Source organism: Psittacula echo, assembly GCF_963264785.1.
Source record: "Psittacula echo genome assembly, chromosome: 5".
In the NCBI taxonomy this organism is placed as follows: Eukaryota; Metazoa; Chordata; class Aves; order Psittaciformes; family Psittacidae; genus Psittacula; species Psittacula echo.
This window is the reverse complement of record NC_137739.1, coordinates 27,368,112-27,656,469: the sequence shown is the minus strand read 5'-3', so window position 1 is coordinate 27,656,469 and position 288,358 is coordinate 27,368,112. Positions and strand designations below refer to the sequence as shown.

The 288,358-nt window shown below is 38.9% G+C and overlaps 1 protein-coding gene across 1 annotated transcript; it reads right to left on the bottom strand.

The window, feature by feature from the left end:
* Window positions 1–71,147: 71,147 nt before the first annotated feature.
* On the bottom strand, window positions 71,148–264,286 carry SPON1 (spondin 1; the record flags this gene model as incomplete). Its single annotated transcript, XM_080619024.1, has 16 exons — window positions 71,148–71,311; window positions 71,612–71,875; window positions 73,137–73,301; window positions 74,235–74,402; window positions 74,515–74,685; window positions 74,993–75,175; window positions 75,604–75,679; window positions 76,013–76,153; window positions 77,238–77,439; window positions 102,923–102,987; window positions 197,937–198,085; window positions 201,867–201,989; window positions 202,674–202,747; window positions 225,320–225,453; window positions 256,490–256,596; window positions 264,064–264,286. The coding sequence occupies 16 exons, from the start codon at window positions 264,284–264,286 to the stop codon at window positions 71,148–71,150; spliced, it is 2,409 nt and encodes an 802-aa protein (XP_080475150.1).
* Between the last annotated feature and the right edge of the window lie 24,072 nt (window positions 264,287–288,358).

Sequence of the window (288,358 nt, the reverse complement as noted above, 5' to 3'; positions counted from 1 at the left end):
TATAAAAAGTGTGATTCCTACAGACCTAGTTATGTTCATAGCTGGAACTGTTTTCTCTGAAATCAGTTCTTTACTGGTTGAAACAGAAACAACACTTTCAAAATCTCAATGAAGATGATAGTTAATTCAGTTTCCAAAGACATTTCAGGTTGGGACAACCTTTCGTTTGTGATGATAGCTGTCACTTTGCTGCCTTCTTTGAGTTAGGGCTGCTGTCTACAGCAGAGGTTTGATAGCAGGTGTCAGAATTAGATGCAGCACATTTAGATGTGGATATCTAAATCCTGAGAGGCTCTGTTTGCAGAGATGCAGGGAGTGAGCCTTACTCTGAAATGGCACTGAAACACAGTCAGTGCTTTTGGATGGGGTTGGATAATGAGCTTTGGAGGCAGAAATCCTCTGCTTATCCGGAGAGCGAATGGCAGAAGCAGTCTAAGCTCCTGGCGGTCCATGTAAAATTTTGATCTGGAAAGCTTAGTAAAAGTGATAGTTCATTTGGATTCTCTTTTGCACACAATCAGGATGTTGCCTTTATAAGGAAATTTCAGATTTCCCGTTCAGCTAGGAACTGAACTGAACATGAGTCCTGCTCTGGGAGCCAGCTAGAATGCTTTCAGATAATGGATTTCAGGTAATACCTGGATTCAGTAATGAAAGGCTGTATTTCAGTTGCTGGCTAAGCAGTATAAGATGTCACTTAAGCACTTCTCTGATGATGAAAACTTTTAGGGGCAGTCAGAATGTTTAAAAACACAAGGCATTGCTTATTAGGTAGAACTTATGTCTGTAAACTAAACTCATTTTGCAGCTCTTGGAGAGTAAGTTTATTCTGCAGCCTTCTTTGCCGTCAGTGGGGACTGCAAGGGCCTGTTCTCCTGAACACATTATGAAGTTTATAAGCATTTTCAATACTTCAGAATTTTTACTTCCCAACTGAAATTTGCAAATGGATTTACAAGTCTTTAAAGTTATGTGAACTTAAGCCATAAATCTTATTTCCTTAAGAGATCTGGCTAAGAAATTAATTTGTCTATATCTTAAGAGGAAAAAGTTAAATGGAAAAGGACTCCCTTTAGTAAGTTTGATAGAAAGTACCAACTGAGCCTGATTTATCTAAATGACAGTAGAAATTATTGTCACTGCAACAAATAATGTTGCTCAGGTAGACCTTCATTTGTTTAAAGCTATTCATAGGTGTGCAAATTTAGAAGTACAAATTACTTTATTCAGAAATATAAAACCAGCTACCACATTAATCAACGTGTTATGAAGGTACAAACGGAAATATGCAAAAGAGCAACTGGAAAAAGCTGTAGTGTTCTGTATGAGGTATTAGTCTTTACTCGAAGGAAGTCTTTTGTCTAAAAATTGACATCAAATTTATTATTCTTCCTATATTTGGTGGTAGTGGTCATTGGGAGAAGATTTCTTTTAGACAGTTCAGGAATTCTTTTAGGAGTATCAGTAAGACTTATTTTGAGAATTTTTATTTTAAAAATTATTAAGAATTAATTCTGTCTAAGACAGTTTTACCCCTAATCCTAATAATGACACCCAAAATGGAAATATGGTTATTCCAATTCCTGTACCCATAAAGGCTGTAGCTAAATTATCTCTTTTCTAAAAGGAATTCCTGCAGATTTACAATGGAAGTGCTGTATGGCCCTGTGGTCCTTAAAATGCTGGGTTTATAGAAAGCTGCTGTGACTCTCCATGTGACTTCTTTTTTTTTTTCTTTTTTTTTTTTCTTTTAATAAGTAGTATGATTCTGTTGAAAGACCACTACAGTAGAAGAAACCTGTCTCTTAGTATGGTCCCAGCCTCTGACAAAAAAGATGAAACCACCTGAGTACAGCACATTTCTATTGAATCACATAGAAGCCCAGTTAACTTTGATAAGTGGAGACAGGGATCTGGATTAGTTTGGAAATGTTTTAGTAGAGGACCACTGACAGTGATGCTTTGAACTCTGCATCTCAGGCTGCGAATGCAGAGCAGGACCCGTGCCAGGTGAAAAGTGCGTGTATGCCTTTGCTAGATGACTTCTCTGTTACTCGATTACTGAATCTCTGGCCATTTGCATTGATTTTCAAAGCAAAGACTGGTCTCTAAGAATAGTCGAATGGGCTCTGAGTCTGAAACCTGTTGATTTTCTTTCATAAACAGCATTTCTTTGTTTTGGGGTTTGGGGGGTGTATGTTTGTTTGTTTTAATTCTCCTTAGTTTTGCCTATATGTTATCTGAATTTCCTTAAAATGCTAAGAGCTTTTTATGCTTGTCTCTTGCTTCTGCAATGACATTTTTGGCCTGGGACTGAGCTTTTAAAGAATAGTCATTTAAAAGACTAAGCTTTGGTGTCTACCCAAGATTTTTTAATTGAAACTCTCTTCATCAGATACGTGTATTTCCTTAAAAACATAATAATACTACGGCAAAGTAATGGTTACAACATGATATTGGTGGAATATACTTTAAATGTGTAGCTATCCTGAATGCACTTGAAATTTAATCCTAGAGTTTTCTGCTTACCAATAAGTTCCCTGCTGGCAGTAAATACCTGTAACAATCTTGAAGACATCTGCTTCTTTCAGTTTTATTAACTTGAAGATATATTACAGCATAGCTATGTCTCAGGTACTTGCAGTCTTCAAAAATATCAGTTATGTCTTATAGGAATGGTTCCACCTTTTGTTCACATGCTGCTTAGCTTTGTTAGTATCTGGGAGAAAAACATTTAAACCTGTGTTTCTGGTACAAATTGTGAAAATAACTTAACATTAAAATCACATGGAGTTGGAGATCCAAAGTGGAAGAAGGTAAAGGCCTGGGAGGAATCTTTTGGTCTGTATGTAAGATAGAAAGTGAAGGGAAACTTCACTAATTCCTTTTTGGAGAAGTAGCTGGACTGCAGCACAGACACTTTGAATGTTGCAAAAAATTGTGTCAAGAGTATTTGAATAATGTGTGCAACACAAGTAGGCTCTTTATGGTTGTATTCTGTTATAAGTCTAGGGATCTACTCTAGGGAACCATTAGAGGACTTGTGGTTTTGCTAGTGTTTCAGGTTGGTGATGTTTTAACTCTGTGATTGGTTATAGTTATCTTCTTGATTGAAGCACCACCTTACATGATAGTTCCAAGACTGGGGAAAGGTCAGGCCACCTGAATACATTATGAGTGTAAGGATTAACTGCCAAAATTAAAGAGTGTGAATGCATGGCAAAAATCTTGGTTTTCCATCCTTTCAAACTTGAGTTTAAGCTTCAGAAATGGCATTGGGATTTTTCTACTGCAGACCCAGCAATACATGAAAAACAGTCAAGTAGCCCTGAAATAAACCAATTTCCTTAACTTGGCATATCTATAACACAGGCTGTTCTTTCCTTTGCATCATCCTTAGAGCTAATTTTCAAAATCCACCTAATCTCACCTTCCTCTATTTACGTTTTTAATGGATTGCCACTAGCTATTGATATTTTCTATAAATAAAAATAAAAAAAATACATACAACTATGACTGAATAGCCAGTGGAAATCATTATGGTAAGAAGCACCATTTCTTGATCATCATTTCACCACAACATGGGTATATGTTGCCATATAACCATGCTTTGGTTTTGTGAGTTGTTAGTAATTAAATAATCATGGGTTTCTGTTGCTAGAAGAAAGACTTAAGGACCACTATTAGTGCTGTTAAATAGAAATACGTTCTTAAAGGAACATCATATTTTTATATTAAAAAAACCCCCACCAAACCCTTTCTGGTCTTTCCTAAGTGCATTACAAAGCTTTTAAGAATAATAAAGCATTTTAAGTCTCTTCAACATTTGGTAAGCTATATTCATTATTCATAGAGGTAAAATGAATAAGTAATATTGAATGGCAGAAGATAGTTGTATTTTGCTTATAAAAGACTGTTAATGGGGACTACTGTTAGCACACATCATGAAAACAAGCCTGTTTACTTGAGATGCGAATTAAAAATTAGGCAAATATTCTGAATGAAAGCAGACTTAAAAGTCTGAGTTATTTACTGGGGGGATAAGACTCTTCTTCTTGGGGTTTGCTTTTGGTGAAGACTTTTTACCAAGGCAACTAGGTTAATAGATCGAAGATTACTGTTTTGTTCTAATCTGCTATGCAATATCAATTTCCTTACTTCTGTCTTTGTAGTACACCTTGCTGTACAGGAAGGATCTCCTAATCTTTGCCTTTCTGGTATTTTAATACTTATTTTAGTGCAGAATCCCAGAAAACAATATAGCATAAGCTCTTGTGATGCCCTTTATATCAAAGCTTCTGCTTGTGCTTCCATTATATCATTTTAACTTTGAGAGCTGTTTAACAAATTTTAGAAAGTGATTTTTTTTGAACACAGAAGTTCTTTTGAGCAAAATGCTTTTAATGATTTCTGTGTTATTGGCATTATTCTAACAATATCCATAAAACAAAGTCTGAAAGTGGAGAAATTCATCTGTCTAGGCAGATGACCAGATGTTTAGCTGTCAGTCTGGAAGGACAGGACCCCAGAGATTCACAGTCATGTCTTCTAGGCCACTCTAGTATCTACAACAGGAGTAAGGGTGGTTGGTAACATTTGTGTTTAAACAGATAATGCAAATCAATTGATAATAAGGAAAAAAAAGGGTGTTGGTGTCTTGTGAAACTAATGAAATGGAGGGAAAGGCACTATGGTGCACAGACTCATCATAATGCTTTAGAAGTCTGGACCACCAACTGTAATAATTTGTTTATTTGACAGGACTGAAACTTACATAGGAAGAGTAACTGAGATTGCTTTTGCTGGCATTTACAAGCTCTGAACTTTAAAACGCAGCAAAGGTATACAATAAAATAGAAGTAACAAAACACAGTTCTGTCTATACAGCTACTCATTGCCATAATAAAGCACGTGGAGAGGAGAATTTACTGAATTAAATTGTGTGTACAAACTGTAACGTAGTTTCTCCCATGTTTGGTTTTTTTTTTTTTTCCTCTGTGTGGGTTTTGTGGGTATTTTTTGTGGGTCTGTTTTTTTGTGGGTTTTTTTTTTTGGGGGGGGGGGTGTTCTGTTTGATTTTGTTGTTGTTGTTGTTGTTTTTTTTCTGATAGTACAAATGCCATTTTAGTATCTATCACGTGTCACATGTAATTGGGAGAAATTGCTCCCTTCTAATCCAATTACTGATCTTGCATTCAAAGCATCATGAGGGATTTTCTAGCACATAAAAATAAATGAGTTTGAACTTTTATTCCTTCCTCTGCTCAATTTGAAGTTGTGATGATTGTTTAGGGAAAGCATATTTGAATTAAGTGTGAAAACCAGCTCAGTTCAAAGCAGCAGGACGAATTTGGGTTAGCTTCTTGTTTAGGATTAGTTGAATAAGACACAGTGGTGATTAAGTTGAATAAATTCATAGGTGTAGTGATGGAAAAGTGCCTGTATTCTTTAAGTCCTTCCTGTAGTACTATATACTTCTTATCACTTTGAACAAATACATAGCAATAGTTGTACTAATAATGTCTATGAAAGCAGTGGGAAAACCACTGTTTTGAAACAAATGAAAGATTGCTTAATGTTTCTTAGGATGATATAACACTGGGGACTAATTTTACCCTCAATTGCCATTATGTTCCCTGCTGATTAAGCTACTGCATGGGCTTGAGTTCAGAGTGTGGTTTGTTTATAATAAGCATCAAACTGTTCTTTGCTTATGCACACCTAATCTTTATGGTTTTGTTTTGTTTTTTTTTTTTTCCCCCCATGTGCCTGGTAGGTTGAGATGTCAGCAGTGTCGTACTTAGTTGACTACAACTCATTAGCTATGTTCTGCTATAACTCTTCAGAGGCTGTTGTGGTTTGGTGGTTGGAAAAGGATTAATATTTGCTTCCAAATAAATCAAAAGGCCGACAAAAATTAGCACAGACGGGGCACATTTCTTGGTGTCATGGCTTGGACGTGTCTTCACATGGCAAAGGCAAATAGGTCCTACTTCTGCAGTTGTCAACCTTGATGTTATTTCATTTCCCTGGACACTGGCTTTGCCCTTCCAGAGCAGCAATGGCAGCAGTTGTGCCCTCTGAATTGAAGTCAGCAAGTGCAAAAATGTTGCTAACATTAACTACTGGCAGTAAGAAATACAGTATGCTGCAGTTCCTAGATCAGCCCATTGAGTACTTCACTTAGCAGAACAAGTGTTCTGTTGGAACAAGGTAAGCCAGGTGATAACGTAGTTTATTAACAGTCTCACCTGAATTATGCTTACTTTTACAGTGGTGGTTAATCTGGGACAATGGGAATATTGAATACAATCGCAGATCACTTGAGGGTTAGAATGCGACATTCGTACTGTACTTGCTCTTTTCTGCAGTCTCCAGCGCCTGGCTCCATTTGGAAGTTAGCCAAGGTAAGGAGATGTATGGGTTAAGTCTCTGTGTGCAGCTGCGAGCGTGGGAGAGAGCTCACATGGATGAGGGGAATGGTTTCTTCAGAATGATAGAAGTGTCTGTAGTAGAGGAAGCCTACACAGGTCAGACAGGCTTATCTGAACAAAAATATAATTAAAATGCTGGCACTTAACATTAAAAAGGAAATAGAACTGTTTTTAAACCAAAGAAAATTGCTTACAGGCAGGATGGGTACTACTCTTGGATGCTTGTACCAGAAAACCAGAACTAACATACTCATCAAAACATTTTGGAAAACAGAAGCAGAAAGAAAGAGGCATTGTTGAAGAGCAGAATAAAGGTACTGTACTAAGCAAGAAAACATGCTACCAAGAAGTGAATCTCTGTTTGAATGGGAAATATACAATGGCTGATGGATTCTGGCAGCTTAAAATATAAAAGCACATAGTGGGGGGATGGACACCTAGCAGAGAGGATAAAGATGAATAATAAAGTTGTTGTTTTAGTTTTTTTGGTTTTGGGTTTTGTGTTTTTGTTTGGGTTGTTTGGTGCTGGTTGTTTTTTTTTTTTTGGGGGGGTGGGTGGGTTTTTTTTTTTTTTTTTTTTTTTCTTTTTTCTTCGAATTCTAATGCATTAGAATTGGGAGGTTAGAGAGTAAGGCTGATAGATGATCAAGGGGTAGAAGGAGCACTCAGAGAAAATAAGCCCACAGCAGAAACTTAATCTTCATTTGTACTTTTGTATTCTTCACCCAATATAATCAGGATGTGGAAGCCTTTGCAATAAGATGACATAAATTCTGAAAGCTTTCACAGCTTTTAAGAGCAGATCAAAGAAATTAATGGAAGAGGAACTCACTTAGGGCTAAATACAAAGATGCTCTCTGTCTCAAAAGTCGCCTGAGCTGCACATCACAGGATGCTGGGAGAGTACAGCACAGTATGTTACATACTTTTCTTACATATTTCCCTGAGCATCCTTTTACTGGCTTTCTCTTCTCTCCCTTTCCTGAGAGCACTGCAGAGCTTTGCGAAGTGAATCAGCTATGGCAGGATCTCAGAAGACTGGAACAGGGTCAGGATTTGAAGTGCCACTGATGTTTGCTGCATGCTCTTCTTGCAAGCATGTCTTACAGAGCTGCTATGTGATTGCCAGTGTAGCAGCAGGTGCTGCTGGGTAGAGGGGGATGCAACAGGAGGGTCATAGCAACACTGGAAATGCAGCAGCTCAGAAAAAGGGGATTGCTAACGGACTCCATACCAGCCCTCAAAGGATGTGTGCAATGTTCAGTTCTCAGCCAGTTTTCTAAAAACCTGGAAGGCATTTTTTTGGGTATAGACTCTGTGCTGGATGTAGCTCTGGTCTGGCCATGCTCATCATCCTCTGTACTTGTTGGTGGGGATGGCAGGTGCACTTGCCCCCCAGCCAAAGCCCTGACCAAAGCCTTGGCCAAATCCCACCAAATCTTCCCCCAAGACAGGCTCCTGGGAAAACTCCCCCATACGCAGCTCTTGTCCCGTCCACCTGGAGGCGCTGGCAATGCAGGGGCAGGAAGCGGGTCCTGAGCCCATGGGGTACGTGACTGTAGTTGGTCACAGGTCAGACTGCCCCAGGATGTGAAGGAGCCCCCGGGGAAGCCATTCTGAGCTGCTGCTCCTTAGAGCTCCCTGGGGCTGGGAGCTGGTTGAGGGGAGAGCCCTCCCTGTGGAGGTGAGTGATGGTGCACGTTGGGTTGCTGGACACAGACTATAAGAGCCAGCAGTGTAATGGGCGAGTCCATGTTACACCCCGAACCTATAGCTGATGTAGGAGGTGGCTGGTCTATTCTCCCCAGCAACAAGTGGTAGGACAAGAGGTAACAGCCTCAAGCTGTGCCAGAGGAGGTTTGGACTGGGTATTAGAAAAAATTTCTTCCCTGAAAAGGGTGATCAGGCGTTGGAACAGGCTGCCCAGGGCAGTGGTGGAATCACTGTCCCTGGAAGTATTCAAAAGATGAGGCCCTTAGTGACATGGTTGAGTGGTGGGCTTTTGACCATGATGGGAGAATGGTTGGACTTGATGATCTTGAAGGTGTTTTGCAATTTAGTTGATTCTATGATTCTATGTTGGTGAAGCTTTGAGTTTAAACAATAAATTTATGGGGGGGTGGGGGTGGAATTTGTGTGTTCACTTGAATTTTTCAGTTACTTTATGGTTAATTATGGATATACTTACATTGTCTCCAATCCAGTATTGATAGAAATCTTTTATAGGCTGAAGTAAAAGAAGAAAGAAAGATTGGTACTATTCGTGGATGTCCAGTCTCAGCATGCAGGAAGTGACTCTTAAATTGCCAGTAAATCCTGCAACCTTAGGCCCTTCATTTGATGTGGCTGTTACAAGGATTTTTCTATGATGGTTTAAGCTAAGAATCAGTTTTTTCTTTAATTGCTAATTGTGAAGCAAGCAAGCTATGGAATTGAACTGTCCAACTTTTTGGGCATGAGGCATCTGTAGCTGACTATTTGTTCCTTGACACACAGTATTTTTGAATTTGGGGAAAATGGGAATGAAAAAGGCTTATGGTAATACTTGATATTTGCTGGATAAGACATAATCTTCTTGCTAACTTTTGGCTGTAGATATTGTGGTGCTTCCCCAACTTTGAGCCAGGCAAATTTAACTGATTTCAGTGGCACTCCATTAGTCTAATGTCAGTGTGAGCGCTTACAAAATCTAAACCACATTTTCAATGGTATTCTCAACTGCCTTTTGCGATTGCGTTACAATTGGGAGATGGCAGTATTAGTATTTGTTAATAGTAAACAACATTATTAGGCAGGCCTTTTTTTAATTTTGTTAGTGTCACAGATTGAAAGCTGGGAATTGTAAATGAAACTCTGCTGTTGGGCTTTTTCGTCGTGTTTTCCTTGATTGTTGTAGGAAAGGGACTAAATGAAGAAATCATATCATTTTAATCTATTCATTTGATAGGTGCCCTCTGGTATTTGAACTGCATAAGCAGGAGACAACAGTTACAAATGACACCAAATGACTGGGAATGGTTGGGTTATTTCATTTTTTAGTTGTATGCTTAGATGTATCCAAGACTAGAGGTGAGATTATGATACCTATTTAATTTTTTCAGGGTATCTGACCCTATAAAATATGTAGTGGAAATTCTTAATTCATAATGACTTCAGTGCTTAATCCAATATGAGTGTCCTGAGTCACCTGCTAACGTAAGGAAATGATACCATTTTCCATGTCTCAAATAGTGTATTGATGCAGAAGGATCTAAGGCACAAACCCCCAAAGTTATTTAGATATCTGTGAAGAGTAGGTAATTTTCTGCATCATACAGATCATCTTGGCCGAGTAGGTTTGAGCCAGGGCTGCTGACCATGGAGCCTATAGATATTTTTCTTGCTTTGTTCAAGTTAATATTGGAGGCTCACTGATGCACGTCTGCATCTTAATAAATGCCTTTATGCCAGTCAATTCTTACGTATTCACCTACTGGAAATTTCTTTCCGAAGTCCTTGCTCCATATTGTCTTCTACACCTCAGTAACTGTAAATTGATAAGAAAAAATTGTCTTGACTAAAACTATTCTTTCACTCTGGCTGTTAGCTACTGTCTTGTTTGAGCTCTGTTACTGTCTGAGTGACTATTGACAGTCTGTTTCAATGCAGTGTCAAATAGATTAATATGAGTCACTGCCAAAGGTGGCTCAGCATAGCCTGTCTCAGCACACAAATGGGCTAGGGGCATTCATGAAACTGGTTCTGGCTAATGCAGTTACAGAAACTGTTCTTATCACCTCTCAGCCATGAATTTCTGCAGGTCTTTCTATTGCTCTATTCAGGGAAGGAGTCTGAGCACAGAGGATCTGGCTTCATCTGCCCTGGGCTCTTGATGGCTTCCAGGCATGGTCAGAGGGGCACTCTACCAATGTGGATGGATGCCAAATTGGTTGGCAAACCTGGGTGTAGCGCAGAGCTGTAAAATGAAATCTTCACTTGGCTAAGTGAAGAGAATGGTGGTAAGTGCTCAAGCTGGAGGTCAAGAGTGACAGAACTCTTCACCTGTGCTAACTGTGGGTATAAATTATGCATTTTCAAATTAACGTTTAAAAATGCCACTATTACATATGAAAATCAAAGCCATAGTTAAGCAAACGGTAATTTTGTCATCTTAAGGCCCATATGGAGTCCTTTACGAATGTTTGCTGTGGAGTGAAATTTAAAAGAAAATATATTTTTCAGTAGCCATAGCCTTAGAACTGAATTTAAGTAGATCTACATATTTTTGCAAGCAGACCTCCTGTTCAGGGTAATTTATAATTCTGAAGTTCTCTGCTTGGAAGTGGGACAATTTCTGTTTTAATTATAAACAGATAACTAAATAATCCTCTATTATTTTTATCTGTTTCAAATCTATTTAGCTTCAACTCTAATTTCAACGTTTACCCTCTTTCCACTAGTTCCTCCTTCCACACCACTGCAAAGTCCTTGTGAAGGTATGCCCGTGCTACATCAGGTGACCTGTGTTCTCCTTTGACCACCCTGTCTTCTCTCCACCTGTGTCCTCACTTCTCTTGGCAATTTATCCCACACACCTTCTCAGGCCCAGCCTCAGCTTCATCTTATCCCTTGTCTTTAAATGTTAATGGGGCTGCTTCCATCCCCTCTTCCTCTTGCCTCTCTATGAAGCGGTCTCTGCTCCCACAGTGGGTAGGCATGAGAGAAGTTTCTGGGAATGTTCTGCACCCACTGCAGGAATACCCCTGTGGGGAAAGCAGGCAGAAGGTAATGCTAACAAGTCTCCTGTAAACCCCAGGATGACTTTGTAACCCCTAGCTGCAACTTCTCTGAGGGAACAGCTGGGACCCTACAAGATGAGGTGTCTTGCTCCATGTAACCTGATTATGGTTTAATTGTACAATTAAAGTGACAAACAGAGCATGTAGTTCTGATATGTGCCATGGCATCTGATGTTTTAATTGGTTTTGTTTGGCTTTTGTAATAGGAGGAGGGTGATCTTAAACATTTTGGACTGCCACAGAAGTACCATCTGTGGCTCCTTCTTTGTTATATAATGTTTTCCAACCCACAGGTCAAGTTCTGGGGGGGAAGTCTATACTGAAGAAACTGCACAGCATTCATTTTACACTTAATAACACTAATTTCATGAAGAAGGGAGAAGCTGTACTGGTGACAAATACCGAAGAATTCAGGTTTAATGTTCAGTGAGAGGTATTCTCTGACAAAAGGCTTTGTCAGGGGCTTTCATAAAGTTCAGGTCTGAGAAGAAGACTTTTTTTTAATTGATGAAGGCAGTGAAGAGTGTTATTTTGTTTTAATTCCACCTCTTGCTGAAGTAAATAATGAAAAAGTACAGGCAAGATGTGCATCTACAGTTACATAACTGTACCAGTATGTGGCTTAATAATTAGCAACCAGAGGGAGGTTTTGCCTCTTGCTGAATATTTGATACTTTTAAAATATATTATCTATATTATCTATTTGACTTCTTACTCCATAAGGAATTTGACAGATGGCTGAATTTGCGTGAGGAGAAAACACTAGTAATTAATTAAATTAGTCTAAAGATGGTACGATGACTTGACATTTCTTTAAAGAAAAAAAAAAACAAAATCTCTGCTGTTTGAGATGTTTGCATTTGGGTCATAAGATGTTATTCATAAACTTGCAAGTAATTTTTCTCATTGAACTATCCAACCTTTAGTCCTGGAGGGGCACTACCATGTTTGGTCTTATTGCAATTTTGCAAGAAGAAAAGTGTTTTTTAGCAAGGGAAAGTTTCTCCTTTTCTTGTCTACCAAGAACCAGCTCTTGAGACAGGTGCTAGCACTTTGCCAAGCAACTACAATCTCTGCAACATCCTGCATTTCCTTATCACTGATCTATTTCTGATCTAATGGGGTTACTTGGAGAGAACAGTATGGTAATGACTAGAAAACATTTCTGCTACCTGGCTCTGATTCATTCAGGCACTCCAGTGTGTGTCCATCTGGCATATGAAATGTCTTATTGAAATAAGGTGTGTGTTTGGAGCATTTTGCAATGCAGGGCTTGAAGGGTGACAGAGCTGAATGGATCAGCTTAGTAGTGACTGCAGAGCACACATTTAGAGAGATTCAAAATCTAGAACCCATTTCTCAGTTTTTCACCCAGGTTTAAGGTGGTAAGCTTGCGAGGAGTCCCGTTGACTGCTGTGAAACTGCTGTGTGTGTACTGCACATAGGCTCAGAATGTTCCTTTTGACTTTTTAGCAAGGGCTTTACATCTGAACAGCGTTTGAAAGCCTAAACACAGGAGTAAATGCCCAACTTTATCCCTGGGAAAATGTTTTTATATGGATTTGTTTTGTCTATTTGTTTTACTTTAGTGAGGAACAGTTACAGAAGTTGAAGAAACCAGTTTCCTTCTGCTGAGTTTTGTTATGGAGTTACATAAACCATCCACCATGCAAATTCCAAATACATTATGCTAAGTGTTTCAGGCTAATTGACAGTGTTCCATTAATTTCCACCACTGAAAGGGATCTGAAATATTTCTAATGTAGTTATTTCTCCTTCCTACTCATGCATCACAACAGCCATCTTAGTGCTGGTTTTGGTCCATTCTTTTCCAATTTTAAGAAACATATATCACACAGTGGTAATTTATCATGGCTTTAGCTACCTGCCTACACTAGGGAATCTAGTTTAGTCTGCTCACAGCAGGATCTTGTATAATTTCTTCCATTACCCTACACTGGTCTGTTGTTTTTTCAGTTTTCTGTGTGTGAAAATTATAGTAACAGAGATTGCATAATATCTGTTTATTTGGAGAAACCTACCAGCTATGTGAGCATAGAGAAAATTGTCTGTAAGTCTAACTTCTCCTGCTGGCGGTAAGGAGGAAAAGGGAGAATTAATTCCAAACCATCTGTTCTCATTTTTGTAATTTTGAAATTTTGTGTTACCTGAAAATTACCAGCAGAGGAGACTTAGCACTGCTGAAAGGAAAGTTACAGAGAAATTGCCTTGACATTTGGAAAGTAGGTCCCAAGTCTTAAAAGTGATAAGTGAGGAGGTAACTTCTCAAGACTGATGAATAGCCATAAAGGAGATCTGTGATTATTTTATCTTTGTGCTAACATTTTTTTGACCATGATTTGGTGAAGACCACAAATTAGAAATAGGTGCCTAGTTATATTTATTTTTTCTTTGTAACAGTACAAAGAGACACTGCAATATTTGCAGATTTGTACATTGGTACAGTATCAACTCTTTGAAAGAGGGTGAAAAATACTGGTTAAGATCAGATAGCATTCAGATAGGTTAGAGAGTCTCCAAAGTCATTTAAAATGTGATACTATGGCTGAAAAAGTTTAAATTATTAGCAGCTTGTTAGTGGAAGCCACGTACAAGTAGTTACTGTGTGAAGTGCTGGCAGATTCTCATCAAACTGAAGATTAGGGAAAAATAAAAGCGTCTTTTCCAATATTTTACTTTGCTAAAGCTTCTTTGTTTTGTTTCTTTTTGAGACACTAACAAAGAGTGCAAAATAAGTAGCAGATCCTGATTTTTTCCCTTTTAAATCGTACTTTACAGTACAATTGTCACATTGGAATCGGATGAAATCATTTACAGAATAATATACTACCCTCAGTAAGCATAGTAAGAATGGGTTTGAGAGGCATCTTATTAGGAGCAGCATTTGCAATGTGGAGTTTATTTTAATGCATGCAATGTGTATTTCTGAAGCATCTGCTGTGGCAGACTGACTAAGCCAAAGTCCATACCTTTAGTCTTAGCCTATTGCTAAATAGTGAGGAAAGATTGAACAGATTCTCTATTTGAATGGTGTACAAATATCTGGATGTACCCACACTCATCTCTCTAAAGCAGGATAATTCCTTTCCTAAGGATGGAAATGTTTCTCAAGGTCAGGCTGAAAGCATCATGTTGTGTAGTGCTTTACTTAGCAGTCATGGGGCTGTCAGTAGTGTAGAGGTGAGGTAGCTGAGGAAGGCTGCCAAGACAACAATTTGTCATATTTGTATTTGTAATTCTAAAAATTTAAAGTATCTTTTAAAATATAAAATAAATTAAAAAATATAAATAAATGAAAATAATTTAAAATATATGTAATTCTAAAATTTAAAATAAATGTATTTGTCATCCTAAAATTACCTATTAAATAAAAGTGCTCATAGGCCACTGTGAAAATGTGAGTTAATGCTTTCCAAAAGTGTTCTCATTATATGTGTTTAGACTTTCAAAGTGGCATGGAGCTTATGGAACTTCAGGTAAACAAACTGAAAAGAGTATTTTGCAGCTTTTCTTATACGAAGGAGTCTATGGGATAAGATAAAGCAAACATGATTGGCAGAGCTTTTGCTTTTTTTCTCCACAAAAGCCTTCTTAAAATAAAAAAAATAAAAAAAGCTGCAGGACTGAGTCACATTCAGACTAGAAAGAGAATGTAATCTCCTTTATACTCAAGTGCATGGATCTGTTACAGTAAGGCACTTCAGTAGGCTTGTGGGCTGGGGCAGAGCCAGACCCATTGGTCACTGGCAGCTCAGGAATATTCTAGCTCTTAGAGTACTTGTCAGTGCTTTTCTTCATCACTTAGGTGTTCAGTTATCCCTCTCTGCTGCAAGAAATTTTGCCTTAGAAAACTGGGGGGAAATGTGTAACTTTCTGTAGGTACTTATGTAAATTTTCCATAAATGGTAAATTCTAGGTTCAGACCACCAAGAGTTGCTTTTAAAATCAGCAGACACCACTGGCTTAATCTCTTCATCTGGGTACTAGTGAACTCTAGAAAGTTACCTTAACTCTAAGTTATCTTAACTCTAGGAAGTTACCTTCATAATCACAAAGCTCGTCTAGTTCCAACCCTCTGCCATGTGCAGGGACACCTTCCACTAGACCAAGTTGTTCAAAGCTCCATACAACTTGGCTTTGAACACTTCCAGGGATGGGGCAGCCACAACTTCTCCAGGCACGAGTACCAATTCTGGATAAAATAAAGCGTTAAGGCCAGGGGGAAGGATGGAGAGGGAGCACACCAAGATCAATCTCTTTGTGGAATATAATGAGCACATATATATACACACATAAGTGTGTGTACAACACAATATGTGTGTAATAGAAATAAGTGAAACATGCTCCAGAGATGGGCTGTCCAAGTGTGTCCACCTGCTAGCACAAACATCAAATGCTCCAATAACACTCCATGATTTTTCTAGTCCATTCAGGTTGATGTAAATCCAGGGGTATTGATTGGGGCACTGCTCACCTTGATGTTCCAACTCAGAAGTGTTTATGATCTTGGGCTCTAACCTAAATTGCATTAATAAAATATCTCAGCAAGAAGCTGCTGAGCCACAGTATCTGTTTTGTTGCTACTTCCGATAACATCTTGCTATTGTTTTATAGACCTTTCAGCAGGGGGGAGCCAGTGTCACCTCAGAATGTGGAGCAGAGTTGTCACTTCAGGGTGTAGGTTTTCCACCTCTTCACCTTCAATGTAGACACACTACCTTTATGGATTCAGCATATTAGTCATGAAGCACATCTGTCACAATTTATTTTTAGGACAATAAGGTAACCCATCTGCTGAGCATTTCCTGAAGTAGGAATCTTCTACTACATATCAACTTTCCACCCCAAACCACCTGTGGATTCAGGTCTTTAAAAATACACAGACACTGACCAATGTTCTTGGTAATTATTGTTGTGCTTCTAAAGATAGATGTTAGTTTCATGCAAGCATGTGTGTGTAACAAATATTTTGAGCAAGTGTTACAGACTGAAAGTGTGGCACTAAATGTCAAACCTATGGAATGATAATCTCCCTTCTTGAAAACAGCTCAAACTCGCAAAACTTCACAACATATTTGGAATCTGGCATGTTGTCCTAATTCTGTGCTGGACACGTAAGGTACCATAACCCTTTGGTGAAGCAGGAGTATGCTGTGTTGTAGTATGAAAATGTAACATTGTTCAATTTTCATTTTAGTCTAGGTATAAAAGAAAAAGACATTATTAAGCTCTACACTAATTCATGTGTTTCAGCACATGCATAACTTATTCAGGAGATTGTACTGTCTTTGGCCTCAGTGTTTAAGGATAAAGCCTTAATCTTCAGATAATGTTTGTTTCACCCTTTCCTTATCAAAACCTCATATGTCTACAAATAGCCTCAAATTCACTCTGCCATTACTGTATTGCTTGCTGTGAAGAGACACTGCCTCCTTTGCATTCTTTGGGAATTCAGTCTATCTTGTGGTCTTCAACAATGAGAAAACCCATAAGGAAACAGCTACACCAAGTCATAAACTAACTGGTCTGCTCCTAGGGAATCGAAGTTTTGCTCTGTTGGAGCCTTTTATAATCTCACAAGCAAAGGAAGAGAGGAAACTGCTTGCTACTTACTACCTCAAACAGAATCTGAAGCATAATATATAAAGCCTCCAGGAGCAGAGTACAAACTATGCATGTTGTGAGGGGGACAGAAAGCACTGCATGATGTAATCAAGGTTACAAACATCCTTTTCTTCATATGCATTTTTCTTCTTACATAGCCACAGTTGCTTGTCTCTCACAAATCCTGTAATCATTGTTGCAGCCTTGCAACCATCAGATCAAGTCATCATCCACTAAGCTTTAATGCCAAAAGCAATGTAATCGTGTGCTGCCCCGTCACCAGGCAATCCCACTGCGCTAACTGCAATATGTGATTATGGGTGTGCATGCTTGCTGCCCAGCTGTTATGGAGGTTTAGTAACATTTTGCAGTTTTTCAGAGAAGCCTGAGATTTCATGTCAGAAGAAAAGGAATGTTAATAATAAAAGCATTCACAGCTTTGAAAGGACAGTGTTAAGAACTGTAACTAAATATTCATACTAGGGATGTTATTATCATCTGGGCTTTCAGGGTACTGCCTGAATGGATGAAATGAATTCTCTTCCCATTTACCTCAGTGGCCAAATTTACTTGCTTCAGTGGAAATAGGATTAAACTCTTTGATAACAGAATTTCCTGAAGAAGCAAATTTGTCCATGGTCATGGACAAATCTAATAATTTTTCTGCTCTAATCATCTTATGCCTCAAAGAGGCACTTCTACCCTAGGGGGGCTAATATTTACATAATTGTAATTTATTGCATAAAGATTTTTCTAACACAAAGGAACATCAAAGTGTTTGTCTTCATCAAGTTCCGGAACAATTCTTAACTTCACGTGGACATGAAAGGTAGAGGGGAATACTTCTTTGGACCAATTGTAGAGAAATGGCACACAATATTTGAAATCATATAGGCTGTTTGAGTATTTTCAATGAAATGCAATCAATGTTTTGTGACAAGCACTTATCAGTGCCGTCACTGGACGTAATGTACATGGCTGTGGGGGTTTTGCTGGAATATCTGATTAAAATAATTGGTTATGTATTTCAGCAGGGTGTTTGTGATATCTTTGTGGGCAAAACAGTGTTTATGTAAAAGAGAGCTTTCCATGGCATTTAATTTCTCTCTAAAGAATAATATTGGGTATTGCAATTTCAGTAGTTCTGCCACAGAATATGTGTTCAGGTGGAATACTGATTGTTTATCACTTATTCCAGGCTGTAATAACTCTAAATGTGCTGCTTTTCAGTATTTAAATGCAGGCTTGATTACTTAATGCATTCACACATCTTCTGTTCAAATTCTTGATCTCCTTTTAGTTGGTCTCAGGTAAATTTAATTCAAATAACTTAACCCACTGATGCAATTCTAGACTTCTTATTCTATAATAATCTTGAAATGCTTTAAAGACATAAATTACTCAGCTTAATTGATTAAGCTTCCCACAGATGGGGGAAGTACTGTGCTCTTTCTGCAGACAAGAAAAAGTAGTAATGGAAGCCCAGGCTTAGGAAATAAACAGGAAAGATCCTCAAATTCAATCACAGCAGTTTGACTTCAGGTTTTTTTACAGCCATAGATCATGAATTTTCAGAATTTTTCAGGACATGAGTAAGAGAATGTCACAAGGACCTTGTGTTTTGTTGTAATGAGGGGAAGGAAGGCTGTTCGAAGTATCTTTTATGAGATTAGTGTTGCAGTTGAAGAAGGGTTAGTAGAGAGCTTACATGCCACAAGTACATGGCAGAAAGGAATGGGGGAATGGCTCAAGGAGGAGTTAGGAGCAGCTTCCTAAGCACACTTTCAGCCTGAAGTGGTTTTCCTCCTCTTAAGACGTAGAAGATGATCTTAGCTGTCCTGCAGTTTCAAGAGGAAGGCTAGGAGATTTAAAATGTAAGCCTTGGGCTTTTATAATTTTTTCCATTTGAATGAGAGAGAGATTTGTGTTCAAGCCAATTTTCTATGGATTTAATATACAATATAAAAATTTCCTAGGAGACTTGAACTTTTTATAGTGCAAATGCAAGTAAAAACCCCACGTACAATGCACAGGGTTTTGTTCAAATATTTGAATTAGAAATAAATTGGTTTCAATAAAATTCTTATCTTTTGTTGTCCCAGGTGTATTGAATGTTTCAATGTCTTTTTTTTTTTTTAGCTTGTGCATTCAGATCTGATGGGGGTGTTTTTTAAATTTGCTTTATACTGACATTTATGCTATAGACTTTACTGTAGACTTTTTTCTAGCTAAGGGTGTTAACATGGTAAGAAAATTCTGTTGCTAATAGATAATTATTGGCTAATCACTATTGTACTCCATGAGTTATCAGTAAGAGTAAAAGCTCTGCACAGTTTAAAATTTTAGGTGGGTTTTTGTGGTTTTTTTGTTGGTTGTTTGGGTTTTTTTTCTCTGTAACTCATTTGTTAGGTAAGTTTTTCTTTATTGATTTAATCATGGATAATTCAAAACAGATAAAAAAGAAATAGGAGGAAAGGGAATGTGAAAATTACTAGTAAAACTGATTAAAGCAGCAAAGTAATGGCTCCACTTTTACTTTGCCACCTACCCATCAAAAGCATTAGCATTTCTAATGAGCACCTTGGAAGAAGGATCCTGACTCAAGGGCTCATGGTCCCTAGTTGAGACGCATTAGGCAGATGGGATGGTGTGTGAGACTGTAGGATATACAGGCACAAGGTTTCCTTTCTGTGGAAGAAAAGGATTTGATAAGGGTTTACAATCTCCTTCAGCTTGCAAATTTCAAATTGCTCCTGGATCCCATGGATCCATTGAGATTTGATGCAGGAAATTAATTAGCATTTGTGTGAAGCACTGCAGTGGGTCGTATTCTTCCCATTTCCAAAGCACCTAGATGATTAGGATCGGTTTTGAGTGTATTTTTCTCTTTAGTTTTGTTTATTAGCAGAAATAACAGATAGTGAAAAGATGTTCACCAAGTCAAACATTCTTATGTTTTGGGATTTTTATTAATCCTCTCAGTGAAATTCCTGCTTTATCGCTTAGTAGTCATTAACAGTAATTGCTCTACCCATTTTTATTATCTCGAGAGTTTTCATGATTCCCACTGACCTCATAGGTGAAATACAAAACTTGGATTTTTCTGTTGCAGTTTAGTCTAGGAAGATTTAAAAATAACTCTCTGACAGAAATAGTCCTGTATGGCACTGGTTTATGGGTTGATCCGTCACATATTGTAATCAATAGATCTCTATCTACTAACTAGTCAGAGCTTAAAATGACTTTGTCTTATAGGGCTATTTTGTCAGACATTTATTTTCATACCTTTCACTAGATTTTATTGCACCAGGAAGTTCGGGAGAACAGTATTTGGGTTTAGTGGCTAAGCCTTGGAGAAAGATTATTATTATCAAGCATAAACAGTGTGAGTATTCAGGTGCTGCTGTAATGAGGGATGGACTGCCTTGCTCCGGCTTGTACTGGTAATGCCACAAACAGATTTACAGGCCTAGAGCGTACTGTGGTATTCCTTGTTTAGGGAGGAGATATGCTATTCGTCAATGGTTTGGTTGCAAATACTAGCACTCCTTTAACCTAAAGAAATCCTCAAACTCGTGCTGCTCAAAGTTTGTGAGTTTTCTGTGGAGGCAGAATGGGCTCCTGTGCTACCAGCCACCTCTGACCCTTGCATCACTTTGGCACTACTAGCTGAAATATTGAATTTTAAATAATTTTCTTCACTGGCAGAACCTTCTTGTGACGTTTTTGCAAAATTTTTTGTTTCCCTCGATTATATTATGCAGCTGATAGTGGCTAGAATTAAGGATGGAGTCTCTGGAGACCCTCCCTTCTCCCCGGTCCTCTGGACAGCCATGCTGAAATGTCTTCTCTACTGGCTCTTAATAATGCAATTGCCTGTGTGTGAGAACACAGAGAAAAAGGCATAAAAAGTATGTGTGACTCACTATTTATTCATTATTGAGAGAATTAGTGTTTGGGGGGTTGTTTTGGCTTTTAGCATTTATTTTAGTGGTACATTAATTATCACTTATATATTTGTCTTCTGACCTATTTCAATAATCTGTAATTAACATGCCTTTTCTAATTAAAAATTGAAGTGCCACCCTTTTGACTTCAAAACCCTGTAACTGTTATTTCTTTTCCTCTACCCACTGTACTTACTTTCGTTGTGTCCCCACACAGAGGGTGTTTTCAGCAGGTCCCCAGCAGGGTGCATGGCTGCCATGGATACCAGCAACCCAGGCTGCAGGGGAAACTGTCAGGCAGAGGAACAAACAGAAATGATGGGTGAATGACCAATCTTGTACAGTGTAAACTGTTATTCTGCAGCTCAGGTCAACTATGCATATGTTAGAAATTATTTTTCTGCCTCTTCCAGGTGTGACTTTGTATTTATATGTCTTTGAATAACCTTATTTATTATTTCTGGGAAGTACAATATTTTCATGTAATGATTTCCTTGTGCTATTAGATTGCTTTAGAAACTGTAAAATCAGTGGTGTTTATTTGAGTTTTAAGCCTGTGAATCAGCAGAAGGAGCTAGTTGGTGAAGACTTAAGTGATGATCCAGATGTACTGATCTGAGGTCAATTGCTGAGGTGAGTAGCTCGAGAGAGGACACCTTCAACACTTTCAATATCGGAGCGGGGGAAGCTCAACCTCTACTCAGAGCGCCCAGAGCCACCGAGGGAGCCTCAAGTCCTGGCCAGGCCTTGCCCAGGAGCCGGCAGCTCAGCTGACGCGAGCAGGGACTCACAGGGGGCGGAGCCAGGAGGAGCGGCACCAGCCCTGACTGGGTAAAAACCTGCCCAGGGAGCGCGGCGAACAGGGCGGGTCGAGGCAGTTTGCGCGGGCGGGCGAGCGGGATGGTTCGCACTCGCCGTATGACCAGGGCCCGGTCTGGGAGCTCTGCTCCGGCTGCCCCGGCGGTGGCCAGCGTAGGCACCCAGACAGAGCCGATGAGAGGGGAGGCTGCGGTGCAGAGCTCGGAGTGTAGAGAGTGCCTGCGCTGGTCTCCTGAGGGAACGGTGCCCAATGGGCAGGGCTGCACTCGGTGCTCCCTGGTGGAGGTCCTCCTGCAGCAGGGGCTGAGCTGCGGGATGCTGTCAATAGGCTGCAAGATGTCAGGGAAGCTGAGAGGCAGCAGGACTGCCTCCTCCAGGCCCGAGCTGTGCAGGGGCCTCAAGCGACCCCTGTAGTTCATGAAGGAAAGAAAAGAGGCCGTTAACCCAGGAAGCTGGAAAACAGCAACAACAACAACAACCAAAAAAACCCACACAACAAAAAAAAGGAAGAAGAGGACAATTAAAAGCAAGGGGCTTCCTGCGAAATCTGTTGTCCCCACCCAGAACCGCTTTGCTGTCCTGCAGGGGGCTGATGGGGAAACACACTCACACCAGAAACAACGGGCTGGGGCACTGCTAAAGAAGATCTCTGCTGGTGCTGCCAGGAAAAAGAGGCGGGTTATAGTGGTAGGGGACTCTACTTTGAAAGGGACAGAAGCATTCATCTGTTGGCCTGACCCAGTCTCAAGGGAGGTGTGTTGCCTACCAGGGGCAGGGATCAGGGATGCTGCAGAGAGGCTGCCTGCTCTAGTGAGACCCACGAACTATTCACCACTTCTAGTGATCCATGTGGGTGCTAGTGATGTTGATAGCAGTAGGCTGGAGAACATAAAGAAGGACTACAGAGCCCTGGGAGAGGTGGTTAGGGGCTCTGGAGCTCAGATTGTCTGTTCATCAATTCTCAAGGATACAGGGGAGGACCCAAAAAAAGCTAGGAGGATTGGCCAGGTTAATAAATGGTTAGAAGGGTGGTGCCATAGTCAGGGATTTGGGTGTCTTGAACACGGAACCCAAGTTAGTAGGCCAGGTCTACTGGGGGCTGGTGGAGCTGATCTGACAAAGAAGGGGAAGAGCGGTTTTGGTAGGAGGCTTGCCAGACTGGTCAAGGATGCTTTAAAGTAGATGTGTTGGGGCATCATTTCATCCCAACACACCCAGTCAGTTGCCAGCACCTACAATAAATGCTCAGAGCGATGCAGAGATATTCCAGCCACTCCAGCCAATGAGCCAGCTTCATTTGGAGCTCGGCTCAGATGCCTCTATACAAATGCCCGTACCATGGGGAATAAACAATAGGAGTTAGAGATGTGTACACGTCTACGGGGATATGCTATAATAGGCATCACAGAAACATGGTGGGATGGCTCCTACGACTGGAGTGTTGGAATGGAAGGTTATAGGCTCTTTAGAAAAGACAGGCCTGGCAGGCGGGGAGGGGAAGTTGCTATTTATGTTAGGGATAGGCTGGAGAGTATGGAACTCTGTGTGGGGATGGGTGAGCAGTCGACAGAGAGTTTGTGGGTCAGGGTTAAAGGGAGAACAGCGATGGGAGACATTACTGTGGGGATCTGTTACAGACGGCCTGATCAAGAGGAATCTATGGATGAAGCACTCTATAGACAGATAGGAAAAGCCTCATGCTCACAGGCCCTTGTTCTCATAGGGGACTTCAACCACCCTGATATCTGCTGGAGCGACGGCATGGCCCGGCACAAGCAATCCAGGAGGTTCCTTGATTGTGTGGAAGACAACTTCCTTCTCTAATAGAGGATCTGACAAGGTAGAGGTGCTATGCTTGACCTTGTGCTCACCAACAGGGAAGGGCTGGTTGGAAATGTGATGCTCCAGGGCAGCCTTGGATGCAGCAATCACGAGATGGTCGAATTGGAGATCCTCAGGACAGTGAGAAGAGCGTGCAGCAAGCTCACTGCCCTGGACTTCAAGAGAGCAGACTTTGGCCTCTTCAGGAACCTGCTTATTAAGATTCCATGGGATATAGCCCGAGAGAGCAGGGGGGCCCAAGACTGTTGGTTGATATTCAAGGGTCACCTGCTACAAGCTCAGGAGTGTTGCATCCCAACTAGAAGGAAGTGCAGCAGGAGGTCCAGGAGACCTCCTTGGATAGATAAGGAGCTGCTGAGGAAAATTCAAAGGCAAAAAGAGGCCTATAAAAGGTGGAAGCAGGGACAGGCAGCCTGGGAAGAATACAGGGATGTTGCCTGGGAAGCTAGGGACCAGGTTAGGAAAGCTAAGGCCCACTTAGTCTTAAACTTGGCTAGATACGTTAAGGTTAACAGGAAGGGATTCTATAGGTATGTAGCGATTAAAAGACAGACTAGGGACAATGTGGGCCCCCTCCGGAAGCTATTGGGACAACCGGCTACCCTGGATTTGGAGAAGGCTGAGGTTCTTAATGACTTCTTTGCCTCAGTCTTCACTGGTAAAGGCTCTGACTGCACCACCCAAGTCTTGGAAGGCAGACGCAGGGACTGTAAGAACGAAGACCTTGGGCCCACTGTAGGAGAGGATCTGGTTCAAGACCATCTTAAAAACCACAACGTGCACAAGTCCATGGGACCTGATGAAATCCATCTGTGGGTCCTGAAGGAGCTGGTGAATGCAGTTGCTAAGTCACTGTCCATCATATTTGAAAAATCATGGCAGTCAGGTGAAGTTCCCGACGACTGGAAAAAGGAAAATATAACCCCCATTTTCAAGAAGGGGAAAATGGATGACCCGGGGAATTACAGACCAGTCAGTCTCACCTCTGTGCCTGGCAAAATCTTGGAGCACATTCTCCTGGAAGGCATGCTAAGGCACATGAAAAACAACAAGGTGCTTGGTGACAGCCAGCATGGCTTCACTAAGGGGAAGTCTTGCCTGGCTAATTTGGTGACCTTCTGTGAAGGGGCTACGGAACTGATGGACAGGAGTAGAGCAGCTGATGTCATCAACCTGGACTTGTGCAAAGCGTTCAACACTGTCCCACACAACATCCTTGTCTCTAAATTGGGGAGACATCAATTTGATGGGTGGACCACTCAGTGGATAAAGAACTGGCTGGATGGCCACATGCAAAGAGTTGTGGTCAATGGCTCAATGTCCGGTTGGAGACCAGTAATGAGTGGTGTCCCTCAAGGATCGGTGTTGGGACCAGTCTTGTTCAACATCTTTGTCGGTGACATGGACAGTGGGACTGAGTGCGCCCTCAGCAAGTTTGCCGATGACACCAAGCTGTGTGGTTTGGTTGATACACCAGAGGGAAGGGATGCCATCCAGAGGGGCCTTGACACGCTTGTGAGGTGGGCTGATGCCAACCTTATGAAATTTAACCAAGCCAAGTGCAAGGTCCTACACCTGGGTCAGAGCAATCTCAGGCACAGCTACAGATTGTTCAGAGAAGAGATTCAGAGCAGCCCTGTGGAGAAGGACCTGGGGGTGTAGATCGATGAGAAAATGAACATGAGCTGGCTTCAGTGTGCGCTCGCAGCCCAGAAAGCCAACCGTATCCTTGGCTGCATCAAAAGGAACGTGACCAGCAGGTTGAAGGAGGTGATCCTGCCCCTCTGCTCTGCTCTCGTGAGACCTCACTTGGAGTATTGTGTGCAGTTCTGGTGTCCTCAACATCAAAGGACATGGAACTGTTGGAACAAGTCCAGAGGAGGGCCATGAGGATGATCAGGGGACTGGAGCACCTCCCGTATGAAGACAGGCTGAGAAAGTTGGGGCTGTTCAGCCTGGAGAAGAGAAGGCTGCGTGGAGACCTCATAGCAGCCTTCCAGTATCTGAAGGGGGCCTACAGGGATGCTGGGGAGGGACTATGCATCAGGGACTGTAGTGACAGGACAAGGGGTAACGGGTTAAAACTGAAACAGGGGAAGTTTAGATTGGATCTAAGGAAGAAATTCTTTACTGAGAGGGTGGTGAGGCACTGGAATGGGTTGCCCAGGGAGGTTGTGAATGCTCCATCCTTGGTGGTGTTCAAGGCTAGGTTGGATGAGGCCTTGGGTGGCATGGTTTAGTGTGGGGTGTCCCTGCCCATTGTGGGGAGGTTGGAACTAGATGATCTTAAGGTCCTTTCCAACCCTAACTCTTCTATGGTTCTATGATTCTGTGCTGTGGTATGTTTGCATATTCAGATTCTGCAAAATGAATGAGTAGGAGGTTGAAGGCACGTTTAAAAAGAGAAATAAAAGCAAAGTAAATACGCTTGAGTTTGAGGTGGTAGCCTTGAAATGTACATGCTGTATGTGATATCAGCACTGTGCTCAAAGGTGAAGAAACTAGCAATTTCTCAAAGTATGTCTTTGCGACAGAGGTGATGGAATTATAGAATTGCACCTTTGAATTTTGATCTCTGGAAAACTTGTCACTAGTGGGGGTTGAAAGTGGCCGATGCAGCACAAGACTATGACTCTGAGAATCTTCAGGTACTAAAGAAGTCTTTGAGATGCTATTTAAGTTAGCTTCACAGTGTCTGTTACTGTTTCTCATTGCTCAGTGCATATGCAAGCTGGAAGACTGGGTTTTGTAAAGGCCTGTGATTCAAAAGATGTGATTTCTAATCCTTGCTTGGCTATGAGCTTCAAGTGAGTCTTTGTAACTTCATTTTTTCTATTCTGTTTCTTCTGCACAGTCAATTAGTATGGAATGCTCCTAGGGCGAAGCATGAATTCTAACTACCGGCACATACAGTGCTGGCTCAGTGTGGCTTCAGCCTTGGTGGGGGGTCTCTTGGCACAGTTGTAATGTGAATAATATTGCCATCAGCATAGTAACATTTTTGAGACATATTTAACCTTTCTAAAGCTTGGCCCAAGTATGCATGAGAGACTTCAGTAACATCTAAGGTACGATAAGGATTGCGTCACTGGCCAAGTTTTTAAATCTCATTGAACGGCTGCATGGATCCTTTGAGAAGCAGCAAAGCTCAGCTTACGCCAGTGTGTTATAAAGCAGGGAAAAAACAATCCAAGCCTTGTCTCATATTTTTTCATTGAATCTATTGAAATTGAGTCCAGAGTAACTGTAGTGATGCTGTTCTTTATGCCTTCTCATCCTATTACGTACCTTTCATATAAAGATTTATAAGGGTGAAGAGGGGAGTTTCTTTTGCTTGTATGATTCTGGCATTAAGATGTGGAGGAAAGGAAGCAGATTTTAAAAAGTCTGCATGGAGTAATTCTAGCTGGTAGGGGACCAAAATTGTTTGGTTTGTGCCATTTATAGCAATTATGTATAGAACTGGCAAGGCAGACGTGTATTGTTATACATGTGTATGTATATGCATGTACATGTATATATATACACATATATATACATACGTATATACATATACATAGCCATGTATATAGCAAGTGCAGTTAAGCTGACTTTTTAGCAATGTGATCTCCTAAGAAGGTCATGTATGCAAGCAGCTACTTAGCAAATTAGAATGCTGTACATATAAGTCAAACAATAATGCTGGTCTCTAAGATTTAAATAAATCCTTGTGGTTTATTACCCTGTAGCCCCTCTATGGTTTTGATGTAGTGCTGTACATGCATAGCATTATCACAAATATCGCTAGGCAACTTATTAAAGCACCAACTGTCACACTTTTGATAATATTGATACTCAGTCTTAAGCATTATATAAAGCAGAAGATTATCCATGGGGTTATTAGTGGAGCGATAAAAGCATACAAGAAGGCTTTATGAACTGGTTTATACAACATGATTGCCTGAGAGAACAGATAATTGGACTCGATGACCCAGTTGATGTCTGAATTCAAGTAATGTTGCTATTAATGATGCTGAAAGTATATAAGAAATACCCACCTACTCTCACTTTCTGTTGGCATTTTTGTCAGGTTATCTGTAAAGGTTTTTACTTCAATCCTTTCTTTTCACCTAGCATTTTTCTTTTTCAGGGATTCTATTTTTTGAACGTCTCTGTTTTAAAATAAAGAATGGGATCTTCCTTGCAGGGTATTGACTTAATACTGAGATTTTGAATGTTGCTATAAGAAATTTGTCTAAAACTTCAGAGTGGAAGCTTTCACGTTTGGTGGATCATAGAGAATTAACTTTATAAACTTTAGTGATACTAGTTTGCTGTGTAGTTGCTGTTGCACTAAGGATGACTACATGAGTATGCACAGTTGCTTGTGTCCTGTCTTTGCCTGGCTTGCTGTTTCTCCAGTTGACCTAGAGAGAAAATACAAAGATGTGGGCTCAGCGCTTGTGATAAATGGGATGTGCAGTCATTTTTTGTTAGTAAACTGAAGACTACTAGCCATATGAAACAGCTGAAAAGCTTCTTTTTGCTATTCAGAGCATTGCCTGTAAGAAAACACACTTAGCCTCATATGAAAGTGGACACAGGAAGGTAAAAGAGCTGCAACTGGAATCTAAAAATTTGGAAAATATGTTGCTTAGTAAATGGGATAAACAACAGAAATGTTTAGAACAGGAAGAGCAGTTATTTAAAGCAAATATATCAGATCCTCAGTGAATAACTGGTAGAGCTCTAAATTTTTGGTTTAGAAGTGTTACATTTTTCAAGAAGGACTGTCTTATATGAGTCATTACAGTGTAAGGCTGAAATTGAAGGTATCAGGGAGGAGGCTGAGTATATTTTGAAATGTTGCTGCAGTGAGGAGGCCATTGTTATGACGTAGAAAAGAATGCCTAAGCACAATTAATAATATGAAAAGAAATTACTGATGATACATGACAAGGCTAAGCCATGGAGCAGATCCTCACCTGATATAAACCAGCATAACTCCAAGTCAGTCAAAGGAGGAATACTAATTTGTCACAGCTGGCAGTTTATTTTGTTGAGCACGTATTTTACTTCTTTATTTGACATACAGGATCAGAGTTACTCATCTGTTCATCTCTATACTCCAGCCAGGATTCCCTCAGTTTGATAATCCTTCACTTTTTTTGTAACATCCTAATCGCTTATGATATTGTGGCTATGCAGAGGATTGTAATTTAAAATGAGGAGCAAGCAGCTGGAACAGAAGAATTCATGGCAATGATACTTAATTTTTTACAGCCTTTCATCTCAGATTCTTTATTACGTTAATGGTAGCAATAGAGACTATAGAGCATGGGGAGGAGGCTGTAATGTTGAAATGGCAGCCTTGCTCAGAATAATGCTTGCTGGTCCATGACACTTCCTGAATGCAATGGAAGTCCAATTTCTGTGTTAAGGAAAGAGTAATGGGGAATACCCATAAAATAGCAGCAAGACTATGCCTGAATTAGTTGGGGTTCTTTTGAAATATAATGGGGATATTTCTTTCAAGTCTACTTTTTTTTTTTTTTTTTTTAAATGTGCTCCAAGCAGTGTCTCCAGACAGCAGTTCGAGCAGTACGAGGATGATCAGGGGACTGGAGCACCTCCTGTATGGAGACAGGCTGAGAAAGGTGGGGCTGTTCAGCCTGGAGAAGAGAAGGCTGCGTGGAGACCTCATAGCAGCCTGCCAGTATCTGAAGGGGGCCTACAGGGATGCTGGGGAGGGACTATGCATCAGGGACTGTAGTGATAGGACAAGGGGTAACGGGTTCAAGCTTAAACAGCGGAAGTTTAGATTGGATCTAAGGAAGAAATTCTTTACTGAGAGGGTGGTGAGGCACTGGAATGGGTTGCCCAGGGAGGTTGTGAATGCTCCATCCTTGGCGGTGCTCAAGGCCAGGTTGGATGAGGCCTTGGGTGGCATGGTTTAGTGTGGGGTGTCCCTGCCCATTGTGGGGAGGTTGGAACTAGATGATCTTAAGGTCCTTTCCAACCCTAACTATTCTATGATTCTATGTGGGATAAAAATCTCTTTCCATACTATCTGTTGAATAAAGAAAATGCTGTTAAAGTCTCTTTACAGGGGTTCAATTTCAAGGCAGGCACTGGACCAGGTCATAGAGATAAAATGGCTACTCTCAGACCTTTTAACATAATACAGTTAATTACAGACATTCGTTCCTCTGAGAAGACATTTCAGACCTCAGTCCCCTGATGTCAGACTAGATTAGCAACATTCGATCTATTACAAATGTCTGAGCTGTTTTATGATTGATGCAACAGTAGATGCTTCATGTCATCATACAGCAATGTTAAAACAACCAACCAACCAGTTGGTTACTAGATAGTCCTGAAAATTTAGTAGAAAGTATATTTTATAATGTGATGCTACTGGGACAGGCAGAGGGTATCTCTTTAGAGATTTTCATAGCACAGAAGCAGATGTCCTCTGGGACCCTGGTTAGACCCTGGGAAGTTAGTTTGGACAAATAGTTAATTAACCAAGGGATGCTTAGGTCATTAACCAAAGGCCATTTTTATCGAACCAAAGTGATTCACAGGTGTAGGTCAAATATGCAAAATTGTTCAGTTTTGAGATGTGCTTTGATTTTTTTAACTCTTAAAATTCAGTTGTAAATTCAAAAAGAGGCATAATTAAATGTAATTTTGGTGTCAAATACTAAATTTCAGAAGGAAAAATGCTTTCTTTTTGGAGAAAACAGAAATATTTTTTGTTCTAGGTTGACATTTTTCCTCATTTTGTCTTTGGCCAAAGAACTGCAAAGCAGCATTTCTGTAAGATCATAATAAGACAGCCTGTAACTACTCCACATCTTCCACAGCTGGTTTTCAGCTGATGCAGGTTGAGGAGACCTTCCTACCTACAGATCAGGTGGCTGCTCTGCTCCCTGACCTACCACTGTCCCATGCGTTTCCAGCGCACCTTCTCTGCTGCTCCTCTGCTCACTGGGTTTTCCGCTGCTGTTGTTACCTCTGGCACTGTGTCATGGTGTGAGAGAATGGTGATGGATATGGGGGCAGCAGTGTGAGCAGCCACTGCTGCAGAGGTGATGGCAGGAGATGGCAATTTGAGTGTTTCAAATTACAGAACATAGACTATTTCATAGTGCTTAATCCTCTAGGTCCTTGTGTTTTCTACTAGATTCTTCTTGGGGATTTTGTAAAAGCAGTAACAGTTCAAGGACTTTGCCTTTAGAGATGGGAAAACCTATAAAACTGAGCCTGAAATTAGTTGCTCAGTTTATGTGCAAAGTTAACCTCCCTTTATGTGCTGAGATGACAAGTGTCGGTGTTCACCAGCAGCTTTCTAAGGGCTCACTGCAGTGTGGTCTCTTCAGTCACATACTGAGCAGTACTAAAATGAAATTTCACTTCAGACTAATTTCTGCTGCTGTTTTCCATCTTGATAACATGGGTAAAATAAGTTCTGTGTAAACTGATTATCTCCCCCGTGGGCTGCTCTTTTGTTTGAGCTCTGTAAGCCCTGATGTGAAGCTTTGTTTCCCACAGATGTTGATTGTATTGTATTGCATCAAAAGGAAATGATCTCTGCTTCAGCTGAGATGAGGCTCAGTTTCAACATGCTTACATACAGTGTTCACAAAAAGATTGCTCTTGATTTCAGGAAAGAAAAATAAAGATATACAGAGTCAGACACACATATGCACAGCTGTCTGAGCATGACTGTATAGTCTAATGCTTTTTCGGTTTTCAGTGTAAAAAGATTAAACTTCTCTTTCTGGTTTTGACGGGGAAAGAAACTGCTGGGAAAGAAATTATGTCCTGAAGAGATTTAATTCCTTTGAGTGATCTGGAAAGCAGTATGAAATTCTAGATGATAGATGGCAAAGGGATACCCAGATAACACTGAATTGTTCAAACAACTATACCACATGATTGCATCACACCCCCACGTCCCTGGTCAGAAATGAAGTTGATGGCAGTGATAGATGGTTAAAGAGATAGAACTAACAAGATACACAGTGGCTTGTTGGTGTGTGTGTGTGTGTATGTGTGTTAAGAAGAGAGAAGTACAGACTGAATGAAGTAGGGTTTCTAAAAATCTTGAGTTTGTTTAATTCTTCTCACAGATTCATGTGTTTTCTACAACCCTTTGTCTAGTAGCATGGTGTTCTGAAAGCAGCAAAAAACTTGGAGGCATTTTTCAATCCTCAAGAAGGATAATGTAATTTCATTTATTGATTTTTGGGGTATAAGTGAAATCATGATGAGCTGTGTGCTATGTCATCACTTGTTAGCAGTGCAGAGCTGGCCAGGGGATTGTCAAGCAGCCTGGTTAGCAAGTTCCTGATGTCTGGGAGCTCAGCCAGCTGCACAGACCCCATGCTACCCCTTCTCCCTCTTATTTCCACTGTCTTGTAGACTGAGGAGTAAAGGCAGGCTGTGCTGAGTTTCCACCTATTGATAAACCTGAAGTAACTAATAGCTGTTAGTCCTGGCTCATTTTGTACAAACCCTAATCCTGCTCCCCTTGAGGGAAGAATCAGCCTGTCTCTCCATTAGGAGACATTTATGCTGCTCTGTTATTAGCTTTCGTCCTCCCTTGTGTTTTATGCTGAAGGGATAATAGGGTTCTGTATTATGCAATCTCCTTCCATTAGTTATCAAACCAACCACATCCTGTCATGACTTTGCTTTTCCCTGCAGTAAGGCTTCCATGCCAAAACTTAATAAATAGATTCTGCACAAGTGCTATTATATCTAAAATGCTCTGTGCCACTGGAGTGTGGTGGTTGTAAAGTGCTCTGTTTGCAGACTTATATACCTAACAAGTATATCTAAGCTGTGTATAGGTATGCTAAGTATTTCATGAACATACCAAGTTGCTATGGATAAGTTGTGAGTGTTCAAAGGTCAGAAATATTCTGTATATGCAACTCCCTGTTATGATGAAATGTGCAGCAATCCCTGCGTATGACAGATATGGAATATTTACGTGAAGTGAAGAAACTTAATCATAATGAGGGCCTGATTAGTGAACATATTGCTGTCACTGAGTGCCACCGACTTTGGTTTAAGTAGGGTATCTAAAAGTTAAGGACTTAAATATCTTTGTGTATTTGGGATTAGAAATGGAATTGCCAGGTTCCTGAATATGTTTTGAAAAAATACATCAACATTAGATCAAAATACAGATAAACTATTTTCTTTTTAACTATTATATCTGGTAGGGGTTTTTGTACTTTGAATTAAAAAATCTATATTAAAACGTGAATAATGACATGGGTTAGTAACTGACTGCAAAATGAAGTAAAGTAAAAATCCAGGTTACTCTGAATTTAAGTGTTTTGTTTTGTCAACATTCTGACATGGATTGTGCAAGCATGGAATCCAGAACCCAGATTTATGATACACACATATAAGCTAGCTACTGCATGAACTTTAATCTTGGTGAAAGAGATGCTGCAGAATAAGATTAGGCACATCTAAAGAGCATTTTGAGATAGCAAGAGTGCAGATCTGTCTATGGGCACCTACTTTGAATGAGCTGAGAGGTGGCAGGAATGAAAATCAACTTACAGTCCCTAAATCAGAGCCACAGGAGCTTGCCTCTGATCACTTTGGAGTGCATATTTCTGTGCTATCAGCTGAAGAGATGGGTACCTTGGTCTGTCTTTTGAAGAAGCTGCCAGAGTGTACTCTTCTTCATAAATTGACTAAAAGTGGAGGTAGTGGAATCCCCTTTGGTGTATCAGCTGGGTGGTTTGAGCTTTAGTCTGGGAGATAAAATAGCACCAGGTTCCTCTGGAAGTGATTCATCCACTATCCACCACCTGCTGCAGGAGTGTGTGGAGCAAGGGATTAAAGGGGCCAGGAAATGCACTTCCTGTTACAGCTACTGAGTATGTGTCGTTATGGAAAGGCAAAACCAAAAGACCACAGGAGGAAAAATACATCCTGAACTGTTTTGTTAAGTGCATCTCTCTGACTGAAGAAGTCCTCTGTCTCACTGGTCTCCCAATGCCTGTTTATGTGCATCCCAAGAAATGATCATGGGACTGTTTGGTTTCCCTGGAAGAGGAAAAAAGCAATGCTGGGGACATGGGGAGAGTACAAGTTTATATATCTGGAGAATCTGAATTCAAACTGGGAGCTAATTGCTAGAGGTCATTCCTTTCAGGATTATGCAGAAGCTAATTGTGGATTTATACTGTGTCCTGCACTTATCTAGCTGAATCACACAGTTTTAGCAGCATAATGCCTTTTGCTGCATGATGCTTTAAAGAGTTTTAAAAGCTGATGCTGGTCTTTGAGATTTTTATGTTCAACTTCAAACTCATGGTAAGCCTTTAGAATGAAATGTTAAAGTGTCCAAGTTTGAAGATTTATAATAAAAATGCTGTGTTGATACTTAACTACATAAAATTAGAAATGATTGCTCCTGATGACTTCTCTTTGTAGCAGAGCTCACCCTTAAAAGAATATTTGATTTCTGGCAGCTTCTTCAGAATTTCTAGTAGACACAATATGGTCAGTATATTTTTACATTGAATCTCTTTTAAGTTATTTATTGCTGTGTTTTTTAATGAATCACACCATGATTTTTTTTTTCCAGGTAGGAAATTTCATAAGAGAGAAGTTTATCAATAGATTATATTTACCAAATGTCGTGGTTTATGCCCAGGCCATAAATCAGAATCACGTGGTCTACTTCCCCCCCCACCTTTCTTCCCTCCACTCCTGGAGGGACAGGGAGGAGAATCGAAAGAATGCAACTCCCATGGGTTGAGATAAGAACAGTTTAATAACTAAGGTATAACACAAATCACTACTGCTACCACCAATAATAATAATGATAAAGGAAATAACCAGGAAAAGAATACAACCGCTCACCGACCGGTACCTCACCCCCACCCTGCAGTGATCCAGCCCTTCCGGGCACTCTCAATTCTACATCCTGGGCATGACGTCCTATGGCGTCTTTGGCTAGTTTGGGTCAGGTGTCCTGTCCCTGCTTCCTCCCGGCTTCTCCTCCTCCCTGGCAGAGCATGAGACTCACAAAGTCCTTGGTCAGGGTAAACATTCTGACCAGCAACTGAAAACATCAGCTTTATCAGTATTATTCCCAGGCCAAAAGTCAAAACCACAGCGCTGCACCAGCTACTAAGAAGGAGAAAAACTGACTGCTGCTGCTGAAGCCAGGACACCAAACCGTGGTAGTGGTGCAGATTGTTGTGATATTTGGAACTATGTCTAAAGCTGAAGTTCTGCTAGTTATCTATTTCTTATTTGGTTCAAACTAATTTTGTCACATTTCTGGTTCAGAGTAGAAAAATTGAAAATGTGAAACCTTAAACTGGGGATTTAATGAACTGGAAATTTTGATTTTCTATACTTTGATTTTAGTAACATATAAAATATTCCAAATTCAAAGTCTTAGATCTTCTTACCAGAAAGGGTCTAATTCTCAGTAATACCTTGTCAGAATTTGAAATCTTTCAAATACTGAGGGAATATGTGCTGAAAATAATTAACTAAATTGGTTTTGTTCTTGTTAAGCCAGTCTGTCATTGAAATGCATTTCAAAATACATAGGGATATTTCACAAATATGGCATACAACATTGTATGTACTGATATATTCTGCAATTTCTTTGCTGAGTACCAGCACATATATCCAGACTTCCTGTCTGGAAGAAGAATATCAACCATCATGTTCAGAAGTATGTTCAGCAGAGAGAAGGGGAGGGAAGGATAGAATCTGTCCATTGAAAGTCAGAATTCAACTCCAGAGTTAGGTGTAATTGGGGAGCTCAGCTGTGCAACAGTATAATAATGTATAATGTGTAAGATAATAACATGTAATAATGTATAATGTTCCTTTCTACATTCTCTCACTGATTATTTCTTTCTCTATGCTAGAGCATTATGTCACATCTTTCGTGAGTTTACTGGAAGTCTTTTTTCCACCCCAGTAATTTGTTATTGAAGCAAATCTAACTTTAGACAAAAGAATTTTTCTGAAGCAAAAGGTTCTCATTTTAACATGCTTTCTCAGAGGCTCAAAATCTGTTTGCTGTTATTCTGGAAACAAAAATGCCCTGTCATCTGCTGAAAACAACCATCCAGTGCTACTCCACGGTGGGAGTGATTTACTTGGCTGCTTTGTGCAGAGCACTCTGGTGCTGGTTGGTCATGGTATTACAGATTTGGTGGTGGTGGAGCTGAAGAGCCATGCAGTACTGTGATTATAGAATAGTAGAATCACAGACTGGTTTGAGTTGGAAGGGACCTTATAGATCTAGTTCCAACCCCCTGCCATGGGCAGGGACACCTTCCACTAGATCAGGTTGCTCCAAGCCCTGTTCAACCTGGCCTTGAACACTTTCTGAGATGGGGCAGCCACAGCTTCTGTGGCATAAGAACTGCATTCTCTGGCATTTATGACTGCAAAAAGAGTTCAATGAATTCAAAGGATGTCCTCTGTTCACATTAAAATGCAGTAAGTGATTTGTAGTGTACAGGGAACCCTTGATAAAGCCAAACCCAAGTTTTGTAAATAAGTGTTTGTATGGTATGCCTTATTTACATTTCAGCATGTACTAAAGGTCTGATTGCAGAGACAGGTTGGATGAGGGAAGCACACCTCCATGATGAAATGAGGCATAAGGCAGTACTTTGCTTATGGCACAATATTTTGACAGATATTTGCTTTAAAAAAAAAAAACAACAAAACAAACAAACAAACAAAAAACCACAAAAAACCCCAACAAACCAAAAAAAAAAAAAAAATAGAGAGAAACCAAAAAAAAAACCAACCAAGAACCTGGCAGCTTCTGAACACGTTAAAATTAGTGCTAGGCAATTTTAAAGCATTTCAGAATTACCGATGGCAGAAAAGGAAGGATTGCTGAAAAGCAGTGGAGGAAGGAAGTCATTCCACAAATTCACTGATGGTGGTGTAGGCATCTGCGCCATCTATTAACGCTGCTCCTATGGCCTCATCAGGCAACAATGCCTTGTGCTTGGAAACCTCAGCAAGTCAGCAAGAGCAGCCGCCATGGGGTGCCAGCAGCTGCCTAGGGTAAATTCCAGATGTAAATCAAGCCAGATCCTAATGCATTGAGTGCCATAAAACATACTGGCATGAATGATAATTTCTGTAAATCATTTTGTTGCTATTGATCTGCTTTCATTGGATCAATGCAACCAGATTTAATGTGAGAATGAATGAGGAGACCTACAACTAATAACCTGCTGAATCTTCCAGCAGTTGAACTTGGCTGTACAAATGACAGATTTTGATCAAAATGTATCTTTCTATGATTGGAGTGTAAGGAAGTTTTAAGATTACTTGAACAGAACGTCTCATTATTTTTGCTTGAATATAAACACATGGATTATTTCCTTTAAGAAGAACAGGATGTTATCTTTGTGCTTTTTTCTACCTCCATGCTGAAAGACAGAATATTACATCAGTATTGGTCAAAGCAAGCCTTTTTTTGATCTCTGTATTACTTTCAAATTCTGGGTGTTTGCCATGGAAATGAAAACAGCTGTAAATGTGTTATATTTATTGCTTTGCACAGTTGTGAAGAAGACATCTCCTGAAAACAGCTCCTTGATAAGTAAGTAAAAATTGACTAACTTATCCTTTTTGAAAACATCTTTGTAGCTCATTTTTGAATTTAATAAGCCTGACTTCAAACTAATTCAAGATTTAACAGCAAGTTTTACTGCTGAGAATTGTCAGCAGCAGCCGTGAATACACTGTTGGGTCATTCAGCAAGCAGAAATGTATAAACCCTTTCACAATCTGTGCAAAGGCCTTTGTTCTCTTCAAAGCCACAGCAATGCAGGACGCAAGTGTGCAGCTGGACATATCCACTGACTTGTTATTGCTGACCGGGCATGTTTAGAAGCTGCTGGTATACACTGATTTTTGAGGTTCCAGCCTTTTGATGCTACTGTATATTCAATTTCCTGCCTGCAATTTGTTGGAGAGCTTTCCATGGGGTTATTGCACAAGAGACAAAAAAATAATAGCTACTCTGTGCCCATCTTGATAGTGTACAGTTTCTTCATGGCACCGATACTCAACGATACAGATACATGAGCAGGCACATACACTTCCTCATGTTCATTCTTCCTCTTTGATTCACTTAGAGGAAGTGACGTGACATGATGTATAAACTTCAACCACAGTGTCTTAAAGTAAAAAGAAACCAAAGAGAATTCAGCAAATGGGTAAGGCAGGCTTCCATGGTTTAGTGAAACCAATGTTTGGTTTGTGGAGGGATTTCAACTTCACTGTGATATCATTGGCCCCTGTTTATGCTCTAAACTTCGTGTGGATCAACCCTAGCCTGATATGCTGGTCATCATCACCTTATTTTAAGTGCCTTTGGATCTTTAGCTGACACACAGCCAGTAAGAAATGTTGCCTACATCCAAAAATTAGATTCTAGTTTGGATGCTTGTTTGGATTCTGGTATAATAAGACAGTGCACATCTCTTTGGCTTCCTGTTCTAAGTGTATGTATGGGAAGTTAGATTTGTGAAAGGCAAAGAACATCAACTGTAATAGCCTGGGGATAATATTCTGCAGCATCTTAAACCCAAGATGCCACTTGTAAGTGTGGAGATAATCCAAGTTAGCTCATGATTATTTTCCTCATTATATAGGTAAGGCAGGCAGAGTATGCTGTAGAAAGTAGCACAACCTGTTTGCCTGAACATTATTCCCATTCCTGGTTACTCGCTGCTGGCCATTGCTGGAGGCAGAAGACGGGAGTAAATGGATTTTGGATCTAATGGAGTGTAGTTATTTTAATGCGCTTGTGCTCATATGATTGCAAGTGTGACAGTAAACTATAATCCCTTTTCCCTCTTCACTTCTGCATAATGAATCATGGTTATTACTAATTTTCACTTATAGCTCTACACAGAAATTAGTTGTCAAAAATTGGAGTATATAAATCAGTATATATACAGCTGAAGGCCGGTACTATTTACTCCATTTGTCTCATTAAAAATTTATTTCTTAGTAAGGTTGTCAAATTTCAAGATATGATATAGCCTGCAGTAGGTTCTTTTTATTTAATTTTGCTTATTTTCTGCTCAATTTTATATGTATGACTAAAATGGTCTAAGCTTAGAGTAAATGTAGTTATCAAAAACTAGATGTGCAAGGTTGTGTGTGTCTGTGCATACGCAGTGTCCTGACTATGTTGTGTTTCTTCTGCTATGGGTCTGGAAACACAAATATCTCCTTATTCCTTTTGGTTTTGTTTCCACTGTAGTGTGTGTGACTGGCTGATGTGTCTGAGGGTTTTTTGTGTAAATCAGACTGGCAGAAGCAGAATTTTTGAGAGTGTTTATAAAGTCTTTATTCTCCTCCTTGTTCAAAGTAAACTTTGCCTGGGATCATATTTTAATTTTATTAGTTTCAGGGAATGAAAAATATTTTTTCTTAATAAAAGAGGTTGTTTCAAAGTGTTGGAGTGGTGAATGTCAAAAGCATTATAAAAGCTGAACCCCAGATACTGAGACCCCATAATTTATACAGCAGTAAAATATACTTTGTACACCAGAGTCACTTCTATAAACACGTGTTTGTTTTCGTTGGTACTCAGCAGAACAGCTTTTCCTTGTTACAGTCTTAAGCGGTTCCACAGTCAACTTTGTCAAAAAATTACTGTGTTGTTTCTGACTGGAAATGAATATCTTCAGTAAATTGTAAAGTAGATAACTGCAGGATGTCTTCCAGGCAATTGGCTTCTATTATATATAGAAGAATCACATGCTAATTTGTGGTTTTTAGATAAATGCATAAAATAGACCTACAGAAGTCAGACTGTTCACAGCGTGATTCCCATTTGCATTAAGACTCTTGCTACTAAACAGCCAGCTGAACAGAAAAGCTCAGGCAGTATATTAGGACAGGGGTCTTCAGCCAGCAGAAACATAGAATCATAGAATCATCCTGTCTTAATTTCTTCAAAAATGCCATTTGAAGAAAGACGGATTTATTGTCTTTGCTGGCATCAGCGTCAGACATACATCTTACGAAACACAGCCTGCACAATGCATGCCAGCAATGGCATAGTTTTTACTTATATACATCTTTTATAATTTCAACTTATGGAAGGAAAAGGTTGTATGATTTAGAGATAAAAGTGAACTCACTTCATGGCTACGTATGCTCTCTCAGCTAAAGAAGTTACCATTGGAAGGATAAATGGGCACTGCCTCAGCCCAATTTCCTGTTTTACTGTTTCCCCTACCCCAGTGCATTTGTCACGTCTTTCAGTCTGCTGCAGGGTTTGTGTTTGTGCTGTATGCTGTGCTAATGAAGTTCTCAAAATGCTTTGGTTTGGTTCTGTAAGTTGTTTGGGAGTTTGTAATCAGAGCAATTTAAAGATTCAAATCTTTAATCAGAATGAAAGAACCCTTCAAAAGAGACATCTTATGTGAAAAAGAACTTTTGGCCATGATTTATTATCTACTTTGAGCCAAAATATTCTGACAAATTAGAACTGAAAGTGTTGGAGATTACTTCTATTTTTAGATCCTCACACCCCTTCCCCTTGTCCTGGGTTCAGCAGCAGGCATTTTTATCCTTCTTAGTAGCTGGTGCAGTGCTATGTTTTTGACTTTCAGCCTGGGAACAACGCTGATAACACCGATGTTTTTAGTTGTTGCTCAGTAATGTTTACTCTGATCGAGGACTTTCTGAGTCTCATGCTCTGCCAGGGAGGAGGGGAAGCTGGCAGGAAGCAGGGACAGGACACCTGACCCAAACTACCCAAAGAGGTATTCCATGCCACAGCATGTCATGCCCACTATATTATATAAACTGGGGGCAGTTACCCAGAAGGGCTAGATCACTGCTTGGGTCAGACTGGGTATCGGTTGGCGGGTGGTGAGCAGTTGTATTCTCTTCCCTTGTTATTTCCCATATCATTATTATTATTGGTGGTAGCAGCAGTGGTTTTGTTTTATACCTTAGCTACTGGACTGTTCTTATCTCAACCCGTGGGGATTACATTCTTTCAATTCTCCTTCCCATTCCTCTGGGAGTGGGGGGGAGGAAGAAGTGGGGGGAGTTAGAGAGCGGCTGCCTGGTTCTGAGTTACCGGCTGTGCTAAACCATGACTCCCCCCCTCCCCTGCCCCCTAAAGGAAAAAAATTCTCTGTCTGTTCTTTGCTTTAAAAATGCAGTTATGCAGGATGGCCTTGGTGGTAACAAAAAAGCTGCAAATGGCATTTTCCCAGGTGCCAGTCTCTTTGGAATTTTTCCCTGAGTCCAGTCTCTCCTGGGTTCATTAGACAGAAACTTCACTGTATGAACCTAGCTGAATTTAGTGGGTCCAGTTGATACTCTGTTTATGCAGAGTATTCAACAAAAAATTGCACTAATTCCAGCAAGACAATTGAGTGTAAATACTCAATTGTGTCTCCATACTTGAAATCAAGTGTTCTGTTCTTAATCAAGTTTCATGTTGAATCTGTTAATTTTACAATTATCAGTAAAATTTCCGAGAGGCTTTTATAAGACTGACAATAATCAAACAAAATCATATAAATGGCCTTTTTAAACTATGTGCTGAAAAGAGCATAAGCTGTGCATTACTGACAGAGCTGGTCCCCAAGCTATACAGAATTTGCCTCGTGCTGCGTGGGTAATAGTTTTGGGGTCTTTTTAATAAATGAGTAGAATATTTCCTTTTTTTTTCCTTATCGAGGAGATTTTAATTTAGCTTTGGTTTAATGTATTGTGTGCTATCACCTTTACAAATAATGGGAGATTTCTTCTGGCTGTTTGAGCTCTCATTCCACGGATTCTCTTATACTACTTGAGTCCTCCTCAACCTCAAGTGGGAAGAAAGAGTATCTGAGAACCTAGGCAACATGTCAGTGCTGTGTGCTCTAACTATTTTCTTCTTTTTCCTTGATGGAGTATGAATAAATCCAAAAATCTACTTGAACAGAAGGTGAAACCACATAACGTCTGTTCTACCAGATTTTTTTTTTTCTCATAGTTCTCTTAGCAGAATTTGAAAAAAACTTATTTATGAACTAAAAGCAAAGTGACTGACCTAAAATTGCAATGTACCTTCCATCAATGGATTTAAATAGTGAAATTATGCAGGCATTTCTCAGTATTTAGGCAATCAAATTAGTAAATGCTGGCAATGCCACCAATAATGCCAGTTCTTGTGCTGTTTACTTTCTGTGTTTGAAATCCTGTATGACCTTAGCTGAAACCTTTCAGCAAATTGTTTGAGGAAATAATTTTAAGTAGTGCAGTTGACACGGCCAAGGGGCAGGATGCCACCCAGTGGGACTTGAACAGGCTCAAGAGGTGGGCCTATGCAGATCTCATGAGGTTCAGCAGAGCCAAGTGCAGGGTCCTTCATCTGAGGCAGGGCAACCCCTGGTGTCAATACAGGCTAGGTGATGAAGTGTTTAAGAATACCCTTGAGCAAAAGGACTTGGGGGTACTGGTGGATGAAAGATTGAACATGAGCCGGCAGTGTGCACTTGCAGGCTAGAAGGCCAATTGTATCTTGGCTGCATCTAAAGAGGTGTGGCTGGCAGGTTTACGGAGGTGATTCTGCCCCCCCCGCTCTGATGAGATCCCACTTGGAGTGCGTGTCCAGCTCTGGAGTCTTCAGTACTGGAAAGACATGGATCTGTTTGAGAAGGTTCAGAGAAGGGCCACAAAAGTGATCAGAGGGATGGAGCACCTCTCCTGTGAGGAAAAGCAGAGAGAGTTGAGCTTGTTCAGCTTGGAGAAAAGACTGAGAGGAGACCTTATTGCAGCCTTTCAGTTCTTAAAAGGGGCCTATGAGAAAGATGGGGAAAGGCTTTTTAGCAGGGCCTGTTGTGCTAGGACAAGGGGTGAAGGTTTTAAACCAAAAGAGGGGAGATCCAGGCTGGACGTATGGGAAAAAAATCATTATGAGACTGGTAAAACACTGTAACAGGTTTCCCAGAGAGGTGGTAGAAGCACCATCCCTGGAGACGTTTAAGGCCAGACTGGATGTAGTTCTGGGTGACCTGCTCTAGTTGAAGATGTCCCTGCTCATTGCAGGGGAGTTGGACTAGATGAGCTTTGAAGGTCCCTTCCAACCCAGACTGTTCTATGATTCTTTGATGCTATGATCTGAGTTTAGCTCCTATTTCCTCAGTGGTCATGCAGCATATATGTTTGCCTCTGTTCATTCAAGCCTGCGGAAACTGGTTCGTTTGTCATTTGGCAAAAGTCTGGAGATGTGATCCCCAAATCTTTTTTTATTCATCCAGAAGTTTCATTTCTGCTGAGCTATTCAATCCAAGACCATTTGTGCTATATTTATTCATAAACAGAAGTATCAGCTCCTAAAAGATGGCTGTTACTTTACAGCAGTATTGTAATTTTATGAGGTGGACTCCATCTTTCTCACCTTTTCGTGTAGGCATGGGCTTAATAAGTTGTTCTACTCTTTGGTCATGAAGTATTTTTCCTTGAAGTTTGCCATTTGTAAAATGGGACTAATATTTCCCTATTCCATAAGAAAAGAAGCAAAAAATAGTGGTCTTAAATGACCATAAATGTACTAGTTTTTTTAGTTTTGTTCCAATTCTTTAGCTAGGTTAAGGTTAACAGGAACAGGGAGGTTAACAGGAAGGTTAACAGGAACAGGGAGGAAGACTGGAGGAATAGGTAGTTTATTTTCTTTTACCATCTGCTATAGCTGGAAGATGTATTGAAGATGTGTGGTTTTCTGTCTTTTTTGTCACATCCAAGAAGCAACGCTCTCCAAACCAAATAGGCTAACACGCAAAAAGTAGAAAAAGACACTTGCACAGGCAGAGTAGGAGGCTCTAGATGTTGCAGCCTCACACATTCAGCCTGCTACACTCTACACTCTGTGCATGTGTACGTGTGTGATACTTGTAAGAAGAATGCCCTCATAATAAAAGGATTATGTTCCGAGACCCTACACCTGAAAAAAACCCTCACAAACTTCTAAATGTCGAGAATAATACAGCTGAAGTGTTACTGGTCTTTAAATTAAGTGTGTGCGTGTGTCGTGGTTTAAGCCCAGGCCGTAAATCAGAATCACGTGGTCTACTTCCCTCCCCGCCTTTCTTCTGTCCGCTCCTGGAGGGACAGGGAGGAGAATCGAAAGAATGCAACTCCCACGGGTTGAGATAAGAACAGTTTAATGACTAAGGTATAACACAAATCACTACTGCTACCACTAATAGTAATAATGATAAAGGAAATAACAAGGGAAGAGAATACGATACCACCCACCAACAGAGCAAAAGGGACGTGCCCTTCCGGGTAACTCCCAGTTACATCCCTGGGCATGATGTGCTGTGGTATGGAATACCTCTTTGGCTAGTTTCGGTCAGGTGTCCTGTCCCTGCTTCCTCCCGTCTTCTCCTCCTCCCTGGCAGAGCATGAGACTCACAAAGTCCTTGGTCAGGGTAAACATTCCGACCAGTAACTGAAAACATCAGCTTTATCAGTATTATTCCCAGGCCAAAAGTCAAAACCACAGCACTGCACCAGCTACTAAGAAGGAGAAAAACTGACTGCTGCTGCTGAACCCAGGACAGCGTGGTTTTGGAAACTGTGATAATAAACCAGATATGTGTCTGCTCTGTATTTTTATTATTCTAAGGCCAAGCAGTGACAGACCACCACTAGTTTAATTTGGAAGCTATAATTTTATAGAGGATAAGATATTTTTGCTTTCAATATGTAACTTATGTTCACATCAACTTTGTCAGCTTTATTTCTCCTCTGTCCTTTTTATAATGTGTTTTAACAGTAATAATAAAAAGAAAACACAAGCACATATGACACAGATATAAAAGAAGAAATTGCTCATAAAATTTAGTATATAAACTGACTTTATAACAAATTCGTGGAAAGTATGAACATTATAGTTCTGTTTTTTTCACCATAGGACTGTTCTATTGCCATTCTTCACAATTGCGATGGGACTGTCTCATTATAATGGCCTGATTATTAATGACAATGCTACTCAGCCTTCAATTTCTATCATTTTTTTTAATTATTATTGCTTTGTAACTGAAATATAAAATGTTTAACTGGATAAAAATAATATTATAGATATTACCCTAGAGGCAGATCTGAGGTGAAATCGTAGAATCATAGAATAGTTAGGGTTGGAAAGGACCTTAAGGTCATCTAGTTCCAACCACCCTGCCATGGGCAGGGACACCTCACACTAAACCATGACACCCAAGGCCTCATCCAACCCGGCCTTGAAAACCGCCAAGGATGGAGCATTCACAACCTCCCTGGGCAACCCATTCCAGTGCCTCACCACCCTCTCAGTAAAGAATTTCTTCCTTAGATCCAATCTAAACTTCCCCTGTTTAAGTTTGAACCCGTTACCCCTTGTCCTGTCACTACAGTCACTGATGAATAGTCCCTCCCCAGCATCCTTGTAGGCCCCCTTCAGATACTGGCAGGCTGCTATGAGGTCTCCATGCAGCCTTCTCTTCTCCAGGCTGAACAGCCCCAACTTTCTCAGCCTGTCTTCATACAGGAGGTGCTCCAGTCCCCTGATCATCCTCGTGGCCCTCCTCTGGACTTGTTCCAACAAATCATGTTTTTATTTGAAAAACCCTAGTGGATTTTTGGGAACATTACTGAAAGTAGGTTTTCCACTGTGTAAACTGCAGAACATTTGCTAATGTGATACCAGGTCTGAGCATTATAAAGACAGGTGTGGGACAACATCATTCATAAGGACTGTTCTGATGACAGTCAAAGTTCCCTTTGTAGGTCACTGCACAGGAGTTAATTTTTTATGGTGTTATAACCTTCGTATTTCTGTCTCTTGGGTTACCGATCAGCAAACCAGGAGAAGTCTGCTTTACCTTTTCATTAGCTGGGGCGTGAGCTTCGTTCTGCTAATGTTCACATATCTTTGGAAACCATGCATTCCAAGTTGTCAAAGCAATACATGGTTGCCAAAGCAATCTGCATATCAGTGTGTCCTTTTAACAGTAAGACTGATCTCGCTGGAATTCATGCAACTGCTTAAGTGTTTTTCAGAACAATTGCTAGAAAATGCATACAATTTTGATAAGTCTGTTTGGCTTTAAAGTGTCATAAATACTGCTGTAGATACTTTGTTACCTTGATGTTCTTCATGAAATATTTAGGTCAGTGCATTCATTCAAATTTTTTCTTTAATGAAAAATCACTACAGAAGCATTAATTATGTTTTCTGTTAAGAGTTAAAAAATCTATTTAAAGCTACTGACATACTTTGCTTTTGTACATTTGTGTGAATGTATGGCATTGCAGCACTCTACCATCCAGTTCCATTCTTAGTTTGTTGGTCTCAATAGTATGCTTTTGGAGAAGTATAATTTCCTTCCAGCTATGTGGCTGTGCAGTTCTTGAAGTAAAAATCCTCCTGATCTTGTTTGGTCATAATATTTTATTCAGTAAAAATGATGGACGTGAACTGGAGAGAAGGAATACCTTGGTGCTAAGCCCACAGGTGTGTGTTTAACCTAGGGAAGATGCTCAAAGAGTACATTTCAGACTCACAGGTCTTGAACTGCTTAGTGTAGTGGGAAGCTGTTGTGTTCATTCTTCCATTTCAGGGAGGCTGATTTATGAATCACTGCTTTCTGAAATCAGCTTCTCATTAATGCCGCATGCAGATGGAGCTGCTGTTATTTACCCACTATATTGTCTTATAAATAATAATGAAAATTATAGAGAGATTATGTAGAGATTAGATGTGTTTCCCCACAGCAATATGAATATTGACTCTGGAAAGCTCTTTCTGCCAGACCAGAAACATGCCATTTTTTTTGCAGCCTCAGAGGTAATACTGGTATTTGAGTGGTGCTCAGAAAGCATAATTAAGTGTTTTAGTGGCTCTGTGCTTCACTGGTGTAGGTAGGAACAATTACTGTTGATATCTGATTATGAAAGAAAAGCTTTTTTTCCTTCAGAAAATATTTAGTGTTTAAATGGGGGAATCCTACTGGACCAAAGACCCATGTGGTAGGTTTCTGTTTATATGGTATTCCTTTGCATACAAAAGTTTGAATTACAATGAAATTCTAACTGAGCTAAATTCTGCTGTCTTAAGCAGCTGTCAAATATGGCAGCTAACATCCTGCAAATGAAATCTGTATTTTCGAAGGTGGGAAAACAAGCAAACAAAAAACCAAAACACCTTTCTCCACCTAGAGGGAATGCAGAATAGGAAGCAGAGCAGAAAAAATGAGTGAGTGAAAGGAATGTAAAGATAGGAGACAGGAGATTTATTGCTGAATAACCTTAAACATATGTAACAATACGTTATTGTATTTGTAATTAAATCCGGCACAAGAAAATATACCAGACCACCAGGAAGGTAGATGAACACAAATGTTGCCCTGATTTTTACAGTATAAGATCCTGATCTTTTTGGGGTGTTATTGCTCTTCAGCTGGATCCAGTAAGGATACGGAAACCATGGGAAATGAAAAAGGATGGATAATGTTTTTCCTGGTTGACTGTTCATACAGCCTATGATTTCTAAGATAGGTGACTTCTGATGCCTGGGGCTACGTGGGATGTATGTGGATCTGAAATCTTCATACTTTCAGCAACAGAGTGGTGAGTGGAAGAGCTTTGTGCTGCCCTTATCCATAATGTAGGATCAGGAACATGTACATTGGGCTTGAGTTACCATGTGTATTGTGGGTTCATTCTTGTGAAAAGGTGTGTATTAACAGTATAATATCTCAGGTACAGGTTCACTTCACAGAATATGGGATCTGAGGGCAATAAATGTCCTGTTCACGTGTTTGTCAGGATATCAGCAGCTGAAGAGCATCTGAAAAAGAAAAGTTATTTTTCTTGTTTAATGGCACAGATATGAAGTACCTTGTACAATTTCTGCATTAACCTCTCTCTTTAATTCATATACAACATCACTCTTTTACACAGTGTAATAATATACCCATATTGAGGTCAGAATTTGATGCTTAATCTCATTATGCAAGTTGATGTGTATGAGGAGAGTGATCCTAGACAGATAATAAATACAGGAGAAATATGTCAATATTTCAGAAGTGTTTCATATAGAAAATTATACGGAATCACAGAATCCCGAGGATTGGGAAGGACCTCAAAAGATCATCTAGTCCAACCCCCCTGCAAGAGCAGGGTAACCTAGAGTACATCACACAGGAACTTGTCCAGCTAGGCCTTGAATATCTCCAACGTAGCAGACTCCACAACCCCCCTGGGCAACCTGTTCCAGTGCTCTGTCACTCTCACAGTAAAGAAGTTTTTCCTGATGTTCACATGGAACCTCTTATGCTCTACTTTACACCCATTACCCCTTGTCCTATCACTGGACATCACTGAGAAAAACCTAGCTCCATCATCCTGGCACTCACCCTTTACATATTTATAAACATTGATGAGGTCACCCCTCAGTCTCCTCTTCTCCAAGCTAAAGAGACCCAGCTCCCTCAGCCTCTCATAAGGGAGATGCTTCACTCCCTTAATCATCTTTGTCGCCCTGCGCTGGACTCTCTCCAGCAGGTCCCTGTCCTTCTTGAACTGAGGGGCCCAGAACTGGACACAATATTCCAGATGGGGCCTCACCAAGGCAGAGTAGAGGGGGAGGAGAACCTCTCTTGACCTACTGACCACACCCTTTCTAACGCACCCTAGGATGCCATTGGCCTTCTTGGCCACAAGGGCACATTGCTGGCTCATGGTCATCCTCCTATCCACCAGGACCCCCAGGTCCCTTTTCCCTTCACTACTTTCCAGCAGGTCAACCCCCAACCTGTACTGGTACATGGGGTTGTTCCTCCCCAGATGCAAGACTCTACACTTGCCCTTGTTGAATTTCATCAAGTTTCTCACCGCCCAACTCTCCAGCCTATCCAGGTCTCGCTGAATGGCAGCACAGCCTTCTGGCGTGTCAGCCACTCCTCCCAGTTTAGTGTCATCAGCAAACTTGCTGAGGGTACATTCAGTTCCCTCATCCAGGTCGTTGATGAAAATATTAAACAGCAGTGGTCCCAGCACCTACCCCTGAGGGACTCCACTAGTCACAGACTATATTTATACGGTAATATATTACACTTGTTGCATAAAACAAACAAAAAAACGTGTCTATAAGTTGTAGTGGGAATGTCTTTGAGCAGCAGCTCTGAGTACTAGGGTGCTATGCATGATGTTGACCTCCAGCACCTTGAAAATCAGCCCAGGAGCCATGGTGAATATGTTTTGAGAGTAGGTTTTTCTCTCCAGATGAAGGGTTTAAAGAAACCCAAGTGTTTGTGCAAATGAATAGCATTTTTTTTGCTGTTTTCATTTCCTTGAACCCAATTATTATGGATATTTCTCAGTCTTTATATCTTCAGCTAACTAGCTTTTCTAAAGACTTCCTTACTCTGTTGTTTCAGGAAAAAAACTTTTTGTCAACTGTGCTCAGCTACTCAGAGAAGTACAGAAGCTTCCATTGCTAATCTCTGTTTTAACATTTATTTGTAGCCCCTTCAAAACCTTTCCAGGGGTCATTAATTCTTAGTTGTGTAATCACATTGGATTTCAAATCAACAAGCTTTTTGTCTATGGGTGGATGGAAAAGATTTGCTTCAGTCAGTGTACAGCTGAAGATGTAGAACATTTCCTTGAAGACAGCCTAATACAGAAATTGGTTAAATCCTACTAAGAGCACTCGTTAGAATAAAACTACAACTTGTTCTGAGGGTGGTATTTATGATCTTAAGGTCCTTTCCAACCCTAACTATTCTATGATAACTTCACTTGACCAAACCTTTGTTTGCTAATCCTGAAAAGTGTTGTGCGTAATCATGAGGGCATGATTTGCTGTAATAACTGATGTGAATACTGTTACTGCATTTAAATATTCAGTATAAAAACATTTGTCTGGACATCATGAAAACTTTCTGTGTACATCAGACAGAAACAAAATGATGTATTTGATTTACAGAAAGAGAAGTAAAACAGCCAGGCCCTGAGGCAATGATGAGAATATTTTAGCAGCCCTAGGCTCTGCAGGAGGTTATAACAGGGGGGCATAGTCCTTCTTTTCTCCTCTGATCAATATTTGCTCTGCATGCATCAGGTCTCCTTTTCAGATAACCTACTTTGCGGGCAGCTGGAGCTCGCTTTTCGGCCCCAGTCTGCTTCCCAAGGTTATGGGTGTGAAGCACCATGAGAATAAGCTGGATAAAAAGGCTGGATGAGTGATTGTGTGCTACAAGGGGCTATAGAGTGTGAACTGTTTTTCCCGATTCTAAAAATACCTCTGTTATATGTAATCTTGCCTCTGGTACTCATCAGGCCAATATGTATGTATGCTGACCCATTTTATGAAAAACAGATGGTTGGTTTCCCAACAAATACTTTGTTCCAGAACACATTATTTCCTACTGGTTTGTGAGCTGAAGGATTCAGTGTGTTCACAGTCAAGTAAAATTTTACTTCTGATGAATGCTTAGCATATCACAGTTTTAAAATGTTGGAGAGCAAAATGAGTTTTTTTTCCTGTCTCCTGTATTTTCTGCAGAAGGCATAATATTTAACATTGTCTGTCTTCAAAACCATCAGCTAGTACCTCCTGAACTTTCCTTACACAATGTTACAGCATATGTTTTTGAAGCCAATCAACTTCTGAAAATGTAAGTAATGACAGAGTTATGGATGTTCGTACCACAGCAGGGAGATTTCCACCTCCACTTTCTCAGTTTGGCAGGAGAAGTATTTGCTAATTTGCTTGGTGCAATGAAAGCTGCCTTATCTCTTCTTCAGTCTTATGAAACCAATACCTGTTAAAAAGCAAAGCATGTTATGGGACTTGAGATTTGGTGATGATAAAGGCCTGTATTTTCCATTTAGGCAACTGTGGACACTATTTCTCTGGTATCCAGCATTTCGCAAATGCTGGGACCAACAGTAGTGGTGAGAGAAAGACGTTCTGTTCCTCCAGAGTCCAGTCTTATGAGCAACTAATTACCATTCTGGGAGGTTTTTTAGCATGTAGATCATCTGATTTATGTTAGACTGAATAAATGTATTTACTGCATCTCAGTAGTGATAAAGGCAGCTAAAATCCCCGGCTATGTGAAATTGCACCTTATTTCTACTAGGGATGGAGAATTTAATGAAATTGTTTAGCAGATGAAGCACTATAGAGATCCCTTTAGATAAAATGAATGGCTTTATTTAATGCTGTTCTCTTGAGATGGAAGGGAGCAAGTATATCGAAAGGCATCATGTTTAATCTCATCATTTTCATGTACTAAAAGCTTTTGCGAGTTATTAGGTGAAGCTATTGGAGTGGAAAATATGTACGTAACAGATGAATATTTCAGTCAAGTATATTAGTTAGTTTTTGAGAGGGCAACATTACTTATGATCCTGACGAGAATGATGGATGTACTCAAAAGGGTTAAGCTGAAGCCACTATTATATGAATCACCCACCAAAATCAAATTGCACTGGAAACAGAGGAAATGTGTAGAATGTGAGAATTACTGTGTGCTTAAAAATATGAAAATAATCTTATGAGAATGCTTTTCGCACCAAAGAGCCATTTCTGTGTTAGAGACAAAATGTAATTTCCAGCAGCTGGGAAAACATGAAAGAGTACTTGGATTTTTTTTTTTTTTTTTTTTTTTTTTTTGAAAGCTACAAAATCCACTTTTTGGATTTAGAAAATGTAATATTTCTGCCATTATTCTTGCACCAAGTCTGGCAAGTCATTGCGTCAGTCTGGCACTGTCTGCATCTGCGTCTCCCTGTGGTGATAAATACGAGATGTTGACTAGTGGCAACAGAGGATAAATGTGAGCTGTATAGGAGGACAGTATGAACAAGCCCAGGGCTGAGCTCAGCATATGTAACTGTACACAAGCCCTGTCTGCATGGTGATGGATGCAGTTTATTAAAGCAAGCCATTAGTAGTAGCTGCCATGTTTGATTAATTTAATAACAGACTGAACAAAACATATGGCAGTGTATATGAATATATGTACTTTAGCAGAGGCTGAATATAGATAAATACTATGGCTTTGACAGTCTGAAATCTGTTAATGCTTTGATAAATTAAAATTATCTGTGGAGGATGAGGAATACATTAGGACCACTCTTGCAGGAGAAACAATGCCGGAATGCATATAAAGAAGCTGTGATTCAGTTTGTTATTTTTCATTGTTTCTGATATGCTTTTCTATTGATATGAAAATAAAACCTTTATAGGTTCATATATTCCTTTTAGCACAATCCTTCCCTTCTCTTCCACTGCCTTTGCAGCATCTGAAGTCTATGCAATAGTAGACAATTTTTCTGTGAGAAATTCAAAGCATAGATGGACCCATTTTTACCTGAATATGCCAGGAGTCATGTGCATAAAACCAGATTTTATTTAGGATTTAAAACACCAGAAGAATATCTTACCTTCCACACCTGATCATGGTGTTTTACTGGAGAGAACTATGAGCTTTTTCTCCAGTTCTTCCCTGCTATCATTTTTAGGATTATTCTGTCTCTATGCTGATACTGTTCTGTGAAAACAATTCTCCCTTCTGCCAACTCTTTTTCTAGCGAAGCACAAGTTGTGGCTCTGTTTTTAAGACTTAAGCTTTGTGCTTAAACCTGTGGTACATTTGAAGAATATGAGATTATTCTTTTCTTGTTTGAAGTCCCTTCCCCTCTCATCACATCCCTGGGTGGAGTAAAAGCTCGTCTTGTATAGAAATTAATTTTGCTTCATTGATTTTATTTACAGTGGTTTGTTTACTGCAGGACATCACTCTAGGACAGCTTAAAAAGCTATCTTAATGTATGTGTAGGTTGATGTTAGGTGTGGGAGGTCAGACCTGCAGAGAGGATGGCATGCCTGAAATGCTGCCTTGTTGTGGTTCTGTTACCTACTCCTGTCTCTCCAGTGCTTCATATAATGGATGAGTTTCTTCTTTCCGCCTCATGTTTTCTTTGGAATTATTGATTTTTTTTAGTATTTTACCATTAAATTATTCCAGTTTGTTCACAGTTTAACATGACTGTAATATATGCAAGGCCAAAATCCAGACTGAACAGAGCTGGCAAAAGATAGAGATGGATGGGATATATCAGTTATATAATTCTTAACAGAATCACAGAATGGTTTGGGTTGGAAGGGACCTTAAAGCTCATCTAGTTCCAACTCCCTGCCATGAGCTGGGACACCCTCCCCTAGACCAGGTTGCTCAAAGTATCAGCTAACATGAAGTGGCTACCGTTTTCTAGTTTTATTCTGAGGTAAAAGCTGAATATTGTTGCAGACATTTCCTGTTTTTTTTTAATGAAGATGATGCAGTTTTTGCCGTGCATTTTATGGCTCTGGGGAGTAAGGCAAGGATAAACAGTGTAACCAGAGAAGAAGAAAAAAGTATTTCTGTTGCCTTGGATTGATCCAAATGAAAATAGGATTTCTGAAATTGCAGACAGGAAAAGTTGTACTTGATCAGTCTAGGAATTTGAGCCTGTATAAGAATTCATAAGGTTTTACATGATTCCTCCTTTCATAATTTGGTCACTTGATTTTTTATGTGGTTTATTTAGTTTTTTGTGGGTTGTTTTTTTTTTTTTTTTTTTGTGAAGAATAGATGAGATTTACATAATGAAAAACTTATGGTGCTTGGTGCTTTCCAACTGGAGAAAATGGAGTTATGCCATGAATAAATTGAAGCCAAAACTATTTTAACTCATTGGGATGTTAAGGGTAAGGAGCCTTTAAATTATCAAATAAAAACAGTCAAGTGTACAACATTAACAATAAAATGGGGAATGGGGGGAAATAAAAGAGAAGATAAATAGGTTCTCCTGGCCTAACTTCTCTCTAAAAAAAATTACAAAGCAATAACCCCTTTTCCCCCGCAAAAAAAAAATCCCAGTATCTATGGATTAAAGGGTATATTATGAAAACTCTTCTTACTACTGTCTGTTTATTAAATTAACTGGATTAGAACCTGGATCAGTTATAGACTTAATTGAAAACCTCTTAAAATGTATTGGCCAACCCTTCAGGACCAGGTTTAATTCTTGAAGCCTCTTCTGTATCCAGGGGCAGACAGGTAGGAGGGGGTGAAGGGCAATAAACAGGGATTTTTAGCATGACCTGAGTGCATAAATAGTAGTTGGTGCACATGAATCCAAATCAGAAGAACAGGCAGTTGAAGTCAACAGAAGCAGTTTTTACCGTCGCTAGCTACAGAAAGATACAGGTCTGCTCCTCATGGTTTGTGTTGACTTCTTGAAGTGGGTGGCATACACACAAGATGAAGGTAAATGCATGCAAAAGGCATTGTTCAACACATCCTAAAAGCAGATGCTTCTGAGGCAGAGAGCCATCAAAGTGTAGCATTTCAAGGTATTCATCATTCCTGAGGGCACTGATATTATAACTGTAAAAGACTGTATAGATGCTGGTGCATCCATAGCTCATACAGAAAAAAAGCAGAGGGCCTGATTCAACAAATACTTGTTAGTAAGTATGATGCTTATTGATCTGGGAGGAGTGGGGTGGGGGGTGTTGCTATGAATCTGCCTGCTGCAGACGCATAGAGCTAGTGTTTTTCAGCTGTTAAATAAAATAATGAGCCTAGGAAAGACAGGTGGCAGTAGTAATACAGGGAAAAATTAATTACCCCCTTGGGATAGAAAGAGAAATAGACTAACCCTTCTTGTATTTGTATGGAACGTATGCTGGCATTTGTGTCCTATAGACACTGTTTGTTGAAGGAGTGTCTAAAAGTAATTTTTGACAGTAACCAGTGTTTAAACTAAAACTTGAATGTGACCTCATTTTTTTCCCATTTCTTTTTCATAGCCACTGAAACTACTCATGGTATAGAAGCAGATTATGGGAAATCATATTTCTGCCTTTAAAACTGTTAGCACTCTGTGAGATCAGCAAGGCTTGGCACTTTTGATTTTCTGTTTGTGTAAAATAAAGCCATCACTATATGAAGTGTGTACCCAACATAACAAAACAAAGAGTCTAGAAATACAAAATCAAGTCAGAATTGTAAATAACAGTTTGTTTTTGAAAAACTTTTGAAAATATCTGAGTCATCCTTGGTTTTGCCTGTCAGATTAATGCCACATGGAGATGTTAATGGTTATTTTTCATTTTCTGTATTTTCTCCAGCTGTTTAATTTGTTTTGTCATTTCTTTAGCTTTTGTTATGTTTTTGTTGTGTTTTTGGCTTTTTGTTATGTTTTATCTCTTGTTGCTTCTTTCCAACTTTATGGCCAACTAAACATAGTTCCAAGTCCCTGGCTCAGCAGAGGGCTGGAAGGCAAGTAGAAAGGGCTGAGATGAGGAAGTTTCGCTGTTGGGCAACAGAACATTTGCTAAGCTGATACTTGGAAGCTTCTTCCTCCATCTGGCCATATGTAATCCCAGCCCTTTTCCTCAGTCCTGAGGAGAGCAGGACTGGAAGCTGAGCGTCATCATCTGTGTTTTTCAGTTCTTGGGTGTGCTGCAGTTTTGCTTTTACCAGTACAATATGCAATGTCTTTCCTACCCTTCTACAAGAAAACTTGCTCAGTTCTGATGAGACTAATCTCTTAATGTGAAGGAAAGGGATGGGGACTGCATTTCTGTATGGTTTACTACCAAATGCTTGTGAATAAAGTTTGCAGGTTCAGCCCTATGGCAGAGGAATGTTCCTGTGCATTTAGATACTATGTTTTCTAGGCATACAAGGCAAGGTGTATTCAAGGCTGCAAGGATAACTTTACAGAGGGCACTTGTGTTTTCATGGAAAATCATTTGTGATTTATTATGAGGACTTAAAATTTAAAAACCCCTCATACATCTTAATTAAAATCACCAGATTCATACTGCTTTCTTTAGGGGGTGGTGGTGGTGTTTATTTTGTGAAGCAACCCACTGAAATGGAGTCATGTTGTTGGAGGAAAGATGTTTGTGGGTTTTTGCTGCAATTTTGCCTGCTGTTCTCAGTTAGTATCTGCTAAATTGTGAAATTCAGTTAAATCATTTCAGTCATCTCTTGGCTGCAGGAAATGTGTAACTTGGAGATATAAAGAATTTTGAATTTGTTGAAGAGTTAAGTATCAATCATGTGAATGTTTTTATACAATTTCTGCTGACTTTGTTACAGCCAGATGATGCACTCAGTTTTATAGGGCATCCAGAGAGATCGATTAATATTTCTTTAAATATTAAAAACAAAGAATGCAAGAGGGTACTAAGGAGTATCTGAAAGAGCAAAGAAGCTCCAAGAAATGCTCTTCAAATTTATTTCCTCTTTTCCAACACTGAAATCTTGTTGAAGTCACTCAGTATATTTATTGGCTTCCATAGACTCATGCAGGAAATGTTCTGAACTGAATTATGAGCATATTCCCAAGTTCTGCCTGAGAAAATACCAAAATTACCTTGAAAGCACCCACCTATTATTTTTCTTGGTAAAATTTTAGAGGAATATTTTTCCAGTTCTGAACAGTCGAGTTCTTTACTTTAAAAGGGATTTTTGGAGGGCAGGGTAGGCATAGGCTCTTGTCTGAGTGGCTGAGCTAGCTGCAGTTATAAAATGCCAATATATGGCGCTATCTTTTGCCAGTAAGCTGTTTGGAAAAAAATAGCATGTTATAATGTTATAAAAATATAATATGTTATAATGCCTCAGAATTTAAATATGAGATTGAAATCCTCCCTGTTCCTGTTCTTGAGTTGTTCAAATGCTATTGTTATTACAGATGTTGGAGGAGATGAAGCAAACAGCTATGGGTGTTCGTTAATATGTAAGTTATATTTGGAATTTATATGCCAAATATATATATATGTCTTCTGTATTTTGGGTGCTCTTTACCATGCGCCTGTTGGGGCCATTACAAAGTGTCCTGTGACAATGTCAGTTTAAGACTATTTGTGCCACCCCCCATTGGTCTCTGTCCCAGTGCAGCAGTATGCAACCTCTTAGTTTTGCTTTTGTTTTAAGCCAGAGTGGTACTCTGAGTATAAGTCAATCCCACAAATATTTGCACCAGCATAACTGGTGATGTGGACTGGTAGTCAAAACCAAGCAGGTTTTTTTAGGCCATTGAGCCTTTTTAGCTACCCAACAGTTCATGATATGAAACAACAACCTGAGGGAACTACCTACCTCATAATTACCTTAATCATTAATAATAGTTACACTTGCATTTGAACTTGGGGCCAGTTTTGTTTAATGTCTTTGTCAATGATCTGGACAAGGAAATCAAAGGCACCCTCCCTAAGTTTGCAGATCACACTAAGTTGAGCAGAACTGTTGATCTGCTGGAGGGTAGGAAGGCTCTGCAGAGGGATCTGCACGGGCTGGGTTGATGGGCCAAGGCCAGTTTTATGAGGTCCAACAAGACAAAGTGCCAGGTCCTGCACTTGGGTCACAACAGCCCTTTGTAATGCTACCAGCTTGGGGAAGAGTGGCTGGAAAGCTGCTTGACAGAAAAGGACCTGGGGTGTGGGTCAAGAGAAAACATCCTCAAGTTGTTCCAGGGAAATATTTCTTCACCAAAAGGATTGTCAAGCACTGGAATAGGCTGCTCAGGGAAGTGGTGGAGTCAGTGTTCCTGAAGCTATTTAAAAGACATGTACATGTGGCAGTTAGGGACATGGTCTGGTGACATACCTGGCAGTGCTGGGTTAAAGGGTGGACTCAATGATCTTAAAGGTCTTTTCCAACCTAAACAACTCTGATTCTATTATTTCATCCAAAATGAAGTCCATGCCATGTATAAACCCCACTTGAAGGACAAACATAGATCTTGAGCAGCTAAGAGCCTTCTGCTTGCCTCCTATGTCTGGAGAAACTGCAGCACTGGCAGCAGCCAAAAGAGATGGTTCACATATGACAGTAAATCAACAATGATTTGGTCAGTAATCTTTTGAGAAAATATTGCGGGACAAAAGCTTGTCATTTCAGTAAATGGCATCACACAAATATCCACTATCCATACATTACACAGGTCTACCAGCTGGTCTTGGAGGACTGCAGCATAATTTAGTCTGATCTGTAGACAATAGATTCTGTTCCTTTGGTGGGTTGGATAATAATAAAATGGGAAAAATCTCCTTTAATTGTAAGCATACATTCAGAGCCATACATGTAAAAAGTATTGTATATATCTTGAAAATATTAAATCATAAGCACTCTGTGGAAGTATATGATTGTCAAAGAGTGAGTCTGAAATGTGAACTTCCGGTAACTTTTCCCTTAAATACTGAGAATATTTTTCCTCTTTTGTTCTTGTTTCCCAAGTGGTGAATTTTTTAATGCTTCCATGAATCTTAGATGAAGTCTACTTAAGTGGTGGACAGGTGTAACTTATCAGGGGACAAATGGGGAATAGCACAATCATTAATCACAAAGCAGAAGCCTTGGGCATGGAGTCAAAGTGCATTGTCTGCCAAACAGTTTTCCACAGATTACTTGATAACGATATTAAGATTGATCACACAGTACTGATCTTTTAGGCGATGTGAGCTGACCTACTTTTAAAGGGGGTTAATTTGCAATTTCTCTGTAGCAAATAGAGATGTTGGCTTGTGTAATGTAGTTTACTAATAAGATTCCAAACACGCACAACCTTAACCCTATTTAGGAAGAAAGTATGATCAATTCACTTTGTCAGTCCTCTTTTCTACAGGGAAGAAATGTTTTTGCAGAGAGGCTTTCAGACATTATTGTTCACTATATGTTTCTTCAGTGTAGTAATGAGAAAGGTGTGAAGACCCAATACAGTAAACAACATGCTATAGAACAATACCGGCTCCAGCCCACTCCTCAGTCTCAATAGGTGAAAAAGGGGTTCATCAGTGCAACTAGAGCCTGTTGGTGTACATGGAGGTTTACTATAAAGCTGTCTAGTTTATCCATATATGGTTCCTCATAAAGACAGAAAGATGAGTGTTGTCTTCTCACTAACAGTAAGAGGACATCCTCCCTTGCCAAATTGTGAAGTCCCTGCTACAGTGCATGGTGGGCTGTAAAAATTAACTGTTGGCAAAGCAGCACACGTTCTCAAAAATGAATTACTGAAATATCTGAACAATTTTAGCACATGCTAAATTATAGAATGATTTGGGTTGGAAGGCGCCTTAAAAGTCATCTCGTTCCAACCTGGCCTTGAGCACTTCCAGGGATGGGGCAGCCACAGCTTCTCTGGGCACTCTGCGCCAGGGCCTCACCACCCTCACGGGGAAGAACATCTTCCTTATACCTAATCTAAATCTCCTCTCTGTCAGTTTAAAGCCATTCCCCCTTGTCCTGTCACTACAGGGCCTTGTCAAAAGCCCCTCTCTAGTTTTATTGTCAGCCCCTTTAGGCACTGGAAGCTGCTCTAAGGTCTACCCAGAGCCTTCTCCAGGCTGAATGAGCCCAGTTCTCTCAGCCTGGCTCCATCGCAGAGGTGCTCTGGCCTCTCATCATCTTCATGGTCTCCTGCGGAGTCGCTCCAACAGGTCTCTGCCCCTTTTGCATTAGAGGCCCCAGAGCTGGACGCAGCACAGCAGGGGGGGGAGCCTCACCAGAGTGGAGTGGAGGGGGAGAATCCCCTCCCTTGGTCATGCTTCTGAGAATGCAGACCAGGATATAGTTGGTTTCTTGGCTGCAAGAGCACACTGCTGGGTCATGGTGAGCTTCTTGTCAACCAACACCCCCACGTCCTCCTCCTCAAGGCTGCTCTCAATCCATTCTCTACCCAGCCTGTATTTGTGCTTGGGATTGCCCTGACCCTGCTGCAGGACCTTGCACTTGACCTTGTTGAACTCCATGAGACTCGCATGGTACCACCTCCTAAGCCTGTCCAGGTCCTTCTAGATCCCATCCTTTCCCTCCAGCCTGTCAACCACACCACACAGCTTGGCCAACTTGCTCAGGGTGCACTTGATCCCACTGTCAATGTCACTGACAAAGATCAAAATCAGAAACATTAAATGGAAAATTTTAGCTTAAAGACTCAAAGTATATTAGATGATTAAAACCTAGATTTTTAAGAAGGAAAATGTTAATGAGAAGATGCTGATGTTAACTTACGGTAGTCATAGCAACCTAGTTCTTTCTTTTTTAACATTCTGGTCTTTCAGTATTTGAGAGGAGGGAAGAAGGGACAGGTTTTGTTGTATCACAAGCAAAGTTTGCTCTGCTGAGATTGTGCTTTGTTCTAGCTTTTCTGCAGTCAAATCACGCAATATCCAATTACTTTAATATAACCACTTCATGCCAGGAGGAGTAGCTCAGGGAAGGCAATAGACCTAAAGGAGCAGTTTGAAAACTGGGAGATGAGCAATCAGTTCCCTGCTGTTACTTATAAGATAAATTCCGAGGGGCATGGGTCTCCCAAAACATTCAGTCAGAGATTTCAGATTCCTAAACTGTTGTTGCATGTGTGTTCTGTGGGCCATGTAAAGCACAAGTATGATATTGCTGATGAGTTTCACAACTAGAGGTTGTTTTTCTTTTTTTTTTTATCTTTGCCAAAGTGATTTTCCTGCAAAATGCTATAATACTTAAGAGAGAAATCTTGCTCTCAAGAGATGGTGATTTTAGAGCATGTAAGGAGTCTGTACTGAGTTGGACTTCAGTAGGTGCCTGAAGATTTTACTGACTTCCTGAAGCCCCTTCAGGTTGCAACAGCCCATTGTCTTTTACAGGCACTGTCTGTTGTAAGTTGGTGCTTGATGGGTCTGGATTTATGCAGACGAGGCTGACAGCATTTCACAGCAGGTCTGGCTTTGTAGCTCTCCTAACGTCAAAAGCGCTGTTTTGGTTTGTGGGAAACTCTGCTTGCTCCTGTCCATTACGCTGCTCCCTCGCCCAGCTCTGTGCCTGAGCTACCTTGCTGGAGTGGCTTGGGAAGAGCAAAGCGCCCTGGATTAGAAACCTGTTCTCATGCTGCCACCTGCAGACGCGGTGGAGGAGTCTCAGATGCGGACTTCAGCCTGGCCTGGATGTGAAAGCTGTGGGTTTTCTTTCAGCGTGTTTCTTTTGGAAACAGCATTAAGCAATTAATTGAAGGCTCTCAAGAAATCAATTTAAACTATTTTTCCTGCAATTAATGAAACAAAAATAAAACAGCCTCTGCCCCGGTTAGAGGTGTGTGTTCTGTACAGTCAGCTCTGCTTTCTTTTTCTGTAATTTTTCATTTTAATTCTAAATAGAAAACAAAAAGATCACTGCAGCAGGACAGAAATAACAAAGTTGTCCCCAGTTAGTTTGGTTTTGGTCACCATAGAAATGAAAAGCTCTAAAAAATGCATCTCGAAATAGCTATTTCAGGAAGGCAAACAATTGTGAATGTCTTAAGCACATTAAATGGACATATAGAAAATAGGCATAGCTAGCTCCAGGTGTGGTTTTATTACACTGCTTTAGAATAAATGCTGCACATCAGCTTTTAGCAAGAGAAGAAAGGGTAAGCCAATTGCCCATGTGTGCTATTAGCCCTGTGCTCAGGGAGACTGGAAGTACAGCTCTGCTAACAAACTGCTTCTTCAATAACTGTTCCATTCGTGGAATGCTGCAGGTAAGATGTTCTGTTAAGCCAGTGCATAAATAGTCCAAGTATAAACTGAAAAGAGAAACCTCAGCGAGAAATCTAACGTTTTAAAGGAATGTTTAAATGTTAAGTTGGCTGTTAATACTAAAATTAAGTCTCTCCTCCATCTCTGCAGGTGTTTCACATATACCTTGACTGAGAGGTTAAAGATACTCTACATGAAAGAAGCTTTGGTGAAGAGAAGCCTAATGTGAATCTCTGATAATGGGCTGTGTGTCGTGGTTTAAGCCCCGGCTGTAAATTAGAACCACGCAGTCTACTTCCCCCCCCCCCACTCCCCAGAGGGATGGGAAGGAGAATCGAAAGAATGTAACTCCCACGGGTTGAGATAAGAACAGTCCAGTAACTAAGGTATAACACAAATCACTACTGCTAACACCAATAATAATAATGATAAGAGAAATAACAAGGGAAGAAAATATGATACCGCTCGCTGGAAAAGAGCCCGACAGAAAAGAGGACGTGCCCTTCCCGGGTAGCTCCCAGTTACATCCCCGAGCATGACGTGCTGTGGTATGGAATACCTCTTTGGCTAGTTTGGGTCAGGTGTCCTGTCCCTGCTTCCTCCCGGCCCCTCCTCCTCCCTGGCACAGCATGAGACTCACAAAGTCCTTGGTCAGTCTAAACATCACTGTTATCAGCTTTGTTCCCAGACCAAAAGTCAAAAACACAGTGCTGCAACAGCTACTAAGAAGGAGAAAAACTGACTGCCACTGCTGAACCCAGGACAGCTGTGGAAGGCAGGGACCCCACTTTATAAGCAAATATTCTCACTATTCTTTTGGTAAGGATTCAGAGCAAGGCAAAGGCTTTCACCATGTGATAATGTGAGGTGAACCTGCCCCTCTACTCTGCTCTCATGAGACCTCACTTGGAGTATTGTGTGCAGTTCTGGTGTCCTCAACATAAAAAGGACATGGAACTGTTGGAACAAGTCCAGAGGAGGGCCACGAGGATGATCAGGGGACTGGAGCACCTCCTGTATGGAGACAGGCTGAGAAAGTTGGGGCTGTTCAGCCTGGAGAAGAGAAGGCTTGCGTGGAGACCTCAATAGCAGCCTTCCAGTATCTGAAGGGGGCCCACAGGGGTGCTGGATGGACTATTCATCAGGGACTGTAGTGACAGGACAAGGGGTAACGGGTTAAAACTTACACGGGGGAAGTTTAGATTGGATATAAGGAAGAAATTCTTTACTGTTAGGGTGGTGAGGCACTGGAATGGGTTGCCCAGGGAGGTTGTGAATGCTCCATCCTTGGCGGTGTTCAAGGCCAGGCTGGATGAGGCCTTGGGTGGCATGGTTTAGTGTGAGGTGTCCCTGCCCATGGCAGGGGGGTTGGAACTAGATGATCTTAAGGTCCTTTCCAACCCTAACTATTCTGCGATTCTATGAAAATGTTCAACTTGAGTTGGCTGTCATTTGTATTTTACATTTTAAATTCTAAAATGGATAAAATCTTTTTTTAATAGTTTATAAAATAATGTTAGGTCTATTTTTTGTGTGTTGTGTATTCTAATTGCCAGTGTAAAGTTCATACCTTAATTAGTAGAGCAGCACCTACTGTATATGAGAATGCTTGGTTGTTGTTACTTGAAATAATATGCCTGCCTGTTGCTTTTATTGATAATTGATATTTTGATCTTTTTTTCTAACTGGCAAAAATAGACAAAATACTATTAATAATTATTTTTTTTAATAAAGAATTTGAAGTGTTCTGCTTTTTTAGGTGATTCACCCAAAAAACTTTTCCCAAATTACATCAAAATAGAGATGAGCCCTGTTTTTTTGACCTGTAAGACTGTTTTAATATAAGAATGTACTTTAATGCGAACAAAGGAGAAAAAGCTGTAGTCAGGTAGCTGCCCATTATACCCAAACCAACCAAGTATAGGCTGGGGCTGCTATTCTGTGCCCAGGCTGTAATAAGTCAGATAAGTCAGATTCCTTAACAGTTCTGAACCAGTTTCACCCCAAAAGTGATTATTTTTATGTAGTAGTGGTGAATAAAACAATCCCATCACAACTGTAGCAGGCGCTTTACTGTCTCAGCCATGAAGAAACAAGGCAGCAAAAAATGACTTTTGAGCCACACCAGCCTCACAACCCCATGCATGGTTCTAACCTTGGCTTCAGCCGGGTGCCGCCCTGTGGATTGCTGGGGAGGCCCAGCTACAGCCCCAGGGCTGCCTGCCCCTGCACCCCAGCAGAAGCACTCGAGGAGGCTAACTTTAAACCTTATCTCCTTTTGCGCTGCCTTGCCAGAGTGTTTGAAGCCCTAGGTTTCTGCCTCCTAGCCAAGTGGTTTAGTGCTGGGCTGTAGGATTTCTGCAGTGTAGCTGCTTCTGAAGATTCATAAATATGCTTTTTCTCTAGGGGGCGGTATGGATGCCTCACTAGAAAAGCAGTCCATGGATGCTGTAGCTTCATGTGCAGAAAACAGATTGTTAGCTCATTTCACTACATCCTTCTCAACACCTTCCCATTCAGTCTGTACCCACTGCACTTTTGCAGCTAAATGAAGAAGGGTGGGACAGATTAATGTCTCCCTGCAAGGTACCAGGCATGTCTGCAGTGGAAAGGCTTTTGGTGTTAGCAGTGTTGAGTTTGCAGATAGAGATAAAAATGCTGACTTAGACCCTGTGCAGATCAGTGTATCCAATCAGTGATACTGGGCATATAGATTCTACTGCTCAGTTGGGGTTTTCTTTCTTTTTGAAAGGGCAGCTGTCTGTATTAGCTTCCAGTGCCATCTAGTGGGCTCTGGTTTTATTTCTCTAGTAGATAGGGTTCCAGTAACACATTTCAAGCCTGTATATGTGCATACATTGATATCAGTATTCCTTTCTGTACACCCTTGTGTCCTTCAAAGTGATCCATTTATAGATATTTATGCTCACTTCTGACGTTTAAGGTAGATGTAAACTAGAAGCCGTAGAAAAGTAAACAGAACTATATGTTTGCAAGTAGATTGTATGACAAATGTCTTTAATGGAGACTTCTGAGAGAGACCTTCTAAGTAATTTAGCTGCTTGTTTGCACTTGGAAGTACTGTTCCTATAGTTGTGCATTTTGTTCTCTGTGTATCTTTTTATGCAAGTGGTATAAAAATTCTCTTCTGCCATTGGTAACATTTTATGTGTTTTGAACTCCTGATGTACACCATTTTCACATTTCTAAATTATAATCTAAACATTTTCTTTTATTTTCTCTTTTCTTTTCTTTTCTTTTCTTTTCTTTTCTTTTCTTTTCTTTTCTTTTCTTTTCTTTTCTTTTCTTTTCTTTCTTTTCTTTTCTTTCGTTTCATTTAGTTCCCTTCCCTTCCCTTCCCTTCCCTTCCCTTCCCTTCCCTTCCCTTTCCCTTTCCCTTTCCCTTTCCCTTCCCTTTCCCTTCCCTTTCCCTTTCCTCCTCTCCTCTCCTCTCCTCTCCTCTCCTCTCCTCTCCTCTCCTCTCCTCTCCTCTCCTCTCCTCTCCTCTCCTCTCCTCTCCTCTCCTCTCCTCTCCTCTCCTCTCCTCTCCTCTCCCCTCCCCTATCCCCTATCCCCTCTTCCCTTCCCTTCCCTTCTTTCCTTTTAGATGCTTGGTTGGTTCCTTCATTGCTCAGGTGGGCTTAAGGATTTTGTAAGTAAAAAAACCTTTTTGTTGTTTCTAACTTCTGTTGATAACATATTGTGGAAAAGTAATGTGTAAAACCTTGAGGTTCAGGATCAAGTGTGGGATCTGTCATTTACTTTTTTTTTTTTTTTTTTCGGCTGTTGGCTCAAATTCCTTGGTTCAGGGCTTATATTAATACAACAAAGCTATAAATCCTAACCATGGTAGTCCTATCTGGGGAGGTTACTTAAGGAGGTTTTATGGGTGTGCTACTGGCTACTCCTATATATTGTCCTCACTGTACCTCCCCAGGAGTTGCATGATGGTTTTGGGACCCCTAGTTCTGTTGACCTGAGCCCCAAGCTGTTCAGATGCAGGAATGAGCCACTGGCTCTCCACAGGTGATGCTCACACCTTCTCCAGAACGGATCAGGACTTCGAGAAAGTCAGTTCTGGGACTTTTCTGTTCTGCTAACCCTAACCTTGCTGCTAGTCCTGTCCGGTATAGTTTTACGGGCAGTATTAGCAGAGCAGCTGTGATCGAGGTACTGGTGCTTTCTGTACTGATTCAGTCATACTATCTTCTCCGTGCCGACCCCAGCCACTACAGGCACGAGGAGGGATGACTTTTTTTGCAGCATCATCTAAGTCTTTAGGTGGGAAAGACAGCATTGCTTGAAAGGATTCTGTGGTCCAGTCATGTGTCCTGTTTGCTCTCTTTGTCTTTATATCCATGTGTGCTCACTCTTTTTCTTTTTTTTTTCTGCTCCAGACACAAGGCAGTGTAGGTGCAGCTGGTTTGGCACACACCATGCTGCTGTGGCATCCTTTCCGTGTTTGGGCCTTGAGTGGGTGAATGTTCAAGGCCCTTGTTTATTTTCAGTGTGAATGGGTGAGCTCCAGGAGTGCAACTGTTCTCCATGTCTGAGGATTCATGGTCCTGCCCATTGTGCTTAAACCTAGAAATTGTGATACACCCTAGAAGGCAGGCGTTGTACTGTGCCCATGGCCTTTCCCTGCAAAGCATCATCTTGTGGCATGTTCAAACTTCACAGAGAATCTGGTGAGTTGGCACTGTGGCGATTGGGACGGCCTTGGGGCTGAGCCCATGAAGTGCACTGAGGCAGTAACTGGCACAATGCAGGGGTCAGGCAGGGCTTTTGAGCCTTTCAGAGGTAGCAGGCGCTTTTCCAGATGCTGCCAAACACTCCTGAGAGAGTCCTTAAGAGACATCTGCCTGAGCTGCTCTCTGTACCTGCAATGCTGCTGCTGGTTCGAATGGTGCAGTGAGAGGGATGATGGGAAATGTTCATGGTGTTTCGAAACAACCTTTGATCTTTCTTTGAAACTTACATCAAATGTATATTTTAAAAGACCTATTCCAAAATACCCTTCCATTTGCTAATTAAAAGGAAGCTAATTGGTAGTTAAGACTGGCTTCATCTTCACTTGTGCGAATGTGACAGCTAAGGAGAAAATGAGGACTTTTCTGCTTCTGTGTTTGCAAGTTTGTTACTGAAGGTGGAGTACATGATGTTCCCTAGGACTTTTTCAAAGAAGATGAGAAGAACTCAGAGCTCAAAGTGTTAGCATTTTAGATTCATTAAGCTACTATCTAGACCACATGTGAAAACTGTCATTGCCTACTGAGCAGTTAATGTGCCCATCAGTTAGGGCACAAACTGTTCTGTCTTTTGGAAACCAGAGGAGACAGAACTCAGTATCATTCAGGTGGTCTGTAATTGCTTTGTTTTGCACAACACTGCATGAAGTGACTGAGTCTCAAAGTTGAAAGTGTTGCAATAAAGATCTTAAATGGTTTGGATGTGAAGCGAAGTACACTAAGTGCCTGGAACATGGTAGCAAGAGATTTTTAAGCACATTTCAATTTACTGGTAAATTGAAGTTTAGTTGTTAGTTGAAGTGCTTAGTAGTTGAAGTTAGTATACTGCTTCCTGAGTGGAAAAAACATGAAAAAATGGTGTATGCACTCTGTACCATGTGATATGTTTATACACACATATTCTCACTATAGTTTGCTTTGCAGTTAAGCACGTAGCCATGTGATGATATGTTGTGGTATTATTAACTATATCAGAAACGGAAATGATAGTTGCCATATGAACTGCAATGATAGGCTTCAGATTTTAGCTGAGCTGTGCATATTTTCAGGGATTTGCTATTTTTTCCCACCCCAGAATCAGTATCTGTGGCCCTGAGAACTGCAGGTACTTCTAAAAGGAGAGTTAAATAATATAATCATATTACAAATCATGCTTGAGGATCTATCTACTGTCTTTCTGCCATGCCGATTATGGTTTAGGTGTGTTGGCCATGCAAAGAAGAGCATCCCTAGTTGGGGCAGGCTTGCTATCAAGCAGGTCCCAAGCAGTAACTTGGATGGCTGGCATTTATAGAGGCCGTATGGTCACTGTGCTGATTTAGGTGCTCTGCGACCCCTTACGGGGAAGACTGGTCTGTACTTTTCTGTGTAATTATCAGTGACATGCTTGCACTCACAGTGTGCCCAAACAGTCTACTAGTAGCACAAAAAGTCAGTTGAAAGTTTCACAAAATCTCAGACTTATCAAAAACTCCTTTTTTAACTATTTTTCCATTCACAAGGCTTTAAAATATGTTCTTTTAAATAGTTTCTCTTTTATTAAAAACCATCAACAACAGCAACAAAACCCGCATAAGAGTTATACAGGGTAATTTGAGTAATAATCCTAAGTTACTCAGTGATTCTTAAAGAACAACAAACTATCTGACAAAAACTGTGATACAAATCACTTCCAAGAGGAAAGAATGAGTGGCTCTAGTAAAATCCAGCTCACTTCTGATATCCTGCTAGACTGAAACAAGTGAAATGTAAATAAGAACATGACTTAACTGCTTATATTGATAAGCGTATGGGGATTTTGGTGTACATAATCATATTGGTTGAACAGAATCTCATACAAGAATAAAATTCATAGTAAAGATGTCTTTATTCCAAAATAATAATAATAATGTGTTAGCCAGACAGCTACAAAACATCTACACAAGACTTTGGTAAGAAATGTTCATGGTAGCTTTTTCATAATTCCACAGCAAACAAAAACAAGGAAGGAAATCTAAAAATGCAAACAAACAAAATTTTGTTCGAATCGTATGCTGCACACCGAATCCTACTGTACAGGTGTTAAGCCCCTAACTTTTACTTTTTACTATGTGTAAAGCCTCTACAGTTTGTATGTTAGGGAAAAATAAACCACAATGTACACACAATGCTAAGATCTGATTGTTGAGGTCTACAAAACTGGAATGACATCTGTGCTTTCAGTTCAGCAGGATTATTTGCAAGAAAGGAGAGATAACAGTTCTTATTTTTATTGACTGATAACCAGTGGCCATTACACTACTAGAAAGTTTACAGTGACAATGCTTTTAGAGATTGTTTATCAGAGCTTCTTTTCTGAATAGAAAATCAACCTTTTATTTTTTTCTTCATTTGTTTTTATTTGTGTGGTTTTTTTACAAAATGTAACAAGCTTAAATATTGTATCAAGTTATGGGACGGACAAGTGGTTTGTAAAATGTTTCAACAGGAAAACAGTGTGAAAAGCTGAACCCAAGCAGGAACGATCATACATTTCTGAGCCAGTGTAATCTGTGGTGTCATTGCATGTATTAACAAGGTGTGGAGGGAAAAATCCAACATTCATTACTTTAATAAGCCTAAGAGAAATTACTGGAAATCACACTGGGCAGCCTCCTAACAAAAAAAAAATACAGATAATCAAATTAGTAAGGACTACAGTGAAAGGGATGCCAGGTTGTTTTAATGCACATTTTTTGTAGCACGTTTGGGAAGATGTTGTGTATTTCCTACATACCTAAAGGTGTATTTGGACTATGTAGCCTTTGGCAAACGGAGTAATTAAAAACCAAAATAGGTTAATGAAATGGAACAAACACAAAAATGAAAATACAGTGTTGTTTTTAATTGATTATTTGCAGAAACAGGCATGATTTTGCAAGATTAACTTGAACAAGTGATAAGGGTTGATGAGATAAATGTAGTCCATAAACTCACAGCATTTTTTTTTTTCCATTCAGGACAAACTTTTTTCCTATGCTCCCCATGCCCCAAGCTCTCACAGACCCAAGTGTACAAAACCCACACTGTCACAGCCTCTGTCAGGCTCAGCAAGAGCAGCTCACAAAGGTAGGTGGTGTGGTGGTCTTGACTGCACATGTAGGTTTGCCCTGGCTGAGCGCCTGGCAGGAATCACTGTAGCCCTTCCCTGCAGACATCTGATTCTTCATCAGAAACATGTCCAGCTGGTCACTCCTCCAGTATCTGTATCATTCCACTGGGTTTTTTTGTTGGAGGGTTGCTTTTTTTTTTTTTTTTAGTCATAAAAGGGTAATGTGCAAGGCAAGGTCATTACCTAGGCACGGTCTTGCTGCTACACTGTAATGACAGTGCTGTAGAGACATAAACTGCAGAATTTTTCAACAGGCACAAGGAGGCAAACTGTCTCAATTATATTATTAAATGAGCCAAGCTGTGCAAAATGGGGAGCTGTTTGGTTTCAGCATTAAACCTTGTATTATTTTTTCCCTCCTGGTTTGGTTCATTTCATTTAGCAGTGGCAGGAGAGGTTTAACACTGTGGTTGGTTCCATTATTTCCCCAGCCCTCCCTTCATTCCAGATCTAAAAAAGAGCAGTAAAATACCTTGAGGGAGTGGGATGCGACAACTGTGGAAGTTCTGAGCAGGCCTTGCAGTATTCAGTGAAGAAATGTGTCATGCAGCCAGCCCATCTAGCCCGCTTGGGTACAGGGAGTTAATGAGAGGATTCCCAGGGTAGTGATGGTGCAGTTGAACAGCCTCAGTGGGTTGCGGTTCACTTCAAATGTGGGCACTTTAAACCTGGTTGCCAGGTTCTCAGGATTGTGACCAAGTGTTAAGGAAGTGAGTAAATTACTTCAGGCTGGTTTAAAGAGACTATAAAGTAAATTTTTCTCTATTTGTTTCTCTCAAGCTTGTTTTAAGCGTCAACATCAACAGTCTTTATTTTCAGTGCATTATTATTACTTATGTAGAGACATAGACTTTATGCTGCCTTTCCTGGACCAAAATATAACCCATCACCTTCACCTTTCATCTTTGTTGTTATACTGTTAAACTTACAGGACAGTGCTATATTCCAATAGCAAGTGAAGCCCAAGGTCTTGCTGGTCCTACACCTGATTATGTGTAGGGATGAGAGCTAAACTCTGCAAGAGATGGTGTGAAATAGTAATTAGAATGCTGAGGAGTTATTTTCTAATCTAGGGCAGTTTGTTAATCACTCAAGTGGCCAGGGAAGACATTTATCCTGGCTGGTATATCTACAAATGAGAAATTCTCACAAATTCAGTAAATTTTAGATCCTCCTATACTCTGAGTAAAAAAACATAAATGAGACAGCTGTACATATATTCTTGTGTCAATCTGTAATTAATATGTTAAGAGGCTGTCATTATTTCATTTCAGAGGCTGCCTTCCACTTGTTTGTTATAAGCAATGCATGAGAACCTGGCTCACCTTTTCTCTACCTTTTGTTTTATTTTATAAACCTCTTTCTCTCTTTGCCTGTGATTAACATCCTGATGAAACTGAATCTAATTTTTAGTGTCTCATGTGGAAGTCTTTCTATGCCACAGCTGTTGCAACTCTGTATTTGGACCAGTTTCTAGTAGTTCTGTATCCATTTTGAGAGGCAGTGGATAGACCCAATATAAGAATATGGAATCTAAATATATTCTGACATTCACAGGTTTTCTGTGTGTGCTGTTTTGGCTGTGACTATGTAGTGGGCCGTCACCATTATTGAGCTGCACAAATTATTTCCTTTTTAAGATTTAAAGAAACTAAGACCATTTTGCATGGGCCATAGCATCCATGTGAAGAAAAGTATACAGGATAATTACTATAACTTGACCCAATAGGGTAAAATGATAAACATGCACCTTCAATAGTATTGAACCTGCATCACTGAAATGACTCCTTGGCATAGTTGTGGAATCACGTAGGCACTGCTTTGGATTTTCAAAATCTAATTGAGAGAGAAATCCTCCCACATATGAAACATGTCACTTTAACTTAGTAATGTTAATATGCATGCATCCCATGTCTTTACAAGTAATGTTTCTATATGGCTATTCCATGTTCACAGATATGTTGTATTTTAGTTAAATAACTCATAATGACTTACTATTTTTATGCATTAAGGGCTGGCTGGAGTATCAAAGATTTACTCTCAGCATAAATCTGTAAGGAAATATTTATAAAATATATTTCTTGCACCAGCAAGACTAAAAAGCAAACCACACTGCAAAAAATGAAAACTAATATACACTTTATATTTTTGTCGTTGTTGTTTTAAAAACCAAACCAAGGTTGACTTTCCATTTAGCTCCGAGTGCATCTCTTGGAAGCCTTGTGTTTTGTTAACAAGGATGAACATTACATGCTCTTAGCTCCTTTTTGTCTTTGCAGCTAGTAAACTGAGTACTTTTGGACCTCTTCTTTACCATCATGTAGCGTTCCTGAATTCCACCTCCACAGAGCGTAGAACATTCTGTCCAAGCAGTCCATGGCTTCAGCCTACAAACTGAAAAAAGTCATTTGAGTAAGTTTTTAGTATTTCAGTCTAATCTACCTATCTCAGTGTAAGTGTGCACACTTACAGCTTTTGAACTGAAGAGAGCATAGATCCTAGTTCTTACAGTAGGAATTAAGAAACCCCAGTTAAGTGTACTCAAGGTGCATTTGTCAAACACTGAAAAACAGTTTGCTTTGTTGCTAAAACTTTCCCTAGACTGAAATGCATGAACTGGAGCTGCTCACAAACTCCTGTCAGGCAGAAAAGAAAAACAGACATAAGCATGCTGAAAAATGGTTTCACACTCACCTGGATATTGCTCATTATCTATATTTTTTTTTGCTTGTTCACTTCTCCTTTTCTCTCGGGCCTCTTTCCAGCGCCTTTTTTCCATACCTGGGCCTCTCAGGCATTTCCTGACTCGACATTTTGTACGTTGGACAGTTTCTGGGCATGCTGTTCCTCCAAACTGTGGTTCTATTTTAATCATTCTTGTTCTGATCATATGGCCCTTTCCACATGAGGTATTGCATTCGGACCACTGGGACCACTCTGTTAGTTCACAGTCAATGGCTGTAAAGAATGAGAAATGTTACATGAAAGCTGTGAGATCTAAACATAAAGTCAAGATGAAACACATAGACATGCCTAATGAGTTTTTGCACCCTGAACACAGGAAAGCAGCTTAAGCCTCCAGGCTTTTCAGCAAATGTTGTGAGGCTACACGTCAAAATTTTTGGAGTCCATTTCTAGTCAGAATTACTATTTGACACTTTCCTCAATTTCTTTTTCAAGAGCGGTGGTGGCAGATCACTAAAATTACCAAGAAAGTATAAATAATTCTTCCCCTGTGCTTTCTTCAATTCTCCCACCCATATGCCTGTTTCATAATGAAAAGCTGTTAAAAATTGAGTTATATTCACAAAGAATCTGATGCCTCTGAGGTGTAAGCAGTGTTATGCAATAAGCGAGATTTGCTAATAGCTTTAAAAGTTTTCATCTTTCAGCACTACTTAAAACTTACAGCCCCAGTGAATAATAATGAAAATGACATTTCACATAATTTAAGAAAAGCTGAATTAACAAATTATCTAATACTTTCTGTGAAAAATAATGTAATTTGTTTATAAAGCCTCATAAACCAGCTGGCAACAGGACACTAAAAGCAATCATGTCTTATTTGTTCAGCAGCACCTTGGGCGCTTCACAAGACTGCAAAGCAACTAGAAATTTTGACCACTCAAGAAGGGAGGAGATTTCAGTAGAGTAAGGTAAAAAAAAAAAATCAATGCAGCTGTTTCCACAGCATCCAGTGTCTCATATGTAGTCCTGGTTACAAAGGGATGCGTAGATCAGTAAAAAATCTATGATACCTTTCAGAGATGTATCAAAGATGGAGTGAGCCTCTTTTGTGCTCTTTGTGTGAGCTAGAAGAGCCACAGAGATGTTTTCAATTCTTCTTTCCTTCCTTCCTAGAACACACACTGCATTTGAGTAAAAGAGAGGTTTTACAGTTCTGACTTATTTGCTATTGGGAAGTGCACACACTGTTGCCTGAAGTTCGTAGTGTGTTAAATATGTAGAAACAGTATGCCCAAGGCAATATTGGTCATCAGCATAAGGTTCAGTAAAGCAAGCTGAAATGATGGTCATGTTCTAGCTGTCAGTAAATGAAAATCCACACTAATAATACTAGTAATAAAAAAAAAAAAAATAAAAATCCATAGTTGCTGTCCTACCTAAGAGGTGGTGCTAAAAACTGGTGATAGTTTTGACCCATGGACTTTGCCATTCACAATTAACCTTCTCTCTCCAGAGAGTTTCCCACACTTACGGCATTCGGGCAGCATGCACTTTTCTGCTTGTTCCAGCTCCTCATTGCAGTCTCCCAGCTCAGCAGCAGATTTCAGCATCCTTTGCCGGGTTCGCATGCCCTTCCCACATGTTACACTGCAGTCACTCCATTCAGACCAAGGCGAGAGTAAACAGGGGATGGTATCTGATATGAAAATAAAAAGGTAATGAATTTTTATTGTACATAAATTATGAAGCTACACATTTTGAAAATAATACAGGTGGAAAATATACTGCTTTATCTGTCATCAACCAATTATACTTTGTTGTATACATTTGGACAAAATGAATCATAAGCTGAATGGTGTTGCTAGAGATGCTCAGAAAGCAGTATATTAAATTGAAAGCTTTGCCTCATTTTAATACCTTTTCTTTGCTGCCTTTATAGCCTATTTATATCTGCAGAATCCCAGTGCTCCTGGGAAATAAATAGTTTAAGAAGGTATGTTTCAATCATGACTCCTATAAAAAAATCTGGATTGCTGAAGTGGACGGACTGAAACTCAGGTTGATATAGTCTAAAATGTGATAATTCCACATTTTGTCTGCCAGAAATCTTTTAAAATTTAATTCTTTGTCTTTCATGAAAATCTTAACATTTCTTGACATTTAAACAATATGAATCTCAGAATCATAGAATACTTAGGGTTGGAAAGGACCTTAAGATCATCTAGTTCAATAGTCACAGTAAGAATGAGACTGGCTGACCACATGAAAGGAGCACTTCTATTTCTGAACTGTTCATGGGCTAAAAGGAGAGAGCACTGTTTTATTATAGCCTTATGATTAAATATACCTCATAGTCCATAAATCAGAGTTGCTTAGGTATGGCTTGCTAATATGCACTTTGCTGTCTGGATAATACAGTAATAGGATACTACTGAATATTTTTTCTCAACATTCTCATCCTGCTGGTGAAACTGGTACTTAATGCACATTCCTTAGGGAAGCTAATTTTAAGAAGAACAAGAAAAAGCACCATTGCTTCTTGTTTGGGTATATTATCTGTGTGATGGAGGAACATGTCAGAAATTATGCCTATCTTTATAGCAGAGAAGAGAAACTCATGGACACTTACGGCATTCAGGCATCATGCATTTCTCTGCCTCTGTAGTTTCTGCCTTGCACATGGATCCATCAGCAGGAGTCATCTTGATCATTCTGTGTCGTCTCTTCATCCCCGTGCCACAGCTAGCACTGCATTCATCCCATTCTCCCCATTCAGTGACAAGGCAGCTGCTAGGGGCTATTCAAAATGGACAGACAAAATCAGTCACTAGTAGAGCTTATATAAAAACATGGTTTGGGCAGTACTTCTGCTATTGGCTGGGTTTTACAAAGCTAAATAAAATACTTACAACATTCCTCATTTACAATACATTTCTCAGTCTCTTCAGTAGGCACTTTACACATAGAGCCATCTTCAGGGAATTGTTTTACATATCTCTCTCTAGATCGTGTTCCCATTCCACAGGAAACACTACATGGGGACCATGTAATCCAGTCAGACATCATGCAAGTGGAACCATCTAAAACACAGAGAACCATTTCAATAGCTAATATTAACAGAATTGCTGATAAATCTGTAGCTGCCTATTTGTGTGCAATGTCACTTTTATGCTGCCTCTCACATTCTGTGCTTCCTTGATTGCTTACTTTACCCCTTTCCTTTTTACTTCTGTGTACTTTGTGCACCAAGATGAATCCAGTTTGTATTCTTTGGCAATTAGTCCTCTTTGCTATAGCCTGAGTTACACTGCAGCAACCACTAGCTTTAAGAACTTTAAGGGAAGAGCAAACCCTACAAGATGTTCTCTACTCTTTCCTCTTTATTACCTTCATCACTGCAGCCTGGACCCATGCATGGCTGAAAATCTTGGGTATCTGGGCAGGGCACACTGAGGTCCAGCTGAGCTTTAAGCATTCTCTGCCTCATCCTCTTGCCCTTTTCACAGGTAGAGGAGCTGCAAGCCGACCATGGGGACCAGTTTGAATATATGCAGGTCTCAGGGGTATCATCTAAAAAGTAAGAAAAGGCAGTGAATGTTAAAAATAGTCTTCCATTTGGCTCTCTTTACCTGACTGGTGATTACTTTAGATGCTAATAGGGTACAGTCTTTCCTCCTGCATTCTATCTTCTCCATTTTAGCCCCCCACTCTCCAAGACTAATTGTCAACTTTCATTTAAAGGAAAAAAATTCAAACCCCAAAAGGCTTCTTTCTTTTATCACTTCCATTGTTATTGCCATCTTCCAGGTATGCATGCAGTTCCTTTACTGCATAAGAGAAGGCTAATTGTAAATACCAGAAAAGATGAAAACCAAAATCACTTTTTGGCACTGAATAAGGCTTTTGCTCCTAAGTCAGTTTTGTACTTTATCTAAAAATGACAGTGGAAAATGGAACAAAATGTAAATTAGTACAGCACAAACTAATTTAAAATGTACCTTCTTCTTTTTCCTCTGGTGCTAGATCTGCCACAATATCATCGATGTTATCAGGTACGATATTGCACTGCTCCCCCTGCAAAGGAATTATTGTGTTACAGGAAACTTATACGTGTATGCAGTGAGGGGGGCTAACCCAGTGTACTGTGAGGCACTATTGCATTTGCAGCACTTTCTTCTCTTCTCATTCCTGTGCATACTTTAAAAAAATCCCCAATTAAGCAGATGCAGTTATTACCACAAGTAGGAGAAATAATATGTTAAGACAGTTTTAGTTCTTTTCTGCCATAATCTTTGTTCGGTGTAGGTTAAAGAGGGTAGATTTGGGGCGGGGGAGAGGATTGGGTTTTTTTGGTTTATGAGGTGGGGTGTTTTGTTTGCTTAAGAATGTTATATATATGTATCATACCTTGCGTGCAATTCTCTCAATGACAACTCTGGCTACCAGCTTGATGGATCCTCCTTCTGGATCATAAAATGGACTTTGGGGATGATCTAAGCTTGTAAGTGGTCTGATCTTTTCTTGAGGCACTGTAGGTTTGTTAGGAGACTGCAGTCAAAAAGAAAAAAATGTTAAAAAAGAAACAAATAATTATTATTAATAACACAATTCATCTGCAGAACTTAAAACTTCTCCAAAATGTGAAATTGGGAAATTCCAATCTAAGATGAACTGAGTGCAGTTGTACTTAATGGTAAGGTGTTGGATTTTTTGTTGGAATTTTATTTTTTTTTTTTGTCAGGAAGCACTTCTCTAACACTTTGGGGTTCAACCCTGAAGCTGGGTTCACAATAAGACGTGAGTCTTGTTGTGTGGTTAGACACAGCTACATTAATAAAAAATATATATTCAGTATGCCTCCAGAGTTGCATTATAACTGGAGAAATTCCTTAGGTTCTAAAGAGACCAGGTCTGAAAGAAAGAAACCAGCCATCTTCTGATGTCTGTTTCAGTCACCTGAAAAGTGAGTATGTGTGGTGTTTGAGAATGTGACTGTTCTTGTCTGCCGTCAACTGTCTGTTCTCTCTGTAGACTCACAGTGTAGGTATGCTTGGAACCTATGGAGACCTAACCAGTTCATGAATGTGACGTAACTCATTTGATCAAAACCAGGACTTTACCTGAGGATGATGTGAATCTTTTTCTAGACTGAGAAAGTGATGGAGACAGAGAAAATGTATGATTTTTAAAGCCTTGAAGTGATGAGAATTTCAGAGTTTCAGTCACTGTAAGGAACAGTTAAGTTTTCTGTGCAAAACAGAATAGGTGGCATTGGAGTTGAAACAGTAGAAAACTTAAGGCGATACGGCTGCTGATGGCACACAGATCTGTATCAAAGGGATTGGACACCTTGATACTTAGTTTTGAGCAGACTAAGTCATCCATTTATTAAGTAGAAGAATGTAATAATATCCTAGGTGAATGTAATATTATCCATTAATAATAATGCTCAGGGAATTCAGATGCAACAACTGACAGTAGTTGTAGCATATGTCTAAATGAATTTTAATTCATTATGAACAAAATTTTTACAAGAGTAGTATAAAGGCATGCATGGCATTACCGTGGATCAAATAGCTCTAATTCCTCACTGATCAAGATAAACTTTATGTATTTAATATATTACAAATACCTCATAGCTAATGCCACTGTCTGTGCCAGCATCCCAGGGTATTAAATCCTGAACGACTTTCTGAACCCAGCCACAGTCCTTGGTACAGAGGTCTTCAGCAGACAGACCCACGTTCCAGTCCGGACTGGGGCCGAGCATGGTGAGGAAGGACATCAGGTGCCGGTGACGATCGACAGAAAACTCAGCAGAGGGAGCAGCTCTCCTGCAAATTTGCCACAGGAAGACATTAGCAGCTGAATTTGCTGGTAGACGGAAATGAAACTGGTAGTTCAGACTGAGAAATGCTGAACACTGGCACAACACTGCTTGGTACATAGAGATGGCGAAACAGGGTAGGGAGGAGACAGCTGCTCAGCCTTGTCTAGTTTCAGTCTCCAATATCATCTGAGAAACAGCTCTGACATTGTTCAAGGAGATTTACAGTTTAATGGGTGAGAGAGATATAGCAATAAAGAGCTGCAGCAGCAGCAGCTTTTGTCTTAGTCATATAATAATAATAATAAATTGAAGTAAAATAGCAGAGAAATACCGTGAGGGTTTGATTGCTGGAATACTTTTTACCCCCAAAAGAGAATAGAAATTCTGATGCCAAAAGTGCTTGGAAGTGTTAACTTGTGTATGTGTGCAAGAAAGCACTCATTAACAGAGTTTTAGTGCTCAGCTGAGAGATTAATGGCCACTGCCAGCTCTAGAGTTCAGCCAAGACTGTCATAGGTTTCTGCCAATGTATGTGAAAGAGCCCCTATTCATCCAGCCTTTGTCAGCTGTTCTCTTAGGAAGAAATCAAATCCTGCTGAATCATAAAGTGCTCTGCAATGCTGATGAGCAGCTATCCCATTCCTGTGCAGATGAAAAATAAAATCAGGCCTGAACTCGAAGTTCCTTTTCACAGATGAAAAGCTGGACCACTTCATGGCATCCTTCTGGTGAGCAACAACAAATGCAGAAGTGTTTAAAATACGATTTTGGCAATTCTGCTCTTCAAAATACTGGTCTGGTTGATGTCAACCCAGATTTTCTTCAGTTACAGGACTTGAGCCAATACAGAGTCAAATTGAAGCCTGGTTCTTTTTGTGTTTTATGCTAAAACACACTGCTTTTGAGCATCCAAATGCTTGAGTCCCTGTAAAAATGTAGCATTTCATTGGTCTGGTTTTCCTAGTTCATAGCATTCTCAGCATATTAGAAAACTGAACAGCCCAAAGACCGTGATTTTGAGTAGTTATCACAGTTTTAAATGTAAGATGTCTAAAAATTAGTGTTTCTAGTTCATCCTCAAGGGCCAAATGAAGAAGCAGGCATTTGCTAATGGGTGAAATGTTCTGGTCACTTCTGTTCCACTGTTTCTTACTGTGTAAAGTCCTTGAATTAAGGACTCCGAGTAGAACAGTTTCTAAAGGTGATGACATTAATCCTGCCTTTCTCAGAAAGAGATGCCAATGACTCAGTGACTTTTTTTTTGTTCAATTGAACAACTTATCTAATGTAAAGTAATAAATAATGAATGACAGTATCATCTTCAATCTGTGAGTACAGTATCCTGATATATTTGTCAAGTACATAGCAGTGATTAGCCTTAAAAAGCCTGCCGGCTGACTTCAATTAACTAAAGGATTTACTGCATTATATGGGTTTCTAAGATTCCCTATAGGAATTTTGTACGTGAAGCAGTACACAGCAGAAGTCAAAACAGTAAGAAATGTGTTTGCATTCATGTTCTTTAGATTAAGAATATATCTAATATGGACATTGCAGATGCAGAATAGAGTCATGGGTCAGCTCTTGCAGGGGAAAAGCAAAGGTCATGTGGAGCTGCTCACTACTGCATCCGGCACCTGAGCTGATACTACTGAGCTGGTATGTATTGTGTGACACGACATTCACTGCTCTGTGCACATGTACTCAGGAAAAACAAGAGGCAGATACAGTCATACCGTTTAAAAGCAGAGGGTTGGAAATCACTTTAGACACATAGGAATGGAAAACTTTTGTCACCTGTTATTCTTGTGAAAGGCACATATAATTAAAGCTTTGGATACTTTGTTAGGAAAGTAAATATTAATTGTGTTATTCATATGAATAAAAAATACTCGTGTAGTTAAATTAAACTCTATCAATGTTGAAACTGTGTAAAGGAACACTTCAGGAGATGTGCTTTGCCTGCAAGTTTTTGCATGTGTTCAGGAGATCTGCAGCTTGCATCTTTTCCAATTTCAGAGCACTCTGAAAAAGATTACCTATCTTCTGCTCCTTCTTTAAGACAAATAGGTAGTTTTATGGCCATTTTACTGTATTTCATCCTGTAGCTGTTTAACAGAAATGTGAAGGAATAGAGGACAAATGGAAGCATGTTTTTTTTCTTTTTTCCTCCACTCCTGTTCAGACAATAATGAAGTCTTTATATATTATCATAAAATGTATTTGTTACACTTGCTACTTTATTAATTTCTGTGTGGTACCTGTAAGCAGTATGAATAATTTGAACCACAGATGTATAATGTTGCCCAACATTCAGAGTCCTTCTTGAGCTGCTGTAATTAAGGAGGAGAAACAGGCTGATCTAAGGCACGGTTAGTAACTACTACGTGGGCATAGGGACAGGCACTGATTGGTCTTTTACAATCTTAAATGATCTTTGGTGGGTTTTATTTACTAGGGTTTTTAGTAAAGTGACAGATTTCAGATGTTTCCAGTCTCCACACTAATGACAATATATGAAGCTGGCAGGAACCTCAATCCTTCCAGGCATACCTCAACAACACATCAGGCTCAAGTGTCCTAAGATTTGCTTATGGATATTCTGAAGCAATCTAGTGATACTCAAGTGCATCCTGAACCTGACCTTTTTCATTTCTGTATTGTGAACACACCTGATGAAACAGGAATGTAGATCATCATCTCTATCTCTGCTTTCGATATAAGTATATATTATCATTTTAAGGCTCTTAAATTTTAGGAGAGTGTTCTTCTGTGACAGGTTGAGCATGTTTGGTAATGCCGACAGGAAAAGCCTGAAGTTTCTAACTGATGTGAATTTGCTGTGAGACCAACATGTTCCTTTTCCTTCTCTTTCACATATACATGCATAAAAACAATGGCGAATAGGAGTTGCAGATCAAATCCTAAACATCAGGTAAGTTCTAGGTGACAAGCCTGAGAACCGCACAGGCCTAGGGAATCCTGCTTTCATTAGCTGAAGCAGACAGTACTTTTCCACTGTGAGCCTGATCCGCCTTGCTCAATTCCTGTCACATAGTACAGGGTGAAGGAAAGTACCAGACAGTGTCCCGCACTCTAATGTTTTCCATTTTCTTTATTTTTATTCTATGTATGTTCTTTATCTTAGCATGATTTGGGTCTTCAGCTATAGCGATGACACATACTGAGCAGCATAAGGAAATGCTCTTTTTTTCTGTGGGTTATTGTTGGTTGGTTATGTTTGTTTCTGGTTTTGTATGTATATGTTTCTGTGGTGGTGGGTTTTTTTTAAAGCTGAAAGAACACAAACATGGTTTTGCTTTACAAACTTTTCCCCTAAGTGACAATCTAGTTGCTATCACTGCTGGGGTGGGAGGTTAAGAAAGCCTTTGGCAAACCAACACAAAACTCAACTTGGTGCGAGATGTATTTTTGAGTGTTGAACCAATATTGTTGTGTTCTAGCAATATCTCCATACAAGGTAATGGAGCTCACACAAGGAAGGTGGATAGAAATATTGAAAATAATATTTTCAGGATTTAAAATTTTTAGGTTACTTTTGATTTAATATTCGATTAGTATAAAAGAAGTAGAAAAAGGCAGCCTGAGTATATACTCTTTGTCTCTATGATATGAGCTAGCTCAACAAATTAGACTATTTATAGAGTTTTGGAATCAATGTGAATTTTACTTCCTGGATGCTATGTGTACTACATTTGTGTAAGACAGACATTTGCCTCACCCATGCTTAAAGCCTATTATTTAAGGACAGATCTGAACGGAACTGCTTCACAGTTATCCAAGTTCTGACTTTGGTGGTAGGTACAACATAATGTTGTCATTAAGTGAGCATATTTGACAGAACAGGAGAGGGTAAAATACTGATTGTTGTGATGGTTCTTTGAAATAAAATTCTACATCAGTTATTCTTCTATATTTTATGCTGGGGAAAAAATCTAATTGATTTCATGGATTTAATAACTCTATGGGGCATGTGGTAGTTTGAAATAGCATGTAATTCTTCAGGTTTCTTCATAGAGCTGTATTAAGGTGTAATCATCCTAAACCTATTTTTAGAGTCTGGATACCAGGTTTCTTTGAAGATGCCAGGTTCTGATCTCACTTGTGCTTCAAATAGGAAGAAAAAAGTGTACATGCAAGAGAAGCCCATCTAAGTCTGATGCCTGTTTGAGGTTTAGTGTCAGTTCTAGGTGGCACTGGGAATGTGAAAACACTATTATTTTAAGCAGAGAGTTTAACTCATAGACCATGAAAACTGCGTATTTTAGGGAAATGGTAAATTAATTGCCTATTATACCTCTAGTCAGCAAAAGTGACATCCTTCTTTCTCAAAGGCTTACACAGCATCTCATATACACTTCCCAGGATGAATACTATTTATTCATCTGTAAACCCTCTTGCTATTGATACAAACAGTATAAGCATGGAAACACATTTCACACCACTGAACTTCCAACTCTGCACCTTCTGCCTACCAGCAGCACCTACACAACATCTGTTTTATTGAATAAACTTTAAAATCATAACATCCTGAAAAGTTTACTAGCTTCAAAGAAAAAAGAAGAAAATTAACATCTAAAATACTACTCTCATAGAAGTCTACAACTAACAGAACTAATTTGATGGCATATTTAGATGCTGTATTATTAAGTATACTATTTAGGAAATGATGCAAAAGAATTAGGACCATTACATGAACAACAAAATTTTTTCCACGTGTATCAACACTTGAACATAGAAACAGAATTTCAGAGTTGCACAGACGAAGGGGAAAATCCTGTTTAAGTTCTGCTTAAATGCAGGGTGGGTAAGCATTTAACCTAATGAATAATTTAAACATGTGCATGTTCCAAAAGAGCTGAGGAAAAGAAAACTGCAATAAAACAAACTCTGAGTCAATGAAATTTGTCTGACATCCATATGAAAAGTTGAAAAGCACTCTAATGCCAAGATGTTTTTGTCTCTGAGCACCTCAGAGAAGGTGACAGTAAGAGTTTAGCTATTTATTTCACAATGAAAGAACAGACCAAGCCACAAAAAATTCTTATATGTTAACCTTGTGGACTGCATAACAAACTTAAAATAAGAATGTTGCCTATAACCAAGTAAGAGATGGATATATAATTGCATACAGAACTAAGCAATTATGTTGTTGCCACCGACATAAAAACCACAGATCAGAACAAATGCTGCTCTAAAATCATGTTAATCTGTGTATTTTTAAAAGCATTACAAGAGGAAGGGACTTTGGGCAGTGCATCTTTCAGACATTTTCAAATTGTCATCTAAACATACCTGGATTGCTACTTTAGATAATAATAATGTATTTTTCATTACTCTACCAGCTGTTTGATTTGATACCTTCAGAGGAGGTACACCCTAATGATACAATTAACAAACATGAACAGGCTTTCCTCACCTAAAAAAAAATAAAATCCGAGATAGGCTGAGAAAGTTGGGGCTGTTCAGCCTGGAGAAGAGAAGGCTGCGTGGAGACCTCACAGCAGCCTGCCAGTATCTGAGGAGGGCCTACAAGGATGCTGGGGATGGACTGTTCATCAGGGACTGTAGTGACAGGACAAGGAGTAATGGGTTAAAACTTAAACAGGGGAAGTTAAGATTGGATATAAGGAAGAATTCTTTACTGAGAGGGTGGTGAGGCGCTGGAATGGGTTGCCCAGGGAGGTTGTGAATGCTCCATCCTTGACGGTGTTCAAGGCCAGGTTGGACAGAGCCTTGGGTGGCATGGTTTAGTGTGAGGTGTCCCTGCCCATGACAGGGGGGTTGGAACTAGATGATCTTAATGTCCTTTCCAACCCTAACTATTCTATGATTCTATGATTCTAAGTTAAAATTGCGGTTTCTGAAAACTGCTGATTTGTGTAAATGTTCTTTGCAAATTGTCACAAACCAGTTAGGTGTGGTTATCCCACATGGTGCTGGTGACATTTGCTTCTGTTTAGAATAACTTTGTCACTTCTTAGATCACTTACTATGCACTTACATTCAAATCATGTTTCAGGAATCCTTTTGCAATATATAACATCACTGTGTTTTACCAGGGCCAGGCTGACTACAAAGCCAAAGGACTCTAACTGTACAAATCCAGGAAACTCTCTTCTTCACTTCCTAGGACATTTGAGGCTACAAATTGCCAGAGTAACTACAGCTGTATTTACAAAGGAAATACTGTGGGATGTTGTAAAAGCACTGTTGCTTTGTATCACCTTTTCACCTACAAAACACTGACTATGCTCTGTTTTTCCTGGGAAACAGTGATGAAAAATCAGTTCTTAGACCCAGCATAAGAAAAGTACCAGCCAGCTTTCTGATCTTTTTCTTTCCCATTAACAATATCAGATAAACAGCATAGACTTATTTATCAGACTGCTTTAGCAATGAAATCTGCTTTGCTATCAATTTATTCTCAATATTAGATTACAGCAAATATTTGTTTTTAACACAAATTACTTACCCTTCAAATTCTTTTCAAGGATTTTAAAACAGTATTGTCAGGCATTTCAAAATCATTTATTTAATGAGTAGCAAAAGTTTAGAATTGCATTTTACATTCCCTTGGTCCTGTGTTGTCACTGACAATGTCCAACCCCTCACCACCTTCGTTAATATGATACACATACCATTTCATTCAGCATCTATACCCATCTAACTTACACATGCCTTTTGGTGTCTGGAGATGTGAATTAGAGTAAATGTTTAATTACCATTGCATTCATAACAATGCAAGAAGATAACAATTGGAAGAGTTTGAAAATTTGCATATAGACTTCTATTCACTACTAATTTAAATGGCAAATCGTTCCCAGTACTCGGTGAGTATTTACACCAGAATGAGGAGTTAGGATTAGTAACTAGACATATATAATTGCATGAAAATAAAGCATACGTGATTACTCATGAAATTATAAAGGAAAATGATTTTGGCTCCAGGAAAGAAAACAGATGGTTGGGAAATAATCATAAAGCAGTAACTGCCAATGGCAGGAACATGTAAAGAAAACAAAAGCAAGGACAGAATGGGATGAGTAAGTCTGATTTAATTGGATGGCCACTAATTTCCATGAACAATTAGTATCAAGTTCTAGCAGTGGCTGTTTTTAGTTAAACCTTTTCTATGTTGTAATACCCAACTTCTTTCCTTGCCTAGTGACATTTGAAATTGAAATAGAAAGAGAAGAAAGCAAAAGATAAGTGAAAGTGAGACTGCCATATGTGCTTGCTCTGACAAAAAAAAAAGAAAAGATCGTTACAATTTTTTTTCCAACAAACACAGATGTTCTCCCTTACCTTTTTTTTCTTAAAGCGGGTGTCTTTCCATCTGTCAAACAATGAAGTTTCCCTAAGTCTGAGTAATACACATAACACTTAAGACATCAGTTCTTTTTATGAGCATGATGTAGTTTTGTGATTAGTGTTTCTCAGTCAACACAATGTGTGTAAATATAAATGCAAAGACTTGGGTGAACACGGTACTTTAAAATAGCATGTGACATCATGCTAGGAGAGGTAGAAATTTGCAGCTTTCTTTAGTCCTGTTTTCTGTGAAAATAAGATACTCTGATCTTTTTACTTTTAAATGGAGTTCATAGAGCTATTAAAAGAGACTAACCAAGTTGCAAGGGAAGTGTATGGTGTTGGGTTTAGTCATTCTTGTTAAGTAAGTTCCAAAGATGTTAATAAAATTAAAATTCATACAATTAAAACTTGTTTCTTACATTAATTATCCAAACATATACATGCATTTTGAGCCCAGTCATACCCAATCTCAGATCTAGATGAATTATAAAAAATGGTAAAAATGCCAATTATTTTGTATGGATTTTTACAATGTGTTTTGTCTGAGGTTTACTTCAGTTAGATCTTTTGGCTTTGGTGAAACAAATATTTCCGCTTTTTTGTTAAAATTTAGGATTTTTATTCTAAAACCACGAGGAAGATTTTCTGTTTTCAATGTGAAACCATAAATTTACTGTTTGGGTCCAAGTTTTATGTGAAAGCTTTCTTTTTGAAGTCAAAGCATTTTAACAAAAGTGTTTTGATTAGCTTTAACACATAAACTGCTCATTCAACATAAATTACTCCGCACACAGCTCTCAGGAGTTTACTGCCACTTCTATGAACCTTTCGAAGTACTTCAAGTCAAGTCCTACAAGCAGGGATCACCTTGTGGTTTAGGGGATATGGTGGTCCTTAAGACGGCGCATCAACAGTATGGTGGAATGATACAAAGCAGGAAGGAAACATATACCACAGGGACTTTGCTGACCTAAAATACAGTTTAAATACTAACCAAATGCAAAGCTGGAGCACTCAGGATTGTTTCACAGCTCCAGACAGACTTACGTATTTATTTGTCTTCACGTTATCAAAAGTCACACCTGACGTTTTCCTTATATGTGAGGGTTTTTTTGTATATCAGATTGTCCTTTATGCATTACTATTTCTGATCAGACTGTGGTATTAGAATTCTTCTATTTCTGACAATATTAAACTTCACTGGATCAATCCCAGCTATCTATAAAATCATAAAGAAGAAAACAGCTGAACTAGGCACACCATAGTGTTGCCATAGAGACAGCGCTCTGTCTGCCCTTCTCATTCCTCTCATTTTGAATACAAAATCCCAAACTTTGGAAATGCTTCCTAGTACTGTACTGACATTTTGCATGTAAGGAAACTTCATTTACATCTGCATTGACGGATAATAGTTTTTACATCATTTTAGGATAGACAGCACAATATAACAGTGGGAGATAACAAGAGAGAGAAGGAATTGCGGGGAAAACAAATCTCCAGAGATTTACAGGAATAAAAAGTAAAGACAATGCATGTGCTGTAAGTGCACTACTGAAATAAGACGTAACCATGCAACAATACAAATACATGCTTTCCAGAATTTGGGGGGTGGGGGGTGGAAGGGAGAAGGAAACAACAGAAATCTTTGCAGGCTATCATTATACTCTATTGCTGGGGTGCATGTCATCAAACTACTGAAGTTAATGTGGCTTTTAGTTAAAAGTCTCAAATAGCACACTCATGCTGAGCTACCAGAACGTGATTTTCATTGCTATGTCTCTTTGCACTAGTACGTACCATTGACTGCCTGGAAGGTTCTACAAGGATTTACTGTTACTACCACACCTTACGATTAACTAGATTTTTTTTAAAACATTTAAACCCAGAAATAATATTACACTCCTGTTCCCTTGACAGCAGTTGACCAAAAAAAAAATATTTTTCTTAATGACAAAGCCTTTTCATCAGTAATGCGTAAGAAATACTTCGTGAGAAAGCATTTTTTTCATGTAGAACTATAGCAAGAGATCTCATCCAAGAAACTGAGCACAAAAAGCTGAACAAGACAGATACTTTAACCAATGTGCTTGCATTTCTTCTACAATGAAATGTAGCAGATTTGATAATGTAATGATAATGTAATGTATTTTTCCTTGAAGAACTGTCTTCTTTTGCCTTTGTTACATTTCCTATGCAAACTCTTACTTTAAAGAATTACTTTCTAAGAAAATAGGTTGGAATTTGAGCATTGCTTAGTTTTAGAACTTCAAGATATGTTTGGGTTTTTTTTTTCCTCCTTGTAATTAATGTAAGGAAAATAAAATTTATTGTTGAATCCCAAAAGAATTAGTGTAAATTCAGGTCTTGATTACTTCTTGCAAGAGTAATACCACTGGCCATGATAAGTGTGCAAATGCCTATTTTCATTAGCTGCTTTCCTCCAGTTCTTCCTGCAGTTTCACCAAAGTATTGTACTTTTAACTATTAAAAGCCTTCCAAAAGGCTTCAATCAAAACATATTTCCTCATCAGTCTGCACTGATTGTTCTTGCTGCATTTCACTGGCTTCTACTCTGGCTTTCACAAAGTTTTTGTTTACCTCTTTATGCCTTACATGGCATCTCAAATAAGGTCAGTTTCTGCAGAAATAATGAGCTACCAGATGTTAACAAGTGATCAGGGGAATACTGAGATCTCTGTACAATCATTAAACTTGGTCAGATGTGGATGAGTTTTTCAAGTCAGTGATTATCAAGTCATTTTTCCAAAAGATGACAAAACAAGCCCTTCATAGTTAAACAGCTATTATAAAATCCTAAACATAACTAAACCATTGTATTTTTCCTCTAACTTAGCATGAAAATTTAAATCTGAATTAAACCGACTGAAAACAAGGTATTGTAATCAATATCCTACAAGGTGAACTACAAGTGATACATAATGTTTCCCTCATGTTGCACTTGTTACAAAAATGAATCCATTGTTTACATTCACCCAGACAAGAAAATTACTGAACATGCTATTTCCCTCTATTCAGGCAAATCCTGAAATCACTTTCTGTGCCAGCACTGGGTTGTAACGTGTAATGGCACTGAGCTGCTTCCTGTATGAGTGCAAACAGTGAGGTACCTATGAGTGGTTGAGACCATGGTTGCCCTTCTGAGGTTAATTTCCCTCTGTGCTTTGGGTCTCATCCCAGAGCAATCTCGCAGTGCTGACCTGATTTCCTTCCAATCAGTCTAGGCTGGAGATTTTCACCTGCACTCCCAGTGCCAACAGACAGCCACACTCCATGCAACCATCACAGCCACCACCCAAAGCAATTGCCCATCCCAAAATGTGTCACTTCCTCACAGCACTGTTTCAATCTACAGATCTGCTCTTCTTGCAGTGTAGGGAGCTATTCATTATGAATAGTCTCCATAGTTGTAAGTACATACACTACAGAGATCGTAATACTTTCACCGCAGAATTGAAGTAGGGTTTTAAGTTTAGACAAGACATACCTCACACAAAATCGGTTTAAAATATTCCCATAGCGCCTATTTAAGACAAAATATGGGCCATACAATACAACATTACAACTGTTATTCTTATAAAAGCATATCTGTACTTGGAGAGAGCCACTTGGGGATTTAAAATATATTTTCAAGCATCTCAAAATTTGAATGCACTCATCTGTCAGGAGAAAAGCACAGCATAATTCTTCAGCAAAACACTCATATATTTTCTTTTAGGATAACATAGATCCAGTGAGATGTCAACTATAACCACATTTCATTTCATCCCACTTCATTACAGTGGCAAGTCACTGAGAACATATTCAATATATAATACATTCTGCAAGGGCCATACTATTCACATTACCATATTAAAGGACAGAAAATGTCTTTCAAAAATCTATTATAACATCAGAACGTTATTGGTGTCCAAAATAAATAGTGTATCTTTTAATAACAGGACTGTGAGCTTCTCTCCTCCTGCTCAGCTCCCTAAACAGAGCCACTGTCACAAATGCTCTGAGCTCACTGGGTTGCACTGACAGCATGATAAACAGTTTCCCATGTGACCTGCATTATTTTCTTTTAATTAAAATAATGTCCCAGTTCTTCATATGCCTTCACCCTTTCCACATTGGAAGATTTAACAGCTGCTGGTTTACAGTACACTTTTATAACTGGAGAGTTAGCTACGCACACTTTTCTCTATTAAAAGAAACTTATAGGTAATGCAACAACATACACATCATAAGGCATTCAATGGGTTAAATGCAGCAAGGGAAGGATATATGAACTTGTAAAGCAAGACAATATCTGAAACTTATTTCTTAACAATACAGAGGAAGATAAATGCAGCTTTCAATTAGGAGAAAATGTCTAACAAGCATGCAAGAAAAATGAGCATTTTAAGAATATAAGAATTGGCAATAAGTTATAAGCTTCCCTATTTCAATATGACCCTCTGCTGATTCTCAGTCACACTAGGTGAAATTATACATGCATGATTTATTTTTCAAATCATTAGGTGGAATCATGTTTATAAGCAATTTGTATACTCAAATGTTAATGATATACAGTGGATAGATGATTAAAGGACTATGATATGAGCTTTTCTTTCTTTTCACTTTGGCAAAAACAAGAAATAAATTTAAACTATGCCCATTATAGCTGGTTAATTGCAGTTCAGTCTGTATGAAACCCAAATCTGAGTGTTTAAAAGTGGCTTTTTTTTTTTAATGCTCAGATAGATAGTCTGAGGACTTGATTAATGAAGCAACTGAATCATTTACTCATTTATAATGTACATGTTTATAAATTAAATTCTAATACCAATAGCAGTGCATTACATGGCTGGACTGGAAATCTTTTCAGTATTCTTAATGGGACAACAAAGAGAGTTACATCAAATGAAAATGAGCAACTAATCTCAGAATTTACTCACCTAGACAACACACAAAGCAAAAATTTTGTCACTACATAACATTTTAAAAGAACTAAAGGTACAATATTCTTTCATGTGAAATACTGTAAGTAGATGGATATGAACTGGAATGACTGCAAAATTCAAACCCCTGTCTTCTTTACTGAAGTTGATTAATGAAAATTAGTAGGTACTTTTCAATGAATTTTAGTTTGTATGCTGTGAGGAGTTTGGTGTGGTACTTGTGAATAATTCTATCCACCCCTAATAAGATGCTCTAGGAAGACTAATTCACAGAATTGACTTACAGACAGTCAGGTCTCTAGTCTCTAGGGCTCTGGGCATTTAATTATTTTTTATCTAAAGCTTCTCTGTTATCAAAGCTGAAAGGTGCATTGATTCCAATCTCCCCCTCTCAATGCTGATTAGTATAAATTTATCAGAGAATGACATTTGGCACTGTCATAGGGATTCTGAGTTAGATACAGCAAATGCCTGGCTCCAGAGGAAAAGAAAAAGAGAGGGTTTCTATTGGGGCTTGGTGCACAGGTGCGACAGTGCAGAACCAGGTGGTGGCAGCAAGTGAATGGGACGCAGAGCACACACTCTTGCTGGCGCAGAGCATCCCCAGATAGTGGCTGTGCAAACAGGGGCTTTATTTCCTAATGGCACAACTAAACACACCATATTTTTGTTACATGGATTTCTTAAACAGTTAAACACACACTGTCGGCCCTGAACAAGTCAAGTACTTTCTGGCCCTATAAAAAGTGTTATTTTGGTGCATTCAAGCAGCAGCTGATGCAAGGCTTGGCAGCAAAGGTGTTGGTGTGAGACTGTGCCACAGACTCCCAACATATGTGCAAGGCTTACCTTGTCTGAAGGCTGCACAACTGCACCATCTCTGCTTTTTTGTTCTGACTGACTCAGCTGGCTCAGACCAGTGCTGCTGTCACACATGGTTTCAGCACATCCCAACCTTAACTGAAATGCCTTGAAAAATGTAGCTGGAATAAACTACCTAATTATTTTAATTGTATTTATAATAATTAACTGCATTGAACCTTCCCAAAATTAAAACATGATACTAAGGAATAAGCAAGTTGTTGACATTAGCTTGGTTTTACCAAAATCAGAGGCAACAAGTAAACAGGGAGAAATAAAATTCTGTTTCTTCTTCTCCATTAAGGTCACTGATCGAAGCCATGAAACTACTCTGCACATCTGTTTCTTTTTCCTCCAACACTCTCTCCTTTAAACCTTCCCAAACAAATTACTCCAAATGTAGTAGCACAACAAGGTATTGATTTTGAATATAACCTATAAATATTATTCATATAGGTCTTATCAAAGGAAAATTGCCAGTTTCAATGATGGCACACATACATGCGCATTTTATCCACACAGACTGTTTAGATAGAAATAGTTCATATAGATGAATAGGTAAATTCATTTCTCATATTCCCCAGATAGATATCTGTGAAGATCAATTATATAAATCCTAAAACAGATTACTTCTGAAAGATATACAGAAAATCTTAGAAAGATTTCTCAGATAACATTTATTTTATAGGACAACAGAAAAGGAAACATCTACTTGAAATCTTCATTCTAGAAAACTGTGCAAATGTATTTAATTTTGTCCTATTTCCAGCACAGAGAAATCACACAAGTAACGGAAAATCAATTTCAACTATTCTAACCAAATTATCATTTAATTTAAAAATGCTTTTTTGGGTCAACAGGAACACTGTTTCTTAAGTTGAATTCAGTCAAAAAATGAGACAAACCTAAGCGTTTTCAAAAATTACCTAAGTCATGCATTGTATTTTAAGTACTGTGATGCTGTTTTTAAAAAAAAGCTAAAAACCTGGAAATAGAAGAGAATATTTTTGTTGGCCGGGTCCTGGTGGATAGGAGGATGACCATGAGCCAGCAATGTGCCCTTGTGGCCAAGAAGGCCAATGGCATCCTAGGGTGCATTAGAAAGGGTGTGGTTAGTAGGTCAAGAGAGGTTCTCCTCCCCCTCTACTCTGCCTTGGTGAGGCCCCATCTGGAATATTGTGTCCAGTTCTGGGCCCCTCAGTTCAAGGACAGGGAATTGCGTGAAAGAGTCCAGCGCAGAGCCACAAAGATGATTAAGGGAGTGGAACATCTCCCTTATGAGGAGAGGCTGAGGGAGCTGGGTCTCTTTAGCTTGGAGGAGACTGAGGGGTGACCTCATCAATGTTTACAAATATGTAAAGGGTGAGTGTCAGGATGATGGAGCTAGGTTTTTCTCAGTGATGTCCAGTGATAGGACAAGGGGTAATGGGTGTAAACTGGAGCATAAGAGGTTCCATGTGAACATCAGGAAAAACTTCTTTACTGTGAGAGTGATAGAGCACTGGAACAGGTTGCCCAGGGGGGTTGTGGAGTCTGCTACGTTGGAGATATTCAAGGCCCGGCTGGACAAATTCCTATGTGATGTACTCTAGGTTACCCTGCTCTTGCAGGGATGTTGGACTAGATGATCTTTTGAGGCCCCTTCCAACCCTTGGGATTCTGTGATTCCAAGGCAGCCGGGATCTGAAAGCTATCATCACTGAGTAAGTACCATAAAATAAACATAGAGGAATTTTAAATTGATGAGAACATGCAGCTGACCTGTACATATTCCACACATACCCTCCTTGATTACAAAGCTGGTTAAGTCACTGTGTTTGCCAAATATTTTAGAAATTAATCTCCTTCAGAAAACTCTTCTGTCTTTCCTCCCTGTCATTAAGGGGAAAATCCTAGTGATTGCTTGCTTTCCCTGGCTAATAAGTATTTATTATTTGGTTGTTTTTGTATGCATTTATAAATGTTACTAATAACTATTTCAATATATCAACACTTGAGGAACTGAAAGTTTGAGAATTAGGTGTTTACAGCAAATGGTTGCCTAAATGCTTTCCAGTGTCCTTTTGTAAATCAGCCTGTCTCTGAAGCTCACAAAAGATGTAACATTTGAGAAGGTCAGCAGAGAGGTTCAGCAACACATCATGTTTATATAGATAACATTCATGTTTCAGCTCTCTATCATCTGATGGAACTGATTAGACAACATTGATAACATTAGTGTAGTCACAAATTCTTATTAAAACTGTTTACACCGCTGAAGGCTTCTAAGTATGCAACTGCATATATAATCTTGGGTAGTTTTACACAAGGACATTAATTAGTGAGATGCCACCACATTAAGACTGTGTGAGTTGTAAAGAGCAGTATATGAAACACAATAAATTGAGATCTTTATCAGTGAAGCATAAGATGAGGAGAGGGAGCTATTTTATTACATTTCCGAAGACAGTAAAGAGTTCCACGTCTGACTGAAGTGGCTCTCCATCTTACAATGAGTAATCATTCAATGATTTAAATATGGAGGCTACTTCAGGGAAGAGAAGTTTTATGGGCACAAGAATAGCAGATTACAGTAAAGTAGAAAAAGCAAAAACTAAAAAATGTAAGTAAAAAATAAGTAAAATGAGAAGCAAACAAACACCAAAACTCCAAATAGATGGAAATCCCTACTCAGCTGTGGCTTGGCTTTCAATTCCCAAATGCTGTAATGAAGACTTATTTATCACAGTAAATTCACTGCAGGATCGAAACATACAAGACTTTTTCGCTCAAATTGTGGAAGAATAATTCTGAAAGAAAGCAAAGATAGAAAGAGCTCTCACTCAAGAGTAAAGAAAGGAAAATGAGATACAGTATGTTAGAATTTTTTTTCTCCAACTAGTATGATCCATCAACTAAAACATATTTTGGATCACAGCATTTTTGCATTTCCCATCACCTTTCTCTAGAATACTCTTCATTTGATTTCTGGAACTGTTTACTTTGTTGCCCAGTTTAGTCATATTATCTATCTTGATGCTAAAAACCATACCTGGGAATATCCTGTTCCATTTTCTGCTATCCTCCTTGCAAGCCAGGAAAAACAGCCCTAATATTTTTGTAGTCAGAGGAAAGATATCAAAGATTATAAAACTTGAAATGAAAGGGGATTGATGGGGTAATCTGGAGGGGATAATGAGGTAACCATACTAACTGAAACTGTTTGGACTAAATAGTTCTATCCATCTCAAGGGTAAACGACTAGGCCTCCTCTTCTGCTAAGCCTCACTTCCAAGTTCTTACTGGAGCATTTTCAGGTAATCCCCAAATAAAGGGGGAAGAGCTGCTTAAATGGATGAGAAAAAGAGTAAGCTCTGCACACAGTCAAGAGGCACATGAAAGCCACAGGACCATGACTATCCTCGCAAACAACATGGAGAGGTAAAATGAAAACAGGAGAGAGAGAAGGAAGAGGAGGATAATGTTCCGAACTTCAAGTAGTTCAGAATTATAATAAAGTGCCTAGCACTTCAACATGCACTGGTTGTAACAAATAATGGACAGAGGAGGTAAAAAGGTTGGAAAGCAGTGTTGCTTCTGCATAAAACTAAAAATAAATGAAAGGAGTATGAAAAGTAATGCTTGTGAATATTGAAAGCCTTACCTTGTAGTGTTGGGTACTCTCACTATGCTATTTTCTAAGATAAAATATCTTGAATTTTTGCATTGTTTGACCTATTAAATCTAAAATGAACCATCTGAAAAAAATAATAATTAGAAAACACATGATGTGCTTACTAATAATTACAAACATACTGCTGGACTCCCTTGTCCAAGCATATTCATTTTCCTAGCTAGGGCCGCAGGCTGAAGCTCTGGCAGGAAAGGAATGAGAAACAGGCAGCTAATTTATGCAGGGAAATGAGGTCTTCTTACCAGTTTTTTAGAATCTGAAAGGTTTTAGGACAGAAAGTTAAAACTTTTTTTATTTTTTTTTTTCCCCAAATTTGTATTGCCTTTTTATGTATCAGGAAAAGCCAGAATGAACATTTGAAAATACTTGGAAAGGCACACTATCTGTACCAGTCTTTAATAATTTATAAGGTCTAGGTGTTTAATAATGGAATACATGACACACTGGAGAATAATTTCCATCCTCGGCTGATCTGTATTTGTGTTTATCAGTCTTAGGCTGTATGTACACGGAAGGCCATATTACACAGTGTTGCACAGGGCTGAACGCTTCCCTGGATTACAGGAACTACAAAAAAGTGATTAGACACAAGAATTACCATTCAAATACCTCTGTCTTTGCCTAGATTGAAAAAGAACCATATACTTTTACTGGATATATTTTCAAAATGTCAGAAACTACCCAGGGAGATGTCTATGTGTGACTCCTGTCCAACTACCCATTTTCAATTCCACTCTTTTTTTCCAGAGAGCTAAGAACTATATGGTGAAATGACATTCCTTGTGCTGATGAGGCATCTTGGCATGGATGATCTGCCATTTTGGAAAATCAGAGTGCCACCTGAAGAATTTGCTTTGTCCTACTCCCCAACCATCAGGACAAATATGCTGTTATATAAAAGAAAGATACATGTATGATAATGCCTTTCCCTGATGCTGAGGAATCACAGATGACACAGTGACCATGAGAAAACAGGCAGCTGGAAAAGCAGCAAGCACCCTGATAACAATCTGCTGTTTGGATTTCACCACATTAAAGACAATCCAGCTCATGCCAAGATGTGGAATCGACAGCTTCTTCTGTGCCCAACAACTAGCCCCCCACAGATCCCAAAAGGTCCTGGTTTTGTTCTTGTAGCTCACTTCCATTATAGAGTAGGAGGAATTGATCAGGATATAAGAAGTGCACTGATTTTCTTCTGGTGGGTTATCCTGGGAAGCTCTTATTTAGATAAAAGTGCCTACTGAATGCAAAAGCTGGGTGTCACAAGAGAGATGTCAGCATTTGTAAAGAAGCATAACGAATACGGCCAAAAAAAAAAAAAAAAAACCAAAAACAAAACCAAAACAAACATCATATATTTGGAGGAAGAGAATTTAAGGTAGGATTTTTTAAAGGTATTTGCTCCAGTGGAATTTGATGGATACTATCTCTGAAGTCTTGCCTTCTTTATCCCCACATTCTTCTGTCATGGCTTGATTATTTTACAGATGCTGGATGTGCAGATTTGGATATCAGCTGTACTATCTGTATTTGCTGTATTTTATCCTCTGTACTGCCAAAGGCCAATGATTTGCAGCTGGGTATGAAAGTAAAATTCTATTCTGCCTGAAACACAGCTGAGAGGAAAGGAGTGATGATCTGTGCTCTTGTTTATACAAGTGAGATAAGAAAAACTACTTTCATGTGCCAGCATGCTGTACACCGATACCCTCATGCTCAAGGAAGAATGCATTCCCTGCAAGTACTTTAAAGTCAGACTTTCAAACACCTAACTTGGTAATACAAACATCAGTATCAGCAAAATGTTTTATTACTTGGTCTGGCATGCTTTCTCAGGCACTCCTCCTCACTTTACCAATGTTCTCTCAGCTGGGCAGCCGTAAGACTAGTTCACAACGATCACCCAAAACTGTCTCCTGCATGAAAAAACTCAGGAGTTTCCTGCATGCTGGTGCCCTGGGTAAGAAACTGAATGGAGAATAGTGAAGATAAGTAATAGGGAAAAAAAGGAAAAACACTGACAAAGAGCAGGCACATATAGGAACCGAGGAGAGGAATGATGAAAAACAGACATTGAAATATGGAAGGTTACAGCTTAGACAGCATTATATTGTACTGGAAGATGACAATATGTTGAAGTATATTAGCCTTTATCATACTTAACAGAAAGCATTTCAGAAACAAGAAACAAACAAGAGGAATTGGAGATGCGTGCACGACTACAGGAGTATGATATAGTAGGCATCACAGAAACATGGTGGGATGGCTCCTACGACTGGAGTGTTGGAATGGAAGGTTACAGGCTCTTTAGAAAAGACAGGCCTGGCAGGCGGGGAGGGGGAGTTGCTATTTATGTTAAGGATAGGCTGGAGAGTATGGAACTCTGTCTGGGGACGGGTGAGCAGTCAACAGAGAGTTTGTGGGTCAGGGTTAAAGGGAGAGCAGAGATGGGAGACATTACTGTGGGGATCTGTTACAGACGGCCTGATCAAGAGGAATCTGTGGATGAAGTGCTCTATAGGCAGATAGGAACAGCCTCACGCTCACAGGCCCTTGTTCTCATGGGAGACTTCAACCACCCTGACATCTGTTGGAGCGATGGTACGGCCCGGCACAAGCAATCCAGGAGGTTCCTCGATTGTGTGGAAGACAACTTCCTTCTGCAAGTAATAGAGGAGCCAACAAGGAGAGGTGCCATGCTTGACCTCGTGCTCACCAACAGGGAAGGGCTGGTTGGAAATGTGACGCTCCAGGGCAGCCTTGGTTGCAGTGACCACGAGATGGTCGAATTCGAGATCCTTGGGACAGTGAGAAGAGCGTGCAGCAAGCTCACTGCCCTGGACTTCAAGAGAGCAGACTTTGGCCTCTTCAGGAACCTGCTTAGTAAGGTTCCATGGGATACAGCCCTAGAGGGCAGGGGGGCCCAAGACTGTTGGCTGTTCAAGGATTACCTGCTCCAAGCTCAGGAGTGTTGCATCCCAACTAGAAGGAAGTGCAGCAGGAGGGCCAGGAGACCTCCTTGGATGGATAAGGAGCTGCTGAGGAAAATTCAAAGGCAAAAAGAGGCTTATAGAAGGTGGAAGCAGGGACAGGAGGCCTGGGAAGAATACAGGGATGTTGTCCGGGAAGCTAGGGACCAGGTTAGGAAGGCTAAGGCCCAGTTAGAATTGAACTTGGCTAGGGATGTTAAGGATAATAGGAAGGGATTCTATAGGTACGTAGCGAGTAAAAGACAGACTAGGGACAACGTAGGCCCTCTCCGGAAGATATTGGGACAACCGGCTACCCTGGATTTGGAGAAGGCTGAGGTTCTTAATGACTTCTTTGCCTCACTCTTCACTGGCAAAAGCTCTGACCGCACCACCCAAGTCTTGGAAGGCAGATGCAGGGACTGTGAGAATGAAGACCTTGGGCCCACTGTAGGAGAGGATCTGGTTCAAGACCATCTTAAAAACCTAAACGTGCAAAGTCCATGGGACCTGATGAAATCCATCCGCGGGTCCTGGAGGAGCTATGAGAATGAAGTTGCTAAGCCACTGTCCATCATATTTGAAAAATCATGGCAGTCAGGTGAAGTTCCCAACAACTGGAAAAAGGGAAATATAACCCCCATTTTCAAGAAGGGGAAAATGGATGACCCGGGGAATTACAGACCAGTCAGTCTCACCTCTGTGCCTGGCAAACTCTTGGAGCAGATTCTCCTGGAAGACATGCTAAGGCACATGAAAAACAAGGAGGTGGTTGGTGACAGCCAGCATGGCTTCACTAAGGGGAAATCCTGCCTGACCAATTTGGTGGCCTTCTATGATGGGGCTACGGAGCTGATGGACAGGGGCAGAGCAGTTGACGTCATCTATCTGGACTTGTGCAAAGCCTTTGACACTGTCCCACACGACATCCTTGTCTCTAAATTGGAGAGACATCAATTTGATGGGTGGACCACTCGGGGGTTAAAGAACTGGCTGGATGGCCGCACCCAAAGAGTTGTGGTCAATGGCTCCATGTCCAGCTGGAGACCAGTAACGAGTGGTGTCCCTCAGGGATCGGTGTTGGGACCGGTCTTGTTAACATCTTTGTCGGTGACATGGACAGTGGGATTGAGTGCGCCCTCAGCAAGTTTGCCGATGACACCAAGCTGTGTGGTTCGGTTGCTACGCTGGAGGGAAGGAATGCCATCCAGAGGGACCTCGACACACTTGTGAGGTGGGCTGATGCCAACCTTATGAAGTTTAACCATGCCAAGTGCAAGGTCCTGCACCTGGGTCGGAGCAATCTCAGGCACAGCTACAGGTTGGGCAGAGAAGAGATTCAGAGCAGCCCTGCAGAGAAGGACTTGGGGGTGTTGGTCGATGAAAAAATGAACATGAGGCGGCTTCAGTGTGCGCTCGCAGCCCAGAAAGCCAACCGTATCCTGGGCTGCATCAAGAGGAGCGTGACCAGCAGGTTGAAGGAGGTGATCCTGCCCCTCTACTCTGCTCTCGTGAGACCTCACTTGGAGTATTGTGTGCAGTTCTGGTGTCCTCCACATAAAAAGGACATGGAACTGTTGGAACAAGTCCAGAGGAGGGCCACGAGGATGATCAGGGGACTGGAGCACCTCCTGTATGGAGACAGGCTGAGAAAGGTGGGGCTGTTCAGCCTGGAGAAGAGAAGGCTGCGTGGAGACCTCATAGCAGCCTGCCAGTATCTGAAGGGGGCCTACAAGGATGCTGGGGATGGACTCTTCATCAGTGACTGTAGTGATAGGGCAAGGGGTAACGGGTTAAAACTTAAACAGGGGAAGTTTAGATTGGATCTAAGGAAGAAATTCTTTACTGTTAGGGTGGTGAGGCACTGGAATGGGTTGCCCAGGGAGGTTGTGAATGCTCCATCCTTGGCAGTGTTCAAGGCCAGGTTGGATGAGGCCTTGGGTGGCATGGTTTAGTGTGGGGTGTCCCTGCCCCTGGCAGGCGGTTGGAACTAGATGATCTTAAGGTCCTTTCCAACCCTAACTATTCTATGATTCTACATACATTTCAGAAAATTACTAGGTGTCATTGTATCTTTCCCTGCATAGGGCTGGCAACTTGTCTCAGCCCCTACTGTGATTTCTTGTTATCTGAACTCACTGTCTGAAGCCAAAGAACTCCCTCTCAGGTGGCATGCTATGCCCACTGGGTCTACACTGAGATGTCTCCATTTCTCCATCCTAACCAGAAGAAAAGCTCCCAGTTCCATTTCCCTTCTTACCTCTGGTGTCATGAACAGAAGGATTTTAGTGTCACTGTCAGATTTAGACACAGACTTACACACTTCGTGTCCTCTGTCTATAAAGAGCTGGAAACGTTAGCTAACGAGGTACAGGTGGCCTCTGGAGTCACAGCCTCACTGACCAGGGTAGAAGCAAAGCTGTGTGACTCCATGATGAATCTGTGAGAGGTGCCCGGCCAAGACCATCCTCTCATATGTTATTACAGGTGGCCAGAGTAGAAAAGCAAGGGCTTACTGATGGCTCAAACATGGGCAAGAAATAAGGGCTTCCCTTGTACGGCGTCTGTAGGGAGAGGAGATGCTGCAGTTTCCCTTGCTGTTCTGGGAAGATGGGAGAGGACCCGGCAGCCTCAGGGGCCGCTGCAGTGCCTGTCCTGGCTGGGTGGTGATCACCCTGGTGCCCAGGGTCATGCTGAGCCCCCTGCGTGCTCCACCTGGTCTGTTTTCTGTCTTTCACCTGAAAAGGATGGGTCTGACTGAGCTGGTGCCTGTGACAAGCAAATACTGAGCCCACAAGGCTCTCCTCCATGACAGTGTCTGCCACCACCTCTGTGAATGTCCCTGCACTCCGGCACTGTCAGTAGCTGTGCTGTTGCTCTCACAGCCTGCTGTTGCTGTGCCTCACCCTCATTCTCCACAGCAGCGTGCAAATACAGTAACACTCTTACAGCAGCCCTCACAAGTTTTGGAGGTCACTGTTCCTCCTCCCTCTGATCTAAGTGTAATTGCTGTAACTAACTTGGATGAGGTTAGCAACTAAAATTCCTACATGGAATTGGGAGGTGAGCGCTGAACTGTGAGCAGGCTGAATCTATCAACTTTTGACACTTTACGTCTCTGTAAATCAGTTCACTGATATTATGCATTTGATAATTGTAAAACCCATTCAGGAAGGGGTTTAGGCTGTGCTTATTATGCCACATTGTAACATCATATTGGCACCACTATCACACCATATTATATATTAGAAATATGACTAATGGTTATGCAAAAGAAGGTTAGTCATGACTTTTAGTCAATTTTTGATTAGTAAGATGGCTGTGCTATGTATAATAATAGATCAAATGTTTACCTTGAGGAGTCGTTATTCAATACTTGCACAGACCTAACCTAAATTTCAAGAAGGACTATCCATAACAGCAAATGGAAAATTAACACCAGGAGCTAATAGCTATTGAAAATGATGTTTTCTTGTGAAGCTTAGATCATATTTTTAAATGGAATCAAATAAAGAAAAAAAAAAAAAAAAGGACAGAACGGTAAATTATGATAAGTAATTATTTTAAAAGCCAAAAATCTAACACTACCTGTAAAGTAAAGGAACATTTGTTAGGGGAACACTTACACAGCATTTAAAAACACAAACACCAAGATTTATTCTTTTTTATATTCCTGAAAGGTGAGAATTACCAGATAGAAAAAGAAACAATTGACTGGAAGCACATCTGGAGTATGTTGCAAAGACATCTGCAGGCACATCTGTGAAAAATATGCCTAGAAAGTATCTGAAGTTGTTCACTCTCAATTTTTCTGTCAAGTTTCACAATGCTGTATTAAAGTAGGTATTATGACCAGGGGCAACATACTTTATTAGCTTTGATTTTTGTTATGTAATATATTCAGTGTATGTGAAAGATGATGTATTGAGACTCTGGAGCAGCTCTCCAGCTTTCTGTGAACAAAGTACAGATCTGCTCTCCTGTCAATGCCAAAGCATCGGTGGTCCAGTGCTGGTGTCCAAGCGCTCAGAGTTGTTAATTCCTATTAGCACTGTTCACATTGATATAGAAACATCATACGTAGAATGGTGCTTTAGGAAAGCAAGTGAAACTGGAATGAAAAAATAAATGACTTATTTCAGTCAGACACCTCCCTGTAGCAGAACAGAGAAGTGGACAGAAGTTTCCATTTTAAAGTGTTAGTTTGGAGAGAATAGAAAGAAGGCAGCAAGGAAAAAAATGCTATCCACAACTACAACATTCAAACACTACCAAATCCAAATACTGACACTTTCAGGGGAATAAGACCATAAATAAAGAATGCCATTACTGTCACCTTGAGTGACCACTTGCATAACACCAGCCAAAAAAAGCCTACTCACAATTCCTGTGCAGAGCCCACAGCACTGTCTCAGGATTAAAATATGTTCAAGTGACGGAAAATCCATCTCGTGTTCAGGTAAACTGCTCTGAAGGTTAGTCACATTGTTAAAGCTTTTTCCCATATTTTTACTGAGAATTTCCCCATCACAAATTTCCTTAGCTTCCACACTATGAGGGATTTCACAGTTAGGTTTTTTCTTCTAGATTAAAGAAGGATCAGCTATCAGAAATCTTTTCACTATTTAAGCTGTGCTCACCTCCTAACCCTCTCTTTTTTTTTTTTTTCCCTTTTAGCTGTGGGGGAGGGGATAAACTGAACAGCTTAAACCCTAAGCTGCTTAAGAATTCCTAAGCCTCTTACAGTAGGGGATGTTTTCTGAAAACTGAACTCTTTTGCAGCTTTTTTTTTGACTAACCTTCAAATTTTCACATATTTTCTGAAATACAGACCACAAACCAGATACAGTGTTCCACTAACTGCTTCCCTTATACTTTTTACAGAGGAAACAGGACTAACTGGTCCTTACAGTCTTGCAGTAGACTAATTGCCCTGATTCTCCAAGGACTTAATTCGACTGTCAGCCAGTGGAGTGACCTCTCATACTGGGTTCTCACCTTTAGTCATTTCTTGTAAGTCTCACTCATGTGGGCTTGGATAATTAGCATGAACTTTGGGGCAAGAACAAGTAAGTTAATGCAGGAACCACCACCCACCCTCTCAAAAGACAACCAGTAAACTCAAGAGTATCCTGAGAGGACTTTTTTCCTCTTTTCAGGTGAGTGCCAGAAAACCTGGAGTCAGCATACTGGGAAGCCAGTTTGCTGTCTCATTTGGTGAAACAACCATAGTTATACTACCTTCAGGATCACAATGCTATTGTAGAGTGTTTCAGATAAGCATTTTAAAGAATTAATCATTTAAAAGTGTTTTGGTGGTGGATTGAGGATTTGCTGTATTGACAGAGTTGTCACAGTGCGTGACACAGGATAATACAAAATACTATATGTAAGGAGTACAACATGCATTTGAGCAAGCATTGAATAAACATCATTGTTCAATAAAGGCACAAACTCCATGGGATAATTCTTCTGCTGTGAGTGAACCAAAACATGCAAAAAATGAGGAGATGCTGAAGAGGAGAGAGAGAAAAAAGCAACTGGGAGGGGAGGGGGAGGATGAACAACTCATCTATCAAAATACTTTCAGATTATTTCTTTGCAAGAATGAACTATTCTATGAGACAATGAGTTTACAGCAGCCCATTAACTGAGACACAACGCAAAGCCACTGAGATGTACTATTCCCTACTTACTTACACATTTAAGGGTTGCCAGGCAGGCCACTGTGCTTTTGCCTTGATGACTGTTAAAACCTCATCGCTCTGTAAAAAGAGAAAACAAGAAAGTGATTGGGACAATTTTACAACAAGAGTAATTTGATTTACAGAAAAAAAAGTAAGAGGTACTAAATCGAATTGTGCCTCCAAGTTCTGCCTATGAGAAATGTGCTTTGTCCTTTTTGCTATCTGGGCACCTGGTCCTCTCAGCTGCACAGGGTTCATCGAGAAGCCTCTCTGAATGCAGGAGGCAAGAGCAGCAAGCAAAGCAGTGTGATCTTGGCACAGTCTTCTTTTCAGCAGGAACTAAAGTGAGCTTAAACCACCAGCAGTCACAGACTATGTTATTTTTGCATCATGAGCTGAAGAGAAAGGTTTCAGAGTGGTGCACAATGACATGAATAAATAAGACAACAACCTTTGTAATGGGGAAATACCCCAAAACAGTATGACCAAACTGAGCCTTGTTCTGGTAACACTGTCACAGAAAGAGGTAACTGTGCTGTATGTTGGGCTGTTAGTCCACATGTAGTAATTTAGTGACAAAAAGTATACCCTGGGCTGTCACATTTGTGACTCTCCAACAACCCTTGTCACCAGAGGAATTTACCAGGTTAAAAAAAACCAAAGACACAAAAATAGCTCTTAATATGTTACAGATCTACAGATCACGAGGGAGCCAAAAACTGGACTCTGCTGCTCTTGGCAAACTAACACCCTGTGAGCATGTAGGATATGTTTATTATCTTTATCTGGGTAAGGATATAAAGAATCCATGGTGGATGCTCTACAATCTCCTCCACGTAAAGCCGTGGATAGCACTTTGTGTTTGCTGTCTGTTTATGCGTGTGAAAATTATAGTGTGAAATATAGCAGCCATCTGTGGAAGCCCACAGCGTGGCAAAGCATTTTACAAAGATTATTTCCTAAAGTCTGTAGGAATTCCTGCATCAGCAGTTTTAAACTTTATATTGGCACAATAAACCCAGGACAAAGGCAGGAGACCACTAACAAGGCTCTGATGCCCAGAAGACATCTATCACAGTTTTTAGAAGCATTTTCCTCGTCTCCCTGAGGAATCCACTCCAGTAATTCACCTAGAGGAACACAAAGTTTACCGTTCACTCACATGATTTCTACTGTCTTTTAAAAATATTTCCCAATTACATCAAGAAACCCACCTCATACGTTACCAGTAATTGGCATTTCCAGCAGAGCTGACCTTTCAGTTTAGTGATAATAGTGCCATTTCCTGCTAGATAGCAGTAGTTCTGATACCCAGACTAGCTATAGTCCATATACACCCCTGTTTAAAGAAAATGATTTTTGCTTTTTGTTTCTACCACTCCTAATATTTTCTGGTTCTCTCTTTTTTACCAAAGCAGGGTAATAACAGTGCTGATAGACACGCTCTGTAACACACAGAGTTTTCAGTCTTGGGAATATTTATGTGGCATGACCTCTCACTCAGCCTGAGTGAGCGGATAAGACATTACTTGAAAATGCTTTTTATAAACACTACTGCTTGGCCAAAGCCTATGCTACATTAGATGAAAATCTGACTCTATAAAGGCAAGTGAGTGTAGAAAGATTTAATGAAACTCCCATACTACTAACGCAGTGGGACTGAAGAGAACATTATGAGTGTAGCAGAGGCACAGCAGGCAGCTGGGTTCCCTGGGGCAGGCCCTGGGCCAGAATCAGAAGCCTGAACTGCCGGCACAACCCTCACCCAGCTCCTGCTCTTGCGCAGAACCTAGCAGAGTGGGGCATCACATGCGTCCAGGCTCACCTATGGAAACCTTACCTTCGTGCCTGCAAAAGTGGAAAAGAGAGGTTTCCCCTCAAAGTGGTTTAAAAGGAAACTTATAAATTAATGAAGTTAAAAGTCTGAAGTTATAAGACTTTACTTGTCTTTCTCTGTCAATGGAATTTACCTTAACTTTTAATTTTCCTTGTTTCAGCATCTCAAGACTTTGCAGCCACTCATATCTTCATTTATTTGCCTTGAAAATACATCTGCATTCAAAATTATTAACTGCGTATTGTACATCCAAAGGAAGACTATTATGAGCATAGATGGTTACATTTATTAAAATAATACACTGCTTATGTAATATAAGCCAGTAATTATGTCCGTAACATTCAGATCACTCATATCTGAAAGCATTTTCAAACTAAAAGTGTTATTCAAACTAGAAATGCATACGATGAGTAGATGACCTCTAAGTACTAGCTTTGGAGAAAGTGCAGAGGGAAGGAAATAAACAGAGCATGGTGCATTCAGACATCCCAAAATTTTTAAGGGAGGTTAAAATTCAGGTGCAAGAGCTGAATTCATGGCCTGAACAGTAACCAAAATCCAAAGATGCAGAATCCAGCATTCTGTTGGAATGAAAATGCACATTTTTTGGTACCTAGAGATCCTTAAAAATTATACAGGATGAAGCTGCAACTTGAATTAAATAATTGCTATTCCAGACTGATATTCTAATTATTCAGTCACCTCTATCATACAATTTTTAATAATTCAAAATTAAAAACAATTAAATTAAAATGTGATGTGTACACTGTTACCAATGCCAGTATGTATCTACTACTACATGAAGTAATAGGCAGACACCTGAGTAGATGGTTTGTACAGTAAGGAGTTTCCCTTGGACAAACATTTATGTCCTCGAAAACAATCCAGCAAACTGTGCATGAGGTCTGGGTGCCGGCTCTGTGGCAGCCTGGGCAGCACTGCTCCCCTCATCACTCTTGGTGCCACCAGCCTATCTCTCTCCAGGTTCTGCAGGGAGCAGACTCCGGAGTTCAACCAGCACAGCAGTGACCTTCCTCCACCTCCAGTCGACCTCCGCATTCTTAAGGGAATGCGATAAACTCAAAGAGGCCGGGCAAACAGATGTTATGCACCACATGAGTTCACAGCCTTGTGAACAATCAGTAGAAAAGATCTGACGCTTGGATTTGCTGGCCAGTATCTTCAGCTGTAATTTACTGGCAGATGGGAGAAACTGAGAGGATACAAAGTGCCTGAAGAGAAACCCACAGATTAATGTTACATAACTGGTTGATATAATCCAACTGCCTTGAATAATCCAATTGCACAGACTTTAGAAGCATACAGTTTTTATGAATTTTAGTTAAAATTTTTTTGCTGTATTACATTTGTACTTATTTTTCTTTCATTTTTATATTTTCAAAGTTTTGCTATGATTTTTGAAGTAAACAAACTCAGATTCATGTCAAAATATGGCAAAAAGATCTAGAATCTTTCACTGTTGTATGTTGCAAGTTGTCATAATTTATGTGTTTGGCTGGGAAGCAATGACTCCCAAGTAATGAAACTGTTAGATTTTTAAAAAGAAAACTAGATCTTTTACAAAATGATGGCGTGTCAAATATTACAATGTCAGAACAAGTTAAAGAGAAGAACATCAATACTCTTGCTTGGAGCTGTTGAAAATCCTTTAGGTAAAGTCTGATACACACCTCTTTCAACAACAAAGCTGGGGAGGGGGGGGAGGGTGCAGCGGAAAGGGCTTAGAGAATTTTCAAGCCTGCGTTGTGTCCTTCGTGCATGTGGAAGTTGTCAAGGAATAAATTTGGGACTACCTGTCAGTTTTTACAGAGATACACAGGAAAAAAGTCTCAACCCTCTTTCCTTTTCTCGTTTAAGGCAGTTTCATCCTTTAGTACAAATTACAGAATTGATACTTGGGAATTTGCAGTTGAGTTTTTCTTAGCTTTGTTTGTGCAAATGGGTATCATGCAACAGAGTGCAGGTTCTGCTCAGAAAGGAGCACAGCGCTGTGCTGTGCTGCTGGCAGCCTGGGCACAACCAGTTGAAATAGGATGACTGCTTTTTCACATGCCTAGAGAATGCTCAAAAAGTCCAGTGAAACCAAAGTAGTTTCTAGATTGACTTCAATATTTTTTGGATTGTGGCCTACATTAACACATGCAAAAATAGCAAACAATTCTCCTTTTCTTCAGATCCTGTTTCTATATTTGTGTTTCAAGCTGGGGGTGAGTGGTTGACTCAACAGCAGTTCTTTATGAATGTACTGTCCTCCAAAAAGTCCTAAGAGCATAATTTCAAAAAGTTGGTAATGTCATTCTAATACAGCCAGCCTTACTGATGTCCTGAAGTTGGCAAAAATTAATCATTTACTGTAGATCCATTTGTTCCTGCAATGTACAAATGAACATGCACACAGAATAACGGCATTAAATGGCAACAAATAGAATCCCGTAGTGTGAAACCACTGCTAAATTAGTTCATCCAGCTGTGCATTTCACAAAAGATTAAAGACATTTCCTTATCTTCAAGAACAGAAAGTGGGATATAGCTCAAAAAAGCAGCACTGAAGATAGAATTTGATTTGAAGTCTTTCTCAACCAAGGGAATTTAAAGCAACTTTCTTAAAGGGTAACATCCATTAAAAAGTAATGAAAGCTTTCAGCTGAAGTTTTAAACATTGTCTGAATACCTTTAGAATAAAAGAGAGATTAGTAGGATCTGAAAAGCTGCATAGACTGTTTCATGCGCTCCTGCTGCTTTTTGGTAACTGATGTGATCAGTATATCTTCTGAACTGGAAGTTATTTTCAAAAGTATTTCTTATTACTAGTATTTTATGTGTGCCAAATTACACTAGAAAATATTACTGTGCAGATCACTTAGCACTTCAAAATGATGATTTGATTCAGTTCAGCTAAACACATGACTGTATTATCTGACATCAAAATCAGAGTCAGATTCAATCAACTGTGGGAATGAAAAAAACCTGTTTTGAGCCAGAGCTTCATTGCACTCAATTCACACCACCACTGCTTGGCATTCATTCCATTGTTTTAGAGCATAGAACATTTAATTCCTTCTACAGCACTCATCTTTGTAATATCTGAATGCCTTTCTATCCAGAGTAGACTCATTTTCACAAGATTCTTAGGAAGTAGAAAAAGCAACATTATCCTCAATTCACAGATGATTAATTGAGCATCTTCTGGAAACAAACCTACATATCTGACTTTTAAGATAACATCTGCACTGCAGGATCACCCATGCCCTCAAAAAATAATTTGTTATTGAAGAAGAAAGAGATAAGATGAGAATGAAGAAGTATAATGAACAATATGTCTTCTGTGGGGAATCAAATGCTATGAAAATGAAAATGATATAGTGCTTTAGGGGGATAGTTGTGTGCTCTTAAAAGCCAATTAGTTTTCTGTGATTAGTATATAGACATTATTTCCACCTCCACGTTATGCAGACACACGGAAATCACTTCAGGATATTAAAAGCATTTGTTCAGTATCCCTAACACTTCTTCAGTTCCTGGAAGTAGTTTCAGACTAACAGAAGTCTTCAAGACTCAGTTTTTGGCTCCTTGTTGCTACATACGTTGTATAGTTAGATGCCTTGTTACAGGATGCTGTTAGGAGGAAATATTTGACAGACAATACAAATATCTGTTTGCACACTTTGAGCAGCCAGATAGGCTATAAAGAAGCCTTAGGGCTCAGCACTGAAGACAAGAGGTTGCTTATACTATTCCTCTTATGGACTTATGCATCTTACTCATTGATAAAAGCTCATGTTTACTTGGGACTGACACCACAAAGATCACTTCTGAAAGCAAACACCTCTCTTCTAAACTAGGAATGGTGACAATGTTTGCTACAGTGCTCTACTAGTGGTCATACCTTTATATAAGCACAATTTTCTACCAAGCGTTTATGTTTATGACTGTCTTTCAACTGTGCCTGCTGCTGAGTGAAAGACTATCTAGATGATGTTGCTATCTATTCTGATGAAACTACCACAGCCTAGTAAAAGGTTTCAATTTGGGGGCCAGAGTGCAAGACTCATGGTTAGAGTACTTGCTGGAGAAGGAAGAATTCTGAGCTCTGGACAATGATTTTTTTTTTTTTTTATGTAACAACCTCTTAATGCTAGAAAGATGTTAGCACTATAATTTTAATTTTAAGTACATGTAGTCAGATTCTACTTAAGCTATAAGTGAAGTGTACCTTCTTTGATATTATAGGATTGTTATGATTCAATAGCATAGCTTTCAGTAGAAATTGAATTGCAGGATTTAATTTATGAAGAATTCTACTGTGGTAATAGATGCACCAGAAAGTATATTACAAGACCAGAATAAAAGAAAAAGGTGCTGTTTTACCCCAACACAAACGCACGCTTTCTTCCCAGTTTGAGAGAAAAATAAAGACCAAGCTTGTCTTTAAAGTATTAACTATCACAAAATACCTGGTTAATTAATGCTCAATTAATTATTTATGGACATGGAAGTTATAGACTTCCATGGGTACTAATTGAAATATGGCATGTTTTCACCTGGTTGATAAAATTTGTAGACATTTTGCCTACCTCGGTTTTAAAGATGTATTTGAATGAAAAGGGGACACTGATGTAGGCACAGTACTAAAATTTGTAAAAGCTTTAAAAGAAAAAGGAAAGATGTGTGGTAATAAAATATTTCTGAGATAAAAGCAGCTACATACAGCTTTATTTGCTCTAGAGTTCATCTTTCAGTAAATACACATTTGCTATATAGTAACTGACTATGACCTCCTGTAATGCATGCTGAGCTGGTGTGCTTCATTGACTCCATAAACTATCAGCCTGCTCAGAGTCAGCCAAGTTTTCTGAGTATTTCTTGTTTATGTGAAGCATGTCAGTTTTCCATAGCTATTAGCATAGGCATTACAAAACCTTACTTGCAAGGCTACTATTGGGATCTGGTAATACATCATGCAACACATCTATTTTCCTGTGGGTACAGCCAAAGAGATTGCTGAAGTTGCCCTGAACCTCAGTGCTGAGATGCAGTTTTTCTATTCTTTTAATATGCAGAGACTTTTTTATGAAAGAATGTGCAGAAGATGTTTTTTTCCATTCCATAAAAAAAGAGCATTTTTGAAAAGGTTAAGCTTTTAGTCACAAATTACTTCATTTGGAAGAGGAAAAATAAAAAAAATCCAGAATTAAATTCTAAATTCTGTTAAATTCTATGCCTACTGTAGATTATACCTAAAGTATAGGATCACAGACTTGGGGTTACTTTAAGCAACAGCAAAAATACATTTCAGTCAGTGGAATTATACCAGGATTGTGTTTGCCCATTACTTTGACTTCTCTATGTTCATGACAGTTATTTTGAGGCAGCTGAGAAAACAACACATATTATAAGATATATAAACGTGCCTGAATGAAAATCATTATTTGATCATAATACATACAAATTCAGTATTTTCCTGTAGAAATACTTTCTTTAATGTCTTTAATTAAAATGTCTTATTTCTTTTCTTCAAAAAATGGGTAATGACATTTCAGGGAATACAAAATCCGCGGTTTTTAGTTCACCAAATATGAAAATCTGGGGGAATTTTCAGACTTTTAATAACATCCTCAGTTACAAAAGCACTGTTTGCCCCATCCCTGACAGTGTTCAAGGCCAGGTTGGACCGAGTTTTGAGCAACCTGGTCTAGCAGAAGGTGTCCCTGCCCGTGGCAGGGGGTTGTAAGTAGATGAGCTTTAAGGTCCTTTCTAACTGAAATCATTCTGTGATTCTATGATTTCAGGGCTGAGACAGATAAGACAATACTGCTGGGATGTAATTGAAACAAACTGGGATGAAACCATCTCCATTTCAGGAGAGCACTTAACCCAGCGCTTCAGACAGTCCCAGCTGAATCACTGAGCTGTACAGCAAAGCTTTCCTGTACTTATCAATTCTCTAATTCACTTTAACAAAGAAAAACCTCTGTGTTAGTTAATCAGGCTGAGAATTTTCCCGAAATGTGGATATAATCTATATTTTCCAGGAACTATGGAAATATATGTTGAAGCTACAGTTTCGGGATGGTGATTTTAGCTGACAATGTATGCTTAAGAAAAGCTTTTAAAAGGGAATTATAGGAATTATAATTCCTGATTTTAGTAAAAATTACTAGAATGGTATGTAAAAAGAAGTATTGTAACTCTTTATTGTTACTCCTAGTATATATCCCCAAAACACTGATTCACTTTGCATTAACAACCTTCTGCATTACTTGTCCCACAGGGTTTTCTTTTGATGAAGTGGTTGTTTCAGGAGGTGAATGTAGGCTGAAATTAATAACAGAAGTGTTGCTAATGGCAACATTGGAAATCATATGCTCTATTTTATTTCCATTAAGGTGCAGTTACATAATGTAGGGTGTCCCAATAAAGCAATAATTAATTTTTGCATAGTACAAAGCTTAGCAGTGTGTGTTAATGAGCCCTAGGTATGCTCAGAGTACTTTCTGTGGCTGAGCAGATTCTGTAGAAAAGGGTCTCTCTTGTGAATCCACTTCTTGATTGCACGTTGATTTTTTTACTCCACAATTTGCTTAATTCCACTTAGAATGCTTTGCTGTCTTTAGGACTACAGGAACATTTTGGAGTCCTAAATTACTTACCAGAAAGAAGGGAATATCTTTTCACTACGCTTAGGGATGATTACTTTTAAAGTAGGAAATTATACTAGACTTTCAAGCTGATCATAAGTGGTGTAAATCCCACCCTCTTCTTAATAGGTTTATCGAATACATACCCTTTTGCCCTCCTCCTGTCCTAGCTCGCTGATTTCATCCATCCTCTAGACTAAACTAGCCTTTAAACCTATATCTGACTGCTATAAAGCTACTGTTATTTTAAATTTACAAATGATTTCAAAATACATGAGCACACCAGAAAAGAAACAGAAGGGAAAAAACCCCCACAAACCAATCCAACACACCAAGGCATTCTGTGTATAATAAAGCAGATGTATGCACCTGAATGGCAACCTGCAAGCAGCAAGACAAAAACTGCATTCACTGGAGATAATGAGAAAGGTGTTTTAAAGCATTAGGTTCACTCAGCATATCCATGTTCAGGTAACTATAGCATTCTTTTGCTCAGACTCTTTCAAATAGCTTCAAAACAGACAGGGATGAAAGCACTGAGACACGTTCTTGGGCATGCTATGAATAAGTGAGCTCCAGCTACTTAAGTACCAGCAGAAAACCAAAGGAGAAGGCTGGGCCTGCTCTGAGAAAAAGCCCAGAGAATGGGGACAGAATGACTCCGTTTTCTGGTGATACCGGCAGTGAGATTCCAGGTATTGCTATTATTCATCCTGATGTTGCTCTCTGACATTACTCAAACATAGTAACTTGAACAGAAGCAATTCTTTGGATAATAACAAGTGATTTTAAAGAAGACCAGAAAATTAGCTCAAGAGGTAAGTTTTCTTGACCCCGATAGCATCTTGATACATCAATGTTGGGGTTAGGTGTTATTTTCCATTCAGAATGTACAAATTAAGTATTCTAAATGTGCTTTAACTACTGTACAGAGGCAATCATAACAGCTTCATATCCCTTCAGTAAAATGTGTCTAAGCCACCCTTTACCATTCCTTCTCCCAAAAAATACTCAAGCCCACAAAAAAAACCCCAACAAAAAATATAGTCTTTAAACAAATTAAGGAATTGAGGATCCTATCATGAATTACATTTTTTATAATCTGCAAAGGAGTATTCTCTTAGAGAAATCAATTTCACCTCTTCCTCTCCCCACACACTTTCAGCCACTGCCGTGACAAACAGGTTGCTGCCCTCATGGACCATTTCTCTGGCACTGTGCAGTCTCATGGTTTATGCTTCAGCATTAACTGTCTCAGAATATAATGACCAAATCACACTTGTCTCAGATTTTAAATACACTCACCTCAATCTCTGACAGGACTTCGGAGAGCAGGGGTTTAAGTGGAATGTCAGTTTTCTCCAAGGAATGGAGATGCTGACATTTTTCCCACTGGGGCTGCCTTTACCACCTCCTTTCCTTGCAACTCCCTTGCCTTTGAAAAACAACTCAGCCTACACTGTGTGATTCAAAAGACTATCTACGTAGCCCTCCACAGACAGCAGCTACAGTTTGATAGCCCTGATTCTGCTTGTGTACATTACTTTTGCCTCATCTTTGCTTCCGCACTTTGGTATGCTGAGGCAGAAAGAGAAGGAAACTGCACTATCCATCCTGTGGGCAGGATTAGCTTTTACAGTTGATAGCTTTTATTTTTCAGACAGGGAACTCTCCTGTCCTGTTCCTCAGCATGGATTTGTATACATTTAGAAAGGTCTTGTTTAGGCAGATGCTACGTGGATGTGGCAGTGTGCTCCCCACTCTGTCTGGCTTTCGCTGGACTCTGGAGAGATAGGTAACACCACAATAGCTAAGGGCTCTAAATTTAGCTCAACACCCGAGGACTAGTACAGCATGCTCCAACTGACATACGGCTAGTATGCAAATATAACTCAATCATCCTACTCCACAAATACTGGACAACCCAGAGCCCGTTGAGCTCTCCTGCATGGCAGTGGGCTGCATGCCAGATGTCCCCTTGAGCAGGGATCCCTCTCAAGGTTACTTCTTGAGGTTGAGAGAATCCTTACTATGTCAGATAGTAAGTGAACGGGGAACAAGAACACTGAAACTTCAAAATCTTAGCTATGTGATATAAAGGAAGGATAGATTGCACACATATAATCCTTTAGACATAAACCATTGACCAAGTCTGGGAATAAGTCTAGAGGCAGCTGCTACTAGACTCTCCTTTGAAAAGGAGTTTAGGACCCAAGGGGTCCTTTCTGAACCTCAGGACTCAAGGGAAGGTGTCCCTGACAGTTCTGTCTGATCCTATCCTCTATGCAGTACATAACCAAGTGTACTTTGCCTGTTAAACCACTGTTGCATTTACCATTGACTTCTATTAACTCACTGATTTTTATCATTGAAATATATTATTGCTTCTCTCTCGCAAGTGAAGTGCATCGTTCCATCCGCAACAATGGAGGCAAATCCAAAAACTGAGACTGACCAGGAAAGTCTTCTTGTCACTGTTATCACTTTTTAGAAAGGTCAGGGGCCTGACCTAGGCAATACTGTATCCCATCTCTGATGGCTTTCCAGCACTTACACAGTTGGGAATGGTATTATGAGGTTTTGTTTTTGGTTTTGTGTTTGGTTTTTTTTGTAAGCCATTTAGCACTAACTTTTCCCTCAGAAGAGTGTGGGAAGTCAGGTGAAGGTTATCTTCCTACCTGGTGCCCACAGGAGCTTTAAGAGCCTCAGATATCTTTAGATCACTTAATATGGCTATACTTTGCGTGTGCCATCAAGCAGAATTAATATATGAGAAGACGAATTACATACGATTACAGCTTTAAAAACAGTAGGAGCTGCTATTAAAATGACATCTGCAATTGATGTACTTAACATACCAGGGAAGAACTATTAATTCCACTGTAGAAAGTAATGTTTTGGTTTCTAGTTGTTTACTTAGAATAGCAAAAATAAAACAGAGAAACAAGACTTAAACCCTACAGCCACAGTGCTGTATGTCAGCCTTTAGTAATGAGAGATAAATGGGTGATGTTGTCTCTGTAATAAGGCAGACATGAAGAAATGTGTTTGTTTACCAAACATTCCTAAAGGACTCTGGAAATCCATAGGACATCCAATTGCTGAGCGTATCATTCGTATAGTTATTTTATGATCAGTGTAGTTCTAAATTAAGGAACAGGGACAGAGGCTGCTCCTTAAAAGAGGGTACTCACCATATTACACTTATTGCATGCTACAATATTAATTCTAATAATAAGAAAATAGCGATAAACAATCACTGCAGTAAGGTCAGGAAAATGTAAGTATCTTCATTTTAGCTGTAAAATACCACTAACTGGTAGAGATGCACCTTAAAACCGTGTGTACTGCTAAAAATTAATATTGTGACGTACATCCCTTGCTGATTTGTAATTATATGTACAATGACCTATTTATATGCTTATCTCTAAAGCTTATGTGTGGAAGTTTGGTTTAAATTTTAGAGTTTAGCTGTTAGTCATGTTATCATGAAAAGATACAATGCATTATTATGCTATGAAACAGGCGTTTTGAATATCCTGTGACGCATTCAGAGCCAAAAAAAAAAAAAGCGCACTTCTCATTCCAGAGGTAAAGCACATATTTCTGTTGTGATCATCTCATTAGAATTCCTTTAAGTATCTAATAAACTCTTTCCTAGGAACTCCATAATCTGAACTGTACAGTATTAAAATCATGATCAGTTCTTTTAAATCAGGGATACTGCATACAGATATTTATTTTCTTTCATCCTTTTTTTTTCTCTCCCTGGAGTCCCCTCCCATACCAGCCTCCTGCTTGGGGGATTTCCAAGGGACCACTGAACACTAACATTATTCCCTTCTTTGTTTTATACAAAAGTAGACTGGTCCCACTGAAGTCCTAATTCTAGGTGTTAAGCCACTTTATTAAAATAATTTTCTATCCCTTAAAATAAAATCAGGTTGTTTCTTTTCATAGATCTTTAAAGAGACTAGAACTGCTCTGTTATTGCAGGGCAAGCTTCCAAAGTGGTTAATAATCAGAGCAGCAAAGCATGGTAAATGCCACATCTCATTAAGAAGCCAGTAGTTGGACTCTATCGACTGAAGTAACTTTAAAGATCCCTTTGGCTAATCAGAATGAATGTTTTTAGTGTTCATGTTCCTAATGCAAAAGCATGTAAAATGCACAGGTTAGTTCCATCTTGTCTTCCCCTGATGCTGCAGCTGTATGCTGAAAAAAACTGATGGAAATGTTCACTTACACCAGAATTGCAGAGGTGTCGTACCACAGCAAGTGCTGAAAGACTATTAAATACGCAGTTACTGTGTTATTCTCTGAAGCTTGATGAGCCAATTAATAGTACTTTTTATTTTCATGGCACCTTGCTTCAAGGACTTTAAAAATGCTTTTAAATAATGATTATGTTCTAGAGCTCTCCCGTAAATCATTTGCACCACTGTGCAGACACAAAAAACTACAGCAAAGTTAGCAAAGCAATAAAGCACTTTCAGTTCAGAAAGCTTTTTTCCAAGCGTGTTCATTGACTTCCAGCAGTACTATGGTGATACAACAGTGTGCCTTGAGAAGTGGTGTCATCTATAACTGTGAAGAAGTGACACCTGCTAATCCATGGTAAAGGTGGAGACACCAAGCTTGTTCTACAATACTGAACGACTTGATGAGCCACCCTCTATAATCTAAGTAATTACATGCAAACATGGCACCCTCTACAATCTGGACTGTCAATTTGAATTTGTGGTTAAAACATTAATAAACCAGCAAGCATGATCAAGCTGTCTGTGAAATACATTAACTACACTAACTTCATGAAAGCAGGACACCATCAAACAGATAACCTATGGCTCAAACCACATCTTTCAGAAAACCGAAGACCATGTAAAAGCAATGTAAAAGGCATGCTATAAACCAGACCCTCAGAGGGCACGTAGTTGGCTTTGAAGAACAAAAGTGTGTCTTTCCAATAGGCACCTAACTATAGTAGCATTATAAATGAGGTTGCTTCTCTGAGGAAGACAGATGAGAATGTTCAACAATTCCTTTCCCCAGATACCATCTACCAAGCTGGAAGCATGTTATATCTTATCCTGTTCTGGAATAACTGCATTATAATCCATGCTTAAAAAAAAAAGAAAAAAAAAATCAACACACCCCCTCCCCAAAAATAATACCTCAAACTACCGATTCAGCCTCCTCCGTCCTTACCCCAGTCAGAAAGCAAACAACCTTCAGCCACTCCATCCTGTCTTGACAACTGCAATTCCAAAACTAAGCTTTCTGTGCACCAACAGACTTCTACAGTGCTACTTGCTGTGCCAGAACTGACAGAGAAGTCATAACATTTCACAGGAACTCTAGAAATTAAATAAAATATATTAAGCCCTAGAAAGAAATCACACAGTCAAGGAAAAGAGAAATCCAGTCTCCAGTAAGATATACTCTGATAGACAAGGAAAACCTACAAAATATTTTCCATGCCTGAGGACTAAGATCCAGTACTCTCTGCTTTTGAACAGTTCCTGCTGTCTCATATGGTTTCTCCTCCCCACCACCCAGCCAGTTAATTAAACATAGGATATGCCAAAATTAGAATTACCAGAATTACCTTAAATTTTGAGCATTATTTCTTCCTGTAAACTTTCCTCCTGTAAGACAAACATTTGTGAAAACTCTGGGAACACAACCCAGGCCTACTGAGTCAAGGTTTAATGCTCTTAACCACACATCTTCCATTTCTCCAAAACATTCACCTCTTATAGATGAAAATAACCCTTTCTCACACAAAAATCTGGAAAGATCCCAATTCCTCATAGGCTTACATCTTACCAATTATTCATTTTCTGAGTCAGAACTGCTGTATACAACAGGCAAGAACATTTGCAAGCGCAGATATTATTCACAAATTATGTTGGTTTAGTTCTTAAGTTATGGCTCTCTTTGAAGGAAGCTACTACTTACTATAAGCATGTCCAAGTGAATCTGAATTTAACACTTCATAAGGTATGATCAGATTACCAAAGTAATTAGTATCCTTCTTTTTTTTTCTTTCCATCTGTTTTACATATAGTTCTTTGTACCTTTCACAGATACAAGAAGTTCTAAACTGCTCTCAATAGCCCTCTTCTTGATCAGGAATACAGTCCTAATTGTATCAGCCCTTCTCAAAGACTGCTCTCTTACTCACTACTTCCTTCGGCTACACAAGAACTTACATAAAGCCTTAACCATTCACAGTTTCTTTTTTCTGCCTTAAGGTCCACGTGTCTACTGATTTGTTCTGCACATTTCTTCTACAATAAATCATCCAGTCCCAAGTGGCTGCATGCCTTTCATTTTTGTGAACGAAAATCCAACCATCTTATCAACTGCAGCTGCTTTTAAACATACTCCGGTGTCAGCAGTGATTTACTTTTTAATTATTTTAGGTGAGTGGTCCTATTGTTTTCTTAATAGCTGCTTTAAAGGTGGTGTTCAAAAAAATGAAACCTCAGCATCTGAGCAAGGAGAACAGGTTACTTAACAAAATAATTTCCTACAAGTACATTCTTTATTAAAATATCGCCACTCTTCCCAAATCTTTCACATTTTAGTGTGATGATTAAAGGAGTCATTTCCTTGAAGTATGTTCTAGCTGAGCATTCTTGGGAGATTCTTGCTAAAAAGACCAGCAGGGACAGTACAGAGATAAGATTATTTCTGTCTCTTTGCCAAAAGCCTGAGAGACCATTTTACCAGTTTTCTATTTCAGCTGCAAAGACAAGTTGTGAATCCAATGCTCATCAAAATTAAAGTCTAGGGATTTGATTTTAGTAGAAGGTCCATTTTTGTACTTTGATAAGTGCATGTAATTTTTTCTCTTGTCTACAGGAGCACATTTATGATATATCTGGGGCAAAATTGAGCGTATAGGTAAGCTGGTATTTCCCCAAAGACAGATTGTAATCAGCAAGAACAAAACCAGCAGAGTTTATTGCAAAAATGTACTCTCTGCAATGGAAATGTGAAGCAAGAAAACATTCATAATTGTGAAAGGTACAAGTTTATCCACATTGTTGAGTTGATTTAAAAAAGTCCCGGGAATGCACTGTATATTGCTTCTTTGACACATGCATGAACTATCAGGTATTAAAATATTTCCATAGTCTTACCAAGCATTTGATGCACTTTCATTACACTGAAACATTAGGACCCCAAATGATAAATGTGTCTGCTGGTTTCAGATCAGGTAACTGCTTTCAATTTTTATACTACTGGCCACTATTAATCTGGCTGAATAAAGTACAGGGAATTGTGCGTTTCTGTAACATTATTTTTGCATAGGATATGCAGAATTGAAAAGTAGCCAAAATAATATCTGTGGCCAGATCTTTCTTCTGATTCTCTGTATCTGCCAAAAAACCCAGGTAACTTCAGGGTAACTTCACAGTGGGGAGTGGTATTTTCCTTTTTTTAGTTTTTCTTCAGTTACCTTCATCCTTCTGAAGATCTTTTTCTGTTCCTTGCAGCAATCATCTTCAAAAGAAGGGAGAGGAGGGGAGAAAGGGAGAAGAGCAGATGTTTTAGGCTAATGAGCAAACAGTAACAAAGTAGTTGTGCCTTGGGGGGTCTTAACACTACTTTGAAGGTGGGTCTTGTTTATTCAGTACTAGAAATGTGTTTGGTTGCTGAAAAATATGTAACAATTAGTCAAGATAATTTTTCAAGAAGCAGTTTGCAGCTTTTGTCCTCCCACAGCACTGAATTTTGAAGGAAGGAGCAGGTATAGGAAGAAGCCAATGCAGTAAACCCTGCAGGACCACCCAAAGTTGCGTAAACAGTCTCAATTTACCCATTAAGCAGACACACTGAAATTGTAAATGAGTTGTGACAGTAATCTCCTTATTCTTCTGGAGATGTTCAATGTGTACGTGCTCTCCTCGTAGCCACATTCAGAACAGCACTGATCTGGCCTTAAATGTTTTCTGACTGCTTTCAGAGGGCACACTTAAACTCTTCAGCTACGGACTGAAAACAGAAAGCCACAGATAAATGCTAAACATGCAGTCCATTTGGTTTTGGGTCTAAACTCTCCCTTTCAGACACAAATATTTATCTGCTGAAACTTAAACCTTTACAGGCATTTCTGAAAGTAGAATCAAACTTTTGTTATTAAAAACAAGAGCATTTGTTCCTACTGGGATCTCTTGGTAGATTAGAGCAGGGAGCTCTTACAGTATTCATTAGCTCTGCACGTTTTGTTTTTCATTTGTTTGCTTACCTAAGCAGAGAAGGGAAGATATATTTAGGAGCTCCATCATTCTGCAGCCCACAGAAGGCTTCATGAACACACAGTGCCAGCATTTCCAGAATCTATACCATCTACATACCACTTAATCCCATTATCTTTACACAACATAAGCTTTGATTAAGAAAATAAATTTAAACATCATGATTTCACATTCTATTTCATGAACATGCTAGGAAAAAAAAGAATACTCAGCAAGTTTTTGTGTCCACCTGCAAAAATATTTTATGCCAGAGCAACATTTTGAATGTGAAAAAAGTAAGATAAAATCTCAAACAAAATGTCATGGATTTTTTATAGTAATAACACAAAGTCAAAGACAGGTGCTGCCTCTGTGTTTGGAAAGTACCAAGAGTATTTCGGGCTCTAACCTTAATAAAATAAATTGATGTGTTCTGCAGCTCAGGGTGTTTGCAGCTTTTGGGCCTTTAGATGGTCAGATGCCACATGACAGTCATTCACATGTTCCAAGTGCTAAATGCATAAAATTTAGTTGTATCTGTAATCATCATGGCTAAAACAACTGGCAGATTCTTCAAGATTGTATCCTCTTCTTTATATCCTCTTCATATAATCCTCTGTATTATGCTACACCTGGATGTTCTGAACAGCTTCTAAAACTATTTCACTTTCATTCATTTTCAGAGAAGAAATATATGATTCAGGGAAGTATTAAAGTTATTGCTGATATCTGTCTCAGAAAATTTTAGAAGAAAGAAAATAGTGGATCCATTTATCTTGAAGCAAAACCAGTGAAATATATTGCTTAAGGATTTCCATGAGCCAGAAAGGAACATTTTAGAAAGACATTGGGAAAAAGGCATAACAGTCTTCAGCCTCACAACTGGAATGCCAGCTGCAGTGGGACATGCTGTCAGTTTCTACTGAAGGTGGAAAAATATATTAGTCTAACTTTCAGATCCCATGAAAGAGAAATTCCCAGAAGAAACACCTAACAGCAATCACTTGGACACACTGTTATATACATTTAGATTTATTTTTTTATTATAATTATTATTTTAACATAAGGCCTCTTGGTGAATCTCACTCCCTTGAGAAGCAAGAGGTCTATCTTACTTGTGGAACCCCTAGTATTTAGTTTATTTTTCAAATAACTTGGGCTTTTATTCCAGGCCGTGAAATTGAAATGTTTTACAAGGAATTTGGCCTTGGAAAATTTAGTCCTTATAATCACCACAAGCTAATGTTATTATTAAGATGTGATTGAAGAAAGTCCAAGACCTTTATTAGCTTGCAGTGCTAGAAGATGGGATTTTCTATTTCAGATAACTTTCCTTAAAATAACTTAAGTGAAAATAATCAGTTGCTTATTCAACTTTGAAGCATAATTTCTTCTGGAATACATTATAACTTAGCGACTTATTGTTAAATGAAATATCTGAAATAATTACCCTACACATTCATTACACTGATTTCCATCTAGGCCAGCAGGCAGCTGGTGTCTGGGTGTCTGTACTGTTAACTGATCAGTTAGTATGACACTGAAAGCACCTTTTCCAGTCATCTTATCCATGCATTTCTTTAACTTCTCCCTGAGGGGTGATCCATATTTCATCTCATGGCAGTAAAGGACTTATTCTCATCAATTTATATAGGATTTGAGAGAACTACAATTCAGTAACAGCTTATATATCAAAATGTTTGACATTTCCAGGCTGTTTTATAAGTAAGTGCCCCAGCACGATATCGAATATATTATTGTTATCTGGTAAAAATTATTCATTTATTCATTACACACACATATCTGTAGGCAAAGTTCTTCTCAAAAATGTTCTTATTGTCTGGTGAATGGAGAACTGACTCTTGAATTGCATCTAATCATATTCTAAACCATTGCCTTACAAAGAAAATAACCATGCCGATAGTGTGAGAAATTATTTTAGAAGAACTGGCTCTCTATTGAAATAATAGAGTGCTGGCCATTAATAGCATTTAAAAGTTAGCCTTAATGTTAGAATTCTGTAGCTTTATACATAAAACATAAAATCAGTTTTACAAGAATACATTTCAACTTGAAAGTGAAGTGCTGTATTTCTTACATGCATTCAGCCAATGTACTACATAGCTTAAATACGTTTTTATCATACAACAATTATAGAAAATGTGAATATTTTTATTATTTTGTTTGTGTAAATAGGATTCTGAAATCCTCTGACTACACATAAATGGTGGCACTTTAAACACTAGCAAATAGAATATTACTGGTTTCTTTTCTGCTGTACCTCACATAAGTGTAACATAAATGTCTTCATTCAAGTACTTGCCATTCTTTTAACACAATAAGCTTTTGCTACAAACTGAACTTTAGTAAGTGACTGCTCCTATTGACATAAGACTGTGGAAAACAAAGGTTTGGACACAGTATGCATGAAAAGTGGAAGACCTAGTTAGTGAGGTGTAGGTATGATTTTTAAAGAAATAAAAAATTATATTAATTCAGTGAATATGTCACATCAGTGAACATCAAAATGATTTGCCACAATAAGCTATAAAGATGCACCTTACGCATATACACCTACAATCTGCAAGTCCTAAAGTAGTTTCTAGCCTATCCTAAATCCACAGCTAATCTGTGCATGAAATAGAAGTGCAAAGATATATTCAAACTAGGCACAGGAATGATAACTGATGCTTAAAAATCGATCCTTATCTCTCTTGATAGCAGTCTTCTGGGCTGACAGTCTAAGACTGGGGAATGCCTGCTTCAGTGGGGACATGCCACCAGTGATTCAACCCACTGACTGACTTGACCCATCTGTAGTTACACTGTCACAATGTTTAGGCTAATATAGATCCCCAGTGAAAAATGATGTTACTGACTGAGCTGTGAGAACATTACAAGAAAAAGGAGGACAAAGAACAACATTCATATGCAATTACATTAATTGAATAAATGAGAAGCAAAGATTATAATCAATATTCCAGTGCTCTAAGGCAGAGCAAGAACAGAAGTTTACAAGGCAAAGATTTTTCTCTATTGCTGATCAAGGAAAACTTAAACATGGATTTCCAGGAGACTCTCTTGGAGACTTTGTATAAGTGTGAGACATGTAATGGTTATCAAAACAACAACTGTTATTGTTGAAATTAACCCTGCTAAATTACCCTACCTTCATCTGTGGAGCCTCACTTCAAGCAGTCACATTAGCAGCCCTTTCAGCTTTGAATACGTGATATGAAGCAGAATAAAATATGACTTCTTGCTTTTTATATACTTTCAATAGTATTAAAAATTCTATGTCTCCTACCTTGTCTCAGCTAATTAATATCACACAACATGATGAAAGCACACCAGCATTGATTCACTAACAAAATGGTATTTGGTGGGTCAAGTGATCTGTTGTATGCCTGTTGCAAGAACAAGCAAGTCCTTGTTAATGAATGCATTCACATCATAAGTACTAAAATCATTGCTTTATCTCATAATGCTGTAGTGATTAATTAATTTTCACAGATGGTATGGGAGAAATAGTAATGAAACTTCATGTTCTTGTTTCAGTTTACAACTTCTTGTCTACAGGGTCATAGGCAGTTTAACTACCCTGCTAGCCCCTTTTTTTCCCATATATTTTTAACATCCTGTTGTCTTTTGACTTGATAGCTGCCTAGGGCATGGATTATCTCTGTCTTACATGCCTATAAAAACATAACACATCTATGCCTAGAGGCAGCGGTCAGGTCTTTACGGCACTGCTACAGCAGCAAAAATCAATACAACTTGGTATAGTAGAAATGAAAGAAGGTTGTTATATGTGAAACCATTTAGGAATTAACAGCTTTGTAGGTATGACAACAGAGTTCCTTCCCCAGTCCCTTCCTTTGTTCTTGTTGCTTGTCCAAAAGGATTTGCAGTGAGGGACAGCTGATGGTTTCTCTCTGTAGGATAAATTAGCTTGTGCAGATCTCTTTGTTGCCATATCTAGCCTAGTTCAAATCTAGTTTGGGTCTTTCTACATTATGTTGCAATAACCAAACCCTGGGCTCGACAAACACTGGTTAAGTTGCACTTCATGGTACATGTATTTGGGGGTTACTTAGTCCCCATCCATCTGATTAAACTCCTGTGGTTTTGGAATCATTTCAGGTCATTGCACGCTGCACACTGTGTTCAAAGCCACTACTTTTTCAGAGGAAGCATCACTTCGTGCCTTATTCCCACACATTCCTTACAGTTACTGGTGAGCAGTACGATACCTGGTTAGAAGGAATTTCAGTTTAGCTATCCATCAAAGCAACTACTGGGCTGTTAAACTCCAAAAACTGGGACTGGCAGAAAGAGTGAGTCCTTTGCAAAATAAACACAAGATTTTGCCATCTCATCTAAACAAACAACTGCATGCTGCTGTTAGGAAGTAACGACTTCTTATCCTAGAATGACAAACATGGAAAGAAACAGGAGGAGAAAAAGAGAGGAGGGGGTATTTTGATTCAGGCAATATGTTAAAGCATAATGTAAAGGCAATATATGCTATCGTTTTGTTAGGGCAACCTGTTATACCTCCTTCAGTGGTATTCATTGCAGAACAGGAACTCTATTCTGAAACGTGCAAGAGTATGTAAATCAAGAGTTAATATCAATACAGCTGGATGTCAGATTTTAAGTGCAACAATACTAATTTGCTGAGGTAGAAAGAGATTGTGGAAAAACATGGTTGTTTTGATGAATTCCTTCAAAGCTTGGGCAGCTTTCTGCTGGAAATATGCTTGGTTTCCCACCTAGCAAGCTGCTTAGGAGCCTGGGATCTCATTTAATTTGCTCATGACTGGTATTTAAAGGTCTGACAAATCCAGAAGCACACTGCATATGTTTCTAAAGGGGACTCAGCTTTTCGCTCAGACCATGACTTGTAGGATTTTTTGGCTCCCTGCCATGGAGTTGAAATGAGGTTGATTCTCCCTGCTGCAGCTCTGAGTTTCCAAGCTGCCTGCTATGTGGCTGCAAGCGCTGTCCAGGCAAGTAACCTGAGGGATCATAGGCTTATTGCAGCACTGGGAGCTTTGCCTGAATGGAAGGCTCTTCCATTACCCTGGCCAATTTTCTGAGAGTTGAAGACAGCCAGTAGTGTCTTACTTTTGGAAAACAAACTTGCAAACAAAAACCCACAACACAAAACAGGCTAATACAGCTAGAAAAATATTCATGTTCACTGCAAAAGCAAATACTGTGCCACTGAACAGGTATAAACAGTTTGTGCAGCTGTCTTAGGCTGCATGTTTATTTTAGGCCATTCTTTGAGTTCAGTCACTGATCTGATTGCCCATGGATGTCAGTGAGTTAGACTTTTTGACTGTATGAACTGAAACACTTGAGATGCTGGAAGAGCATCTTAAAATGTGGTTTCTTTTTGTAAAATCATGTATGCCTACATAGGAATGTCCCTCTTAAAAAAAACTACTATACCTCTATATTTCCATAGCTTATTAACATTGATTAGGAGATTAAAATGCAGAAACAGCTTTTATCAAGAAGGAAAAGTAGTTCTGCTCCATCCTTAAGCCAATTAGCATCTTAAATTGGATCTCTAATATCACTAGATATTTTAGCTTAAAATGGACAAAAAAAGTATGCAAGGTCCTACACCTGGGTCGGAGCAACTCCAGGCACAGCTACAAGTGCAAAGAAAAGATTCAGATCAGCCCTGTGGAGAAGGACTTGGGGGTGTTGATCGATGAGAAAATGAACATGAGCTGGCAGTGTGCACTCGCAGCCCAGAAAGCCAACCCTATCCTGGGCTGCATCAAAAGGAGCGTGACCAGCAGGTCGAAGGAGGTGATCCTGCCCCTCTGCTCTTGTGAGACCTCACTTGGAGTATTGTGTGCAGTTCGGTGTCCTCAACATAAAAAGGACATGGAACTGTTGGAACAAGTCCAGAGGAGGGCCTCAAGGATGATCAGGAGACTGGAGCACCTCCCGTATGAAGACAGGCTGAGAGAGTTGGGGCTGTTCAGCCTGGAGAAGAGAAGGCTGCATGGAGATCTCATAGCAGCCTTCCAGTATCTGAAGGGGGCCTACAAGGATGCTGAGGATGGACTATTCATGAGGGACTGTAGTGACAGGACAAGGTGTAACGGGTTAAAACTTAAACAGGGGAAGTTTAGATTGGATCTAAGGAAGAAATTCTTTACTGTGAGGGTGGTGAGGCACTGGAATGGGTTGCCCAGGAAAGTTGTGAATGCTCCATCCCTGGCGGTGTTCAAGGCCAGGTTGGATGAAGCCTTGGGTGGCATGGTTTAGTGTGAGGTGTCCCTGCCCATGGCAGGGGAGTTGGAACTAGATGATCTTAAGGTCATTTCCAACCCTAACTATTCTATGATTCTATAATAGTCTCATTTAAAAAGAATGCAAAAGTGATGTGGAAGGCACGGTTATTAACTACATTATGCATGATTGAAAAGTAAGCTCCAATAGTGTCTCCTTGCATATCTAAACCCCATTCTGTGTAGATACCATGTTAGAAAGAGGTACAAGAAGGACATGTGAGAGTAGTCTTGGTTTGGATTCTCTGTGGGCTTTCTGAGAAAGTATTTGGGTCTATCTTGCACTCAGAGCACATACTGACTGAGGTTTTTAAGTATCCCCTACTCATCAGAAGTTGTCTTCTGCTGGTGTAAAATAATACTTTCAGTACTCAAACCCACATATTTCAATTTCTTTAAATAAGTTTGCAGCAATTGAGAAATTATGTACATCTAAATAAAATTTGTATGGTCAGCTTACACGTACCCTTATGGAAGTCTATCTGAAAATCTGGCCCTTAGAGTATGTATTAGTTCAATAAAAAGACATGTCTGCTACACTTCAGAACACAGATTTCCTAAGAGTAAAATACGTACTGAAAACAATATTTCACAATTCTCAATCTGGGAAAGATTGTAAGAAAACACTCTGCTATGAAACAATAAGGCATTTCTACCCAGTGGGCCCAAACACTATGGTTTGTCACATTTAGGTGCAAAACCATCTCAAGAGTAAAAATCAGGTTGAATAGAAAATGAGTTATATTCACAGATTCTAACAAAGATATGCAGATGTGTTTTGTTGACAGTGTTTAAATATTTAATTCCCTCATTTGACTCAAAATCATTCTGCTCTCTGAAGAAAGAGAAAAGAGAAAATCTTAGCCTGCAAGTCTTTCAGTCTGAGGAAGAGAAAGTGAACTCTCCAACTCGATATTTTGGCCTTCTGTAAATCCACTGAAAATTCAATTTTTCACAGCTGGTCATTCACCATGTAACATAACACAACCACCTCTTTGCTCTGCACTGTGACTTGTTAGATTTCACACCGCTCATGAAAATGAACATTGACCACTGCTGTACACTTTGCTTATGAATGTGCTTTCACTGCTAAGCTTACTGTACCTCTCATCCATGTGTATGCTAATCTATTATGTAAATGGACTCAGTGAAGATGTGGCTGTAAATGGGTAAACGTGAGTGCTGTTCATATGTGGAGATATTCACAAATGAGATGGATGAGCTTGAACCAAACTGTCAATTAAAACATCTTGGATGCTTTTCCCTTCACAAAGAGCTATACTCGGTAACATGTTTATAAACAGATTTATATAGCTTTCAATATCCTATTTTTCCCAGATGATGCAGTAAACATTAAAATACATTAGTGATGAGCCATACATATGAACAAAATAAAACTCACAATTAAAAAAGAAGTAGAAAAGCAAACATAGTAAAAAAAACAATGGAGCAGAAAAAATAAACCATCAGCCATATGCTGACTTAGAATATATCAGATTCCTTGGCAGCTTCTGTGACTCTGCATAAGGCACCTGATCATAACTCAGTGGAGGAGTATTTAGGCCACTGGCCTAAGCCCTGGCAGGTCTGAAACTGCAAAAGTGCAGATAGCCACAAAATCCCCTTTCCTATGTTTATTCTCATTTTATGACGAATGGGCTTTGCCTGCTGTCGTGGTTTAAACCCAGCCATGCAGCTCGTTCACCCACTCTCCCCCCCCTTTCCTCCCCTCACTCCCGGAGGGATGGGGAGCAGAATAAGAGAATGTAGCTCCCACGGGTTGAGATAAGAACAGTCCAGTAACTAAGGTATAACACAAACCACTGCTGCTGAGGTCAATTGCTGAGGTAACTCGAGAGAGGACACCTTCAACACCGGAGCGGGGGGAAGCTCAGCGTCCAGGAGCCTCAACTCAGAGCAACCAGAGCCACCGAGGGAGCCTCAGGTCCTGGCCAGGCCTTGCCCAGGAGCCGGCAGCTCAGCTGACGCGAGCAGGGACTCACAGGGGGCGGAGCCAGGAGGAGCGGCGCCAGCCCTGACTGGGTAAAAACCTGCCCAGGGAGCGCGGCGAACAGGGCGGGTCGAGGCAGTTTGCGCGGGCGGGCGAGCGGGATGGTTCGCACTCGCCGTATGACCAGGGCCCGGTCTGGGAGCTCTGCTCCGGCTGCCCCGGCGGTGGCCAGCGTAGGCACCCAGACAGAGCCGATGAGAGGGGAGGCTGCAGCGCAGAGCTCGGAGTGTAGAGAGTGCCTGCGCTGGTCTCCTGAGGGAACGGTGCCCAATGGGCAGGGCTGCACTCGCTGCTCCCTGGTGGAGGTCCTCCTGCAGCAGGGGCTGAGCTGCGGGATGCTGTCAATAGGCTGCAAGATGCCAGGGAAGCTGAGAGGAAGCAGGACTGCCTCCTCCAGGCCCAAACTGTGCAGGGGCCTCAAGCACCCATCGTAGCTCATGGAGGAGTGGAGGAGGCCGTTAATCCAGGAAGCTGGGAAACAGCAACAAAAAAGGGACAGAAGCACTCATCTGTTGGCCTGACCCAGTCTCAAGGGCGGTGTGTTGCCTACCAGGGGCACGGATCAGGGGTGTTGCAGAGAGGCTGCCTGCTCTAGTAAGCCCCACGGACTATTCACCACTTCTAGTGATCCATGTGGGTGCTAGTGATGTTGATAGCAGTAGGCTGGAGAACATAAAAAAGGACTACAGAGCCCTGGGAGAGGTGGTCAGGGGCTCTGGAGCTCAGACTGTCTGTTCATCAATTCTCAAGGATACAGGGGAGGACCTTAAAAAAGCTAGGAGGACTGGCCAGGTTAATAAACGGTTAAAAGGGTGGTGCCATAATCAGGGGTTTGGGTGTCTTGAACATGAGACCCACGTTTGTAGGCCAGATCTACTGGGGGCTGGTGGAGCTGCTCTGATAAAGAAGGGGAAGAGTGGTTTTGGTAGGAGGCTTGCCAGACTGGTCAAGGATGCTTTAAACTAAAAGTGTTGGGGGAGGGGGGCATCATTCCATCCCAACACACCCAGTCAGTTGCCAGCACCTATAATAAATGCTCAGAGCGATGCAGAGATATTCCAGCCACTCCAGCCAATGAGCCAGCTTCATTTGGAGCTCGGCTCAGATGGCTCTCTACAAATGCCCGTAGCATGGGAAACAAACAAGAGGAATTAGAGATGTGTGCACGTCTACGGGGGTATGATATAGTAGGCATCACAGAAACATGGTGGGGTGGCTCCTACGACTGGAGTGTTGGAATGGAAGGTTACAGGCTCTTTAGAAAAGACAGGCCTGGCAGGCGGGGAGGGGGAGTTGCTGTTTACGTTAGGGATAGGCTGGACAGTATGGAACTCTGTCTGGGGACAGGTGAGCAGTCAATAGAGAGTTTGTGGGTCAGGGTTAAAGGGAGAACAGTGATGGGGGACATTACTGTGGGGATCTGTTACAGACCGCCTGATCAAGAGGAATCTGTGGATGAAGTGCTCTATAGGCAGATAGGAAAAGCCTCATGCTCACAGGCCCTTGTTCTCATGGGGGACTTCAACCACCCTGACATCTGTTGGAGTAAAGGTATGGCCCGGCACAAGCAATCCAGGAGGTTCCTTGATTGTGTGGAAGACAACTTCCTTCTGCAAGTAATAGAGGAGCCAACAAGGAGAGGTGCCATGCTTGACCTCGTGCTCACCAACAGGGAAGGGCTGGTTGGAAATGTGACGCTCCAGGGCAGCCTTGGTTGCAGTGACCACGAGATGGTCGAATTCGAGATCCTTGGGACAGTGAGAAGAGCGTGCAGCAAGCTCACTGCCCTGGACTTCAAGAGAGCAGACTTTGGCCTCTTCAGGAACCTGCTTAGTAAGGTTCCATGGGATACAGCCCTAGAGGGCAGGGGGGCCCAAGACTGTTGGCTGTTCAAGGATTACCTGCTCCAAGCTCAGGAGTGTTGCATCCCAACTAGAAGGAAGTGCAGCAGGAGGGCCAGGAGACCTCCTTGGATGGATAAGGAGCTGCTGAGGAAAATTCACAGGAAAAAAGAGGCTTATAGAAGGTGGAAGCAGGGACAGGCGGCCTGGGAAGAATACAGGGATGTTGTCCGGGAAGCTAGGGACCAGGTTAGGAAAGCTAAGGCCCAGTTAGACTTAAACTTGGCTAGAGATGTGAAAGATAACAGGAAGGGATTCTATAGGTACGTAGTGAATAAAAGACAGACTATGGACAACGTAGGCCCTCTCCGGAAGATATTGGGACAACCAGCTACCCTGGATTTGGAGAAGGCTGAGGTTCTTAATGACTTCCTTGCCTCACTCTTCACTGGCAAAAGCTCTGGCTGCACCACCCGAGTCTTGGAAGGCAGATGCAGGGACTGTGAGAATGAAGACCTTGGACCCACTGTAGCAAAGAATCTGGTTCAAGACCATCTTAAAAACCTAAACGTGCAAAGTCCATGGGACCTGATGAAATCCATCTGCGGATTCTGAAGGAGCTATGAGAATGAAGTTGCTAGGCCACTGTCCATCATATTTGAAAAATCATGGCAGTCAGGTGAAGTTCCCGACGACTGGAAAAAGGGAAATATAACCCCCATTTTCAAGAAGGGGAAAATGGATGACCCGGGGAATTACAGACCAGTCAGTCTCACCTCTGTGCCTGGCAAGATCTTGGAGCAGATTCTCCTGAAGACATGTTAAGGCACATGAAAAACAAGGAGGTGGTTGGTGACAGCCAGCATGGCTTCACTAAGGGGAAATCCTGCCTGACCAATTTGGTGGCCTTCTATGATGGGGCTACGGAGCTGATGGACAGGGGCAGAGCAGCTGACGTCATCTACCTGGATTTGTGCAAAGTGTTCGACACTGTCCCACACGACATCCTTGTCTCTAAATTGAAGAGACATCAATTTGATGGGTGGACCACTCGGGGGATAAAGAACTGGCTGGATGGCCGCACCCAAAGAGTTGTGGTCAATGGCTCCATGTCCAGCTGGAGACCAGTAACGAGTGGTGTCCCTCAGGGATCGGTGTTGGGACCAGTCTTGTTCAACATCTTTGTCGGTGACATGGACAGTGGGACTGAGTGCGCCCTCAGCAAGTTTGCCGAGGACACCAAGCTGTGTGGTTCGGTTGCTACGCTGGAGGGAAGGAATGCCATCCAGAGGGACCTCGACACACTTGTGAGGTGGGCTGATGCCAACCTTATGAAGTTTAACCATGCCAAGTGCAAGGTCCTACACCTGGGTCAGAGCAATCCCAGGCACAGCTATAGGTTGGGCAGAGAAGAGATTCAGAGCAGCCCTGTGGAGAAGGACTTGGGAGTGTTGATCGATGAAAAAATGAACATGAGCCGGCAGTGTGCGCTCGCAGCCCAGAAAGCCAACCGTATCCTGGGCTGCATCAAAAGGAGCATGACCAGCAGGTCAAAGGAGGTGATCCTGCCCCTCTACTCTGCACTCGTGAGACCTCACTTGGAGTATTGTTTGCAGTTCTGGTGTCCTCAACATAAAAAGGATATAGAACTGTTGGAATAAGTCCAGAGGAGGGCCACGAGGATGATCAGGGGACTGGAGCACCTCCCATATGAAGATAGGCTGAGAAAGGTGGGGCTGTTCAGCCTGGAGAAGAGAAGGCTGCGTGGAGACCTCATAGCAGCCTTCCAGTATCTGAAGGGGGCCTACAAGGATGCTGGGGAGGGACTGTTCATCAGGGACTGTAGTGACAGGACAAGGTGTATTGGGTTAAAACTTAAACAGGGGAAGTTTAGATTGGATATAAGGAAGAAATTCTTTACTGAGAGGGTGGTGAGGCACTGGAATGGGTTGCCCAGGGAGGTTGTGAATGCTCCATCCCTGGCGGTGTTGAAGGCCAGGTTGGATGAGGCCTTGGGTGGCATGGTTTAGTGTGGGGTGTCCCTGCCCATGGCAGGGAGGTTGGAACTAGATGATCTTATGGTCCTTTCCAACCCTAACTATTCTATGATTCTACCACCAATAATAATAATGATAAGTGAAATAACAAGGGAAGTGAATACAATACCATCCGCTGACCAATACGGATACCTAGCCCAACCTAGCACTGAACCTGCCCTTCCGGGTAACTCCCAGTTACCTCCTGGGCATGACATGCTGTGGTATGGAATGCCTCTTTGGCTAATTTGAGTCAGGTGTCCTGTCTCTGCTTCCTCCCAGCTTCCCCTTCTCCCTGGCAGAGCATGAGACTCATAAAGTCCTTTGTCAGACTAAACATTTGAGCAGTAACTAAAAACATCGGTGTTATCAGCGCTGTTCCCAGGCCGAAAGTCAAAAAACACAGCACTGCACCAGCTATTAAGAAGAAGAAAAAATGTCTGCTACTGCTGAACCCAGCACACCTGCACATTCAGAAGAAGCCCTAAAGAAAAAAAATCACTGACAGAATAGGAAGGTTTTGAGGTTGACTTGAATTTTATTCAGCCTAAAATAGGTTTTATGAGGGGGTTTTGAGGTTATTTCAGTAATTTCTTCATTTTAGGACATTTTTCTTCAAAATTGTCAGTGACCACAAAATTCATATAGGTTTAAATGCATTAGCCACTTAGCCATAATGATGACTGTTATACTGCTCATTATATTGTTACATTATTTTGTATTAGATTGTTATATTATAGTCCTCTGTTGGTTCTTACAGCAATTTACAAAACACCATGATGAACTAAGATTCCTTTTCAACAACAAAAGTACTGAGGGAAGATTTTGTGCATTAATATGTAGCTATACTGGAGTGACATACCACTAACAGACAATACTTGGTGAAAACTGTATACATCAAAGTGATGGTAAAAATTTGGTACCCTGTTTAGGAAAGCTGACTTACATGAGAGGTTTTTATTTTATTCTGTTCTTCAGGTGGCACCAACAAAAAGATACAGGCTTTGTTTTATTATGAGAATTTTTGAGCTGACAATTTATTGCAGTTACTTAAGAGTTTTTATTTCAACTTAATATATATACCTGTATAAAAATTATAAGAATAGTGGTAATTATGCCTAACAAATTGCATCTCTAGCAGACCAGGAAACTCATTGAAATTAAACTAGAACTGAACTAACTTGAGCCCAGGTTTATAAAATATTTTTAATTCTTCATTTTACTTCAGTAAAATTTATGTTATTACTCTGTGTAAAACTCTGCTTGAAACTTAAAGTTTAATGTGAATGAATATTCAATATATATATCTCAGAAAAGCCTTATCTTAGATTTCAAAATCAAAGAGTTATAAAGTACAATTCTGTACTGATACAGAGTAACATAAAAAATGTACTTCCAGACTGGAGCACAGCTGTGATACCAGAAAACATATATACATACATATATATACCCACACATATAAAACGTGAAATTCATATTCAGTTTTCATGCAGGCAGATGTTTTTAACAGCCACTGTCAAAATGTCCTGTAAATGTCTATTAATAGAGTGGACATAGTCAAGGCAACACATGCTTGAAGACTAGCTCAGATTGTGACCTTCCAGATGATGGAATATTATTTGAATCTCACTTGGGCCCACTGAAAAAAATTCTAGTACTGCACCCATCCTTTGGAGAATGTCCTGTGTGGAGGAAAATCTACTGACAATAGTAAGCCACAAAGTAAAGGAAAGGTGTAAGTGTCCCTCAGTGATGGAAAAATCTTAAAGAGAATCTCGACAGTTGTTTTGAGTATGTTGCCCAAAGTATCTTATCGCATCTGTCAGATTTCTTCTGAGAAATGATAAATAATCTGTTAAAATTCCTATTAGTATGTTTCATATATTTTTATCACTGCTACGTGCTTTTAAAAAATTTATGAAATGAGAAGCCACTTCCAGCCCTTTCACCAGGGTGATACTAATAAAGTTCCTACGTATAAACATACTATTTGTATTCATTATTCTTTGTGCCAAATGGTAGTTTTTAGGTTATTGCACAAGATAATGATTATAGAGTACCAATAGTTAATACATATTTTTACTCCAAAACTTCCCCGGTCTCCTCCCCAGTTCACAGCCATTTTCTCTACAGGCTTTCCAATGTTTCCTTAGGTAAGGTACCTAGGTATTATCCATTATTTAATTACAAAAGACCTGAAAACTCTGCAGAAGATATTTGGTTATCAAAGGAAAACAGCAAGTTTGTAAAACTGACCACTCATGCTAAAATTAGCTGCTGGGGACTTTGCTGACAGTTTAAAAACTTCCTCTAGAAAGTATTCATATTGATAACTATATCTCTGACATAAGTAAAAATCATTCTGTGACTTCAAAGAAACTCTGAAATTAGTTTAATCACTGGGGCGGGGGGAAGTTTGTGTTGGTTCCTTTGGTTTGTCCTACAATCTTACATTCAATCTTTACAACAAAGTATTGATGCATGAGGATAAAAAGAAAAAATAACCCTCCTGAGCTATCTATTTACCTGCAGACAAAATTTATTTCTCACAAATATTCTGCCAGTAGGTGACTATAAGACAACAATAAGGAGATAAAGAAGATATTTCTTCTGTTAAACTTTTCTTTTCCTAGTGAACTCCATCTCCACTATAGACTGATGGTGGCAGACATTGAATTTTTCTAAGCCATCCACAAGATGGAGAACATTAAAAGGTGGCATCACTTTTCTAATATCCAGTACATTTTTTAGTATGTTTTACAGTACTTTTCTAGTACCCAGCCTGAACCTGGCATCACCATTCAGAGTGAAAAGGTAATCCATTCTCCAATGCCAAGGTAGTTTTTGTAGTCCCAGAAAGCAGAGCAGAAAAGACAATGGGATTTCAAATTGTGCACCTTTGACTATTTGAAGACGATTTGACATCAGCAGCTCATTTTAGCCCAGCTTGTGAATGGTTACTATTTTGATAATTGCCAGCTTGGCTTATGTTAAACTGGAACCCGTGAGCTTAAGTACTTTGTGGACATGACCAAATTCATTAACCTTATTTCTCTCAGTAACTAAAAATTATAAATATTTATAAACAGTAATGGGCTTAAACTTGAAAACAAAAAGACATGATGAACTAGTGAGAATCTTGATATTGGTATTAATATTAATACCATTTATTATTTTATTATTTTATTATTTTTTATTTTTATTTTATTTTATTATTTTATTTTTATTTATTATTATTTTATTTTATTATTATTTATTATAATTAATACTAATATTGGTATTATAATAATTAATATATTGATATTAAGGAATAAAGTGTGTTTCTTCTAACAAATATAAGTTCCCACAGCTTTGCCTGTTTTATATTGACACCATGCCAGGAATTGGTAAGAGGGTAAATCTCTACTGTCCATCACCCAGCACGTCTAGCTGTTTACTGGGAGCTCATATGTAGCCTAAAGAGACTGACATACTACAGAAATACTGCATCCATGTTGAGGGCAACATGGTCATGGTCATGGGTGGAGGCTGTTAACAGAGAGCTTGTCTCTGCACTTAGCATTTAGAAGTTCCAAGCAGTTGCAGATCTCGTTCAAGTCAAAGACAGATGTTTTTATAAAAAAAATAATGAGACAAAAGATCAATTAATGTTGTAATTATCTTTCCTGTTTTCTCAGAATGTGTGTATGTGTCAATGATTTAACAACAGACAGCACAGGTGGCCATGGTATATGGGGGGAAAAGAGGTGACTGTAGCCATTACTCTAGAGAAATCAGAGTTGTGCAAGAATGAAATATGTGCTTAGGAAAAAAGAGAAAGAATTTGGAAAGCCCATAGGGCAAAAGGGATATAAACCCTCTTTCCAACTGAATTGGCAGAAAGTCAAGGCCTGTCAAAGCAATAACTGCAGTAAAACTGAAATTGTCAGGCACTGTTAGTCACTGTGTTCATATGCTACTGCTACTGGAAGCATTTAAAGGAGGTGTCAACCACTGCTGTTTAAAAATACAACCCGTGCTCTACCCTTCTCACCCCGCCAGTCCACTCCACCCACAACATGATTAAAATAAAATAAAAAAATTAAAAAATCATTCTACTCTCTTTGCACTTTTGTCCTGTGGTTGTTAAGCAGGGTTAGGCAGGAGACTGCTCAGACTTGTCTGTGGAAGAGATGCAGAATGGTGCTCCTCTGGCATGACTAGATACACTCTGGAGACAGGGATGCTGAAGAAAAGCATTATCTAAAGGCTACACGAGAATACAACCATTATTCTGTAGGTGGATATTTAAAATATTTTTTAGCTCAGTCTTGTTTTCTAGCCTTTGTGATACTGGATAATTTATGGCTAATGTATGGTATTCTTCCTAAATACCCCATGACCTCACTAACCAAAAAACATTTAAAATATGTATGGAAAAATAAAAGAAGTTTTGAGATGCCACCTATGCCTGGAGCTACCACTTGGTAAGGATCACATCCTACAACTTCTACTGCAGTGGCAGCACAAAACATGTACTATGTGTTGGCATCAAAATGTTTATGTAGCTAATAAAGTAGGGATAATGGTACTTTCCTAACAGCATGAGAATATGGCAATGGTTGCAGAAAGTTAAAAGCAGATCAACTGTACTGCACAGATCACTTGGTCAGTTAGATTAATTCCTTGCAGAGGTTTATAAATACCTGTGGTTTAGGAACAAAGCATACAGAATATGTAATCAAAGGGCCAGTATCCTGGAAAACTAATTCTGGAAATGGCTGAGGAAACAGTGGCTAATCAAAAAAGATGAACCATCAAGAATACTAATTCAGATTTTTGTGCATAATCAGATAAATAACAAGCAGGAGAAGGGAAATTACAGTATTTATCACCACATCATGTGGATGAATACTAGCACTGGCTTCCACACACAGGGATAAAGAAAAAGAAAAAAAAAGCAGGGCGGGAGGGTCTTTAAAAAATGCAAAAAACCTCAGATATAGAAAATTAGACTTTAAATGAGACTTAGGACATTTGGTTTATTAAACTTCTTCACAGAAATATTAAGGACTTACTCGATTCCTGTCTTTTCACCTTAACTGTGAAAACACATCAGGTAGTAGCTAGTTCTCAAAAATGGTATGCAAAAAAAACCTCAACAAACCCCAGGATGTTGAAATTAGAAAACACAGAATCACCCTTGCCCTTCAGAAACAACCTCTCTATCTCCACCCTTTGTAAATACATGAGAATTGTGACTTTCTCACTTGCACTTCTTTGGATTAGGAATAGGCTTATGAATCAACCAAGAAACTTCTCAGTTAAGGTATGACAAAAAGTAAGAGAATATTTAAGGGAATGCCAGGAACATTGATGAATTTAAGTCATCAATTTTTAAATTAGGCACTGAGACATGATGGTGCATGAATTATTATGACTAACATCACATTTGGGACTAGCTAGCTACAAATAAAAATGCACCATAGAAAGTTTTTTGACAATGATAGATAAATATAGCATACGGTTTGCTTACAGAATGATATTAAAACAGCTGCAAAGAATGAGCTGTTCTCTGCTGTGTATCATTCAGCACAGTAAGTTAAAAAATAAACATCAGTGAGGAAAGGTATGAGAGAAGTCATGTCAATGTTTAGAAGTATGGAGGCGAGAGTTCCTTTCAGACAGTAACTTCCCAAGAAATGGCTGACACTGGTTCAGTCTGTTACTGACAAAAAAAAACCAACAATGTAGGCTCATTCCACCAGCAGGATTTCTAATACACTCAAAGGCAAAGCAAAATTTTCAGGAACAGGAGCAATGAAACACACATGGACAGGAACTGAATGTTAGAAGGTAGAAGAAAGGACATAGACAATTACTCTTTAATTGCTGCTGTGGGGGATCTGTACAGAGCTACTTAGACCTAAACGGGCAGAGTGCAGGTTTCTGACCTGGCCTTTCTGTCTGTAGGTCAATAAACCATTTTACTGGATATTTCTTCCCTTCCCAAAACTGACTAGATGTCCTTGTGAGTCAGAGATGCCAGTATCATTTTCACACAACTGCTTTTCAGAATTCAATGTCATTTGTTATTTTTAAGCACTTCAGGAATTTAAGTATGCTTCTTTTCCAAATCACTCCATTTCTACATCTCACTGTGTCTACTTACTTGACTAATATAAGTAAATCTTAAAGCATAGAATTGTTAAGAACTGATGTGACATGAATTTAGGCATTTCTTTAGTAGAGGAAATTAAACAAATACTCTTTAAATAGAATCAAACTGGGAGAATCCTACTCCAGACCACCATCTTGCAAGGCTTGAGGACATACAGTTTTGCAGGAGCAGATTAGTGCAGCAATCATATATTAAGCCCTATAACCTGGTAAGTGGATGAAAATCATTTCTAAGAATTAAAGAGCATAAAACAAAGTTCATGGTATTCAGGTTCAAAACCAGCAGAAAGACATGATAAGACACCTGAAGGATTCTAAATGTGTGGCTAGTGTCACAGGGCCTGCTAAATCATCTGAGAGGACAAGGAATTAAGGGGGGGGGAATTTGGGGAATTAATTAATGAGAAACCATACATGTTTTGGGAAGCTGTTGAGCTGAAAATACTTGGAGGCTGGGAGAATATCAGGAGGAATCAGAGCCATGCCCAGCCCTCCTGTGGCAGTGGGGGCCATTTGTGACTGTTTCCTGACCCACAGGCCAAACCTTTTGCTGGAGAGGGGACAGTGGGCAACTGCCACAGGCAGACCTTTGGTCTCACCCACCATAGCTCTCTTGATGTGCTGTGATGGTAACAGCTGTGGTGCATCACTGTCACCATTCTCAACACAACTTTTCCACTATTAACACAGTGTGTTCTGGTTGCTGAGACCCCAAGAATGGTTCTTCACCAAGCGCTGCTGACTCGGTCTTTTCGGTAGCAATAATGTGACAAAACGTATATTTCACAAGTAAACAGAGCAGGGTTCTTTCAGGGGCAGTTTTAGCACACACTTTATGGCACAGAAAAAACATGGGCGAAACCACAAGCACAGGAAGTTCCCGAACACCTTATGCATCACTAAAATGTCAGTACTCAGTATGTGGAAAGCAAGGCAGAATGTTTTTGAATTAGGTATCTTGCATATAATTCTCCATGCTGCATCCTAAATCTATCTCTTGGAAATGCTGAAGTGAACTTCTCTTTCACCCAAGGTTTTGCATAGACATGTATTTTTTTATTTTTTTTAGTTATCTATCTGCTCAGTGTTGAGCATTTACACCTGATTCTTACACACATCAGATATTCAGTAGTGTTGTAATAAGGTATGTTTTGAAAGAAATCTACATTTTGAATTTAAAAGCAAAGGAGTAACTGCTGTTGATGGATAGAGTATCTAATTTAACAGCACCCTCCAAAGTGAAGACTATGCAATTGCTTTGCTCCCTCTGTGTGATTTACACTGTACCTTGGTTTGCCATGGGAAAAATGCAGAAATTGTCCTCTCCAATACAATAGATATAGCCTCTGAATCCTTCTAAAGATAATGCCTATTTGAAAAAATCATGTAACCAAGAAGAATGCAGGGAAATGAAAGCAGCTGGCTAAACTACCACACAATATTTTTTTTCTTGGACAACCAGTAACTAAATTAATTATCTCACTGCTGAAGTTAATTATATAATATTAGTACATAAATGCCCCAATTAATTATCCTAAGCTAATAAAAAGACAACTGCTGTCAAACACATTTGAGACAACTGTATGTGTTGAATGTAAATTTTCCCATTTTCTTCCCAATCCAATTTTAATTAAAACATTATAAATATAAGTCCTTCTCATAAATGAGTTTTAGAGCATCACAAGCTAATCACTCCAGAAAAATAAATGAAGAGACAATAATCCCTCACATAATTATACTGCCACTTAGAATGACTTTAATAAATAGCTCATCAATTTCAGAATTTTAAAATAAAATTCTGAATCAATCAAATGAATGTACCTGCAGCCTAGTTGCCTGAAAATGAGCCCAGAAAGATAGGAAGAAAATCTATTTCTTCATTGGCCTTGCAATTCTCCATTCCAGCAACTGATTTGCTGTTTTCCCAGGAACCATTTTTATAGCGGTAATTATTAATGAAGACAAGTGTTAACAAAGACAAATCTTCATTGCTGTTGTCTCTTTCCGGACTCCTCAATACTGCCTAGTATTTTGTTTTATTGTTTTAAAAATGAAGGCTCAGTTTTTTTAGTAACAAGTTTTACTATTTATTAATAGTGTGATTTATAAGAGTAAAATCAACAGGTTTAGGCTAATACCTGTCAGCATTCAGGGCTAGATATACCAAGTGAAAGCTTATAAAATGGATAAGAGCTGCTAACAAAAGCTTGATAAAAGCTTATACAGTGGTTTCTAATGCTTTGGCTTTTTCAATGCATTTGGAAAGAAAAAGAGCTATTTTCTGAGTCATAAGTTCATAGCCAAAGGCATTAAAACTCTTCTTTTTTGAGGACAGTATTTTGAAATTTGCAAAAAGAGCATGATAAGTTTTGTTTTATAAAGATCCCAGGTGGATGGCTGTACTAATTTCTTCAGCATATCTGTGCACCCACCATTTAAAGGATAACAAAAAAGGGAAAAAAACCCCAAAACCCAAACATGTAAGAATTCTTAGTTTGAAACCTTATCACAAGCCCATCTTCATGTGCAGTTTAAGCAAGCATATTATTTTCACTTTAAGAATGTGAGGATAAGGATATATGCCTTTATGCCACAGTATCTTCTGTAGCAGAGGGTCAGGCAGACTACTAACAGTGGCAATACCTTTAACCAAGACAGCAAGATTTAACTGTAAAACATCATGCTCAGTACACATCAGTACACTAAAAACAATAAGCAAGAGCCATTACACGTCTCAGAGTCAGCTCAGGTTGGAGTCATGCCTATTTAATGTCCCATGGACAATAAATATAGGTGGTGACTTAATACTTACATACTAAACAAAGCATTTTCTATGTTATCTCTTGATTAAGCAAAAAGTATCCCAGATTTCAGTTATATTAATGAGGCTTACATTTGACCCAATTTTGTTTGTAAAGTGTGCAGGTCGTACATCTTCTTCAAAAGTATGACATTTTTTCACTACCTTTATTAATTTGCTTGAAGATAACTCCTAAACTAGTATCTTTTTGAAAGTAATTGAATGTAACTTCTATGCAAAGGGATAGCACTAAGACCAGAATCAGTGTGTCACAGTCTTTGCAGCAACTGCCTTTCAAATCCCAAAAATGTTGTCTGACATGAAGACCCATGCTTCAGTTTTACAGAAAGATGTCTGGCAGTGACATAGTAAGATTTTGGACCATAAGTTCTTTTCTTTTCCCAATTATTAAAGGGCTAAGAAAGAAGAGTTATCTGGACCAAATTTTCCTTCCAAACGTTGTTTTATCAGCCCAAGTACTTTTAATTTCCAAAGAGGCTTTTGCTTATTCTATCTCTTTGAAAGAGAAAGGGAACAAAAGACAGAAAAAGGAACGGAAGGAGATGAGGAACAAAAAGCTGACTTGCAGAAAGAGCATCTCATAAAGAGTGAGGCATTCAGCAAAGTCAAAAACGATTATGAATCCTGTTACGTTTTCTGAAGAAGTATTTCTAGTAATACTATTTTCAGTCCTTCTTTCCCACAAGCTACTACGCTGCTGCTACATTCGCTTTGGTTTAACTTTATGTAAACCTGTTTCGACTCATATAAAGCTGGCTGTGTGAGTGCCCTGAATATTGAACCTCATAGCACGGATGGGAAAGTAGAGGGAATAAAATGTATATTTGTTTATCAGTAGTTAAGCACAACTAAATGGACTGTATCACATCATTATTCTGATAACAGGATTTGCCATGGACCACTGCCATATTTCTTTATCAAACATGATAGTAACGGAGAAATATAGACTGTGTTCAAGCTGTTGCAGACAGTGCACCCCTGATTTTATTCTGAGTTTACAGCATTAAAAAATGTAGCAGGAGATAAAAATTCCCGGTGTGTGGCAGTACCAAACTTAATGGCCAGTCACTACCACTTGCTTCCACTGTGATTATCTCAAACAGGCAGAGATGGGGAGCCAAAGTGGGTATCCATTTTCATTGAACAGATATCAGTACAACATCTGCCCCATCATGTATTTATGAAAATCTCCCTTCTATTCCAGGAACCTCTTGAATATAAAATAGCTGTGCTCCAACAAGTTAGAATTTCTGGCGTGACTGACACTACAGTAAAACACTTCTGCAGAAACTTGGTAAAGATTATTCTAACATAGAGCAACTGAGCAAGATGAGGAGCTTCCTTTTTGTGCTACTTCTAACATATCTTAAATGTGCCCAGTACTGTATCTGAGAAATATAAAAACTATTTCTTAAATGATTTTATGTTTTCTAGATACACAGAAGTCACATATGCATTTTTCTCAAAACCTTGCACTTTTACTTAGGTAATTCAAAGTTTAAACCAAGAGTGCTGTCTTATTTAATCACTGGCAAGAAAAAAAAAAGGGAAGCAGCTAAAATACTTTTCTTTCCTAGATTGCCTTAAGCTGATTATCACTGAAACCCAATTCTGATAGCTCATGTATCACCCCTATTTACCACGCAGCAAGAAGGCACTGGGCACTTCTGACTGAAGATGTTTAATTAGTAGGGACCACAAAGTATACTTTTGTCTTAATGCTTGGTTTAATATAAACTATTAGTCACATTTCTATACTACGTGTGCTCAGTAGTTCCAAATAGGAGACATTTTCTTCTCATTAGACAATCCTTTCTGAATACATGAGGTCTACAGGAATTCAAATGGACTTTTTCTTCAAAAAAAGGTAACTTTCCACAGAAAACTGATTATTTTTTTCTTTAACTGAAAATCACCTTCGAACTTGGTAACATTGGATATGGTCATATGATTGATCTTTTCCTCTAGGAAGCTCAGATAAAATTCAAGTATGCTAAATAGTTTTGACCAGAAAACATAAAGAAGGAGCAGCAGGTCCCACTCTCAGCTGTTTCCAGGAGCTAGCTGCGGTCCCAGCCACATCCTGGCTCTTCCCTTGACCCTCTTGAAGCATCTTGGGAATGGCTGTGATCCAGTAGCAGCAAAGACATGCTTTCCTCTTTGGCAAGGGTGCTCTGCCAGGTGCTGGACAAGTATACCCTCCAGAAACAGATCATTCACCTTCATGATGTCAGCCTTGACATCCCTGACCCCACCAACACACATTACCTCTTTGACAACTAAGATATCTGAGGAGGATTCACCAGGTATAAGCCCTTACCACCAGTAGAGACAGGATAGTCAGGAGTCCTTTTCTTTATGCAAGAAGTGTGTTTGGGCATATTTGGGTCTGTGCCAAGAAACAAAATCCATATTCCTGGCAGAGCTGGTCCCTGTCTTTACAAAAGCACTGGTATGCCTGTTCCCAGCAGATGCCCAAGGATAAAGCCTCTGGAGTCACCCTCAGGCTCTCCTGTGATTCAGTGAAAGCAGCAGCATTGCAGCAGGAGATTGGTTGGGATCTCCTCCAATACTTTTTACACTCTGACAAATGGAACAGTTTCCTGAGAAGTGGAAGCAATTGGTTTAATGTTTCAGAATGGCACAGATTTTTGCAGACATAAAAAAGTCCAAAAAATGTTGGTTATCAAATCTGGCAAAGACAGCCCTAAGAGTACCTAATCTCTGAAATCTGTCATGAGAGAAATCCAACTCTGAATTAAGATGCAAATTTCTATCAGGAAGGCTGTTATAACATGAGAATACCTCTTATCTGGCAGTTTTAATGGGACTCTAAGTATTTACAGTATGATTATATACAGTTCAAAAAGGTATACTTAAACTTGAGGGTTTGGTAAAATTGTATGGACTGTAGAGACAGATGTCTAACTGGAAAATAGCCACTGCCTCTGAATGAATATTAAATGTTGCATTATTTAGTCAAGTTACTTGATATGGTAGAAACTGTGCCATGGAGAGCTTCTTCTGGTGAGATAAGAACAACAGATGTAGAACTAGAGCCTCCTACTTCACTGTTGGATTATTTCAGCTGTGTTTATTCCATGTATTTAGAATTCCCTTGCATCAAACCTTCTGTTGACATCCATGTGCCAAAAAGCTCTAAGCCTTTTGCTCTACTGAGCTTTGGAAAAAAACAGAGGCAGATTTTTGATTCCAGAAACTGTTCACTATACAGATACAATTTACTGACATTTCTAGACCTAAATATAAACCACATTCAACAGATATATTATCGTACCTTATTATATCAATAACAGGGTTTTCCATGTGAAAGATGGGGACTTTACAATCCTAAAATTTGATTCTTACTGTTTCTCTGCCACTAAATTTATTCTCAGAGGATGGCCAGATGAGTTGAGCATTTTATGCTTCTCTTATGCAACCCAGCTTTTTCATGTCAACTTTTAGGTAGCAGGATCACTTTTTATAAAGGAAAGGATAGTGTATTACCAGCATCTTTACAAACAGTGTCATCTTCTCTGAGATGCTACCACAGGCATTAGTTGTAAAACTGGGGAGATAACTTTGGGATCTGAGGATACAAAGCTTGTTTCTCAGCCACTGTCTCCCACTTTGTGATGCACCATTTCCTAGCGCTGCTGCCTTGGATTAATTCCAGCTGAAGTTATGCCTATCATTGTGTTTTCTGGTTTATTCCAATCTCCTGAGATATCCATCACCCTAATAACAGATTGTCATTTAATTAGAGGTCACATGTTGTAGTATTTTGTGTAACATCTGCATGCTTTTACAAACATTATTTATACACTTTATATGGAAATAAAATTTTATGGCAAAAGAGAATATTACAATACAGACAAATCTAAAACTTTTATAGAAAGTTTATCTCCCTACATGATAGCCTGAAAATGTTTGCCTTGTCATGGTTTAAGCCCAGCCGGCAACCCAGAACCATGCAGCCACTCGCTCACTTCCCCACCTTCCTCCCCCGGCTCCCAGAGGGATGGGGAGGAGAATCAAAAGAATGTAACTCCCACAGGTTGGGATAGGAGCAGTCCAGTAACTAAGGTATAACACAAATCACTACTGCTACTACCAATGATAATAATGATAAGGGAAATAACAAGGGAAGAGAATATAACTGCTCACCACCCCCCAACCGATACCCAGCTCAACTGAGCAGTGATCTAGCCCTTCCGGGTAACTGTCCCCAGTTTATATAGTGGGCATGACGTGCTGTGGTATGGAATACCTCTTTGGCTAGTTTGGGTCAGGTGTCCTGTCTCTGCTTCCTCCCTGCTTCCACTCCTCCCTGGCAGAGCATGAGACTCACATGTCAGAGTAAACATTACTGAGCAACAACTAAAAACATCGGTGTTATCAGCGCTGTTCCCAGGCTGAAAGTCAAAAACATAGCACTGCACCAGCCACCAAGAAGGAGAAAAATGACTGCCACCACTGAACCCAGGACAGCATTGCAATCTCACCACAAATAGGTAGCAAAAACTCCACATGCAAAAAGAAAATACCTACTCCATTTCCTTTTCTATACCTTATTCTGCAACAACAATAGTGTGTCTCTACTTTGCAAATAAGAACACAAACATGGAGAACATCTGGATGCTTAACAGGATGAAAAAGACAGTGGTTTCATATCATTCACTAAGTGAATGCTATTCCATACGTTGACAGGTCCCCCTGAAACCTAATTTCATTTATATATGCCGCTACTCTCCAAAACTACACTATAAACTTCAGACAGCTTCCCTCAGTGGGTCTGGTTCCCTGTGGCACACACAGTCCAATTTGCTGATGGAATAATTAAGAATGCATTTTTTTCATCATTTCTGTTATTTCAGTTAAAGTGATCTGGGGAGATTTGTGTATATCTGTTTCTTTTTAACAGGAATGTTTACAAATTTCCTGCTAGATACCGAGTGCAACCACCACTAAGGGGTTTAGATCAATGAAATCAGGACCATAATTCAGAAAAAAAAAAAAAACAAAACCAAACCAGAAAAACAAACAGATTGCTCAGTGCCAGGGATAGTTTTATTTAGTACAGGAGAATGTAGGTGTTAAGGACATGTAAGATTGCATGCAAATTACAGGTAGAGCAAATGGAAAAAAAGGCCTTGTGTTGACAATGCATACTAAATACAGAAATCACTGAATGAGTCCAGAACTCCCCACACCTATAGTTCAGAACACAACTGCCTTTTAAAGGAAATTTCTTTTATAAAACCTTCCATAGTGGATGGGTAGCAAACTCAAAATAGTGAAAACTATCAATACATCTGTGAGAACTACTTGCTATAGCCATATATTACATGAACTATGACTTTCTTATGCATCTCTATATCTTAACTATCTTTCAAGACAAGTTTTCTTATCTAGATACATTTCCTGTATTTACAGTTTTCATAGAAGCTTCATTTCCCATGTATGGCTATTTGTAAACTCCCTTTCCTCAAGCTTTAGACTGTTTTTGAAGTCCATGGACATTTTCAGCTGAAATTCACTGAAATTTTCTCACAAAGTATACTACAAATGAAGTATATAGGGCTTTGCAAAGGCTGCTTTCAGAATCCACGCCTAATGAATTCACTACCAAGAGATAAAATTAAGACACAACGAAAACAAGTCTTCGGAACTGAACCTTTCTCCAAAGGCTGAAACAGCTTCTAGCTAGCATAAGCACTCTTCAGGTGAGGAACTCCACAGGCTAGGTATACTGAAGATACTCATTATAGCACAATTGTTTAAAAATTCATAAAATAACACTAGATAAAATCCTTCCCTGAGGCAGTTTTGGCTGTGCACTGAAATTGGCCCAGCATTTGGTCATTTATATCAAATAGTTCAAGACCTAAAATTCGGGGTGAGAAAGAACTTAAGCCAATTCAGCAGATATTTTTTCCTAATCAGTAACTTTTACTCCTGTCTTCAGAGGTGACTTGAGTTATAGTCTGTTTACTCAGCAGCAAGGCAGATTGCTTAGTGGTGCTTGCCACTAAAATGCAGTTCAATGCTCTACATTTCTGGAATTGGGACCACACTTTCCTTTCAGTCCACCCTGAGTTATGTTAAAAATATATAATAAATTTCAGATTGACATTGTCCCTGCAGTTAAGAACAGGCATCAGGTAGAAAACATAAGCTTACAGCCCAGTGGCCCAAACAGGACTGGATGAGTCCCCAGAGGTGGTTCCCAGAACTGGCTGAAGAGGCTTGTCCTGAACTGGTGTCTTTTTGCTCAGCTTGGGGGACATGGACACAACAGCAGTAACTGCCCTTATCTCCCCATGGGCTTGCAGGGTACCTAGGGCTGAGTGTTCTCTTTTCCCCATGCCTCCCTCCAGTGCATAAGCAGAGCTCTTTCAAATGGCTCTCAGCTTTCTGTCTCCTCCAGCTTATAATTGAGATGAATTAACTTTAGTTAGGGGGAGAATTAGTTAATCAGCAGGTCCATGAGTACCTGGAGACCTTCATATTTCAACCATTTGAACTGGAAGCAAAATAAAGCTCAAAACTAGACTCCAGCTTTATGTATCATATAAACATGCCTAATTGTGATGTTACACAAAGAACAACTCTTGACATCTTTACTGTTTTCAAATGACTCTTTAGTCCATCAAATCTTCCAGAAGTTAGCTTAATTAGGATAGGATGGGTGAAGGAACAGAGGCAGAAAGAGTCCTAGGTCAGTGCTCTTTCTCCTAACTCTTTTTCTCACTAGCTTTATTGGGAACAGAACTTTCTTGTCTGTAACAGCTATGAAAATTTGGTAGCACTTCAGGATGGACAGTTCATGAGATGTCTGGACACAAAGATGCTTTTAGATTACATGGCTCCTACTTACTTTCACATGTAATAGGTGACACAAAAAGCAAAGAGAAAGTTCCTTTTGTATCAGCATCTTCAAACATCACATATGCAAAGTTGTAGACTCTCTATAAGATCCTGCAAATGCTGGTATAAACTATGTGCTTATGTGGATCTGATGATAAGACATGGGAGCTGCAATAAAATAGGCTACCCAAAGAAAAGGTTGCTTCCTGAGTCACCGTGCTCAGACCGTGTGCCCAATTCACAGTGACAGGGAACAGCCCATGTAGCTCTGGTACTTCTCATGCATGTCTGTCAAGAAATAGTAAGTCAGAAATATAGTTATGGAAAGTTTTGTCAGGATGTCCTAATGGAATATTTGCCATGAACAGTCAATTCTGTGAATCAGTAATGCAATCATGATGCAGACTTCTGCTCAAGGGTATTATGTTGGTGTATGGTTTATCTTGCTACCCATGCATATTTGCTCAAGGTGCAAATGCAGGCATTTGTAACAGCCCTAAGCACAGCATCCTTTTGACACATATGAATCACTGTTTGGACCCTTCCCTCCACTGTACACAAGTGCTCTACTATTGTTGGTTTTGAGTTTCCCTCATCCTACTCCTCTTTGGACCATTCTTTAGCAAAGGCATCTGTTCTGTCGCTACTGAAAACTTAAGAGAGGAGAGCTGTCAAGGTTTCATTTTATCTCCTCCTTGGTACTATTTTTACTATTCCTGTATGTGAAACATCCTGTAGGGAAGCTCTTCTTCTGACTGTCCTTACTAGCTCTATCACATCTTTTTCTACAACAACAACAACAAAACAAAAAAACAAACAAACAAACAAACCTATATTTGTTTGTCATCTTTTATGCTGCCTTAACAAAATTGAAGTTGGAAGCATCACGGCTGTACTGCACACATCATGCATTTTTCTGAGAATAGTCTTTATCCTCCCTTTATCACAGTCTCAAATTTGAAGCGTCATCTCTTGCATTCCCTCCTGATAATCACTGTTTTGTTTAAGGACAGGAGTAGCCTCTTACAGGAAGTAAAAAAGCTGAAAAAAGAATCCCAACTTTTTGCACTAGATATTTTTCAGGGCTGTCTATAATTGCCCACACATATTTTTCCATAGAAACAATACTGTAGCTGCTAAAAGAAGTTACACAGTCCTAAATATAGAGGCTCAGAGACAAGTGGAAACGGGTTTATAAATTCAGACAGAAGGGCAGAGATATATCATAAACCAGGCTTTTTTGTGGTCTCCACCTACCCTTAAGATAAGGTCCATGAAAGGGATGACTGCTATTGGATCAGCTGCTAATGAACTGCTACAGATCTAGACAAATTAATAAGGAAAATGTTCCCGTGTAAAATGAAGAACATATATGTAGACCAGCCATTTGGGTGAGTTAATTACCAATGTAACTTTGTTAATTTGCACGAGTGTGCCAATTGTTTTATAGCACTGCCATAAAAATAAAATGCTATTTTTACATGTAATGATTTGCCAACTGTCCTCTTTCTATCTGATGAAAGACTATACATACAGCTTACTGAAAATCCCTTGAAGGAATTTAAAAGCAGAATAACAACCAAACTGCTAGAGGGAATAACAGGAGAAACTGCTGTAAACATGAGAATATAACAGAAAGAGAGCATAGGAAATCATATAAAACTGCTTTCACATGGTTCTTTGAGAATTGTGCGTGGCATAAAGCTAGTAATGGTAGCAACCAGAATAAGACATTAAGACAGAGAAAAAAACATTTGTTCTTCCTGCTATTACAGAAGGCTTATCTATGCATCATTTCAAATCACTGTACCTCAATAAGCCACCAAAATGTGTTCATGGGGTGAATTTGTTGCCATTATGTATCAGCACTGTAGGACTGCTCTTGGGGTTGCAACTGAGAGGCAAGTTGGTCTGCCTTAAATACCAAGCTAAGTGAAACAATAAAATTAGTTAATTGGGAATCACAAGCCTATTTCTGAGGAATTCATTGGCAATACCAAGATAAACATTTGGTGACATTCACTAGTAACTGCATACCAATATGTGGAAGTTAAAACAACCGGGTTTTTAAGTACTGTTGCTCCATTTCTAAACACAAAAGCGAAATGTCTAGATTCTCCATCCACCTTGCCAGTTCAGCTCTGATGGTCTCCCAGGATCCATTCTCAAGCAAATAAGATTTCTGACTCCATTTTTTTCCCCATACTGTCCTTTCTGTCTCAAAGACATGCCTAAAAAGTCACTACAGCTCAGGAGTATTTTCTTTAGAGATGTTGCAGAAAGAATGAGTAAGTTGCTGAATAGATACTTTTCCTCCAACACTTTTCGGTTTGTGATAGAAAAAAGCTAAGTAAGTTTGAATGGGTTGGTTGTAGTTCTTTCTTTTGGTTGCTATTGGAAGTTCACTCTCATTCCCTGTCCCTCTGCCAGAAACAGCCTCCTACTACCAGGACTGCCACGTGGAAACTGTCAGCCAGGTACTTGTTGGGGACTTAGATGCCGGTATGACTGAGGTGAGCTTCTGGCCTACCACCAAGAAAGGGGGTGGTTCCCCACACTGCATTGGGCAATTATTAGGGACAACAAACAGCAGAATGGAACAGATACCTTAGGGGAAAGTCAGGGAATCTTACAAGACCCAAAAGTTACATATTTCCACAATTTCTGTAATTTGTTTGAATTCTCTATCTAAACTTTATGTAGCAATTTGGCTGCTATCTTTTCTCTAATTAGAACTAAATGTAGACTGTACTTTACTAATTCCCCTAATGTCATTATCTTGAGTTTGCTGTGGCATTCAGTAACGTCTGCCCTGGTGCCCTTTACATAAGATTTATTTCTTTTGCAAGCAATAACACAGGTTGAGGATTCAAGGGGTGATTTAGTTAGAGCTAAATAAGAATGACTTGAATTAAAAGAGAGGGAAGAGGTTTCTTAATGTGCTGTAATCTTTTTCTTCCTTTTGTGCTAGCACTGCTTTTCCATCTCTTCTTTAATAAGATATCTCTCCCTGCTCCCTGCTATATGTCTACTTGCAAAGACCTTTACATCTATCTTTTTCTTGTCCTTCTATTTTTGGCGCACATCTGTTCCTGTTTTGACTTCAGTTCTCTCTCATCTGGGACTTAATTTTTCTATGTCTCCCTTCTGCCAGATCTTCTCACAGCTGTCAAATCCCTTCTCTCTAGTTGATCCATAATCTTTCTGTTAGTGGTAAATGCCTGGATTTCTTCCTTGACATGCCGTCTGCTGGGAGAAGGCAGCTCTCCAGAAAGACCTGCTTAGCTGTGCCACCTCCTGCACCAAACCCCTTACTTCCAGACACTGCCAATGTGGGTGAGTTGCAAAGGTTTTACCTCACTATGTTCTCCTTGCACTTCTTTTATATTCTTCTAATACCTTAAAAATTTCCTAATAACTGCAAATTGAACTTGTTGGCCTTTATAAGCATGACAGTAAATGCCACTTTTCTTCATTTTATAGGCTTTATTTTTATTTTCTTAACATTATTTGTTTTGTTCTACTTCATTCTTTCTCGTGTCTTGTCACCATTCGGTGGTACAGTTACTATTTTCATTATTTTCACTACTCTGTTCTCTCTTCCACTGGTTTTTCCTTTTCTCCCTTTTCAGGTTTGTTTTTTAACGTATGTGCGCACAACACAGTTGGTAGTTTTGCTATCACTCAATTTCCTGCCACCATCCTCTTTGGAGACCTCAGTCTGAGAGTCACCACATCAGATTAAATGAGGAGCACTGGACAGCTGACAGGGTGGGCTCTAGATTTGAGAAGCAATTGGCTGCTCTGGCTGATTGCTTAGCTGGCCCTGAGGCATTGGGGATGGTAATGTTCCAGGCAGTCCCTGGGTCAGACTCCACATCCAAGCCCCTCCTGGCAGCAGAATTAGAAGCATGAACAAGGAGATGGAGAAGGGTTCTTTTCTGCTTTACTCTCAGCCGTAGGAACATGCTTGTAGAGGAAAATGTTTGTCCTCATCTCCTCAGGTGCACCTACTAACACACCTAGTACTGTTCCAAATGACAGGAGTGCCAATGGAAGTACTGGCAAAGCTTATAGGCAGTTGGCTCCTGGCACTTGGCCCTACCAGTACACATCAGCAACTGTGAGTAAAGCAGGCAAAGCCCTTTGCCTCCTCTCCTTGTCATTACTGACACCCTTGATGTTGTTGTTCCATTTGTAAAAAAAGATTAAAAATAAAAAAAAAAAAAAAGGCATGGTTGTGAAACAAGGATCAGCCAACCTAAATATTTTCCCTGTTTAGCTGATGTGTGCTATACTTTTGTTTTAGTCAAGTAGCTGTGCAGTTTCAATGTTATAAAACAATGTTGTTGTAATAGAATATATTAACATTTAAATAAGACACTCAGGATAATATTTTTTATTCATTTTAAAAAATTACTCTCCACTAGGTGCAAATTATCCAAAGGCCACACATACCTTTAGCAAACTCAGATTAGATAGTGAACATGTCAATGCTAGAAATGTCTACTTCTGATTAGATGCAATATTGGAGGAAAGAGATATACGCACTGCAAACAGCGCTCAAGTTAAATGCTAAAAATGATCCCTTCTGGTTTTCCTCCCTCTTAGAGCACAAACAGAATCTAATTAACATGCTTATTGTCACTCCAAAATTCAATTCAAACACAAAGTACGCTATCAAAGGTTTGAACATCAGACAGAAAAGTAACTTGTGATGACTGAGCTATCTCTACCAACTTAACTCTAATAGATCCATATTAAAAATGATACCAAATGCAGTTAAAAGGACTTTACCTGCTTTTAAGAGAGAATAATAGTTATTAAGAATTTTCTTTAACCTTAAATCTGTCTTGCAATTGTTAAGTACAATTGTGTAGCTTGATACATGTCACAAATCACACAGTATCATGTGAGTAGACTTGTGCATGACATTTTTCTCTTCAGTGATCTTTTCTCAATGAAGAATATTTTCTCTCTTACAGTTACAGAACCATTCAAGGTCTGCAATTTTTCAGGTTCTCTCAGATTTCACGCAAATGTCATTTACAGGCTTTACATTCTTTTATCCATTACGTTTTTTTAAAGACATTTCTATACATCAGATCTGAAGCTACTCAGATAGTATTTCCCATCCAAGTAATTTCTTTGCTGCAGTATTCTGCATCTCTACATTGCAGACGATAAGCACTGTTTCAGCACTGTTTATCATGTGCCCAGGGCTGGTGTGTCATTTCAGTCAGCTAAATAATAAAGGAGAAGAAAAGTGACATAAATAGGTGTTTCTTGCAAAATCCCTTTATGGATTGGAATAAAGCAGACCCTCCTACCTTCAGCACAGTAAATGAACAGCTCGCTATCACCCATCAACTTTTCTGCTTTTCTATAGATGCGCTGTTCTGAGCATATTAAAGCCATGTTGATAAGAGGAAAATGGTTTAATTTTTTAGTCTAGATTTCAAAGAAATGTTCTTAAGAAGGAAGGTATGTCTAAGGAGCAGTGCCTTATCACAGTACTCTTATTAGCATTTCTTCAAAGATGCCTTCTACTTGGTCCCAGCTACAAAGACAAAATCTGCATTTGAATACAGATATTCAAAATGAATTTGAAAATTGCTAGAGTCTTATGGAAAAGATGGACGTATGCCAGAAAACTGAATTGTAGCAAAAGGAGAAAGATAGTAAGTGTACACAGATAAGCAGCTATAATGTGTGTTGATAAAGATTCAGAAAAAGAAAAAACTGCTTATGTTTCAGAAGCTTCATGCTGAATACAACAAAAATACGCAAATTTCAGTCACTTGACTTGTCACCAGTTACCACTAGTGTTAACGTCAAAATGGTCCCTTACTTCATGAAACTATGAAGTCTTTAAATGTCTGTAAGCCATTACTGCTAGGACCACTGAAAAAGAGGTTCCAGTATATCCAGACCTGTGTGCTGAGATCCTGTTCTATCACAAAAACATGTAACAAACCCAGGAAGGACAATTACGCAGTCTGTATGAGACAATTTGTCTTCATAAACCCAAGCAATGAGGGTTCAAATATCAGTATCCTTATTTTATTCTATACAGTTCAGCTGTGCCAAATGTGTACATTAAAAAAAAAAAAAAATCACGGCTTTTGAAATAATTGTTTATAATAGATCTTTGAAAGGGCCGTAACAATGAATTCCATAAGCAAAACTACACTGAACAAACATTACTTCTTGTCCATTTGGTATTTTAAGCCTTTTAATTTAATTAATTATTCATATATTCTGAGAAATAAAAAAGTAAGTAGGAACTCCTGTATAACATTTCTATACTATTCTTTATTTACTATTCCCCACAGGAAAAAAAATTTAAGAGGCAGTTAAGGCCAAGGGACTTGAACAGCAACTGAAGGATATAAAAGGACTATAAGAAACTAATTGCTGCCAAAATAGATTGGGAAAAAAAACCCCAAAACCAAAATAACAACGTAAAAAATTAGGACCTTTAGTGCTCAGTGCTACAGTTAAATTGAAAAGAAACTGAAGTTTTGCCAGAGTTCTGGTTTTGTTTTCAGCCACATCAAGTTGTACTATAGTAAGATTGACTTTTTTTACCTTATTCAGACCAAAGTTCCAAAATATTTTACTTGTTGCCTATAGTTTGTACAGAAAGCAAACTCTCTCAGTTACTACTGAAAGACTAGTAAAAATTGTACTTTACTGAGAATTTTTTTTCCCACACTACGTGGATGTGTAACTGCCATCAATATTTGTAGATATTTTTTGAATAGGCACCTAAATTATTGAAGTGATTTTTGGTTTATATGACATTCTGATATTGTGAGTATTATTAGCCACCCCACAAGACAGTAGAACATATCTTATGACCTTAGCCCTGTTTTTTGACTATCTGTAATTTCATGAAGTTGTATACAAGTCAAGTGTTTTCTAATGTGTTTCCTATGAATTTGAAAATATTCATCAGTAGTTCAAATTTCTTCTCTACTGCTGCCTTAGATTTTGTATAGTATGTGTATCATGACACTGCCTCAAACAGACACATCTGAGAGTGGTTGATCTGTCTCTGTCTCTCTTCTAATGCTGCTGCTTCCATATTGCAATCATTTGATCTGGGTTTCCACTACAAAAATACAAGGTTTGCATAAGCGTCATGGTTTATTTTTAACATTATTTGGGGGCTTTCTTACATATTGCTCATCAACAGATTAACTACTCAAATTATAAAAAAGTGTTACATCATATATAAACATGACCATTTCACTGTTTATCTTCCAGAAAGATAACTTATTTCAATGACAGCTCATACCATTTTCTTAGCAACCTTGTACCTTCATTCATAACCTCCTTCAGTTATAAATGGCTATGCTTAGGTATGATGACTTACTGTAATTTGGAGATATCAATCAGTCTAATCTCTCCAGGACATAATACTTCATATATTAAGGTTTCACTTAAAATACTTGCAAAGAATATATGTCAGAAAGCTGTCTTCTTCTTGCCTGTAGTAAAAACCAATGAAGAAATTTGGTTCCCTCACTAGTTTAGCCATCTAATAATATTCAGAAACTTCTTTTACAGAAACATATATTTAACTTTTTTCATTTCCAATGTGCTTTGCTTGTGCAAAATTCCCATTTTAATTTCCCTAATTCATTGCACATTTCATTTGCCTCAATTAATGTTTTCATGGACAGCCATTCTTTTTTCTTTTTTTTTTTTTTTCCTTTTTCCTTTTTTATTTTTAAAGACTTCTTTAAGAACTGCATGCCATTATTTAATCAAACTTGTCTTCCTGGCCTTTCTCTTCCTTTCCGCCAGGGGTAAACTTAGTTCTTGTTGAAAGAAAACATTAGAGTTCAAATATATGTTTTCAAAATGACTTTAAAGAAAAACTATCAGATAGAGTACGAAAGAATTAGATGTTACAACCCAATTTTCTAAATTTATATGTTGAAATGTTAGCAGGAATTTAGTGGAGAATTCTAAATAGCTTTAAATAAAATCTGACATTTATGCCTGATCTTGAAACAGTAACTGAGCGCGTTTATGATCTATCAGGTCTGATTTACTAATTCTGTCAAGCATTATAGTCTTTTTAGGTGTAGTTCTTTCAGGAGACTTAGAGAAACCTGCTCACACTCATAAAAGTCTATCAGTGATGAATTACTAAAGTAATCTACCAAGACACACAGTGGATTCCCCATGCCTTTTCTTCAAGTTAAGCCTGTACTTCTTTCCAAAAGATCAGACTTAGTCAAAAAGCGACTGTGTTTTAGTCAAGCAGAAGTTACCAATCTCATTGTAAAGGTGGATGAATTATAGTGACTTATACAGTAGAAGGATTTATTGATCCCAGAAGACTCAATTCTACCGTGAATCTGTAATAGAGTATGGACAGGCATTTCCCCGTTTACTAGTCAGTTTTCCTTCATAGGTTGACCCATTCTCATTCTATGTTTATCATTCAAAATTGCCATGTAACTCATACTATATTTATGTAATATTATCCTTGTTAGTAGACAGCTACTACATAAACTGTACATTTCCCCGATCTTCCTATAAACAATTAATTCTTTAAGGACACCTTCCTTGGAGTAAGCAGTAAGAAATGAAACATACCTTTTTTTTTTTTGTTTGTTTGTTTAAAGTATATATTTAACAGATGCTAGTTGCTCACCACTAAAGTACCTGGTTAGTTTCCAGTTACAATGCTGATGTAAATCTCCTAGGATTAGATTATGAAATTTAGACTGATGGACTTTAAACATTTTTTATTTTGAAAGGAGCAACATAAGCCAAGATGGAATAAAAAATATCTCCACTAGAGCAACTGAGAGCTGAACATTTGAACACATTTACACATAGCAGGAAACCAACTTTGCTAAACCATATTTGGAAGCAGGCAGATAAAGCAGGCATTGTTTATACCCTGGTTTCCTAACTGCAACGTTTATGCACACATTCACGCCTCATTACACATCAATCAAAAAAAAAAGTCATCATAAACCTCAGCCCAATATCGTAACAAATTCAGGCTTTAGTCTGCAACAACTTTACTTGGAATAGCAGAGAATTTAACATCAGTTGAGAAAAAACCCAAGCCCAAACAAAAAATGGTAACTTTATCTATCTGGAGACCAGAAATTCAATGACTGAGAAAGGCTGTGTTATGACTCAGGATCATTTATAAAGATATGTTGTTGTAATAAACATGACAGGAATTATCTTTGTCATAAACCAGCAGCTTACACATTATTCTTTTAAGCAGATTGAGTTTGTTTGAAGAAATCTTAATTCAAAATACGTAACTGAATATCCTCAGGAGGTAACAGACTCCAGGACAAACAAAGGAAACAACTTTAGTGAAATTTTGTTAAGAGGGGACGCATAGAGGGCGTATAATTAAAGTAGGTCCAGTGAGGGAAGCAGTATCACTAATAAAGTTCTCAGCCTCTACACAGTCCTGCATGAGCTGAACCATTAGTCTGCTTATTGGAAATCATTAACATTATTTTAATAGTTGCATTATTGTATTTTATAAGCCACAGGGACAAATGATTAAACTGCACTAATATAAAAGATTTGTCACAACACACTGTAACTGTCATCATGTCTTCATCCTCATACGCTGAGAATTACTAATCCCATCAAACTTAGTACATGTCTGCTCTTCTTGGTTACAGAAAAAACAAGAAGAAAGAACAGTGCAAAAAGCCACAATTTATCTCGTGACTTTTCCTTTTATGGCTTAATATAATGGTTACCATGCTACCTTGTCAAGCTGGAGATAAATGGAACGGTTGGAACCTAAAGCCTAAAACACTTTTGAGCCTGGCTGTGCTTACACATTAAGAAATGACTGGAAGCAGCCACAGCTCAAGGGGATTCGAATGCTTTGAGAAAGGTCATTATTCCAGAAAAACAGTACACTCTGCAGCTATTCTTTCTTTCTTTCTTCTTTTTTTTTTTTTTCCTCTTGTTGTTGTTGAAACATTAAGATCAGTTGGCACCCTTCCTGCTCCCCATCTGCCAACATTTCAGTAAAACATTGACCATTCTGATGACAAAGGTGAAAAAAACCATCAAGTTCAAACAAAAAGCTGTATAAAAGTTCATGTGTGATTCGGTCTCCTGCAGGGCTTTTTAGTCTATAGCATAAGCCTCTATGACTAAAATGTAGTAGAGAGGAAAAATAGTGCAGGAAAATGAGTTCTAAAACTTTAAAGACCACATTTTACTCTTGTTATTCACACAGAGCAGTAACTAACCCACTACCTTCAATATAAGTAAAACCATGCCACTTTGAAAATAAGCAAGGGGGAAAACTTGAATAGAATATGAATACAAGTATTTTTAAAATGTGTGGTACCTGGCAATACTACAACCTGGACACCAAAGTTTTTAGTTTCCTATACGTTACAATTCTAAATACAGAAGAAGTGAATATACTTCAGTTTGTAACAGAATGGCCCTTCAATATTACAGGTGTCACCCAGCTTGAGGCTCAAACTTACAATTTTGACTGCAATGCTGCCAGTCCAGACCATGTAGGCTTTATCTGGGTATTTCTGCAGTAGATCAAGGAACCTTTTTCCACAACAGATCAGGAAAGACCTGCATCAAAGCCATCAAAGGGGCTCCAGCCTGTGGCACCTTCTCCCATATCCAAGACCGTGACAGGGTCTGCACCATTTGCAGCCTTCACCCACCCCTGTCTCGCTGCACATATTGACATAGCCCTATAAAGCAGCATTGCTGTCATAGCCCAAAAGGTGGAAAACAGTTTGTTTGAGGACACTGAAGGGCTGAGTGAGACTTTGAGACTATGTTCTTGATCGGAAACTGTCATAGGTTCCAATTAGCAAAAGGATGGATGCTCCAACTAAATGGAAAATAAAATTTTCAATCTCAACTCCTCTGAGTATGTAAATTTAAGACAAAAATCTCAAACAAAAAAACCCAACAAAATTTAGTTTGGGAAAAAAAAATACACCCAGAATATTTTAGAAACAGTAGGCATTATAATCAGAAACAGCAGAAAATTGTCTGATTTTCAGTGACAATGTTGCTGAAACATTGTCTTTACTTAGCAAATACTTTGCAGCTCTCCCAGTCAACTTCGTATGTCTACAATATATTTTCAGATTTTTAGTAGTTTTTAATGATTTCCAAAAGAATTGAGGCAGTATGTGTTAACATTGATCCAAAAGTTCAAATCCTAAACAGGTGAAAGACAAAAGGAATGAAGAGAACAGATTTTCTTTTGTGTGGAAGTTATCAGCTGGTAGGTAGCTTGGAGCTGGCTAGTAAGGCAATTTATTAAAAAAATACATATTTGCAGAACAGTAGCAGATCCTAGATGGTTCTTCCATTTTCAGGCAATAAAAGGCTTTACAGTGTCATCTTTGGCTTTTTAAAACCAAGTTAAAGCTAATTGGTGAGCTTTTTTGGGATCCGTAAGCAATAAAATTCATTCAGGCTGCACTATTAAACATTTATGTAGGTGCCTGTTGTGCGTTGGGCAGCTGTATACCTACACTACACAGAAAAGTAAAAAAAAAAAAATATATTAAAAGCTCTAAAAAACAAGTTACAGCATTTTTCTTCTCAGATGACACAAAACAATTTCATACCTTAACAGCTTTCCTTGCAGAAAAGCCATAGTCCTCTATTTTTCATGAGCTGTATGTATTGTACCTCCTTATAAAGAAAGAAAAAGATTCTAACTGTAGATTTCCTCAGTCTGACCTTTCTTCTTTAAAACACAAATTAATCCTGTGGAGATGGCTGGTATCTAATGGTATTGTACAGGATAACAGAAATGTCTCTCCAAACTTAGATGTTTTCATGATGTGCTCAAAATTAGGAAGAAAGAACATGGACCTAATTAGAAAAAATTACCTCTGCTCTTCAGTGATGCTGAAAACATCATCTAGCTTTGAATATGTTCTTCAGAAGCCTGAGAGCCTTAAAAAACACCCTCTTTCTCCCTTAACATTTCCCCTCTACAGGCTGAAGAAATGCATTAAACAGACATGAGGCCACTTTTCTGAGCTGTACTAAGGGCATTTAAAGCTTACTTTTCAAGTTACATGAAATTTCTTCCTTCTTGGAGTCTACAATATAGTTTGCTTTTCCAAACCACCATGAATGTTCTTAAACCCAGAGGTTAATGCTAAACTAGTTAGTTCCTAGGCAAGATAATGCCACACCACTGCTGTAGCTGTTTGCAGACCCAGCCCTGAATAAAGGCTGCCAATCTGGTTCAAAGCAGCTGTTCTGAAAACTCCTCAAGGATAAAACCACTTCTGGTCTGAACAAGATTTTGAGATTGTGGCTTTGGAGGGAAAAGCTCAGTGAGATACTTTACTGCACAAATAGCTACTGTAGTTGGAGCTATTATCATGTAAAGTTACTTGGTTCTCCAGTTTTGACTGTGGTAAAGCAAAGCATATGTCTGCACATGACCTTCAGGCCTCTTTTGAACTCCTGTATACTGTAAACATTAAAGGAAATTAATTAAAACACTTTAAAAAGTAAAAAAAAATACTTTAAGTTATTCCCACATACACACTTACATATGTAAGACCTGCTGCCTGCCTGAATGTATACAATTTCAGAAAAAAAATACATATAAAACTATACTTGCAGTTCTATGTATGAGAAAAAAATATTAAAGATTCTACGAATTACTGCCTCCACTGGGTAGCATTTTGGTTATGAAGAATTACTTTAACCTGTTAGTCTTTGATCAATAGCTTATCTCTTCTATAACAGTTACACATGGTTTTGAGTGAGTACCAAGGGCTGGTGTGCTATCAGAGATGCTTACTCTGCTGTCAGATGTGTAAACTGACTTCCACTCCAGGTATGTGGGAAAAGGACACAGTTTGTGTGATGGCAGAAGAAACTTTCACCCAGCAGAGCTGCTGGATATTAACTTGTGTGGACAAGCACCTTGGGTCTGCAAAAGAGCAATTTTGTAGTCCTGCCTCAATCGCAGGTACTGTGGGTGCTCACACGTCATGCAGCACTAATTAAAGGACTGCTTTCTCTGCATTGCCAGTATTGTCCTTCTGTGATGCTGAGCATCCCCATGTTCAGAGTTTATTTCTCTGGCTAATTTTAGGCATGTGGGCAACTTTTCCTGCAGTTAGGCAAGAAACATATAGCTGTTAGACTGTACCTGTCACAAGTTGCCATGTTGAGTTTAAAAAGATATTAGATGAATTCTGCAGGGAGCATTCACTGGATCTCCTGCAGTGCTCATGCTCATTGTGTAATTGCCACAGCACTGAGGACATGTGCACAGTGTGTCAGATCATATTAACACACTGCTGTTCCTCCATCTCCCAGCAGACCCACTGCTGCTCATTGCAGTACCTTGAGACATGGCAGTCTGCATACTCTCAGGCCCCGGCAGCTGGCCCTCCACTGCAGTTGGCATAGGAGTTATTCTCTATCTAAACCAAAAGCCAGGCTTTAAACAGGCCACCTTCCATTTGCACCTGACCTGACCCTAGTTTCACTCAGTTCCAGAATGAAAAATTGAAACTGGATAGATGCAAGAAAGTCTAAAATGCCCACCCTATTCCCCCTCTCTCCTTTTCTTCTAATACCTTGGTTCTGAGCCAAAAAGGATGGCAAATTAAAAAAGACATATCTAGCGTGAAAGAATCTAGGGGATAACATGAGTTTCTGCAGATAATCTCAGATAAATCAATCTCTGCTACTTATCTTAGATTTGCTTGATAGACCTAACAGGATGATTTTTACACTTAACGCATATCTGTTTCTAGTCAAGCAATGTGATTACCCAGTGTTGGATTTCCACTGTAAAATTAAACTTGCTTTCCCATATGGCAGTAATTGCAGTACAGGATCTTAGTAGGCGTATAAAACAGAGAGTACAAGAAAGAAGCAGAAGGAAACGATGCCAATTCTGAAAACATTTTTATGCAAATTGAAAGCTAAACCCAGTATTTTTAACTAAACAGCATAAGTATATTTTCAGCTTTTGGAATCAAAATAGATTTAGGTATTTAGTTTAGGTCTATAGGTATACAGACCAATTACCTCATTGCTTATTTTAAGAAAATGACGCATAACACAGGTGTGAGGGAGTAGTAAGATAACTGTAGTTGATTTTCCTCTTTTGAAGCCCTTATGTCAAGAAATAGAAGAGCAATTGAGAGAGAACTTACCAAACCCAGAATGATCAAAAAGTTAAGGTTTTACTAGGAAATTCTAAGGGCTACATGAGTCATAAATTTTTTATGTGTGGTTATAATGAGATTTTTTTTTATATATATATATAAAAAAGAGGTCCACTTTTCATTTGCAGTTCTACTGGGCATGTTTGCAGAGGCATTTTTGCAATGAACAACTACTTATTGCTTCTCCTTGCTGTTAACACTGCAAAGCTACTTTGGAAAATTAAGTAGATCTTACTTTATCTCACATACAGTTCTTAGTAAAATCCACTATTGCTGCCATTTCACATGTGATGGCACTAAACAAAGATACTAACAGTCTGAACAAACCTCAACTGATTTTTGGAGCTTGGTTCAAGTTTTTCCAAGCTAGAAGTTTAGAAAGCTGTGTGTTCACATGGGTTTCCAAGTGGATGTAGATGCATTTGCCAGTAAAAGAAGTGTGCCTGCTGTAGAACTTGCTTAGTTTTTAATTCAGTTTCATTTCCAGCTGTTAAATTTTCCAAAGGTAAAGATGAAATTTCAGAATTCTATTTTGATAATATTTTTCAACAGTATGTCTCTATATTGTAACCCTTAAATCTCTGAAAAATAATTTCACATCCAAAATGATAGTCATAATCATAAACTATTGGGGAAAATAAACACCATATTTTTTTTCCTCCAAATCTTGTTGTGAAGGTCTCACGGATTTGGTACTCCTTTAACTCAGTCTCTTGTCTACCAGAGGAAGTTCTTTTATTCTAAAATACTTTCAAAACCTTACTAAATTCACTATTAGTTTGCTCACTAGAGACTGACATTTCCTCTATCAACTGCAACATGTTGCATTGCAAATGCGAATCAAAGTCTGCCAGAGATATGAGCTACTGCCTGGAAATGAGACACTGTTCCCTACATCAGTAAAATTGTTCTACAAGTAGATTCTAACTCTCAATTCATGACCATCAGTTCTCAGTCAATACTGTATTACTTTATTTTTCCCCTTAAAGATGGTTAGGATGGAAATTTACTGTCTAAATAACATTATTTATACTTTTAAATGCTTTGTTTTATGATCAAAACCTATTTTCATTAACCCTAGTTAGCCACAGAAAAATCCTAATTTACAGTAGGTTACTTTTGAATTAAAAAGAAATAAAACATTATTATAAATTTTCTCCTGCTTGTTTAAAATTTTCCAGTATTGGAAAAAAAATATCAGTAAAGCACTTTGTTTAGTTCTTTACAGTATAAACTTGCTCAGCTGTTTCTTAGCTGTTGCTAAGAGCTAGGAGTTCTCCATGCAAACATTATACAAATACAATTTAGTTTGCTATGAAGTAAGAAAGTACTAAATCACCGTGTCTCCACATTTGTAATTAGGAAGCCATAAATTCCAAACAAATGAGAGTTTATTTGCTTCTCACATACATATGGGTCTGTCCATGTAGACATAGATACGTTTCTATGCTGTAAGAAAATCTTGCAGCACACTGAAATCTGCCTCCATGGAGGAGCTGCAATGGTCTATTTGTTGTAACAGACTTTGTTATTTAGGAACCACAGAAATTCTTCCCTGGCTCTGAGAGTACTGCCTGGTTACAGTAAGCTCAGTTTATATAGGCATTGCTAAATTCATCTCTTGAAACAACTCCAGGCTGTACATGCAGAACCTCTCCCAACCCCTTCCTAAGATAAAAACAAAACCTAATAACTACAAGTGCACAGCAAGAATGAGATGTACTTGAAAATAATAGCTAGTTAGGCAAGCAGCTATTTAAAATATTAGCAAATCAGCATGTGGCCCTGACAAGAGAAGACATCTACATTTTCTCCCCTCCCTCTTCCTTATTTTTTACCGTTCTATCAGAGTCTATCACAGCATTTGTTTAGGATTAGGAAAGGCTTAGTTTAGGAGAGGATTAGTTTAGTTTAGGATTAGTTTAACTGGGAGCCCAAGGAAGTCTCAGTCATGACAGACCACTCACTAATTTGGTGGACATAGGAAAAAACTGTAAACAACCTCACAACATGAATTCTGAGATCTCAAGGAATGCCATTACGACTTGATACAGTCCTAGAAAAGATACTGTATTTTCATCTTCCTGCTATGTTTATGTACAATACTTAAGGCAACAAACACACAAGACACATGAATTGTTTACGCTGTTCTGCAAATTATTTAAGCAGTTATATATAGTAATGGAGTAGTATACATCAAATTAGCTTGTAAAATGCAAAGCACATATAGGATAAATGGAACGGAAATGCGGAAAAATAAGCCCATTAGTACTGCACTCAGTAGTAATATCCCATTAAGGAGTACTTTAATTAATGCCAGCCCTTGAATGCTTGTGGTAACTGAAACAAAGGAACAGATTTTTAAGAGATGCCAATGTTTTTCAGCCTAAAGTGAATCCTCACATGATTATTTATGATGCTTTAATTGTCTGTAAGCAGAAACAGCTACTTTTGATTTTACTAAACACTCTTAGTTTCTTCATGCCTTTTCAAGTATTATTTTCACAGCAATGCCAATAACAGTCTAGCCTTGAGCAAAATATAACTAGTAAGGCTACCTTACCAGAACTGAGTACGGCACCAGCTAGAGTAGGTGATGAACAGCAGTCAGATATGAAACAGATCCAGGCTGCACAAAATATCCCAAGGGCAAAAGATCAGACAGAAAAATTCTCCCAGGCTTCTTCCTCCAAAAATAACGCTTTTATTCTCTGTACTCAAGTAATTAAGAAACATTTTATTACTAATAGCTTTTTCCATCTGTCTGCGACTGGTACTCAGCATAGTAAACTCCTAACAACATAAGTTAGCTCAAATCTCTCTTGGTTGCATTTCCTAAACATGGCTCTACAAACAAGTCAGAAACAAGCTTTCCTACCAGTAAGTGCAAAATCTGCTTTGATAAACTGAGTGTTGTGCATCAGTTTAATTTTTACACAGCATGAGCAAATCTTCATTCCCAACACACGCCATGCACATTACATCATGCTTCCTCCAAAGTTTACATCAATGTCTACACATTTGCATCTTTCATAAGCCAAGCTCTAGCACTAAGTCGCAATTTAACCAGAAAATGCATAATTCAACAGCTCCCCAAACGTCCTTGTTCACTGCCACATTACATATGTTTCTTCCTCAATTCAACACCAGGAGGATCTTTGATAGACAAGTGTGTTACTACTGCAAACTTACACATACATACACATCTTTTAGACACTTGGAGCATTCACTTTTAGGATGTTAGTATTTGGGTGATCTGTTCTCACCACTTGCAGTTCTGAATTCCCAGCTACCCTAATGCTGAATGAATATTGAAACAACCTTCACACCAAGCTGGTCTTTCCCCAGCAGTAGGGGCTGTGTTATGTGAATAAAAGGTCTACTTGGACAACTTGGTCATCCCAAAATGCACCCTTATCTCTATATCTGCAGGGAAAGCTCAAAATTCTATTTGCCATTACTGATGACACACATGGAAGGAACTGGTTAGTGCAGGGAAGTAGTGGAGGAGAAACAGGCAGCAAAGACAGCAAGCTCCTTCGAGTCTATGGCTGTTGGGACCCATTTTTCTCCACTGTTTTTCTCTCTCTAAATAATGCATGAATATGGGGGAACTAGAAACAAAAATATCCTTCAAATCCTTCTGAAAGGCTCAGTGTCAATTTCAGCTGTCTACACCATCTCTGCATTCCTGGTCTTTTCCCACTTCTGTGTGACACTCAGCACCCTGGTGTCTCTCTGTTGCAGCAACCAACTCTCCAAAAGTCCATTCTCCACAGGAAAAAGCTGCTACACTGCTTCTTTTCCTCCCCCAGAGCTGCCAGCCTCCTCTGAGAGGAACTGTGGGCAGCATCCCAGCGTTGGGCGGGCAGCACATGTTACACTTTGTCACCTTGACTGAAGATTTTGAGTTGGTGGATGAAATTAAACAGATAACTTCCTTCAGCTGAAAAGAGAAGACACGAAACAAGGGAAACTTTTCTGAGTCTCAGTGAAAACTGGGAGATGGGGAAAGTTATCTCTATTCTTTTGGATGCACAGCTTATCAACATGTCATGGGTAGTGTGGTAATGAAACTCAAATTCCTGAAACAAGATCAGCAGTTGGATTGGACACCAGTTCTGAGAGACAGGACCAGTGCTCTGAGGATTTCCTTCATGTTTAACAGAATGGTCACAACTACTCTTCTACATGGGGTATTTCTGCTTATGAAATACTGAGTGGAACAGTATTCAGTGCACCCAATTCTGCCAAGCCACCCAGACAAAACTTGGACTATTTCTCTGAGATCACAGGTCAAGTCTATAATATTTTTCTTTTATTCTTTTCAGGAGACAGATTATATAAAATCCATCTATTCTGTTAGCACTGTCAGACCTCTGCAATACACAGGTGCTTGATGTATGGTATTAGCTTTCCAGACGTTTTGATACCCTGTCATTCCAATAAGCTATTGAGATTGAAAAGTGAATTGAGAAGAGAGAAGGAAAATGCCTCGCCTCCTCTGACAGCCAAGAAGAATTTCACAAATGTTCTGTTCCCCCTGAGGTATCACCAGATAAGCATGAGTTCTATTCCAATTCAGCTGGCACTCGCTCTATAATACTGCTGGCTGTCACTGGAATGAAGATGCTCTGCCTTCTTGAGAACAGCATGAGAAAATGCCACAAACTGTAAAGGGTCATCAAGAAAATCTGCATTAACATCTGTGACCATAAAGCACTCTGCCTCTGCTGGAGGTAAAAGCCACAATGTAGTGCAAACAAATAGATTTGGACAGAACTACAGCAGCACGTAGCACTTGCAAAGAGTTTCAGATCTCGGTATTTGTGCTCGGTGATTATGCTGAGTGGACTAGTTGTCACTGGAAACTTTTTCTCCTTCTGAAGCTGTGCTGGCTTGAGTGTTTTGCATAGTTTGTACATATAAGGTTGTACAGGACTGTTCCACATAGATGGGCCTATTTAAAAAGAAGGAGCAAGCAGATATTTTCAAAATTCATTTGAAGATGGAAGCATCAATTGGTCATCTCTAACTGCAGCCACTCAGCAAGAGTTTCAGGTGGGCAGATACAGACACACAAGCACACAGAGAAGACAGACCAGTGGGCCTCTGATAAGAGAGAGCTTTGTAGTATGGCTCACTGAAGTCCCGTCAGCACCATCTGCAACCTGGCATAGAGCACCTCAGATTCTGAAATGAGCAGACCTTACAAGACCTGTCACACAAAAACATCAGATTTTCATTTAACCAATAAATATTGGGATTCTTGGTTAAATTACGCCCTCAAGGTTTGGGCTTGAGCAGGAATCCATAATGAGAGAATAAAAACATAAGATTTTCTCCACCAAAAGGATAAAACAGAAGATTTTTCTTCATTCTATTTTTTTTTGATGCAAGAGGAGCAGAGGAACACAGGCAGCAACAGGCAATGCTCCCTAGCTCCACTCTAAACAGGATCTCAAGGTGGCACATTTTACTGTATACCCACTCCTCCATGGTTTTCAGCACCTCTAGGTACAGATGAAGCTCCACTTACTTGCTCATCCACTTTTCCCTGCATTCCCTGGGGCAACTGCTGCATGCCACATGCAGAGCTCTCCTAAAATCTCCTGAAATAAATCACATGTGGGGTTTTTTTTAATTATTTTGGGTAAGGAGAGGGAAATCTGCATGCTTCTTATCAGAGCTGACTTTAGAGACCAATCACCAGAAAAAAACACTTGTTAAGGAAAGGTGAAGAAGAGTGGACTCTAACTTCAGGTTACATGAAGCCTCAGGGTAGGTCAAACCACACATGGGCAGGATGACCCAACACTCATACCTCTGTTACGAGTCTTTGTGAATCAACCTTCTCCTTCTGTAAATAGTGAATTAGCTTTTCTATTCAACTCTACTAACATTCACCTACTCCTGGCAGGTGCACACCAGGAGCCAGCAGGTTACATCTACCCAAGCAATTGGTACTTTATTCCATTTTGGTTACATATTTCTTCTTTCTTATGTTGTTTCTAAGATAAGCCTTATTAGGCATTCATGCCAGATCTGCCTCCTTCCTAACCCCAAGCAGAGCATCAGTAATCTCCTTGCTGAGCTGTCATAAGAAGAGAGATGGCGTGCTCAGGACTAGCTAGGATGATTACTGGGATTGAAAATTAACTTCTAAGATTTTGGAGTACAGAATTGACTGGGATCAAAACAGATTAGGGAAGAGGTATGGAAAACTCCCTGAATGAGCTATCAGATTCTAGACAGTGCAAAAGCTCCCAAAATGCCATATAGGGATACCACATTTTCAATAATATGCAGGGTTTAAAATTTCTTTGCTCTGTCAAAATATGTTAGGCACATTTGAGCTGCTCTATGCCATGGCTAACATTTTTCTTCATGGAAATTCAGAGAAGCTTCCTTGGTGCTAATACACAATAGGATACAGTAGAAATATACCAGTCCAGTTAAGTATCTCTGATGGGATAAAATTCCTACACTCAGGCTAAAGAAAAATCTTCTTTACTTCAAGGATTACAGTTATCATTCACTAAAAGGAAGATGTTTGAGAATCAGACATTGTTGAACAAATCATAAAACTCCCTGTTATGATCTGAAAATGTGCTTTTCACCTAGTTATGAACAGACTTAGCTGTCGCTGTGCTGGTTTCTATTTTTCAAAATAGGAAACCGCACCTTTATTAAAATTCAAATACTAGCAATTCGTTCAATAAAACGGTAAAATCTTTTTTGTCCTTATTAGCATGTCTCTGATACATTATAGTAACTGTGCAAATTTGCTTTGATGCATTTTTAATAATTTAAGAATTGTAATTGCATAACAAGAAGAAATAGACTAGAATGTCAGATCTTCCACTGCAAAATTCTCCTCTCTCAATCTTATCAGATTTTTATTTTCCCTTTTCATTAAACTCTTCATGATATTTAAAAATATTACTCTCAATTTGAAGAATAATGAAAATGTGTTCCTCAGTTATTTTCACTTCAGCCCTAAAATAATTTGCCACTAATACTAACTTAACAAAACACACCGAGAACCAAGCAGTTTTGCTATTAGAAATTCAGTTGTTCATGATATTAGAAATAGGGTTCATGTTATGCTTGAAAACTTTATTAGGATTTCCTTCTTTATAATATAAAGGCATAAAATTCTAGGTTGATTAGCATATCCTCTGACATGCTTTACTGCATGTTTATGATTTGATAATAACAGCATAGTTAAGTCACTGCATTGCAAAAATGTAATTAATTGCAGTTTATCCAATGGTTTTAAATTTTTATTAATTACCACACCAAATATTTTACATATTCAAGTTTTTCCACCTAGATATATTAATTCTTTTATCAGAAAGCCTGATCTTTCTGTAGCATAAAACTTTATTATTTTACTAATATTTGGTTAAGACCATTTAACACATAGGGTTTTTTTCTGAACAGTGGGTTCTTCTGCCCATAACAAATATCCCAAACCAAAAATCATTGGCAGTTTTTCTCCCAGATCATTGTAATTAAAGCTTTACGTTTTATAGAGCTGATGAGTTCTATGGACTGATGTTTATAATTTGGTTAAGCCTTAGTAGAGTTTTGAGGGTTTTTTTTTCCCACAATTGTTTCATTGACTAGATTGATTAATGACAAATGAAAAAATAGGAGACTACACGGCCTGACTCAACCTGATAGGTTTTTTCCAACCTAAATGATTCTACAATTCTGATTCTACACTCAGCAAGAAGCCAGGACAGAAATGACAATTTTTTGTGCTACACTTGCACAAAAACTGTCAGGGTGCTGAGGCACTGGAATGGGTTGCACAAGGAAGTTGTGAATGCTCCATCCCTGGCGGCGCTCAAGGCCAGGTTGGACGGAGCCTTGGGTGACATGGTTTAGTGTGAGGTGTCCCTGCCCATGGCAGGGAGGTTGGAACTAGATGATCTTAAGGTCCTTTCCAACCCTAACTATTCTATGAAACAAACAAACAAACAAACACACACACCCCGAAAAAAAGAAAAAAAAAAAGAAATCCTACAACAATTTCTACTACACCTTATTAATGACATTGCAACTTCTATACTGATTTGACTATTTCTTGCCATGAAACCAGGAACATATATGGCTGCAAAGATACTCTATATATCTGCATAGAGATCTTCAACTAATTAATCTGCATTATTTCTATGGTCACCACCTTACAGGAGGGAAACAAAACCAGAGAACTGAAGTATTTGCCATGATGAAAAGTAGAGAAAGTAAACTTGGGTTTCTAATGTAGTAATGCTTCCCAAGCACTCTTCCACAACTCCAGTGTGTCAGATTCTACTTGTCTTTTTAAATCTACTGTTCAGACCTGTTTGAGTGAAACTGAGAGAGAAGGGCAGGCTACAAATGTTTCCGTAAGTGGTTTTGCAGCTCTGTGTGTAATATATATATATACACACACACCTGCATATATATGTATGTGTGTGTATATATATATATACACACACACAGAGGATGTATGCCAAAAGAAGAATTATGAAGAATACTACACAATAGAGTTTTTGTCAATTATGTCATAAAGAAATAAAGATTCAACGCAATATAGAATGAAATGGAACAATACATATAAAACAACAGATAAAACCGGGAACAAGATAGTTAACATTCTTTTTAACATTTGGGTAGGTAAAAGAAAGAATAAGAAGACAATTTTTGTTAAACAATAGAATGTGAAAATGAAAAGAACTGACAAAGACCTTATGGATATTAAACGTTGCACTGGGAAACCTGGTGTCTGAATCCATCATGGACACTCTAGGGCACGGCTACTCTATGAGATGATTAATTTAAAACAAAGTTTTAAAACCTGTACAAGGCAATGATGCTAGGAAAATTTAATACACATTCTCAAAGAATCTGTGATTCCAATGATAGCAATAAGGATAGCAGGACAAGATTTTTCTTTGATCATAAATGAAGAGGAAAAGACCCAATATGAGGAGGGGCATAACTTTAGGCATACTTAGCATATAGAATATAAGACAGTAGTGAACCTGAGGATCTACATTAACTTTAATGATGAAGAAAGGAAAATTAAGAAATCTGAGAAAATGAGATTATAATACAGTAACTAACAGGCCTTACTTTAATTACCATCAACATTTTAAATTTATCCACCAAAGCAAATCCTGGGCTCATTTAAGATCAGCATTACTTCAGTAACTCACTGTAGTTATATTTTTGCACTGACTGAGCATAGGATCATGAAAATAAACTCAACCATCTAAAGGACAGCTACAATAGAGCCACTGTCGGTGCCCAAACTAATGAGTGGGCAGTTAATGAGATCAGATGCTCACTAATCTGCTTTATTGGTTTTGAGGCACCTGACAAATCCATATGTCAATCTAACAAGCAATCTGCCATAAACCTGACACTAGTCGTTTAGTGATATGGTAATAATCTGAAACAAGTCTGCCCTTCAGCAATGCTTAAGTGTTTTCTCTTAAGAGATTCAAATTTGCTCACCTGAATAAAAGTCTGAGAGCCCTTCACTTCATTTAAGAGGTGAGTTCCTTTTACCAAAATCACCAGTTCCATGATGGGGATTCATACCATGCTGCCAGACCTCTGACTGCTCTCCAACACAGAGTACACCACCAAGGATACATTACAAAGGCAGTGAAACATCTGCTGTACCGGTGAAAGCTGCAGTCAGAGACAGTCTCACAAGGAGGTACGCTCAAACTGTAGTATTCTCACAGTGCTTACAGCCCAGGGCTAAGGAAGCTGTGCAGCAGTAATGCTGTTTCTGTGTTTCACCAAAGATAAAAATGAGATTCTACCTTCATTTGTACAGAAAAGTGAGAACAGTGGAAGATACTCGCATTGCTCAAGCTCCACTTAGAAATGTGAAGTGAAAAGCAGAAATCATTCACTTGCACTTCAGGAAAGTTCTTCTAACATAAATTAATTTTCAGTTTCTACCCTATGTTCAGGTTTGCTCAATAGTTTCCAGATCTATAGCTGACAGATGAACAGCACGATCATGTAAACTTGTTCCTTAGGAAACAAACCTAAAAATGAATACCTATGCTTTTCAAATATTTTAACAAAAATGTTACTGTTCAAAATCCATGCTAAAGAAGCATAAATTCATGTGTCTGAAAAACAAGCACTTAAGTCCTTTGAGAAGCTAAGATCCCATTTAAGTTCACATGCTCCAGCTTCCATAATTTATATATGTAAAACACAGTATTATATATGCTGCAGGACATATTAAATTCAACAAATATAAGCAAGGGGCCACATGCTTTGAAGATATATATAATATTGGAGCTAGCAGGAGGCAAGCTGCTTCCTAGTCATAATTTACCCTAAAATACTTTGTAGTAAACACAGGGATTAGTCTTCGGCTTAGAGACTAGTTTAGAGAATACATGAAGGTGTAAAGTAAGGAAAGATGGAAGGTTATATGCACTTGAAAATGTTGCAGTTTCATCAAAACTACTACAATGTTCAAGGTTTTACTTAAAATCTCAAGAAATCTGGTGACTTTTAAAATTTCCTCTTTTTAAACAATTCCATTTCTTATAATTGTAGCACAACAACTGGAAATACAGTCATACAACCAAAAATGAGCATATAAACCGCTTACAGAAGAAAGAAATCAGTTCTTCTAAATCACATTTTTCCAGTTCTTACGAATCAATTTTAAAACCACTTTCATGAACCCAAGTATTTTAATCATGGTATTGGAAGATCTTAGCCTAGTAATACGGAGAAGTAAAAAGTTATTCAAAATGATCTTGTAATCTCATGCTTGTGTTCTTAACATTGGAAGAACAACTCTGATCTGAGTAGTGAGCACTCCAGAGGAAGCAGCATTCTAGTGGAATGGGAGCTGGATTCACTGTGTCTGGCACTGTACATCATATGCCTTTCTTATCTCTTCCATGAGGCAACCATGGATTCTTTTACATGGATAGCCATCAAAAGTGCAGAACCAGCTTCATGACTGCTCTTTCAGCTCTGTGCCTCTCCAGAGGCCAGGCACAACTGAAACCTTAATGTCCAAGTAATCTATCTCCACTGGGGAGCTCTTAATCTGAATAGCACAAGCAGGAAATGTAGCTAGCACAGCATCTGATCCCACATCCAGAAGAATTTAACACCACCAATGAGCTGCTGGAAGTTGCCAGTCTCATGCTAACTTAGTACCAAAAGGCAGGATTTTGCAGAAGCAAAAGACAGCAGTGATCGTAGCATTTGGTTATGTTCAAAGCACAGCAGAACTCTGTATATACTAAGTGCCTGCAACAGTATATAGCATTTTTTCTCACAAAACCATACTAATGCTCAGCACTTCCTGTAACAAAGCACCTGGCCAGGGAAATACATTTACTAATCATCCAAGAAAAATTATTCTAAAACTTAAAACTTTTGAAGTTGAAAATCTCTGGTTTGGGTTTTTTTTCCTTATTTCTTATGACTAAAAATCCATTATCCTATTAAAAAGTGTATACTTACAGGACAAAGCTAATTTGTTTTGAAGTATATAAAGCTTAAACAGTTTTGAAAGTTAGTTAAATGGTGAAAATAAAGTTAAGGCATTGAACAACTGTAATGGAAAATCTACTTATTCCAAGCAGTTCTATTCCAAAATATTAACATTATTCCTGTTACATATGATCAGATAAAAGTAGACACAAAAACTTACAAATATTAAAGACAATAAAGGAATTACAATAAAGGTGTCATATTCCTAAATTGTATGGTGCACTGGAATTCTATGTCTGGTGTCTTTTTGTTGTTTCTCTGCAAATTATTCTGAAGAAATATTTTAAGCTTAGAGTTTAAAAAGTTTAAAGTTTTCTGAAGAAAAATCATCATCATTAGACATGAAAATGTATTTTTCAAACTGCGTGGAGACTGCACACTATTTTTACATACATATTAGGCAGCCAAAAATCTCCACACGTAACAAGCTACCTCAACTTCATTCAAATCTTTTTGGTTTACATGGAATCCTAAGAATTGCCTGCTAAATACCTGGGTATGAATTTCATATCACAGCAGAACATCAAATTAGATACAAGAAACATCTGATTATAAATTATTTGACTGAAATAGATTATTTTTTTTACTTTTATTGTTCACAATAACCCATTATTTTACACTTGTCTGTAAAAACAATTGTAAAGTGTGTTTTGATTTTTTAATGAGATATATGCCAATGCTGAGTAATAATGTTTCACATCATAGTCAATGTTAATGGCTATGTTGTGATACTCTGAAATGTATGGTGAGGGATAGAAAAACAGAGAACAGCAAAATTTCTAGTTGTAACAGCAGTAAAAAAGAGAAAAAAGAAAATGTGAAAAACCTGACAACTTCTAAAATACCAGATGTAGTTTTTGAGGAAAATATAGGCAACAGTCACTTCCCTCAACAGTGCTGATAACATTCATGGTCAAGCTACAATATGTGAATTTCAAGTACTGACAAGCAGCAAATTCCTATAGCTACTTTTTTTTTAAAAAAAAAAAAAAACAAAACAAAAACCAAACAAACCCGATATGTATATAAATGGATTTTGATAAATCAGGAAGGATTATTTGTAATTCGGAGTTTTCTTACACTGCGCTAGGTTTTTCTTGTAATTTCCACTTTTTCGTGAAATTAATAAATATTAAGCTTGACATATATATTATTTCAATCTTTTTACAATCATTATAATCTGTTAATACAGCAAGAAGTGAGAAATGACAAGAATATCATTCCCTGAGAGTTATTCACTCTCAGTCAATTTTACAACTCTCTGGCAAAATATTGCATTTACTGCATTTCCCACCACTCAAACATGAAATAACTGCAAAGGCTGATAATACACCAATAGATCCTATTTGGAAAACCACTATGACCCTTGTATGTGCAATAAACAATGTACACTTATTGCTACATCAAGTCACTCTATATTTTGAGCTAACATGGAAGTTGACTCAGAAGAAACGGCTGATTAAATTTCAGCTAATTGATCATTATTTTTACATTCAAAATAATAATTATTTCAAGGAGAAGATGCTTAAAGAATAATCTACGAAAAGACCAGAGGTATAGACAGTATAAATACCTTAACTTCACAGTTAGGGTATTTTTATGGTTCACACTTTTTAAGGATCAGAATATTTCCTCAGAAAAACAACTGGAAAAATATTCAACAGCAATTAGGTCCACAAATTTATGTATGTTTAGCAACTCCCTGTCAAGGAGAAAGGTAAGGTATGTGGAGTACAGATAGGTTCTAGCAGCCAGACAAAATGGGAACAGATAAAGGCATAAAAATTTGCTGAAGCCTTTTAAAATAATTCTTCACACAGCAATATTCAAGTCATACTACTGTTAGTCTGCATTGTCAGCAAACACCTTAATGACTTAGGTGGTCATAGACAAGCTATTTGCATGCTGAAAGTGCCATTAAACCTATTAAAATTATTTCTACCTTATTGACATGATTTTATATATAAAAGCTGTAAGGCAACAGTCAACCAAGGACATATCTGCATAAATACCATACACATGTGGCTCTGATGCCAAGACAAGCAGGGATCAGCACTAGCCTCACGAGTCTGGTTGATAATGGACAGCAAGAGTGGCACAAAAGTCAACACAAAAGCTGAAAACTACAAAGTCAACACAAAAGCTAAAAAAAAGTTATTATGGGGGAGAAAATGTGTACAGAATATTTCACTGTGGAACAACTGCAGCTGAGCACAGTAATAATGTTTTTCCAACCCAAGGAATTAAAAAAAGACAAAACCAAACCCAAGCAACTATATAAATGTTGGAAGGATTTTTTTTTATTATTATTTTTTTATTCTTATTTTAATTGTATTGGCTCAAAATTGGTAGGGATCATTGGGTCTAACACACTCTCATGGGACAGTCAAACAAAAATCTATTGACATTTCCAAGATCTTAATCTAAAATTGTATCTGACACTGTAGAAGTTGTTTCTTTTCTGAAACAAAAGAAAAGAATTTGACTAACCAAGGGTCTCTTTTGTTTATGAGACTTTTTTCACCCTGTTTTCTCCTGGGTTTCGAACTTTGATTTGGAAAGAATGTGTGCCTTGAAAAAAGAAGGGAAGAATGGCTTCTAAGGTAAGAAAGAAATGATCTTCTATTAGCTTTGATTTGGGAGCATCAATACTGTTGGCAAAGGCTGATGTTCCGTGACTCAGGATATTCACGAGAGAATCCTGCCTATAAAAGCTCTGAGTTCTCTCTGCAAAAATGAGAAATAGGGCATTTGCCAGTATAGTTTATTTTTCATTAATGTAACATGATTCTAGTAGTATGCTTCTTCAGCAGAAACAAACTCGTCCTTAACTGTCTTCTGTCATCTGTCAGAGGCAGTTCATTTTCCTCAACATAAAATTTGTTCTAGTAGCTAAATTATTTTATCTTCTCTTCTCTCTCATATTAACTGTTTGGATTCCAGTGTTATAGGGTAGGCATGACATTTACCATTCATATTCCTTCTGTTGCTCATTTCAATGTACAAACTAGATTTTCTAGTCCATTGCAATAAAAAATGCCAGTTTAGAAAAAAATTACTTTAGGAAGAAAATAAGAATCTTTATGAACCGTATTTCAATTTTAAAAAATATTCATCTTCTTAGTTGGAAGTGGTTTTTTTTATTTGTTTTAAATTACTAATTATATATATTAGCTCACCACATAGTAGCAATGCTATGTTTTCAGATCCTCCTTTGATAACCATATAATGGAACAGCAAAACCATAAAAAAACCAACAACAACAACAACAAAAAAATCATAAAATAGAGCAACCTATTTTACCAGAGTGAAATCTTCTGAATAACCTGGAAAAAATTAGTGTAAGAATTCTCCTGCACATGTAATTGCAGAATTTCAAGATTTTGCTCAAATTCATTAAAAACCACAGTTGCTTTGGGGGTTTAAGGTTTTTTTTCTCCCTTTTAATGAAACTGGTCTTACACTACTAATCTTTAAAAAGTACTGGAGAGAAGTTATGAAACAATATTGGTTTTGTGGATCTGAAATAGAGATGAAAAAACAATAATGCAGGATGAAGATGTTTCTAACTTCTTCAAATTAAATAGCACCATATTTGCATAACTCCAGTGGGGCAGGAATAGCTCAGTTCAACTATATTATTTCTTTTCTTTCCAGAAAATAAGGACATTCTAAAAGAAGGAAGGAGAAAAGCAACTGACATGCATGTACAAGGAAGATGGGAAAATAAAAAAAAAGAAAAAAAAGTCAGAAAGAAAAAAAAAATCAACAAGATATAAAAAGTAAAGGAAAATGGACTCCTTTGAAGGGAGTCAAGAAGGAGAAAGAAAAGAGACAAGACAGAGACAGAGTTACAGCTGCACAGGGCAGCAACTAAAGACTCCAGCCAAGGAGTCTGGGCTTTTACTGTCTTTTACTCTGCACATTCAAATTCTCAGAGGTAGCCTTAGATAGCTAGCAATGGAATAATTTTCTGTTCCTCTAAAGACTTCCCACATGCTCTTTCAAAAAACCACTTTACTTATGCCCAATTCTTCATATACAGACTGGAGATAACAGCATGTCCTGGCTGTCAAGATGAGCCCTAAGATGAAAGAGATTGTGAGCTGAGGCTTCCAATAACAGCAGTAGCAGCGGTCATCAGCTACAGTCTGCAGGTAATATATGAGCATTAGAAGAAACTAAGCAATTAAGGAGACGGGCTTGAATTCCTCTCCCCTGTGCCCACATTCTATGTAACTACAATGGGAGCAAGAGCAGAACTGTATCAGAGCTATGGTGTGCTGTGATGCAGCTAAAACAATTAGGAATCTAGGAATTAATAAAGACTTCATTTGTGTCAGATCTGAAATATCTAACCAATATAACTGGCTTTAATTTGACATTTCTTTCTAGGGCACATGACAGAAATTTAATTAAATCAATACATTTCTTCTCAATGTTAACCAATCCTTTTTTCTTTTATGTCTATACTTTCTTCTTGACCATTATTAAACTCAGTAACTCAAGTCAAGTAAATGTGAAAACTTAAAGGAAATGCCTATGATAAGTAGCCAATTAAGCACAAGGGATTTTTTTTTTTTTTAACACTGTTTTTATTTCAGAAGAGAAAACTTCAACAGTTCCGACTTCTAGAGCTATACATGAAGAAGGAGGATATTAGGGAATAAACACGTATGGAAGTAATCTACAAATGGATGACCAAGTCATTGAAATGTTTTATGTCTTGTTTGCAAATGCAAAATTTATAGGTACAATTTGTGCAAATGTGCACAAGACTACCTGGTCTGCCACTGGGTGAAGGTTCTGATGGACATATTAGAAACTTTCTCTGAATTTTGGAAAAGCAATTATAAACCTACATGGCTGTGAAAGTGTTTTCTTTACGGGAAAATGTCTCTTAAACCACTTATTTTTTTACAAATACACCTGAAGAGAAAAACTCTTTCATTTAGTACTGAAAGGCCTAGAGTACCTTTTTTTGGCTCTGTAGACTCAATGAAAGTGTATTCATGAGTCAACACGCAAATACCCACATCCACAAGCCTCACAGCAATGCACAGTGATTCTCATTCTAAGATCTCGCTCTGTATAAGCTGAGTCCCCAGAAAAAGGAAAAGGAAAAACAAGCTCTATTCTTTACTAGGAATAGAATGAAACAGGATGGGCTCATTGCTGTTACACTAGAGGAAAGTATAAAATCCCATTGGAAAAGAAACAAAAGCTGGAGTATTAAACATCCACCCTCACAAGTACAAAACTGAATGTATGGATGCAAAACTAGGAGGTTCCCTTCTACCAGCAACCAAAAAAGCTGTACAAAAGTTTGTGATCAGTGCTTTTATGAGGCAGACTGCTGGATTAAGTTCTTGTAAAACCACTGTAGTTTGGGCATATTGCCTTTTTCTAACTATTTTATCTCTAAATTCATTTTAATAAACCTGTAACCAGCTTCTAATAAAAATCTCTCACAGGTATTAGTCTATAATGTGAAAAGGCTCAACCTACACATTCCTTAGCAACCGGTTTACCACATATACAAAGCAGCACTATTCCTAGCAGCAAACCTGATTGCAGTGATCTGTGTCATTCCTGATGAGAATTTATGATTTTTTCTTGCCATTTGCAAAATAACTTTCTGCCAGCTTCACATTCCCCCAGTGCCTCATAAAGAAGAATGCTTTTTCCTGTATATTTCCACCCAGCCTGATCAGCTCTTCTGCTTAGAGACTTTTTTCTGTTGCGTTTGCTATTGAATCCTAAATCAAGCTAGAACAAGTAAAAGAGGCATTCTTGAAAAAATAGTCTTCTGCATTCTTCACCATTTAAACAGATCAGCTGAACCAAGCCACCTCAATAAGAACAGGATTCAGAGAATAGCCAGGCTGAATTATGCTTTTAAAAGTGATCATTGTGTTTACCTCCAGAGAGCATTCTGAGATAAATAGCTGCTATTAAAGTGATGATCTTATTAACACATGGCAGCCTTTCTTCTCTCATACGCTGTGAAGAAAATAGAATTATCCCATTTGGATTGGAACCCATCTTATTTTCTCATGCTTCACAAACTGAGTGAAATGAAGGCACTATCACCAAGTCTTAGCTATTGCATAAAGAACAGGCCAAATTCCTTTTATCCACACTTGCAGAAGTGCAAAACTGTTAAAAGGATCCTAATTAATTCCTACAGATTCTCCTGTTTTTCCTCAAATTAAGATTACATTATTTCCCTTTTACCTTGGAAACATTCAAATGATTCTTCCATCTCTCCCTCACTATCAGCCTCCTCTGCATGGGGTTGTGATATTAAGAGTAACAGCACAAACATTTCCTCTCTCAAAAATCAGAAGCACTTCACAGTATTTTACAAGTGCTTTACAAAGGCACGTAGAATATTAACTGTCACATCGTATACATGCTCTGCCTAACATTACAGTCAATTTACAGATTGACTGTCTGTGACAGGTATTAAAAGGTAGATGAAAGTGCCCAGTATTGCAAGATGCAATAAAACTATCAGCGCCAAGGAATTCTGGCTACTGGTTTTCTGCCTTGGCCACTTTTTTGTGCCCTAACAAAAAAAGGTGATGAAATATATTCTATATTACCCATGCTATCTTACAAGATAATATTCTCACTCTTAAGCATCAAGTTCCCATGCAACTTAAGCTTTGAAAATAGCTCTGTCAGAATCACCTCTTAATGAAAGAGTTTAGTTTAAAGCAACCCTGAAAGTCATGCACAGCCAAAATCACTGTTCAAAGGCACTGGCTAAAGAAAAGACCCTGTGATTTAGTTTTTGTCTTACACTGGAACACAATCTTCCTCTTTTGAAATTCAGTCTAGAGATATCACACAACAGAGAGATATCAAAACAAAAATACTTATTTATGAACATTTTGAAGAATTTCTATGTAGCAACCAGGAAAAGCTTTACAAATACATGTGTCCTTCAATTGGTCCAGAAGTTAATTCCCAGTTTAGTCACTGATTTAGGACACATGCAAGGCACTTAACCACTCTACCCTAATAAAACTAAGTTGTCTGAGTTTTAGGGATTCTCTTTTATTAAATATTTTAAAGTGCTCTGAAACTGTTAGAAAAACCTTCTGTGAATAGAAAATGCTACTGCACATCACTGTGGGAAAACCATTTTTGTCTTAATTATGACATCAAGGAATTGTGCATCAGTTAAGCAAAAAGGTTAAAAATACCTATATGACAGTTTTTCCCCCTGCATTTTTATATGCTTCCCCAGCATGTACTATATTGATACATTCTATTTATTCTCCTAACACCATAATAAGAAAAGACAGTACTGATAGCCTTTTTTTCTCCAAAAGGTATCTAAGATTCAGGGGACATAAGTGACTATTCCCAAAGAAAAAGCAATAACAAGCGCAGTGGTGACTCATTCAAGTGCAAACTGGCCATCAATCCTTTTCCCTTTATGTTTCTAAGTTTTTTAGCTTTTTCTTCTAAATCCAAAAAAAAAACCTTGGGTCTATACCACATCTAACGGAAAAGTAGCAAGCTAATCTAAGAGGAAAAATATAGGTAGCAATAAGCTCACATCTCTACAAGAATTTACATTACTACAAGCCAGCAACATAAGTTTAGAAAACAACAAAGCTCTTCTGCTGTAAACTTTCAGGTGAGAAAGCTATTGCTTCTCTCAATTATTCTTATTCCAAAGCTTTTTCTCTTAGGTTGAAGTCTGACTGCGGGTGCTTCAAGAACAAAGCCAGCACTGTATTAACTTGACTGGGCCAAATCCCTTCTGCTACTAAAAAATTAAATTTTACAGGATAACAAAGATCTAATTTTTTCTGTAGAAAGCAAGATATTTTTCTTGCTTTATCAAACAGATAACAGACTTATGGCATATAGATATGAAGAGCAATTCATTTGTCTGTTATTTGGGGGGGGGGGGGGATATTGCTATTTTTGTTTAAAGTCACCAGCACATGGAAAAGGTTAGGGGCTTTAGTTAACATCTGGACAGTCAAAACATATTAGGACCATATAGGAATTTATTACATTTATTTGTAAATTTAACAATACTTCACAGCGTTGGTTTACTGCACACACTGGCCAAAACAATATTGGAGTTGAAACAAAGCCTAGTCTTCTTGAAACAGATGTTAAAAAGATGTGAAGTCAGAAATAAAAAATGACAAGGGACTTGCAATCTTGGTTTTTATATCTTGCACAGGGAAAAAAAAAAAAAGATGAAAAATTTTCTCATGTAACGTTATGGATGAATAAACAGCCTGCAACTGAAGTCCTTCACTTAATTGCGACTGCTATTTAAAGAAAAGATTGTATACTTAATAAATTCTGGAAAGCATTAAAATTAAGTGCAGAAGAACTGACCAAATGTTGGCATACAATCTGGGAGAGGCTGAAACATAGGTGCTCTTCAAGAGAAGCCTGGAAAACCATTTCAGAAAAAGTCGATACATGTTTACTATAATGCTTTTCAGTGCAGTCCAGAAAGATTAGAAAGGAAGATGAGCTGAAAAGGCAAGACTGAACATGCAAAGAACTCATTTCCTCTACTTTGCACAACAAATACATAAAAAATGACAGTGTTACTGCTCTGTGTAGTGGTTGTCAGAATATATTTACAGATAAGTGAGGATCAAATTATCTTGAGTATATATTGTTAATGTAATTCCAGCCCATGTCTCCAGTGGAGCTCCACTGAGGAAATCAAGCAGCTCTATCTGAGCCCCTGGTTAGGAGGGGAAGCAGGGAAACAGGGACAGGCTTAGATCAGGTAAGCATAGTTGTCCATTTCCAAAAAAAGAAAATCCAGTAACTGATAGTGGGACCCACACAAGAAGTTTAGCAGAGAGTGAGAAGGGAGGCTTCTGGGATACCGGTGAGGGTGAGATACTGGGATACTGAGAAGGTGACACTGGAAGAGCCACTTCTGAATAAGCTGTCCTCTTCTGAAGATTATTCTAAAACTTTGCTGAGAGTGACACATATCCAATCATGCTGCTAATTGGAGCACAAGTAATCGGCTAATTACCTGCTTTACATAATGAGTGAGGGACGTGTCAGTAAGAATGTTTTCACACAAGGAAAACCAATAAAAAGAAGAAATAAGACTTCCTATAAGCATCACAGGGGCTTTATTCCCAACCAAATGACAAGACACAGCAGACTTCAAAGAGACGTGTCAAAACACCAAGTCAAGTAGAAAAGAGCACCTTCCTTCCCAGACTGGGAGAAGGCAGCAGTACTAAGATCAGAGCAGCTCCTGAGCTGAACTGCTAGTATGGGTAGCTGAACCAGTCCTGGAGATCTGGGGGCACTCAGGAAGTTATCTGCAGCTAACAAAACTAAACCACTACTGAAAGAAAGTGGTGGCTTTGATGCCAAAGAACTGTTACCTTAAATGTTATGTTTCTGACTTAAAAACTGAAAGCCTTAATCTGACTAACCAAACATGTACTTGGTATTAAAATAAGGCATCTTCAACATGTGCTGACTATAATTTCAGTTTATAAAACCAAAATAACAATTTTCTTTAATTTTTCCATGAACTCTGTACTAAAAACTAGTTCTTTAAACTGGATGAAATGTCATTTTACTAATTCCTGTAAATAGAGTAATAGAATCATTTAGGTTGGAAAAGACCTTTAAAATCAAGTTAAGCACTGACAAATCTACCACTAAACCGTGTGCCAAGTGCCACATATACACATCTGTTTAGTACCTCCAGGGATGGTGACTCAACTACTTCCTTAGGAAACCCATTCCAAATGGATTAACATCGTTCAGCACCTCTCCCAGCTCTGCCATCCAGCCAGTTTTTTACCCAGTGAAGACTACACCGGTCCAAGCCACAAGCAGGCAGTTGTCCCCAGGGGAATGCTGTGGGAAACACTGTCAAAGGCTTTATTGAAGTCTACTTTGACAAAATCCAATAAAGGATGGGGATCCTCCTTAACCCTCCTTTTGTTGCTAATGTATTTATAGAAAACTTTTTTATTAGTCTTTTATGGCAGTAGCCAGATGAAGTTTCAGTTGGGCTTTAACCCTTCAAATTTTCTCCCTGTTTAACCTCACAACATCTTTGCAGTCCTCCCGAGTTGTCTGCCCCTTCTTCCGAAGGTCATAAACTCTCCTTTTTTTCCTGGGTTCCAGCCAAAGCTCTCTGTTCACCCAGGGCAGCCATCTTCGCTGCTGGCTTGTCTTTCAGGACACAGGATGGCCTGCTCCTGTGCCTTTAAGATGTCCTTCCTGAAGAATGTTCAGCCTTTCTGGACTCCTGCTCTTCAGGACCGTCTCCCAGGAGACTCCATCAACCAGTCTCCTAAACAGGTCAAAAGCTGTCCTCCAGAAGACCCAGGTAGCAGTTCTGATGACCCCCTCCTTACTTCATCAAGAATCAAAAACTCTATCATTTCATGACCGCTGTGCCCAAGACAGCCTCCAAATAAATAATGGCATAGAATGCCATTATAGTACACAAGACTCCCCAGGAAAAGGGCTTTTCCCTTCGAAGATCTTAAGTATCACAGAAATTAACAACATCTAAAAAAAAAAAAAAAAAAAAAAAAAAACCTAATACAATAAACATAAGATAGAATATCCCAAAGCTTTTCATTACAATTATGACTGCTACCCAAATCTCAAATTACTTTAGTAATGTCAGAACAATGGCCCAGAACCAAGAAATAATGGAGAGATCTCACTGTCAGTAACAATCAAAACTACCAAATATTGATACTCTGAACATTGTGACTTTGGAGCCATGGCAGCATAAATAATGATGTAATCAATAAAATAAATCTGACTGTAAATGCTCCTGATAAAATTGATCAGTCATTAATACCATATTTGTTTTGTAAAATTTACCTTTGTATAAACATTGTTAGTAAACATGAACATTGCTGGCAAGAACAGCTTGCAGTTATGCTGCTGCATATATCATATATGCTGATATATGTACTTTATATCTATTAGTACTCAGTCATAAAATAGAATAAAATAGAAGTGTCTTCTGTGTTCTCTGATGCCATTTGAAAACTGTTTTCACTATTTGACACATCATCTTCTTCCTCTTAGAAGAAAAGAACAGTGGAGAAAAGTAACGAGGGACTAGAATGATTAAGGGAAACAAACACCATTCTGCAAGCCTACATTTCTAAGAATAATATTTTGGTTTTGTTACATGATTGAACACCTCTTTGCAAATGCAATTTACGCTTGCACACTGAAAATCAGATAATTTCATATCTTTACAAACTCATATTCTCCATTGTTATTTGAACAAGAAACATATATAGACTATGATCTTTGACATTTTAATTAAAACCTATTAAAAAGTCTATAGCAAGTAATAAAGTACAAACTGTCTCTCAGATTTTAACCTGTGCTGCAACTGTGTCATGAATTCAGATGACCATGGATAAAAGTCTTTCACAACTAAGAGCATAAGCTGAGTAAAAAATTCTGGGGCTGACACCTAATTAAGATATAGTTCCCTTGAAGAACGAAGTTCTTAATCAGTGACTGTGTGTTACAGTGGTTCAGGGCTCTATTTAAAAGGCCAGTAAAAATGTACCTGAAGGCAAAGTTAATCTTTATATTTGACAGATAATAGCAGCTTTTTTTTGCAGTAAGTAGAGAAGTGAGCATTTTGTTTCTTTATGATCTAATGACCATTCTGTTTAATTTTAATGGAGTACAGACGAACAAGAAAATATGCTTAAGGGACATACTAACACATCAATTATGGAGAGTAGGAAAGTACTTTAAAAAAAGTAAAAGCAATCTATTGTAAATGAAGATCTTCATAAGCACTCCTAGCACATAGGGAGAGCTAAAAGAGATGCATTTAAAATCTGTCCAGATTCTGCTCATTATAGATATGTTCTTCTCAGCTCTTCAGTAATGCAGGAATCATGTAATTAACTTTTGAAAAGGGAAGCATTTAAAACAACGGTGTACGTATGGAATACAGTGGGCTTTCCCCTTATTTTGTTCAGTGAAAATGTATTTTTCCATCTACTTTCCTTAATATTGTTGCAGAAGTGCTGAGACAGAGGCACTTCTCCTGAAGGTATTGCAAAAGTAAAAATGTAATTCCACAAACAAAACAGAAGCTAATTTTTGGTCAAAGGAACAAGAAAAGTAAAGGCAGACATATAAATAAACTCTGCTCCTGCTTAACTACAAACACACTATATATCCCACATAAAATTCCCCTGGAATTTCACTCTGAAAAACTGATCTGAATTTTATATTGGAAAGTTTTTTCTTTTCAAATTGTTTTGATTTTGATTTGGACCTCTGTCCTGTGAGGTGACGTGAGATGACACACCCCAAAACATCTGTATGCCCCAAATCCACATACTGACCCTGAGAAGAAAGTTCACAGAATTTTCCTAGTGAAATAACTGGGACTACAACCAACAAGGACCCCGGCTGTGAAGCCTTGAAGGACTGATTCAAGTCCCATTAAAGTAATGGGCCTTTCAATTGAATCTAACGAGCATTGACACTATATGCTGAAATTTCAAGGAAAGATGCCTTTATTCAGTGAATCTCAGGACAGGGCACTCTGGATTCTTATCTTCTTATACACATGCCTTTGTAACTTTGAATTTGCCTACAAAAGCCCAAGGAGCTACCGTAGAACAGATCACCTATGAGGACTGTTACTCTGTGCTACAATTGGTTTGTGCTGTTTTCTTCCTTTGTTTGCTGTCTTTCAGTGTGTTGAAATATCACGAAGCCAAAGTGCAAGCAAGCTACCCCTCCAGAACAACAGTTTCAGCCTGGGGAGTTAATGCAGCATAACTATTGTCTGTTAAACTCAAACCATTCCTTACATCCAAAAGCTGCCCCAAGAAGATGAGTCCCAAGTGTGCAAAGGTGCACTGACTTTCACATAGGCAGGCTTCTGACTGAATTAAGAAACATGAATATCATTGATATTATATGAATAATCAAGGAGTAACCTGCTTTTTACGTTCTTAACATTGTTAAGCTGATGTTAAGTTCAGAACAAACAATATATTCTCCTACAGACACTCACGTGCACACATACAAAATTGAAGCAGTAATCTGTAAAAATGCCTTCTATCAAAAGGGCACAAAAAGCCTCAGGTCTTGGTTTTTCTGAACTTACTGCATTGCTTGTATCTGATCAAAATCATTCTGAACATCACACACAGTTTTGGGGCAACACCACTGCTACTGACAGCAAAAGTAGTGTGTCTGAAGCTATGTCTGAGAGGATGCTATCTAAAGCCCTGGTGGGAACACAGGGCTGACAGTGACAACGGAGCAGCAAATACACATTAGGTATTGATGCAGGGAAACCTAGTAACTTTTACGTTGCAACTTATGCAAATTAAATTAGTTAAAGATTCTTAAGTGAATACTGTTAGATTATATTCTAGGATTTAACACTACTGTGGGTAAAGTGATGAAGGATGTCTGTTCTTTCCTGAGCCTTTTTTCCCCACTTTGTCCATGAACATATATGAAAAGGACAGAGCAAAAGAGAGGGAGAGAGAAAAAGTACAGCAGAGATGCAATGGGCACTATTTCTGCTCAGTCTTCTTTTGGGGGGTGGGAAAAGAAGAGAAAGAAAAAAAAAATGGTGGGTGGAAGAAGCCCCACACAGAGGAAATGTCCAAAGTGGCAGCTAACAGATAATTTTCTGGCAGCTTTTGTATCTTAGAATAGGTGTCTGCTGTAGGTATTTCTTCGCCTGTAGAACTCAAATGAAACATTTTTATATGACTAGTGACATACCAAATTTTTAAACCTCTAATTTCACAGGGTGATTATCAAAGTCAATTTATATGGGATATAGAAAAATTGCATTTCCATTTGCAAAATGAAAAGAAAAAGCTTCTGTAACTATGTTTCTAAGAAGATCTCTGTGTGGGATTCAAACTCCTATACTTAAGAAGAAATCATGCATTTTTAATTTGCCATCAACACAATCTGTTTCATGAGTCTTACAGCAGAAAGTCTTGTCATACAGTTCAAATAACCAAGAGATTCCATTTATTTGTAGTATTGTCACTTCTTTAAGCCAAAGAAAAATGAAGAGTTAGCAACAGACCTTGGTTACAAATTATTTTTAGGAACTTCTGGATTACTTTTTTAATCTAAGGATTGGGGAAATGCACACGTCTTGTAAGAAAGAGAACTCTGCTATTCGTGGCTGTGTATTATATGCATTTTTGTACACATACATTACCCTTTGTATATATATTGTTTTAAAACTAATGAAGACCTATTGATTCATGTGGGGTTTATTTTAAATGCAATAGCCACACTAAATTTTTCAGCAGAAAAAATGCAGTTATGGAAAACTGCTTTTAGAGGCCCATTCTCAGCTGTAAGAGGAATGAAAGCAAAAAATCATACATGTAACAAACTGTGTTCTGAAAACTGTTCTGAGGAACTGAAGCTGTGAGGATGGAACAACAGGGATGATTCAGCTGAGTGTTTGAACTGACCTAATTATTTTGGAAGAACACTAGAAGCAAATGTTGCATTTTGGTGTTTAGAAGCATGAATGTAAGGAATAAGGAAATGCCAACTAGAAAGAGTCTGTAGATATTAATCAGTCTTAGATTCATGTGGGACTAGGTATATTTACAAAATTTTAGCTAGAATCTACATTGCTTATGTTAGAAGTACAAGGATTTGTCTTCAACCTCCTGCACAGCCCCAAAGCACAGCTCCTTACTCTTACTTGAACATAAATGATAAACTATCATTTTGTAGACCACAACCTCTCTGACTACAAAGCCAACTGAAGACTAAGTCCGTTATAGATGAAAAAACAATGAACCAAAAAAAAGCCCAACCAATAAACTTCTTCCTCTGTGGGAAAAACACCAACTGTCCATTTCCCATCTTTTCATTCCCGCTACCCTCAAAGTATGAATCTTCTTTCAAAATGAAATAAAGTAGGTACAGCTAATAGATTAATAAGCATATTTGAAATGGAAAGTTGCAGGTTTGATTTATGTATGCTCAAAATAATAGTCATCAAGAAATCATTTATCATTCCAGTCTCAAATAATATAAGAATTTATATCTAAATAGAAGCAATAAATCCCATCTCATATCACACAAATTAAAATGTCATATAGCACAAATGTACTCACACTTATTTAATCCTTGTTTGTACGTACATGTCTGCCAGATACGCAATAACCAATCCCCAAATAGGCAACTAATATAAAGAATTTATCTGGTTTGCATATCAAAATAACTTTATGAATTATGTAGTATAAGTGTACTTTTAGTCTAAAACAAAATATGCATGATAAGCTCTTTCTCTTTTCCATATTTGAATGGAATTTACAAATAGAGGTTCCTTTAAAGTGTTCTGTTTCCTATGTTGATATTTATTCTTAAATAAGACACTTTTAAAGTACTGAATTTATTAAAAATATTGAAAGTATTCAAAAAGTCAGTTATAAAAGAAAGGGAGAGAGGCAAAAACCACTGCATCCTCAACATCTAAATTAGTATTACCAATTTATGGAGAATATGGACCAGATTATGATTTTAAGATGCATTCAATTTCTGCAAATAATTTATCCAGTCAGATCTTTTTTTTTTTCTTTCCCAAGATTGACTAGTACAGTATAAAACAAAATTTTGTAAAAGGAATAAACTGACTTGTCCCAATTAGATGACTAGCTATATAGGTAAGGTATACAGTGTCTAAGCACCTTATAGACCACTCCAGGTACAGTGCTGGCCTCTTTTCACTCATAAAGAAGAAAATAAGCATTTGAGGTTCTTAGTGTTTATTGTGGCAAAGCATCAACTTACATGTTGTCCTACAGGTTACTATCTAACTCAAAATTCCCAATTTGTTATTGGAAAGCAATTTTTCTATAGAACAATATCAATACTCTATCACTGACTGAAGCCAGAATATGGCAAATGAGTTAAGTCATGTTTAAGGAGATAGCTGACTGACAGAGACCCCAGTGACATCTTTTAAAAAGGAATCCAGGGAGTTTGTAACCAACAATTAATGACAATAACAGACATTGCCACCTGAGCCATACGTTAACTCTTGAATCTGTTTCAGGTTGCAGCATATGTTACAGTTCCTAAATTAATTCATGTTTTATTTCGTGTCAATGTTTGACTGGTGAACGTCAAAGAAACGTACAATCTGCAAGCATGTTGGTCTTTCCTGAGCTAAATACTAGTCAGCAGCACTGACCTTCCCCTCACTAAAAATAAGTAGCCCTCTTCTGGTTTTCACTGACATAAACTGCAAAACAATAGTCCTTTCAAATTCAGACTGAAAAAGCAATCTAAGCAAACAAAGTTAAAAATTTAAATAATGACTGATGGCTATCCTCCCTGTTGGACCAGTTGTTTCATTACATATTAATACATATGTAACATAATACCTGAATATACTTATTCATTGCACACTAAATGCCATAAGACATTTTGAAAGCAGTATCTGATCTAGATATTTAACTGAGAGGAGCTGTCTTGGAAAATGACACCAGACAAGTAGCATTCACATATTTGCATCCATATTTTGTAAATATGCATGATATATGTACGTGGTATTTTGCTGAGTGTTCTGCTGGAATTTAGGTTGAAATAAGCATTTGATATAATCACAGTAACAGAGTTCTGAACTGAGATTCCTAAACAAACAAACAAACAAACCCCTAAAAAGCTAATGCTTTTAGGATGATGAACTTGGCACTGTGGGTTTTCTTCCTGAGTGTAAGTTGAAAATTTATCTGAATAATTAAGCATTTGCAAGTCAAATGAGCTAGTAAGACTCTTCAGCTTCAGCTGTTACATCATGCTGTTCTTTTGAACATTTTTTACAATGCATCAAGAAAGAAAACAATGGATGATCCCGTGGTTCCTGACAAATGCTGCTAATGAGACTTCAGACACTTCTTCAGCATTTGCAGGACCTCCTTGATAGGCAGCTGAATGCCATCAGCTATGCATCCACTGCATTTTAACCACAGGTTAAGCCACTGCAGGTGAAAGTATTCAGGGAGAAGTCAGCTTTACCTAGTTTAATTTTGAGGGGTACTCTGGACCCTTAAAAAGCAGACTTTGCTAAAGTCAAGACGAGTTTAGGCAACGTCTCGCAGAGTAGGAGGAGCCTAAGTATCTGATCTACATGCCTGACAAGCAATTTGGCATTAGTGGTGTTAGCTCTTCTACAGTTCGTGCTACTTAACTTTCTGCTTGTGCTGCTGTAAGACAGTTTCTGAGTGCCTTAGAGTCACTCCTTAAATACATCTGTTGTTTCTTGTTCGAATTTAGATATGCCATTCCAAATAGTAATTTGAACAAAGTAATAAGACTGATTCTTCTGACCAAATTCTGGTGTTAGGAGTGCTGAACTACTGCTGTCAGATAGAGTTTGTCCCTCAGCCTATCCACGCAAGAAGAATCAATTCATTGGAAATGTTCATGTTTTAAAAATACTACAACTAGTAGGCTGAAAGAAAACAATCTGAAATTCATTCCATTGCATCTTTCCACTGGATGAATCTGCTACAAGATAGTAATAATTTTGTGACAGCAGAAACATATGATAAAATCTAGCTGCAGAAAATGAAAAGGCAGGATATTTTAAAAGCCTTTAAAATCAGCAAATAATGCCTAGCAAGCCAATCATATTGTCTTGATCAAACAACATTTCCTAGTGACTTTTATGTCTGTGTACTGGAGAACAAAAAATACTGCATACTGTCCAAAGGAATGAACCTACCAGAAGCAACTCTTTCCCTCCTCTCCCATTGCTTTACTGGTATTCAGGCATCAGAGACGCAGAGAAAATCTTTATAAGCTTTGATGAGCTCCTCCAGCTCTTATAGACATTAAAAAGGGGCAGGAATTTCTGCAAGATTTATCATCAGGATTCACTGAGAAAAGACTAGTCTTTGAGTTAAACCCTGTCTTTTGCAAAAACAATTCTATCTTGTTTAAGGGTTTTTTTATTCAAAGAGAACCAGATTATTGGATTTTACTGAAAAGTATTTTTTCCTGTTTCATATTAGAAATAGATGGTCTGTGATAATTGGAAGAAAATAAGCAGCAAGGCAAATTAAGGTAAATGAAACTGTTAAAACCTTAACTCGATTGGTTACACAAATTGTCTTACACCGAAAACTGATTAATTATTCAGAGGGTAAAACTTCAAAGACTCCCACACAAGTTAGAGGTGTGAAACCTCTGGAATTCATTACGCAAGATTGGAGCTCCATTTGTATGCAGTGTGTGCAAGTAAACATGAGATTATTTCCTAAGGAAAAAACATCCTAACAGGAGGCTGCTCAGTAGTGACAATTTCCAAAAGCATTTTCTAATTTTAAATAGATGAAGAAATGTCCTGCAATGTAACATTAGACACCCACACAGTACATTGAGACAAAATTCTTGAAATAACAATAGCAAACACTCATCCTCTTTCTCTATGGCATGAGTGCACCATATTGCACACAAATTGCAAGTGGTGTTTCTTGCAAGGGGAATACCAACCCACCACAGAACTACAGTGGTTTAACAGTTTGTAGATCACAAGTGCAAAAATTGTCTGATTTTCACAGATCTTTAACAGCAAAAAAGACCTTTATTTCTCTCTGACAACAAAATGCCTGGCCTAGCTCTGCACATAAATACAAGTGCACTAAAGACATACCAAAAATCCAAATAAGCAACAGTAACCAGGATGTTTCACTAAGATTTTACAGCTCTACTGTCAAAGAGTGAGTTTCCAGTAATTTTAAAGCATTTTCCTGTTCCTTTTACTAAACCTGGTAAGAAGCTACTTGATAAAACTTGAAAAAGCAAAGTTAACTGAGATGGGGAAAGAACAAGAAAGACAGAATGAACGATAGCTCATTGTACATAGAATGAACTTTTTGCTTGTAACTAAATGACCTGGACCCCAGGTGGACTCTGTAACAATGATAAGGCAGAGAACTCCTCAGTTAGTGTTTAAGGAAACCAGTTAGAACCAACTAAGGAGCTGGCAAACAGACAAGGCTGGCCAACTCCAAAGTTCAGCCAAAGGACGAAGTGATGAAGAGGAAGATGATGAAGAAACAACCACCAGGGGTCCCAAAGACCACTACCACGTTATTGTGTGCATGTGGGAGGAATTTTCTAGAAGAATGAGGTCATGTATAAGTAGTGTTTTGAGTATGCATGTAATGTAATGAATATGTATGCTTGATGACTATATAATCAAGGCTTGTTTGGTGCTCGAGCGAGACATGCTCAGAGAAGCTATCCCCCGTGTCTCCTGGCACCGCAATAAAGAATACCTGCTTGTCAACCTAAACTTTGTTGTCAAGTTCTTAAAGTTTTTCTATGAACCATAACCAAGCCACTGTTCTGCAAAAGTATTTTGACCTGAAGTGTTATCATGCTCACAGCAATTATTCGTATGGCCACAGAGAGCAAAATAGCACAGTATTCAAAATCAGCTTTCTTACTGGAGAAGCATACCTTTATTATCATCAAGTACTAAAAAAAAACAAGGCAATTGAGAAGAATTGGATTGGTTTGTTTGAAGAAGGCAACACAAACTGTGAATCATCCTAATTACAGTTTCCAACAGAAGTTTATTAAAAAACAGAAGGCACCCTAGGAGACTTGTTCTGACCCCTGTTGTATGAGTTATTTATTGATAGGTAAACAGAGAAACCTCCCCTTTATGATATTAATAGACATCCACTTCTTTTTTGCAGGAATACTTCATGAAATTTAGCACAATAAACAGGCATTTCAAAACTTCAATTAACAAAATGCCAGAGATTTTAAATTATTATATAAGGTAAACCTTCCAAAAGGGAAGGATGGAAAATCTACCACTTGACACTTGCAAAAGCCATTAAAAGTACCATAATTCACAGTAGAGGTTCATGCACAGAGCAATAGGAGAATCTGAGCAAACAAATTCCAGGTACAAATTTACAATCAAGCTGCTTGATCAGTCCAGAATTAGATTAAACACCGCATTAAAAATATGCTGTCAGACTGTATCAAAAGCAGAAAACGTGCTTGGACAGTGTTTTACTATTTCACTGTTAGACCAAGTCCAAATTCTACTGAAAATTTCTATGAGCTTTGCACAGAAACCTAAAGGTGTTTTGGGCTATTTGTAAGAATAGTGACTATGCTTTTTATATTTGACTTTATGGCCACACCATAAGCATTCCTAAGCATTCCTGTCTTTTGAACAGAGAGATGCCCCTGAAAACCAGATAATAATTCGCCTAGCACTGTGACAAAAAAGTAATCAATACACTGCAGATTTTACTTTGTAAGTCAGGTGATTTACCAGCTTCAGTCAGAAAAAGCTAATGACCTCATTTTTCTATGAAACAACATCTTGCTCTGTTACAAAACCAGTAATGAAACATTCACTATTTGACTGAAATACTGAAGTTACATTTATCAGGGGAGGGATGGGAGGAGGAGGGGAATCAATTAAACAGTATAAATCCAATAATGAAATTACATTTATTTTTTTTAGTCTCTTTTCATCCTTTAATTACATGGCTATATTTAAATAAATAAATAAATAGATAGATAAATCCAAACCAGAACTATTTTCTAAAAATGAATGTCTGGATAGAGTCATGATAATATTATTCCGTAAAACGTTCAGATATTTCAGGTTTCATATTCAATTAATGCGTGCAACTTAAATTATCATGTGTCAAAAAATTTACCAGCATCTTTCTTGAAAGCAGAACTTGCTCTTCTGAAAGAGCTGGAGGGATAGTCAGCTCTAATCTGAGGTCACTAAAGACAATAGAAAAAGTCATCCCACTTACTGACATTTCGAAGAGCATTAAACCAAACCTGTAAGTATGGCATCTATGTGTCCATAGGAATAAGCAAAGAGTACATACTGTATTTTCTGGAGATAGCAGCAAGGTACAGAATATTACTTACCATGTTTTGCTTTTTTTTTTCAAAAAATGGTGGCAAAATGACATAGCATTTATCCTAAAATAATTAGGCAAAACCAAATGAGTTCTCTTAAGGTTCAAGACATTTAAATCAAAGACGAACAACCATGTCTCTATTTTAATCTCATTTCATCTACTCAGGATATCACATTCAGCACTATGCTTTATTCTTTCTGGTTCATGTTTTGACCACCTGTTTGTTTGTTTAAACAGAGCAATCACAATATGATTATAGAATTCCCCTTTCAAATTCTATATTTGATTCTGCCCAGGAAGTTTATCAAATATCACGTTCTGGAGAAATCAGACTTTCTGAAAACAAAGTGAAAGAGTGAATACATTTCAGAGATACATGAGGTCACTGAACATTCTTGTGCTCACAAATTCCTTTTCCATCCTCTGTTTGTTCATTTTTAACCCCTGAAGTATAACACATGAATTATCCTATTGCACACATCAACCACTTGACAGTTTGTTTTACTAAAACTCTCATTGCTGTGGCTTTCCTTTAGGCTGCCAGGAAAAGTTTAACAAAAAGGCTGATTAGTTCCTTTAAGTTCTCCCAGACAAACAAGCTACAAAGGAAGTTTACAGTACCCAGGGTCATTCATGCAAAAATAAGGCAGAGGCTCTTTACAGTAGCAACACACATCAGAGCACTTGAAGGTGCTCAGTCAAGAGGAAAAGTTGATGATGATTCAGCAGTCTGTCAAACAGAGTGCAGAAATGTTCATGCTTGAGAATCTTTAGTTAATTGTTAGAATGCTTCTTAAGAAAACTCTGCTTAAAGAAACCCTTTTTTCTTTGTTTCATAGGTGGATGGTAAATTTTTAGTAATAATTCATGAAAATCATTACTTTTTTTTCCTTAATAAAATCTTAGATAACATAGACATAGATACTGGTTACATAAATATGTGCTTATATATTCCCCTAAGAAACTGCCTTCAAAACGCAGCAGACACACTGCAGATCTCCAAATCAAGTCTGGCCTTGTGAGCAGTACACTACCCACTGGGAGCATGCTGCAGGCAAGGGCTACAGCCCCAGCCCCATACCACTGCACAGGCATCTGGGTCCAGGTACCAGAATTAAGAACAGAAATTGCCTTTCTTTTGTCTTTAGAAACCTCAAAGGCAGCTTGGAAGAGTGGTTTTAACAAACTGCATCCTCCCACCACCCCACAGCAGAAGGCTGTGAGGACAACAGATAAGGGAAATAAAGGTAAAATAAGAAATGGAAAATGGGCAAAAGGATTCTGAGATAGACTGAGAAGCGTGGGGGAGGAAACAATGCTATCAGATGTCAAGGTTGGCAGGGATATTGGAAGCCTGAACAAAATGTTGGCAAATTAGCTCCTGGCATTAGTAGCTCTGCTGTCTTCATTCTAGGACTTTACCTCAGTTTCTCTCAAAAATATTAGCACAGCTTTAAGACATGTTAAGAAGAAAGAAAAAGTGAAATAAACTTCATAGAAAGGTTATGGCATTTGTCGATGCGCTATGTTGTTCTAGGTAAAATCCAGTTACAGCGCTAGGTCCTTGCTTGGATTAGACTGAACTAGGAGAATCAGTGGAATTACTGCAGGTCCGCAATCAGACAAGCCTAATGGTGATATGAACTGCAACATTCATTCATTTCAGCTCCAATTTCAACAGCCCCTGAAACTGTAGCCAGTTAGCTATTTTATGTACTTTAATATTCACAATCACCTCTGATTTGAATCGAACATATGAATACACCTCCTTTTTGCAAATACAGGGTACATAATGAGAAAGAACTCAGAATTTGGAAAGCAGAGAGTCATCATATTTATTCTTCACCAGATTCTCTTCATTCACTGCCTCTTCCACCGATGCTCAGGATGACCTTTCATAACTTCACCTCTGCTTGTACTTCATCCCATACTCTCTTTATGCCCCTGCTATTTCTGCAGCAGACCTAATCTTTATATAGTCGCAGTTCAGATGTTCCAAAACCTTATTTATAAGGTATTTATGGAGACTGAAAAGAGCTTATCTCTTTTAGTACTAAGATACTAATTAAGCTGAGTTTCTTTATTTCATAGGGACCTGTTATGAGAAAATCTTGATTTGCCAAGCAAGCAGCGAAAATTGAAAAATCACATGTGGTATATAGAATACTAGAATTTTCATCCATCTGGATTTATATAGGATTGCTAGGATAAAATCCAAACACTTCTCTGTAAAGTTGCAAAGGCAAGTTACGTACGATCAAGGCCTATTTTCTTTCCCCTGGTACATCAAGCTTTATTATGAGAAAGAGAGTAATGTCCCCATCACCATATCTTCCCCTCTCCCCCATTTCTCAGTGCTTTTCCCTTTCATATTCCCCTACATATCCCCTGTAATCTATTAAGTTACAAACTTAAGTTATAAAATTAAGTTATAAACTGGTTTTATTTAATTTTTCTTGTATCACTTAATCAGTCTGGGGGAAGTCAGGAAAGCAGACTCAGAGACTGCACTAAACCAAACCTGTCTTCAACTTTTCTGCTTTTAACTCTTCTTACCAAACACATTTTCCCTTGTGTCCTGTACAAGATGATACACTGTTGGGAGCACCTTCTACTTTCTTTCTCATGTGAAGCAATGATAACTATATATTATATATGCACTTACCCACACACATACATATACATACAATCATATGCATAGCTCTATTATATGTAATAATATTTACATCCTTTCTGTCTTACGACTGAGGTTGGTCTCTAGTGAGTCCTTAAACTTCATGGAGGTACACATCCTAATAATAATCATTACCATGTCCTGGCAGATTTTATTTGGTTGCATGTTGCTTCACATGACAAAATGAAAATCATCTATAAACTATTTGAAAGATTGATTTCTGTTCAGCTGAATCAATCCTCTGTAAGATGATAAATTGTAAAGTCTCTTCTGCCCTTAAACCATTAATTCTGATTCATCAATTTTTATTAGTACAGTTGTGTAAAGCTCTCCTGCTTAGCAACAAAAATCACTTCACTTTCCTGTAAGAGCATTTCTAACTTGAATGAGTCTCTGCAGAAAATTACAAATAAGGTGCATACCAGCAAAAAAAAAAAAAAAAAATTCTGAATGTTACTATATACTATAAAGTGAAAATTGCCACTTCAAAAAGGAATAAGGAATCCTGCTAGCAGTCTTCAAGGTCTTCCTTTAACAAATTATAAGTGCCTCCATAATTAAGCCCAGAAAGATGAATTTTACTTTTCTACCTCTGATTTATGCCTTACATGACACACAGATATTTCTAAGTTCAGAATACTGCAACTTGTCCTTTCACAGGCAAAACTTCTGCCAGAGTAGGAATGAGGCTAGAAAGAAAGGCAGCTCTCCTAATCTGCTTAACCAAAAATAAACTAGCAAAATGACATTCACAGACATTGTCAGTGACAAATCGTTTGCAGGCCAAGGCAGGATGCATTTTTTTAAAGTATGCACTAAATTACACCTACTTGTTGTCGAATTTCTTCTTCCATCTTAACTGGGGATCCCAACTCTGCGACTTGTTTGACACCTTCACTAGCATATCCTCCATACTCCCAAAGGATGTAGTTTTTCGAGTGAGAACTACCAATGATAGCAGACCAGTGGTTGGTGCGTCCTATCGAGGAGGGAAGGGAATAAAATAAAATTAATAATCCAAACAACTTCAAAGCACAATTCCTAATTTGTTACTCAAGTGCAAGGTTTGAAGTGCCGAGTTTTCACCAGCACCAAGTTTTTGCATGCTGTCAGTTCCCACTGCATCAATACACCATATCTTTAGAGTAATAAGAACAAGACAATGAACTACAGAAATACAGCATAAAGTGTCAGTAATTATTGGATATACAACACAGCATCAATGGTGAGAAAGACTGTATTCCAACTAACAAAGCAGCCTCCCAAACATTTTTTCTCTGCCAAAGACTTCAATTCAGGAAGTTTAAGTAATTTTAACTTTCTATGTAAAATATTTTGAGGGATGGAAATTGCAAGGGAAGACTTCAGTGGTCACTCAAAGATTAACAGCAAGCTGTTTCCATTAGTAAGGGTTCTCATTAATTTAGGAAGAGAGCAAAGAAGTGAATTTTGGTGCATCTATATTCACTGTGTTTGCTTGTTCAGAGTTCTCAGTGTAAGAGTTGTAAAGCTAGGCAAAGGATTCCTGTTTTGTTTCTTGTCCTGCTGAACAGAAAAGAATAAAATGTCAAGGTTTAACGAGAAAAATCTTATAGAAGTCTGATCAAATTGAACAGAGTCAAGCAGAAATAAGGAGTCACACAAGTCCCACAGTGCTGGAAATAAAATTGAGCTCACTTAAGTGTCAAATAACTCTGCAAAGACATTGGGAAAAAGCATGCTTAAAGGAAAAGGATGAGAAAATCAACTGCTCATATAAGCAGACAGTCTGGTAACAATGCAAAGACTGTAGGAGATGAGTGAGACAGAATGATGGAGTGAGATAATATTTAACATTTTTCTTTGCAACGCAAAATGTAGACAGTAGCAGCAAAACCAGCTAAAAACTAGAATAAATGAATGAAAAATAAATAATGATGTAAATAAGAGGAATGCAAATTTAAGAAGTGAAAGGTGGGACAATGAAATTGAAAAAGACAGTGTAGAGAATTGAATAGATAAAGTCAGATTCAGGAACCTAACCACAGCACAATAGAAAATAGATTAGAAATAAAAAATGAAAACCAATGGTAGGGTAAAAAAGAAAGCTGTAAAAGCATAGCAAGCAGAATAGATAGATAAGGGAGATGGCCTAGCAACACAGCAGAGCCTCTATCATTTCCTTAATGCTAAATTTGTACCAAAGTACACTTACTGAGCTCTGAATTGTAGCAGGCTTGATGTTTTCAGAATCAATTAAAGCTAAGCTGTACTTGAGCCCCCCATGGAGGGCAAAAACCAAAATCATACCCAAAACAACTAAACCTCCACTCCCCTACAGGCAGACAGGAGACAACAGTGTCAAAAGATGGTTTCTTAATCTAAGACCTAGCAGTTCCTTAAATATACACTGGCACCTTGTCAAACCAGAGAGAGATACTGTCATTCAGATCCAGTGATGGGACCACCAGTTTTGCTCATTCTTTCTTCCTAGCACACAGTTCTAACAATTTCACAAGTCATAGACAGCAGCTTTTCCTGAAAGACTGTGACACTTAAGCTTAATGAAAGGGAAGGTTCCACATAGTCCCTGCAAAAGAAAAATGCAACACTACAGAGAGGAACCAGAGTGGCTTTTAAGTCTTCAGTAAAATGATAATGAATTGTTCCACGTGCTCCAAAGCTTCTCTCCCACTCTATCTTGAACAGGAAAAGAAAATTTGAACTTTTTGCAATGACAGCCCAGTCTCTTCCACCAAACACCTATCCCTGAAGATACTGGCTCTGCAGAGCAAAACTGTTTCAAGAGTTAGCTTTTGAACCCTTTCTACAGCTGTGGTATATCTCTCTCCATTCAGTTGGCACACTCAGAACAAGCCCGTTCCAGCAGTTTAATTCTAAGCAATGTTTCATAGACACATCTGATAACTCTGAAAAAGTCTTTTAAATTTAATGGAACAGAGGTATTTTAATTGCAATAGTATAATAAATGTGAAATTATTGAAATTATTGAGGATAACCTCAGAATAGTTTCCCAGAATTAAAAGGGTTGTGCTGTACCTTGCAGGAATATTTCTGTGTAATAGCAAAAGAAAATAATTCATTTGGCAAAAGCAGTGGTTTGGAGAAAAGCTAAGCAATGGAGTACCTATTATTCAGGGATTTTTAAAGCAAATCAAAAGATAAATTAAAGAAAAGGTGCAAAGTATAATGATCTGCTTTCTATTTCACCCATACTGATATATATAGAGCAGAATTTTTTATGTGATGTGTTACAAATAATTAGTGATTTACCACAGTCCATCATGAATAAGACTTTATTTTAATGTAATTACTCCACAAGTTCAACATTTTAAAGAATAACGTCAATGACTAGTTTTCATTATTAACTTCATTAGCTCTGGATGAGATCTTTTTCGTGACTTTCAGATATTTCAACATAAAATCTTATCAGCTGTTCTTACTGGGCTTAAACCTGTGAGTATTACATGCTTTTCATTTTGCCTTTTTTTCTTTTTTTTTTTTTTCCCCAACATTAATATTATTCACGACTTTCCTAGTGGAGAGAGACAATTTACAGAGTCCAATATTGTGGCAAACTACTACAACTTGCTTACTTTCACTCATGAACCCATACTCTTTATGTGTTTACTGACTTAGTTTTAAAAGAAAAGGCCATTTACCCCAATATTACATCATTAAGTCATAGTAATTTCATAGTTTTCAATCATTTTCTCATACACTATTTCTAATCACCAGCTGAATCCATACAAATAATGCAGATAGTGTTGCACTCAGCGGATGTACAAATAATGCAGCGACCTAAAAGAGCATTCCTGCAATTACTGGTTTGCTTATTCATCTCCCGTGTATTATGCTGACAAAAAATATTTGAACAATGCTGCATTCAACTTAAAATTTATAGACTCAATATAAGCAATACTTCTTAGGCTGTTAAGACCCTGAGATGACTAACACAAAAACCATATTTGAGTTATAATTGACATATGAAGTCCATATAATAAATATCAGCCACAAACAACAGAACAAATTTTAAAGACCAGTAAAATGGACTCATGTTCTCAAATTGTTTCCTAACCCTTAATACCACAGACTGTAGAGTCAGTAATGAAGGAACAAATGCATAATACACATTTTTGTAACTTTTGCTCTTTACAGTTATTTGGGTTACTGCAACAAGAATACTGATTCTGTAGCTCAGAAACTTAAAAAAGACAGGCAAAGCTCAGACTCTGTATTTTATCTGTCTATTAAACCAACAAAGACAAAGAAGATGATATTATAAAGGTTTATATATCTAACTACTGTCCTTGGGCAGCAAGATTCAGGGCTCACCTAAACTAACTAGAATCTTTCTAAAAGACTTTGAAGGAAAACATACTGGCTAGATTGGTATGGCTGTAATATCAAAATGTCAGTGCGCTGTCCATCCATGGTGGCCTTTTTCTCAAAATCTCATTTCTTAACTGTAGATTATAAGCCAAAAAAAGTAACCTTTCCACCACAAAGAAATCTTGAAATTGTGATCTCATACACACCTCCATTCAAAATATCAGACAAATCAATAGAATTTATTTTTAACAGATAGCATTCACAAAAAGATCCATGGATTTTCAATACTGAATGTTTTATATATATATATAGTATATATGTCATAATTTGCACTGCTGAGCTGTAAATAAGTAATTTGTCATACAACAGGCTTCAACCCTCTTCACAGTCCCTATATGGTACAACAATAGCAAAAGAATAATACTCACGTGGAAAATCTTTGGGATGTGTTTTTTCTGACCAGTTTCCATAAAAAGTTAGCCTGTATTTGGCTGTTCCACAGGCACAGCAATCTAAAATTGGTTTGTCAGTTACACCCTCTGAGGCTGAGTCTGAAAAAGCAGCAACATACCCATTGAAAAGGATTACACTCAAACTCAGCAGATGACCACAATGTTGACATAATAAAAGCTACAGGAAATAAATGTGATTCCAACACATTATTTTTTTTGTTTATTTTTAAGTTGGGCTACACTAGCTTAAACTTGAACCCTGAAATACCTGGATCTTATAAATAAGTGGATGCAATAATTGAAATCTGCATTTTTAAATAAGAAGGCACTACTATTTCAGTCATCTTAGATTTGAAACAGATTTCTTTCTAGTTCTTATCTGATATGGAAAAAACTCAGTTGATCTCAAAACACAATAGGCTTTAATTTTCTGGATGGCCAAAGCACATAAATAACACATTTATTTCCAAAGCAATAACCAACTGCAATTCTTAGGTTTAGGAAAGGATGGAATAGCCCAGGATTCAATAAACTAAGTGCCCCGGAAACATATGGGTTTCATATGAAGACCAGATAAAAAGCTGCAAGTATCAGATTTAGAGGCAGACAAGAAAAACTGTGGAAGGAGCAGTATATGTGATAAGGAAGAACATAATTAAACGGAAGATCCCAAATTAGAACCTGGACTGTTCAAGGTCTAAAAATTTTAGTTGGAAATAATGAGTTAAGAGAAATACGTAGAACACAACAAGGAGGTCGGAAAAATGTTTTACTTTACCCTACCTTGTTCACAAATTTTTTTGGTGAGAGAACCCTCATCTTGAAAATAAATTATGCGCTTCTGCACAATACTGGCCCTATAACGAGAGAGAGAAAAAAGAAAGAAAAAAAGAAAAAAGCTTTAAATACATGTATTCCTTAAAGGAAGGAGAAAATGCATGATAAATTAGCAAAAGGACAGAACTGGACTTCTAAGACCTAGGCATATTTCCATCTTCTGACAATACATATACATACAGGACTACAGACAGGACATTTTTAATTCAAACTGTGTTTGAAATTCATCACATTTTCGGAACCTTGGTATGTTATTACCTTCGGAGAAGTGATCACAGTCATAGGGTGAGGCTCTCTGCTCTTGAAATGCATGACGGTCAACTGAATATGCAATATTTCAATCAAATCTTATAATGAAATACTAAAACTGTATTCAATTTCAGAAACAATAGTACAGCTAAAGCAAGCTGCTGTTTGTAGGAAATTACATGGCATTGTGAGGATACAAGTACATTTGATATATGACAGCAATTCAGCACAAATATCATGTAACACAGAAAAAGAGGTAGCATAAGCTAAGGTCTTTAAAAGCAATTCAAAGGTTCCAGAAGACAAGCCACTTTCAAGTAATTAAATGCAGAATAATTTATTAAGGCTTATAGTTCAAACAAAATGTGAGCTTGTGAGCCTCAGCAGGGGGAGGGGAGGGAGGCTGAACCTGAAAATGATCCAGGGAAAACCATGCAGGTATATTTCTCACAGTTGGAATGGTACAGATGAAATTCGGCTGATTTTTAGCCTCCCATCTAAGAGAACATAAACTGAATTTTGGATCAAAGATCTTCAAGTCAGCAAAGCACTGAACCCAAGTTCTCCTTAATGATTAGGGTCATGTAACCACCATATGGTAAATATCAAAACCAATAATCAACTGGAAAATAGGTTCAAATGGCTCAGGTGACCCCTTCCAGTACTAAGCAAACTTAACTGGCTTCTTTGACTATTTTTTAACTATAAAAATTAAATTTGCATATAAACTTCTATCTTCTTTCCATAAGAAAATGGAATTTTGTTAAAGTCAGAGACATTCTTTGGACAGATTTTTCTGAGGAGAACCTTCTTCAGGAGCTTGCATTCTGTGCTTATCAGTGAGGGAGCATATTCTTCCAGCAACATGTTGTACCATTACTCCTTTTTAAAACTCTACATGGCAAGGGCCAGATTCTTGTCTTAGCTTAACTTTACAGTCAAATATTTATCTTGTGATAACTTGAATTACTCCTCACTCATATTGGCTGAAGTGAGAAAAAAAATGTCATGTGGGGTGTCACATGGGCTCGCCACTACCCTGCTGCTCTCACGGTCAATGTCCAACGACCCAACGTGCACCATCACTCATCTCCACAGGGAGGGCTCTCCCTTCAACCAGCTTTCAACCCCAGGGAGAGCCCCTGGCTGCAGGAGCTCTGCTCTGAGGAGCAGTGGCTCAGAATGGCTGCTCCGGTGGCTCCTTCACATCCTGGGCCAGTCTGGCCAGTGACCAGCTATGGTCACGTACCCCATGGGCTCAGCACCTGCTTTCTGCCTCTGCACCACCAGCACCACCGAGTGGACGGAACAAGAGCTGCATATGGAGTAGTTTTCCCAGGAGCCTGTCTCAGGGTGAGATTTGGTGGGATTTGGCCAAGGCTTTGGTTGGGGCTTTGGCTCCGGCACATGCACCTAACACCCCTACCAACAAGCACAGAGGATGATGAACATGCCCAGACCAGAGCTACATCCAGCCCAGAGTCTATACCCAAAAAAAACCTTTCCACGTTTTTAGAAAACTGAGAACTTGGCAATTGTCCCACTCCATAAAGTTACCAAAATTAAGACTCAATTTTACTGTGCTTTCTTTGCCAAGGTACAAGGCTAGAGTAGGAGCAGAAGGAATCCCTTGTGTCACATTGTAAAGCATCTGGGAGAATATATGGATTTTGTAAACCTCTCAAAGCTAGATCAAACCTGAAAGGGTGCACAAACTACAGCTTGCTGTCATCCATAGTAGTGCTGGCAACTCCTAAAGGAAGGTGTAGCAAACGACAACACAGGCCACCAACCAATGCTGTGAAAAAACTGTGAAACAAGGAAGAGCAAGACTGATGTCTGCAAAAAGCAAAGACATGATCTGCCAGTATTTGGTGAAGGGCAACTCCTAGGTCTCATCTTTATAAGGAAGTGTTTGCACCAGGGATAAATATGAGCCTGTAGCAAACAACAGAAAGTAAATGAAACCTATTTGTCTTTCATATTAACATGAGAACTATCGTGGAGCAATTTAAAGTGCCAGATGAGACCGACCAAGTACGTGAGAAGCAGAATGAAAGCTTTCTGAGAAATCTTTTTCAAGGTTTCCAGCAGGAAACAAGCAGAAAAATAAAACAAACAAAACCACCAAAAGAACTGCTGGCAAGAATATGAGCCCAATGGCCAGCCTGTGGCACGCTACCTTAGTTTTTCCAGTCTTTGCACTGAAAACCAAAGACAACTTTAAAGACCTTCTGTGTACTACACTGCAATTGAAAACCAATACTTGCACACAGACTCAGTGAAACGCATACTATTTTTTATACACCATCAATCAGGTTTTGCAAACACTGTAGTATACAACTGGAAAATCATGTATGATGATTAGTAAAATGCAAAGTAAGAGCAATCTGAGCTGCAATGTATATGCATTGTCACAACTCACACATTATGAAGATGCTTTAATTCCTCATACAGCAGACAGTTACCAGCAGCCATCTTCCAGGACTGACAGTAGAGGCAATAGCATCTTCATTAATGTCCTGGATGAGGAGGCAGAGTGCAACCTCTACAAGTTTGCAAAGGATATTGAAGGAGCAGTTGATATGCTGGAGGGTAAGGCTCATGGAAATCACTCAGGCCGATTTCTGACAGATTTAAGAAATGGATTGGCATGAACCCCATGAAAAGTCAAAGCCTTGCACGCAGGGTGGAATAATGCAGTTACAACAGTATGGTATGGGCACCTGCTAGCCAGAGAGCATCTTTACAGAAAACTCCCTGGGGGTTCTGGTGGACAAGCTGACCATGAGCCAGCAGAATGCCATAGCTGCTGGGTCAGGAGCCACCAGCCTCCTGGGGAGGGGGGGTAGGAAGTGTCAGCAAAAGCCTAGTAACCTGGTAGAGGAATGGGATTTCTTCCTCTCCATTTGATAATTGTGAGGCCATATCTGGAGTATTACATCCAGTTTTGGGCTGCCCAGTTAAAGAAAGGCACTACATTACTAGGGATACTCCAGTGAAAGACCATTAAGATTATTAAAGGAATGGAGCCCATGATGTTTGAGAAGAGGCTGAGAGAAGAGAATGCAAAGGATGGATCTTACTGCTTGATGTCTTCAACTACCTATAGGAAAGATACAGAAGAGGTAGAGCCAGATGCTTCTCAGAAGTGCATGGTGGTCGGATGCAAGGCAACAGACAAGTGTGGATGCAAAAACCGTCATGCAGATACAAGCTAAATCTTTCCTACCACAAGGATGGTCAAAGTGATCAAACACTGAAACAGGCTGCCTAGACATTCAAGACCCCTGGAGACATTCAAAACTTGATCAGATGCCTTAGCAACCTACTCAAGCTACCTGATGTAACAACACCTACTTCAAGCAGGCAGGTGGATTAAACGACTTCCAGAAGTCCATTCCAACCTACAGCATTCTATGATCCTGTGCTTTAAACATAATTTTAAAGAACAAGTTTGCCAAAGCTTACTCAAAAAAAAAAAAGAACCAAACAAGACACCACTTACAAAATCCAAACAAACAGGAAATCAGCTGCTTGATAAAGGAGCTCCCAAATCTGCAGACAACATATTATGAGTATTTAATCTGAGAAGCAGTTATTTTAGAAATAAAACGTAGAAAGATTATTTGAAGCTGAAAGTGTACTTATATTATTTTTTTTTCTGCAGTTAGCCTGTCACTGTGAAATGTCATGGGAACAGTTCCTTTTCTAACAACAAAAGCTTCATAGCTTTCTGAGTCATTGTCTCTTCAGCTGTGTTTGAAATTATAGACAGAGCCAACAATCTAAATGGGAGTTTTGTGACTGATTCTAAGTGGAAGAATATTGTTATGTTAGATACCTGCATAAATACCACTACACAATTTTACAAATGCTCAGACAGTGTCGTGGTTTAAGCCCAGGCTGTAAATTAGAACCATGCAGTCTACTTCCCCCCACCCTTTCTTGCCCCCTGCTCCTGGAGGGATGGGAAGGAGAATTGTAAGAATGCAACTCCCACGGGTTGAGATAAGAACAGTTTAATAACTAAGGTATAACACAAATCACTACTGCTACCACTAACAATAATAATGATAAGAGAAATAATAAGGGAAGAGAATACAACACCTCACCGACCGGTACCTCGCCCCCACCCAGCAGTATGCCCGCCCTTCCGGGTAACTCTCCAGTTACATCCTGGGCATGACGTGCTGTGGTATGGAATATCTCTTTGGCTAGTTTGGATCAGGTGTCCTGTCTCTGCTTCCTCCCGGCTTCCTCTCCTCCCTGGCAGAGCATGAGACTCACAAAGTCCTTGGTCAGACCAAACATTGGTGTTATCAGCGCTGTTCCCAGGCTGAAAGTCAAAAACACAGCGCTGCACCAGCTACTAAGGAGAAAAAGTGACTGCTGCTGCTGCTGAACCCAGGACAGACAGAAACCATATTAAATAAATTTTTAAATATTATTTGTTTTAATAATCAGCTTCTAGATTGAAGACAGACCCAAGCATCTGCTCAGTGTATCTGCCTAGGTTTTATCACTACCTTTTGTTCCCTTTTTTTTTTGACATAATTCTTCTTCCTCTATAAAAGTTCTAATTTGAACTAAAGATTGTTTCTTTGGTTTTGAGCCTCAAGAAACCCACCTAGCAATGGAAAGGCTAACTTTGACAGAGAGCTAAGAAAGCTCTTAAGACTTTACACAAGATACACATCAGCTTAGTCTGCTTGAATCCTTACCACCACCTCCAACATCCAGCGTTGTCTGAACTTTATGAGAAGAGGAGAGGAGAACCATTTGCTTTCCCCCTATATATTAAAATACTGAAGTGGATATTCAATCGAAATTTTTCTCTCTTTGACTGTCAGCTTGCAGGAATAAAAAAGAAAAAGGAAACAAATATGACTCCAAAAATCCATTTGTTTCCCATTTTCTTCAAAGTGATACTTCTGGATTTATGTTTAAGCCTTTCCATCACCAAACTAAGGAGCAAAACTGATTGTTACAGGCATTTATACACCTAGCAGCACCTGGGTTTATTTATGAAAACAAACTCCCCAAAGTGTTACTTCTTATTTGTTTTGCAGTTCTCTCAGCAAAATCAAGGAATATCTAGTAGATTCTGTAACATTTGTTTTGGTAATACTACCTCAGAGTGCTGTTGGTTGGATACAAGCAGGTCAGAATCTCTGTCCTATCTCAGTTTGATCAGACCGTATCTGAGCATGAGGGGAGGGAGACCTGCCCTGAAGGACTTCCCTGGCACAAGAAGGTCCCTCTCCATCACTGTTCCACAACAATTGTACCATCCTGCTGTGAAAAGCTCTACTAAAGTTACATAAATTGCATCTGAGATACTGACAATCAGGAAATGTCAGAGACCATAAAAACTCAGCGCAGCTTTGGAAATGCTCCAAGTCATACCAGAAACAGAGTTGATGGTTTGGTATGTTTTGTGAGTTTTTATCTCTTTCTTCCATGAAAACAGCTTTCTATCATCTTTCTTGCTCTTATTGTCAAATCCCAGCATCAACAGAAATAATCTTATTTTAAATTGCCAATGTGTAATGATGTGACAAAAGAAGGAAGAGGATCTATATGAACTGTTTCTATGATATTTTTTAAGCTTACATCAAAACCTCTAAGCACAATATTAGAGTTACATTTTAATAAAACAGGTTTTGCCAGAACTGGTAAGGATACCCTCAGTTTCACCTGGATATTGAGAAATTGCCACACAAATCACTGGATTGCAGAAAATAACATTTTCTTCTCTATATTACTTATGAGTTAATCTTGTTTTGCCCCTCTAGCCATCAAAATTATTTTCTTACTGATTTAATTATTATAAGGTGTTTCCTACCCCAGAAACCAACTGAGAACAATTATACTCAACAGAATGCCAAGTTCATTTGCTCTTTTGGTTGTGTTGTTCTTAGGAGACAAGGGATTTCTGAATGTACCATTTAACCTTATCACTAGAAAAAGAGGTGTAAAACACATACATCTACTTTAATTTTGTTGGCATTAGTAGATGCCATCATTCTGATGCTTTATCTAGGACATTCTCATTCCATTTCCTCTTGTGATATCTTACAAGAAAAACCAAACCACAACATACGTTTCTGTCAAGCACTGGCAAGGTCAGGAAATGTACAAACTCCTAGTTTACCAACAATACTTACTTTCATTTCTAACATTTAGGAGGCTCTTTTAAAAATAAATGAAATTACCTCTGAAAGCATATACAACACTTTAGCCATTAGATGCCCAGCAATTTTTACACTGGAAGGGTATTTTACAACTACATTCTCCAAAATAATTTTCAACTAGGAAAGCATGTGCAGTCTCACCAAAGAACAAGCTCCATCTACACTAGAATCTAATTGAATCTAATTTTGTCATCAGCCACCACTGACAAAGGTCAGTCCTATTAACAACTTGCATGAAGTTATTTCTTTCTGTATGTCTAACTAAGAAGCTAACACAGATGGTGTAGGTTTTGTTGCTGCTTTGTTGGATTTGTTTGTTGTTAAGTAAGTTGTTCACACAGTTGGAGCAAACCGAGACATGATATTTGAGGCTGGATAAATAATAGTAACATTAATGCGAAATTTATCAATGTTGCCATAATTCAATAATTACATCCTTGCACAGGATGAGTGCTTTTTCTGTAATAGATTAGTCAGATATATAAATAAATAAATAAAAGCTGCTCACTTCTAAAATATTCAGTGCGCACATATACACCCAGAATATCCCTCTGCAGTTTTGCATTTTTCAGCATTTCACCCATACTGTAAGAAAATATAATGGAGAGGAGTCCCACAGCAAGAGTAAAGTACTTCAAATTTGTCCTACAAATTTGCTCTAGCTTCAAAATCCTTTTGGTTGTCCTTTATATCATATTCAGGTCTACCACTACACACATCCATGGGAGCTCACTTCAGGACTGATTTGGCCATCATGTATAATACAACAAAAAGCTCTAAGGGAAAACACAATTATATATGCTGCTATCTTGTATTTGTCCTCAGAAGACCTCTCTCTTCTTTGCTTGAATGGCCACAAGATACAAATAGTTAATCTAAAATCTTCAGGATAAAAACTCATACTGACAAAAGTATTTCTGACATGTACACTTACACCTATTACTTGCGGGAGAAGAGGAGAATCCAAAGCAACAGAAGCAAGAAAGATGAAAGGAGGAGTTTGTCTAAGACTCTTAGGCAAATTTTCTATTGCTTAAAGCCCACTGCTCTTTGTGGGCTCCATCTTCACCAGGTATTTTGCTAGCCACCATTGTTTGTAGCAACTACCATCTCCTTTAATTTTAGAACTAGGCATTGTAAAGAAAAGGCAGAAAAGATTGGATAGGATTGGGTGTTTGGGGAATAGATTTATTTTGTTATTCTGAGTAAGGGTTTTGTAGAGTAGATGGAAACAATCTAGCAAAGGTGGGAATATCGTTTTTATCAAGCTAGTGGGCCCAAAGTCATACAACCTGATAGCAGTATCCATTGAGCTAACTTGTGATAAGAACTGATGTACTGCATTTGTATATTAATAAATACAAAAATCAAAATTAAAAAAATGAAAACAACAAATAAAACTTATCAAGCATTTTTTTTTATTTCTGCTTAAAAGGCCTGTGCAACCCATATAACACTCACCCACTTGTCAAAGACTTGATTCCTCTGGCTGTTCAAGACAAGCAAGAAAAAGGGCAATCACTGCCCTCATCATTGCCCCCATTTTCAGTCTCTAGTATGCCTTACCTACTTTATATGGCAAAAAATTAACTACACCGGCAAAGGCTGCATTTCAAACCCTGCAATATGAGCTATTCTTCACCAGTGCTCAAGCTCCTTGCTGTCACTATTCGACCTCTGCTGATCTTGCCATTATTGCACAGCAAGCGTGGACAGCTGTGACATGGTAAAAACCATATTTGCCCTTTTATATTTCTTTTAATCTTTATATCCTACACATATTTCTCTCCCTTGTCAAGCCACCTGCCCCCACTCTAGGTTGGGGGGATGAAAAAAAAAAAAAACAAAACCAAAACAAACCCACAAACAACTTTTGGTTTTTTTCTATATTGTATTTTAAAAAAAGAAAAATAAGTAAAAGTTAAGCATCAGCATAATTGTCCAGTCAATGAAGATTTAAAAAATTCCCCAAAACTTCAGAAAAATTGTTCTACATCTTTAATATCTGTAGGGGATTCAGGAAGGAAGGAAGAAAATTTGTAGATATAACCCAAAAATATCAGAGCTGTCATTCTCCAGCTATTGCTTTGGAAGAAGTGTCAACTAGCAACGTACTGAATTATTTGCTTGTACAGACAAAAATATGTCAGAGAAACATCCTAACCAGGTCCACCCACTTGTGAAATACTGATTACTAGGTATTCAGTAGCAGGAATCCAAACTGAGTAAAGTGTTCGATGTCTTCTAATCAAGAAAAATCTTCATCTCATTTCAGTTGACAGGAGCTTGAAGGTTAATGTGCCACAATGAACAGAATTAATACCCACTGAAACTAAGATAATTTCACTTGATATTAAAATGCTTAATAGTACTTTTAAAAGAGACCTTAAAATTATGAATATATCTGCCTAGAGTAGTATTATTTGGATGCAGCACCTTTAGTACTTGAAGTTAAGTCTGTCACCACATATCCACTGGAACTGGATCGGAAACCATCAGAAGAGACAGCACAGCTGAGACACACGTTTCAGCTTTCAAGAATTAATACCTGTAGTATCTGAATCTCTTCTACCTGGGCTTTTCTGCTGAGACTGCAGCCTACCAAACATTCAGACAGCTCATGCCAAGACATACTGCCTGTTTACGCTGGAAGACATGAGTGCAGAGAAATGAAAGAAAGGACCAATCAAGCTAAGAGGGCACTGATCTGTTCCACTTTCCTTATTCTGAAGGGACAGTACATGGGAAGAAGGCACATTCAAATTGCATTTCAGAAATAGCTGAAAGACCATCCTGTTCATGCAACTTACAGTTACAAAAGAATGATCAAATTAACCCATGAAGTTATTCTACATCATTATGGAGGTTTTCATCAAGCTTCTCCTCTTTGTTCAACATCTGCTGCAACAAGTTTGTAGCTGAGGACAATTTCAGGTAGAGTCTTTAGTTCATACAATTGTGCTGGTTGCAAAAATTCGTTGCAGTAAGATTTGTAGCCAATATTATTGCAAAACATCGATAGGTAGATTTTTAGAGAATGCAGTGCAGGGAGCCTGTACAGCAGGGTTTGACTCTTCCTGCTTCAGTCCTAGAAATGCCAAATTGAATATAACCTTCTTGTGTCTGATTAGCTGCCACACCAGCAGCAATAGTAGCAGTTTTGCTACAACAGATCAAAAAAACAAGCTGGCCCCAGTAACCTACGAATAAATAAAAATAACAATACCAGAGCTGTGCTCTTTATTCTATGTTTGGGAATACTGAGCAGCTGCTTGGACAATGCAAAAATGAAACACTCACGTGTATTGCCCCTATGAATGATGCAAATAAGAAGTTGCCTTTATAGTATACTCTGCCAGGATCATTGACAGGAAGCACAGAGCTTCGAATACTATTGTTTCATGGACATTAATATTAACAAACCACAGATTAGCCTCGGACAAGTTTAGTAACCTGATCTCTTTTATTGGGCTCTAATCAACGCGGGAACAGACGCCCAATGCCTAGTCATTTACAGACAACACCTACACATGGGACTGAGGAAGATTTTGAAGGGTTTCAGTACAAAGTTACAGTAGAAATCACCTTTGGCTTACTAGTGGAATTTCAAAGTATATTGATGGAAACTGTGCACAGGGCATGCGTGCATTGAAGCTGAATGGGACAACTCTAAGCAGGTCAGCCCAGCAAACAGACCACAGTAATCCTGGAAGTTTAAAGACAACAAAAAACTGAGCCCGTTGTGATTTTACCTGACCCAGATTATTGTGCAAAGGAAACACAATATTGGATGTTTGACTAGATTAGGAGAAGGTAAAGGCTGGATGACAGAGCTGTTTATTAATAAGGACTGATGTAAGAGAGATACATAAGCATGAAAATTGATGTGGGGATTACTTATGGATTAGGTGTCTAAAGGCTCAAAGGAGTAAGGATCCAGAAGCTGAATGGGATGATAAAGAAGACTCAGCAGCTAAAGCAGCACAGACCTGGGACAGTGAAATATACAGTAATCACTGTTGCTGGAGCACAGCAGAACAAAAGGACCAAGAAAATAAATGGTGAAGGAGTTGCTAAGCACACTATGTGAAAATCAGAAAAATACCCTAAGGGTTAAGGAAATAACAGTGTTGAAAGGTACTGAAAAAAGCGTTTGGAAAAGAATCAAAAAATGTCCAAGATATGCATAGGGAGGCAAGAACAAATTCTAGTCCTCTCTCTTTGCTGAGAAGTGTGGATGTTATTACATGTCCATTATATACAATTAGCTCCCCAAAACTGTCTGGGGTAATGAACCTCCTTGGAGGTGACTGACTCCTTCTCAAGGTTTGAAGCTTTTTCTATAAGATATCATACAGCAGCAGGGAGAGGAAAAAAACTCAACAGTATCAAGAAGCCTTCTGCCTGTGTGGTGCTCTTGAAATCTTGTTGATCTAGATAAAGGTCACCATTTCATGGAGGAAGTAATTACAACTACGCATAAAGGACTATGGATTAAGGAAATCCTATGCAGTCTGTATCTCCCTCCCTCAATCATCAGGACAAGGAGAGCACACAAATAGCACTGTTAAAGGAGCACAGTGAACAGCAGTAAGTAGAAATGAAAGGATTAAGACAATGAATTACCCTTCATATTAATATTAGCAGCTTTGAGAAGCAGGCATAGTCTAGGATTTAGAATCCAGCCCTACCAAGTTTTATGTGGAACAAAAGTGAAGTTAATTAGATTAAGTTCATTAGAAACTCTGAGAAGGAAATGTCTGAATGTGGATAACTGAGATATACTGCTGTGATTACAGACACAGGAGGAAATAGAGCAAAGTATCAGAGTTGAAGAGACAAGCAGGGCTGCTCCTCCAGTATTGTGTATGGGAAATATGTGAATCAGTTGTGGTTTTGTGACTGACACACCAGCAGTGCAATTCGAATTCTTCCAGTAGCTGGTTTAGATTTCAAAACTGAAGCAACAAAGAAAACAAATCTCCTGATCTTCAAGACAAAACTGCAAATTACCAATCTAACATTGGCTTTCATAGCAGGAAGTTATTTGCTACCACCAAGCATTTACAGAGACAGAATACACATATGCTTTGAAAATTAAAGTATGCAATAATGTTGAAGGTGTTTTGAAAACATAGATGTGCCCTGCAATTTTATGCTGCTGTTGATTGTGAGATGACATTCCATTCAGAACTGACCAACCTTCCACTGAAATAAATTACCAACTTCAGTTTCACTTAATCAGAAGGCAATCACAGTCTGAATTTCATCTGACACATGAGTAGCCACTGGAAAACTTAAAAAAATTATAAGGACAGCACTTAAAAATTTATTCTTGCTGAACCCAATGGCTTACTGATAATACACATTTCTGAGTATCTGTGACATTTGCTTCCTGTTAGTGAGTTTACCTTTATTTAGTTGCCTGAACAAATTTAATACTTTGTGCATAGAACTATGTGCAGCAAAAATACAGACAAATACTATAAAAGTGGGAAGAATGAAGAACTGCTTGGATTTCTTCACTGTATTGAAAACAATGTTTTGTCCACAATTTATACAGAGCGTTTAGATAAATGTCTATTTATTAGTATATGTTATCTAAATTAACTTTGATGAACAAGACAATTCCTTTATGAATCATCATGAAATCGTGGCATCTCAGTATATGGCATCACCTCTGCAGTATGGAACATTTTGCTATTTTGTAGACAAGTTTCATGTCTCATTGTGTATCTACTTCAAAAAAATACTGCAAGGCAATTGCATCATGAGAGATTACACCTTTTTCCTACATACCAAGCAAGCGTATATTCAATTTTCAGAGATATGTATGGCAAGTGACATTAGGATGGGTAATCTGTAGCATTTAAATGAGGTGTTGGTACATATTAAACGTATCACCAGGCTAGATACAATATGCAGTAAGCCAGCATCAAGCTCATTACCTCCCTAACAGAGCCGATTCCTTCTCTAGACACAGGCCCTTGGCATCTGCAGCTTATATCCATTCTGCAGCAAATGAAAACCCAGGAACCACTGAAGGAATCAAGCTTGCTTTCTGGTGCATTGCAAGACTTCAAACTATATTCTGCTGAAGCAGTGAACTGACTGAGCAACAGATCTATTTATTCAGGAAAGCAGTGTAGAAAGAATTAAGGCAGCAAAGATACTTAATGCATGTCTAATGAAGGAGAAAAGACAGAAAAAGTATGTACCTAATTACTGCAAGAAAAAAACCCCACCCAATTATTGGATGAATTTAATGTTTCAATCCTTTCACAAACCCCTTTAAAACACTCTCAAACCAGGTAAGTAGAAAGACAATAAGAATCAATTCATCAGTTTACACGAACATAAATTATTATTTCTAGGTGCTCTTTTCCTTTCATAATTTCTAAAGAACTGCAGTAAGCCATGTAGCAACTGCTTTAAGGAAACAAATCAGAAATGATTAAGTGGCACTTCATATAAAAAAAAAAAAAAAAAAAAAAAAGAATTAAGATAAATACAGTGTCCAGTTTTTGAACACTCTTAGAGAGTCTCCAGTTAATATGTTTAAATCCACATGAGAATTTAAAAACTATTCACTATAAGAAAGGATGGCAGGATCCAACACTTTGTTAATTCAGCCATTTGCCTTTCATACTGAAATACAATTGTGCTTGAAATTTTACCTGTAAAATGTATTCTGCAGAGCTGTGCTGGATTCTTGGGGCATGCAGACAGTTCAGCAAATACTGAACTTGGCACGCTAGAAAAATTTTGCCAACACAGAAAATTTCACACAAATCAGCACACCCAATATACCTTCTTTAATTTAAATGCAAGCTTATTGTACATCCTCATAGAGACACAGAGCCCTGAAATACCTGAACAGATTGGATTACAAAGGAGCAAATGACAAGGAAGACGTGCCATCTTTATGACTAATCTAAATTAGACTTTGTAACATCCAAGAATTGCCAGCATTTCAGTTTTGAGACCATAAACTGCTACTTTCATCTCTCTTGTCTAGGTCTATAAACATTTTGAATAATAGAGGATCTTGCCAAGATATTCTAAAAGCACATTTGACTAAGGCCTTCTAGTCACAGGGCACATACTGCATAAAATCATTGGTCACTAAAATTAAAAAAAAAAATAGCCACATCATGTTAATTAGCTCTTTCATTATCTCATTTCATCATTACTGGACCCATTCTGCCCTTCACTTTTGTTGATGTGAAATGAGAATACTGTTAAACTGCAGCAAACAGAATTATGTTTGTATTTAGATTCATAAATAATATTTTAAAAATGTAGCATTCTACATTAAAATAACACGTTCAGTTTCTGACATAAGATAATTCTCTTCTTTTACATGAATTACCATGCACTGAGAAAGCTTAATTTCAATTTATGTAGTTAAAAAAACCACTGATTTAAAATATTCAGTAAAACAAATCAAAAATATCTGAGATGTCATCAATAGTGATTCTGCTTTACGTTTTGAAAGGAAATCAAATTATGACTATGATGATTATTTTTATTCCTTTCCTCTCTTTGTTTCCCCTCAAAAATTGACAATGTCATTGAAGTCAAATTAAACATTTGTTTGTAAAATAAGCAGGAGTGCTTCTGACAGCTGCTGCTGCATGGCAAACACTCTACAGCTGCTGGGCTCTTAAATTAACAACGATTTTCATTTACAAACAGCAAACAACAAGAAAATTATGGAGTCTGTTTATTTATTATTTTTTTTAATTATCCCACTACTTGAAGTTTATGAAAATACAGACTCTACACTAAAGACTTGGCCAGAAAGAAATCAGAGTTTACTTATTTATTTCTTCACTTACTGAGAGCAAAATCAAAAACGTTAGGTTTCAATGCAAGATACTTCAGATACATTCCTTCCTTACATGTCTTAAATCTTTTTGCATTTCCTCTCTAGTTTATGTAAATAGATGCAATAACTCTTTGAGGATTTATCCTCCTTCAACACAAATTTTATCAATAAAAAAAATACTACTGAATAAAATGGTTTCTTGATTTTTTTACATACATCTTAGATTTCTAAATACACCGACCCCAAATCTCTGTTTGTTTTTTTTTTTTTTTTTTTTTTTAGAAAAAATGCTTACACATTAATTACATTAGAATTAGATGGCAGGATTTTTTAGACAGCAATATTCATGTGTTCAAAACAAATGAATTTGCTTTTTCATGTGTTTAGAACTCAGGTGTAACTCACTGAAGAGTTTCAAGTTCAGTGTAGCTATACACATACATCAGTATTTTCATTAATAACATGAACAGAGAACAAGTGCCTGACTGCAGACAGTATCAAGCTGTAATTATACAACATTAAACACAAAGTCCTAGTTTTAGATAAGAGAAATTATTTGTACAAAGACAGAAATGGAAAAGCAAAAGAGAAGCATTTGATAGGAGGATAAAGGAATTCTAGTAAATGTTCTCTTGTGAAAAGCAGCAAACACTGCTGGAAGCACTTTCTCTAGGACCACATGGAGTCATGTAAGGCATCTGTAGGATTACAATGCCCAGTTCTGGGCACCAAAATTCAAGGATCACAGAATCACAGAATCCCGAGGGTTGGAAGGGGCCTCAAAAGATCATCTAGTCCAACCCCCCTGCAAGAGCAGGGTAACCTAGAGTACATCACACAGGAACTTGTCCAGCCGGGCCTTGAATATCTCCAACATAGCAGACTCCACAACCCCCCTGGGCAACCTGTTCCAGTGCTCTATCACTCTCACAGTAAAGAAGTTTTTCCTGATGTTCACATGGAACCTCTTATGCTCTACTTTACACCCATTACCCCTTGTCCTATCACTGGACATCACTGAGAAAAGCCTAGCTCCATCATCCTGACACTCACCGTTTACATATTTGTAAGCATTGATGAGGTCACCCCTCAGTCTCCTCTTCTCCAAGCTAAAGAGACCCAGCTCCCTCAGCCTCTCCTCATAAGGGAGATGTTCCACTCCCTTAATCATCATTGTGGCTCTGCGCTGGACTCTCTCCAGCAGGTCCCTATCCTTCTTGAACTGAGGGGCCCAGAACTGGACACAATATTCCAGATGCGGCCTCACCAAGGCAGAGTAGAGGGGGAGGAGAATCTCTCTTGACCTACTAACCACACCCTTTCTAATACACCCCAGGATGCCATTGGCCTTCTTGGCCACAAGGGCACATTGCTGGCTCATGGTCATCCTCCTATCCACCAGGACCCCAGGTCCCTTTTCCCTTCACTGCTTTCCAGCAGGTCAACCCCCAACCTGTACTGGTACATGGGGTTGTTCCTCCCCAGATGCAAGACTCTACACTTGCCCTTGTTGAATTTCATCAAGTTTCTCCCCGCCCAACACTCCAGCCTGTCCAGGTCTTGCTGAATGGCAACACAGCCTTCTGGTGATATGGATATGATATGGATCATATGTGGACAGTTCAGACAAAGCTGATGAGAACAATCAGATTTCTAGAAAGGAGGTTTGAAAACAGGGTTACAGTACCTGAGAATAAGGAGCATCAGAGGAATCATTTTAGCAAAACAGTAGCAGTAACAGGTAAGTATTGGCACCACTTTCTTATGGGGACTGCCAAGGCTCCACCTCTAAGAAAAAAGTGGACAGGGGCAACTTATTCATGGTACATCCTATTGCCATGGTGTCGTCAGACAGTAAAAGACCTAGGTATTTCACCAAAATCCCTTCTGACATCATTTACCATGACTTCCCTATTTATCTTCAAGCTTTGGATCAGAAAGTAGATGCACAAAATATACGTATAGTAGCACTACACATGACATACTGCTTCATGTGATTTTTTTTTCCAGGTGCACAATTTAAACGCATAGTAGGTATTCTTAACAGAGGTGACAATCTAGACGGACCAAGAAACTCTGCATGGATAATTTCTAAGAAATAAAAATGAGTTTTAAATATCCTATACATATCTCTAAGTACCAAATATGAATACAGTTGACTTCTGATCAGCTCTGTGTTTGAGTCTATGTTGAATGTGAACTTGAATAATTAATCTCAATTGCAGATTTCTCCAGAAAGTCTGGAGAAAATTCAACAATGATCAAAATGGGACCTGATATCAATGTCTTACCGTGAAGCATGTTGTACTATTCTAATGCTGGCATTCCTACCCCACTGCTCATCAAAAGACATGTTTGTTTGTTTGTTTCTGTTAAAAGCTTGTTTTACAAAAAAAGTATTTGTGCAAAATAGTAACCATATGGACCAATGGGAGCGCTTGCACATTAATTCCAAGTACCTCAAAATGTACCATGACACTGATTTTTCTAAATATGAAAGTATTGTAGGCATTTTGAATGTACAGTGTGCAGCACTTAGAAATACTGTCTTCCACAATAAAGCCGTAACTATATTCCCCCTACCGCTAAGAGAAAAGACCATCATCCTCTCCTCACTACTTTTTTTTTCCACATTGTGTTTCTACTGCTTTGTGCTCCTGAAGGAGTAAACCCTTCTTCCAGTGGCAAACCCATTAAGTTCCTTTGCAACACTACGCCCTTGCAAATACAACAGCATATGAATGAATCTAGCTAGAGTTTATAGGATCAATGTATTAATTGTGCTGTAACAAAGATGATTTAGAACACCAAAAAATTACAAGAAAATCCACTTACAAAGTTCCAAATTCATGTGCTCCCACTGTGAAGTTACACAAACAATATTCTATCTGTGAGAAACTAGAAGTGAAATGGATTTTATTTTTAAATGTAGATGCGTTTAGTCAGTAGATCCAAGGGAATGCTACTGTGTATGTTAAAATGCAAATATGCATCTCTGCAACCTAATATTAGAGCTGCTACAAATATAGAAGGTGTATAGGAATGCAGGTTATTCTTCTTTCATAATACAAGTAAACTCTCTGTGGGTGTTTAGCCTAAAAAATTAAATATAGAGCAGTTAGTTACACAGCAATATTTACATTTTTGCCCTTTTTTGGTAAAAAAAATAAGAAATAGCTGGATGAAGAAAACATTTAAATTATTTTTAAGGAATTAGAATAGTACAATACTAACTGTCATATTTTAACACAATCTTTTCTGTCTTGTAGTGTTTTATAGAGTCACTGGTCTCTATTTGCTTTTGAGGAAACAGAGGCATTGAAAAATGAGTTGAGCTGTAATAACCCAGTGTGAAAAATAGGAATGGACCCAAATCTACTCACTTCCAATCTATGCCCCTAGCCATTTAAAGCTGTGTACATTTCTGTTACATCAGTTCCTAAAAGTGAAGAGCGGGGGAAAAATGACAGCATGTCAAAAGAATTGCATATGGAAATTGCACATTTTCTATATATCAAAGGTTGCATTTGTTCTAAGGACTGTTACGATGTATAGAAATATCTTAGATTGCTAACTTGATTGTGTAGAAATACAGAAAGTGTCTACGTAAAATATTTAAGCTATGCACAAAGAAATATTAAGCTATGATGTTATTATCTCTATGAAAAATTAAGTTCAGAAGCAGTTTGCTGCTGTCGAGTAGAGGTTAACTGGAAGATACAGATTTGTATTTCTTTAAAGATTGGCACAGGAATTTTGATCATTTGCATGCAGAAGAAATTAATTCCACTGGCAAAATCAATATAGTTATTTATAATATGAGAACTGTTACCTTCTATTTTTCCATAAACTGTATATAATTGTTACTAAAAGCTCTTGCTAGGCAAGGCAGGGAGATTATTCTCTGTGTTTCCTTGGCCATTATATTTAGTCATAATGGAAAGCTTTCAGTAAATGCTTTATAACTGTGCTCAACTGCTCCAGTATTAGCACTCTAACAAACAGGCAGGTAAAATTGTTGACACATATCTGGACAGTTGCACAGGAGGACTGAAAGGATAATTGGAAAAGACTGAATAACAGGCTCAATATCCAATTCAAACAAGCAGGGTTTTTTGTTGTTTGCTTTTATACTTGCAATATTCGTAGAATCATAGAATAGTTAGGGTTGGTACACTGAACTTTTTCTCATAGTTATGGAAGCTTTGCTACAATAGCACGACTACCTAAAAAATTTTGTAAATACATACCTGATCTACTAAATATATCATATTTTTATATTAAAATTCCTCTACTCTCTGACTACATACAAGCCAACCCTGATGTAATTAAAATCATGGAGATCATTACATATGCAGAAAAACAATGTTTCACAATTTTCCTCAAAAAATAGAAAAAACTTCCCTGGAGATGGCTCAGAAAATATTTCTAGAAACCTACAGTGAGACATTATGATAAATGCAATGATTTCTACAAGTAGTAATAGTAATAAACACTATTTACAGATACCAGGTTTCAATTTGTTGGCTGTTTAATTATACATATAGCAGAAAGAAGGAACTTGTCAGCAAGAACTTTTGTTACATTTACCATACAAGTCACATCCATTGCCTGAGAACTCAATTATTCCAGGAGTCAATCACAGATGACTGTGGTTTCTTTTCTAAATGGTAAATTGAATACAACTTATCTGCATGCCGTCATCATTCACTACATTAACAATTAATCTCAGACTCAGCAAAAATTACCAAATGCTAAAGGAGGAAAAGATAATTACGATCTAGCGATACTTGACTCCATGAGATCTGCACCAGCTGACAGATAGAATCAATTTGGATATTAACAAGATCCACACTACCATGAAATTTTAATATGTGACAACTAAGACAATTTACAACATTTTCTTCACTCTTGTATTATACGATGGAATTCTAATATATATTTTTTATACATATGTGTGTGTATATATATATGTATGTATGTATATATAATTCTAGTACTTCCAAAAAACTATTTGTTCTGCAGTTTCCATCAATTACAGGGGTCAGACTTCTACCTGCCTGCTCAGAGACACCTTATCTGCAGGAATCCAACTAATCAGTCCAATCTAGGAATATGGGGCTAGATGTGGCCTAAACGAGGCGATTCTCCATCACTGCTGAGAAACTTTTAATGACCACTTATAGATGTTACAAAACAAATGCTTTCTGAAGTGCCCAGAAATCTAGTAAATAGGCTTTAGAACAGAAATTTTTATCAGAAAACAAAGGCAATGACCTGGTCCTCCCATATTATTACATGGCACCTTAGCATCCAAGCAATCACAAGAAACAAGGGAAGTAAGTAAGCATAAGAAGATGTTGAATTCTGAACATGCATGCAAGTAGGCTGCGCACAGTGTAACAGTTCAGAATGGTCCAGATACATATATTTAACCACAGAAGCAAGAAAAATATTTTTGTAAGCACTTTCCTGCTCATACTGATAGCTTTGGGTAACTTCTGAAGCTAGCACAGTTGCTAAGGCAGCCAAGTGAATCCTTACTGCTAAGTAAGACTCAAGAGCATTCTGTTGATTTATCTTTTTATAATAACTTTGTTCCACATAGCAAAACTTCCCATTCCTAGTGCTGTGATGAGTCTCACTATGCTGACACCTGATGATGCATTCCATTTTCATTAAGCCATTCTAAAAATTAAGGTGTTTGAAATTGTCTTGCAGTGTCTGGAGCCATCCCCAAAGTGATATGCTGTTTCTCCAGTTCATCCATCTGCAGAAATAATTTCAAGAGCTGGTATGCTGGAGTTGGTGCACCTTCCTATAACCGGATTTAGCTGCACAGTGTTCCTAGCATACATCAGGCAAGTGAAAAGAGGGCTTAAAGCTGGAGGGTCTCCTAAGCAGTGTGTGAAATCTAAGCAGTCTAGTGTCTTCAGTGAGACTCAAGTACAGCCTTTGGAAAAACAGAGCCTTGGCTACTGTTTGCATCCTGGAAGTACATTCACTACAGCGGTAGTTTAGTAAAGAGCTTGGAAGATTCGAACCGTTAGGCTACTTCACTATCATCACATAGCGGGAATAAAAAGAATGGATGAATTGTTCCTGACTAAGCAATTACGAATTAACATTCAATGTCGCACTGTTTCCCTCTTCCTCCCCTCAAGTCTAAGCTTTCCCATTGCAAGTGATGTTTTGGAAAGCAAAGTAGTGATCATATTCTCCTAAACATTGTAGTTTTCAGTCCCCCAGGAAGCTAGTATTGTACACATATGCTAGTGCCGAAAGATTTAGCATCCCTTACTGAACCCTAGAACTGCAGATTACCATTTCTGTGTTACATTATGCTTGTCATGACCAAACTGATCACTAAGCCTAGAAAACATTGAGAAGAAGCCAAACAGGGGCAAATGTTTCTATCACAGGTAACAGACTACACAGATCATGACCAAAAAAAAAAAAAAAAAATTAAAAAAAATTAAAACTTTTCCCAACCCGCAGAATTAGTCCAGGAAAAACTTCCTGGAGGCCTCTATACTTAATTGTCCCATTATAAACCTAAAAAACCCTACAATATTTTGCACTACAACCATAATAAGTTTTATGGATCGCTATGTTTTACTTGTGACTACCTTTAACTTTTCTATATATTAAAGTCAATTGTGAAAAAGAAAAAGTGTATCCTTCCAATTCAGAACAGGCTCCAATATGCTGCCATTCTGCTTTGGAAATTCTAAAAAAAAATTATCAGACAGTCTCCAAGGACTGAAACAGATATGTATTGATAATAAAAAGCTACATACACCCCATCACACACAGAAAATAGAAAAATACAGATGGCTTTTGTTTCCTCTAAAGGTCAAGGTTTCAGGATTTTTCCATTATGAGTTTGGACTTAACTATTTAAAATAATAACTGCTTTTAGACCTTCATTTTTATCATATTATTAAAGCCTTCACAAATGACAGAATAATTTTGATAATTGCCTCCAACATGTCTATGCCGTTCCATGGGAGCTCACCATAAAGAAGGGTTATAGAGTGCTGACTGTAAATTCTAATCTGGATGTGGTCAAAGCTTTACATACAAAAGAAAAAATGCAAATGTTAATGCCAAAACCACAGTGATTGCTATGTATGATGCCACAGAGAACTGAACCACAGCACAAACAAAATGCACGTTATGATGTTAGTATCTGGCATCAGCAACTTGTACTGTCAGTGACTGTTTCATTCTTTCTCTGAACTGCCCTCTGGAATTGGGCAGTCACCCTCTGAAGCTCAATAAAACCACTGGGAGCAAGCTTGCATTTTTCACATAACTAGCAAAAGCGGAAGGAAGTGAAGCACAGGGTAAGGGGAGAGCAAGTCATGGACCAGTTTTGCTGGTGGCAATTTTACAGCCTGATCAGAAATCAGCTGCAATTTTAATAACACATTTTTCTGAATTGCACTGAACTATCTTCAGTGCAACCTTTACGCTAGCATTTCCTTAAAAACCTGGAATTTTTTATGTCTCTGAAGGTGCTCCCAGTACTGATAAGACTCTCTGAAATCCTTTGGTCTGCTGCAGGGCACATCTTGGCAATTGCAAACACAGATTCAAAGCAAGCACAGAAATCCCAGTTGTCCATGCATATTTGACCAACCTGTCCTATTAAAAATGACAAGCAAAATCTTAAGAGACAGGACAATGTTTCTCTGGCAGTTTACTCTGGCACTTTTCATAGTAAGAAGTGACTTAAGGTGTCTACAGACAAACGAGCAGCCCTAAAGCAAAGTGCACCTACATAATGTTACTTTTGTCTGTTGCTTAAAAAGCATGGATGCACATGCTTTAAAATAGCCTACAGAAATAACAGAAAAACATCAGATCACCAGCTTGAAAATCAAAGCACTCACCTTGAAACAAGTAGATCAGTTTTTACTGATAAAGGTCAATTTAGAAAATCCCAACTCTACAGAAAGTCCTTGTTAATCATCTGTATTAAGATCATGTGTTTTACCCAAATCTCAAATGAAGTAATGTAAATTTGACCTTTAAGATTCAGATTTTCACATGAAATAAATGACTGCGAGCCTAGCCAGTTCAATTAGGGTTACCAATTCAATAGTTATTGAAGGCATGGAGTAACTTTGATTACTTAGGCTTTAAGTTGCTAATATTTCACTGTGCAAGTAGTACTACCCTTGGTACAATGTGTCAAAGAAGAAAAAAACATGTAAGAACACCAGCAGTTCCTAATCTAATAAATATTAGATTCATTATTAACTAAATTTTACTTTAATGGTTAGCTTAATATGCTTTAAAATACTCACTTCAGAATTACACAGCCTGTACCAGCAGGAGGAGCCGTCCAAAACACTTGAATGCGTGTCCTCCTCCTAGGTGTGCTCTCAGTAACAGCAACGGGACAATTACTCATGAACTGTGTTTCTTCTTCATCTATGATCTAAGGAAATAGAAGAATATGAAAAGATAAGGACGTAGATAGCCAATGTCTCTTAAATGTGCTTTGTAAGTTCATGTTTCCCTTCAGCGGGGTTATTTATAATTCTCTGCTTAGCTCAGCACTACTTTGGTAAATTTATTTATAATATGCAGATCATTCAGTGAAATGAAAATGAAAAACCCACAAAACTAAGACAGAAGAATAATTCAGTTCCATGACAGAAGTTAGTCCTTTCTGAGAGAGGCTACAAATAACCTTTTTTTGTAGATACTGATTACTGAAGCTTCCCGTAAATGTTAATGAACCAAAAATAATTAAAATGCATAATTAATTTTTTTTTTTATATCATGGCAACTGGTTAGGACAGATGGAACACGCTTTTAACATGTTCCATCTGTCCATGGATGGACATCCATGTAAATATTTGTTTGAACAGTATTATTCTTAACGTACCAAAAGAATCTCCAGGTCAAAAGAGGTAATGTGAATCATAACAATCTATAATTCAGAGACCATTACTTAGTTAAATCTACAGAGCTTTCAGCTTTTTTCGGTTGATTGATGTTTAACAGAAAGGTTTAAGTGGCATAAGTCAACACAAAACCAGAGAGGCAGATTAGGAAGTGGTGGTGTTCTAAGGATTTTACTCAAAGGTGTCTCTGACAAACTAGTTTTCTCACTACATATGTTCTTCAGGGGTTGTAACTTAAACCTTCTGTTCATCACAACTCAAATAAAATTCATCTGAAGCTGCCAAGTTTGATTTGGAAACAGGTGGTACTGTGATATTGCAAATTTCTCTTCAGAACTGGTGGTCCACTTTCATTCAATGAAGCCATAATTCACGCTGCACTGGGTCAAGATTCAGGCAATGAATTACAAACCTTACCATTTGGGGAAAGAAGCTGTATATATCGATGTACAAGAGAACTCTGAAGGAGCTTTTTTACCATTCTGATCGTAACAACACAGACATTTTTACCAGACTACAATTTAAAAATAAAAATCTTATGGCAGTAACATAACTTTAAAAAAATACTGGGGGAAAAAAAAAATCAAAACAAAACCAGAACTTCAGCCAAAACACCCAAAAACCCCCAAACACAAACACACAAACAAAAAAACAAGAAAAAAAACCCCAAACACAACAAAACAAAATACTATTTACATTCTGAAAAAGTGGCAATCTCTATAGTTTGACCAGATCTGCTTTAGTGAGCAAGCAGCCGGGTTCCCTCACCCAATGATACTTCCATCATTCCCAAACATTTTTAGCTAAGCCCACAAACCTATCCAGTTTTCCACGTCAGAACGAAGTGACACTGCACTAAAGGAATGCTGAAAAACTATTTAGCTGGTCAATAGGGTAATGGTTAATGGGTTTTAAATCTAAAGCCACTAATATTGTTTAACTCTTTAAACACTTCGCAGAATCTGTGTAACTAAAGACAGTGTGTACAGCTACATCTACTTTGCTAGATTTTAACTAACATTGAAGCATGCGATCTACTGTAGGCTTAAAGTGACACTGCTCGTTTTATACTTCCACTTGATACAATTTAATGAACTTGAGCATCAAGAAATCCCTACTGTACAGTTCTGTCTTGGCCAAGAACTGTATTCATTCTGTCTGCCTTATCGATGTAACAATAAAATAAAGATCTAAAACATTTCACTTATCCCTCAGAAAGGTTGTCTCTATTATTCAGGACCATGTCAATTGACCTTTTATCCATATCTCACAGGAATTCATTCTCAATTAAAACCCAGTTTTGGTGAAAGCTTTTAGTGAAGAATGTGTGATTTTTATATCATCTCATGCAAAATAAAATTCCATTGTATGTTATAGGAAAGGGCTCTTAGGAGGTCATCTCAAAGTTCTTAAAAAAAGACAGCTGTTCTAGAAAAGCAGAAAACTTGCAAATCACTGTACAAGTTACACTAGCTCCATATTCTCTTGTCAGATGCAAACTGCTGCTGTAGCATCATAACTCACATTCTTAGCTAAAAGATTTAAAAATATGTTCAATTCAGGTAAAGAAAGATTGAGTAATTATAAGTGTAACTACTTTACAGCTGACCAGGTAAAACCTATGCAGCAATGAGCAATGAACCTTTCACATATGCTGGTATTTACAAATTTAGTTTAGCTCTTCTGTCACATACTTCAGCAGTGAGTGTTTCTTGAGAAGCCCAACTGAAATAAACCCGTGTTCTCAAAGCATAGATTTCTATTTTCAGTCAACAAGAACTTGGCTGTTTTCATATCCCTAAATACCATTCCTCCACCAGTCGTCATTGTAGACCCATCTGTGAAGTATTTGCATGTCGAATCAATTTTTGTTTCATTCAAGGTGAATTGAATCCATTCTGGGTGAATGAGTCCTGCTTTTTCCTCCAGTAATGAATGCAATCACAAGGATCACCAAAATCAAATCCAATAACTAATACTTGAGGAAGGAGTTGTGAGCAACTGTGAGTCGTTATTATAAGTCAAATTTCTGGCTACTGCAAAACCAGAACCTGAAATATTTGTTTGAATTCTAGATAGTCATTAGGTGGGAGTACATCCATGTCCTTTTCCAGTAGCAATAAACACACAGAAATGTAGATGTATTTTGCACTTCTATAACCTACCCAATTCCTGCAACTGAGCCAGTCATTAATTTTCTCAAGGAATACAGATGCTTATAATGAAGTAATTTAAAAGTTCTGCCTGCATTTTAGAACACAATCCTAGAAGAACAGGAAGTGGTTGAATCTCAAGGCTACATTACAATTTCCTGCATCAGGAACAATCAGAGCAAGAAGACTTAGGCAATCAGTGTCTACTGGAAAACCTGACCATAAAAGGACAAATCCTTCAAAAAAAGAAGTCCTCTGAAGAAAAATTAGACAGAACACATCTTAATAAATACTCCTACTGTTGACAGAATACAGTAAAGAACTCCTAAGTAGATGGAAAGGCTCAAATGCCAATTAACCTGAGAGGATTAAAGAAAAAAAAAATGTGTTAAGAAATTTTATAAAAAACAGGAGAATGATGCAGATCCTAGGACTTCAGATAAATATACACCAAACTCAAAATATCTTTTTTTTTTAAATTATGGGTTTTTTTCCATATCCATGGAGATTTGATTCTTTATAAAAGTTCTTAGGGGTGATACAGAAAGGGTTCACTACTTACACAAGAAGATTCCAAATAACACACTATTTTAGGATGGTGGATGATACTGCTTCACTCACACATAGCACAGGAGAAAGTGTTAGTATCCTGGCCAACTTGAGGTGGGGGGGGAGAAGGATACGTAATCTCTGAAAATAATACAGTCCTGATTTTCCTTCTAGAATCAAGTCAGACCACATAACCATGAAGGAAAGAATTGGCAGGAAAAAGGCATGCAGATTAAAATGCAGCATTTGCAAAGTCACAGCTTCTAAAACCCCAGGTTATCTGTAATGGGAAGCCTCACATTTTCAGTAATGGGCCAGCAAATTAACTACATAATGGACAAAATTCCTAAAAGCTAAAAGAAACCTTAGCCAAGGAATCTGAGGTCTCAGAGGAGGGGACTCTCTATGTGCTTAATTCCTTCAAATCCACAAATGCAATGACATTATCTTAACTTTCCATTTAGTTTCTATTTAGTGTACTTTGGTGTGGGTTTTTCCCATTATGAACGTAATATTATTAGACAAATTTATTCCTTTAGGGAAACTAGTGTAAATCCTGAACAAAATGCTTGGAGGTAACCTTGATTTGAACAAGTGTCATAGAATCTAGCTGAACTTGGGTAAATCTACAAGCATGGAAAGAAGGTTAGCAAAAGGGGGAATTTACCAGCTCCAGGCTCAGCTTTGCGTTCCTTGCTTATTTCAAACACTGATGAAGTTAATAACAAGTTTTGGGTGTTCCTGAAAAGCAGGACTGGAAAACTGCTGAGTAGTTAAACTGATGAATGAGTGGTTTTCTTTTCCCAGAATTGAAATATTTCATGCTGAGTGATAGAGCTTGTTATCTGTTTCTGATTTCTATAAAATGGTAGTCAGATAAATGACATCAGGCAGGTGTCCTCTCTATCGTTACATTTCTATCAGTATTTTAAAAAGTCAGAATGCTATGCACCACAAAGAAAGGAATTCATAGAAAGTACAAAAGGAAATGAAGTTATATGAATCCTCTACTGGCTTGCATCCACTTCCTCAGTTTAAACCACTGGCTGGGATCTGCAGCAACATTTCTTGTTCTGTGGACACATCATCACTTTCCACCCACTGAAGCAGCTGTGTTCTACTGGAACAACTGAGTTAAAGACAAAACAAAACAAAACATGCAAAGTTCACCAGATAAGCATCTCTGTAGGCAGTGTTCTTTGGAAGAGCTAATATGGAGCCCGACTTCCAGAATGTTGCAAAACTATCATCTCCTTGAGGAAACTTTTCCATTATAAAAAGAACATTGGCTCCAACATAATGGTAATAATATTTGGCCCTTAGGGATTAATTTAGAACAGAGATTATTATATGGAAAGGAAACCTCATGATGTAAAAAGTCAGTTTAAAAAAACCTGCCTCAAAGATATGCATCTTGTGACCAATTTCTTTGACTAAAGGACACAGTATTTTCTTCAGAGTCTGGGCTTAGAACCAGCAGAATCACAGAACTTATATAAATCATCTTCCAAGAATCAAAAGCAAGCAAAAAAACAAAACACAAATATTTGTCTGTGAGATGTTCTGAAGGGAAGTATTTGAATACTTCTGTCCAACTGACTTCTCTTCTTTAAAAAAATCAATTTGAGTAGAGTGTTCATTGAAAAGCAAGCTGTGCTGGATGATCAAAACGAAAAAATGCAGGAATCCTGTATGAGACTGTTATGCATTAACACATCACAAAAATATTTGCTCTCAAGAATCTTGCAGTCACACTGCACTGTAGGTTGCTGTTCAGCCTAACAAACCTGAGAGTTACATTACATCTATTGTAGGGCAGGCAGAAGGGTCTATTCTGAGGTGCAATTCAAACAAAAGGGGGAAGAAAGAAGTTAAACATGAGGGGAACTTGAAGTGCATTGCAGATGAAGCACCACACTGTCAGCCTTTACACTAAATAGCCTTTCCTGCCCAAGAGACTGTCTATGGATGGCTTAAAGCACAGCAATTTCTTCTTAATCTGATATATATAAAAAGAGAAGAGGTATATTGATAAAGACAGATAGTAATAACTTGACAGCATTTAGTACACCTAAGATGTTATACTGTATATTTTTTCTTGAGTTTGAACCATTCTTGATTAACTTAATGTTGCAACATGTTGAGTTATAAAGGCATATACTTGTAAATTGAAAATTATCAATTTAGCAAAAGCTGTCCCTGAAACTCAAGAGATGAATAAACACAGACCATTGTGCTTTGAGAGTGCTTTCATCCAAGTAGCCAGTGACAGTGGATTAAAGGTCACAAGTTTAATTTTTGTTTCCTAGAAATTTTTCTTCTAAGTGCAACATTAACATTGCTATGAAAACAGTTGGGTAAATTGATTCAAGATACTTCGGGTGACATTTGGTACAAAAGCAACGAGTCCCTCCGTGCCTTGCATGACAAATAGCTTACCTTTATTCTTCATGTTTTGTGTTCAGTCTACACAGCTCCTTTTACAGCATTTGAAATGAGGTATAAGGATTCTGGGCAAGACTGAAAATTTTAGTTTCAAAGAAACAGAACTTCTGGCTTGATGTATAATTTAATCAAGTTAGACCTAAATCTAGAGCAAACTTACCAAGGTCAGACTATGCTGAACTATTCAAACACATTAACTTGCAGGGTTTTTTTCATTCCCTTCAGGCAGAAGCTAACAGACTGAACTTGCTTGTCAATGAAATCAGGATTCTTTTATGATCAAAATACAGCTTACATTTGGAAGCATGAAACAAGCAGGTGAAAAAAGGGCAAATTTTATGAACACTTAGTCAAATGAAAATGAGGACGTACTAGTTTAAAAACTCTGTTCCCAGCATTAGGAAGCAGAACTGCCCTATTGCAGCCCTAAGACAGAAAAACAACCAGTGAGGATGATGTGAACACAGAGCAAGACTATGTTATGGTGATCCTTGGCTGCCCCCCTGGGAACAGAGTCAGCTTTAATCACAGCAGTGCTCTAGCTGCAGTTCCCTTCACCTGAGCCAAGGCCAGCCCAAAGCAGCAGCTGCAGAAAACCAAATCCAATATTAAAAAAAATACAAAATAAAAAATTGAGAATGACCACTTAGGCTTATCACTGGATGACATGGATTTCTCTTCTTTTCTGTCCTCCTTGTATTTGAAAGATCAGAGTGCAAATGGTTCTTCCAAGATTACAGAACCAACACACTCATTTCAAATACCACTATAACCACAATAAACTTCAGCAAAAATACAGGATTCTTTACGTAATATTTCTGCAGAGGGATTATTTATACTCAGTGTTATGTTGTCAAGCTACTTCAGTATTATTTATTTTGCAAAAAAGTAAGAAGTGTTTTAGTCTGATAAGAAATTTTCACAGGGAAAAAAAAAAATAACTTTTGATAGGTGGTACCGCAAGTGCTTTCAGCCCCAGAGAAACAGTGTTTGCTGAAGGGGGTGTTATACAGAAATCAACTTCAAAATCAAGAATTTTCAGATAACAACCACTTGAAAGCAGTAAAAACTTAAGGATTTTTTATATTTCTGGTGCAAGTTACTACAGTTAGGACCTTTCATATAAGCTTATAATACACATTTCTTTGGAAAGAGAAAAAAAAACTGTTGCCATCTCTCACAAATATATTTGCTGCAATTTATCTACCTCATATTTAAAAGCCTATTTTAATCTGATTTTCTACATGGATAAAGGCATTGGAAGGTTGTGTAAGGAAATAAGTGTTTTCACAGCCTTATAAAAGAAAGTGATATAAAATAAAGCAGTGTGGATACAACACTGGACTGGAAGTGAAATGTGATTTTTATTGCTAGGCAACCTTTCTCAAATCACTTTAGTGTTGTCTGTTCCTCAATTGTGAAGTGAGAATATAGACATTGACCTTTTTCAAAACAATGTATTAAATGCTCTATAAAAACTTATTTATTATTATCCTTAACAGCTCATTGTATCTCAGATTGGTCTCAGACTTCATAAACAGGAGTTCTTTGAGAAAAGATTAAATATGAGAAGCCCAGATCATCAGCCTGCTTCGTGATTTCCATCTAATTTGAGCTATTGGCAAAGTGGCTTAGTGAATCAACTAGGAATTCAAGTCAGGGAAACCTGTGGAAGCCAGAAAGTTAGGGTGCCCCCCTGTGTACCAACCCTTTGTCTCACTTTTGTAAAAAGAGTAGCCAAATTCTGTCAAAGGTCGCCCAGTTTGGTGTATTGAAGCTCACAGATCCCAGGAAGTAGAACAAAACCAAGTCTGGCAGAGCTCCAGTTTGCCAATGGCATCTTTTACATGAGAGCACTTTTCAACATATCAAGGGATTGTAGCAAAATTAATCTAAAATGGAAATTTAAATATTGTTAAAAAATAAGAACCTTGCTTGGCAAAGAAAAAAAAAGTTTATATTTTAATTTGGCTGCACACTGGGATTAGAAGACAAACCTTATTTACTTATTTGTCTTGTAAAAGCTGAAGGACATTCTAGTAGAGCCTGCTCTGGGATCAACATTAAAGGGTCTGCTTCAGCTATGGAAGACTCAGATTCATCTATGTATTCTGAATCAGGCAGTTCACTGTCAGTGTGAGCTTCTACAGAGTGAGTAACCTTCAGCCACTCTCTTTTCTGATCCATTCTACCTCACATGTATACTCACTGAACCAAGGGCAAAAACTGATTTGACAGTCAGGGAATGTGTCTTCAAAACTCTGCTCTGTTTATTTTGATGACTTTCCCCACAAGTCTCTTCCCTGCTGATCCAGTGAAATATTTTACTGGTTTCATAATGCAGAGAGATTGAAAAGGAAGAGATTGAGAGAAATCAGTCTGGAAATTGACTGAAATTGCTGTGTGGAGGAGCACTCTCCAAGGGCTGCAAAACTCCTTGGTGCAATCCCTGTTCTAACCACTCAAGACACTTGAACCTTCTCTCCATCCAGACTGAATGCCTTTTAGCACATGTGGGCCACCTCTTCGAACTGAAAATTATGTCTGGAAGAAATTTTTAGCCAACAAAAACACAAGTTGAAAATTTATGTATTTCATTAGAAGGGTTAATATACTGGTGTTTCCTTCTGAAAAGACAAGACACCTCTTCTAGCATTGCTCTCACGGCTGAGATCGCATCAGTTCTAAGAATGCTAACTTAGCACTTTTCAAAATGTTCAATTAAAAACAAACAATAAAGCTCCTTCTGCATTTATTTCTGACCCTCACAAACAAATACCCCTGTCTGAAAAAAGGCAGAACACATTTCCAAACTTCCTCCCCAGCCATGGCCTCTTGTGTCATCTTTAACCAGGGCTCATCAATAGTCACATATAACATGTCTCCATCAAGTGTTTATGTTTAAGTCAGCATGAGCACTTTGGCCTTGTTACTGCAGCTTTTTTATATATATATATACACATATGTATATACATACACACATGGTGCTGCATCTGGCAGCACCAAAAATTCAAAACAACTTTAGTGAATAAGATTAATGCCTGGGTGACACAGGAGGCCACTTATGCATACATGTAAAGGAAACTAACAATGCATTACAAAATATTTTTTCCCTCATGTAGTCTAAATCCATATGGTAAAGGATTCATTCAGATTCTTTATGTTTCAGCACAAGACAAAGACTTATAAATATACACCTAAACCAACTTGCAGGCCTTAGGCTAAGCATGTAGTTTAAGGTTATTAGAAATCAGAGTGCTTAGACCCTTGCAGGAATGAATCCAGGACAAATCTGAAATACGTTTATGGACATGCTTGAGGAAAGTCAAAGGAATGTCTGATAGTTGTGAGCATATTTTTCATTAAAAAATCAGCCTTTACTTTTTTGCTATATGCAAAGGAAAAGCTTGTCAGCACATTCTTAATTTGTCAGAACTATATGAAACTTTCATACTGGTACTAGGGTTTTCCTAAATAACTGCTGGAACTGTCTTTACATGATTGAGCCCATATGTCTTTGCTTCTGTCAATGCACACAGTTCTTTGCACAAAAATGCCATTTATAAATGCTTGACAGGATGTGTCTTCACTGCAACTAATAGATAACTTTATTAGTAAGGATCTCTAGCCACCATCCAAGTCCAGTCAAGGACATACTTCAAATTCAGTGGTCTAGAACTTCTGTTCACCGTAAACATAAGCTTTAAGCAGTCAAACAGTGGAGAAATGTAAATAACAAAAACCCCTCACATTCTGATGTTCATAATAAAATAATACTTGAGACAGAAAGTAGGATCTAGTCCTAAATCCACCATTCTTACCGTCGGTTCCAGAAAGATTATCTAAGCAATCAAAAATATCTGACTTTCATATCAGAACAAACCACATGGACTGGGTGAGAGTCATTTACTAACCACTGCATGTCAGTTTAGTAAAGTTGGTGTTAATTGAGACTGCTGAGGTGTAGCTCTTCCCTTTGAAATTAATGCTGTGGTTATCTTTTGATAAGAATATCATTCTTCATGTACTGTTGTCACAATTGTATATTGCCTGTATCTTCAGCACCATAATGAGCAATACACAAGTAACGTGACTGCCAGAGAAGTATTTGCTGTGGGCTCACACAGAAGACATGGACCTTATCTTCTGCTCACACAGGCTCTTCTCATTTACATTTCTGTGGCAAGGAACTCTACGTTCATTGTCAGTTCCACTTTAAATTCAGAAACTGCCATTTTTATTTCAGGAACAACATCCCCGATATGAACACAATTGCAAGATCAGTCAATAAGAAGAAAAGTAATGTTAAATTTGAGGAGACGCACAAAACATTGGATAAGGAAGAAATTTTATAGTGGCTGCTCAAAAGACACACATAGCTCTTCTGCTGAAGCCACCTTTCTATATCTCAGATTCTCTCTGCAGAGTGATGATAACAGACTGCCTTCCTCCTCAACTTTCCTCTCTTGCATTTGTCAGGGCGTTAATTGCCAGCCAAAGGAACCTTACTACCTATGACTCTGTGGAGTACAAAGTACAACACGAGCTTAAACCCAGAGGGAGCTTCCTTAATAATGTAATCAATAATAGTATTACTATAGAGATGACATTTTTCTATGATATAACATTAGGCAGTAAACTACAAAGGAAATGCCTGTTCTGCTATTAGAATCAAAATTGACCAAAGTCATTAAATATATGGCAAAATGTGACTCTGCACATTTTACTGGATCAGCATTTTTCAACTTGCTTAGTTTGTTCAGTCTTTTAATTTCTCCTTCATTTTAGGAAATATAACACTACTCAGCATTATGAATATTCTGCCAATAATAGCTACCTCACTTGGAGCTCTTCATTTAAGTTAAGAAGGGATTTAAGTATCGCAGAAAATACACAGTTTTAATAGCATTATTATCCTGCTTGGTGTTGGAGCTTTGACACATCAGCAGCTTTGGCACTTGTGCTATTCATGTTTCTCATGAGCATCTCAATGCCAAAACATACATCCTAACCTAGTTCAGGCAGATTCCATACATATTCCCATAGCCTTCAGATGACTGCATACAGAACATAATCTATTTCAGAGAGACTTAATCTACTGCTAAAACCACAGTTAGAGAAAAAATACTGGTGAACTGGAACTACAGGCTTTACACAGTTAAATTTAAGGCAGCATTTACCTCTTTAAAGGAGCTCTCAAATCTTTTGCTTAACAATTCGCATCAGCTATTGAATGAGGAATACTGCTGGTACGGAAGAGCTACAGAAAGTCAGGAAGGGTTTGTGGCAGCACTGACATAGTTGGGAACAAATATAAAGCCATCAAATTCTTGGTATGTATATGAGTGTGTGCCTGCATGTTAGGCAGAGACAAGAGATAATCCAGGTTATGGCTTCTCTTACTTTTGATATGCTGATGAACTACCAATGCACAGATCCTCAGATTCTTTCTTTAGAGGACATCACAGGCTGTACTATCTATTAATGAATAATTCGCCTGCTCGCCTCTGTGTTCAAGGTTTTCAATGAAGCCTAATTTCACAATATCTGTGGTACCCTTCTGGTAAATTAAACCTGCTTACTGAGAGTTTCAAGGAAATCAAGATGTTATGCTTTTTTCCCATCCAGCATGAGAGGGTTCTGCTTCAGAAAGACACACTGTAGTCAGTCAAAAGCGAAGCCACAGTCTGGCAACAAGGTGAGTCTTGTGGGCAGACTTTACGTTTCTTTTCAAGAGTGTGGTAGGCTTTCCTCAAGTGCTGACTGAAGGGGGTTAAGTGCTGTCACTAAAGGAAAATCTCTCACCGCCAAATATGAAAACTACATCGTATTAAAGCCCGATTTGGACACTTCTGAATACTGTCTTGCACAAAGTGTTCATTATGGGAACAAAACAATAGCATGCATATCAGGAAAGAAGTCATTTAAAGCTTCATGGGTGTGTGTGTTTTAGTGGTGTTTTTTTATTGGTTTTGGGTTGGGTTTGGGTTTTTTTTTTGTTGTTGTTGTTTGTTGGAATGTTTTGTTTTGGGAGGGTAGTTTATGGTTTTTGGTTTTTTGCTTTGGGTTTGTTTTTTGGTTTGTTTGTTTGTTTTTAAAAAAGGTCCTATATTCTCTTGGAATTACACTATTTCATGACACTTCTTCATGCTATAAGATGTCTGCTAGAGAGTTGTACAATCCTTTTAAAGGAAATAAAAATGAAGGGATTCTGAAAAAATAAGGTAACAATAAATTTTGTAAAAGCTTGTAAGAAAATTCTGCAGAGCTCTGTAAATTGAAGTACTAAAAAATGAGCTGTAAACTGAAATGGAACTATATTAAATTGCATTTGTACATAGATTAACATTATAAAGACTAACAAACTTTGTCAGACTAAAACCAATATATATAGTGGTATCTTGTTTTCGCATTAATTCCAAGCAGTATACACTGGTAAAGATGAGGTTTGTCCAATGCAACTCTCACTGACTAAACCTGGCTTAGCAGTCAGAGGCATGCCTCAATGAAGAGGCATTCTCCTATGCAGGAGTCTGAAGAAGTTTCACACTATTATGGTTAGAGAAACAAAGCCACATTAAGTGGCATCTTCTCATGCAGACATCATTGTCTATTTAATTTTTAAAAGCCACAAAACATTTACAAAGCATAAAAAGCTCTAACTCTGTTGTTGCACAAGGGCCTAAAGTAGCATTCCTCCCCCCACATTAGTACAGTGGCTCTTCATAATCCTCAGTGGATACACAGATTCTATCTTGCTTCAAGTGACAGACCAAATAAAATGTTAACTTGATTGTACCTCTGTATTATGACATGGACCATCACTTTTGTCAAGTACGTGGCACACAATATTTTTTTTAATCCACTATTAAAGGCAGTGATTTTGATAAATCTGCTTCTGAAATTATTTGTACATTCCAAGTGCATTTCCAAGAAAAATTGCATAGGGGACAGCAAATTTCTGAAGGACAGAAACACAGTAAAACTGAGGCGAGGAAGGCATGTGTGAAACCAGGTCCGGCCAAGAGGGTGCCATGCAGGAGACTGGACACTTACATATGGTGCCACTGCTCAAGGCTGGGCACTCTGCCCTCGTTGGAAGAAGAAGGAGTAGGAAGAGCAATGAGGAGTGTGAAGAAGAAAGTGGAATACAACCTGCCTACATCACTTGCCTTGACACCACGAAGCTGCAAGCAACATAAACATCTCAGGTTTGCTGCACAGAATAGCTAAAGCTGCAAGCACATTTCAGAGCAACCTTATGTATATATATGTATATATGCATTAGACCAAGTTTTCATCTCATGATGGCTTAGCATATTTTGCTTTGAAATAGAAGCTTTCTTTATATGTGTCAACTTTATGGCTGTAAATAGGTTTTCCAATTAAAAATTTGTACTCTCATCTTACCATACATGCAGATGACAACACAATACCTTTAGGGGAAAAAAAAAAAGGAGAGACATAAATTTATCCCCATCTCAAAGGGATTTAATTCCAATGAAGATGTATTTCAAGACTATAAAGCTGTCCATTTGAAATTTCATTAGGACTAGTAGAAATTCAATATATGCAGTCACAGACCAAGAGGGATATTCGTTAAGAAAGTAGAAAATTCGTTTCCAAACCAATTTGACACATAAGCAAGAAAGTCTAAAATTGCAGATCTCTAGCATCAACAATAGCAATACGCCATTGCTGCAAAACAGGCAAATGTGTATGAATCAAGAACGTGAAGAATGGAATAAATTATGTGAGTTAAAGGAGCAAAAACTGTATTTATGCTGGCTCCATTTCCAGCCCTCTCCTTTGCACTCTGAGCAAATCCACTTCAATACAAAACAAAGCCCCAGACATTCCATTATTTCAAAGGTACATTTTAAACTAAGTTTCTAATTGCCTTGGTAGTATTTCTTGCTACACTGAGATTTAGGCTTTAGAACTCCTACCATTACTAACTACAGTAATAGGAAAAACATTATTTTACACCATTTCCAATTTCAACATGTAATTCTGTCAAAACAAAGTTTTCTTCTGGATATAGGATATTTTATTGAAATATCATCTTAAAGCATTTGGAAAAATTAATACATTCGGAAAAATTAATACATTCAAAACAATCCATTCTGAAATGTTTTGTTTTTTCATCATCTCAAGCATTGTTGAGTCAATATTTTGTTTAATACTTATCTTTTATATAATGCAGTAAAAAGAATGGTATGCTTCCATTTTATCTGAATATAAAGCACTGATGACCTTTCTATTGGAAATTTCTAAGTGATTATATTGTTTAACTAGTTAGAACTGTAGCACATTTTGGCAGTGAAAATTTCTCATTTCAACCAGTTTCATCGTTTCCTCTTGGTTCAAAGAACCCCCTGTGTAGCCCTACTAGCCCTATCTGGGGAAAATAAATAGTCCTTCTGTATTGTTTGGGTGTGCCTTTCATTTAGCAGCAACAAAAGGAAGAAGTAACATTAATTAGAAATCAGCCAAAATTGCCTGTACTTTCTGCTCCTGATCAAAAACGTCTTAAATACACTCACAGTGCTGTTCATGTGCTACTGACAGCCTGATAGTCACAAGATATATAGCTTCTATTTGTCTGTAGATTGATATTACACAGGAGTCTGAGAAATCAGGAAACCTTATTCTTTGCATTCAGCTCCTACATTATCCTGGTCATTCAAATACAAATTACAGCAATAGTTACAAGGCAAAAGGCAGTAGCAAAAGTGTTATGCACAAACTTTCATTTTGGCAAGTGATCAATTTTCCATGGAATAAAAGAGGTATCACCCCCGTATGGGTTTGGAACAGATGACCTTACAAGGTCCCTTCCAACCTGCATTGTTCTACGATTTTATGAAATACGCAGTCAATTAATTTCTGATTCTCATTTTTTATATGCATTACAAAACGCTTCTTTGTACTTCCTTGTCTTCTTTTACTACCCTTAATCTTCTACAGGTAGTTTTTCCAACCTTGAACAAAGCTTCTTTCACTCACATGACTTGAGACACACTTGGGAGAGGGTGCCATAAGAAATAAAACCATGTGCAGCATCAAATACAAGTCAAGACAATACCATCTTTTCAAACTGATGAAGTGTTGACATGTACGAATATAAACAGCTGTCCCTTTCTTCTAGATTTCCATGTGAGAATCTGAAGTATACAACTGTGAAAGTTTTTATCTGAGAATAGAATGTACCCAAAATCATGTAATTTCAACATGAGTAACACAAATAGCCTAACCTGTTGTCCTGGGTTCAGCAGTAGCAGTCAGTTTTTCTCCTTCTTAGTAGCTGTTGCAGCACTGTGTTTTTGACTTTTGGCCTGGGAACAAAGCTGATAACACTGATGTTTAGACTGACCAAGGACTTTGTGAGGGCTTAAACCACGACACCTGTCTGTGGAAACATTTGCAGAACATGAGCATGCAAGGCCTAGAACTAATGCAGGACTTTCACTGCAGTAACTAAATGCTTCTAGCAAAGGGACTACTGAGAAGTTTCATGCCATTTTTCACATCTAAAGCTAAATTTTGGTGATATGGGAAATCTGTCTCAGAGGTTATGAACACCCAATCACACCGGGGTCTATTCAGAGATTCACATTTGGTAGTTATTCTGAATTATTCTCAATAAATTTCAATTAAAAGCTATAAAAAGCTCTAATTCAGCACTCATTATTTTATTATTAGTTATTTTTCTGTGCTTTTACATCTTTTGCAGACTTTCTTACCAATTTTGCACAGGTACTTGAGAGAACAATCCTACAAGGTATGCAACCCTCGAACAATTTGAACAAATCAGCATAGGAAAAAATGGCTCAAAAAGGGAAAAACAACTTCTGATGGTCAGAAATTCAACCACATATAAAGGAAAAATTAATTTGCAGGAGATGCCAACAGTTGATAAATGACAGCTTGTCTCCAGAATATGAACCATGTAATTAGAGAAATATTAAAATTAAAGGCTGGGAATAATATTTAATAGATGAGACTCACTACTTCTGGGATTATTTTAACTTTTTTTCTTTTTTTTAAACATGTTATTTCCATACTATACAGAGCTCAGTAGGCATTAACTCATTCTGTTTACTAATCTAAAATACATGTAAATGCTGCTGTTTCTGAATCTGTGTCAACAACAGGAAGAACTAAAATATAGTACAGATACAAACCCAATTATTGGTTTAAAATGATGAAGCCATGAGCACTAAGAATATTTGGAGGGGTTTTGTCATTTTAATCCTGCAGTAAGAAGGACTTGCTTATCTTTCCAATACATACCAGCACACTAGCTACCGTACTGGAATTGTTTTTAGGGACCTCACTGTATAGACACTTAGACTGTGTTCCTGTATGTTAAAAACCCCATCTTGTATTTCACACTCACGGTTGGAATGTTATGCATTTTACAAACATTTGTGATTTTATGCATGGACAGGATTGAAATGCAAGAAGACAGATAACTATTTAAACATTCCTGACTTGGGAGGCAAACACTATAAGTGGAGAGCAGAACTGAAGTTTAATGGTAGCTGAAGTGTGTTATGTGACCTTGAGTAAGTTACTTCAACATTTACTTTTCTGTAAAGTGGATACGATAAATCCTCTTCCTACAAAAACGTTTATGGAATTTAATTTATGCAAGCACTTCGAAAACTTCAGCAGAAAGGCAATATAAAGGCACATTTGAAAGCTATATTATATCCATAAATGTAAACACAACTCTGGTAGCACTGGCAACAGAAACCATTAAGGCAAGATTCAACAAATTTAACTGGAAAAAAAAAAAAAAAAAAGAAAAAGAAAAAAAAAGAAAAGAAAAATTTACTGATAATTTCTCTAAATTCATACAAGAAGTATGGATCAGGAGTCAAGTATGTTAAAACAGCAGGGAGTTCAGCATTTTATCCTGCCTTTATGGTTATCACATTTTTAATCTTGTAGTGTTCCTTCCCATATTTATGCAATTCTGGCTTATTTGGCTCAGGCATAAACTAACTTCTAATTGAACATGATGCATATTGATGTGAAAATATGAACAGCAATGGTTATACTCCAACATAAGCTTTCACATAGATTGCATCAGGTTTGTTATTCCCCAAAAGAAATACCAAGTCTCTTTCATAGTCAGCAGCAAGAGGTAAATGTGTTTAGAAACCCCAGAATACTGTGATGTACACTGTGTCCTTCCTGTGGAAGCTTACAGTTGCATAACATCCACACCGTATACAAAGCTGGTTGATTATTATGTAGGTTTAACACATTTTGCAGCTAATGCAATCAGATGAGCTGATGATCATCAGCTGAACAAAGAGGAAAAAACAGGTCAATATACAGGCAGCTCTGAGTTGGTAGCTGACAGCTTTTTTTCATCCTTTACTGAAATCTCACATGAGCTCCAAGAAAAAAAAAAACAAAAATATTGTTTGGAACACAATGTATTTGAAGCTAAGGCTATTATATAATCCCAGTGTCTAAATATATCATAACCCAACTCTAATTCATATAAAGTACTTTGTATAACCTTTAAAACTAGGTTATTGAAACAATCTCAAAGGAAGCTAAGAAACTTTACATAGCTAAAAGCCATACTGGCCCTATGCATGCAGCACATACAGAAAACATGTATGATTATCTTAATAATACTGGGATTTATCACAATATGTGGGCAGATTTTCTTAACAGGTAGGATTAGCATGGGGGACAATTTACTAACTGCAGGTTCTTGCTTTATTCCTACATCTGTGATTCCCACACGATCACGTAAACAGAGGCCAGAGCAAAAGGACCACCAATAAGAGACAAACTGCTGCCTTGGCAACCATTTCAAATACCTCACTGAAGCTCCCACAAAATATTCTTCTATTAACGGTCTCAAATAGGTAGCCGATTTTCCTATGAAATTGATCTATTGCTCAAGAGAGGTTGCAGGAGAAAGCATTTCTTCATTTTAAAGATTGGTTTCCTACCTTATGTCCCCTCTCTCCTTTTCTCCGTTTTCCTCCTCTTTAAAAAGCAGTAGGTTAGCAAAAATCAGTTTGTGACAAACACGCTAAACAGAGCAACATCAGGTACAATTAAGCCTCCCATACAAGCAGAGTCAGCTTTAAAATTAGAATTAAGAAGGGAAAAAAAAAATAAAATTAAAGGCGTTCCAGGAGAATAAAACCCTGATGTATACCTGACAAAGCATGAATAAACACTGGTAATGCCCTAAGGAAACCCTGCTACACTACTGACTGTATCAAGTTATATAATCATTAAAGTTATAGAACAGCAAGTAGTAAAACTACTTCTTACATACTTGTTCTTTTACATGTTTCTTTTGAAAAGAAAGGCAGGTCCAAATGAGCTATGCCCACCCACAAGGAAGAAAGAAAAAAAAAAAAGAGGCAAAAGCAACAACAGTGCCTCAATTCACATAGATGAGAATAATTGGAGCCCAGTTCAATACATGAAGTAAACAGAAGCAGGATGAAGGCTTTTCAATTTACACCTCCAGCCTACAAATTAGTAAGCAGTCTGGTAGGTTGAGCTTGCCAGAGATTGCATAATAACCCTACCCACAGTGACAATGCAGGGAATGGGGTACAAAATGGCAGCTCTATACCAGCAGGGAATTTCCCTTTCTAATTACTGAGTGCTCTGAAAAGCACTTTCAAGAGCTAAACATTAGCTTTTCTGTAGCTGGGTCAGAAATTTCTTTACTATTCTTGGTTTACTTTCATGTGAAAATTAATTTTAATATGCTCTTTTAATAAGTTACTTTTAAAAGTAACTGCATAACAAATAAAATATTTTCCAGGAAATATTGCTTGGGAGTTTATCTGACTATTTTTTTTATAGAAAGTTCAACAGGTTGCCAGTAATAACGACTTCTTGAAATGTCTTGCCTATATAGGCATTCATTATATTCTCATTTACCTATATCAACTGAAATCAAGAGCACGCAAGCCATAAAATTCTGCTTTTGCTGTATGGGCAGGGTGCATCCGCATCCTACCCCTTATAAAGCCATGAAAAAAGTCAAGTGGAACACATGATTTTCATTTTTTTCTCACAGCAACTGAAAAGGGAGGCAAAGCAGGGCAGAAGGCAGGATAGATGGAGCCACCTCCAAGGAGTGACATTACCCACAAGTAACTTTTCTGTCCCCTTTCGATGATTGCTGCTGTGGAAATTTCCACCGTGAGTGATTCCCAGCAATAGGTCCTTCCACTAACAAAATTACTTGGGAGTTAAGAATCATTTCAGAAAACAAAACTGTATAACTATACTGGCACATGGTGCATTATTTCTAGATATATCCTTGAATTTGTAGTGCTTCCTTAGTAAGTCAGTTTCCTGCCAGTCACTCCTCTAAGTCAAAGGCTGTCCTGAGGCTATCTTCTATCTGCTATCTAGGATAGAAACATCTGTACTATGGCTTGAGAAATAACCTGACTCAGAAGTGGTTTCTGGTGAGACTGTATCTATTTATGGCTGTTCTCTGGTGTCTCCCTGATAGAGCACACGGAAACTAGAGGCTGAGGAAAGGACCTGGCTCAGTCAATGTGGAACATAAAAGCTCTTCTTATATTTACGAAGATCTCAGAACTAAAGGAACAAGTCCAGGAAGGAGTGGAGACAGAGATAAACTTTCCGGCTTAGAGTAAAAGCCATATGTCCTGGCTTTTTCTGCTGATTGACAATCTTGCACAGGTACCAGGGCAATTCAGTGAGAGAACAATTTAGCAGGTGAGAAGTCATCCATAAAAGCATTACTCTTACAGCAGTGATGACCACCATCAGGAAATCCACACAGACTGAGATGCAGGGGAAGGCTGGGATTAGTGTGAGTGCTTAAGAGAAAGGTCATAGGAGAACAGACAGGAGTGAAAAAATTCCACTGGTGGGACTGCACAATGGGACAGTGCCTCAGGAGGCCCTTGTAAAATTACAGTTACGTAGCAGATGAGCACTAAAAACCTCTCTGGCAGGGCTTTATGTTACTAGAAGGAGATAACATTCAGGTGACTGTATCTAGCATAGGCTGAGGCAGACAGAAAGCAATTAGAAAAAAATCAAGAATGCAGGGTGACAGCAGGAGAAATTCTGATGACTGAACTTTGTGCATATGTCTGAAAAGATCCTTCTGTATAAATACTTTCAGCTAGCAATAACCTTATAATCCCAGCCTTCACAAAGCAGGGGTGAACAAAGTCACTTTAACACTGAAGCAATCCAGCATCATGCTGGACAAGTCCCTGGCGTTCTGCAAGAGTAGGTGGGACAGGAAAAGCAACATTATATGGCTTTTGGGTCTGGAACTCCAAGTAGTCTCAACCAGGTTAGGGAAAGAAGACTTCTTAAAGCTACATCCTAGCCTTACCTTGCATTTTTCAGATAAAATAGATCAAAGAAAATCAAGCATCCTACTCAGAAACATGTCTGCAAAGTCTCTTGAGTAAAGACTAGCATTGAAACGAAACATCTGATGCATTTAGGATGAGAATGTATACTTTTCAGTTGTATGAGTCCTTGCCTGTGATTCTGAGGGCATCAATATGGATCTGCATTCCTGGCTGCATGAAACAAATTACTAAAAACATCTATGAAGGTACATTAGGATAAAGCAGTAAAAGACAAGCATGTTGAATGCACCAGAATTAAAAGATACGGCCACTTCCCTGAACAGGTTTTGCATCATTCTGATGTAGAATAAATACACTGTGATCAGATGACTAACGATCCTGGGTTATTAGGTCATGAGAAAGAGCTATCACAGCAAAGAGAATAATCAATTGCAACTGTTCAGGACAGCAATGAGAGTTGAAACAGTATCCTTCTGCAAACACTGAGAGGTCCCTAACATCATTAGAAAGGGAGCAGTTGTTAAGGAGGACTGTCAGAGTGGACAGTATCTAGGTCTGAGAAGGGTACACACGCAGTCTAGAATAATGAAAGCTAAATATATTTGTCACTTTGGTAATGCAAATTCCCCTCAGAATTTAAAAAGCAGCTCTCAAGACAACTGCACAGGAAGCAGTTCATTTAGTCTGCTAGCAATTAATTCAGCCATGACTTGTGATGAGGACTTATCTCACTTGACTATGAAACATGGAGGAAGGATTTTTCCTACAACAATCATTCATTGTCGAGTCAGGCAGGTAAATTCCTGAATTTAAAAGGGCCATTCTGTTTCCAAGTCACCAGACTCTCTTTGAACACACTGGAGGGAGGAAAACAGGAAAAAAAAAAAAAAAAAAGAAAAAAAAAAAAAAATTTAATTCATCTTCTTTATTTAATTGCGAGACTTTCTACTGCCACTTGTATGCTTTTCTCAAGTCCAGAGGACTGACAGCAGGATTTTCTTCAAGCAGTAGAAAAGTCTATATAACCTGGAGAAACTGTCAAGTTGAGCCTCAACCTTTATCATCACTTTCCTCCTTCCTCCCGCCCCCTCCCCACCACGCCCCCCAATCAGTTGAAGTGAAAAGAAAGCACATTATGAGAAAAGACTTTCAGTTACAGACATAATTCTGTGTCTGTAGCCTAGTCATCGCAGCCTGGTGGCTGGCAGCGCTCTTTTGGAGAGAAGTGTCAGAATAAGCTTGTTCCCCAGAATAACCTTTCCTTTTAAAGCCCTGTGTCATTATAAGGGTAGCATGATTGTCCAGATCCATAGCTATCATAGCGAAGGTGGCAAACAGTGATAGCTGAAGAAGTCCAGATCAGTAGGAGATACCTGATAAGGTCTTTGTAACCTTATGTGAAGTGGAAGTGCAAAGAACAGATGCTTGCTGTAAGGTACGATTCATTGGAACTGACACACTGAAGGTTTTCTGATGCTGCAGAATTGCAAATAACTACATCAGAGGTAATTCTTGGAGCATTAAAGAAGGATAATAGGAGCTAATGAGATAAGAGTGCTGATCTTTCTCAGTAGAGACGCAAAGAACCTAGGGCAATTGATGAGTGCCTTAGATGAAATGAGTAAATAATGAGACCAAAGGGGACATCTAAGGAGGAAAGACCGATGGCAACATTATGAATGAAGAAAGAGACGCTGTACAGACATTTTAATGAACTTGGAGCCTATGTACATCTAGAGTTATAACCCATGATGGTTACCCTATGGTAACTGTAAAGCACCTGGCTGTTGCCAGAGGATTAAGTGTCTTTTCTAAAATTTCACATGGCCCAGGTGAGTTGCCATGTGAAGAAAGACTATCTGAGACTGGAACAACAAGTTGGGTAGAATACCCTGGCTGTAGAAAAGGCATATTTGAAATACATTCCTTTACAGTCACTGAGATAGAGATGTCAAATAGTTCCCAGGGGAAGAACATACAGCTTCTACTGACTGACAAGAGAGAGTTAATGGGATTTGCACACCTGGAACCAGACTGGCTCTGAATTAAATAACTGCAAGGGCAAAACTGCCCTCAACTCTGGAATTGAGACCAAAAATGATCCCAAGTCCCAAAAGGACAAGAAGGGAGCTGCCAATGCTGATGTGTCTGAAGAGCTGACTGGAGTCTCCATGGCAGAAAGGGACAGTGCTTCCAGTGTCATTTCGACTCTTTACTCTTCTCACAGAGTGGAGCTGATGTAAGTGTCAGTGCCAAATTCTAGGAAACAATTCTCTAATGAGCCTCTTAGAACCAGAAAGCCTTACAGTTTAGTGCTAATCCAAAGAACAGAATAAACTAGTAGATACTCTCTTCTAACAGGAAATTTAATTAAGCAATTCTGATATCTGACCATGGAGTAGCCTGGCACTGCGTGGGTAGGCTGCACGTATTGGCAGGCTGCAAGGCAGAGCAGAAGTTAGACTTGAGATAACCTGACTCTGATAAGCCTTGGATCTGAAAAGGAGTCCGGAATTTTAGCTGTCATACCTCAAGAGGCAGGCTTCCATCAGCATGTGTATGCCCTGATGAAGGGGTGCTGGGGAGAAAGAGGTCTCTGCTTTGAGTGTTCAAATTATGAAGCTTAAAAACACATATATAGGCAAGTTGTTCAATATGAAATCAACGGTTATGAACTTTTTCAGATTGATTCAAATGCCCATGTAAAAGGCTGTTTGTACATGTCTTACAGTGCACACTCTAAAGTATGTAGTAGAGACTGGGCAGTATTTTGCATGTTTGCATTTGTTCATAACTTCAATGATCAAAATACATTACCAGACATACAAATACTTGTATCCAGACAAGTCTTCAAAACCTTGCAGTGAGAAACTTTATAGTCTGCCCTGGGCAACCTCTGCCACTGCCTGACTGTCCTCACAGAGGGGAAGTTCTTCCTCAGACCTGGTCTTACCCAGCCTTGTTTCAGCTTGTATGTGTTGACACTCATCCTCTTTGCACCCATGATGGAAAAGTTTGGGCCACATAAATCCCAGAGGGCTGTCACAGAAAGTCTCTTGGCTTTTTCTGTATTACATTATCAACCAAGAAACTACATTAAAACTCACAGTGGTGAGATCATAGAATAGTTAGGGTTGGAAAGGACTTTAAGATCATCTAGCTCCAACCCCCCTGCCATGGGCAGGGACACCTTACACTAGACCATGTCACCCAAGGCTCTGTCCAGCCTGGCTTTGAATACTGCCAGGGATGGAACATTTACAACTTCCTTGGGCAACCTGTTCCAGTGCCCTTATATCTAACCTGAACGTCCCCTGTCTTAGCTTGAACCAATTACCCCTTGTCCTATCACCAGAGTCCTTAATGAAGAGTCCCTTCCCAGCATCCCTATAGCCCCCTTTCAGATACTGGAAGGCTGCTATGAGGTCTCCACGCAGCCTTCTCTTCTCCAGGCTGAACAGTCCCAACTTTCTCAGCCTATCTTCATATGGGAGGTGCTCCAGTCCCCTGATCATCCTCGTGGCCCTCCTCTGGGCCTATTCCAACAGCTCCATGTCCTTTTTATGTTGAGGACACCACAACTGCACACAATACTCCAAGTGAGGTCTCACGAGAGCAGAGTAGAGGGGCAGGATCATCTCCTTCAACCTGCTGGTCACGCTCCTTTTGATGCAGTCCAGGCTACGGGTGGCTTTCTGGGCTGTGAGCACACACTAAAGCTGGCTCATGTTGAGTTTCCCATTGATAACACCCCCAAGTCCTTCTCCACAGGGCTGCTCTGAATCTCTCCTCTGCCCAACCTGTAATGCCTGGGATTGTCCTGACCCAGGTGTAGGACCTTGTACTTGGCTTGCTTGAACTTCATGAGGCTGTCATTGGCCCACCTCTCAAGTGTGTCAAGGTCCCTCTGGATGTCATCTCTCCAGCAAGCAACTGAGATAAGCAAGTTGTTAACAGAAGCAAGAGCCAAGACTGAGAAACCAAAACCCACTTTCATTCAGTAGTGAAGTTATATTGCAAGTACAGCTTAATATTTATTTCCTCTTTGTAAATGTGTGTTACTTCAAAGACCCACTGTAGTAAAAATACATAAAAGAGCAGTATTCAGAAATCTGTTATGTTTTCTGATTCTGGCTGTGAGATGTTATGGTTTCAATAATGAATTCCAAAAGATATTGCAACTATATACAGTGAGTTGAGGGAATTCCCAAGGTGGAGCAAGCCAATGTTTAGTATAAACAAACAGTGGGAAATGTTACAATGCAAGGGTCTGTGCCTCATTCATCAGGTAAGCTCAAACCAAACCAAATAAATGCTTAGAGGAAGAATGCAAAACCCCGTACATGATCAAAATCTGGGTTGCTTTTCCTATAGCCTCATCAGTAACAAATAGTGACTATCACAGAGCTGCTGCTCCTCTACAAGTTCCTGGAACTCACCAGTCTGCTAAATTATTACCTTCTGCTGTATGAAGCAAGACATAGCTGTCTCCTGAGACAATTTTTAACCAAACCCTCGGAAACAGGTGGTTCAGATTGTGGTTCCTCCACTATACCAGAGATTTGGGTATTTAATCTCATTCAAAGTGTTCACATTTTTCAGTCAATGCTAGACCAGCCTGTGGCAGATACTTTTATCTGCTTTTAAACTCATTTAATCCCTGAGTATCATGATATGGAAGTCAAGAAACTTGTAGAAAAATATGTGAAAGTTTACATCAAGAACAATCAACTCCACCCTGCAGAAAAGGTGAGAACTAGAGCTTGGTTTACTATTATGAAATTATTTCTTTTTTTCTGTCTAGGATAATATATGCAATGATTCTTACAGAAAGAAAATTCAGGAATACTCTCCCCAATGCAAAAGACCTGGAGACTTAAATTCTAGAGACTCGGAATTCATCTCTACTGTTTCAGTCTCCAAATCATACACCTGGCATATTTTAATTCTTTCATATTTAATGTACTCCTGTAGTTATCCTTTTGGATCACTAATTTAATGACTGTGTGCAGATATTTCACATTGATTTTTCCCCCCGCTGATAGTAGAACTGATCAGTACTTCAGAAAGAGAATTTTCATTTAGGTGCTTGGATGCAACTGCATTCACCCCCTTTGTGGGGGTGCACAGCATCCATGCTTCTTTGAAACCAGCACATACTACTGTGTACTGTTCGAAAGTTTAATGCAGGTATATAATGTTATGGCCATATAATTACTAGGCTTAAGGACACAAGTAAATAGTTTGAGTCCTTTCTCCCTCCCTCCCATCATATGTCACTTGAGGACTGTGTTTCTACCCGCAATGTCTCAGCCCCCCTCCTCCATGAAAACCCTGAGGAGTTTAAAATTTGAAAATGTAATTGGATAGAAACATTATTTTCATTCACTGCTGTGAGGAAGCTTTACTAAGAAATCTAAAGTATGAGATTTCACTATGAACTGGAAATTCATTCCCACCCCCCAATTTGCAAACCATTAGTGATTGAACGTTTCACATCAGAGTAAAAATGCATTACTTTCATGTGCTTACAAGCATTAAGAAGACAGACTCAGTTTCAGTGATAAAATGCTGGGAAAGGGAATGTAGAGAATGCAGACAAGAGCAAAGTACTGCAAAGTTCTGAGCACTTGTTAAGCAAAACTACATCCTTGCATACATCTCAGAGTAAGCAGTTTACTAAATATCCCGATGTGCTTATATTGAGATCACAGAATCATAGAACAGCTAGGGTTGAAAAGGACCTTAAGATCATCTAGTTCCAATCCCCCTGCAATGGGCAGGGACACCTCACACTAAACCATGTCACCTAAGGCCTCATCCAACCTGGCCTTGAACACCATCAGGAATGGAGCATTCACAACCTCCCTGGGCAACCCATTCCAGTGCCTCACCACCCTCACAGTAAAGAATTCCTTCCTTAGATCCAATCTAAACTTCTCCTGTTTAAGTTTGAACCCATTACCCCTTGTCCTGTCACTACAGTCCCTGATGAAGAGTCTACCCCCAGCATCCTTGTAGGCCCCCTTCAGATACTGGAAGGCTGCTATGAGGTCTCCATGCAGCCTTCTCTTCTCCAGGCTGAACAGCCCCAACTTTCTCAGCCTGTCTTCATTCGTAGAGATTCCACAGCCTCCTGAAATACTTTTTAGGTTTTAGACCTTTTCATTTTTTTTTTTTTTTATTTTTTAAATAAAGAGATACAGGATTAAAAAGAAAAATAAACACAACAAAATACAAGTTCTATGCAACATCAAGGTTACGTAAGTATAGCTTAATTTTAATATAAAAAGCTTAATAATTGCATTCATTAATTTTAAGAAAACTATAAACAGGCTTTGCCTATAAATACAAGTACAAAAAAATCGTGAGACACGGCTAAAGCCTTTTAAGACTGTTTCTTTCAAAATGCATTGCTATTGATTGCTTAAAAAGCTGTCAAATTCCTGTAAAATGCTGCAACACTGCAGCCGAGGAGCTACTTTTCTAAGAGCTTGTAAAAACACCTTTTAATCTAAAAGCTTTAGTAAGCACGTCAGTCAGCTAAACAATTCAAACGATCTGATCACCAGTCAGCATGTCTTCAACAGTAAAGGCAACGAAACAAAGGTTGGGCTATTGTTTCAGGGTAAGCCCCGAGGAGAACTTAGAATAAAGGACCACTTTCCTTACTTAGCTCACTACTACTCTAGCTTTCCTGAAATGTTTTCGTCTTCAGAACACATTCACAAAACACGTTTTTTACAAATGCCATACTTTTAATTAAACCTTCATGGTTTAATTAAATTTAATTTGCAGTGGTTTTGCACTGGTGGGTCACTAAATTCAGTGACCTAAACTAAGAATTGCTTAATTCAATCTAAAGCAAAATAAGTCAACAGGATATCTCCAGAAATACTAATATGGTAAATGCGTTTAACACTGAACTCCCACAAAAATAGTGGACATAAGTATCTAACAAATGGTTATGCAAAGTGATACAGATAAGGTTCTAATTTTGAGTCTTTATGACTCAGTTTATCACTGTACATGAGAAAAGCAGGTCACATTTGCACACAATATTTCACATTAATTTTCAAACATGTACTTATAAAGTCCACAAATAGCACCAATTTTTGCACGAATGGTGAGCACTTTGAAGGATAGGATTGTAGTTTAGAACTTTTTATAAATTGAAGAAAGCTCTGCACTTAGAACAAAATGCAGACAGAAAATGAGGTATCACAACATAGGCAGCAACACATCCAGGAAAGGATTTAAGACTTTTATCCTTGGACCTCCTGACCAATGCTGTGATGCTCCTGCAATAGAGACACGTTTAGTACGTTTAGAGGATTCTGCATGGAGACAAGTGAAGAAATTATGATGCTCCCAAGGATTATTTTATCTGAATTCTATATCATTCTACACTGAGGGTCCAGACTGACTGTTGTGTGCAATTCTGGGGGTTATAAATAAGACTGAACTCTCAGCTGCAGAAATGGAAGAAAATTAAAAAAAGATTCCCTACAATGAAAATATGGAAATTTTAACAAGAAAGAAGCAGAGTGTATGCGAAGTTGGAGAGAGAACAGGGGAAACTTCATAATAACTGTCTCAAAATATCAAGCAAATTCTTAATTTAGGAAGAAAATATTATGAGAGCAATATAACCACTATAAATAAAGTTCCAGTTTAGACATTATTAAAAGCTCTATAAAGTTGTCCTTACATCTTCCATAAAATATAACACTGTGAAGTGCTTGAACAGGCCACATGAAGAGATGAAGTTTTTGGTGGTGCTGAACACCTCTTCAGAACAGATTCAGAAAATATCCACCAAGAGTTCTCTTGGAATATTTATTTTTCCTCATAAAACATGGGAGATAGACGAGAGGAGGGCCAGAACTACATTGCTAGCATTCTATGTTATTTACCAGACTCAATCTATTACACTGCATACATATGATGATTAAGAAGGCCAGTTTAGGTACTATCCTATAGACAATCAGTGCTTGATTGTAGCCCTAGAGAATAATCGCCTTCAAACAATTTGCAGACTGTTGATAAACATTACAAAAGAGACAGATCAGCAATCTGCATGACAACAGTTGGGAATGGCTTGTGTAAAGAAGCCAATGGGACATGATAACCAAAGCTTTCACAGTGTGCACTGTGCCCCCGAGTTCTACAATTACTACTGGTCTAAGAGCTGTGTTATTATATCCCCAAACTTCTATGATTGAATTTGGTATCTTTAACTCCCCAACCATATTTAATTTAGCTATTTAACATACGTTTCCACATTTGTAGGAGACAGTATCAGTTGATTGTTTTAGAGACAAATTGTGTACTGGGTGTGCTGCAAGGACAAAGAAAAAGAAGTGTCAAAGCATTAAATAAACAAACAGTAGTAAAACCAGATTTAAAAGCCTCAACTTTCTCAGAGGAAAACAGTTTTAGGACAGCAGAATCCAAACTACATTTCTCTAAGAGTCTCTGCTCCATGGCAAGTATAAAGGTAACCAGAAGTAGTAAACAAACAGACAAACAAACAAAACAAACAAACAAACAAAACCCCACCAGAAAACAAAACCCCCAGATACCTGTCTGTCCAAGGAGTTTTTAACAGCTGTGCTATTTATAGGACCAAGACCCTGCAGCTTAATGATTAATGAAGATTGACTGTTCCTGCTGACTTGCCGTGTCAGACAGGAGTAAATGAACCATGAGAAGGTTGTAAAAAGCAGAGCAAAGCCCTTGCAGGGGCAAGTCATGACAGCTGCTTACTGCAGGGTCATCCTTTGCAATGGGCTGCAGCACTCGACCTGCTGCAGCATGACCACAACTGCTAAAAACAGTGTTCTTCCAGCCCGAGTGTACCATGTCCACATCAGTCACTGAGATGTCACCCCTCATTTAACACCTTGCTGGTCTAGCATGTGCCCCTCTCCAGTGCTTTGAGCCACCACATTTGTTGATCAGTTTAAAACTCTATAGCTCTGCAAAACAGAAGCCACAGCCCCAACAGAATCTTGACCTGACTGCAAAGCATGGATTCAGGTTTTCCCCACAAAAAACATTACAACACGCACTTCATGACTTGAAAGTGATGCTCACAGGCTTGAAAATACAGTGGATTACAGTCTGTAAGGCATGGGGGAAAGTTTATGTTTTTTGTGGTAAACTTTCATTTCTTTCTGTCCTGGTTATACTGCAAAGTCTTGTTAACATGAATAAAGCACTCTGTTTCATGCAGTGCATTCACATGCTTTGCCTTGACTATCATTTGAAGAGTTTATGTGTCTCCTCATGGAGGCAGAGGTTTATGCCAGTAGTCCAGTAGTAGCATTTAGTTTCGCATTTAGTTTCTTGCCACTATTAAGGAATTTTCACTGTTCTGTTCCGCTGGGTAATTCACTGAATAACATTTTCTCCATCTGAGCACAGGAAAAATGTAACAGTGAGCAATGTGAAAGTTATTGCACACACAGGTTTTAATTCCTCTGCACAGCTGCTCAGACACCACGAGGACCTCCACATTATAATAATAACAGTGCAAACCCTTGAACTAAACATTTTTCCTTCTCTAGTTCCTAGCCACAACACAAGAGACATCAGTATTCATCATTGTAAGCATTCATTGGGTACTCCAGTATGAATCTTAACTCTTCATCAAGACTGGCAGACACTACCTGAGTGAACTTCAGTTAATTGTGCTGATGTGGGGTGAGCACAGTGAGAGCCTTTGAAACTCTCATCCACCAATAAGATACAGGCCTCCAACTAGACTCCGCCCCATAGACTACAACTCTCTGGCTTCTCTCCTTCAGCCAGTTCGCAGTCCACCTCACTACCTGATCATCCAGACCACACTTCCTCAATTTAGCTATGAGGATGCTGTGGGAGACTGTGTCAAATGCTTTGCTGAAGTCAAGGTAGACCACATCCACCGCTCTGCCATCATCCATCCACTGTGTTATTTCCTCATAAAAGGCTATGAGGTTGATCAAGCACGACTTCCCCTTGGTAAAGCCATGTTGACTGCCCCTCATAACCCTCTTATCCTTGATATGCCTTGAGATGGCATCAAGGATAAGGTGTTCCATCACTTTCCCAGGGATGGAGGTGCGGCTGACCGGTCTATAGTTACCCGGGTCCTCCTTCTTGCCCTTTTTGAAGACTGGAGTGACATTTGCTTTCCTCCAGTCCTCAGGCACCTCTCCCGTTTCCCAAGACTTGGTAAAGATGATGGAGAGTGGCCAAGCATGACTTCCCCTTGGTAAAGCCATGTTGACTGCCCCTCATAACCTTCTTATCCTTGATATGCCTTAAGATGGCACCAAGGATAAGGTGTTCCACCACTTTCCCAGGGATGGAGGTGAGGCTGACCGGTCTATAGTTACCTGGGTCCTCCTTCTTGCCCTACAAACCTACATCATTTATACCTACTTTCAGAAATATGAACTGTATTCTCAATTTCCAGAATTCCTTTCATGCAATGTGATCTTGAATTAACTGGAAACACTATTATGTGAATCATCACTCTGGATTCTGATCATTTTAATAAGGATAAACAACATTTCATCCCACTGAATGTGTTCATTAAGTAAAATACTACAGAGCATCAATAAAACAACAGAATCTAATTTATGACTGATAAAGTAGTAAATATAGCTGTGGCAAACACTTCTCAGAGTCATAATCTACATCTGAATGGACAAAAATATCTAGGCAAAGAAATACAAAAAGCAAAATGTGAACAAAGCAATTTTCATATTCAGTTTGGATAACAAATGCAGGTCTCCTAGCCTCTAGTTCAAAAAATTAATGCTTATTTTTAACTAAGAATGTGGAAAGGCAAGATGAATTCAAGGCACAAAAGTCTTGACCTCTTTAAGAGGCTGCATGGAAAATGAAATATGCCCTGTTATTCTCACATCAACTTCCACAAATATTTGTGCTTACGCAACATTGCCTGCATCCTGCTGTGTGTATAACATCACCCTTTGAGTCAAGCATGCATTAAGGAAGACCCCTAGATGTGCAGGTCAGCAAAGTTCTCTCACCTGAAAACTTCCTGCATGGTCATCTTCTTTGTCACCTTCTTTTCCTTCTTTAAGGGCGATCAACGTGAATCCTCGAAAGTAAGCAGGAGTGGCAGCAGAAAGTGTCACTGAGATACAATGAACAGAGAAATAATGAAAACATAATATTAATTGGGAAATCAACACTTGCATATAATTTCAGAGTTCAACTTTAGTGTGTTTTAAGTTGGTATTCACCAGACCTAGAGCACTAACAACATGGAGCAGAGCCAACCAGAATATAAACATGTTGAGTTCAAGTTTCCACATAAACCAGAGAAGACTGGCATGATGTGAAATACCTCAGGGTTTGTGGATTTGCTTGGGTATTTTTCCCCTCAAAGCAGATTGCCAATCTGCTCAGATCTACACAAGGGTGTCATGGTTTAAACGCAGCTAGTTTAAATCCCCACCTTAGCCTTCTCCAGGCAGGATGGAGAATCAAAAGAACGTAAAACCTGCAGGTTGAGATAAGAATAGTTTAATAACTAAAGTGCAATATACTACTACTAATAATAACTAAAGTGCAATATACTACTACTAATAATAATACTAACAAGGGAAATAACAAGGGAAAATAATATAAAACTAAAAGGGAAAAAGAAAAAAACAATAAACCCAGCCACTGACTGACACCCAGCCCAACCTGAGCAGTAATCTGCCATTCCAGGTGACTCCCCCCAGTTTATATACTGGGCGTGATGTGCTGTGGTATGGAATACCCCTTTAACTAGTTTGGGTCAGGTGTCCTGTCTCTGCTCCCTGCCAGCTTCTTGTGCCCCTCCTCATTGCTAGAACATTAGAGACTGAGCAGTCCTTGGTCAGGGTTAAGTGTTACTGAGCAACAACTAAAAAACTGGTGTGTTATCAGCACTGTTCTCAGACTGAAGCTAAAACTCAGCACTGCGCCAGCTACTGGGGAGAAAATTAACTCTTATCTAAGCTGAAAGCGGAACAGAGGGTTATTGTGGTGGTGGTGGTTTGGGACTGGGGTCACACATGTTCAAGGGATCTCCTTTTTTTTTTTTTTTTTCTTCCTTGTGTGTTGCTCAGTTTCAGTTTGTGGGTTTTCTTAACGCAAGGGAACATCTCCTGAATATTTGGCTTCAGCTTTTGTCCTGCTCTTAGCCCAGACAAGCATATAGGCATTTCAGCACATTTCAGAGCTTCAGCAGGAAGTTTCTTTAGCTGTAAAGCAAGATGACCACATTGTCTGCTCCAGCTCAGCACTCCAGCTGGTGGAGATGGTCACTCTAGAACTACCCTTCCTCTCCCTTAACCTCAGGGCAGAGGAGGACACAGAGTGCAACTCATAGCTGAAGCTGTTCTCTAAAGATTGCGCTGGCAGCTCTGGTTTCCCAAAACATGCTACACATCAGCAATCCCCCTTCTTCACATACCAGTCACAGAATCATAGAATCATAGAATAGTTAGGGTTGGAAAGGACCTTGAGATCATCTAGTTCCAACCCCCCTGCCATGGGCAGGGATACCCTACACTAAACCATGCCACCCAAGGCCTCATCCAACCTGGCCTTGAACACCGCCAAGGATGGAGCATTCACAACCTCCCTGGGCAACCCATTCCAGTGCCTCACCACCCTCTCAGTAAAGAATTTCTTCCTTAGATCCAATCTAAACTTCCCTTGTTTAAGTTTGAACCCGTTACCCCTTGTCCTGTCACTACAGTCCCTAGTGAAGAGTCCCTCCCCAGCATCCTTGTAGGCCCCCTTCAGATACTGGAAGGCTGCTATGAGGTCTCCACGCAGCCTTCTCTTCTCCAGGCTGAACAGCCCCAACTTTCTCAGCCTGTCTCCATACGGGAGGTGCTCCAGTCCCCTGATCATCCTCGTGGCCCTCCTCTGGACTTGTTCCAACAGTTCCATGTCCTTTTTATGTGGAGGACACCAGAACTGCACACAATACTCCAAGTGAGGTCTCACAAGAACAGAGTAGAGGGGCAGGATCACCTCCTTCGACCTGCTGGTCATGCTCCTTTTGATGCAGCCCAGGATACGGTTGGCTTTCTGGGCTGTGAGTGCACACTGCCGGCTCATGTTCATGCCCTGTCCAGGAGGGTGTCACTAGAGCCACCAGCAGAGAACAAGTAACATGATGCTGACTAATCTGATTTTGCCGCACTCAGGACCAGGATCACATCTGTCCTTCTCTGCTAGAGCAAGATACATTTGTATGGTTTTCCCATTTGCCATCATCAGTACCTAGGCACCACCAGCAACAGTCAAGTGACACCAGCTGCAACCCTTTATAACACTATCAGAAAGATGGAACAAGGCAAAGCTTTGAGGCAGGACTTTTGGGAGAGTTTTAAAATTACTGAATCCTTTTCAACACCTTTTAGGAATCCTTTTCTGAAAGAGAGGTAAATATTAGGGAAAAGGTCTTTTTGAACTAAGACAGACAGAAAACCAGACTACTGATGCTTTTAAGTAGCTTTTACTTTAAGCACAATGCAGGCAGCGCTGCTTGTAGTGCACTATTGTCACACTCTCAAACCCTGACTGGCACAATAAAAACTGAAGACCACCCAGACCTTTCATACAACTACCAGTGCTGCTTCATAAGAGAGTATTCACAGAAGACTCCTCCTCACACAAATATTATTTGTCCAATTTCACACACTTTAGCAGCTCTATCTGAATGCAAATCCACAGCCAGCCCCTCAGTTACAGTAACTGGCAACAGCACACTGCTCAACTCAACAAGCACAAATGCATCACATTTGCTTGAACATCAATTCTTAGAAACTAATTGCCATAAAGGTATTTTACATTAAACAAGTTTTTCCATGTATTACATATAACTCAAAACTCTGAATCACTGAGTAAAAGATTACACCAGAAACAATTATGCAAACAGAGAATCCAGCTGTGAATTGACTCAACAGTTTTCGTTATTTTCCTCACAAATTTACAGATCAAACCGACCAGCCTTCAAATTTCTAAACAAACACCTACCTATAAACCAGAGGACATATGAAATGCTACAAAAACATCAGGAAAGAAGAAAGAAAAAAGAAGACAGGAAGGTCATTCCAAAGCCTGACTCATAGTTTTTGCATGCCTAAGGTTAGCAATACTCATGCTGCGGTTGCACAGTCGTTTAAACCCAGAATAAATTTCTGCTTCTCCCACCACAAATGATCCTGCCCTTCCCTGTGGTGCACTGCTCCTCCAGCACCCGCATCCAGGCAGCTCTGCTGTCAGCAGGACCAGGGAACACATCCAGCCTAAAGAGAGAACAAATCATTGGAGACTCGAGCGGGATCCAGCCCCTGAGCAGCCACTGCTGCTGAGAAACAGGACACCCAGAGACTGGGAAAGGACCAGAGGGGTGATGGACTGCAGGAGCAGAGCGAACCCAAGTGAGATGTTGGTGTGACTTGTTGAGGATTTTAGTGTCTGTGCAACCTCAGCTCAAGGATATCAACATGAATATGTGCTTTGGTGGCCCCTGAGCTAGACCGGAGCAGATGTTAACAAACACCCAAGCTAAAAAGATTTCTGTCAGTTCTCTGAATTACCCGGTGTGCTCAGACACCACCGCAGTGCAGGGCTCATATTTGAGGCACTCCTAAGTACACAGCCTTGTTTTGGTGATTCTGTAGGCACTGGCTCTGAACTGATTATTTCAGCCCAGGATAAGGCTCGCATTGCACAGTCAGCAGTGGGAAGCTGTCAGGCTACATCTGGTTTCCACAAGAGAGAGCGGCTCCTCCTCCCTAGGAGTTGAGAGTTCTTCCTGAGCTAAACTCTGCCCTTTAACAGACCAGCTGAGCACTGCTCACACTGTACTCACATTAACTAACATCCACTGAACAATATGAACTTCCTGTAAAGATCAGCTACATCTCAGTGCAAGTTTCAAAGTTAAAGATTATGCTTTAAGGGGAAGATTACACATTAACAATTACTTCGGTCTGTTTCCACCCCCTCCAGCAAATCTCTGATTACAAGTTGCATTTTGGCAGACACCTTCAACACACTCCTCCTTCCCCAGTCTCCCCAGCTAAAGGTGGGGTGATCAAAGCAATTTTTCATTTGGTTTCAGGCATGAAATTTGACTTTCTACAACCTACACAACAGCACATCCTGCACTGTATATCATACAAGTACCAACAAATACACTTTTAATATCTGCTTTTATTCATAATCTGTGAAACTTGAGAATCGCTAAAATATTTACAGGATGACTGTTTATATGCAAAGTATAGAAAAGAGGGTTTGCATTTTGCGGGGGAAGAGAGATGGAAAGAAAAAGGTTCAACATCCCTTAGAAGTCCCCAAACCAGTGCAATGGAGCATGCAAGCTTAAATGAGCTTTTCCTTGAAAACTGAGGTGAACAAACCTACAAGTGGAAATTCCATTAAAAAAAAAAAAAAAAATAGACAGCATCCGTATACAAGGTATATCTAAGGACTACACTAGTCAAATCTTTGTTTTCTTCATCAGAATAATATGTTAATTATATGGCGGAAACCATGTCCATTGCATGTTAGCACATGAAATGGACACACTGCTGCCTTTTTTTAGAAGCAATTTCATTTATATTTTAATAGGATCAAATTTATCTCATTTTTCATGGAAAACTCATGCAATCATTAATCTAACTCTACAGAACAATAAAGCTATGACTGAGTACTTTCAAAGATCATTACCCCACGACACCATCTAAACCTAAAGCTCACTTGTGTCCTTTGAATGCAACAGGAACTTTGACCTTCAGTAAAGCAAGAGCAGCTACATCAGGGTCTAAGTTAACCAGCAGGTAGGAGAGAACTTCCACCCCAGGATTGTATGCCCACAAACCTGGTACTACAGGAGGATTTGCCCACCACATGCATTTGGCTGCCAGCTGCACGAGGGGAGATGCAACATACTGCAGCCTGAAAGACCAGGCAGATGAAGGTCCCTTGCAGACTACAGCATCAGAAGTCCCAAATAAGATGTTAGAAATCAGTCATGTCACCAACCCTGTGGGACACCACAAAGCCCATAGCCACTGTTGCTTTGTTAGACATAAGGGAGAAAAGGAAGACAACTCCTCAGCCCTGCAGGTACCTCATTTTGAATTGTCTGAGAGAGCAGAACGTGTTTTTATTTACTGCCACCAGTGTGTGCAGACCAGAGGAGGCACATACTCATTCAAATAGGTTATTCAGTGCTCAGGGCCATTTTCTTCTATCACAGCTTCAGAGATGTAGAAAACCAAGGCTTTCATACACACAGATCCACCTGAGATTTCCCTTTAGGGCAAACAGATCCTGCTTCATCTAAAGGCAAGTAGCTACAGGAAAGCCATAGAAATTTCCCCAAAGACAAATGGCAGTTGTGAACTGTGATCATCTGACTCCCCCATGGCAAGAGTGCTGCAGTGTTCCCTCCAGTCACTATAGCTTGAGGATCTCACATGAGTGTCTCATCAACCAATGATCAAGAGAGTCACGAACATAAATGGATTCCTCTATACCGTCGACTTGGTGGAGCACAGCATTTCTATGTACAGTTAAATCCTGTGTTCTCCACCTGGCATACACATTAGTTTATTCCAGGAGCCTGCTAGGGAATGTGCCAAGGATCCAGATTGCGTTAAATCAAGTGGGGGCCATAGAAACAGGCACATTTGGCTCCAACACAACAACGGTTGTGCAAAACTTCTCAGTGTTGTACATCTAGTAATTTATAGATAAAAACCCCACAAACCTCCTGCCTTTTTTTTTTTTTTTTTTATCATTAGTTGGGTTTTCTAGGTCTTGTATGAGACAGTAATAGAGTTGCAGTTGTACTGCACAAATTCCTTTGGGAATGAGCTCTGAAACTTCCTCTAATGCTGTTCAGTTAAACTGTTGCCATAGATAATGTGTACATTATGGTAACATTTAGTTCTTTCTACCATTTAGGAAGTGTTGCGAAAGGTCTGTCTAGATAATCTTCTGAGTACTTCAATCCTAAGTACCAAAATCTTGAGCACATATTTGGTCTACATTTTTACTTTTTACTATTATCTGTAATTTTCTCACTGCCAAGAAGCTACAATATACTAATATGATCTTATTAATTGGGTTCCTAAAGCCAAGACCTAGTATCTCTACAAAATCAGTTCCACTAATTCATTTGGGGGTTTCCTTCCCCCTACGGCTCCACACAATAGAAACCTCTTCTGTAGATGACTGAAAATATTCAACAATGCTTTTACAGAAGTAAACTCCAAAACTTTTCAAGAACACTCACATTTGTCACTATCAAAGAAAATGACACTTATCTTTGTCCTTCTTAGATATATCAAGCAAACATGCAAGATGAAATCTTTCAGACCCAAGGTACTAATCCTAACACCTGCAACAGTCAACCAATTTGTGGGAAATGGGCATTTCCTCACACCACATTAAAATCAAACAATTCCAGGGGGCGGGGAGGAATAAAAAGTAAAAATTAAAGTCATGCAAAGTTACAAGCTGATCCTCAAAACAGTTGATCACTGCTGCAGATGTGTTTTTCAGTCTTTAAGAGAACATGGTGTCTACGTTATGTGCATGCTTTCCTCCCTGTCTATGCTAAGGTTCCTATGTTCATGCAATGGGAAAACATTGCTCTTTACACTGAATCTAAGGAAGGTAAGAAGAAATACTTAGAAGAAAGTCTCAAAATTTGCTTTCCAAAAAGTACATATTGCCCATAAAGTACATCAGCTGTGGTACCTAAAAATGTCCACATCCTTTTCGAAGTGCTTTTGAAAGACAAAGTTAACAACGTGCTCCAAGGTTTGTTTCTAAAGGTATTATATAGTGAGGCAGGACAAGTGACCAAAAACTGCCTTTGCCTATTAACTAGAAAAACACACTGAAATGAGGTAATTTCGGGGATTGCATGTGAACAGCTCAGCAAAGAGCCGATGCCTTCATCTCTTATTATGCAGTGGTCATTAGCACCATCCCTGCCTCTTTCCTGTTTGAACCATCTGTTCATTTCCCCGGAAAAAAAGGAAAAAAATGCACGGGGGTGGGATAAACATAAGTGGAAAATGTGGGCAGTTGGCAGCGTGCTGCATCACTGTTTGCCCATATGCTAACTCATTATATTAACATTCCTATTTCAGGGCAAGAACAACTAGCTCCGAGTTTCCTTCCTGCTGAATGTTAAAGCTTCCCCTATTCACTGTGTTACATTTAAAGGGATAGGAAGAAATCTTAGAGAAGTAGGTAAACGGGGGAACAGTGTGGTTTGTGTTACATCAACTTGTGATCTTGCGCTAGCACTGAGCTGGCACAGAGAATTCATAAAAGAAAGGAAATTCCTCTTAATACTGAGTTAATGGCTGGGAGTAAAGTGATACCGTGAAATCCAACTCCCTCTCACTTGTCATGAAAGCATCCCCAATAAAGTAATGCGTGGGAATATATTACTCTGTCTTAACCCACACAGTCACACATGCACGCTAAAAGGGATATAGAGATGACAGGCAGAGACACGTTATAGTTCGAGCCCCTTGTCCTAACCACTGTCGTTCACAGGGGATGCAGAGGATGGTCAACTTACCCCGGTAACTGTTCCCAGGCTTGTAAAATTCTGGGTCGCCCTCCACCCTGAGGCTAAATTCATTGTACCCTTCCCTCCTGGTGCCTTGGGCTCGCAGGATACGACTGCAATATCCCTCGGATTTCGCGGCTTTCTCCAACGTTTCGTCAGAAAAGCCCTTCGCCACCAAGGGGAAAGTCAACGCCAGAAGCCGCAGGGCGAGAGGCTGCAGATGCGCTCCCATCCTCGGCGCTCCGCACAACTTTTGACCGGCGGGGCGGCGGCGGCGGCGCCCGCGAGTGGGGCGGCCAGGACCGGCACCGCGGGCAGCACGGGCGGGAAGGGCTCGGGCAGCCCCAGCCGGCAGCGGCCCCCAGCGTGAAGCTGCCGGGTCGGAGGGACCGGCTGGGCGGCTGCAGGGGAGAGGGAGGGGAAAAGCAGGGAGGGGGCAGAGAGGGAGGGGAGAGGGAGTGGAGGAGGAGGTACGTCTGATCTTGCCCAGAGCCCAAAGTGAAGCGCTGGTTTGTTTCAGAGCGTGTGATTAGCGACTCGGCAGTGTTTATTTAGCCTAGCTGAATTCACTGGGTTCGGCGGAGGAGCGGAGCAGGGGGACGCTGCTGTCTCCCAGACATCCAGCGGGAGAAAGGCTGCTACTCGGGCTGAGCCCTCAGACCTGAAATTAATCACCCACATTCATGCCAGAGTCTATAGTTACTGCAGGGATAACAAGCCTCGAAGAATTTCCCAACACCCTTCCACTCCCCCATCTCTCTCCAAACCAGCAGACATGATAAACATTATCAACTAACTCAGTGCAGATGGACCAAGACAACCACTTGCTCTCTGTGTGTTCAACAAGCAAGGACCATCGACTGCAGCTTCTCGGGGGTAATCATCTCAGTGTCACAGAGGAGAAAGATGCAGAGAGATAGATGTGCCAGAAACATGAGATTTTTTCCTACCCCAGCCTACAAGCATGCACACCAACGGAGCAGGCTGGGTAAGTGTACCCGTGTGTGGATGTACCTGTGTTTATGTAAGTGTGCCTGCAAGCACACCATCTACACACAACAGCTGACAACAAAGTTCACCTCAATGAACATGGGAGATATTGAAAAAACCCAGACAGATGCAAACAGGGTTAACTAGGGAGGGAGCAGGTCTCATTGTTTTGCCTTAATACAAGGCACGATGACACATAATGACTTCTTTAAAGCCACAAAAGGAGTTTATGGCAGCAGAAAACACATCAACCTAGACAGTCCGGGATCCCCAAGGCTTCAATCCCCAGGTGCTGCTCTTCTCTCCCTTTCTCTACTGCTTTATAAGTGGAAGAGAAAGTTGGAAAGGTGTGTCCTCCATCAGGACCTGGATACTTTCAGCATGCCAGGTGTACAAGAGGGCACAAACCCCTTTTTAGTCTCCAGCTCTGGGAGCATCATAGAATGGTTAGGGTTGGAAAGGACCTTAAAATCGTCTAGTTCCAACCCCTCTGCCATGGGCCAGGACACCTCGCCACCTAGACCATGTTCCTCGAGGATCTGTCCAACCTGGCCTTGAACACTGTAGCAGACTGATAAATGCAATGCATTTAAGCACAACTTCCTTGGAAATATGGGAAATAGGAAGCAGTTTCAAACCCTCTTGGTCCCAATAAGGCATTTGTTAGTATCAGATTTGCAAGATTTTGGGTTCTAAATGTCCCTTTGGAAGTTGTTTAGCAACAGCCTAGTCCTATGTGCCAAATAAAAGTGTTCCTCCAGGTCTCTGTTAGGACACCGAACATTTTACTTTCTGGAAGGATACTCACCAAGAGCTTTGCTACTGTAAGCTTGTCTGTAAACATGTAACATATAAACAAAAATATAAAGAATACAAACCAGTAGACCCTCAAAACATATGTTTAGTCATGACAAAGTCAAAAGCTAAATTCTCATCCACCTGTTATTGTATATTTAGTTGCACACTTCTGAAAATCACGTTCATTTAGGTAATTAAGTGACTACAGTTCAGCCATGTCATTGACTCTTCGGTATCATTTGACTGCTATGTTCACCTCATTCATTTTATGAGAACAAGGTGCACTTTATCCAGGTTCTTCAGTCAAATTTATCAGTGAAGAAAAGCAAATCGATACACAACTGAAAATGACAACTATAACCATACTGGTGTAAGATGCCTGTGATTCATTCTCCATACTTGACTTCATTTCTTTTGCCGAGATTGATTGAAAAGCAATTACCTGACTGAAGTGTTCATGCTGAGAACCGTACACGGTCCTGCACAATCCACCTTTGTTCCAAGCCAGAGCTCTGGGTTCCAACTCAACATTCCTCTGAATATTTTGTTTCGAGATCTTTTCACAATTTTCAGGGGTTTATATGGTACCAAACTAATTAAAAGTTAAATAATACATCAGCATCTATTGACTCTTTAAATGTAAAATAGATTCTGTATCTTTTACTTTTTTATCCCTGAATTGGCCTGGCCTGTTTCTTCTAGTTTCTTTTTTGTTAAAAGCTAAGGTGCTGGAAAGTTTCCTAGAAAGGTATAATACAGTGTGTCTTGTTAAAATTGAATGCTTCAACTTAGCAACTGATACAGATAAATTAACTTGCACTGCCTACAACCGTGAAATAAGTAATTTGTCTCAGAGCCGGTTTAGAAGCTGGGCAATATCATTAAGCATGGGCATCCTCAGGGCTTTCTATTTGTTCTACTAATTAGTATGTGCTTGCCTAAAGCATCCAGCATGATGTATCAGTCAAAGACACATGCAAAGTGATGAATCCAACCATCCATGGCAAATTTAACAGCGCAAGCTTCGTATCTTAGAGACTGCAGTGCTGCTTTTCTTTGTGTACTTTCTGGGATGAATCAAGTTGCTGTCCATGACTATTAGGCATAACAACCATTACGGGGTAATATTGCATATGATGAAGCTGTGATGGTTGGAGGATACTCTCTCCCCTCCCCCCACAAAGTGGGCTTTCTTAACAAACAAAAGCATTTTACAAGATCTGCAGTCTGTCTTACTTTTGTTTTTCTAACAAGGAGCTCATTTTTAACTGCCATTTTAAAAAACTGCACTAACTAGTGCAGAATGTCCCTACATTGACTGCAAGATATCATAGGTGGCATTTTAAAAGTTCTCTTTCCTTCTAATTCTATGATTTCAAATAGCTACCCAAAGTCTTGAGAATTACCTGTGAGATGATATGTGCAATGCAATGCTTGGCTTTGCAACACCCAATTTTAAGGCCTCAGTCCTGAAAGTAAACCAGGGCCTCAGGCTAATGTCTAAAATGATTACAAGATTATCTAACCCCTTAGAAGAGTCAGTTCACTGAGCAGATGCCCACAAAACCAGCCAATAAGAAATAAAGGTGACAGGTACCCTAGATCTCACAGCCATCAAGTGCTTCATAACTTTACTGGGCCGTAGGACTCACTTCCCAAGCCCATGAACTAGAAGCTTAAGCCCAGCTTTAATATATAAATATATTAATAATAAGAGGGGAATTCATCTCTTTCAAAAGATGACTGGCGAGAGTGATGCCTATGCTTTGACACAAGAGCTGGAGATTAAGTTATCATTCAGGATGTCAGAGAGACATGGACTTCAATTCCTTATATCCTCATCTCTTACTTCTTAGAAAGCTTGTAACTGTGAAGCTCTAAATCTTCTCAAGGCACCATCAGTCCCTCATGGAAATGTGAGACCTCTAAAGTTGACCCAAAGCTCAAATGAGCAGGATGCATTTTCTGGAGTCTGAGAGGAGCCTCCTCTTCCTCAGAAAGCAATGATTGTATTGGGATCAAAAGCTATTCAGAGTTTGGGTGATCACCTAACGTCAGAAGTTTGCAGTAAAGGCATTCTAAATACTACTACCAAATTAAGAGACATAGGTTGTAGGAAGTCCCCAAAAAGATCTTTCCCTAAATATTTAGTTGCTAAATACTTAGTTGCTCATCCCTCCAAGACAGAGGGCACTGCTGTCCAAGCAAAGTAAGAGTGCATGAGACGACTGGCAAATCAAAACATTCTACAATAAATCTTTGGTGATTGGGAGGGTAAGCAGGGAATTTGAGGATTGCATTTTCATATAAATCTATCCCATTTTTAGACCTTTATGTCATATTATAGCTCTAGCTATTCATCTAATTTGCATCTCTATTTCCTTTCCTACTCCCCCATCAGTCACAGTTCATTTTCTTAAACAAGACAGAAACTTATTGTATTGATTTAAATGGATAATACCACCATTGCCTCTACAATTCCCCTCCATCTACAGTAAGAACGAATCTTTTCTAATGCAGATTGGTCCATGCTGTCTTTGAAGCCTGTACAGAAAAAAGATTTGGAGACAGTCTTTAAGGTCCCTTCCAACCCAAGGATTCTATGATATTTGTTGTCCTATTAGACAAAGCAAAGGGCTTAGGAGGCACTTAAGATGATCTGTTATGGCTCTGTAGCACTGTTCTCAGCTTCCTTTCTCATAAGAATATAAGTAGTGAAAAGTAATGACAGTAAATGTTCGCAGAGGTCTGTTCACCATTTAATACTACTGTCAGTCAATGCAATACATCTCCGATATTAAACTTCCCAGTTAGCTCAGTTACATTTGCCTGACCATTCTTGCATGTCTTCAGCATATTTTTACAGTGACAATGCAGAAAAGTTTTCACTGCTAATACTCATTTCATTTCTAATTTTATAGAAATATTTGGTTCTTGACAGGATGAGAATAGTATCATACATTTACTAGAGAAATACTGCAATGCTGAAACAGAAGGAGAGAAAGAAGCCCTGTTAAGATTCCTTTTGTGCTGAACTGGGGCAAAACCTGAATGAAGCTGAAAAACCATGGGACAAGACGTATGTTTAAAAGAGCACAGAGGCTGCAAAAGATCTAGAAAAGTCTTGCCAGCTCTCTGGGTACAACAGGCAGAGCAGGAATTAAAGTAAAGTTGTTCTTGAATGGATCTTTCAAGTTGAGATGTTGACAGAAACTCATCTTCCACCCTCAGTCTATTTTGGGGAGGAGGTTTGCTGAGGAAAGACCCAGGCTTCTTGGAACATTTAAACTCAGGATCCCTTCCAATACCAGAGAGTAAACATGTTCTTAAAATATCTCTCCCTTTATCCCACACAGTGACTCAAAAGCTACCGTGGGAATGCCTGAAAACTCCAAAGAGTGGATTAAATAGAACCAGCTTCTCCAAGCCCAGCATGTGTCTTTTTATCCCTAAGGAAAATACATAGACATAAACCTAGAGTACCAGCAATTTCTTGGTCACATCTCATCCAACTATGCCTAATTGTCTCCCCCACCAGTTGCTGCCTTTAGGAACATCCCAGTTCCCATGGTGGGGGTGGACGGGACGTGCTCCTTGGTGCTCCCCTCTAGTGCTTGTGCCACCCCCCTGCTGCACCTCTTCCAGGTGCCCACCACTGACCATCACCATGTCCGTGGACACCTAGGCCATAAGCTTTTAGCACAGAATAAAAGTTTAGCTCTAAAGCAAAACAAAACAAAAAAAACCCAAATAAAAACAAATTCATCTATGCTCTTTCCAAACTAAACCACACAACATGTCTGCAAGGGTTTCTGTTCATTTAGAACACTAATCCCAACCCAAAAGAAATCAGCATCTTGACAATTTTTTCAATATATTGATTTTACATGTTTGCTGGTTCTGTTGCATCAGCCTTGACCTTAGTCCCTCTAACTTGACTGAATCTGGCTAAAATATTAATGAACACTAATCAAACTGAATTCTTCTATTCAGCACCTTTGCCATTTACAGATATCTACTCAGTGCTTGCTTATCACTGTATCTTAGTGTTTGAATTGCTTAACACTGTAGATAGGTTATTGCTCTGACTTGCTCACCCTGTATTTTTATTCCTCTAAGGTATATGATATGTGATAAAGCTTCCCTTTTTTCAGTAGCTCAACTATGAAAGTTGTAAGGAGCTTTCAAGAATGGCTAGGATAAAAAAATCAGGGCAAACATTAATATAAATTCAATTTTGTATACAGCAACTTTTTTTAACAATCCCTGGGCTGCATCTTTTTCCATTAAGAAAATAAAAGACATCTGGACAAATAATTTATAAAAACATTCACCAAGCTCTATATATGTCTATTATTCATTCAATCAATCAATCCATCCTCCTCTTTAAAAAGCATTTTTATATAATAAATAATCAAAACTTCAATCAACTGATAAGAATAGGACTTAATTACATACTTGCTCAGATTACAGTAACAATTACATTGTAAAAGTGGAGAGAAAATGCGCCTTGTGAAATAACACATTCTATCAACACAAAAGATTCAAAACCAAGAATTACATCATCTTCAAACACACACAACTCCTGTCCAAAACAACCACCAAAAACTCCAACCAAGCGGGTAGGGGAAGGATGAAGAACTCTTTGAGATCTCTGGTGTTAATCATGAAATCAAGACAGAAGAAACTAGAAGAAAACTTAAGTATAAGGTGATGCCATCAGTGACATAACTCACTGACACCTCTGTAAGCTGGCACTATAATTCAAGAACACAAATGTTTGCACTATAGAATCATTTCCCAAAGCAATGCTTTTTACAAACACCTCCTGCTACCTGTTATGCATTTATTCTGTCCGTATTTTCCTTTTGAATTCAGTAGCCCTTCTTCAAAAAAAAAAAAAAAAAAAAAAAAAAAAAAAAAGTAACATGCTGGACTGATGCTTTTTTTTCCCATCTTTTATTAGAGGGCAGGTTTATCTGGACTCAGACTCAAGGCCAAGGTGAGACTGCAGGACTAAGAGACTTACATGTCAGAATTCCTTCTGCCACTGAACAGCTGGGCTGAGTCTGAGCTCACAACATTTCTCTGTAGCTCAGCTCCCTATCAGGCAGGAGAGCGGAATACCTTCATAAAGCACTGAGATCTAAAGTTAAAAAAACATAACCTAGGAATAGCTACTAGGTATTATTATTACTGCATGCAATGGTTAAAGCTCTACAAGTATTGGAAGATAGTTTCAAAGCAGGTTTGGGACACTGAATGAGGTTTAGAAAGTTTCCCTTCAGTGCATTTTTCAATTGACTGTTATGCCAAATGTTGCTGTATATTCATGCAGGTCACTAGAAGTGTAGGTGAAATAAAGACAGTCACTATCCATGGAATCTCTATGGAGAGATTCTGCAGCTGGGGATGACAGAAAAAAACCCAACAGCTCTCCAACAAAGTTTCTTAAATCTCAGATTTCCAGTTCAAATATTGAAGGAGCTTTGGGAAATCTTTCAGAGATCTACGACCCATTTCTTTTCATATCAAAGGAGTTTTGTGACTGCAATTTGGAAAGGAATTTAAGATATCTGACAGCAAATGAGTAAAAAAAAGAAATACACATATGAAAAACTTTCAAATGTGTATATTCATATACACAGGGAAAAAAAGCTACATGTTAAAAGTTAGCATTTCTTGCTTGGCAAACAGATGGAAGTTGAAACAGGCAAAGGTACTATGCTAACAAGGTACCTTGTGAGTTTGGTGTACACATCATCTTATTTTAATTAAAATTAGGTTAAAATTGCGAGCTGGTAGTGCAAAACAGGCTTTGTGCAAGGAAGAAGCATCTCCTCCCAGACCAGCTGGCATAGCTGGAGAGAAAAAAAAAAAAAAAAATAAATACAAGCTTTCAAACACACCTTCTGCAGGTCTGAAAATGAGCTGGTTTACAAAGCTAAGTGCATGTTCACAACCATTTCTCAGGATTTAGTTAGCAACACATTCATTAGACTATTTCTGTGAAGAAAGGTAATTGGTACCTACGTAGTAAAGAGAATGTTAGAGGGAAGGAAGGAGAAAAGTGTCAGAGAGGAGGAGGGTGGTAAGTAGGTGAAAAAGTGAGTTATTTTCTAGCCTACGGAATACACAGGAGTTAGTGTGGGAGAATACCAGTGTGTGCCATAAACCAATGTTTCTACTGAGCTCCTGGAACTTGGTGCTCCATGTTGTGCTACATTTTAATTTGCTCAGCTCTGGAAAGTATTCTGCAAGTTTACTTGTTCTTGAGAATTTGTAGAACAGAGATACCGGAAACAAGGACGGTTTTTCTGGGGAATGCTTGGAAATGGCAGCTGGGTATCTTGTCCTTTAGAGATCCACCCAAAGAGGTTCACCTGGAATACTGGGAGAGAATGTGACTTTCTTAGAGACTGTCGTGGTTTAAGCCAGTCAGCAAGTCAGCCATGCAATTTCTACTCCCCCTGCCCCCTCCCCAGAGGGATGGTGAGGAGAATCGAAAGAATGTAACTCCCACGGGTTGAGATAAAAACAGTCCAGTAACTAAGGAATAACACAAATCAGTGCTGCTACCGCCAATAATAATAATGATAAGAGAAGTAACAAGGGAAGAGAATACGATATCACCCGCCGAAAATGAGCCCGACAGAGAAGAGGATGTGCCTTTCCAGGTAACTCCCAGTTACATCCCCAGGCATGATGTGCTGTGGTATGGAATACCTCTTTGGCTAGTTTCGGTCAGGTGTCCTGTCCCTGCTTCCTCCCGTCTTCTCCTCCTCCCTGGCAGAGCATGAGACTCACAAAGTCTTTGGTCAGGGTAAACATTCTGACCAGCAACTGAAAACATCGGCTTTATCAGTATTATTCCCAGGCCGAAAGTCAAAACCACAGCGCTGCACCAGCTACTAAGAAGGAGAAAAACTGACTGCTGCTGCTGAACCCAGGACAGTATCCACCCCTTATTCCATACCATTCACATTATGCTCAGATCCCACATTTTCCATGTACCCTCACTGTCATCTCAATGCACTGTTATCTTAGTGCATGGACCAATTCCTATAAAACTGCTGAGTCCATTCAGTCCATGATGTTGGGCTCCATCTCTTGTAACTGTCTTTCAGGGCAGGAGAGGCTGTGTGCAGTGTTGGATCGTTGCCTGCTGATGCTGATCGTTCCTTTACTGTAGAACTCATCTGGTTCTATCAAAATTCATTCTCTGTTGGGACGATGGTCGGAGGGAAGTCAGGGCCAGTCGCTGATGCCCTGCAGACTTCTAGTTGACTGGCTATAAAAGTATTACATAGCAGGAAACAGCATACAATTGAGTTCATTGGCTGTTTTCCTCTAAAATCAAATCCCCTTGAGGTATACATCAGACTTCCCCATCTTCCCTCATTACCCACCAAGTATATCCGGGTCCCTGAGCAAAAGCAATCCCACGAGTGGGTTTGCCTTTACCTGAAGCAGGAGTAACCCAGACTGTCTTCCCCAGCAAATTCTTCATGTGCACCACAGGAACTTTGTCCCCCTCTACAATATGTAAAAGTTCTGACTGGGCTGGGCCAGCCCTGTTGGCAGATCCTCTGGTGTTGACCCACCAGGTGGCCTTTGGTAAGTGTGTATCCCAATGCTTGAAAGTTCCCCCACCCACTGCTCTCAGTGTAGTTTTTAACAGCCCATTATACCGTTCGATTTTCCCAGAGGATTTTCACTTTCTGACAGTTTATTATATGGTGGGGCCTCTTCAGCACGCATCACCTCCTTCTCTGGTGACATTCCAAAATCTTTGCCCTCTGGCCACTCCATGATGACCTCTAGAATGCCTGGACGACTGGGATTTCCTATGCGAGCTCGTTGTGTAATTAGTGCAGCCCATTTACTCCATGTCGCATCGGTTGCATGATGTGTAGAGGAGACCCTGCCTTTGAACATCCAGCCCAGCACGGGCAACCGGGGTGCCAGGAGGAGCTGTGCTTCAGTGCCAATCACCTCCGAAGCAGCTCGAACCCCTTCATAGGCTGCCAGTATCTCTTTCTCAGTTGGGGTATAGCTGGCCTCAGATCCTTTGTATCTCCGACTCCAAAAGCCGAGGGGTCGACCTCAAGTCTCCCCTGGAGCTTTCTGCCAGAGGCTCCAGGTAGGACCATTCTCCCCAGCTGCGGTGTACAGTACATTTTTTACATCTGGCCCAGTCCGGACTGGTCCAAGGGCTACTGCATGAACTATCTCACGTTTAATTTGCTCAAAGGCTTGTTGTTGCTCAGGGCCCCATTTAAAATCATTCTTCTTCCGGGTCACATGATAGAGAGGGCTTACAATTGAACTGTAATTTGGGATGTGCATTCTCCAGAACCCCACAGCACCCAAGAAAGCTTGTGTTTCTTTCTTATTAGTTGGTGGAGACATTGCTGTTATCTTGTTGATCACATCTGTAGGGATCTGGCAACGTCCATCTTGCCATTTTATTCCCAAAAATTGAATCTCCTGTGCAGGTCCCTTGACCTTACTCTGTTTTATGGCAAAACCAGCTTTCAGCAGGATTTGGATTATTTTCCTCCCTTTCTCAAAGACTTCTTCCGCTGTATCACCCCACACAATAATGTCATCAATGTATTGCAGGTGTTCTGGAGCTTGCCCCTGTTCCAGTGCATTCTGGATCAGTCCATGGCAGATGGTAGGGCTGTGTTTCCACCCTGGGGCAGTCAGTTCCAAGTGCACTGGACGCCCCTCCAAGTAAAAGCGAACTCTGGCCTGCATTCTTCTGCCAAAGGAATTGAGAAGAATGCATTGGCAATATCAGTCGTGTCATACCACTTGGCTGCCTTTGACTCCAGTTCATACTGAAGTTCTAGCATGTCCGGTACGGCAGCACTCAATGGTGGTGTGACTTCATTCAGGCCACGATAGTCTGCTGTTAGTCTCCACTCTCCACTAGACTTTCGCACTGGCCATATGAGGCTATTAAAGGGTGAGTGGGTCCTGCTGATCACTCCCTGACTCTCCAGACTACGGATCAGTTTATGGATGGGAATCAGGGAGTCTCAGTTGGCGCGATATTGCCACCGGTGCACTGTTGTTGTCGCAACTGGCACTTGTTGTTCTTCGACCTTCAGCAACCCCAAAACAGAAGAATCCTCTGAGAGACCAGGCAAGGTGAACAGCTGCTCAATTTCCTCAGTCTCCAAAGCAGCAATATCAAAAGCTCAACATCAGCTTTATCAGTATTATTCCCAGGCCAAAAGTCAAAACCACAGCGCTGCACCAGCTACTAAGAAGGAGAAAAACTGACTGCTGCTGCTGAACCCAAGACAGAGACGCAATCCCTTAGTAACTACAAGCACAACAATGATTGAAAGTCTGTCAACTTGTATTCTTTCATATCAGTTTCACAGGTCATATCATCTGCTGGAGCAGACAATGACATCTGACAGCCTCCAGACTTCAGATCTGTCAACTGACAGGGATTCATCTGGAATGTTTCTAGAGAAATCAGAAAAGTTATGAAGATAAGCTCTGGTCACTGAAATATGCACACTACTGTAACCCCACCCTCAAAAAGTCTAAATCCAATACAGTTGTGAAATATGTCGATCTGTAGTAGTTTTTTTCTTTAATCACAGGAGCAGCAAGGTGGAATGGATTTCTTCAACCACCAAATGCCCTGCCTTCCCCTATCCAAAGCAAAACATCATGTAATACCATATTTCATCAAGATCTTTAGCCATTATGTTTTTTCATCATTATTTTGCACTACCATATATGAAAGTCAAGCATAGATCACAAGTGTTTAAAATTAATGGCTTTATTCTCCAAGCTATTTTTAGAGCACTAGAACGTTGAAAATTGTATAAATAAACCCCAAAACCAGAATGGAAGAAAAAAATTACTATAATGAAGATACACATGATAAAGAATATGAGTATGAGATTAAACAGAAAGACTTGAACAAAGAACTCCAGAGAGGCTAGTTCTAGGTGCTGTATGAGTGGCAGGATGTGCTACATGGGGCATAGTGATATTGAAAGACTAATGGTATAGAAAGGAGTTTTGTGACAATTTCCATAAATCCAATATAGAAAAAGCACATGAGACAAAGCGTCAGTGATTGCAATGCATAAGCTGGAAAAAGCCAGGAACACAAAGGTATCTGGAGACAGAAGTGTACCCTTGGAAAACTCCCGGCCCCACAAAAAAACTCAAACCATGACTGATTAAGCTTCTAAAGTGGCTATGTACTCAAGAACTTCAGGAATACTTGAAGAAATCAGTCTTCATTTCTTTGACAAAAACTAATGAATGCCACAGACTGTGAATAATGCAAAACCATAAACTTGATGAGCTGTGCCGGAAGAAGGACATATAACTACAGAGAATTGCTTGATCATTAAGTTCAGTCCCCTCTAATTTTAGGCAAAAAGGCAATAGATGCTTTTGATCCCAAGCAGCTAAAAAAATTCTATTACATCATTTAAAAATCATCAGAAGCCAAAAACCATTCCCCAATATTCTGAGAGCAACTTTAAACCAGACACCCCGCACTTCCCTGTTGGTCTGATGAGGAGCATGTTTCCTCCTGATGAATTTTTTTTCATTAATTTAATTCAAAGTGCAGAGATAAACCTAATAAAATCGTAAAGCTTCAGTTTAAGAAGAACATTCAATTAGTAATTCCTGCAGCACAACTAAACAAGGCATAGGGGATGAGAAGGAGCAGGACTCGGTCTGAGCTGCAGCTAGAGTTCAGTCAAGTTTGATCTGTTGCAGCCATGCAATGGGTACTTGATGAAAGTGCATTTGTAGTACAAAGAAAAGTTGATAACACTTTGTGATGTTTTCACAAATCAAACATTAGAAAGCACAGCAAACAGGCCTGAAAGGGCCTCTAAAATATACCAAAGCAGGATTATAATTTTCAAAACTATTCTTGATCAGTTCATGTCCTCACATGCAGGAAAGTGCCTGCTACTTTGGATCTAGTTCAGTTTTTGTCTTGTTCACTGCACCTGTCGTATCTTTCTTCAACAGTACTACAGCCCTGTTAGTCATTCTCCATCTTTTACTTGTACAGTTGATTCTTCCCATCTGTCACATGCTCCATGCATCCTTACAAACTTACATTCTACTTACTTCGTATTATTTCTCCAGTTTATTTGGATAATATAAATCTATCAATACAAGTTTTACTTCTCACTACTACTGTGCTTAGAAACCCTTCTATGCTTACATCCAAGAAGTGCAAGTCTGCCATTTTAGATGTTATTGTCAAAGTAAGTAAAGCCTATTCTTGAAAAATGTAATGTTGGTTGACAAGATCTACAGCTGATAAAATCTTCTACTGGGACAGAAAGCAATGGAATACACAAAACACAAGACAGTAATGGAAGTGTTTGTGTCAAGGTCTCCATAACACAAGAAAAGAAAGAACAGAAGATCATACACAAAATTTGTGAGGTAACAACATAAAAACGGATACATGACCTCACTGCAATAGCTGCAGCTAGTACTGCTGCACCTAGCCACTTAGAACAGTTTATTTTCTCTACTCTTATGATTATTTTCACATTTTATTAAAAGGTCATTCATTTTGCTTCCTGTCAGTTTATTTCAAAATCTATTTTGAGGCTTTTAACTCTCCTGATGTATAATATTTCTAAAACAAGCCTGGGAGTTCAACTCTGAATTTCTACCCTGTATTGGCTCTACCGTACATTAACACAGCTTTCCTGAAGAACATAATTGTTAGGGAGCTGATCCAGTCTTACAAGTCAAGTAAACTTGTACTAAAATAAACTTCATAAAATAATACATGCCCAAGTTATTTGATGAAGGTCTTGAAAATCCCAAATTGGCTTTTTTACCTTGAAGGTTCAACAAGCTCTATAGGGAATAAGTACATCCATAGTTCAACAATTCTATTAGTAAGACGTGTGAAAAAAATTTTACACTGAAGAGTTTGTTATCTTTTAACAGCACATACAGGTACATAAACACATCTCTAGTCCTATTTTCATGACCACTTAAATTTGTTAGATCCATTATTAAGAACTCAATTATCCTGTACTTATGCACACCATGAATGACTTTAGACTTTAATCTAGAAGATGTAAACTGAAGGTTTTAGTATTTTGTGATAAGGAAGTCTTTGTGTTTATTCACTTACTGAAATAAAGCATGTTATTACTCAGTTCCACAGTGGACCCCATTTATGAAAAATTAGTCACAATACAGCTATTGACAAGTGCTCTTTATGACTGTGATTTAATCACTAGAACAATCCTATAAAACTTTGCAGCAAAGAATGCACTGCATAGGCCATAAAACTTCCAATAGATTATTTTTTTTTTAAGCATTAAAGTATGTAAGGACACAGAAATACCTATGTTGACTTGTCACTTAGGTAAACCCAACTGATTCAGTGCTACATTATTGCCTTTTACTGTTAGATAAGATAAAAAAAAGTACAGTCTGCTTTAACAATGTATGTACTAGACAGATAGGCAAGAGTTTTTGAAAGCTATCCAGCACTTGGGAAAGAATGGTTTTTAGTTTGTCCTCAGAAATTATTTGAAATCTGGGACTGTCCACAAAAACAGCAAGGTATTTTTGTAGATGTATACATAAAGGTAATGGCATCAAATGTGATTTAAACTTGCAACTATGCAAACAGTGCTTTTATCAAAAAAGCCATACCCTGATCTCATTGAAATAGAGAGGAAAAATAATCCTCTCATGAAATAAGCTGTTCCTTTTTTTAGTGCCTGGACATTCCATCAAAGGACAAGCATCACCATACATGGAGCTTATCCATAACTAACTCCTAGTAAAGTAGAGATACACAGATTTGGGGAAAATTCTGAAGCAAAACCTAACCTAAATCTTGCAAAACACTGTCCTATCAGAAAGTCTTTTGGGAGTCAAAATGCCTTCTGACTTAGCTTTCCAGACATTCAGTTTTACTTTCCTCAACTTTCAGATGAAGGGTCAGAGCCAGGTGTACTGTGATAATTCAACACATTCATTTGAGCTTCTCCACACAAACCAGAAAGTCAAAAGACTGATAAAATGACACTGTGATTTGTTGGACTAGGCCTGTCCTACTCTAACTGAAAGTGTGACGACACTCCTGCACCTTGTGAGCTCTCCTACTGTAACAGCAAAGCTGTCTTTAAAAAGACGACACATCACTGAAGCAGGAATGTATTGTGCACAGGGAAAACCTGAATAATGGTTGACAAGGGATGACACTTCTGAAAAATGATTGTGAGTCATTTAGGAAAACCTTCTTTCAAAGACATCGTTCACAGGCATTTTGAAAAGCAAGGTACATTGTATCATGTGGAACAGCTGAAGACAAAATGGGTCAGCAAGAAAAGCTTTTTGTAAGAAAATTAGACATCAAATCACAGCTTGGAGTGGAAATTACTAAAAATATTCCTTTGCTGTAGTGATTGCAAGAATTTATTATCACATACAGGTCCTTGCAATTTAGTTAATTTATGCAACATATGAGAGCACGTAAGGAATACTTAGAAACTAGGCTGTTGAATTGCAACTATCAAAACATACGGAGGAAGAGAAATCAAAGTAGATTTTTAAAGAATGAAAGAAAATCAGAGCTTCATAATTTCTAGAGAAACAGATGATAAAAAATAAGTAACTGTAAACCAAGAATAACTAACCTGCATCTGTACACCTGGAGTTTGTGGCCATAAGTGAATTAAGGTTCAAAACACTCTTTAGAATTCAATTTAGAAAGAGTAGAAAGAGTTACAGCTTTGTAAAGCTCAGTTACAGGTGATAATGAAGTAGAGCCTAAAAAACGTAATAATCTGACACAGATGCTAAATTATGCACTTTATAAAGACATCAACATTTACTACAGCAAGTGTAGGGCATCAGAGTTGTTGGTCACTAATGTTCAAGTGTTCATTTATTTACCAAAAAATAAGTAAAATTAGCATTTAGAAATAGTTCAGATGGTTTTGTTTTGTCATTTCAATATTTTCCTAAAGGCAGAAATAACTGTTCATCTAGGAAGTCTTTTACAAAGCTAAGTAAAATGAAGTATAGATTTAACAGAGGAGGAACCAATGACAAGGCAAGTAAAACAAAGAAACAAAACTGTAGCCAGTAGCCCATAATATTTAGTGCCAGGACTCATTTGTGTTATTTGTGTGTTTCTGGTAATCATTTTGGTCAGCTAGATACGAAATAAAGGAAGACACTGGTGTAGTCACATCCCAGCTTGCTATGACAGAGACAAGAAGATTATAAAATCGAGTCCAACCATTACCCCAGGACTGCCAAAACCACCACTAAACCATACCACTGAGGGCCTCATCTACACGGTTTGTGAACACTGAATGATTTTACCCAAAAATAACACACTGATTAGCAAAGGATGGTACCACTGCAGCTGCAGATTAACCATTTAAAAATGCAAAAACACTAAGAGTTGGGCAAATAGATTCCCTACACAGTAATTTGTTACTATGTGATTCTTTGTTGAAGTTTCATGTGATTTCTGAAGAAAGCTGGTAAACAGAGAGGTCAAGAGCTTAATACAACATTAATAACTGATCTAGAAAGATCCAGTTTTGGACTAGAGGAATAGAGATCAAAGTCTCTGAGAAAGAGTGAGCACTTCTGGCAGTTATTTTGTGATAATTTTTAGGTCATTGTAGTCTCAAAACTGCTACACCTGTCAGAGAAAGAACAGATAAAAACTGTAAAATAATCTGAAAAGTATGGAGAAAGAGTGCCTTTATGAATACCAGATCTCTGGTTTGGATCTGTCCGGGGTGGAAAGTGGAGCAAGCAGAGATGACTGCTAAGATTATGGCCAAACCATCTTCATATGAATAGAGGGTATCTCATTCCAGTGTGGTAACATAAAGGCTGATTTTAAGGCTTTTTCCTAAGTCTTCTGTTTGACCAGAAAGCTTATCTGGCAATGGAAACAAAAAATCCCTGCTGTTAGTTTAACTTGTCTCCACAAAGGCACCCAGCAAAATGTCCTTGGAGGTGCTAAGGAGCAAAGCTCCTAAGCATTTGGACATTACAAAACACACTTATACTGTGCTTAGGAGGCTGGGGTTGTGGAGGGGTGGAAGCCAAGGAATGATCTTTGAAAGCATTCACACAGCAGAAACAACACACCACCACTCCCCTTTAAAAGGCAGACATCCTGTTGCTCTGGTTAAAATTTTGTGATTTTGGTTATTCTTTATTTTCTGGAAGAAAACTTAAAATCTTTTACTTGCAAAATGATAAGCATCTATATCTGCAAACACAGAATTATACTTGAATATAATAAGTAAGTAATCTGCAGACAGGTCTTGGAAATAAAATAAGCCCAGGAGAAATCCCATCTTCACTTTTTAAAAGATTCTGGTATTTCAGCTGTTGCAGAATTGCATGGGTTTGAGCTACGAAAGACATTGTTCCCAAACCTAAGGAAAATAATTTTTTTCAGAAAAGGTAAAAGCTAAAGGACAGAAATCAGCTGACTCAGTAGAGCTTGTAGAGTAAGACACCAGTCTCCAAATTATCACTCCTTGTTCATTTATCAGCGTTCTTCCAATTTTCATGTAATTGATTGCAATAAACATAGACAAAAATAAAAATGTAAAAAAGGCATTTGTAGTCTGTGCTTAAGAAACCTCAGTCAGTCCTGACCTAAGTAAGGAGATTTTTCAAGAGAACTTCCTCATAATGAAAATGAGCTTTGCCCTGAAATGATGCCAGGGAAAGCTTCATCTGGGATTACAACTGTTTAAAACAAAAGGGAGTTCAACTAACCAGTGCTTCAAGTGGGTTTTTATTAATGAATTCTATTTCTTTGGTTTACTTGTTTAGATTTCTTTAGGTCTTTACCATTGTCCCTCCCACAAAACACATGTTCTGCCAAATGTGGATGAAGCTTTATTTTGGATTGCAATGGTAGGCTAATGCTACGTTATGTGAATTAGTTCTTAAAATGATTAGTCTTATTGCAAAGAAAACTTGAAGTGCACACTAAATGTTTAATGTGTGCTGAATGTGAAACACAACACTGAATGTTGTAGAAACAGTAAGTCAACAGAATTTTGGAAAGGACGAGATATTTTTGTTCCAAAAGGTATGTGCAAGAAACTAACAAAACTACTTATATTGAAGTATGGACTAACAGCATTGTACATAGCTAGGCTAAGAAGGGATTTCCTCCACATTTTAAGTCTCCTCGGTGCCTACCTACGGTAGCTTGGAGAACTGACACATGGGCTTAGAGCTGTCCATTGCTTCAACCAAAGGCATCTCCTTATACTTTAGAGACATACTAGGTGTCTGCTTGTCTATGTGACATTCTGAAACACAACTACAGACAGACACCCAAAGACAAACAAGCAGGTTAACTGCCCTGCTACAAGTCAGTTGAATGCAGGAGTTTAAAGGTCTGTCACCTAACGCTAGAGCAGTGACTGGTCTGTTCAAGGAGAGTTACTATTGTAAGACACATCTGAAGAGTACAGAACGTGTTACAAGACGTTAGTCAATGCAGAGTTATGATGGCCATGGCACCTGGAAGAGAAAGTTATCAAGGTAGACCCTCTTAAATGCTCGGACAAGTTCAGCAGTAAGCAGTGCCTGACTAATCAGAGAAAGCTGAACAGAGACCCAAAGAAGTCCAAGGGGAAATCATATTCATCATTATATTAAGAGGAACCTTATCTAGTCATTAAAAAAAGTCCACCTACCATCTATCACCAGACTTCTTTTAAAAAACAAATCTACATATGACCATGAGCCAGCACTGTGCCCTTGTGGCCAGGAAGGCCAAAGGCATCCTGGGGTGTATTAGAAGGGGGGTGGTCAGTAGGTCAAGAGAGATTCTCCTTCCTCTCTACTCTGCCCTGGTGAGACCACATCTGGAATAACCTGGCCTTGAACATCACCAGGGATGAATCATTCACAACTTCCTTGGGCAGCCTACTCCAGTGCCTTACCACCCTCTCAGTAAAGAACTTCCTCCTTATATCCAAATGTAAATTCGCCCTGTTTAAATTTTAACCCATTACCCATTGTCCTATCACTACAGTCCCTAATGAACAGTCCCTCTCCAGCATCCTTATAGGCCCCCTTCAGATACTGGAAGGCTGCTATGAGGTCTCCACGCAGCCTTCTCTTCTCCAGGCTGAACAGCCCCAACTTTCTCAGCCTGTCTTCATACGGGAGGTGCTCCAGCTCTGTGATCATCATCGTGGCCCTCCTCTGGACTTGTTCCAACAGTTCCATGTCCATTTTATGTTGAGGGCACCAGAACCGTACACAATACTCCAAGTGAGGTCTCACAACGGCAGAGTAGAGGGGAAGGTCACGCTCCTTTTGATGCAGCCCAGGATAAGTCCATGGGTCCAGATTGGATGCACCCGCGGGTGCTGAGGGAACCGGCGGAAGTCATTGCTGGACCACTCTCCATCATCTTTACCAAGTCTTGGGAAACGGGAGAGATGCCTGAGGACTGGAGGAAAGCAAATGTCACTCCAGTCTTCAAAAAAGGCAAGAAGGAGGACCCGGGTAACTATAGACCGGTCAGCCTCACCTCCATCCCTGGAAAAGTGATGGAACACCTTATCCTTGGTGCCATCTCAAGGCATATCAAGGATAAGAGGGTCATTAGGAGCAGTCAACATGGCTTCACCAAGGGGAAGTCGTGCTTGACCAACCTCATAGCCTTTTATGAGGAAATAACACGGTGGATGGATGATGGCAGAGCAGTGGATGTGGTCTACCTTGACTTCAGCAAAGCATTTGACACAGTCTCCCACAGCATCCTCACAGCTAAATTGAGGAAGTGTGGTCTGGATGATCAGGTAGTGAGGTGGACTGCAAACTGGCTGAAGGAGAGAAGCCAGAGAGTTGTAGTCTATGGGGCGGAGTCTAGTTGGAGGCCTGTATCTAGTGGAGTGCCTCAAGGGTCAGTACTGGGACCAGTATTATTTAATATATTCATCAATGACCTGGATGAGGGAATTGAGTGTACTGTCAGCAAGTTTGCTGATGACACTAAGCTGGGAGGAGTGGCTGACACACCAGAAGGCTGTGCTGCCATCCAGCGAGACCTGGACTGGCTGGAGAGTTGGGCTGTGAAAAATGGGATGAAATATAACAAGGGGAAGTGTAGAGTGTTACATCTGGGTAGGAACAACCCCAGGTTCCAGTATAGGTTGGGGAACGACCCGTTAGAGAGCAGTGTAGGGGAGAGGGACCTGGGGGTCCTAGTGGACGGCAGGATGACCATGAGCCAACACTGTGCCCTTGTGGCCAAGAAGGCCAATGGCATCCTGGGGTGTATAAGAAGGGGGGTGGTCAGTAGGTCGAGAGAGGTCCTCCTTCCCCTCTACTCTGCCCTGGTGAGACCGCATCTGGAATCTTGTGTCCGGTTCTGGGCCCCTCGGTTCAAGAAGGACAGGGACCTGCTGGAGAGAGTCCAGTGAAGGGCAACTAAGATGATTAAGGGAGTGGAGCATCTCCCTTATGAGGAAAGGCTGAGGGAGCTGGGTCTCCACAGTTTGGAGAAGAAGGGGAGTGTCACGAGGATGGAGCCAGGCTCTTCTCGGTGGCAACCAATGGTAAGACAAGGGGTAATGGGCTCAAACTGGAACACAAGAGGTTCCACTTAAACTTGAGAAGAAACTTCTTCTCAGTGAGGGTGACGGAACACTGGAACAGGCTGCCCAGGGGGGTTGTGGAGTCTCCTCTGGAGACATTCAAAACTCGCCTGGACACCTTCCTGTGTAACCTCATCTAGGTGTTTGTGCTCCGGCAAGGGGATTGGACTAGATGATCTTTTGTGGTCCCTTCCAATCTCTAGCATACTGTGTGATACTGTGATACGGTTGGCTTTCTGGGCTAAGAGCACACACTGAAGCTGGCTCATGTTAAGTTTCTCATCGACCAACACCCCCACGTCCTTCTACGCAGGCCTGCTCTGAATCTCTTCTCTGCCCAGCCTGTAGCTGTGCCTGCGATTGCTCCGACCCAGGTGTAGGACCTTGCACTTGGCATGGTTAAACTTCATCAGGTTGGCATCAGCCCCCCTCACAAGCGTGTCGAGGTCCCTCTGGATGGCATTCCTTCCCTCCAGCGTAGCAACCGAACCACACAGCTTGGTGTCCTCACGAACTTGCTGAGGGCGCACTCAATCCCACTGCCCACGTCACTGACAAAAATGTTGAACAAGGCCGGTCCCAACACCGATCCCTGAGGGACACCACTTGTTACCGATCTCCAGCCAGATATTGAGCCATTGACCACAACTCTTTGCGTGCGGCCATCCAGCCAGTTCTTTATCCACCAGGTGGTCCATCCATCAAATTGATGTCTCTCGAATTTAGAGACAAGAATGTCATGCGGGACAGTGTCGAAGGCTTCGCACAAGTCCAAGTAGGTGACGTCAACTGCTCTGCCCCTGTCCATCAGCTCCATAGCCCCATCATAGAAGGCCATCAAATTGGTCAGGCAGGATTTCCCCTTAGTGAAGCCATGCTGGCTGACACCAAGCACCTCCTTGTTTTTCATGTGCCTTAGCATGCCTTCCAGGAGAATCTGCTCCATGAGTTTGCCAGGCACAAAGGTGAGACTGACTGGTCTGTAATTCCCTGGGTCATCCATTTTCCCCTTCTTGAAAATGGGGGCTATATTTCCCTTTTTCCAGTCGTCGGGAACTTCACCTGACTGCCATGATTTTTCAAATATGATGGCCAGTGGCTTAGCAACTTCATTTCCCAGCTCCTTTAGGACCCACAGATGGATTTCATCAGGTCCCATGGACTTGTGCATGTTCAGGTTCTTAAGATGGTCTCGAACCAGATCCTATCCTACAGTGGGCCCAAGGTCTTCATTCTCACAGTCCCTGCCTCTGCTTTCCAAGACTTGGGTGGTGTGGTCGGAGCATTTGCCAGTGAAGACTGAGGCAAAGAAGTCATTAAGAACCTCAGCCTTCTCCAAATCCAGGGTAGCCAGTCCTCCTGATAGCTTCCAACGAGGGTCCACATTGTCCCTAGTCTGTCTTTTATTCTCAGTGTACCTATAGAATCCCTTCCTGTCATCTTTCACATCCCTAGCCAAGTTTAATTCTAACTGGGCCTTAGCTTTCCTAACCTGTTCCCTAGTTTCCCAGACAACATCCCTGTATTCTTCCCATGCCACCTGTCCTTGCTTCCATCTTTTATAAGCCTCTTTTTTCCCCTCAAAGTTTCCTCAGCAGCTCCTGCTTTGTACGTTATATACTGCTTTGTACATTATTTGTGGACTCTGTCACTGTAGTCTTCTATAAAAACCCATTGCTAAATCCATAAAGGAAACTTTGGTGCCAAAACTACAAAGAATCTTAAAGTCCTCAGTAAATGCCACCAACCCATCAGATGCTTAATGAAGTCTAGTTCATTGAAGATGCCATTATGAGAAACAACACAGAATAAACAACCTTAATATAACAGATTCTTAGACCGGTGCAATTCCAGAGGGAATTAATGCAGGAAAACTCCTAATCAAAACAACTGGTGCTTGACTCTCTGTCGAGCAATGCTGAACACATATGCCCCAAGCTTTGCACAATAATTAGATACAAGGAATCTCTTCATTTCACCACAATATATTTCTATTTAATGCTGTTAAGTGCTTATGGCACCAGTCTCTTAACTGGGTGGAGTGTATATAGAACTTCCAGTCTGGGGAGGGGGAATTACAACCATCCTCAGTTGACTTAGAGAACACAGTGTGTTATTTTTGTGCTCCTAGGAATCTTTATTACACATTGGTTTTACAAAAAGAGCTTGAACGTGGTTAAAATCTGTCTCCACTAATACGTTCTGCCAATAATACAAACCATTTTTTAAATGGAAGTATTCATACTTGTACTGTGTTTATTGCATGGATTGCTTGTACTGTACTCCATATACCATCACTTACACAAAATCTGTGCGTTTGGCTTTGTGTTGCCTTCTCTTTATCAGAAATCCCCCTACAACACTGTATTTCCATCTGAAGCTGGAAGATCCTGAAGGTAACACTGTTCAGAGCAGGAATGAAATCTTGATCCTAACTCCCCTGGCCTCCCTCTAGTTTGGGAGCCCCAAGCACCTTAGTGAAGCAGACACTTCAGGAAATATAGCCATCATATCCATTTTCCCTTCCCTGCTCCCAGAAAATAACAGGTTTTGTAAAACATCATTTAGAAATTGTGTTTCTGCTCCAGAATTCACTTCATTTCAAAAATTCTCCTAATTAAGATAGAACAGGCTTAAGTCCCTGATCTCTTCTGGGGCAGAAAATCAAGTTTTAGTTATGCAACTGAAAGGAATATTTGGGTAAGGCAGGTTAAAGGCTATCTTGATGGGATTTTCTCTCACTGTTGAAGCTCGTGCTTAATATGAGAAACAAAAGATTTGCTTGAGCCAATACTTTATTTTCAAGGCATTAGAATTAATTTTTGATCTAATCTTCAATCAGACCAGATGGAGGTAAACTATTAATTTTGCCAAGTGACTGCCCATTACAGGCTATACAAAGGCATTTTAAGGCCCTGCACAGAACTCAATATTACTCTTTTGCAAAATATCAGTTTAAGCACAGACAATTCACTTAGTCATCTTTGTGTTGCAGTTCTTTCAAGAGCAGGATGAAATGACGTTAAGTAGGTAGTTTATGTATAGTAGTTTAGAAATACTTGATGATAATGTTATTATATATTTGTCTCAGAAGAAAGTATTTCCACAAAAGCGTGTGGGCACAATTTTAGATAAATTAAATGTTATAGCAATAATAATTCTTTTGGGCACATTTGTTGTTACTTTTAATGGCATTTATTCTCAATGTCAGAATTTGTATGTTTATGATGTTATAAAAACAACATAACTTATTTTTTCCCAATTACCCAATATACTTTGACAATCATAACCCAATTCGACTTTGTATTAACTATGTGAATGATCATTTACATCAAAGGCAAAAAACATTCAAATTTGCAGATTATCACCACAGTATTTTTACTTTGGTCTGGTTCTGTTTATCATGAAAGGGAGAACGGGAATCCCTTTGCACTGATTCACCCAGCACAGAATCTGTCCAAGAAATGGCAGTAGCAGCATGGTGTTTAAGGATATATGTACCAGGGATGGCAGAGAAGAGTATTTCTTGGCTCATTCAGATTATTAATATAAAAGGGATTAAGTAGATAAATAACATAATGGAAGGATGCCAAGAAAGAGAGAGAGATGCAATAAAGAACACTTCTCTAACTCATCTGACTCTGAAGTCTGAAATTAACCGTACCATTTGTGTGAATATTTTTTTAAATAATTCTGGGTTTTGTCCAGCACCTACACAACTAACTCCTTTCACAGCACATCAATTTAGCATTTGTATTTTCAATTGCTGGTAGGTAATGCAGAAATAGTCAGGAAAAAAAAATAAAAATCCATGGTTATTCAACCTGCAGAATACAGATGTCTTTAGATAAGCTCACTCC